This window comes from Typopeltis vanoorti, chromosome 18, assembly GCF_054136105.1.
Source record: "Typopeltis vanoorti isolate ZY-2024b chromosome 18, IOZ_Tvanoo_1.0, whole genome shotgun sequence".
Lineage (NCBI taxonomy): Eukaryota > Metazoa > Arthropoda > Arachnida > Uropygi > Thelyphonidae > Typopeltis > Typopeltis vanoorti.
Window position 1 is genome coordinate 37,009,425 of NC_143566.1, and position 288,358 is coordinate 37,297,782.

The 288,358-nt window shown below is 35.6% G+C and overlaps 3 protein-coding genes across 4 annotated transcripts; 2 read left to right on the plus strand and 1 right to left on the minus strand.

Moving 5' to 3' along the window:
• The first annotated feature begins 23,807 nt into the window (after positions 1-23,807).
• On the plus strand, positions 23,808-59,206 carry LOC150096594 (uncharacterized). The gene is made up of 4 exons (XM_090408657.1): positions 23,808-23,886; positions 45,963-46,046; positions 58,287-58,450; positions 58,565-59,206. Exons 1-4 carry the CDS (start codon positions 23,856-23,858, stop codon positions 59,204-59,206), a joined length of 921 nt encoding a protein of 306 aa, XP_090264783.1. The 5' UTR covers positions 23,808-23,855.
• A 273-nt stretch (positions 59,207-59,479) lies between these two features.
• Positions 59,480-199,564, plus strand: LOC150096595 (uncharacterized). Its single transcript, XM_090408658.1, has 6 exons — positions 59,480-59,752; positions 98,354-98,518; positions 132,256-132,384; positions 154,035-154,169; positions 164,297-164,496; positions 198,174-199,564. Exons 1-6 carry the CDS (start codon positions 59,480-59,482, stop codon positions 199,234-199,236), a joined length of 1,965 nt encoding a protein of 654 aa, XP_090264784.1. The 3' UTR covers positions 199,237-199,564.
• A 48,659-nt stretch (positions 199,565-248,223) lies between these two features.
• On the minus strand, positions 248,224-285,427 carry LOC150096596 (ras-responsive element-binding protein 1-like). 2 transcript variants are annotated; one of them, XM_090408314.1, is made up of 4 exons: positions 285,219-285,427; positions 268,628-268,831; positions 263,325-263,563; positions 248,224-254,686 (listed from the first exon to the last, which is right to left on the minus strand). In XM_090408314.1, the coding sequence occupies exons 1-4, from the start codon at positions 285,271-285,273 to the stop codon at positions 250,331-250,333; spliced, it is 4,854 nt and encodes a 1,617-aa protein (XP_090264440.1). In that variant the 5' UTR covers positions 285,274-285,427; the 3' UTR covers positions 248,224-250,330. The 2 variants fall into 2 exon arrangements, with proteins under 2 accessions (XP_090264440.1, XP_090264441.1); XM_090408315.1 differs by lacking the exon at positions 285,219-285,427 and adding an exon at positions 284,241-284,355.
• Positions 285,428-288,358: the final 2,931 nt, after the last annotated feature.

A 288,358-nucleotide genomic window follows, 5' to 3' on the forward strand; every position in this document is an offset into this window, starting at 1 on the left:
CACTTGAGCATGGCGGTATTTATAGTCAGATTGAGCTATCTTGCTGTAGGCACTGATTAGATGTTCTACAGTCTCAGCTTTCTGATCGCATAGTCTGCATTTGCTGTTATTATTGATATTCAAAATTTTTGCTTTCATTGCATTAGTTTATAATTCTTGAGCTGCTAGAATAAATCCTTTGTTTCTTTTTTAATATATCCATATTGTAGCTATTGACACGTCTTGTTCACGTCTATTTTATCCTCAGTACAACTTCAGTTGTACCGCTATTTAAAGGAGGTAACAGAAATGAAATAAAAAATTACAGACCAATATCTATACTATCCACAATCTCAAAGGTTTTTGAAATCTTAATAAAAACATGCTTAATCCTTTTATACGCAACTAATCAATATGAGTTTAGATCCGGATACAATATATTTTATGGAGTTTCATAAAATAGTCTGTAGTGGAATAAATAAAGGAATGCACACAGCAGTCGTTTTTCTTGATATATCTAAAGCGTTCGGCTGTGTTCATCATGAACGATTGCTACTGAAAATATTCAAATACGGCATTAGACGAATTACTAATCTGAATAATAGTAAACAATATACCAAATACGGCACATTTAAAAGCGCAACAAACATAATAAAATACGGAGTCCCGCAAGGGACGGTACTAGCACCCATCCTATTTTAATATATGTTAATTATCTATATAAATACAAACTTTTTGACAAAATGATATCCTTCGCTGACGATGCGCATTAGTATACACCGAAACGACCCTCGAGGATCTAGAAAATCGGATTAATCACGATATGTTAAAACTAAATAAATGGTTTAGAAATAATGCACTTAAAATTAATATGGATTAAACGAGGTGTGTGTGTGTGTGTGTGTGTGTGTGTGTGTGTGTGTGTGTGTGTGTGTGTGTGTGTGTGTGTGTGTGTGTGTGTGTGTGTGTGTGTTCACATATGCACATATTCACATTAACAGATAAGCTAGACCACAATATAACAATAAAATGGCATGAAAGGAAATGTAGTGGCATCCTAAATTGTAATTGTAGCTTAATCAAAAACAAAATCAATCAAGTATTTGGGCCTTCGTATTGACAGCAATTTGAAGTGGAACTCCCACACCACTTTCTTAACAAATAAGTTCATAATTAACAGAATATTTTGCTTATACTACTCCTGGGAAAATTCCTCACTGCAATATGGCATCACCTGTTGGGGTGGAGATTATTTATAACAATCTGCTTCCATTAATACGAATACAAAACAGAATAATTAGAGCCATAACCACTACTGGCTTCGCGCATTCAGCCAACGATCCGTATGTCGTTCATAATATTCTACCACTACAGAAACTATATCTCTATGGTTGTCTGTTATATGTAAAAATAAACACTGAAAGTTTCTTGGTATGTAATGTATATAAGACTTGGTATATAAGACTACGGATTACGCTGCGGTCGGAACATACTGCTAGTACCCAAGGCAAACAAGGAAATTTTTCATATATCCTTCGAATACCTAGCGAAGCAGCTACAATAAACTCCCAAATGAAATCACTCAGAATATGCATTCAGAAAAAGATTGAGAGACTACCTCATGGACTAAAAAATGTTGACAATTACTTTAAACGTATAGTATAAGAGATCATTGAAACTCACATATCATATCCAATTAAGTTACCAATATACTAACTAGTTCATTCAATTAGGAGACTAATATATTAACATGTACATCAAATCAAACCGTATAAGGTGAGCCCTCATAGATGCGGTCACTGGAATCTGAGTGATTGTTTCGAGCTAATTGTTTCTCTAGTAACCAGTATGGCTACGGCCTTTAGTTACACATAAATACATAAACTAACTTACTTTATTTATCACTAAAACCAGTAGCTTATTATAAACTGCAAAAATTATCCAAAATGTATTTAACTCTACTTGCCTATATGAGTAAACTTTTTATTAACTATAACAAAATAAATAGCCAAAAATAAGTGTAAGTACCAACAGAAAATGATAGTAATACTTGAATTGTATTGTATAATACTGTACATTGAATTGTATTGTAAAATATTGTACATTGAACCGTACAGCTTGAATTGTATTGTATAATATTGTACATTGAATTGTATAACTTGAATTGTATTGTATAATATTGTACATTGAATTGTACAACTTGAATTGTATAATATAAATATCTTGTATACGTGATGGGAATCATAATAAACTGTTAATATAATAATAATAATAATAATAATAATAATAATAATAATAACGCCATTCGGTCCGTTTCACGGCTCCTTTTGCTTTCCACGTGCTTTCTGAGATCCCTGAACACTGGAAGTGTTGTTTTTTGTTACATCCGGAACAATGGGCCATTATCTCTAAGAAATTTGCCATGCAAAGGTTTATTTTCACAGCGCACATATCGGTTTTTTTTTTTTTTTAATCGCACTTCTTCCCTGTTGCTTTCAGAAGACCCTTATGTGTAACTGCTTGAAGCATTTGCTCAGAGCTATTGTCGATGAATCTGTCCCACTTGCAGCAGACCCCGTCCACCTATTCTCCTTGGTAGGTACAACCGGTCAACACCATTTCGTGGATGTAATGCATGATGTATAGTCATTAGTTTTCTAGTTTTGCTCTCCAATTTGTCCATTATTATTATTATTATTATTATTATTATTTAATAATAATTAATTACGCAACTCAACAACCTACCAAGAAATTTAAAACAAATAGATAACTACAGAACGTTAAAACACGAACTCTGGAAAATATACCAACAAAGTTAATATCCCATTAACACTAACATACACATCACAAATCACCAGCATCCAATGCCTACATCCCATGCATAAACAGTAACAACAACATAAATAGTGAAGGCTAAGTCCCACTCTCTCCATAAAAGCTAACCCAAGCTTCGAAGTAGGTGGGATTAACTCGCCTCCCTCATCTACATGTAATCCTTACAATCAAAGAATGCATATTGTGTAATAAAACAGTCAGTAAAGTATATAACAATAATAAAGATACTGATATTAAAAAAAAATTAAATTATATATGTAAATAGGCTGTATAATTGTAAGCTTGATATTGTTATTGGGGGGGGGGGTAATCATGTACATTTATATTTAAAAAAAAATCACTGTAATCTACATTTGTATTGAACAGAAAATGTAATAGTATACTTTATTGTAGATGATAAATAAATGTTATCACAGCTTAAAAAAAATAAAATAAAATAAAATATTATTATTATTATTATTATTATAAAAACATCCATGGAGTCTTCTTTTTCTTCTTTTTCTTCTTATTATTCTAAAAACATCCATGGAGTCAAAGACTCATCGTGAGAGTTCCCACTGTTACACACACACACACACACACACACACACACACACACACACACACACACACACACACACACACACACACACACACACACACACACACACACACACACACACACACACACACACACACACACACACACAGTATATTATACCGCGCCTTAAATATGTTCACTGTATCTGCGCTCACTACATTCTCTGGCAATGTAATTCCAATCACTCACCACTCTCCATGCAAAAAGCTTGCTCCTCATCGCGTTGCTCACACTTTCCTTATACAGCTTCCAGCGATGACCTGTAGTTCTCTCCTATCTTCATCCATTCTATGCAAAACCTTCACGACATTAATCTGGTATTTATCTGTCTTCATACTCAACATTCCAGAGACCAGAAACCATTTTAGTCAATCGTCTCTGGAACTTTTCCAATACATCTTCATCTTTTTGAAACCAGGTGAGCAAATCTGTGCACAGTAATCCATATGTGGCCTGATCAAAGCCTTATACAAGGAAACCATAACTTCCTTACTTCTTCACGTCAGTGCTCTCCGCACCATTCCCATTATTCGCTGTGCTGTCCTCAAATTTTAGCAACATGTCACTGAAATTTTAGGTCCTTGTCCGCAATCACTTCCAGATCTCTCATCTCTTCTACCTCTTCCAACATATTTCCACCGATTGTGTACTCTACATCCCATCTCTGCTTCTCAAATTTCAAAACCTCCCACTTTGCAACGTTGAATTGCCATCACCATTCCATTCAGTCAGTGTATTTATTTTTTAATAAATAGTCATCTTGCAAAGCCACTGCATCCGCCATCCTCCTGATAGCGTTTCCCAACATTGCATCATCTGCAAACAACTGCATTCAGACCTCTCCCAATACCATTTACATACAAATTATTAACTTTCCTCTTCTGTGATAGTGCTCCTCCATAAACAACTCGCCGATACCTATCAGCCAGCCAGTTTCCAATCCAGTGAAGTAATCTACTGTTCAGCCCCATCCGTTTCCAATTTAATTACCAGCTTGTCATGTGGCAATTTATCAAAGGCCTTTGCAAAATCTAAATCTACCACTGTGTATATAACAACCGCCATACTCCTGATAGCGTTTCCGAACTTTGCATCATCTGCAAACAACTGCATATAACAACTGCATTCAGACCTATCCCAATATCATTTACATACAAATCCCTTATCCAATGCATTTGTCACTTTAATATAATAAGTAAGCAGATTGCTGAAACACGATCTTCCTTTAACAAATTCATGCTGGCCATCAAAGAGTATTTTTCTGTTGTCTTCCCAATTCTGAATCTTGGTCCTAACTAACCTCTCTAACACCTTAACCACAACCACAGACACACAAATTGGCCTATAATTCAAAGTCCTAATCTTATCACCTCCCTTATGAATCGGAACAATTTTATCCTCTTCCCACTCCTTTAAAACTCATGTTAAAAAGATATGCAAAAGCTGTTGTTAACTCTCCAGAACATTTCCCAAAACACGTGGTGAAATATTATCAAATCAAATCCAACAGCCTTATTTACATCAAGTTTATTCAATTTCTCATATACCTCCTGCTCACTTACTAGCATATCCTCTCCTCCTTTTCCACTGCACTGAAGTTCTGCATAATGTCACATTCACAAGAAAGAAATACTTTTATAAATTGCTCATTAAATAATTAAGCTATGCATAATTATTTTAATTTTTAATTATTTTAATTAAACTATGTTTCATCTAAATCGACTATGATTCTGGAATCATCATTTATGTTTAAAATATCCTAAATATTCAGTTTTTGTCTAATTAGCAATTTACTTTGAAGTTAAAATATTATTAAAGAACTTGATTGCCCTTTGGGAAAAAAATTCTCTAGCGTTGAAAATTATTAATTTAATATAATTTAAATTACCCATACTTATAGTAGACAGATGGAAAAAAGTTGTATCTTAATTAAGCACTGTTTAATTCAATTAAATTGGTGTAAATTATTTCTTCACAGTTAAATAAAATAGTGTCTCCCTCTGTTAATCCCTACCATCAATCTCAGATTACAAGCATTTTATTCTAACATGCTAAAACTGATTACTTGGAGACAGAAATTTAAGAACTTAATTTTTAATTAAAAATACGTTATGTGGGAAAAAAGCTTGCGTGAGTTTATTCCCTCCCCGCCCCAAAGAATTAAAACAAAATAAAAATAAAAATGCTTTATTTTGGCTCAATATTAAAACCCAAAGAAAGACGATGCTTTCATGTAAAAAAAAAAAACAGCTGGCCTTTGGTCAATAGATTTCGTCTTAAAACTGATGTAGTTGCCATTTATGACGCTCGCGATTTTAATTACTAATCTGCATGGGGGTGTAAGTTTTATTAAATTTATAAAGGATGCATAACACTGTTGTATAAAATGGAGATTAGCAATTCAAATGAAATATTTTCTGATATTCAGAAAACACATGCACGTATGTGAAGTATTCTGCTTCAATACATGCCTTATATATATATATATATATATATATATATATATATATTTTTTTTTTTTTTTGTCTTCTGTAGTAAAAGAACTATCAGACTTTGTAAAATATTGTATATAATTTAGGCATTTATAATGATAGTTTAATGACTGATAATATAATTATTAAATTAATGCGAATAAATTAAAGTGAGCTGTCCATTATCATTGGAGACTAAGTACATTAACAATCAAACAAAACGAATTTGTATACTTGTTTCAAGAAGAAAAAAAAAATCTGTTTCTTATACGGTGTGTCTTTCACATAGCAGTGTTCTTTTTCCCTCTCCCCCACTCGATTCCAATACATTAGCGTTTCGCATTAGATGTCTACATATTAATCAAATTCCGCTTGCGTCTAATCTTTGGAGGTCTACAATCCTTTTATCATAGTTATGTCTAGACAGAGTATAGAGGAATAAATTGGAATGTTTTGAATTAGTGCGAAGTAACCAAGTCTATAATTGTTCGATGTTTTCGCTGTCGGTTCAGTTTTCAGGCCAACATATTTATTTGATTATGGCAGATAAAAACCCAAAGTTTTCAAAAATAAAATATAAAAAATAAACTCTGTCATTCTAACTCAGATGAACGTAACAATATTTTTTTATGTCATCACCAACCACAAAAGAATTAAAACTCACTGAACATTTAGAACCATGGATGAAATAAATTCTATAATCTGAAATCCCATTCTAGAGCCCAAACATGGAAAATTTTCAAGACATTTTAAGCCTTTTAACTATCTATTCCAAATATAATATTCCTGAAATTTTTAAAGATAATTTTTCTGTAAACACATCATAAATTATTCTACACAACAAAACCGCATATAAAATTCACTCGGTCCTATTAACTGAATGGTGAAATTAAATTAAATTCTTGGCATATTAAATTAACTAGAGGAACTAGGAGCCGATAAAATGTATTTGGATAGTAATCTGGCTACTTAAACATACAAACATGTTAGGCCTAGTTTGACCGATTGGATACCATTAGACTTTCCTAACCAGCAGGCTGCAGATTCGAATCTCTCCAAGGGAATGCATTTTTGTGAATGAATTTTTCTTTGCTGTGAGACTACTTACTGGAGGCCTGGAATAGCTTGAAAACATTCCATGTTGGTCTCTAGAGCGAGGTTTTTCGGATATGGAGGGAAAAAAGAGTCATTTCAGGATAAATATCCATGGTGCTCAGTTTATAACACTGTTCTAGTTAATGTCAACTGTATGAAAAGTTGCTATTTATCTTGAAATACTTGATCATATTTAAAGCAATGCTTTCAAATGAAATGCAATTTTGCAACCCAATCGTTCAACATTCATCTACTTGCACAAATCAAGGTTTAATCAGCAGACAAATTTTCGCTATTTTGAAAACGAAAAAAAAGGAAAAATTCTTCTCACAATTCTAATATCAGAATTTTCAATTTTGTACACTCACTCCTGCAATAAGATATTTAAATAATGATGATGATAATGATGATAAGCTAACTGCTTTTATTCCGTTATGGGGAGTAGGTGATGCCATTCAACCTTATCTAGCTTTTGGAGACTGAGTGGGCAGTTCCATTTCCACCAGTAGCAATCAGAAATAGTTGTCCCATGACTATCATTAATCATAAGCGGCAACCGATGAAGAGACGGGAAAACAAGTGCTGCTATTTCTTGGTGCCTAACACTAACAGAATATGTTACTGTCTGAAATAATATGGGTTCTGTTAGCCTTCTGGGATAAAAAAAACCCTTTGCATGTGCTAGAGATCGACTAATACGGGAACCTGTTGAAGATGGACAGTTGGCAGCTAGACTTGAACTGAAGCCTGAAGACAGACGCTTTTTCCACTGGGGTAATGCTCTTCGCATTTTATAATGTCTAGCAACAAACCTTTTTTGTAAAATAACTCAATCTACTTTTTTAAAACTATGAAACTTACAAGTCTTTAATTTATCTTAATGACATCAGCTGAATAATCTGAACCAAAAGAAATGTAATGTATACAGATCTTGTTGAGTAATACTGACTCTGATTATAATTATTGTAACTGACATCCTTATGCGCACGATATTCCATCTTCATCATCTTCTTCTATGAGCCTATCTAGCTCAGTGGAGTGGTGTTTTTACTCCTCAGCACTAAACCGCCAAAGATAGTCTTATGTTCAAGGCTAGTCACCTACAAGAAGAACTTTTTCTAAGCCCTTTTTCGACCAGTTCCTGAGTTAGTCGATTTCTGGCATGAGCAAGCAGGGTTTTTTCTTCCTGAAAACTCTGGTTTTTCATCCCGTGAATTAAAGAAAATTGACTATAGAACACACTTTTTCATACAATGAAAAAATATTGTGTTATGGTAAGGGACCACGAGATGTTGGCACTTGCTTAGCCATCTCTTCACTGAAGACTGCTTAAAATAGTGAAAGCCTTGGGTCAGCTATCTCTGATTGGCTACCAGTGGAGATTGAACTGCCCACACAGTCTCCAAAAGTTAGATTGGGCTAAAATGACCTTGCCTATTCCCTAAAGGAACAAAAGGTGATAGCTGATTTTTTTTATTATTATTATAGTTAGTTAAGTGAGGATTAGGTAATATGGGAACAGTCATACTCTTACATCCCTACTATTGAAACAATACTTGATACCTCTTTCAAGTCACCTCAAGACTTCAATAACTGAGGTGGATCTCATACTAGGCAGAGAGAATTCATCTAAACCAGTTGCTGAATTAGAAACATTTATTTAATACCATGTTGAATTGCCATCCCCATTCCATTCAGTCAGTGCATTTATCTTTTAATAAATAGTCATCTTGCAAAGCCACAGCATCCGCCATCTGTTTTTCTAACATGTGTCATACATTCTGAATCGGATTCAGATCCAGGCCTTGAGTGAAGGAAAATGGTGGAAGTGGCTGTCATGCTCGCTGAATCGCTGCTGAACAATTCTTGTACAACAGACAGCGGCATTGTCGTCCATGAAACAACCGTCACTTGCTGAATAAAAAGTAAACATTGCAGGATGAACTTGATCAGAAACAAGATCAAGTTCATCCTGCAAAGAATACAATGCATTGTGTTTACAATGCAGGCTTCAGTCATTGTTCCATTGGGTTCCAGCTAAACTCGTCAGTTGTAGTAGGGTCACTTCTGACAAGATCAAGATAAGATAAGGAATAATAGAAAAATAAAGTTTTTTCTATTAGTTGTGAAGAAGCTGAGAGATTTTCACCAAAAATGTATGACATTGATAATCATTTACTATTTTTAGAAACTGAATTACCATCTATTCGTATCATGGGGAATATTATCGCTAATAATTTAAATTCATCAATGGTAAAATTAGACGTTCAAGATTTTATCGAATTCGATAAAGATTCTTTATTTTGGGACATTTACGAACATTTTACGAAAATTGTTTATGTATATTTGGTAACAAAAGAATACACAGAATGTTTAGGGAGGCATGGTGTCATTTCCAGACTGACACAATATCAAATGTATGGAGGTGTGCTTACCATAGTATCTGATTTAAAAACTCTTTTGCATGTCCAACTATTTTGATGTAATGTAACCAATAAACAGTAAGTAACAAAAATTTTATTCATTGAACTCTGGAAAATGTTAAGAGTGTAAACTAAATATTGTGAAATATTTTAGGTAATTACATGTTTAAAATTTTTCTCAGTGAATATACTTGTAAATAGTATTTCAGCAAAATAAAATATGCATTTGTAAACTTAAATGAACAAAGATGTGTGCTTTTGTTGTTGTGTTTTTCCACAGTGAATTTTTTACTCAGTTATTCTGATTAGAACTTGATATTTAAATCCACAACTTTATTCCTTAATGCAATTCTGTTTAATTATTTTAAAAAAATCACAACTGTGAAATTAATGCCAGGAACAGGGTGGGAGTGTTGAAAACTGATATCCATGAATTGATTATTTTAGAAACTGTCTAATGATATCTGTTGACATTGTTTGAGTTATCTGAAAACAATTCGTTCAAGGGGAAAAAAAAAATTTTTTTCCCCTTGAATTTTTTCCCCCTTAAATTAATAGGCAGAATTTTAGTGGAGAATATTTCACCTGAAAAGTGACTAAAAAATTAAAAGGTATCGTAGCATGCAGATAACAAGTGAATCAACATGCATATATCAAAATATACTCGCCATTGGAAGAGAAAAATCAAAAAGCATTAACAAACTTAATAGCCAGACCTGTTCTTTATTTAAATGATATCAAATGATAAAAATAATATGTGCATGAATTTCAAAACTTTGAAAAACCTGATATTTAATTGAGGGTAAACTTTTTTTTTCTTTACAATTTTTCTTTCTTTCTGAGCTAATTTTCATTTGAAATAAGAATAAATAATTATTTATTTGTATTGGAAAGAATATCTAATATAATAATTGTGTTAATATATATATATATATATATATATATCCCTACTGTGAAATAAATGTCGGGCTGGGAGGTAAACTGTCAACTGGGACTAACAGAAATGAGTTTTACATATTTGAACTATGTAAAAATCAAAACATTTCAAAACAAGTTGAACATAGTTCAACTTGTTTTGAAATGTCACATGGAGAAAAATCACATGAATTACACGTAAGCACCAGTGGCAAATCATACACTATGAACATCAGCGCAAATGTTAAAGCAGAAGAATAAGAGAAAAAAATACTGTCTTTTTCACTTTATTTAATTTCTGTATGTTAGATTCAGCAAATACAATTTGTTAATAATATTACAGGCAAATGAAAGGTAACATAGAAATTAACAAAGTATATATTACAGAGCTAATATTCATTTGAAATAATACGAAATAACTATTATTTGTTGTGTTGGCAAAAGAATTTCTAAAAGAAAACGATACAGCGAGTTCAAAACCTTGTTTATCGCATATCCGTTACTTAAAATTACTAATGCTAAAGAAAAAATAAATAAAAATAAATTTCAGTTACAGAAATAGGTTAAAAGCACAAGGAATCAAAGGTAAAATTAATAGTCATATTGATTTTAAAAAATTATAAATGTAGGCATTAATTTACTACAGCAATAGTTTCCCATGGGAATGAAGAGTTCCAACCTAAACACACAATTTCTCACCTACTAACAACAAATTGGCGACTGGATAAGAGAGATATCTTGCCGATAAAACTTAATGAGAAATCTACAGAGTTGAAAAATAAATTCACATACATTTTATTTATTTATTAATTTTGCTCAGTTAATCTGTTAGAATATGTAGTTAAACTGAATTTTAAAAGTAAAATAGAAAAATAACCAATCAATTTGAAAAAAAATCATTTCACTTGTCAGAATTCCATACTCTAACAGCACTCTGAATTCGAAACCGGAAATAACTCATACCCTAAACAAAAAGGTGCATAGACTTTCCCACCAATCTTGGGAAAACATAGCATGAGTAACTGTGGGAAAGAATTAATACAGAGAACCAATCGGATAGTAATCTAAATTAAGTAGTCAACTAGCCTTTCTGGTTATTTACAGAAATATCTTTCAACTCCTATGTTTTATGTGTTTTTGTGCTGTGAATATATTTAGCCCCAGTAACCTATAATGTAAAAGTGAACTGCATTTTCAGACTTTTGTCTGTGCTGTGAATATATGTTAAAAATCAACAATTTGGAATATTCAGAAAATCTAGATAGTACCAAGATGTTCCCATTCTGGAAAAAAATGTAAGTTATTTTTTTTAACTTAAATATAATAATTGATAATTGCAATTTCAATAATCACTGCTCGTATGTTTGAGAAGCGTAATTCTAATACTGAATTTTTTTTTCATAAGAATAATCATCGGATACATATCAGAGTATCAACATTGATACATTAGCGACTTTTTATGTCCATAGTGTGTATGTGTGTTTGAGGGACACCAGTATATAATTAAATTATTCAGAAATGCCTAAACACTGCCGCCATCACGAATCTACCCTAAGAATTCCCACCCTTTAACAGGAAATAAATACCCCAAAATGTATTGGAAAATTAGTACAGCCATCTATAGACAACCAAAGACAAAACATGACGACAATGGCGGATGTTTATCACCCTGGGAAAATTTCAAGATATCCTATCTCAAAAACATTGCCCACAATTCCATAGGCAAACCCAAACACCATGTGATATCACAGAGAGACATATGTTCCTCAGAAATTTTCAAACACATAACGTCACGATTCTTATCTCTAAACATCACACACAATGCATTAAGCAAACTAAACACACCACGTGATGTCCCTGACAGAAGGGGGGCCCCCAGCGATATTCCAAACATTTCCAAACTTTATCTTATCACTCATAATACCATACACAAACCATTTACTTATCTACAATTATAACAATACACATCCAAGACACTGACGTCGCTTCCCCCTTTCATCCTACCCCTATTTTGTTCATAGTATCCTACCAATCACGACACCAAAATAATATCTTCCTTTTCCATTCAAAACAATAACGTCACTTATTTACAAATAACAATTACGTCACTTATTTACAACTAACAAATACCATTACTTATCTTCATCTGAAAACAACACACATACACGTCATCTTATCTTGATCTTGTCAGAAGTGTCCCACCAATTACGACACGATTCCTTATCCACTAATATATCTTCCTTTCCATTCAAAATAATAACGTCATTTATTTACAACTGATAAATGATGTCACTTATCTACATCTCATAACAACACACACCATGTCACGATTCCTTATCTTATCTTGATCTTGTCAGAAGTGCACCACCAATCACGACACGAATCCTTATCTCTAATCATCACCCATAATTCCATTCGCGAATAAAACAAACAACGTGACGTCACACACACAGATGCTCCCCAGAAAAATTCCTAACATTCCAAACTCATTACGTCACACACAATGACGTATCATCTCAACAACCTATCACGCCATGATTCCTTATCTTATCTTTATCTTGTCAGAAGTGACACTACTACTACTACTCTCGTCTGTACAGAACAAGGTGCACTGTAGCTCGTCAGCCCACGTGATTTTTTTACTAGTGTCCAATCGTGGTGTTCCTGACACCACTGTACGATCTTTTCGGTTCTTCACAGAAAGTACGTTCCGTATAGGCATGTGACTACCAACACCAATCTCCTACAGTTCCCTGTGCATAATTTGGTGATATATGGGTTGGGAACAAAACAACCTTCAATTTTTTTTTGGTCAGTTGCTACACACAAGAAGTTCTGTTTGTCCATACAAGACTTCTCAGACGACGGTGATCTTATTCTTGACAGACTGTCTTAGGACCACATTTATGCCTCTTAGACAAGCAATGCAGGTTACTTTTCCATCTGATTAAACAAATTTTGAGACAAGAGTCAGCGCTGCTGTTTTTCATGGCTACAGTCAGAAAAGCACCCTTCATTGAACACCAAAAGATTCTTTGTTTTTCACATTGTGATCAACAGTGTCGACGATTAGTGTCCAGAAGCGTTCTTAAATAGTTGCTTAAACATGTAGTGATGCGCATTACCAAGTGTTTTGCATATACGTTGCGTAAGTTATTATTACACACAACTGTATAAAGGTTTCTAATTCAGTGGAAGGGTATGTACCAAAAAAAAAAACATTTACAAACTAGCATTCTGAATGAATATATTGACCCACAACTCTAGATTGAAAGAAATAACCAACCAGACTGGCTAAGCTCGATGATACTTGCGTTCATCAGTGTCAGAATCTGTACAGCCCTTGGGAAATGGCATTTGCTTCCATAGCTGTGGACGACTTGAAGACAGACTGCTATAGATTCGATTCTACCCACCGAATAGATAAACTTTTTCTAACACTTTCATCTGGTTGCTGGTTGTTAGTAATAGTCGATCTCTGACACAGGACAGTAGGGTTTTCCTGCAAAACTAGACTAGACAAATCAGACAGCTGCTATCTCGTAATCCCCAACTCTAGAACTATATGTTATTGTCTAAAATACAAGTAAGTTCTTCAGTCAGTTTTTGTGTGCAGTGTGGTTTAAGAACCTAAGTGGTAGGGAGATAAAACCTTTTTGCCTGAGTCAAAGATGGACTAACCCTGAAAATGGCTTAAATAAGCTATTATTCATCAAACTCTTGTAAACCTAAAATAGCTGTGCCTATTCCGTTTGGGAAAGAAAAGGCTGTAGAGGATGTATCGCAACAAGGTGAGGTACAAATACTCTTACGGCGGTAAAATGCCACCCAAACAGATGCAAGTCCCAGAAGATTTTCACCAGAAACTGTCCTCTTTGATCCCCCATTGTTTTCTCGTCGATGTATCGGTGATAACATTTATACTTTATCCATTGCTCATTTATACAACGAGACCGACATGTTTGAGATCCATCTTTAAATTCAGGTGTGGGGGGGGGGAAGAAGTCCAACACTACAAATTATCCGTGTAATTTATGTTGTTATTCGTGGTTTGTTATTAGTTACAGACCACATTACTTATATATTCATCAATATTTAACAAGTATTCTAATTTTGACTAGCCAACATACCATATTATGACTACCCCATTGACTTTTATGGAAATCATGCAAAATGATCAATCTATTCGTTATTTTCATCATAGTCTTGGCTATCATGCCACTTTTCTGTATTTTGCAGCAGGAATTCTGTTATAAGACAGCACACTTATTTACCATTCCAACTAAGATCCGACTGGTTTGCAAACTTGACAAGGCCTGTGAATTAATATCAGCGAAATCAAAATTGAACTCAATTTATCATAAGTTTTTTTTTTCAAAAGCACAGTCTATCAGTGGTATAAGATAAAAGAATGAATTCAATGAAATGTATATCTTCAGACATGTACAGTATATCACTATGCTGAGAATAGTTTGTATGTTAAGCAAAAGACATTCAGCTAAACAAATATCTACCGTCTGTGTGACGTCTATAACCTTCGCTTGTAGGTAATTAATATGAAGACAGCGTGTAATAATATACGAATTATTATTTTTTTTTTTTTGTATACTGCAATTCCACCAGCTACTTGACTATCTTGCTTGATTTGCACGACACAGTCGAAGTTAGGCACGTTAACGTTTATTTTAAATAAAGGAGTTTACTTTCCTTAAGGCAAATCATTGAATGTTTCAGAAAGTTTCAGACGTTTTAATCAAGGAAGAAATATGTTGCTTCAGATGTCAGTCGGATCTAGTAGAACTTGTCGATGGTTGGTCCTGACTTGTAGATTTGCTCGTTTAGTTTAGCCGAAGAAAAGTTTTTCTGCATTTTTGCACGTTCTAGATATTCCTATAGACGTTCAGCAACTGATTTTGCAATCTTCTCCTTCAGTTTGAAGGCATTTAATTGAGCCTTATAACATTTTGCCTTTTAGGGCCAGTTTTTGCCATGAAAGTCTAAAATGATGGACGTTTTCTGTTCATAATTTCAAACTTTAGTTTTTCTTGTCCAGAATGAGGGGAAAAAATCATTACACTGAATTTATCAAATATGTCCAGTCATATGAGGCGATGATGGCTGGTTATTCCATGCTGCATCAGTACCAGAAAGAAACTGGTACGCACTCTCGCAGCCGACTACGTTGTGAGGGACTATGACAAAGTTCTTATCTCACCCGATTTTGTGACAGACAGGCTGTGAATTTACACCATATCGAAAATTAGGGATATGTAAAGATGTTTCACATAAAGAATGCATTTTTTGTTTCCCAAAGAGGGACTAGACAAACTCTTGTAGCCAGTAGCGCATTTAGGATTTAATCTTGGAGGGTGAAGCGAGTTGAGTAGGCAATTTGAGAATATACAATACGCATTGCATAAAATCTATTATTATTATTATAATCTGACAACTCCAGGGAGTCCAAAGACTCATCGAGGGAGGGCACCTATTCTACAACTCTGTCTTTCATACGATTCCTAGAAATGCATACTAATTTTTTTGCAAACTCAAACACTCAAGACAGATTGACATTTGGACTGCCTGTGCAAATATCTTGGAGCCATAAGCAAAGAATAAGGATATTCCTAAGGATATTAAGACTATATGATATTTTGCATAAAAATAAAAATCTGTAACTAATTAGAAGCCAATCCCAAACATTGATTTCATCTCGAAAACCATAGTACTAGAAGCTCTTAGCATCAACTGCGACGATTTCACCATGCAGGAGTTCACAATGGCCCTTGAATAACAAAAAGCAGGAAAATCACCAGGAGCAGATGGCATCACAATTGAGGCTTTAAAGCACTGCTCTACAGATATCAAAGAACAACTTCTACACATACAAAACTTTGCAGTTTCCTCTGGGAAAGTTCCTGAACAGTGGAAAGAGGGTCTATAATACCAATTCCAAAAAAGGGTAACCTGAACAAACCCGAAAACGACAGAGGAATCTCACTCCACTAAAAATCTACAATAGAATGATATTAAATAGAATTGAAACACATATAACTCCATTACTTCGTACAGACCAGGCTGGACTCCTAAAAAAAAAAACGTGGTATTCTAGAACACATTCACTGCATTAGAAGGTTCAAAGGACAAGAATCTACCATTGCTTTTGAACTTTATTGACTTTACTAAAGCATTTGATTCTGCTGACAGGGAACGACTATGGGAAACGCTCAAACTTTATAGCATTCCACCTAAACTTCTCAGGGCAATCAAGGCACCCTACCAGGTATATCAACATACAGTACTAGTTAATGGAGACAAAGCAGACAGTTTTCCCATCACCACAGGAGTCCTACAGGGAGATACTTTGGCTCCATATCTCTTCATCATATTGATTGACTATATTTTTAAATTAATGCAAATTAAATCTGGAATCCTTATCAAAGACCCATATATACAGATGCACCATGAAGACCGGAGCTTTGCAGATGATATAGTCCTCATTGACTTCAACATTACGGATGCACAAAACCACTTCAACGGCCTTAGGAGACCTCAGAAATATTTGGACTAAAATAAACTCCCAAAAAACAAAGATATTAAAACATCAGATAGATGAACACATCAATATAAATCAAAATGATCACCATGAAGTAGAGGACTTTGTATACCTTGGATCACACATCTCCGACTCCTTAATAGACATTAAAACAAGAAACCAGAAAGCACTGCAGTTCCACAGGTCTTAATAAAGTATGGAAGTCGAGCCTCATCTCAAAGGAGATGAAGATTTCGTCTTTACAAGTGCACCAGCCAGTTTATCTTTCTGTATGGCTCCCAGACCTGGAATATCTCAACAAAAGCAGCAACCAATATTATAAATAGCTTTGGAACTACTTGTCTAAGAAATATCCTGGATTATTCCTGGGAAGACAACATTCCCAACTCTACTATATTAGATAAAACCCAGCAAGATCCTCTAGTCAGCACTATTCAAAGAAACCAAATAACATGGTTCGGCCACCAGACCTCCATCCTCTGTACCCTTTGATGCTCTGGTCTTCTACGCCACTATAGATGGGAAAAGAGGCAGACCCCAAACGCCATATTGGAAATACCTCAGCAATATTTTCCCCATTTCCACAAACTCTCTGCATCAGAGATCCGTCAATTAGCATATGACATATAAGCCTGGTTTTCCTTCACGTCATAACAGCCTCAAAGTCTTTTCTTAGTGTGCACAGTCTACTTATTTGTTTTGATTGATTTCCCTATTTATAATTGCAAAATTGTAAATAAATGATGATGATGAACTAATTACAAAATATATATTCTATTTACGGCATCGATAAATTATGGAAAAACTTTTCCAGCGATTAAATTAGCCAGTTGAAAATTCCCTGTGGAAGTGGTGTTTGCATCCACAGCAGTAGGCCACCTGAAGGAAGATGTTCTGAGTCCAATTTATTTGCAGACTAGAAGGAATTTTTCTAACCATTTTTTCAACTAGGTTTACGAATTATGCAATCCAATCTCTGCCACTAGCAAGTGGTTTATCTCTCAGAAACTCAGTTTTTCTTCCTTAAACTCCAGAAAATCGACTGTTTCTGAAAAAATATATTGTTACGGTTACGAACCACGAGATGATGGCGCTTGTTTTCTCTTCACCAGATGCTGCTTACAAAATCAGTAGTAGCCCTGGACCAGCTATCTCTGTTGGCTAATGGTTGAGTTTCACTGTTCCTCAGGCACTAAAATTTAGAGTGCGCTGATACGTCCTTGCCTGTTCCCTGTGAGAAAACAGGCATTAGCAGATTTTTTTTTAATTAGCAAGCTTATCTTATTGTCTAATCTAGTTATGCAGAAAAGTTAGTTATATAGTTATGTTTCATACAGCAAAGACCAATGTGATATAGAAAATAATCTGTCCATAGCCCTCAAATATTGCGAGCAAAGTTTATTTGGTCCCAATATATGAGGAACAACCTTTATAAGGACCTTTAAATTAAATAATTACGAGCTACTTTCAGAATCGCGTGAAGAATTTTCTGCAAGATCATTCTACAAAAATCATCCTATCCTACCAGAAAATACACTGACTTGACAGAGGTGCACTATATGATCAAAAATTTCTAGAGGCTTGCTAATCTCAACTCTCGCAAACATCAAAATCATTAATATGAAGTTGGCCTATCCCTTTGCTGTTATGTTTTCAATATTTTGGGAATGCTTTTTACTACATTTTGGTAAATTCTTGCAGTAATTTTCTTGCATTCTTCCAGAGAAGCGCGAGTTGGTCACTGATGATACATTATTTGGCCTGGCCCTCATTCTGCTTTTCAATTCACCCTACAGGTATTCAGGGTTCTGTGCAGGCCAACCAAGTTGTCATGTTGAGATAGGAAAGGAAATTTCCTGTCAACCTTTATGGCAACAACTTCACTGAGTTGTTGCCATAAAGTTGGAAGCACATAATTGTCTACAAATTTCTTCTGGAATTTGTAGACAGTTCTGTGCTTCTGACCTAGAATCTCTTACACCAAACTTCACAGTTGGCAAAACACATTCGTGCAGGTAGCTTTTCCTCTTATTTACCAAATCTACACTCATCTATTTGACTGCATGATAGTGAAATGTTTCATCACTCCACAGAACGCATTTCCATTGCTACAGAGTCCAACGGCAGCGAGCTTTACACCACTCCACTCGATGCTTGACGTTTCCCTTGCTATTAGGGTTGTGTGCGGCAGTGCGATCATGAAAAACCCTTGTTCTTCGGCTGCTAACGATCTGTTGTGATATTCGTAATGATGCAAAGACATTTCGACACGCGATTTTTTTGCAACATCAGCTTCTGACGTCTGTGGTCCCACTGTGATTTTATATGACCTACTAGGCAATTGTACTGTTGTTCCTAGGCGTCCAGTTCACAATAACGTCTATAGTTGATCAGCAAAGCTGCACCAGCACATAATGTTCTGCGCTGGTACAGTATTGCAACGGTGGTATCCTATGATAGTCCCACGTCGAACTGAGTTCTATGCTATGGCTTAATTTATTGTTAATATTTGTCTATAAAGATTGCAAGACTGTGTGCTTCCTTTTATACCTGTACGAACCATGATTGTGAGCTACTACCAAGAGATGTCTGTATATTTTTGATCAGTTAGCGTAAAAGACAGTTTTATATGAATTGAAATAACTTGGCAGTGGGAAGTAATTAGATCTTACATGTTAGGGAAGTGAGATAAGTTGTATAGCAAGAAAGAAGTCACAGCCTAGGAAATCCTCACTTGAAGAGGTCATTCATTGGCAAGCAGTGGTGCATAAATTTCGAGATTTTCAAAAAAAAAAAAACTCTGGGCATCTTAGATATGATTTTTGAACTATTCTTTTCATATACTAAAGGCATTCGCTGTTCCTCTTTGCTACAGGAATGTTCAACATGGCCTATTATTTTGGGTAGGAAATATTGAATAATACTGAAATGTTTTGCGCCATCCAATATGACAAATAGTAAACAGAAAGGAAGAATATTTCTGATTGTATTGAGTCTAGCAGGTTTGTATTCTCACTGAAAATATTAGTTATTTTAATTGAACATTAGGGGAGAACTCGAAAAATTGAGAATCAGCTAACACCTTTTATTCCCTTATAGGGTGTAGGCAAGTCCTTTTAACCCTATCTAGCTTTTGCATATTGAGTGAGTAGTTCAATATCCACCGGTAGCCAATCAGAGATAGCTGGCCCATGTCTATCAGTGATTTAGGCAGCACCAATGATGGGCAAAAAAATGCTGCAATCTCTGGGTCCTAACCACATGTTACTGTCTGAAATAATGTGGGTGCTACGGTCGATTTTCTTGAGTTTACGGACGAAAAACCGGCGTTTCCGAGATAAAACCTGCTTGCCAGTGCCAGAGATCGACTAACACATCCAAATTTAAATAATTTTGTGATTCAATTTTTAAACCATGGATTCTTGAGTTGATAGTACAATCTACAACTGCTTAAAAACTGGGAGTCGACTGAGAATGTTTGCTTTCGCACATTTAAGAGAGTTTGGGCTACTGCTGCTGGAAATTATATACACCCTCTGTCCAAAAAGAAACCGAAAGTTTGGAAAATAGAAACTAGTGGCGCTACCTGTTGTATATTTTTGTTGTCGAAAGCGGTAAACTTCATTAGTGTTGTGTCAACTGTTTATGACATTTGTTTCATTAGAAGCCGAGTTATAGTGCCAAGAGTGACAGTGTGTTTTGAGGAACGATCGGTCCTCACGCTATTCATGCCATACACGACAAATTCTCGCTATCAATCGCTTCAAAACTTCCAGATAAAACTCACCATTGACCGTTTGGCCAGGCGGAACGAATTCTTTGTGCATAATGCCCTTGGAATCGTAGAAACAAATCAGCATTATTTTTACTTTTGACTTCTCCAAGCGACTTTTTCGGACGCCCCTCTTCTGGTGGTTACCACTCAGCACTTTGTTTCGGGCTCATACTCAAAACACCATGTTTCGTCACCAGTAACGATCGTTCCAAGAAAGTTTGAGTCCTTAGGGTTTTAATGAGGTCCTTGCAGTGTTCAATTCGATACATTTTTGGTCGTCGGTCAATTTGTGGGGAACAAATCGCGAATTCAATTTACGAAGGCCCAAACTCTCGGTCAAAATGTTGTGCACAGTTCATTTTGGAATCCCCAATTAATCTTCAATCAATCTCACGGACGATTTCGCGTTTTCTTTGATGAAATCAAGCACTTTTTGAAGGTTAACTTCGCTCAGTCCAGTTTTTGGACAGCTGGGATTTTTGTCGTCCTCAAGCGTCTCACGACCGAAATCGCTTAAACCACTCGTAAACTTGAGTATGGGATAAGCATTCATCACCGTATGCTTTTTGAAGCATTTGATGCATTTCGGTAAAACTTTTACCAAGTTTAGCACAAAAGTCAATCGCAGCGCTGTTTGAAACTCATTTTCCGACCGTTCGTCAAAACAGTCACTCTTGGCACTATAACTCGGCTTCTAATGAAACAAATGTCAAACAGTTGACACAACACTGAAGGTTGCCGCTTTCGCAAAAAGATACAACAGTTGGTGCCATAATTTCTTCTTTTTTCGAAAATTCGGTTTCTTTTTGGACAGAGGGTGTATATCAATTATAAATCTTGGTGTCCCAATACTACCTAATTGCAACAACACGAGCCAAAACTTTTTTTTTTTTAATGTGGATCTCAACTACAAGATTTGTCTATAGTACACTTGTGCTAATACCAGAGGCTAATATATATATATATATATATATATCAAAGCTAGATTATATGAGCTAATCCATAAATCCTGTTCTAAAAAGCAAACCAATTTTTTCAAACCATCCTGCTTAAATTTTTTTCAAAATTTAAGCAGGATGGTGTCACATTCACACAACATCCATGGTGGGATTTGGACCTAGAGACTGTTGGTTGGAGAAGCAGTTATAGTGACTACTCGGCAGGACTGTAAAAGTCTTCTCTATAAAGGGGCCCAGGTGCAAGAAACCTTTTGGGGCCCTAAAATATTTTTCAAAGGTAAAAATTAAAGGATTCGAAATAAACGTATTGTAAAACCTCTTACCTGCAAATGATTTTGGCACAGAAAAACATTCTAAATATAATACGTTTCCGCAAATGTGTATCGACTGTGCCCCCTCGATCGTGGGGCCCGGGTGCATTGCACCCACGAGATGGTCGGCCCTGCTACTCGGTCAAGCCAGCATAGCAAGAAAAAGACAATTACAAAAGCTACATGTGAATACTTTTCTGATGCTAGTTCTTAATGAATTAGATACAATATTTTGCTTCCTTGAGATTTTTTTTCAGAGATTACATTAAAATTAGAGGTAATTTAATTATCTGCTTTTAACAGTGTTATCATATATATTCTGACAGACTATATTATCATGCAACTATATCATTAGCAGATATCTAAGCAGGCAAAATTCACTAATTGTATTAATTATTCCCTTCATATGATGTAACATATGCCACAAAGTAACATTTAGAATTATTCTTGAATTCTGAGGTTTTAATTACTGCACTCATGTTTAATCTCCACGGTGGGGGAATAATTTTTTAATATTTACAATTAAATAATTTTCACTGTGGTTAATATGTGTTTCTTTTAATTAGGGCGAATAATAGTAATAATAATGATTTGACTTCAATACCAGTAATGTAATTTCAGACCTATTGTCCTGACACGAAATAGTTGCAAATATATACACACACACAAGGGGGACTCCTTCCCCTCTGGCACTCAACCCCGAGTTCCCCGCTGGTAAGACAAAAAAAAGTGACATAAAAACGTTTCAAATTTCGGCTTATCTTATATATATATATATATATATATATATATATATATATCAGTGGCGAATTCTCCATGCTTGCTGCGCAAGCTCATTAATTGAGAAAGAAGTAATATTTATTTGTTAATAAATGTATGCATTTATAAGCATTTCATTTAGGCTTTTATTTTTGTAGACAGAAGACGTCTTAAGCTTGCGCGGCAATAACTGAGCTTTGCGTTGTGTATCGAAGGCCGATGTTTGCTAGTCTAGTCAAAGCTACCTTGGCCTGCTCGGTTGTAGGAGCTTCCAGATCCTCGCAGCAGATTTCATGCGCGCACATAGCTATTTCACGTCGTCTCACTCTGTTGCTTAAACACAGACCATACGCAGTCAACGTAGCTCTAGCCAGTGACCTTCAGCCAGCACAAGTGTGCGTGTTGCTTGGGAAAATTAAGTTACAACCAACTTTTTATGACGTTATTGACCAGTTCATAAAGAACCGTAGGGTAGAATTTGTATTCAAGTAGCTAAATTGAAAAAGATAGAATATCATTTGCAAAATAAATGTTCTATTTGTATGATTAATTGTACATAAATTTCTAAATACATAGTTTGAAATGGTCAAGTAATTCATTATTCCGCTAATTATACTTCAATCATACCTCTCACTCCCTTGAATGAAAACAAGAGCAAGCGTGAATTTCAAAACCAGCATTCGCCTCTGATATAGATATATATATATATATATATATATAAAGCCAAAGTCTGCTGTAAGCGCAGCCAATGCACTAGTTAACAATTTCAAGAACATTACTGGAACTAATAACTTCGCGGCAATTTCCTTTCCAACTCCCCACAATAAAAAAAACTGAGAAGGAATTCTAGCTTTGTGAATGCTTTAGCGTAATCGATAATCGCAACTTCGTAATCAATAATCAAACTTAAAAATAAACATAAGCTCGGATTTTTACACATACTTTGGTCACAATCATTTAAACTAGAAAGATATTTACGGATAGAGGAAAACAAGACCCATCCGCTAAAAATCGCTACTCACAAAATAAGAATTCAGATAACTATTCCCTTCCAGACATTTAAAAATGGAAGAGCAACGATGACAAAGCAACTTCCTCTATCAGCTAAGAAGTAAACGTTCACATTTCGGAAAAGTGGCTCCATCTACCAGGTATTTTAAAAAATATGGTGTTCTTCATCCGGGCAATTTCGATATCAAAATGGCGCAACTGCTATTTGATGCCCTTACAGGTATTGCTTTTATTTAATTTTTTACTGAACTTTATTTAAGTGTAATATTATCACTCTACCCTTTATTAAAGAAATAAAAATATTCTTTAGGTACTTATATGTTAATTTTCAATTGTTGTGTGAATGTCTTAAAAGACAAACATTACATACTCCTGGTTGTTCCGAATAATTTCTTTAATTTGCTAAAAATTATTAGCATATGTTTGGCTTATAATAATCCCCATACATAAAATATTCTCAATACAGTGCAATTAATGAAAGAAGGATGCCTTTTAGCAAAATTTCGGAAAGAATAAATTTATAAATGCAGTTATGTAGGAGGGAGGGAAGAGGATATTTAACCTTCGAGAGGCGGGGTGTTATTACTATAGTGGAATAGCCTACTGCCCTTAAATTGGAAGTTCGAAGACGGTCGTTGGAATGTTCGGTTATGTTATAGGAAAGTTTTAAAGCTCAAAAAAATAATAGAGAAATCACTAAATAAATTTTAAAAAAATCTTTTGTTGCAAATTATCTTAAGAGTGAATAATTAGAATCTTTGTCCCGTTAATCACACATATTTTTTAAACTGTTTGTGTAAAAATATACTTTTACGTTGGAAGGGTGGGTCTGAATACCCAGGCTACATTAGCAATTAAGGGTTTGCATTAATGCTTAAGAAATATACCTTTATTCCTGTATAAAATAACATATTATATTTTTGTTGATAGGTGACCTTTACACTAATTTGTAACTAATAACAATGCTGATTTTCGCGAAGTTAACACAAGAACAAGATTAGTTTCAACTTGAAACAGGAAGTTAACATTGAAATTTCAGTTTGTTCCAAATTTTTTTACAAATATTCTTATCGCTTAAAATATTGTTTTTGTGGTAGTAATAATAATAGCTTTAAATTAATTTACAAAACTTAATAAAAAAAAGGCCTTTTTTCCCCTAATAAGTGATATGAATAAGTTCCCGTTTTTGTTCCGATAGATAATCTGGGTGCATTCGTCAAAGTACTTGTCCATTCAAATATATATATATATATATATATATATATTATTATTATTTATTAATTAGAAATCCAAAACTCGTTGACATTGAAATTCCTTCCTCCCCAATGAATGTGTGAACTCCATGGGATCTTTTGTAATTACTATTATTATTATAATGTACTATTTTTATTATTGATAATAGTTATGTTTACTATAATAATAATGTCAGGAGGTAAATAATTTTCATGAAGAAAAGACATGAGTAACTAATTGTGTGGAAATGATTCTAATGTCACACACAGGGAGGGGAAAAAAAGGAAAGTAAAAAAGTGCCTTTATTTCTTCCAGCTGAATTATTTTAAGAGAAGAAAAAGCTTGTCATTATATATGATCAGACCAGTGTATCAAAAAGGATGTGAATCTTCTTCTAAAGGGAGGAAGGGACAAAGCCATTATGAGTGTCTCTCTCCTTTCAGGGAGCCTCCATAGCCCAGTTGGTATGAATGATGCCCTTTATTTGGAAATACCTGTCTTTGAATCCCATTTTGCAACTGATGATAAGTTAACCTTTTTTACAGGGCTTTTTTCCCTCCCAGGAATGCAGTTTTTTAACCCCACAAAACACACTGGCCAGAAGAACTCGTGCAATTAAAGCCATAGTGCAGTGTCATACAAATAGCCCAAATGAATAACCCTCTTTTTAACATTCCCTTCTCTTCCATGATGCAGTATAGTCTAAAAATTACTTCCCATTTAATTCATATGATAAACTTATTTAAATACAAGTGCATTTACTGTTATTTAATTAAAAAAGCAGGAAGTTATTTGCCTGTATTTGTGTAGATGGTCTTAACTCTGAATTAGGTTTTTCTCACTTCTTTTCTCAAATTCCAGACAACATATTAAAACCGTGCTTTTTCTATTAAAACTGTGCATTTTTTCAGTTTTCTATGCTTGCCAGATAGACAAACAATATTATTATTATTATTATTATTATTAAAACAAGACCTCATGGAGTCAAAGACTCATCTAGGAGGTCCTTTTATCTCACACACATCTCATCATACAGGGTCTTAAACACATTCAAACTCCTTGCAGACACCACACTCTCAGGCAAGGCATTCCAATCATTCACAACTCTGCACGAAAAAAACCTGCCTCTCACTCCCCTACTTTACTTTCTTTATATGGAAGATTATCTTGCATTAGATTGAACATCCCATTCATTCGTTTTGCCAAATGCTTGTAACACTAAAAATTATCCTGTGTAAATAAAAGGCTTGTACATATCCAATATGGTTTGCCTAGGTTACTTCATAAATTTTCATTCCTTTTTTTTAGACTATTCATTTCCAGAAGAGTATTAAAATATATATATAAAGGATTCATATTAAAAAGGAAGATGTTAGCAAGGAACTTGACATTGCTAACATCCAGAAATGTATGAAACGTATAGGCAGAGCCTACTCTCAGATGGTATATTCTCTTAAGGGGAGAGGAAAGGTTAGTAAAACAGGAGTTTAATGGTAGAAAAAGGTCTGGAGAAATACAAATCTGGCAATATTCGATTCCTGAATGATAACAGACTGATTTGGAGGAAAATTGTCAATTGGAGTAATGTAGTAATAATGTGAACTTTTCATTGACAGTTTTCCTCTAAATTAGTACACTACATCATAGTATCCTGCACTCCCCCCCCCCCCCTCCCTGCAGTGGTACACATCAGGAATTTGATGATGAAGGCTTAAAAATGTAATTTGCTTGTAAGCCAAAAGTTAAGGGATAACATCCAGTAAAAGTTAAGTTATCAGTTCCAACGACAGCAGGTAGTCTTCTTGTAATTATTACGTATGAGATTCAGTTAAAAGAAGGCTTCATTGATTCCCTTGAAAACATCTAGACATGCCATTATAAAAAAAAAATACTATTTAGAGGATGGTACAGGTGTCTTTGTGAGTCAGATCAAAACTTTTGCCATGTTCAAAATTTTGAGCTCCAAGCTTAAATCTTCTCCAAGTCAAATAGTGGAGCCCATTCAAAATTCAATTATTTTAGATCTAAGAGTCCAAATTATACAATAGTTGACATAATATTTAGCTTGTACTACAGATTATTCATATCTACAGCTATTAATTTGAATTAGTCAATATATTGTTAGCATAAAAAAATTGTTTTAGCACATGCCAGATATTGTTAATTATTGTACGGATAAACAAATATTTATTTTTATACAACATTTAAAAAGTATTTTTTTTATTAGCCAGCTAAAAACTGAAATATTGTATTGTATTGTATTTTATTTTTAAAGACAAATGATCTGTACTGTGGCTAATGTGAGTGTGGGGGGGATGGGGAATTACTTAAAGATTATTTTAAGATTACATTGTTTGCCTGACATGTTGACAAGATTGATATCATACTAAACACTCATACTATTCAGAATAGTCAAAATAAATTGAAACAGATCCATAATATTACAGATAACAGACAGCAAACTTTTTATTGTTTTTCTTATTCAGAGATATAAGCTTTCATTTAGTTTGAGAAAATTATATTAGTTGAGGAAGAAATGTTAGATGCTTCCTTACAGAAAATGTAAAACATAATCAATAATATATGCAACCCCTTCCTCTCCAACACACGCACACCTCATGCTGTAAAAAAAAAGTTTTACTGCTGGGCTACAAAGTACCATTATACTCGACAATAAATTATGTTCTTTTAATCCTTTACCGAAGCATAACCAAACAAAGTTTGCCCATGAAGTATCTTCACAACTAGTTCACTTGTACAGCGGCTGTTGACTTCACATTATTTATTATTATTATTATTATTACGAGCATAATTAGAAGAAACACACGTATAAACCACAGTGAAAATTATTTAATTGTAAATATTTCATCCTAAGTATCTTAGGACATCATCAGTACAGTATTTAAACAAAAATTAGGAATAACATACAGTTAGGGCGCATGATTACAATAGAATCTCATGAAAACGTGCATAACGTGCTAAAGTAGTACAAAAAAAAAAAAAAACGTTAATTATTTAACACAGTTTTGTATGATAATTTCCCATACTTTAGGAATAGTAAGAACGTCATTGCAGTTTAGGTTTGGTCTGTGTAGTAGGGCTTCAGAACTTTCTTTGTATAAACGTTCATGTTTAAATAAAGATCTATGTAAAAGTTTAGCCTTTTCCCAATGGATCCTATGGTTTGGATTTTCAATTCCATGTTGAGGGAGACCAGATTTCTGTGGTTTAAGAAGACGAATGTGGTCTTGATGTTCCGAGATGCATTTCTGAACAGAGCTACCTGTCTGTCCAAAGTAAGATAATTTGCATGAGCATGGAATCTCATAAACACCAGGTAACATCAAGGGTGAGAATTTGTCCTTAGGAGAAGGTAATAAGTTGTAAATTTGGTTGATAGGTTTGTAAGTAGTGGCAAAATTGTATTTCTTCATAATTTTAGAAAGACGTTCTGAGATGCCTTTAACGTAAGGTATGGGAATCCTATGCACTTCTTCCTGTCTGGTTTGATGTATGCAGAAGTGACTGATGATTTTTTGAGTTGTTTTGGGATTATATCCATTTAGGATGGCTGTATTTTTGATAACTTCTAATTCCTGGTTTAAAGATTCTTCAGAGGAGCAGTATTTGTGTGCTCTGGAAACTAGTGATTTAATAATGCCAGATTTCTGAGATGGATGATGAGCAGAAGAATTGTGAATGTAGCGACCTGAGAATGTAGGCTTGCGAAAGACGGAAGTGGCGATGGAACCGTCTTCTTTTCTTTTGATGTGTAAATCCAAAAAAGAGATACCCTGTGGAGATTCTTTTTCTAACGTAAAGTTGATGCGATGATGAAGAAGGTTAATTTTATCTATTAAGGGATAACTTTTATCTATTAAGGGATAATTTTATCTATTAAGGGATAATTAAGGGATAACTATCTGAGACATGCTGTCTCAGATAGTTATCCCTTAATAATTGAATAAAATCCAGTTTCTTCCTCACATGTGTCCTCTCCTCCTTCCAATCAATGTTACCATAGTTGAAATCCCTCATAATAATTACCCTCCTTCCACTCATTGCTTCTATTTGCTTATGCATACTGTCTCCACCATCTATTCCATCACCTGGTCTATAGCAGCACCTAACTGTATATTTTTTTCTGCCAGTCTCAATCTCACACCAAATAGCCTCAAATGAGCGCTTTTCACTATCCTGCAATACAACTTCAATTCTCCTTGACTGCAGTTCATCAGCTATCATCAATAACACTCCTCCCCCCCATTTTATTCTCTCTGTCCCTCCTAAACACACTATAACCTACACATTCTATCCCACTAACTGTACCATCTTCCGTCAGCCATGTTTCACTAATGCCAATAACCCGTGGCCAGGAAGAGCCAATCAAGGCCAAAAATTCTTCCTTCTTGTTCCTAATACTCCTGGCATTAGGATACATGAAATGCAGAGGTCCCTTTGTCCCACCCCATCTTGATGCGTTATTCTAACTATCCCATTCCAATTTCTTGTCCTTAGTACTGGCTCGGGCACATTATATACATTCTTACACTCAACTGTCTCACTGATGTCTGCATATCCACTTCCCTCCCTCCTTGGTAGTTCTGGTTTCCCTGGTTCTGCACATCCATTTTCACTTCGTTCAGCAACACTTTTTCCAGTCTCCGCACACCAAATCCATTCAAATGCAAGCCATCCATCTTGTATAAATCCTTTCGCCCATCAAACTCATTCCACATGTCTACGAATTCCACACCACACCATCTGCATAACCTGCGCATAAAGTCATTTGCGATTATAGCCATCCTTCTAAACTCCTCTCTGTCGTACCACGGCAACAGACTCACCATCCTAACTCTGTCACTCTTTTCTTTCGCTACCTTTGACAATACTTTCAAGTCCTCTCTCATAAAAAATTTTCCTGAGTATCTCACAATGCAAAAGCATTAAGGTAAGGGCTGCCACCTAGATTTATTTTAAGCTTTGTTGAGTATTTAATAATATGGTACACCATTTTAATTTTACTACTTGTATATAGTAAATGACTTCTGCATTGATTTAAAACCTTAGTATCTTCTTAGATTTGGTTCTCACTGATGAGACCACAACAAAGGTCAAAACCAGTCTGGGTAGTGTCTCTTTCCAAATTTTTGCATTATGGGATGCTGAGGCAATTGATGTGAAGCAACAGCATCTATACACAAGTAGACAAATTGTGAAAAACCTTACACTTGGGTAAAGAATTAAAACAAGAATATAATTTCTTGTCGTATTGCCATTTTATTATTATTATCTGAAACCTCCAGAGTGTCGAGGACTCTTCAAGAGAGGCTATAAATCACCCAAACCATCTGTCATACCTTCCTTTAAATTCATTCACACTAGATGTGCTGCTCATACATAAATGCACTCACTACCTCTAAAGGCAAACTATTCCACTAACTCACTCACTGCTCTGTGAGAGAAAAACCTAGCTCTTACCCTTTTCTTGACTGTGAACAAACTTAACTTCCATGGATGTTCCCGTGTTCTCTCCTCATCTGCCATATAATGAAAAATTTCATCAGACGATATCCTATAACACCCATTCAGAAGTTTATAGACCTATATCATATCACTCCTGTTTCTCCTGTTAAACAGAGTCTTTAATCCACTTACTCGCAATCTGTCCTCATAATCTAAATCCCATAATCCAGATATAATCTTTGTAACTCTTCTTTGCATCCTTTCCACAGCTTCTTTATTCCCCTTTGAACCTGGTAGACGAAATCTGCACACAATAGTTCAGTTGTTGTCTTATCAAGGCCTTATAAAGAGGCAAAATGACTTTCTTATCCTTACATGTCAAGGTGTTCTTCAACATTGCAAATATCCTCTGAGTTGTATTTGCAACTTTTGCTATATGACCTTTGAACTTCAAATTCCTATCCACTATTACGCCAAGATCCCTGAACTCATCAGTTTCTTGTAACATAACCCCACTAATATAATATGCTGCTGGAAATCTCATCACAGCAAAATGCATAACTTTGCACTTATTAATGTTAAACTGACACCCATATTTGTTTGCTCAAATTTCCATCCTATTCAAATAATTTTGTAAGTGCTGAATATCAGTAGCATCCCAGATTGCCCCACCTATCTTTGCATCATCAGCAAACAATTACACATCTCCTGTTAGACACTTCCTGATTTCATTAATGTATAAATTGATCAACAATAGCCCAGTAACTGAATCCTGGGCTGTAATCTTGCAGATTTGCACCCACCATATATCACTTTTTGATATCTGTCTGTCAACCTTCCACTCATCCAAGTCAAGAGTTTATATTCTAATTCCATATTCTCCAGTTTATGCAACAACCTTTCATGTGGTATCCTATCAAATGCCTTAGCAAAATCCAGAATTATAACAGTGTATCCATCGCCTTTATCCAACTCGGCAATAGCATTGTTATAAAATGAGTATAACTTGCCTACCCATTTCTGTATATGAGTTCTTATCAACTTCTCTGAATTTGCCTACAAGATCTTTGGATGAGTTGAGTTAGCTCTTTAATTTTGCAGGAGGTTTAAAGATTGCTTTAAGGTTGTATTTCTGTAGTGTTCTGTTTATTTTATCTGATGTCCCTTTAATGTATGGAATGGTTAGAGTTTTATTATAGTCTAGTTTATCTTTATTTTTAAATGAACACTCAACTCATCCTCTGCTGTCCCACCCTGGAGTATTGTATTTATTGCACCTGTAATCTATCCTATATAGGGGAAACAGGATGCACAATTCCTATCAGACAAAACATAAATGACACATTAAATATAATAACTATGGTGAAACTGGCCTTTCTGATCATGCCCTGAACACTTGACATAGAATTGACTGGAAAAGCACCTGTTGTTTACACCACACCAAAACATGGTATGAATGTAAATTTAAGGAAGCCTGTGCAATTCTTATCAATCACCCAAATCTTAACAATAATGTTGGTCTAAAAATGCCATGAATATCATCATCATCAGTTGAATCAGTCTTGGGACTGGTAGCTCAGCAGCAATTTCCTCCATTCCGCTCTGTCATTGGCTTTTTTCTTAACCTCCTGGTAATGCCTCACACCCGTGCTGTCTTTGACTTGGTCAAGAAAGCTTTTCCTTGGTCTGCCTCTTCTTCTTTTCCCTCTATTTTGTCTTCGGTTATTCTTTTCACAAGTCCATCATGACGAAGTATATGTGCAAACCACCTATCCCTTCTAATTTTGATCGATTTAATTAGAGTTCTTGTTTTGTTTATCTCTCTCAGGACTTGTTGGTTTGATTTTTTTTTCTGTCCATTTTATTTTGTTCATGCGGTGCCAGCACCACATTTCAAAAGCCTCCAATCTTCTTACATCTTCTCTGCCTAGAATCCAGGCTTCACATCCATACAGTGCAATGCTCCATATCAATGTCTTTACTTATTTTTTTTTTTCCAATTGTAGGTTGAGGTTTCCTGTTAAAATGCTTTTCATCTTAGAGAATTGGGCTTTTGTATTGTTTGTTCTTGATCTTATGTCTTCTCTTGTTCTGCCATCTTCTGTTATTAGGCTTCTTAAATATTTAAAGCTTTTCACTTGTTTTGTTTGTTCCCTGCTGATGTCTATATGCTCTGTATTGATAGGGATTTTGCCTGTAACATTGATTTTAGTCTTATCTGTGTTGATTTTCATTTTATATTTTTCAAGGTTATTATTCAGTAATTCTAGCATTGTTTTTAATGTTCTTCTGTTTTCTGCTACAAGGGCTGTGTCATCAGCAAATCTTATACACATGACTTGCTCACCATTTATCTTCATGCCACTATTTATTTTATCTTTACTTTCCTGAATGGCCTTTTCAATATATAAATTAAATAAAAGTGGTGAAAGTATACATCCTTGTCTTACTCCACTCCTTATATTTATTATTTTCTCCTTATCATTGATTTTAATCTGTCCATTTTGATTTTTGTAAATTTAATAAATTATTTTCCTATCCCTCAAATCTATGCTGATATTAGTTAGACAATTTAGGAGTATTTGCTGGTTTACTTTATCAAACGCTTTCTCTAAATCAAGGAAGCAAATGTAAATATTTTGACCTAGGTCTAATCTTCTCTCTATTATTGTTCTTAAACAGAGTATTGCCTCTCTTGTTCCTTTATTCTTTCTGAATCCAAATTGGTCTTCATCCAATAGACAATCTATTTTTGAATAAATTCTATTTTGAATAATATTTAGCAGAATTTTGCTAACGTGGGATTAAAGCTATTGTTCTAAACTGGCTGCATTTGTTTGCATTATTCTTTTTTGGTATTGGTATTATGGTTGATTTCATAAACTCGTTTTGGTATTTCTCCTCTATCATAGAGTTGGGCTATTAATTGATAGAGTAAGGTTTTTGTCTCATTACCTAGATTTTTGTAGCAGTTCTATTGGAATATTGTCTACACCTAGACTTTTTCCCTTACTCATTTCGGACAATGCTTTATCAAATTCTTCTCACATTATTGGGGATCCTAGATTATCTTCATTTTGATTTTCTATGCTGATATCAACATCAAGTTCATCGCCATTATAGAGATATTCAAGATAATTCTTCCATTCCATTAATATATCCTCAGATTCTATTAGTAATTTTCCATTTTCATCTTTGATGGCATTGTTTTTGCTGTTCTTATTAAATTTTGAAGTCAGTTTGTTAATTTCTTTATAGGCTTTCTCTATGTTTTCTTTTTTAAATAATTCATCTATGTCATTACACTGTTCTTCCAGGTATTCTTTTATCTTGTGTACATTTTCTTGCAATTTGATTTTTAAGATATTTGTATTTGGCCACATCTTCTTCTTTAACAGCATTTTTATATTTTCTTCTTTCATCCATAAGGCCAAGTATTTCATCGGTTATCCAGTGTTTTCTTTTTTCTTTTTCTGCATTTTTCAATAATTGATTTGATGAATTTGTAATTAATTCTTTAATCATATTCCATTGGTTTTCAATATTATTCTGACTATTTATGTTTTCTGGAATGTTATGATCAGTTGCCTCTTGGTATCCTCTCTTTACTTCTTTACTCTTCAATTTTTCAAGGTTCCATCTTATTGGTTTGTATCTTTGGATTTGTTTCCTGTGTTTCAATTCTGTTTTCATGAAGGTTATGGTCACTACTAATGTCGGCACCTGGATAGCTTTTGCAATTTTTTATTTGGTTTCTGTATCTTTTCTTGACCAATATATAATCTATTTGAATCCCCAGGTGCTTTCCAGGTGTATCTTCTTCTTTTTGGAACTTGAAATAGTGTATTTGCTATAACTAACTGTTTTTGTGTACAAAATTCTATTAATTGCTTTCCTCTTTCATTCCTACGTCCAAGACCAAATCTTCCTGAAATATTATCATTGCTCTCTTCTCCCACTATAGCATTCCAATCTCTCATTATTATTGTATTATCTCTGTCTTTAAAGCTGCTTCAGATTTCTTCTATTTGTTTATAAATTTCTTCTATTTGTTTATAAATTTCTTCTATTTCTTCATCGCTATGTTGTGATGTCGGCATGTAGACCATTATAATATTGAGGTTTGCTGGTTCATTTTGAATGTTATCACCATGATTCTGTCACTATGGTTAATTATTGTAGTGATTAACTTTCCAACTTTTTTATGAAGCATTATTGCAACACCTGACTCACCCTTCTTTTGTCCTGAATATATTATCCGAAAGCCTCCACTCCAGAAATCACCCTGTCCCTCTCATCTCGTCTCACTAATGCCCAGAATGTCTATTTCAAGTCTTTCCATTTCTTTTTTTCACATTTATATTTTACCTGGTTCTAGCAGTGTTCTTGCATTCCATGTTCCAATATTCAGCTTATTTCTTGTCTTCATTTTTGAATAAGTACCAGGATTTCATTGGCTGTCGACGCCATAAATATGGAAGGCACATATTCTACCCACTTAACTTTTATCCCTAAGAGTTAACTATAAATAGGACCACAGGTAATTCAGATTCTTAAATCTAATATAACAATTGTCATGTTAAATTAGGACATCATTGTTACTGTAAGAAAACTATCTATATGAAAGAATGTTTCTCTGATGTTATCTTAAATAGAATATAGCTTTGATGTAGTTTTTTTAATTAATTAATTTTTTATTTTATTCCATTTTCACTAGAGGTCATGCCACTAGAATAACCGTTGATCAAATCATTGTCTCTTTAGCATACTGTGTGAAATGTAATTCAGCTTGTCTCTGTATATATGTGTATACTCCAGATTGACCTTAATATGAAGGTCGAAACATCGGGGAATTAAAATAGTTATTTATAACACGGTTGTAGAGTCCATAATTTCTCTAAAATGAAAGTAATCTTTTGTCAAATATAATATCCATAAGTCAAAACTTAAATTTGAGATACTTCTACAGAACCTGTAAAATGAATTCATTCCTTATGTTTATAAATTTCTTGTGTTGCGATGATGCAACACAAGTTAGTAGAATCTGGGCAGCTTTAATGTGACAAATGTTACTAGTTCCACTGGTGTCTTGCATGTTATATAGTTGTAGTCTTCTTTTCATATACTGTACATTGTTCTATGAACTCCTGCTGATATAAATGGTGTATTGATAAATACTGTATCTGGTTTATTAAATTTACTTTGTAATCTCTTATATTGTTATTTTCTATAGAGTATATAATTTCAAGTACAAATGTAAAGCTACCACTCTTTTTTATGAAAAAAGAATGTAAAAGTTGTGCTCTTTTTTGGAAGAGACAGAGATCAGTTTCAAGTTGCATAATAACTGATAATAGACTAGGAGACATGATAAAGAGATTAGCAATGGACTGAAGGTTTTTGTAATATTTGAAAGAAACGTTACTACAGAGAATTAATCTAATGTACTTGACCTTAGAGGTGGTGAAAAATAGGGATAATTAGGAAGAGAGTTGTGCAAGTATATTAGAGTAGGTGGGATTGTGGACAATCAAGACAATTGTTTTCACTGCTGCCTAATGCCAAGCAGTACTGTTAGCAGTTTCTAAAAGGCAAGATACATCAAACATGGAAATGTTTCAGTCAGGAGATTATCAGAATGCATCCATATACTGATCAGCATCTCTGTATCTTCCTTATACTACTACCATTACTTTATTACATGCTCCCACCTGGCATTTATAACACGTGTGAAATACATTCCACTTGCTTGCAACTCCTCATTTAAAAATGTCTACCCCTTGCACCCATCTTCACTACATGTTTACACAAATTCCATGAATAGCCTTTCTTTCTCATCCTTCATACACACACACACATCATGAAAAAATTAAAGTGAGAGGGATGCTTAATTAGTAATATCTCCCTTACCAATTAAGTATTCCTCTCACTTTTGCTTCTTCCCATGACTACCATTTCAGAGTCTTGATGTTGTCATAGTTGCTTGTCTCTGGACCCTTTCCTCAAGTTCCCCATCAGGAAACCAGGAAGTTATGTATATTGAGGTTCTTTGCATTAGGAAGTAATATGTTTTTAATATAGTTTGAAACAGGAATTATTCAACCAGAGTAAATAAGCAGGACATACGAGGGTGTTCTGAAAAGTTCTCAGCCTAACAATAAAAAAACAAATTTAGAATTTCAAACTTATTTTTGTTTTTCAACATAATCTTCCTTGAGACTAATACATTTATTCCAGCGATGCTCCAGCGTCATTATCCCATCCCTGTAGTGGGTCTCAGTAAGATCTCTAAAATACCCCTCTACAGCTGCAATCACCTCTTGATTCGAAGAAAAACACTGACTAGCAAGGAAGAGTCTTAGTTTTGGGAAGAGATAGAAGTCAGAGGGAGCCAAATCTGGGGAATAGGATGGATGTTCCAACAATTCATAGTGCAGATCCCTTAATTTTCCCATTGCCCAAACACTTTTGTGGGCAGGTGCATTGTCCTGATGAAAGATGATTTTTTTCTTCCTCAAACCAGGTCTTTTCTCATTAATTTTTCATTAGTCTGATTAAAAGATCGTAATATAATAATATTCCCTGGTTATTGTTTTACCCTTTTCTAGATATTTAATAAACAAAATGCCTTTAGCATCCCAAAATATCGATATACCATGACCTTTCCTGCTGATGGAACTGACTTTGTCTTCTTTGGTGCTGAACCAGCTTCTGTCCACTATTTTGACTGCTGTTTGGATTCTGGTGTGTAATGGTGAATCCAAGTCTCATCCATAGTAATAAATCGAAGCACAAAATCAGTTTTATTCTTGTTAAAACGCTCCAAGTACTGTTCAGAGATTTTCATGCGAGTGCATTTTTGATCTGATGTGAGCATGTGCGGCACCCATCTTGCGCAAAGCTTTCTCATTTGCAATTTTTCATGCAAAATATATCCTACACGTTCTTTTGAAATGCCTATAGTCTCGGCAATTTCACGCACTTTGACTCGCAGGTCATCCAATATGATATCGTGCACTTGATCAGTGATTTCTGCTGTTATTACACTTTTTGAACATCCTTCATGTGGATTATCTTCAAGGCTGGTGCAGACATGTTTCAACTCGGCAGTCCATTTCTTAATTATTGAAAATGAAGGAGAAGAGTGCCCATAAACTTTTATGAAATTCGAATGAATTTCTTTTGGCGTTAAACGTTCTTTTACAAAGAATTTTATAACCGCACGATACTCAATTTTATCCATTTCAAGGGATACAGACAACAATAAATTTAGTTTAATGCTTTATCCAAATGTAAGCAAACAAAGTTTGTGGCTGAAGTATCTTCAGGATTGAGGCAACTCGTGGTAAAGGTGGACCAAGCTCTCATCACTCCTTATCTTAGTATCTCCCAAAATGCAAAGCACATCTCCTCGCAGACACATATAATATTATGCATTAAGGGAAGGGCCATTACCCAGACTGGTTTCGACCTTTATTGAGGTCTCATCAGTGATAGCCAGATCTGGCCTGGTCTGATCTCACCGGTTTGGGTAGTGGCCCTTCCCTTAATGCATAGCATTATACATGTCTGCAAGGAGATGTGCTTTGCATTATGGGAGATATGGGAGATACTAAGACAAGGAGTGATGAGAGCTTGGTCCACCTTAACCATGAGTTGCTTCAATCCTGAAGGTACTTCAGGTGCAAACTTTGTTTGCTTACACTTGGATAAAGGATTAAACTAAATTTATTATAGTCTAACCAAGTGGGATAAAACTTCCAGCATCTTTCTCTGAATCCAGAGTAATTTAATAATAAGATGAGACACCTTTTGGCAACTCGTATAATTAAGTATTACTTCTTCATTACTTCCACCTTAGTATCACCTCCTCTGGGTCTGGCTCCCACTGACGAGACCTCAATAAAGGTCAAAACTGGTTGGAAGCTTGGGTGATGAATGGCAATGCTGTAGCCCATGAAGTTTTAACTGAGGCTCAGCTGTTGCTGTCACCCAGGTCCTGGGTGTGTGTGTGGGGGGGGGGGGTAATGAATGGCAATGCTGTAGCCCATGAAGTTAACTGAGACACGGCTGTTGCTGTTACCCCTCAGATGATATGTGAGCAAATGAGCGGCTCTGCTCAGTGGTGGGATGAGTTTGCCATGGTGTAGAGCCAACCCAGTTCTGAGAGTTGTTCTCAGTGGTTTATTAAATTTACTTTAAATTTAACAGTGCTGAGTTTTTAGAGTTTGACCTGTACTTGAACATTCAATAAAGGTTGAAACTGGTCTGGGTAGTGGCCCTTCCTTTAATACATAGCATTATACATGTCTGCAAGGAGATGTTCTTTGCATTATGGGAGATACTAAGACAAGGAGTGATGAGAGCTTGGTACACCTTTACCACGAGTTGCCTCAATCCTGAAGATACTTCAGGCGCAAACTTTGTTTGCTTACACTTGGATAAAGGATTAAACTAAATTTATTATAGTCTAACCAAGTGGGAAAAAACTTCCAACATACAGACAACACTTTTGTTTCAGACAGCTATATAAAACAAACTACTTGATAACATGACTTGCAATTTCACATGGATGCTTATGACAGATGTACCAACTTGGGAAAAAATCTTGCTGATAGTGTTGCCATCTATGGTCGAGGCCGAGAACTTTTCAGACCACCCTCATATATATTATGGGAGTTCTGTTGTGGAAGAAACAAGTTTTAGAGAGATAGGATGTCATTTGATTAATTATTATTATTATTCCTGACACCTCCAAGGAGTCCGAAGACTCATCGCGGGAGGACACCTACAACTATCCCAGCCACTACGCCGAACCTCTACTACCAATAATAATGTCAGCACACAATGACATTTATTACTCATTAATGCAAACATTCATTTAGAAATAAATTCAAATTGATTTAATAGTCAATCCAGAAACTTTTTCATCATCAATCTTCATATTGTTTCATTACTTTCTATGATGAAGTTCCTGAAACAAAGAATAAATAATCACACACCATACTAAAAATTCTTTAACCTCACCCCTTCCATTTATTCTTAGTTATCATAGTTATGTGATTGTTGACTTTTATTATGTATTTTTTGCCTTTTATATATAACGGGGACCCATTCCACTACAGATTGGTCAACCTATAGTACACTAGTACCATGGGTGGACAAGAAGGAACTTGTTTACATTATCTTGAAGAGCTGTGATTGTATTCCTTGGTAAACACATAAGATGGCAGACTGTTCCAGAGGACAGCAGTGGAATGGATGAATGAAGAGGAGAAGTTTGTTCTGTGAGTTGACAGTGCACTGTGAAGGAGTGTTGATTAGTTACTGCTTTCTTTTGAACTGATTTGACAGAAAGTGGAAGTATAGAGTTACTTGTGGAAGATGCAAGCAATAGAAACTGAGTGCCTGTGTGAAAGTGAGTGAAATGTATTAGTGAGTGGGGGATCACTGATCAGTCTGACTGCCCTTTTCTGTACAGAGTCCAGTATCTTTAGGGAATTCTTGGGGACACCACCCCAGATATGGAAGCAATGTTAAATGGATAGATTTGTGATTTGTATAAAGTTAGGAATTGTTTGGAGGTTAATGTAATGCTTCAAGCAAAAAAAAAACCTAACTTTTTTAGAGGCAGAAGAGGCAATATTTGTAATATGTTTGCGTGAAGAGAGATTTGAGGTTAGTGTTATCCCAATAAATAAATCTTATCATGCATGGGGATTTTGTTGTTGTTGTAAGTAAGGCTGGAAGAGAAAGGTTCTTTTTTTGTGTGTGAAATAAGACAGAATTGTGTTTTACTTGCATTGAATTTGACCAGATTATCCAAACCCCACCAAGGAATGTTTTAGAGATCTGTATATTAAGGTGGTAGTGGTTAAGGCTCTGCAGATTGTGGTGATTTGTGCATTGTCAGGTTTGTCAAATGAAAGGGAAGAATGCAATTTGCTGTCATCAGCAAAACAATGTTTGGGTTGGTGGTCTGCTGGAGTAAGTCATATATAGCAGGAATAGGGTGGGTGGGAGAACAGTGCCTTGTGGGACTCTTGTATTGGTTATAAATACTTTGAAGATAAGTGACCATCTGCAATCATCAGTGAGCATACTTTGCATTATGGGAGATACTAAGGCAAGTGATGAGAACTTATACCACCTTTACCACGAGTTGCCACAGTCCTGAAGATATTTCAGGTGCAAACTTTGTTTGCTTACACTTGGATAAAGGATTAAACTAAATATATAATTTGTAGCACAGTGTTTGAGAACAAATGGAGAGCTGCCATCAGAACCAGGACACTTTTTAGTGCCCAAGTTATTTAGTCATTTTCTGATGTTTTTGTCAAAAAACTACAAGAGGCATATGGGGTTCAAATTTCAGTATGGCAAGAAATTATTTCCCTTGGTCATCAATGCAGGAGTTTTAGGAAAAGAGCAATACTAAGTCATCATTATCTTTTGGTGAAGTAACGGTGTCATCACCTTCTCCAACAATCTTAGCAGAAAGATTGTCCACCACTAAATTTCAGGGTTTTAGAGATTGTATGAACAGGATAAACAAAGAAGGCTTCACTTCACCATGTGTGCAAATAAGGGGAAATGCCATGTTACACAAGTTTTCAAACAAAACATATTTTCATACATTTGTACCATTTTCATGGGAAAAGTAGATGTGAAGAACAAGCAACCGTGTGAGCAGGTCTTCGTATATGAAACTGTATACTTCAACTACTTGAAGCAGAATGACTTTCTACTTCAACTGTGTGGACTTCTATGTAATAAAGATGTTTCTCTCCATCTGATCCTATGTGAAGGAGTATCCAGAGTATGGTATGCCACTCTCTTACATCTGAGATCATCTGTATGGCAAGTTGAGATTGGCAGACCATGCTCTGGATGTTCCTTCACATAGGATCAGATGGAGAAAAACATCTTTATTACATAGAAGTTGTTACAGGTCTGAGAGACTCGTCTTAGAATCAGCATCAACTATGAAACACTTTTTCACCCTCAACAAGTATGGCTGCATTAATTTATCAAAGATTTGAGAGCCCGTTATTCTGATACCTAATAGCTAGACTTATCTGAATTAACCTGGTTGGCTGAGTGGTTAATGTATCTGCTCTCCAGCCAAATGGCTGTGGGTTCGAATCCCGTCATGGGCATTGATGTTTGTGATTGTCTGTAAAATTACTAGTGGTGGTGGTGGGCAGTAGATGGCATTGTTGTAAATGATGCAGTTTGCTGTAGCTAGTGGATTGAGTGGTGGGGATGGAGAGTTGTAGAGTAGGTGTCCTCCCTCGATGAGTCTTTCTACTCCTTGGAGGTGTCATGTAATAATAATAACTTTATAGTTATCTGAACCATAGAGGGCACCATGTAAGGTCATTAGGTGTCAGTTACAATTTAAATTGTTTCTACAATTACTTAGTTTAACACTGTGTGCCTGTCATAGTATCATTGTGTTCTGATGATGCTGGGTAGAAAACTAGCAAAATAGTGAATTTAATGAATGTATTATTTCCTCTCGGTGTTAGATAACTGTTGATTGAACCAAATATACAGTTACATGGTGTTGCAGCAGAAGTCAGTTGACACATCAACCCATTTGAGAATTGGTTAAATTGAAAGTTCATTCCTTTTGAAGGTTGTGTAATTGAGAGATTACTGTAAAGATATTTTCCAAGATTCTGAGCATCCGGTTCATAATGTTTTCTCTGCAATATTTCAAATTGTGTGTGCCACCTATATATCATTTTGTTCACGAAAACAAGCTCTTTACACACAATAAAAAGGAATGAACTTTCAATTTAACCAATTCTCAAATGGGTTGATGTGTCAACTGACTTCTGCTGCAACACCATGTAACTGTATATTTGGTTCAACCACCTTTGCAATATGTCCCCTAAATTTCAGGTTTCTATCAATCATCAACCCCAGATCTCTTGTCTCCCCTACTTCCTCCAGTATAACTCCTCCCATAGAGTATGCAGTGTCCCATTGAAGACAATTTCCAAAATTCCAAAAATGTTTGGTTCATCTTTATATTTAAGCACTGAGTTTATTATACCAAATTATCAAATAAGTGATGATAATAAGTGATGCATGTAGCAATAAGGGAATTGAATTTCTAGAATTCTTGAGGGACAAACGTCTTAGGCAACATGTAGTAGAGGGAACAAGAGGTTCAAGAGTTTTGGATTTGGTTATAGCATCAGAAGAGTTGATAATAACTGAGCTGACATCTCTCCCACCAGTTGGAGAGAGTGACTGTATGGTTTTGACTTGGAAAATGAATAGACATGCAGGAGTATCAAAGAGACGGGAACGTATGTGGAATTATAAGGCAGGTGATTATAATAGTCTAAGACATCGACTTGGGGAAGTTTCATGGAGGCGGGAATTGGAAGACCGGGATATCATTAGTGCCTGGGAAATTATGAAAGAATATTTGTTAGCAGCAATGGTAAGTTGTATACTACGAGTGAACAAGAGGACACAATTTGGAGTAAAGTGGATGACAAACAATATTAAACAGGAATTGCGTGCAAAAAAGAGGCTCTGGAAGAGATATAAGGAGACTGGAGAAGAGAAGATGCATGAAGAGTATAAGACACAGGCCAGGAGAGTGACTAGTATGGTAAGGAAGACGAAACTGGAATATGAGAGGAGATTAGCCCTAAGATCCAAAGAAAATCCTATGGAATTTTTCAGATATGTGGCCAGTAGGAGAAGAAATGTGGAAGAATGATATTGTGGGATAAAAATGGGAATAGAGTGACTGATGCAGAGGACATAGTAGAATTGTTCAATGAACACTTTATTGGAGTATTTCATTCTGGAGGAGTCAGTTTTAATGCTAGAGGGATAGGGCAGGTTCGAGGTTTAGAGGTACAGAAGGAGAGTGTGTTTCAAATACTGAGTACTCTGGATGTCAGTAAAGCTGTGTGACTGGATGGTATTTCATCACGAGTTTTGAGAGAATGTGCTAGAGAACTGATAGTGCGGGAAAGGTGCCCATGGAATGAAAGGAAGGTAAGATAGTGCATTGCATAAGGGGCAGTAGCAGACTGGAAGTGTCTAATTATAGGCCAGTTTGTGTGTCATCAGTAGTTAGTAAGATCTTGGAGAAAGTAGCAAAGGACCGTATACAACATTGGGCAGAAGAGAGTAATGTTATCTGTGAGAGTCAACATGGATTTGTGAAGGGACAAACATTTTAGCAATATGCTAGCCTTTTATGATAAAGTTACAAGAGCATTAGATGAGGGAAAGGCATATACTGCCATTTTCTTAGATTTAGTGAAGGCATTTTCTTAGATTTAGTGAATGATAGTTATGAGGATCGGCTGATGGAATGTTGACTGCAGAGTTGGTGGATAGAAGAAGGAGAGGTGATACGGTTGAGACTTTTAAACTGTTGAGAGGTGGTTACAGGATTGACACTGGGAAGTTCTTTCGCTTGGTTGAACAGCGGGAAGGAGTGATGACAAGAGGGTGCCACATGATAAGCTGATATTTATGTTGCAGCACATGGGTCTGGATGTCTGGATTCAGGATTGGCTGTCCGATAGGTATTAGAGAGTTTTGTGTGGTGGGACAGTTTCAAGGAAGCAGAGGGTTACAAGGGGGTCCCACAGGGCTCAGTACTGGGACCTATATTGTTTAACCTTTATATCAATGACATTGTCAGTGGATTGCAATGGGATATTCAGTTGTTTGTGGATGATGCGAAGCTGGGAAGGATTATTAGTAATAGTAATAGTGCAGATGCGGCAGCCCTGCAAGAGGATTTGAATAAGCTAGATAGATGGGCAAATGAATGGGGGCATCAGTTTAATGCAGCAAAATGTAAGGTCTTGAGGTTTGGGAAACATCAATGGGACACTGTTGAAAGTTTTTTTCACTTGGTTAGAGTATAATAATCCAGAGTATAATAATAAGAATCCAGACATCCTATAGGTAGAGATGACCTGCGAATGCTTCTGCCTGGTATCTCAGCTTGGGCCTGGCTCCCACTGAAGAGACCTCAATAAAGGTCGAAACTAGTCTGGGTAGTGGCCCTTCCCTTGATGCATAACATTAGACATATCCGCAAGGAGATGTATTTTGCATTATAGGAGATACTGAGACAGGAGTGTTGGTAGCTTGCTCCACCTTTGCAACGAGTTGCCCTGGTGTTGTACCACCTTACCCCAGTCCTGAAGATACTTTCAGGTGCAAACTTTGTTTGCTCACACTTGGATAAAGGATTAAACTAAATTTATTATTCAATGGGACACTGCATACTCTATGGGAGGAGTTATACTGGAGGAAGTAGTGGAGACAAGAGATCTGGGGTTGATGATTGATAGAAACCTGAAATTTAGGGGACATATTGCAAAGGTGGTGAAGTAACACAGAGGATTGCTGCAATAATGAGAAGGACGCTGACCTGCAGAGATAAAACAGTTATCATTCCGTTGTATAAGACCCTGATCAGACCACACTTGGACTATTGTTCTCAGATTTGGTCCACAGGATTTGAAGGGGATAAATTAACTGTGGAAAGGGTACAAAGGCAGATAACAAAGATGGTTTCAGGACTGTACAATGATAGTTATGAGGATCAGCTGATGGAATGTGGACTGCAGAGTTGGTGGTTAGAAGAAGGAGAGGTGATATGATTGAGACTTTTAAACTGTTGAGAGGTGGTTACAGGATTGACACTGGGAAGTTCTTTCGCTTGGTTGAACAGCGGGAAGGAGTGATGACAAGAGGCCATCCCTGGAAGTTACGAAAGGAAACTGTGAGCAAGAGTGTGAGCAGTGGTTTCTTTGCATGGAGGATGGTTGAACCATGGAATGCATTGCCTGATGGAGTAGTGAGAGTGAGAACGGTCAATGAGTAGGTCCTTCCTAAGAAACTTTATGTTTCTTAGGAAGGACCTCCCATGATGAGTCTTTTGACTCCATGGAGGCCTGAATAATAATAATAATAAAATCTGCTAATGTCTTTATTTCTCTGTAGGGAGTGGGTAAGGCTATTTTAGTCCCATCTAACTTTTAGAGATAGAACAGTCATTTTCCATCATTATCCAATCCGAGATAGCTGTCCCAAGACTCTCACTGATTTTTAATCGGCGTTCCAGCGAAGGGAGTATGACAGAAACAAGTGCTTCCATGTCCTGGTTCCTAATTCAATTTATTGTTGACTGAAATTAGTATGGGTTCTGTAGTTGGTTTTCTTGTGTTTACAGGATAAACGAGTTTCTGGAGAAAAAACTCGCTTGGCCATGCCCCAGATTGACTAACTCGGGAAAACTGTTCAAAGAAAGGATTAGAAAAATGATCAAACGCTGCTTTCTGTGCTTTAAAATTATTAAGGAATTAACTATTCATTTCACTCATTTATCTTTTATTACAAGTGCCAACCATTCCTCTAGTCAGCAACTTGAATTGAACTTAGAATGCTTTTCTTTGGGCATCCTAGTGCTATGGATGCAAACAATTTCTACAGGGCTGTGCCAAATTATCATAAAACCAGAATCCGACACTGTTTTCTGTGTTTTAAAATGTTCAAGGAATTAACTATCTATTTCACTCATTTAATCTTTTATTTTAGGTGGCATACCAAGTATTGACAACCATGCTGTTCTAGCTGTCCAGTCCTTGTTGGAACCACAGCCTGCTATTACTGTAGAAGGTGGTATGTAATTATCAGTTGTAATATTTATGTATTCTGTTTGTGCCATCTAGATTCCAGATAATTAATAGCATGATATGTAATGCATCACTCTTTGATTGTTTAAAATCAGAATATAATCTATTAGCATATAGAAATAACAATTATTATTCTTTCCTGGTAACACTTTTGTAATCCAGCAAAGGTTGGTCGATTGGTAGAATCTCTGCTACTAATGGCTCACAAAAAGTTAAGCAAGTTTAAGCACGGTTAGTAGTTGGAAGGGGTTTCAATCGTTTGATGCTGTTGGCACACTCTCCCTCAATGAGTCTTTGGACTCCCTGGAAGTGTCACATAATAATAATAATAATCGCAAATTTTATCACTACATATATATATATCACTCCCATACACAAGAAGCCACAAGGCCTATAGCAAATAAATATTGTGTAGGTCAAGAGAAAAACAATCTGTAGATATTCTTCTTAAAGAGCTGAGGTTGTGGATCATGGGAAATGCTTCATGGGGAATAAAAGACAAGTCTGCAGGTTAACCCAAATAAAGATGTTGGGTAGCTGCTGTGCTTCCAGTAGGTTTAATAGATATTGGGGTGGGGGTGGGGGTTAGTTCTGCTGAATGCTGGCCATGGACATATCTGTAGAAGAGAGTCTCTAAGAGAGGTCATCAATCAACTGAACTGCTCTCTTCTGGACTTTATCAAGAATTTTTAGAGGTCTTAACCACACCTATGAGAGCAGTATTCCATTAATATGTATACATTGTAGAAAGTTTTTTAATCCCCCAGTTAGAAAACAAATTATAGTTGCCAAGGAATTATCTTTTATCCAAGTGTAAGTAAAGTGTGTGTATGAAGTGTCTTTGTGATGACTAGCTAACTTATATATAGAAGCAGATGACTTCACATCAGTTGCCTTAGTATCCCTTAATGCAAAGTATACTTCCTTTCAGAAGTGCATAATGCTGTGCATTAAGGGAAAGCTAGTTTTAACCTTTATTGAGGTCTCATCAATGGAAGCCAGCCTCAAGAAGATACCAAATCTAGCTCACTTGGAATGCATACTGCAACATTTTATGAAATTCTCCAAAAGGAAAAGTAAATGGAAAGATACTGCTGAGAAGACCAGAAAGAAATGGATACAAAACTTATCAGGAGCATAAGTACACTGATATCCTACAGATATTTAAAGAACTTGGCTGTAAATAGATTGGACTGGAAAGCTGTTGTTCTAGCTCTAACCTGTATTAGGAAGATGATCATGATGTTGCAGTTTTGAGCTCAGAATGATAGAATTGGCTAATTCTTGTTAGTCCAATAATTATTTGGATAACTGGATAATTATTTCAACAGCTATTGGACACAATGCATTTTTTTTGTCCATAGTAATGGACCTAAGATTACTTTGTGCATCATGACCATCCTTTTTAGCTTTTAAAAAATAGATATCTGTTTTATTTGTGTTTCATTTTGTTTGCTTGAGAAAGACCATATATATTACACTAAAGAATGCTATCCCTTATTCACCAATGCTTGCCAGCAGGCAGTTATTCCTTATATAATATTTTTTTTTTCAATTAATTGTGTATCTTCCTGTCACCAGTTACATCATCAGTAAAAATGTATGAAAGTTTAGCAAACTCCTAAATGGCAATTTACTTACATTTTTGTTTTCATATATAAGAACTGTATATTAAATTTAGTTTCCTGATTCTACAGAGCCAGCTTGTTTGGCTGATTGGTTAGCTTATCTACTCTCCAATCAACAGGTTGGTTGCAAGCTTCTGCCATGAATATGGATGCTTGTGATTATCTTTAGGTGGGAGATGAATTTCATTGCCCAGTTTAAGACCACTACTCCCACTTATTAGAGGCCCAAAGTAGTATGAAAAGTTCTATGTTTTGGTCTTAAGAGCAGGATTTCTTGATTATGTAAAACACAAATAAAAATAAATAATGAATAAAAGTGGAATTAAAAAGCAGGTTAGACTTTTCTAAATAATTACAAGATGCTACTTCAGGCAATCAATGATGATCAGAGAATGGAAGGAGTAGCTATATTCTTCAGTGATAATCTTCTTGAATGGCAGGCAATATTGAGTAGAGTAATGAGATAAACATCAAAATGAGGAATTGGGCAATGTTTGTGCCACTGGTCCAAAAGAAAGTTATACCAAGGAAGGAATGGAGGGATTGTTCTCTGTTATTAGAGAAGGCAGCTGATATAGAGAAAAAAGAAAAGTTGTTGAAAATCTAAACAGCAGAGTAGGAAATGGGCCACTGAATTAGAAACCTTTGCAGATGTGCATAAATGTCACTTACACAGCATATATGCAAAATACTTGATCATGTGCATCACACGTGTTCTAGGCAACTATTTAAGAATGCTGCTGGTCAGCAGTCATCAATAGTGTTGACCAGGAAAAATAAAGGATCTTTTAGAGTTTGATAAAGGGCTTATTGTGGGTGACCATCTGGCTGGAGCCATGATTTTGAAAACAGCAGAGCTGACTGCTTTCTCAAACAATAAGATATCCCAGGTGTTTAATAAGTTGAAAAATAACTGCTATTGCTTGTCTAAGAGGCATAACTGTGGTCCTAAGAGAGTCTGTCAGGAATGAGATCAGCATCATGTGAGAAGGCTTGTACGGACAAACAGAACTTCCTGTGTGGAGGGAATTTCAGAGGATGATTGGTAATGGCAATTGCATGCTTATATGTAAACCACTGATCTCTGCGAAGTTTCTAATTTAGTGGCTGGTATGAGTCTAAGCCCCACATTGGAGAGGCTCTCAGCTGTATGACATGACATGACATGTCCATGTGTGGGTAAGTGGTTAAAGGAATTTTTTTATGTATTTTTTGAAGATCTGAAGGTTATAATCATTAAGAAAAGCAATATGGGAAGAGCAGAGGTGTATGAAATTAAGGCAGAGGATGAGAGCTAATGCAGTGAATTTAGAGTTTAACTGTCTATGGGTGTTGACCAGCAGCTCTTCATCTTCACATCTGAGTGAGGAAAGTGGAGGGATGGTAACAACCAGTTCAGCAGAGTGGCACCTATCGAAATACCTATAGAAAAGACATAATGCAGAACAGAGCACACATGGGGAAAGTGACTTAAGGTATATAAATTAAGTGAATTGCTTATTCTGTATACAGTCAAGCATTTTGAGGAAAGTCTTAGATGAAGAGACATAAATACATTAGGTCCACAGCCTCTTCAGAAGATTGAAGAGGCTGTGGACCTAATGTATTTATGCCATGATAGATTAGATGTGAACAGTGGCGTAGCTAGGGTGGGGGTTCCCCCGGACAGCACTTTGCGTTAAGAAATCTTGCCATACTGTCTATAGAACAGCAACTGAGTGATGAAATGGACTTCGATGTCGTTGACGATTTTGCTAACGGAAAAGCAAGAAAAATAACATTTTAGAATGTTGGAATTAAAGTTTTACTTCAAAAATAAACATAGTGTTTTAATTTATTTCCATATACGTCGTTTTGACACTTTTTGTAGTATTTTTCGTGTGTATTGAGAGGGGCAGCAAACTCAGGGACTGCCCCGGGCGGCAAAAGCTCTAGATACACCACTGGATGTGAGAGTTCACCCAAGAAGAGAAAACTGGTCCTGGTTGGCAAGATGAATATTATCAGAAGTGAGGAAGAGAGAGGCATGGTCTTTCTTCATGGAAATGAGACAGGATTGCATTTTAGTGGCATTAAAATTGACAGGTTGTCTTTTCCCCACTTGAACATGTAGGTGACAGTACTGAGCACTGGAATACACCAGCATTAACTGGAAAATCTAATGAACGGAAGCCATCCATCACGACCTGCAGTGAACAACTGGAGAAGAAGCTGGCAATCCATTTCAGTACCATAAGATGGTAGCTTGGTAAGAACACCACAATGCCAGACTTGATCAGATGCTTTGGGAGTATCAAAAGCAACCACTTGAGTTTCTCCAAACTTTTCCATGGCCTGCATCCAAAGATAGGAAAGTTTAGCAAGGAGGTCTGCTGCGGAAAGAGAATGGCAGAATCCATACTGGTGTGGTGAAGCAGGTTGGCTGTTGATGATCTTTTCCATTATTTTTGAGAGTAATAAGGTCAGAGCAACAAGACGATAGTTAGATGGCAGATCTTTATCTCCCTTTTTTTTGGGGGGGGGGGGGAACAAGCTGGATAAAAGCTTGCCTTCCAAGCAGTTGGATAGATGCCAGATGAGTATGATAGTTTGGAAAAACAATACAAGATGGGTGTGAGTTCTTGAACCACAATTTTTTAGTACAGCTGGAGAAATACCGTTACTCATGAGTATCAAGGCTACTGAGCATTTTCCTGCTGTCCTTCTGGCAAAATTTCAGAGGAAGCACATGTGTATAGTTTTTAGAATGGCGAGAGGAGATCTGCTTTAGTCATCCATACAAGAGTTGGAGAAAAAAATTGACCCAGAGATCTGCCTTATCTTTGGAAGATTTTGCTATTGTATCAACAAGATGTGTGTGTGTGAGAGAGAGATGGAATCATGGGACAGACATTGCATCCCATGGTTTTGGTGAGGAACTTAGAAGGCTTGACTGCCATTTGGACAGAATACAAGCTTAGTCTATTTTGCCCTTACAAAGACTATTTTGGAGGTGTTGATGATTTTTTAATTGTTATAGGCTTGTAGTGTAAGCTGAATTTTGGTCTTTGACTGCTTTGGCACAGTTGCTATTAGAATTAGGGTTTGGATAAGGGGGGGGTGAGAATTTTAAGTGGAGTGGAGATAAAAATTAGGAATGCACTGAACCATTGGCTAAATAAATAAAATCAAATATTCAGTTTGAAATTTCACCCAAGTACTGAATGCTCAGTTGAGATATACTGAATTAAATATAAACAAATGTTTTGAGGAGTAAAAAAATGCTCATTAAAAATTGATAAAAATTTTTAATGTATTTATTTTTTGTGTATTTTTATTTATTCAAAACATATCTTTATGAAATTTAATTCTATATGCTTCAGCCAAATATTTGGCAAATTTTAGAATGAAGAAAGATTGAAAAATGTGTGTCATAATTCTTCACATAACCATATAATAACCACGTGAAAATGAAAAAAATAAAAAGAACCATCCTTATTTTAGAACACCCCATATATCTTCATAATAAAATACTATTACTAGAACCACTTACATTTAATTTAAATGTCTCTATTTGTAAAATGTTTGGCTAAGTTTCATAGCCATTGTCACTACAGTTATAGGAAAAAAACAAGAACAACAATTCAACTGAATGCGCATGATATTGTGTGCACTATCGACTGCAGGAGAATAGTTCCATCTGCGTTAATAGATATCCAAAATAAATTACAATAAAATAATTTAGTTAATATAATATTTTTAAACATAAATAAAAAATTAATTACAAATTAAGGAAAACATGAATGGTGAGTATTAGTTATAACTTCTCAAAATTGAGAAAGTTTTAGGCAATCGTTTTTATTCAGGTTTGGGTTGGGAGTGTGTGTGTGTGTGTGCGTTTGATTGATCCCAGACACTAGAGGTCAATAGACCTATAAGCACATTAGTGCCAATGTGTGGGGTGCAGATGAAGACTGAGATGGAAGTTTATTGATGGTTTTTTTTTTTTTTTTTGAAGAGCTGCAAATTGTATTTGTTTTGGAATACATTCATATGTAATAATAGTAATATAATAATATTTATATATAATATATATCTATATCTCTACTCTATATATATATATATATATCTACTCTATATATATCTATGGCTCATCTCACTGCTGTCGACTGGCTACAAGGTGCTGTCTAACATCATGCTAATGCTCCTCACATCATATGCAGAAGAGTGCCTTGGTGACTACCAGATGAGCTTCAGGAGGAACCGTTCTACAATAGACCAACTCTTCATGCTGCGCCAAGTTTTTGAAAAGTGCTGGGAATATAACCGGGAAGTTCATAATATTTTCATAGACTTTTCTAAAGCCTATGACTCAATAATATGCCCAAAAATATGGCAGGTGTTAGAAGAGCTGGGAATTCCTCGAAAACTCCAAAAAATGGTGCAGGTGTGTGTAACTGGTTCGAGAGCAAGAGTGAAAGCAGAAGATGACCTGTCGGATCTGTTTCAAGTACAGACCAGTGTGAAGTAGGGTGATGGGCTTTCTCTGATTCTCTTCAATCTAGTGTTAGAAAAATTAATTAGAAACACACAGCAAGTGGCAGGTGGAATCAACAAGGAGGTGCAAATTAGGATTCTTGGTTACGCTCATGACGCATCAACGGGACGACACAGTGGCATTGGTTACTGCTATTGAGGAAACTGCAGAAGTTAGCCTGAAGATAAACGACGAGAAGACAAAATACCTTTTTATGAGTCACCATGCTGCTCAAGCTCCAGAGGGAGCTGCACAGTTTGAGAGGGTGAAGGTATTTAGGTACTTGGGCTCTTTCGTGACTGAAGACAACAAAGTTGAGGCTGATGTCCAGAGTTGGGTAAATGCTGAGAATGTGGCCTATTATCAGGTGCGTCCTCTTTTCGCCTCGCGCTTGCTGTCTTGGACTACAAAGGTGGGACTATACAAGACTTTGATCAGGCCTGTTCTCCTCTACAGTGCTGAAGCGTGGATTCTCATGGCGAGACAAACCGATCACCTGAGAGTATTCGAGAACGAGATGCTACGACCTATCTATGGAGGGGTCATGGCAGACGGAGTCTGGAGGAGGCTGTCCAGTGCTGCCATACGCGCTTTATACAACTCAGCAGACGTCTTGATGGAGCTGCGAGCCCAGCATCTTCAGTGGCTGTGGCACCTGTACCGTATGGGCCCCGAAAGGACTGTGAGACAAGTGTGGGAGGCCCGACCCCGATTAGGGAGGCTGCCAGGGAAACCGAGAAGGAGATGGGTGGATCAGGAGAAGGAAGACCTGCAGGCTGTCGGGCTGGAGATCTTCTGCTGCAGCCTGAACTTCCAAATCTTGTCTAGAGTAAGGTTCAAGTAGTAATATATGTTTGTAGTTGTTTGTAGCGTGTGAGGAGGGGGGGGGTCTGTCAGGTCTATATTATTATTATTATTATTATTTAGGCCTCCAAGAAGTCAAAAGACTCATTGCAGGAGGTCCTTCCTGGGAAACCCAAGTCTATCCAGACTTATCGTGGGAGGTCCCTCCTAGGAAACACAAAGTCTATCATACCACTCCTTAAACTCATTGACCAATCTCACTCTCACCACTCTATCAGGCAATACATTCCACGGTTCAACCACCCTCCATGCAAAGAAACCACTCCTCACTCTCTTGCTCACAGTTTCCTTTCGTAACTTCCAGGGATGGCTCCCTTGTCATCACTCCTTCCCACTGTTCAACCAAGCGAAAGAACTCCCCAGTGTCAATCCTGTAATCACCTCTCAACAGTTTAAAAGTCTCAATCATAATATCACCTCTCCTTCTTCTATCCACCCAACTCTGCAGTCCACATTCCATCAGCCGATCCTCATAACTAACATTGTACTGTCCTGAAACTGTCTTTGTTATCTGCGACCAAATCTGAGAACAATAGTCTAAGTGTGGTCTGATCAGGGTCTTATACAATGAAATGATAACTCTTTTATCTCTGCAGGTCAGCGTCCTTCTCATTATTGCAACAATCCTCTATATTACCTTCACCACCTTTGCAATATGTCTTCTGAATTTCAGGTTTCTATCAATCATCAACCCCAGATCTTTTGTCTCCCCTACTTCCTCCAGTTTAGCTCCTCCATCTCCAGTATAGCCCCTCAATCCACTGACAATGTCATTGATATGAAGGTTAAACAATATAGGTCCCAGTACTGAGCCCTGTGGGACCCCACTTGTAACCCACTGCTTCCTTGAAACTGCCCCACCACACACAACTCTCTGATACCTATCGGACAGCTATATTATGCTATATTAAGCTTTGTAGACTGGATCCTTGGTTATTCTATAGTGGATAAATTCTAATATATTAGGTCATTGCTAACAGCAACCAACTTGGTATATCTACCAGCTTATCAGTGAAATTGCAGAAGGAAAACCAGTTTTCATTGTGGACATTGAGTTCCCAAGGAAAATTACCTCACTCTTTGGTCATTTTGACTACAGAAATAACCTGAGTAAAGTAATCTTTAGAGATTACTTTACTCAGGTTATAGTATGAGCATGCAGTAGAAGATGAAAGATTCATTGACATACTGCTGACCTATGGAACCCATTCTCCTGTCCATGATGATCTTCACAGCTCACTCTATATGTACCGCCATACTCAGATTCCCTCCAGGCATGATCTGCAGAGTAACAGGCAGCAAAATTATTCACTAGCTGATTAGGAAGCCTCTTGATTTATTACTCTCTAGCAGTCAGCCTGTAGAACTACATTACTGCTGTATCCTCGCATGAAGGAGTGTGGGTCCCTACAGTGTATTTGGCATATGAAGAGTTTCATATGCAAGGAATGTGAAAAGGAGAGAGAACAGTGAGTAATGCATAGCTGCCTCTGATTGGATTTGATAGTTGACTAGATCTCAACTAGCTGAGCATGTATGGATGAGGTAGAACAAGTCACTAAGCAGGTATGATTTCTCATAACTTGATGCCATGTGGCAGTTTTAGTTTAAATAAAATCAGTACGAAGGGATTCTGTGTGGGTGTGTATACATGCATCATAATCAGAGCTGATCCAAGAGTATCTGATGCCCCTAGCAAAGAAAATTTAGGCACCCCTATACATTGTCTCTCTATATATATTTTGTCATACTCACACAAGCACATGTACAACTACACAATGTGGATATTTATAAAAATAATATCATTATGAACATTAAAAAAATTTATTAATGAAAACCAATACATTATTATAATTACAGCTATTATAGCCTGTTTTTGTTTAGGAATGACCCTTATTTAAATACATTGGCTATCAATACTCAAAGGGGTATATATATTTAGGGCATTGGTGAGTATAGAAGGCAATTAAGGTAGAATAAAAGAGGTGGAAAAATTTGGTACATACCTTTATTGATTCTACGATGCCTTCCACTTCCATGATCACGCTGAAGGTTGTTACAAGCGGGGGGGGGGGGGCGGTGTTTAGACATGGGAAAAATAAGTTTTGGATAACCCAGGTTAATATTAATAATATATATATAAATGTATACATATATTATTTTGAATTAGGGGGCATTTTTGTGGGGGGGGAAGGGTAAAGACTATTGTGGCAACTGGGGTTAACGGGGTGTGGAACCGTTTCGGTCGTGTGACCATCCTCGGAACTTTGTCGGAAATGAGTGTAAGGCTATGTCAGGGCAAGTTTGCAACTGCCAAATAAGGGCATTAGTTGTCACTACATGGCCGGAAGCGTGGCTTAAATTGTAGCTTCTGGAACGTCCAACATTCTGAAATTAGGTAGGGGTAGTGGACGTTAATAGAATTTTCATCGCATTTTATGGCAATAGTTTTGGATATTCTTAGCATTGTTTCGTTGTCTTGTTTGTCTATGATTATGACCTTGTCAATTTGGGGGATATGTTTTAGTTGAAGGGCATGAGCTGCAATCTCAGTCTTCCCTGTACTCTGTGTTTTATTTTTCTTTTTGGTGTTGCGATGTTTTTTTGTGTTCAGATATTCTGGAATGGGAATATTGCAATCCCTGAAGTGCTCTTGTAATCTAGTCTATAGGGACCTAATTGTGGAGCTGGTGTAGGTGACGTCACAATCCTCTTGACAAGGAAATTTGTAGACAACGTTGTAGAGTTTGAATATTTCTTTGTGTGTGAGAGATTTTTTAGGTTTTAGGAGAGTTGCTAACTTTTATTCTACCTTAATTGCCTTCTATACTCACCAATAATGCCCTAAATATATATACCCCTTTGAGTATTGATAGCCAATGTATTTAAATAAGGGTCACTCCTAAACAAAAACAGGCTATAATAACCATAATTATAATAATAGTGTTTAAGAGGAGTATCATGGGATTTTTCCCGGAGACTATACTTAAAACCACTACATTTGTATACATATATGATTACTCCTAATATCTGTATAACAAGAAAATTATTACATCTTAAATACAAAAATTATGAAAAATTAATCTTTCAGGCTTTTGCTTTGGCAAAGTTTTGAATTAATTCATCTATATTGATTGTAGATGCAATTTCATGCTCTATAGATATTATTGCTAGACCAGTGAGTCGTTCCTGAGCTATTGTAGAGCTTAGCGCCCCTAGGCGATTGCCTAGGATCACCTAATGATAAAGCCGGCCCTGATCATAATGAATTAGTAGCGTGACCTAAGTGACCAAATATTGTATGATGGTCACTGCCAGTTTGTAACTGTTCAAGTATTATGGAAATGGCTATCCTGCTGGAATGTTTATAACAAGTCTCTATATAGTTTTCCAAGAGCAGCTTGACAACAATCTTATGACAGCTTGTTGATGTGAGAGTCCATGAATTGTGTAGTCTAACAGATAATAGGCCGCATTTGGTCAAATGTTAGCACAATATAACAGTGGTGGACAGCAAAGGAGCAGTTTCATGGATGGGATAGAATAGTAGGTAACTTCATCATATTCAGTTATAGGTACAGTGGGCACACAGGAACATCAACATTGAATAGAATGAGATGGAAAAGGGTTGTTTGGTCTGATTAATCTTGATTCCATTTGTTTCATACCAAAAAATAGGGTCAAGATGTAGCATATTATGGTATATTATGGTGAGAATGTCATAATGCATACTAGATCCCTAATACTCTGCAAAACAACATCTAAATGCCATGATCAGCTTCAACATTGTTGCTAACCAGACATATCCCATCATGCTTGTAATTTTTCAGCTGGTAAATTACTTCCAGCAGGATAATGTATTGTATCACAAGGCACAGATTGTTCAGAAGTATTCCCAGGAGTATGAGTGATTATATCACACTTTATTGGCTTGCTTATTGTCTGTATCTCAACCATCTGAGCAGCTATGGAATGAAGTAGAACAAAGCTGTTTTGCTACAGGAGCTTGTGGTTCAGTCTGAGACAGCTATGCTTTGCTCAGCATCCTTGTGGAATGCTTGCTTTTGGAGTTCATATCCTGATGAGTTTGGCTATTTTCTGAGGATTGGGACTAGATGTTCCTGATAATAATAAATATGCTGCCTAATTGGCCGAGTAGTTAGATTATCCGCTCTCTCCAACCAGCAGGATGCAAATTTCACTGTTGACATGGATGTTTGTGATTGTCTGGAGGTAGGGGATGAACTTCCTTCTCTGGTGTGAGCCCACTACCCTTATTGGATGCCTGAGGTGATTTGGCAAAGTTCCATGTTTGGGCTCTAAAGCGGGGTGTCCATATTCTGTAAAAAAAATAAAATAAAATAATACAAAAAATATATAAATTTAATTTTAAAAAATCCTTAGCCAACCCATAATACTAATGTATTATTGGTTCACAGTCTTTCTTGGATGAAAGTCACATTAAAAAAAAACCTCAAGTGAGTATGCCAATAATGGCCAAATTGCATGCTAAATGTAACCTGAGGAAAGACTTTTTGTTTTTTAGTGTCTTTTTTATGTTTCTCTTATTCAGAAATTGTTATTTGTTGATGATTGATAGTGTATTATTAAAAAAAAAATTGCAATAAATAATTGTCCTAAAAAAATTACATGAAAAATGAAAAAAAAATGCATCCCATTTAAAGTTTAATAATATACTGTTAATTCCTTTCCCAGTCATCATGTTTCTGTTTTGAAACCAAGTATTTTTATGTCTGATTCCTGGCCAAGTAAATGAAAAGTGATCCCTGAATATACATTATTGTAAATTAAGTTTATTAGTACATAAACATCTCCAGTCATATGTGTTTTGTGTATTAAATGTCTTATGCACAAACAAAAATGTATTTATTAAAATTTTGTATTAATCTGTTGAATTGTGGAAGCTCCAAAATTATTATTATTATTATTCAGGCCTCCATGGAGTCAAAAGACTCATCGTGGGAGGTCCTTCCTAAGAACATAGTCTGTCAAGACTCATCTCGCATCTAATGATTAAGTGTTCTGAAGAGATTAATTTTCAAGATCTCATTATCTAATGTCATTATTTCAATGAATATCTAATGTTTTCATAAAGACTAGATTAATACATACATAAAGATTTGATTTTGTATTATAAGTTTTTTCAAGTCATATTGAGAATGTGATTGACATTGTGTGTACATTTCTTTTACAACAGAAGATGAAGATGTATTTCTCTGTGGAAAGTGCAAAAAACAGTTCACTTCATTAGCATTATTTGTGTCTCATAAGAATGAGCATAATAATATCACTACAAATAACAACAATATTAATGGATCATTGCCGGTTTCTCAGAATGCATTAGTTGTTCGTAAAATTCAGGTATGTATATGATGTTTTTTGTTTTGTTTTTTTAGTTTATGACAGTGTTCAATTTAAACCTTTATATAAATTTCATTCTTTACTTTTATCTTACAAAATTGTTTAATGTTTCAGGTTCCCCCTCCACCTCTGACTACCCTCTCACCAAGTGTAGTTCTCAATGAAGCTGATTTGCTCTCTCTTACTGCCACCATTGATCAGCCTACTGCTACAATTACATCATGCCCAACTATTCATACAGTAACTACATCCCAGAGCCCATCTCTTTCCCAAGTTAGTGCTGAAGGACAGACTGTTACTAACCCAATCCAGCAATTGGAAGCTCCCATAATATCACAATCAAACCACCCACAAACCCAACAATCTCATGCAGTAGGATTATCACTGATCGCAAATACTTTGGTATCCACACCTATACTTGTAGCCAGTCAGCCAAATAATACTACTTCAACAGTGCCAAGTATGGTTGTGAGCATTGGTAGTCCTATACTTTCCAAAGGAAGCACATTACAAGCCAGCTCAGGACCCCCTCCGATTCTCCCAAAGACAAGCAATGTCACAGTTGAGCCAGTTGTTCTATCAGCTGATAACTCAACGCCAATAGATCCTACATCAAAACCACAGTTGCCATCCAGAGATGTTAGTACTGTGAACATTATCACTGAATTCCACAGCAGTATGGTAAGAAGTAGGAAAAGAACTGTGAACAGTGAAAATTCTGATGCTACGCAAAAAGTAAGTGCCCGAATACTCTAAAACTTTTATATTTTTGACTAGTAAAAGTTTAAACATAATTTTCTGTAGGTATATAAAGTTTTTTACTTCATTACAAATTAAATTAAACTTGCCAAGAAATTATATTCTTGTATGATCCTTTATTTAAGTATAAGAAAACAAATTGCGCATGAGGTATGTTCACAATTAGGCTGTATAAAGAAGCTGATGACTTCACATTAGTTGCCTTAGTATGATCATCACCATCATAATCAAGCCAGTCAGCCAAATAATACTACTTCAACAGTGCCAAGTATGGTTGTGAGCATTGGTAGTCCTATACTTTCCAAAGGAAGCACATTACAAGCCAGCTCAGGACCCCCTCCGATTCTCCCAAAGACAAGCAATGTCACAGTTGAGCCAGTTGTTCTATCAGCTGATAACTCAACGCCAATAGATCCTACATCAAAACCACAGTTGCCATCCAGAGATGTTAGTACTGTGAACATTATCACTGAATTCCACAGCAGTATGGTAAGAAGTAGGAAAAGAACTGTGAACAGTGAAAATTCTGATGCTACGCAAAAAGTAAGTGCCCGAATACTCTAAAACTTTTATATTTTTGACTAGTAAAAGTTTAAACATAATTTTCTGTAGGTATATAAAGTTTTTTACTTCATTACAAATTAAATTAAACTTGCCAAGAAATTATATTCTTGTATGATCCTTTATTTAAGTATAAGAAAACAAATTGCGCATGAGGTATGTTCACAATTAGGCTGTATAAAGAAGCTGATGACTTCACATTAGTTGCCTTAGTATGATCATCACCATCATAATCAAATTCCTGATATGTACCCTAAGGATATTATGGTAGTACTACATGAAAAAGTCACACCATTACTAACTTCCAATCAACAGTTTTCCTCCAAATTAATCCATTATCTGTCAGACTCCAACATTATTAGATCTAATGTCTTCTGAGGCACTTTTTACTGTATCAATCCACTTACATCTTGGTCTTTTTTCCTGCCAACCTCACAAAGAACACTTGTGAGGTTGTGAGGTTGGCAGGAAAAAAGTTCTGTTAATCTTTCCTCTCCCATTCTGTTTAAATGACTATAACATTTGAGATTAGCTCTGCTAAGACATTACTAAATGCTAACAATGGCAAGTTCTTTTCTAATATCCTCATTTTTAATATGATATTGCCATTGATGTCATCTGTTCACTCCACTAATCTTTTTCACAACTCTCATATCTGTGGTTTCCAGTCTACGAGCAAGTGTTTTATTTCTTACCACCTCTCAGATCCATAATTATTATTATTATTACGTAACACCTCCAGGGAGTCCAAAGACTCATTGAGGGAGGGCACCTACTTCTATAACTCGCTGTCTCCACCAATCCACCAACCGCAACTACCTTCATCATCTACACCAACGCCATCTACTGCCGACCAACACCACTAGTATTTTCACAGATAATCACAAACATCCATGCCCACGGCAGGATTCGAATCTACAGCCTTTTGGCTGGAGAGCAGATATACTAACCAGGCCAGCATACAGTGGTATACTTAGATTTTTCCAAGGCATTTGATAGACTGACTATCAACTTATCATGTGGTTAACTACAGCAGAGGATAGGGTTGGATATTAGACTGGTACACTGGATTGGATATTGGCTATCTAATAGGTATCAACAAGTAGTGTGTAGGGTCTAGGATATTGCTTTTTGGCAATATCCTAGACCCTACCTAGAAGATGTAAGTCAATTGATCAACTATGGAAATTCAGGTAAGTGATTTTCCATAGCTCCTATCTAGAACAGAGTTGTACTCTGTAGACAGACAAAATGAATTTTAATAAAGTGTGCTTATGAATTTTGCAGAACTCACCTTAAAAATGACCTCAATCAATATGAAAACTCAAAAGGTTGTTGATGTGGATATTTTAATATAAGTAATCCTTTAATTACCTGACCAAAGCAGGAAATTAATTTGCTGTTCAGTTAATTGAATGGTAAGTTAACCAACAGTACATTTACAAGGTGCTATATTAAAGATGGCTAACACACTAGCTCATTCAAGGATCAGTTAATTGAAGGTTCAGTTATTTCATCATCATCATCATCATCATCATCAAATTCCTGCCATGTACCCTCAGGGGGGTGTACAGGATATGACAGTACTACATGAAAAAATTACATCATTACTAACTTCCTATCTACAATTTTCCTCCAAATCAGTCTGTTACTTGTCAAGACTCCAACATTATCAGATCTTATATTTCTATCGTCTAAGGCACTTTGTACCGTATCAATCCACCTATATCTTGGTCTTCCTCTGGGTCGTTTTCCTGCCAGCCTGGCAGAGAATACTTGTTTTGCTAATCTTTCCTCTCCCATTCTATTTAACTGACCATACCATCTGAGATTAGCTCTGCTAACGCATTCCTGGATGCTGACAATGTCAAGTTCTTTCCTAATATCCTCATTTATAATATGATATTGCCATTGATGCCATCTGTTCACGCCTCTAATCTTTCTCAGGACTCTCATATCTGCGGTCTCTAGTCTTTGGTCAAGTGTTTTACTTCTGACCCAGCTCTCAGATCTATAAGTTAAAATTGGTTTGAACACAGTCTTGTATACAGCTAATTTAGTGTTCCGACTAATTTCTTTTTTATTCCATATGAATTTATTCAATTGACTTCCCACGATACCAGCTTTGCTGATTCTGTTGTCTATTTCTATATTTAGTTTACCATCTTCAGTAAAAATTGTGCCTAAGTAGCTGAAATGTTTTACTTGTTCCACAGGTTCTCCATTCACAACAGAGTTGACATTTTCAATGATTCTGCCTATTTTCATTGTCTTTGTCTTTTTATTGCTGACCTTCATACCATATCTATTACAACAGCTATTCAATTTAGTCAGAGAATCTTGCAGACTTGTAGCGGATTTATTTAGAAGTATAACATCATCCGCATAAAGCAAAGAGCTGACATTAACATCTCCAATTTTGATATCAGGTTTAATACCACATTCCTTCATAATGTGATCCATATAGATAATGAATAACAGAGGGGATAATGTACATCCTTGTCTCACACCAGATTTAACATTAAACCATCTTCCTGTACTTCCTTCAATTCTAACTGCTGACTCACAACTCAAATAAAGACTAAGTATTGCTTGATATAATGCCCCATTGACACCATATAACTGCAGCGTATTGAATAGCTTCTCTCTTGGCACCTTGTCATATGCCTTTTCCAAATCGACAAAACTTAAATACAGATCTTTGTTATATTCCCATGCTTTCTCGACTATTTGTCGTAAAGTGAAGATCTGATCCTGACAGCCTCTATTTGGCCTGAATCCAGCTTGTTCTTCACCAAGCTTTTCTTCCACAATTCTTCTCAACCGTTTCTCAAGTATACTTGCATAGATCTTGCCAGGAACACTCAGTAGGGAAATACCTCTGTAATTCTCACATTCAGTTTTATTTCCCTTTTTATATATGGGTACTATGAGAGCTCTACTCCAATCATCGGGAATTCGTCCCTCTGTCCAGGCTTTCTGAACTATGCAGTGCAGCCACTGTAAGACTCTTATACCCCCCATACTTCAGCATTTCTGGTCGAATATCATCTACTCCTGCTGCCTTTCCACATTTCAAGCCTTTGATGGCTTTTTCTACTTCAAGTATGGATATGTATTCCTGACTGCATGCCTGGTCAGTGTTTTTTATCACTGTGCTGTCATCACTGCTTGTTTCATTTAGCAGTTTTTCAAAGTAATTACTCCATACATCAAGGATATCTTTTTCTCCCGTTTTCATTTCACCTTTATCATCTCTAATTCCTTTTACAGCACTCTTTCCTCCATTCCTAAGCTTCTTCAACAACCTCCAGAATATTTTGCCACCTTCTTGATATTTATTTTCTATATTCTTGCCAAAGTCCTCCCATGACTTTTGTTTAGCTAGTTTTACACACTGTTTAGCTTTCTTACATTTGTCTCTGTATTCTGTAAGAGTAAAAGCTGACTTATTTGCCAGGAACTTTTGATATGCTTTCTTCTTTTCCTTCACTGCCTCTTTAACTTCCTGTGTCCACCAGGGAGTTCTGATTTTTTTTATCCTTGCACACAACCTCACCACATGCCTCTCTGGCAGAATCAATCAATCTTTCCTTCAGAGTTTGCCACTGAATCTCCAAGGTTTGATTCCTGTTCTCAAACTCTTTCATTTTCTTTTCAATAATATTTCTGTATTTTAGTCTACAGTTCACATCTGAGAGCTGCTCAACTTTTATTCGCTTTAAAACTTTCTTACATGTTATTCTTTTCAATATGAAATTCAATTTTATCCTGCTCAAGACTAAATAGTGATCACTTCCAATTTCAAATCCTCTGTACACTCTGGTGTCCTGCACCAGGGAGAAAACATCACTATCAACAATAACATAGTCAATGAGACTTTTCTTATTCCTAGCCTCTTCTCTCCATGTGAATTTGTGCACATTTTTATGTTGGAACATGGTGTTAGTAATAACCAGTCCATGTCCTGAGCAGAAATCCAACAGATATTTGCCATTATTATTAGCTTTGCTCTTTTCTCCAAATTTTCCCAAAATATTTTTGTATGTCTCACAATCATTTCCTACTCTACTATTTAGATCCCCAACAAGGACCAACTTTTTCTTTTTCATTGTGTCAGTTGCTTTTTCTAAAGCCTCAAAAAATTCCTCCACTTCTACCTTAGTAGAACCTTCTGTGGGACCATAGGCACAAATAAGTCTCATTGTCCAGTTCCCCATTCTCATATTTGCCCACATTACTCTACTTGAGACTGACTGCCATTCAAGAAGATTAGCCTCGTATTTTGTGTTGAATACTATGGCTACTCCTTCTTTTCCTTGATTGTCATTGCCTGAATATAACATTTTGTATTTATTGCTCAGAAAGATCTCACCATTTTTGGTCTTTTTTGTTTCAGTCACCCCTATTATGTCGATCTGGTACTTATCTAATTCCTCAGCTAGCTCCATTTCTTTGCCATTCAGGCTTCTTACGTTGATAGTACCGATCTTTAACTCTGGTGATGTTGAGTTGGGGTTTGTTTTCAGATTTGTTCCAGTAGCTGACTTTTCGCTGTTCGCCCTGGTTCCCTGGCGAAAACAACGGGGGCGTTGTTTAACCGGGCGACGCCCCAGCCGGCATGAAATTTTGTCATGTTGTACCATCATTTTTTATTTTGGTTTAACCAATAAGAATACAATTTGGTCGGCTAAATCCCAAATTGCCAGCCCATCCTCGTTCGTTCAGTATCAAAGTAGATACCCAACAGGGTGCACCACGAGAAGGTGAGGATTGGACATTAGGTCAGAAGCCCTGGTCGGTTCTCCGCATTCCTTTAAAGGCTATGTGGAGGTCTCCTCTCAGTTATACAGCTTTGACCCTTATACAGTTTGACCCTTAAGCACCCCTCAGTTATTTCAAGGTCAGATAATTGAGAAATCGCTGTAATTCCCACATTGGTAAGGCAGCTTTTGGAGGAAGTATATCCATAATTTTATATGTTTGGGCTAAACACTTTGAAGGGCTTTAAAAAAGGGAAAGAGAGGCTATTGACTGGTTTTCTTTTTGACAAGCATTTAGAATTGTTATACACTACTTTACATAATCAGCTGTCAGAGGGGGAACACATCATTTCCATCTTAGAAAGAGATATTGGACAGAGCATTGTATAGAACAGGGATGTCCAACCCGCAGCCAAAAATATGCTGCCTTTCTTTCCATTTTGATACAGGAATTTGAGAATACGTTTCAAGATTTCAGAAAAAATTATCAATTTTTTTTTGTATATTTGCAACTCCAGTTTCAGTTGACATAAATACATTACCTTTGAATTTTCAAATGATGTATAGAGTTGCAATCGGATATTCAACTCAAAGAAAAATTTGATCATGTCTCTTTGCTAGATTTTTATAAGACCTATCTTCCAAGAGAAAAATATTCTTTGCTTCGCAATCACACTTTATTCATGTCATCACTTTTTGGTAATGCATACATTTGCAAACAACTATTTTCAAGAACGAAGCATACGAAGAGTAAAGTTAGATCATAAATTTCTGACTAGAACCTTGAGAGCTCACTACTAATTGCAACCACTTCCATTGAACCAAACATTGCATTGGTTTCGTGTAAACAAGGCTAAATATCTCACTAGTTTTGTTTTATCTGTCCTTTTTTTTTAATGTTATAATAAAAAATTTAAAAAAATAAAGGAAGTTTTGTTACGTATATACATTAACTATATTATACATTTTATATGCAGTCCAAGACAATTCCTCTTCACTCTATGTGGCCCAGGAAAGCCAAAAGATTGGACATCCATGGTATAGAACATAGGATTATTTTCACAATTTTAAATGAATGTTTTTTATACTATTAAACAGAGATACTCAAAGTTGTAAAACTCAAAGATAATTTCTTCAACAAAACTTATGTGACCTTCAGCAAAAACTCATTTCTTATGTGACAAACCTAGCAGTATCGAAACCATCAAAATTTCAAGATCAGTTGCAGGCAGTAGGCCTTGAATGCTCATTTTCAGTCCTTCCTTAAATGGGTGAAGTGGAGAGAAAAAAATGTAATCTAGCTTCAGCATCTTATTTCTCACAAAATACACCACTCGACTTACTTCCTTATATACAATTATAGTCATATAGCTGCCTTAGCTTCCATTAATGTTTGGCTTTATGTCCTACTGAATAATACTGAAAAGTATTGTTCAGTATTGACAGCAATCCCAAATCTGGCCCTGTTTATAGATGGTCTATTTCTCTTTTATTTTTTCAATACCTGCCAACTTTCAAAAAAAAAATCTATTTCATTATTTTGTCAAGATTTCCTCAATCATATAAATATGTACTGAGAAAAACAACCTACGTTTATGTAAGTATGCTATAATAATAATAATATCAGATGGAAACTATGAAAATAAAAAGGAAGAACTACTTAAAAACTAATAAAATTAACTATTTTCATTTCATTTCATCTCATCTCATTTCATTTCAATAAGATTTCATCTAAGTGTATGAAGACATGATAATAATAAATAAATATCCAGTATGTGTGTTACTTACTTCATTCTGGTCTGCAATATTTGTTGCAGCTGGTTCACATTTCAACTTTTCTATCATTAAGTACAATTATAATCTGAAAAATTCATCCACATGCATTAAAATGTTCACATAATATATACTATATTAATACCTTCATTAACTATAATCATAAATATATTATCAACTACTTCATACAATTTAAGTGATCATCTTCAAAGCAGCTTTCCTGTTAATAAAAACAATCAAATCTAAAGCTTTGATGGTATAAAAAACTATTTTTACTGTAATAAAAAGAGCACTGAAAAACATATAAAAGTACTTAACTGCAATGCATAATTTCGACTTTCTTAGGTAAAGCCCATTTAATCATCTAACAAATCTTTTGCTATCTTTGAAATCCAGAATTAAAAATAGGAATATTTTTCCTGGCTTCAAATCAAATCTTCCAAATTAGTATTCCAAATTGTTGATATGCAGCCAGCTCTCATTCATGGCAAACACTATTACAGCAAATTTCTTGCCATAATAAATTACTGAAAAAAAAGTCTGCACAGCAATAATGCTATTTAATTTACTAAAAAAATTCCTATTTTCTATGATTCGAACACTGTCTTGTATTTAGATAGTTTAGCATTTTGACTAATTTCTCTCTTAATCCATATAATTTATCCAATATGTAAATAAATTACCAAAAACCTTATCATGTCCAACCACCCTAGATATATGGAGTCCCTAAAATTTACAAGCCCAATACCTCCCTTTGTCCAATAGTAAATAGCATAGACAACCCCACCTACAAACTGGCTAAACATTTATCCAAATCACTTTCCTCCCTTACAGGCAGCTCTCCCTCATCTGTTAAACATTCTTTACACTTTAAAACATTAATAAAAAAATTTAACTCTGACAGATTCTGACATCATGGTCAGTTTTGATATTACCTCACTTTTCACTAATGTAGTTTTGACAGAGACCCTTGACTTATCAAGTCACATTCTAAATGTATAGGCTAAATGTATAGAATTTTCGGTTAAGAAGGGGTAATGTGAAATTATAAGACTGGCAAGTATCACAAGCTTAGGAGATTGCTTGGATCAGTGCCGTGTCATGTGAAACTTCAAGGGCTGGATAGTGCATAAAAATTCGTAAAGGGGTATTTGAGGGAAGTAATAGCAGACTTGTATGGTCAGGAGAATAAAGTAAGTGGGAGTTAAATGGATGAATACCATCATTAAACTGGATCTACAAAAAAAGAAAAGAAAAGAAAAAAGAATTTGTGGAGGGAATTCAAGGGGTAAAAACATTGAAAAGCAAGCACACGAGTAGTGCAAAACACAGGCCAGAAGGGTAACCAATGTGATGAGAAAGGCAAAAGCAGAGTATGAAAGGAAATTAGCAGTGTAGGCCAAAGATAATCCCAAAGAGTTTTTTCAGTATGTTGCAAGCAAGTAGAATGATTTTAATGAATGCCATTGGGAAGGAGGTAACTGAATCAGGTGAAATAGCATAATTACTAAGTGAACACTTTGTTCACTTAGTAAACAAAAGATATAAAAATAATATAAAAGATATGACAACATATCCATGAGTAGACTATAATACAGATCATATATTGTTATCAACTAAGATGAAAATTAAGTTAAAAAAAGTAATTACAAAGAAACAAAATAAATCATGGAATATAGAGCAGCTGAAAATACCAAATACTGCAAATAAATTCACAAAGAAAGTAGAGGAAGAAATGAAGGAGAGAAATATACAAGTAAGTGATAATGTAAGTGAAAAATGGAAGATTCTGAAGGAAAGCATAATTACTGCTACAGAATTACATTTAGTTAAAAGAGAAGAGGAAAGACAGAAAAGAAAAAATCATGGATAATGGAAATTATTTTGAGAAAAATAACAAAAAGAAGAAAGCTAGTTAATAGTAAAACAGAGGAGAAAAAAAAAAGCAGTATGAAGACTTGAATAGGGAGTTACAAAGAGAGATAAGAAGAAAAAAAGGAAGAGTGGTTAGATGAAATGGGTAAAGACACAACAGCAAAGGCAGAAAGAAATGATATAAAAGGTGTTTATAAAAACATTAATATGATGACAGGAAGGAGAAGGATACAAAAGTTTGGAGCAGTCAAGGATGAAAGAGGTGAAAGTTTGATAGAGAAAGAGACGATATTATGAAGACAGAGAAAGAGGAGAAAATCAAACGAAAGAGTATAGTGGGCAGAAGTATTACATCATGAGGGAGGAATTGAATCTAGCAATTCAAAAGATGAAAGCAGGAAAATCCCCTGGAATAGATGGTATACAGAAGAACTTATAAGAAATATAGGTGAAAAAGGTATGGAAGAGTTATGGCAAATTATTAATGGAATTTACGAGGGACAAGAATTACCAGATGAGTTTAGAAGATCAATTTTTATCCCCATTCCAAAAAAGATGGGAGTTTTAGACTGTAATAATTTGAGAATGATAAGTCTTATAACTCGCACAGCAAAAATTCTGGCACAAATAATTTTGCGGAGAATTAAGAGTAAAATAGAAAAAGAAATGAATGAAGAACAGTTTGGTTTCTGAACCAACAGAGGAACTAGAGAGGCTATAACTTGTTGAAGAATTATTAGGGGAGAAAACACTAAACCATGGTGGAAAGGTGTTTTGGGGGTTTCTAGATTTTGAAAAGGCATTCGATACAGTGAGACATAAAAGGCTTTTTGATATTCTAGAAAATATTGATATTGACTTGTATGATTTGGAAATCTTGAAGAGAATATATTGGACACAAACAGCGTCAGTATGTGTAAAATGAGAGGAATCAGGAGAATTCCCGGTGGAGAGAAGAATTAGACAAGGATGTAAGTTATCATCATTATTATTGTTATAGTGAACAGATGCTTAGAGAGGACGTGAGGATGTAGAAGAAGGAATAAAAATAAATGAAAGAATCATCAATAATTTAAGTTATGCAGATGATATAGTGGTGATGGCAGAAAGCGAAAATGGATTACAACAAATTGTTCAAAGAATTGAAAACTCCTGTAAAGAGTACAGAGTAAGGATTAACACAAAGTCCAAGATAATGATAACGTGCAGGAAAATAGGAGATAATGCAAAGATAAGATGTGGAGGAAAGATTTTAGAAGAAGTGGAAAGATTTCAATATTTAGGTAGTTGGATCTCAGATAAAGGAACTTCAGAGTTGGACATTAGAAATAGAATAGATAAAGCTAAATTGGCATTTATGGAAATGAAGAGAAGTTAAATAAATAAGAATATTAAAACAGGTGTGAGAATTGGAATAGTTAAAGCAACAGTTTGGAGTATTACAAGTTATGGAAGTGAGTCATGGACACTCTGAAAGAGAGATATGGAAAGAATTAATGCATTGGAAATGTGGTGTTATAGAAGGATGGAAAAGATTAGCTATACAGAGAGAATATCAAATCAAGAAGAGTTGGGATAGAAAGTTTTAAGAAGAGTTGGGATAGAAAGAACACTGCTTAAAAACATTATGCAAAGAAAGACTAGATTTGCAGGACATCTTCTGAGAGGTTCCTCAGGACATCTTATGAACTATATTACAGGGGAAAGTTGAAGGTAAGAGAAGACGTGGAAGGCCAACCAAAGAGTGGTTTAATTACATTGTGGAATGGACTGGTTTAAGAATGACAGAGGCAACAGATTGAGAGAAATGGAGAAGAGCTGCTCATCTGCTGCAACCCTCTTTTTAGAGGACGATACCGGATGACGACGAACACTTTGTAAGAGTATATCATCCAGCTGAATATATTGCAGTAACAGAAGAGGCAAAGGCTTATTTGCAAACTGAGGTAAATGAACTGGAGGGACATAGCATATTACACAACCTTGATGTGAATATTACTACTACTACTATGGTGTTAGATGGTATACCAGCTCAAGTTGTATGAGATGGTGCCAGGCAACTGGCTGTGCCTTTGACCATGTTGTTTAATCTAAGTTGTTGTAATCTAAAATGTTGTTTAATCTAAGGACATAGCATATTACACAACCTTGATGTTAATATTACTACTACTACTACTACTATGGTGTTAGATGGTATACCAGTTCAAGTTGTATGAGATGGTGCCAGGCAACTGGCTGTGCCTTTGACCATGTTGTTTAATCTAAGTCTCAACTCTGGATTAGTTCCAAGGGGATGGAAAGAGGGGAAAATAGTTCCATTGCATAAAGAAGGCTCCAAGACAGATGCAAGAAATTGACTGATCAGCATGTCAGGAGTCATTGTCAAGTACTGGAGAAGTTGGACAAGAGCAAAATACAGGAATGGATAGACAGAAATGGGATACTCTATGGGGGGGGAACATAATTTTGTGAAGGGTAGGTCATGCCTCAATAACTTGTCACGTTTTATAATATGACAACTTAGCGATAAAGGTATTGGCTTTACAGTGATACTGCTGAACTTTATAAAAGCTTTTGACAGGATCACATGGAATTCTAATCAATAAATTGCAGCACATGGGGATGGATAAGAGGGTGATTGATGGAGATATATCAGAGAGTAGTAGTATTCAGGGGTAGAATCCAGTAGAAGGCCTGTGACTAGTGGCATGCCACAGGATCGTGTTTTTGGGCCGCTACTATTTAATTTGTAGATCAATGATATAGGAAAGAATCTGAGAGGAACTATTCAGTTATTTTCCACTGATGCAAAATTGCATAGAGCAATAGTTAATACAGATGATGATAAAATTTTGCCAGATGATTTGGATAGAATGGCAGTCTGGGCAAAGGAGAATGGATGTCAGTTTAATGTGGCAAAGTGCAAGGTTATGCATATTTTGGGTGAAAAGATTACCAGCTGTGTACCACATTGGTGGAACTGTACTCTTGGAAATTGATAAGCCAGGGATTTATGGCATTGTGGATAGAGAGTTAAAGTTAAAGCCAGCCTGGTTGGCCGAGTGGTTAGCATATCCACTCTCCAGCCAAAAGGCTGCGGTTTCGAATCCTGCCATGGGCATGGATATTTTTGATTGTCATTGAAAATACTAGTGGTCGTGGGCAGTAGATGGCATTGGTGTAGATGATCGGGTTCGCTGTAGTTCATGGATTGAGTGATAGAGACAGAGAGCTGTAGAGTAGGTGCCCTCTCTCAATGAGTCTTTGGACTCCTTGGACTCCATGTAATAATAATAATAATAATATTGCAAAAGTGTCTAAAGTAGCTCATCAGATTAATTGGTTACTGAAGAATACACTGATGAGCAGAGACAAGCAGGTTATTATACCTCTTTATAGAGCTTTGATAAAACCCCAGTTTGACTGTGCCCAGATCTGGTCATCTGGGTTTCTTGGGGATGAGGAAGAGGTAGAGAGGATCCAGAGTTAAGTGACCAAGATGGTAGCAAGTCTATGGAATTAACCTTATGAGGACAGATTGATGAATTGTGGGTTACAGAATTTGGTTGAGACATATAAATTACTGAAAGGTTTTTACAAGATTAATACAGAGGAAATTTTTCAGAACAGGTCTGGTAGCGGAATAACTAGTCATCACCCCTTGAAAACCGAGCAAGAGTGTAGTTAGCAGACTTGGAGAGTGTGAAATGAGCAGAATAGGTTGCCAGAATCTGTGGTGGATGCCATGATTGTGAATGAGTTCAAAGCAAAGTGTGATAGATACTGCACAAATGTTGGATAGTGCTTGGCTTGATGTTTAGGACCTAGCTGGAGGAGTTTATGGACTGCATGGAGTAGCCCCATAATAATAATACTTGCATAAATCTTACCAGGAACACTCAGTAGGGAAATACTCTACAATTCTCACATTTAGTTTTGTTTCCCTTTTTATAGATAGTTCTATGAGAGCACTACTCCAATCATCTGGAATTTGATCCTGTGACCAGACTTTCTGAATTATGCAGGGCACCAACTGTAAAACTTTTATACCTCTGTATTTGAATATTTCTGATTGAATTTCAACCAGCCCAGCTGTCTTTTCACATTTTAGGTTTTTAATGGCTTTTTCTACCACCATACTGACAGTACTTGTTTCATTTAGTAATTAATTTATTTAATTACTTCAGACATCTAGAATGGGGTGCTCAAGAGTCAAAGCTGTATAACTGAGAGGAGACCTCCACATAGCCTTTAAAGGAATGCGGAGAACCGACTAGAGCTTCTGACCTAATGTCCAATCCTCACCTTCTCGTGGTGCACCCTATTGGGTATCAACTTTGATACTGAATGAACGAGGATGGGCTGGCAATTTGGGATTTAGCCGACGAAATTGTATTCTTATTGGTTAAACCAAAATAAAAAATGATGGTACAACATGACAAAATTTCATGCCTGCTGGGGCGTCGCCCGGTTAAACAACGCCCCCGTTGTTTTCGCCAGGGAACCAGGGCGAACAGCGAAAAGTCAGCTACTGGAACAAATCTGAAAACAAACCCCAACTCAACATCACCAGAGTTAAAGATCGGTACTATCAACGTAAGAAGCCTGAATGGCAAAGAAATGGAGCTAGCTGAGGAATTAGATAAGTACCAGATCGACATAATAGTGGTGACTGAAACAAAAAAGACCAAAACTGGTGAGATCTTTCTGAGCAATAAATACAAAATGTTATATTCAGGCAATGACAATCAAGGAAAAGAAGGAGTAGCCATAGTATTCAACACAAAATACGAGGCTAATCTTCTTGAATGGCAGTCAGTCTCAATTGGAGTAATGTGGGCAAATATGAGAATGGGGAACTGGACAATTAGACTTATTTGTGCCTATGGTCCCACAGAAGGTTCTACTAAGGTAGAAGTGGAGGAATTTTTTGACGCTTTAGAAAAAGCAACTGACACAATGAAAAAGGAAAAGTTGGTCCTTGTTGGGGATCTAAATAGTAGAGTAGGAAATGATTGTGAGACATAGAAAAATATTTAAGGAAAATTTGGAGAAAAGAGCAAAGCTAATAATAATGGCAAATATCTGTTGGATTTCTGCTCAGGACATGGACTGGTTATTACTAACACCATGTTCCAACATAAAAATGTGCACAAATTCACATGGAGAGAAGGGGCTAGGAATAAGAAAAGTCTCATTGATTATGTTATTGTTGATAGTGATGTTTTCTCCCTGGTGCAGGACACCAGAGTGTACAGAGGATTTGAAATTGGAAGCGATCACTATTTAGTCTTGAGCAGGATAAAATTGAATTTCATATTGAAAAGAATAACATGTAAGAAAGTTTTAAAGCGAATAAAAGTTGAGCAGCTCTCAGATGTGAAATGTAGACTGAAATACAGAAAGGTTATTGAAAAGAAAATGAAAGAGTTTGAGAACAGGAATCAAACCTTGGAGATTCAGTGGCAAACTGTGGAGAAAACATTGATTGATTCTGCCAGAGAGGCATGTGGTGAGGTTGTGTGCAAAGATAGAAAAATCAGAACTCCCTGGTGGACACAGGAAGTTAAGGAGGCAGTGAAGGAAAAGAAGAAAGCATATCAAAAGTTCCTGGCAAATGTCAGCTTTTACTCTTACAGAATACAGAGACAAATGTAAGAAAGCTAAACAGTGTGTAAAACTAGCTAAACAAAAGTCATGGGAGGACTTTGGCAAGAATATAGAAAATAAATATCAAGAAGGTGGCAAAATATTCTGGAGGTTGTTGAAGAAGCTTAGGAATGGAGGAAAGAGTGCTGTAAAAGGAGTTAGAGATGATAAAGGTGACATGAAAACAGGAGAAAAAGATATCCTTGAAGTATGGAGTAATTACTTTGAAAAACTGCTAAATGAAACAAGCAGTGATGACAGCACAGTGATAAAAATCACTGACCAGGCATGCAGTCAGGAATACATATCCATACTTGAAGTAGAAAAAGCCATCAAAGGCTTGAAATGTGGAAAGGCAGCAGAAGTAGATGATATTCAACCAGAAATGCTGAAGTATGGTGGTATAAAAGTCTTACAGTGGCTGCACTGTATAGTTCATAATTTCTGGACAGAGGGACGAATTCCCGATGATTGGTGTAGAGCTCTCATAGTACCCATATATAAAAAGGGAAATAAAACTGAATGTGAGAATTACAGAGGTATTTCCCTACTGAGTGTTCCTTGCAAGATCTATGCAAGTATACTTGAGAAACGGTTGAGAAGAATTGTGGAAGAAAAGCTTGGTGAAGAACAAGCTGGATTCAGGCCAAATAGAGGCTGTCAGGATCAGATCTTCACTTTACAACAAACAGTCAAGAAAGCATGGGAATATAACGAAGATCTGTATTTAAGTTTTGTCGATTTGGAAAATGCATATGACAAGGTGCCAAGAGAGAAGCTATTCAGTACGCTGCAGTTATATGGTGTCAATGGGGCATTATATCAAGCAATACTTAGTCTTTATTTCAGTTGTGAGTCAGCAGTTAGAATTGAAGGAAGTACAGGAAGATGGTTTAATGTTAAATCTGGTGTGAGACAAGGATGTACATTATCCCCTCTGTTATTCATTATTTATATGGATCACATTATGAAGGAAAGTGGTATTAAACCTGATATCAAAATTGGAGATGTTAATGTCAGCTCTTTGCTTTATGCGGATGATGTTATACTTCTAAATAAATCCGCTACAAGTCTGCAAGATTCTCTGTCTAAATTGAATAGCTGTTGTAATAGATATGGTATGAAGATCAGCAATAAAAAGACAAAGATAATGAAAATAGGCAGAATCATTATAGAATTATATTATATAAATTATATAAATTATAGAATACTTAGGCACGATTTTTACTGAAGATGGTAAATTAAATATAGAAATAGACAACAGAATCAGCAAAGCTGGTACGTTGGGAAGTCAATTGAATAAGTTCATATGGAATAAGAGAGAAATTAGTCGGAACACTAAATTAGCTGTGTACAAGACGGTGTTCAAACCAGTTTTAACTTATGGATCTGAGAGCTGGGTCAGAAGTAAAACACTTGACCAAAGACTAGAGACCGCAGATATGAGAGTCCTGAGAAAGATTAGAGGCATGAATAGATGGCATCAATGGCAATATCATATTAAAAATGAGGATATTAGGAAAGAACTTGACATTGTCAGCATCCAGGAATGTGTTAGCAGAGCTAATCTCAGGTGGTATGGTCACTTAAATAGAATGGGAGAGGAAAGATTAGCAAAACAAGTGTTCTCTGCCAGGTTGGTAAGAAAACGACCCAGAGGAAGACCAAGATATAGGTGGATTGATACGGTACAAAGTGCCTTAGACGATAGAAATATAAGATCTGATAATGTTGGAGTCTTGACAAGTAACAGACTGATTTGGAGGAAAATTGTAGATAGGAAGTTAGTAATGATGTAATTTTTTCATGTAGTACTGTCATATCCTGTACACCCCTTGAGGGTACATGGCAGGAATTTGATGATGATGATGACATCTAGAATATATTTATGTTCAGTTTTCATGTCACCTTTATCATCTCTGATTCTTTTTACAGTACTGTTTTCTCCATTTCTAAGCTTTTTAATGTCCTCCAGATTATTTTCCATCTTCCTGATATTTATTTTCTGTTTACTTACCAAAGTCTTCCCATGACTTGTTTAGCTGGTCAATGTTTTGCTCTCTTACATTTTTCTCTGTATTCCCTAAGAGCAAAAGTTAACTTACTTTCCAGAAACTTGTAATATGCTTTCTTCTTTTCCTTGACTGCCTCTTTAACTTCCTGAGCCCACTATGTAGTTCTGATTTTTCTATCCTTACAGATAGAAAAATCAGAACAACCTCACCACAGACCTCTCTGGCTGAATCAATGAGTGTTTTCTTCAGGATTTCCTTTATCCTGGTCTCCAACATCAATGCTCTTTCTGGTACAAGTTTGTTGACATATTTATGAGGCGGCCAATTTTCTAAACCAAAACTCCAATTGGAATGAACTTGATCCTATCATACACTGAATTAAGCTTTTGTAAATAAGCTTGTAGTTTTTCTAGGGAACCTGACTACCTCATAAAACTTATACTCTCAAACGTGTACCAGAAAGAAGATTGATGTTTGAAAGTAGAAAAATCAGATACAAGATGTTTTCCTTAATCAACATATGTTTAATTGCCAGTTGGACATATTATAATAATAATATAGTGTGGATCTCCCACAATAATGTTTATATTCAAAAAACCTATCACGCCTCTCCTTAAATTCATTTACTGTCAGGGCTCTCATGACTAATTCTGGCAATCCATTCCACTTCTTCACCATTCTCCATGCAAAATATGTAGATTGCACATCCTTACTAACCGCACTCTTACACTTACACAACTTCCACAGATTACCCCCAGTTCTCTGATTTTCATGTATTGAAAATTTCCTGTGCATAAATTTTATAAAACTCTCAACAGCTTGTGAGATTTTATATGTCCCCTCTTCTCCACCAATCAACTGAACTTTGTAACTCACACACTCTCATCCTATCCTTATAGGGAGCATTCTACAGATCTGCCACCTGCTGATCTCCCCAAGAAACCCAGATGGCCCAATCTGTGACCAGTAGTCTGTTTCTGGTAGACTATGATGCATCTGAATATTTTTCGTCCCTCAAACTGATACCATGATCACACACGGATATACATTCATGAACATTTATGACAATATGTGGAAAATAAGATCCTCATCACATGTCATTACACCCATAGTTAACCACGAGTCACATCATGGTAGTCAACCTCCTAAATAGGAGATGGCACATGAATGGGAATGGATGTCGTGTATTAGTTCCAGTGATGTGTTCAACCAGCTAACGTGAGCCGATTGGTAAATTTTCAAGAATTTTGAAAACCCGTTGTTAAACCCGACAATGACTATAACCTGTAGAGCAACAAGCACTTCCATTCAAAATTGCCAGTGACATTTGAACAATAAGCTTGTACACTGCTTGGAAAGAAGGTAACGGACACCCCCATCAGCAAGGTGCACATTGCGGCATGTAATGAGTCACATGTTTGTAATTATTATTAAAGAATTGCCATGATGCTCCCAAGTCAGTGCAACTGTTTCTGGGTGGCATGGCTGTGAGAAGGGAACTGATGGAGTTTGAAATAGGTGTTATGATAGGATTCCATGTGCAGGCCTGTTCAGCAAATTGGACCATCCCAGGTCAATAAACATGGCAAGTGCAACCCACAGTGGTCCACTGTGGGTTGCACTTGCAACATATCCTACATAGCACCATATGACCATATGGTGCTTAGTAGGATAATATGTAAAAGCCACCATTCGTCAGCTGACACATTGAATGTGGAGTTCTGGACATCAACTAGGACATTAATCTGCACAAAAACATTCAAAACAGGCTCACAAAATGGGTTTCCATGGTAGGACCTCAATATACAAGCCTTGCATTACGCAAACCAACCTACAGCATCGTCTTCAGTTGTGCAAAGGATGTGTACAGTGGGACACGGAAGCTTGGATAGCTGTGTTATGGAGCGATGAATCACACTACAACCTCTACCGGACAGATGAGGCAGATGCCAGGGTGATCATCTCTATGATAGCTGGGGTTACACGCTCTAGTGTGTAACCCCAACTATGAAATTCAGAGATGGCAGTGTGATGGAATGGTCCTATTTTGGTCTCGGGAGCTGTGTTTATGGTGCCATGAACGTTGAACTCTGAGAAGTATCTGGACAATGCAATGCTTCCTACTTTGTATACTGAACTGACCATTCTCTTTCAGCAAGACAATGCACCATGTCATAAGGCTGCTGCTGCTGTAACTGTGTAGTGTGTGGAAATGAACATCACCACACTTGACTGGCCTCCACAGAGCTCTGATCTCAACCCTGTTGAACATTTGTGGGATGAACTAGAGCAGCGAGTGAACTCAAGGGATGTCTGCCCCACAATCCAGCATTGCATTACATGCCTGCAGGAAGAATTGTCCAGAATTGCCATTAATCGCTATCATAATTTTGTGGAAAGTGACCAGTAGGATTGCTGCAGTCATTGCAGCAAAAGGAGGTCCTAAATCTTATTAAGATGGGCATCATGGCTGTTTGCTCCTCACATTGTGGCATCCATTGACTTCTTTCCAAACAGTCAAGTGAGTTCTTTGTGTGTGTGTGTGTGTGTGTGTGTGTTTGTGTGTGTGTGTGTGTGTGTGTGTGTGTGTGTGTGTAAAGTGTGGGATTACCTAGACTTGCAATACTTGCAGGCGCAAACTTGACTTACTTGTCTGTTTGCTTACTTGGGAAATTGAGTAAAACCAGGTTTAAAATAGCTTGGTATCTTTAACATTTATTATACCCAAGGTAAAATACTTTCTACATATGTATATATGTATGTACGTATGTGTATATATGTATGTATATGCATATGTATATACGAGGGTGGTCTGAAAAGTTCTCGACCTGACAATGATAAAACGAATTTCTAATTTCAAAATTATTTTTATTTTTCAACATAATCTCCCTTAAGACTAATACATTTATTCCAGCGATGCTCCAGTGCCATTATCCCATCCCTATAGTGGTTCTCAATAAGATCTGCAAAATACCCCTCTACAGCTGCAATCATCACTTGAATCAAAGAAAAACTTTGACCAGCAAGGAAGATTTTTAGTTTTAGGAAGAGATAGAAGATACAGGGAACTAAATCCAGGGAATAGGATGGATGTTCCAACAATTCATAGTGCAGATCCCTTAATTTTCCCATTGCCAAAAACCCTTTTGTGGGTAGATGCATTGTCCTGATGAAAGATGAATTATTTCTTCTGCAAACTGGGTCTTTTCTCACGAATTTTTTCGTCTAGTCTAGTTAAAAGATCGGAATAATATTCCACAGTTATTGTTTTACCCTTTTCAAGATAATTAATAAAAAAAAAGCATTTAGCATCACTAAACACTGATGTCATGACCCTTCCTGCTAATAGAACAGACTTTGTCTTCTTTGGTGCTGAACAACTGGCCTCTGTCCACTGGTTTGACTACTGTTTGGATTCTGGTGTGTAATGGTGAATCCAAGTCTCATCCATAGTAATAAATCGACACACAAAATCAGTTTTAATCTTGTTAAAACACTCCAAGCACTGTTCAGAGATTTTCATGTGATTGCGTTTTTTGATCTTCTGTGAGCAAGCACCCATCTTGCACAAACTTTTCATTTGCAATTCTTCATACAAAATATATCCTACACGTTCTTTTGAAATGCCTATAATCTTAGCAGTTTCACACGCTTTGACTCACCGGTCATCCAATACCATATCGTGCACTTGATCAATGATTTCAGGTGTTGTTAAACTTTTTGGACATTCTTCACGTGGATCATCTTCAAGGCTGGTATGGCCACACTTAAACTCAGCAGCCCATTTCTTAATTGTCGAAAACGAAGCCCATAAACTTTTATGAACTTTGAATAAATTTTTTTTGGTGTTAAACCTTTTTTTACAAAGAATTTTATAACTGCACGATACTCAATTTTATCTATTTCAAGGGATAAAATTGAGTATTTTATCCCTTGAAATTTTATACAGCTGTCTAAAGCAAACTAGATAGAATGACTTGCAATTTCACATGGATGCTTATGATAGATGGTACCTACTTAGGAAAAAAAAAATCTTACCAATAGTTACTTAAGTATAAAGAGCTAATAAGCTTCATTTCGGCAATGAAAACATTACTTAAATTAAGGGGATATTAAATCCCGCATAGTTTTAAAACCGAATAAGAAACTCAAAGATCGGAATCAGAGAGTTTCTTGCGGAATATAGTAAACTATAAAGTATCGGCGACACTAGCGTTAGCCAATGCAAGTGATCCTAGTACGTAGTACAATACCGGGCAACTCATTGCAAAGGTGGAGGAAGTTCAGATCGCTATTCTTAGGTATTTTCCATAATGTAAAAACACATTTCCTAGGAAATGTATGCTGTTATTACATTATGGAGGGAGGTCACTACCCAGACCGGTTTCAGCCTTTTTTGAGGCTTCATCAGTGAGTAGCTAGACCTAATACCAAAGTGTATAGTGAACAGAACTTATGTACTCTGCGAACGAGTTTTCCAAACTGGTGCAACCATTAAGTTACTTAAGTATAAAGAGCTAATAAGCTTCATTTCGGCAATGAAAACATTACTTAAATTAAGGGGATATTAAAAACCGAATAAGAAACTCAAAGATCGGAATCAGAGAGTTTCTTGCCGAATATAGTAAACTATAGAGTATCGGCGACACTAGCGTTAGCCAATGCAAGTGATCCTAGTACATAGTACAATACCGGGCAACTCGTTGCAAAGGTGGAGGAAGTTCAGATCGCTATTCTTAGGTATTTTGCATAATGTAAAAACACATTTCCTAGGAAATATATGCTGTTATTACATTATGGAGGGAGGTCACTACCCAGACCGGTTTCAGCCTTTTTTGAGGCTTCATCAGTGAGTAATTTAAGTAATGTTTTCATTGCCGAAATGAAGCTTATTAGCTCTTTATACTTAAGTAACTTAATGGTTGCACCAGTTTGGAAAACTCGTTCGCAGAGTACATAAGTTCTTTTCGCTATACACTTTGGTATTAGGTCTTGCTACTCACTGATGAAGCCTCAAAAAAGGCTGAAACCGGTCTGGGTAGTGACCTCCCTCCATAATGTAATAACAGCATACATTTCCTAGGAAATGTGTTTTTACATTATGGAAAATACCTAAGAATAGCGATCTGAACTTCCTCTACCTTTGCAACGAGTTGCCTGGTATTGTACTAGGATCACTTGCATTGGCTAACGCTAGTGTCGCCGATACTTTATAGTTTACTATATTCGGCAAGAAACTCTCTGATTCCGATCTTTGAGTTTCTTATTCGGTTTTAAAACTATGCGGGATTTAATATCCCCTTAATTTAAGTAATGTTACCAATAGTGTTGCCATCTATGGTCGAGGCCGAGAACTTTTCATACCGCCCTCGTATGTGTGTGTGTGTATATAGACACACACACATACACATAATACACATACATGTGTGCAGGCCTGGTTGGCCAAGTGGTTAGCATATCCACTCTCCAGCCAAAAGTCTGCGTGTTTAAATCCCGCCTAAGCATGGATGTTTGTGACTGTCTTCTACCTTCATGCATTCATTCATTCATCCAAGTATATATACACTCTCCCAAGATGGACTAGGTTACCAAGGGAGAAATAGACCCAACTCTCCTGCAATGGGAGAAGCCTTTTCACCCTGTTCTGGGTGAAAAAACAGGCTGATCATCATCACATACATGTGTATATGTATTATATGTATATGAGTGGGGGGGAACTGAAAAGTTCTGATCAACACCTAGAATAAAAATGATATCAAAGCAACTGATATAACCATCAGAAAGAACATATCTAAAAACTAACTCCCATGTTTCATCAAATTATAATAATTTGTTCTTTTTCTTTTAGGATATAAAAGAAGACATGTCTAATCCTTCATGGTAATAATCACAACTTTTCTGCACACCCTCATATATGAAAGAACATATATTGAAACCCTTTAACCCCAATGTTCATCAAATTGTAATAATTTGTTCTTTTCTTTTAGATTATATAAGAAGACATGTCAGAGGTTTTGAAGAAACAGTGGTGCAGGCTGTCATCAAGTTTTTCATACTTCAAGAAAAGTCTGCAAATGAGATTCACCAAACTTTGTGTGAGACTTTAGGTGACTGTGTACGAGCATATCCAACAATTGCCATATGGGTGAGCCAAGTTTAAAATTGGGCATCCTGACACAACAGATGCCTCCAGATCAGGAAAACCTTCCAAATCGATCACACCTGAAAACTTTGATGTAGCGCATACTATGATCCTTGTTGATAGATGAATACCAGCCAAAAAACATTGCAGAGATTGTGGGGATATCCGGGGAACGATTTGGGGTCATTATCCACCAACATCTGGACATGCAGAACCTCTCAGTGACCAAAAGAGAGAATGTGTGCTGTCATCTGAAGGGATTTTGGGTCAATTTGAGAAATCAGGAATTTGAGAAATTTTTGGCTCGTATTGTGACTGTTGATGAAACATGACTTCATCACTGTGATCCAGAGACCAAACAACAGTCAATGGCATGGAAACACAAAGGTTCTCCATGGCCAAAGAAGTTCCAAACATAAAATTCAGCAGGAATGGTTCTTGCCATTGTCTTTTGGGATATGGATGGTGTAATCCTTACCAAGTACCTCAAAAAAAAGGTGAAACTGTTACAGTAGCAGTTTATTGAACAGTCCTGAAGGATTTGAAGGAGGTCCTGAAGAAAAAATACTGCAGAAAATTGAGCAGAGGCATGTTCTTTTGCAGGACAATGCACCTGCTAACACTACTCCTGAAACCCAACAGATAATACGCAACTTGGGCTTTCAGTGTCTGTCTCACCCTATTCGCTAGACCTGGCCCCATCTGACTATTTCCTATTCTCAAATTTAAAAAACACTTAAACAAAATTTACAACATATGAAGTCATATCTGGAGCTGAGGACTGGTTTGTGCGACAAGGGAAAAACTTTTTTCTCAGAGGATTGCAAATTATGCAGCAGCATTGCAACAAGATTATATTACTTTGTGGGGGAATATGTAGAATAATGTGTAATTTACATGGTTCTACCTCAATTCCTTCATGGTGATTATAACTTTTCAGCACATACTTGTATATGAGGTCTGACACAGAAAATACAAGACTGTGCCTGTATCTCTTTTTATTTAACAAATTGAGAAAATCAACTATGATCTGCTTCAAAATAGTGTCCTTCTGAGTTGACACACAGCTGCATATGATGCTGTTCAAAGCAATTCTGCAGATCATTTTCTGAAAGGCTGTTGAGGATCTCTGTCGTTTTTGCTTTCACATCTTCTACTGACTAAAAATGAGTTCCTTTGAGCACCGACTTGATCTTTGGGAAGAGGTTGAAATCACAGGGAGCCAGGTCTGGCAAATAGGATGGGTGCTCAAGCACAGTGATATTGTGATTAGCTGTAAACTGCTTCACAGACAAAGCTTTGTGGGCTGGCATGTTGTCTTGGTGCAAAATCCAACCGTTTCTCCACAATTCTGGTCATTTCCTTCTCACATATTCAATTCCTTCTCATGCAATTTCGTTAAGACTTCAAGGTAATACTGCTGATTTACTGTCTGGCTGCTGGGAACCCACTCTGCCATTATAATACCCTGGATATCGAAGAAAACAATCAACATGGCATTGAACTTCGAACAACTCATGCGTGCTTTTTTTGGTCTTGGAGATGTTGCTGACTTCCACTGCATTAATTGTTGCTTGGTTTCCAGATCATATGTAAATATCAAAATTTCATCACAAGTAATTACCGAATTCACCAAATCTGCTTCATTCTTAATGCCTTTTAAAAGGTCCAAATACAGTTCCTTGTGACGTTCTTTTTTGTTCATCTGACAACATTTTTGGAACCATTTTTTGCATTTTGCACAAACCTTTTTCATATTCAATTCTTCTGTTAAAATGCATCAAACACTTTCCCTGTCCAAATGAACTTTCTCAGCTACAGCTCGAACGTCCAATCTTCTGTCTTTTTGAATTGCATCTCGCACTTTTTTTAATGTTGTCATCGGTAACTGTTGTGCATGGGCGATCATCATCTTTCACACTTTTCTCTGCCTTCCAAAAATTGTTTGTGCCATTCAAAAATGCATGCACGAGACATGCACTCTTCACCGTAAGCCTCAGTCAATAAGTGAAAAGTTTCCGTCATGGATTTCTTCAGTTTCACAAGAAACTTGATGCTAACTTGCTGTTCACTCTTGCACTCCAACATTTTCCAACCGAGGGTAAGAAAATGTCTGTTCTGTATTTGAACACAATGCATCTGCTCGTACTGAGTAAAGCGATGGAGTCGAGCCTTGTCTCGTGGTGACAGGTTAGAACATGTTCTATAACCATCTCTTTGTCTCTCCCCTCCCACTCTCCATTCCCAAGCTATAGGGTTAGTCTCGTTTTTTTGTGTCGGATCTTGTATGTAACACACACACACACACACACACACACACACACACACACACACACACACACACACACACTTTAAAATGTATGAGTAGCACTGCATGCCCATTTGGGTTGGGTGCACTGTTGTGTGGCTGATGCAACCCACACTACAAAATTGACATCAGTTTGACTGTATGATTACATTTTTATTGATGTATGAAAGTTTTAAGTATAGTGCATCATCACACAATTGTAGGATAACTTTGAATACTTTAATTTATCAATTAATGTAATTTAAATATGGAAAAATTTAAATTTAAATATGGAAAGAATAAAAGTCAAATTTTATTTATTTATTTATTCTTATGGCAAAAGAAACACAAAGCAGCGACAGGTCAATGTCCAGTCCAGAACGGCAATCCGGGGCCTCATCCTTCACTTCGTGGATGTCCTGGAGGTCATCACCAAGAAATTGGGTGCCTTGGGCAGTCATTCACAATATGAGTGATCGTCTGGGCCACGGGGGGAAAAGTCATAATAAGGGTGGTCTGACAGTCTCCATTGATGTAGTTGGTAGCCACATCTGCCCTGGTTAGTTCTGATCCTGTTGATAATTGACCAATCTTCCTAGGAAGAGCAAATCCAAGCTGTGGAACACAGGGATCTTCAACCAGGAAGCCGTTTGTTGAAAAATTGTTGGACCTGTGTTCTTTCCACATCTTCAATGCCATGCTTCTTTCATGCCGTTTACGTGAGAAGCACAAAGAGTTTACACATTGTGGTGAGATTAGATTGTCATTGGCAAATACTAGAGTGAGACATGGATAATTTGAATTTTGATACGATTTTTGAAATACAGCCATATAATATGCACTGACGTTGAAAAAAAGTAATCACTTGGGAAATTATTATTTTTTCAAATTAACCAAAGAAAAGCTGAAATAACTCGTTTTACTTACTTTTTTATACAGAAGTGCCAACCTCCATCAACTATAATAATACAATTTGCAAAAGTGCTGGTGGAAAATGGGACATTCAGTAGATCGTCAGCACTGTTTCCCATTGTAAATATAGACAAAAAAGTTATAAATTATTTATAGAAAATTATATATTAAAAACTTGTCTATATCAGTGTCCTAAACAGGTCAGTTCACCCATGCAAAACAGATGAAACTCAGAAAACATAAACAGCAACTCATGACAAATGATGTTCAGTTGGATTGGTCAACACAATAACCAATCACAGCCACTGATTTCTAAGTACTATTGTCTCATTGCACGACCTGCCTCACGTTTTGGTTGGTTTAAGACCACTGGAATGCTAAGAATTTGACCCATTGCACCATCTGTATGTCTGTTCAAAGAACTCAACGGCATCTGTATTTGTGAAAACACGCCCAGACTATTAATGCAAATATGATGTAATGTTTATGCATCGAAAAGTGTCCTCTTAATGAAGCATTTGTATATTATGTTTAATTTTAGGAATCATATGAAGCCAGGAAACAATTAGGGGAGTCTTTAACAAGAATAAATGTAAAAATATAATATTGTTGATATTGCTATTTTGTGGGTGTGCACTGCACACCAACATATCCTGAATATACACCCCCCTGGTATGTATGTAATGTATGTATGTATGTATATAAAATCTTTAAGGAGTGTGCATTAATCAAAGTAAGCAGTGTACTCAATACAGCATTATAGTTTTCATTTAAATTAAATCTTCATCCGTGCACATAATACCTTCAGTAACAGTGAAAGTATCTATACCATATCAAACAAATTTATTTAGATAATTTATATATTCAGAATAAGATTCACAAATTCATATAAAATTTATTATACTATAAAACCTAATCATAATAATCAAATTATGTTTATGTGAAATAAACCAGAAAAAGGATGTTTATTGATGTTTGAGAGCAGATTTTGTTCAAAAAATGCTCCATGTAATAGTTATCCAGAGTTAAGGGAATGGGAAAATCCATTGTGGTTTCTTCCTCTTGGAAAATCCATTGTGGTTTCTTTCTTCAGGTCATTCCTTCTGACCTGAAGGAATGATATTTCTTAATAATTGTAAAGTATCAGCAAGCAGATCATACCCTTAGGGAGTCAAATTAACACAGTATGCTGGGTATTGACAGTTGTGAACTATCCGGGCAACATATGGAGAGGAAACTGAGTCCCTGCTCTGACATGTTTGCAAGCCTTTCACATGCCCCTACTGTTTTACAATCATCGGCTCTCACAACTTGCAGTTGAGAATGATAAACCTAGAATCTTCTTTTTGATCTGCTGTGGCTCAGATTTTCTTACTGCATTCTGTGGCATTCATTTCTTGGCTAAATTCTGATCACCTCTACAAACCACTCTGATTATTTATTTCTGAAGCTAGATTGCAGACCAGGTACTACCAAAAAGTGAGGTTGTCTTCTTTGGGGACTTCAGTATCCATGATTCCATACTGACTTTACTTCTTAAATTCCACTGTAAGTTTAAGCTGGAAATTATCTCCCCCCCCCCCCATCTACTCAATAGAATACCAGATAATTATCATCTTCCCAAAATTCTTGACTGTTCTTAACCAGTTCTTCTGCCAAATATACTGAAGTTGAACAAATAATTACATGAAAGCACAGTTGATTATTTATTTAACTAAGACTGGTTATGGTACAGATATTATGCATATCATGAACCATCTTCAGTATATAATATATATATATATGTATATGTATATGTAATATTTAAGCTGTATAGTTCTCGATAACAGTTTCCTGTAGTTTTGGTACAGAAAGTCCATTGGGGACTTTCTGTTAAAAGTCCCCAATGGTCTTTTGTTAAAATTGAGATTAGGGCATTGTAGAAGGACCTCACCATTTCTTTAAAGAGATTTTATATACATGAGAATATCTATGTACTAATTTGATATCCTTCCAAAGGATTCTCTGGCTAATATTTAGTAATCGCTTGTTCAGCCAGACCAGATTTTGTGTTTCTTGGAGGTAGTTTAGACTGATGTTTAGAAATGTGTTTAGATAAAGATTGGCCTGGTTGTCTGAAATATGATAACTGGCAGTTGCTTGGGACTGAATACACTCTGGGTAGCAATAGAGTTGGAATGTGATCTTTTGGAGATGGTATTACACAAATGTTCCCATAAATATGAGTGTCTCTTTAAAGAAGGTGCCAGCATCCGTCTACACTGTCTTAATGTCAACCTCAACAATGGACTTTCATGCCCAAACTCTGGGAACTTGTTATCGAGAACCATATGGCTTAAATGTTGGACATAATAATTGCTTGGCCTGCACTCATTGTGCTAATTTGACAATGTATGCCATCCTCATCTTCTTGATGTTTCCCCCTGGTCTGTAGCAGCAATCGGTAATATATTTTGTCCTGTTGGTCTCTATCTTGCCAGATAGCCTCAAATTAACCATCAGACCTAAAATCCTCCTTAACTTCTGAAGTTGAAGTTCTTCAGCTATCATAAGCAATGCCCCACTTTCTGTTCTATTCCCTCTCTCCTGATTGAAAATACAACACCCTTTATGGTCTATCCCTGTAACTATATCATTTTCTGTCAACCAGTTCTCACTGATACCTAGAATGTTTGGCCAAATTAAGCTGACCAATACCAAAAACTCCTCTTTCTTATTTCTGATGGTTCTGGAATCCATGTACATGCATTTCAACATCCCTTGGACCCACAGTTATCCTTATGTAATGTCTTTACTAACCCATTCGGATTTGAAACCCATAAAAACTGCATTCAGCATTGCGTAATCATTTCTGTAAACACACTCATTTGTCTCAGGAGTGGCTGAACCAACACTTGAGTTTCTTTTCCCAAATAACTTCTAGTTTCCCCGATTTTGCACTTCCAGCCTCTCACCAAACAACACTCTTTCCAAACATTACTCCAAAACCATTCAAATGCAGTCTGTCAGACGTGCATAAGTCCTTTCATCCATAATAAATTTAGTTTAATCCTTCATCCAAGTGTAAGCAAACAAAGTTTGTTTACACAGAGTTTGCAAACAAAGTCTGCAAGGAAATGTGCTTTGCATTATGGGAGATACTGAGACAAGGAGTGATGAGAGCTTGGTCCACCTTTGCTTGGAGTTGCCTGTTGTTACACCACCTGACCTCAGTCCTGAAGATATTTTCACGCACAAACTTTGTTTGCTTACACTTGGATAAAGGATTAAACTAAATTTATTATAGTCTAACCAAGTGCAAAATAAACTTCCAACATCCTTTCATCCATCAAATTCACTCTCTACATCTATAAACTGCACACCATTCCCCCTCCTCAATCTTCTTATTGACTCATTAGAAATCATGGCCCTTCTTCTCAATTCAGTCCTGTCATATTAAGACAGCAGACTCACAATCTTTACTTTCTCACTCTTCTTTTTTGCTTCTGTCTGCAAATCTTTCATGTCTTCTCTTATTGCGTATTTCTGACCTTTCAAATCATTTGTGCCAGCCGAAACAGTCAATTCTTTCACTTCTTCCCTAACAGCTTCACTAACATCCTCAATCTTCACACCTGGTAAACATGCTTTCATCACTTTCTCATTAAATATACCTCTAATCATCAAATGGCGATATACAATACCTTCTCCTTACTCCAGTTTTTTGTACTTGCATGCTGTTCGCATTCACTTTTTTTTTTCATTCTCCCTCATGTACTACATGACAGTCATTTCTCCAGTCACTCTGGCTTACATTTTGTTCTGTGAAAGAAACCACATTAACATGCTAGATGAATAACAGGTGAACCATACACTGAATAATCACCATTATGACCAAACTGATATGCATACCATGAATTTCACCACCCACACACAGAGGCAGCAAAATTCATTAAATTATTTTTTCGTTATTATTATATTCCTTCCTTTCTGTTTTACACTTTCGTCTAAACCCACACTGTACTATGCAAGTTTCAAATAAGATCTGACAGAGCAGGGTAGTTAATCCTTGTTCCCATAGTCTCCTATGTCTGCATATTGCTATGTTGTTCTGTTCAGTTTGCAAGTTTTTTGGAATGAAAAACCTGAGTTTCTGGGAGTGAAAAAAACCTTCTACCACATGACACCAGCTAATTCACCTTCAGTTGTGAAAAGTAAAAAGCCCGGATAAAGTTTCTTTGCATCTTAGATGGGATTTGAACCCAGGACTTTCCAACCAAAGGGCATCATCAAAATCAACTGAGCTAAGGAGGCCCTTTATAATATTGTTGTTTTATTTTTTCCAGATGTTTTAAAGAAACCTTTAGTCATCATCATCATCATCATCAAATTCCTGCCATGTACCCTCAAGGGGTGTACAGGATATGACAGTACTACATGAAAAAATTACATCATTACTAACTTCCTATCTACAATTTTCCTCCAAATCAGTCTGTTACTTGTCAAGACTCCAACATTATCAGATCTTATATTTCTATCGTCTAAGGCACTTTGTACCGTATCAATCCACCTATATCTTGGTCTTCCTCTGGGTCATTTTCCTGCCAACCTGGCAGAGAACACTTGTTTTGCTAATCTTTCCTCTCCCATTCTATTTAAGTGACCATACCATCTGAGATTAGCTCTGCTAATGCATTCCTGGATGCTGACAATGTCAAGTTCTTTCCTAATATCCTTATTTTTAATATGATATTGCCATTGATGCCATCTGTTCACGCCTCTAATCTTTCTCAGGACTCTCATATCTGCGGTCTCTAGTCTTTGGTCAAGTGTTTTACTTCTGACCCAGCTCTCAGATCCATAAGTTAAAATTGGTTTGAACACAGTCTTGTATACAGCTAATTTAGTGTTCCAACTAATTTCTTTCTTATTCCATATGAATTTATTCAATTGACTTCCCACGATACCAGCTTTGCTGATTCTGTTGTCTATTTCTATATTTAGTTTACCATCTTCAGTAAAAATTGTGCCTAAGTAGCTGAAATGTTTTACTTGTTCCACAGGTTCTCCATTCACAACACAGTTGACATTTTCAATGATTCTGCCTATTTTCATTGTCTTTGTTTTTTTATTGCTGACCTTCATACCATATCTATTACAACAGCTGTTCAATTTAGTCAGAGAATCTTGCAGACTTGCAGAGAAACCTTTAGTAGACACATTATTATATTTTTATAATGGCTGACACCTGCACAGAAAAATGGAATTTATTTAACTTCAGTATATTTCATCTATTAAATGAAGTCCATTCCACATATAGTAGAAATTTCTCTATAATAAAAAAATGAAATTAATATATTTGTTCAAACTTTCTTCTTTTTATTTTGCTCTGTAGTAGAGCCTGGTTCAGCCAAATGCAGCAATCTGCTACTATCTATTTTATGTGTGTCCTGAACTAACTTTTAAACTTCAGTTAAATTTCCTGTCGCTTTCCTGTTAGGGAAATTAATCCAGTTACAACTGCAACTAATTCTCATAACTATCACAATGTAATCCCTCTACACACTGACATACTGTAAACTGTTGCTATTTGTAAGCCTGCTTGGTTACTGCACTATTGTAAAATCCTTATTCTAAATAGCAGTGTGCTTCTGATTTTATAACCATCATCAAATTCCTGACATGTACCCTCAAGGAGTGTACAGGATATGATAGTACTACATGAAAAATTTACATCATTACTAACTTCCTATCTACAATTTTCCTCCAAATCAGTCTGTTACTTGTCAAGACTCCAATATTATTATTATCAGATCTTATATTTCTATCGTCTAAGGCACATTGTACCGTTTCAATCCACCTATATCTTGGTCTTCCTCTGGGTTGTTTTCCTGCCAACCTGGCAGAGAACACTCGTTTTGCTAATCTTTCCTTGCCCATTCTGTTTAAGTGACCATACCACCTGAGATTAGCTCTGCTAATGCACTCCTGGATGCCGACAATGTCAAGTTCTTTCCTGATATCCTCGTTTTTAATATGATATTGCCATTGATGCCATCTATTCATGCCTCTAATCTTTCTCAGGACTCTCATATCTGCGGTCTCTAATCTTTGGTCAAGTGTTTTACTTCTGACCCAGCTCTCAGATACATAAGTTAAAACTGGTTTGAACACTGTCTTGTGTACAGCTAATTTAGTCTTGCGACTAATTTCTCTCTTATTCCATATGAATTTATTCAATTGACTTCTTACCATACCAGCTTCGTTGATTCTGTTGTCTATTTCCATATTTAATTTACCATCTTCACTAAAAATTGTGCCTAAGTAGCTGAAATGTTTTTCTTGTTCCACAGGTTCTCTATTCACAACACAGTTGACATTTTCAATGATTCTGCCTATTTTCATTGTCTTTGTCTTTTTATTATATATACCTTCATATATATATATATATATATATATATATATACCTTCATACCATATCTATTACAACACTTATTCAATTTAGTCAGAGAATCTTGCAGACTTGTAGTGGATTTAGTTAGAAGTATAACATCGCCCTCATAAAGCAAAGAGCTAACATTCTTCTTCTTATTGTGCTATCTTCTATTGAAGGTCAGCGACCATCTTGGTGAACAAACTGCGCTCTTGTGCTAATCTGAGCAGTTGTGCACTGCTCTTTCCTGTCCACGTCTTGATGTTGTCAAACCATGATATTCTTTTTCTTCCTCTAGTTCCTTTGCCACCAATTCTTCCTATCAAAATAGTTTGTAGAAGTTGGTATTTGCTGTTTCTCATGATGTGGCCAAGATATGATGTTTTTCGTTTCTTGATTATTTGTACGAGATGTTTAGCTTTGCCAATGGATTTTAAGACATCTTCATTGGTAATTTTTTCTGTCCATGATATCTTTAGCATTCTTCTGTATAGCCACATCTCAAAGGCTTCGATTTTCTTGATGGTTGTCGCCTTCAATGTCCATGTTTCAACTCCATAGAACAGAATAGACCACACGTAGCATTTCAGCATTCGGCATCTGACTTCCATGTTTAGGTCTTTATTGCAGAATAGTGTTCTCATTTTCATGAAGGACTGCCATGCAACTTCAATCCTTGTCTTTATATCTATTTCTGGATCCCACCGTTCATTAAGCCAGCAACCAAGATATTTATATCTTGACACTTGATCAATATTTTTCCCATTGAGTGTCAGTTTCATTAATGAGGCTGGATGTTTGCTGATGATCATGTATTTTGTCTTGTTGATGTTTATATTTATTCCCATTCTTTGGCTTTCTATGTATACTCTGTCAATGAGTTTTTGGAGATCCATAATATTATCTGCAATTAGCACGGTGTCATCTGCATATCGAAGGTTGTTAACAATCTTTCCATTTATTGTGATTCCCTCTGAACATTCTTCCGATGCTTTTTTAAAGATTACCTCTGCATATATGTTGAACAGGAGTGGTGAGAGCACACATCCTTGTCTCACTCCTCTTTTGATGTTAATATCACTGGTGGTAATGTTGTCTAATTGAACGGTAGCTGACTGATTCCAATACAGATTTGTTATTAGTCTTATGTCTTGTTCGTCTAGCCTTATTTGTTGAAGGACTTCTATTAAGTTAGTGTGCCTGACTTTGTCGAATGCTTTTTCAAAATCTATGAAACACATAAAGACAGATTTCTGTTTTTCTATGCATTTTTGTATCAATATTTGGGTACAGAAAAGGGCCTCTCTAGTACCAAAACCATTCCGAAAGCCGAATTGTGTTTCACTTAGAGTTTCTTCACTTTTTCTATAAATACGATTCTGAATTACTTTCAAAAATATTTTTAAGATTTGGCTCATTAGACTAATAAGTCGGAAGTCACCACAGGAATTCGCTTTGGGTTTCTTTGGGACAGTGATAAATGTAGATTTGAGCCAATCTGATGGAAATTCATCACTTTCATATATTTTATTAAATAGTTTTTCAAGAAGTTTGATGTTATCTGGTTCTATTAATTTTAAAAATTCTGTTTGCACACCATCTGGTCCACTGGCTTTTCCTGTTTTACTTGTTCGTATAGCATTCTCTATTTCGCATTTCATTATTGCTGGTCCTTGAATGTTATCTTTTATATTTATAGGCTTCTGTCTAGTATCATTGAAAAGTTCTGTTACATATTTTATCCAAATCTGTGCTTTATTCTCTTCTTCTAGAACTATTTTTCCATTTTCGTCTCTTAGAGACACTATTTGCTTTTTCCTCAGTTTTCCAGAAATTTCGTTGATTTTCTTATACAGATTGAAATTATCATGTTTCTTCTGAAGCAGTTCAATTTCAGTACATAAATTTTTCATCCAATTTTCCTTGGCTTCTTTTATTTTTTTTCTTGATGATGTTATGTGTTTCTGTATACCTGGCAAGGTCTTTGTTTTTGTACATTCTTCTTGTATCAGTAAGAGAAAGAATCTCATCTGTCATCCATTCCTGTTGTTTTTTATTATTCACATAACCTACTTCTTCAATACTTGTTGTTACGATGGCATTCTTTAAGCTATTCCAAAGAGATTCCACACTTTTATTTTCTTCTATGTTAATCTGTTGTAATCGGGTTAAGCTGTGTCTTGGCACTTTTATTTATGTTCGGGTCTTTCAGTTTTTCTACATCAATTTTCTTTTTCTTCTTTTGTGATTTTTTAGCTGATTTTAATCTAAGACATACTTCTGCAACTATGGGATTGTGGTCTGATGAGATATCTGCTCCAGGATAAGTCTTTGCACTCTTTATACTACTGTGGAATCTTTTATTTATCAGTATATAATCAATTTGATTTCTGACAATGTTATGTTGGTTATCTTGAGGCGATTTCCAAGTGTACAGTCTTCTGGGTGGAAGTTTAAACCAGGTATTTGCTATTGTTAGACATTAACTGACATTAACATCTCCAATTTTGATATCATGTTTAATATCACTTTCCTTCATAATGTGATCCATCTTCACTATATAATGAATAACAGAGGGGATAATGTACATCCTTGTCTCACACCAGATTTAACATTAAACCATCTTCCTGTACTTCCTTCAATTCTAACTGCTGACTTACAACTCAAATAAAGACTAAGTATTGCTTGATATAATGCCCCATTGACACCATATAACTAGCATATTGGGAGGTCTCACCATTATGTAATAACAGCATACATTTCCTAGGAAAGATGTTTTTACATTATGGAAAATACCAAGATTAACGATCAGAACTTTCCCCACCTTTGCAACGAGTTGCCCGAGATTGTATTACGTACTAGGACTACTTGCATTAGCTCATGCTAGTGGCCACCGATACTTTTATAGTTTACTATATTCGGCATGAAACTCTCTGATTCCTATCTTTGAGTTTCATATTTGGTTTTAAAACAACGTGGGATTTAATATCCCTTAATTTGAATAATGTTTATATCGCCGAAATGAAGCCTATTGGCTCTTTATATTTAAGTAAAATGGATATGTATTCCTGACTGCATGCCTGGTCAGTGTTTTTTATCACTGTGCTGACAGCACTGCTTGTTTCATTTAGTTCAAAGTAATTACTCTACTTCAAGGATATCTTTTTCTCCCATTTTCATATCACCTTTATCATCTCTAACTTCTTTTACAGCACTCTTTCCTCCATTCCTAAGCTTCTTCAACAACCTCTAGAATATTTTGCCACCTTCTTGATATTTATTTTCTATGTTCTTGCCAAGGTCCTTCCATGACTTTTGTTTAGCTAGTTTTTCACAGTGTTTAGCATTCTTGCATTTGTCTCTGTATTCTCTATGAGCACAAGCTGACTTATTTGCCAGGAACTTTCCTTGCTTATTCTATTATGTACTATGTTTATCTACCTTTCTCATTTACTAGTCGTATGCCTATGAACACTGGAAAATTTATTTGTTAATACCTGCGCCACCAATATTTCTATATTGGAAAAAAACTCAGTAATGCGTCTGATAGATCTCTCTCTCTCACTAGCATAAATTCCTTCAATAAAGTTTACGTAAACAATCGTGGTTTCACAAGTACTTAAACTACGCTTGATATGCCTTAGTTGTTTCCCACTCACAAGTCTGATTTATTTAGGAACAGTGCATTGTAATTTAAAGAATCAGGCAGCACTCTATTGACATATAAATTTATTTACATTAATATCAAAGTACATTAATTAAACAATAGGGAGGTTACTCTCTCCACCTATCCGTTAGACTTTCAGCATAAAGAAATTTTTCAAAAAAACAAACTTTCATTTTCAATACTGATTAACCATACAATACAATTACTCAATTACTTCTGTGCTTATTAAATCAAATTATTGAAAACTCTGATTTACTCATTAAGAGGTTAGCTAACTATGCCAAGTTATTTCACAAATCTTATGCCAATCATTACCATTCCAAATGACTCTTTTATGGACACTTCTTATTACTATTAAGCTAATTCTTATCAGTCCATTTATAACATATCTCCTAGATTATAAAAGCAAATGTACAAAAAAAATAGAACAAACTTACATAGGCTCTGTATCGCACATTCAATTAAAATTCTTGCACTGAAGTCTCTATGGCTTTTCTTTCATCTCAGTTTTTAGGCTTGCTTCAGGAGTGTCTTGCATCAGCAGTATCATATCTCATCAGGAATTGGCGGGCTGTGGACTGCAACCTACGGTACTCAAATAGTTCCGGCAAGAGGTTGATCTCCCATGGCAAAAGGACTTCCGAGCGAAACTGCTTTGGGTATTACATCAGCTGTTCTCTCATCATTCCCAATTTTCTCCTGGCGTGGACTCGCCGTAACAGCTAGTCCTCTGGATCCTGCCTCTTCCGATAAATCTCTGCTGACTGCTGACGACTGGCTCCTCGATTGCTGACTCCAATAGCTCTAACTCCCGCTGACTGGCTCCCCTTGATGTTCGGCTCAGTCCCTTTTTATTACACCTTCTCTGGGACCTTGCACAAAAGGTTGTAACCGCCAAAGAATTTGGCACGACTCCTTGATCTTCTTTTAAGACCGACCCATTCTTTCTTCTCCTCCGTGCATTTCTGCTGCCTTGTTAGGCAGCAGAAACTTGTCTGAACCTTTCAGATCTCTCAGGCACTGACTTTGAAGGTCTTTATGCGCAGAGCTCATAAGCAACTTTCTCATACACTAAAATCGTAAACAACTTTCTTATGCTCTCATATAGAGCTATCATACAAAGTTCTGTGGCAAAGCATTGCCTTTGTTTTTGACATTCTAAAATATTCCTGTTAAAGGAGTACATACAGTTAATTCCCATAGTGTTATTTACAGTAATATTTAGCATAAAACGTATAGAGACAAACAAGGTTATTTTTGTAACATTCTCATGGGACTTGACCTCTGTAAAAATCAATGTAAAGCGCTTTGGTATTTCAAAGCTACATCGAGTTTTACAATACATCTGTGTAAAGATATCTTTCCTACCTCTAATCTTACCAATTGCTAAATGTGTTAGGATGTCAGAAATATCCTCCTCCTGTACATCATTAGGTAAATCTTGTCCTTCCATTAATATTCACATATACGAGGGTGGTCTGAAAAGTTCTTGGCCTCAACCATAGATGGCAACATTTGGCAAGATTTTTTTTTTCTAAATTGGTACATCTGTCATAAGCATCCATGTAAAATTGCCAGTCATTCTATCAAGTAATTTAATTTATACAGCTGTCTGAAGCAAAAAGTGTTGTCTGTATCCCTTGAAATGGATAAAATTGAGTATCGTATGGTTATAAAATTCTTTGTAAAAGAAGATTTAACAGCAAAAGAAATTCATTCAAAGTTTATGGGCACTCTTCTCCTTCGTTTTTGACAATTAAGAAATGGGCTGCCAAGATTCAACGTGGCCCTACCAGCCTTAAAAATGATCCATATGAAGGATGTCCAAAAAGTGTAACAACACCAGAAATCATTGATCAAGTGCACAATATGGTATTGGATGACTGGCAAGTCGAAGTGCATGAAATTGCTGAGACTATAGGCATTTCAAAAGAATGTGTAGGATATATTTTGCATGAAGAATTGCTAATGAAAAAGCTTTGTACAAGATTGCCATGTTTGCTCACAGCAGATCAAAAACGCACTCGCATGAAAATCTCTGAACAGTGCTTGGAGTGTTTTAATAAGAATAAAACTGATTTTGTGCATCGATTTTTTTACTCTGGATGAGACTTGGATTCACCATTACACACCAGAATCCAAACAGCAGTCAAAACAGTGGATAGAAGCCGGTTGTTCAGCATCAAAGAAGACAGAGTCTGTTCCATCAGCAGGAAAGGTCATGGCATTGGTGTTTTGGGATGCTAAATGCATTTTGTGTATTAATTATCTTGAAAAAGGTAAAACAATAACTGTGGAATATTATTCTGATCTTTTAACCAGATTAGAAAAAAAAATTCGTCAGAAAAGACCCAGTTTGTAGAAGAAAAAAATCATCTTTCATCAGGATAATGCTTCTACCCCCAAAAGTGTTTTGGCAATGGGAATCTGCACTATGAATTGTTGGAACATCCACCCTATTCCCCAGATTTGGCTCCCTGTGTCTTCTATCTCTTCCTAAAACTAAAAATCTTCCTAGCTGGTCAGTGTTTTTCTTTGAATCAAGTGATGATTGCAGCTGTAGAGGAGTATTTTGCAGATCTTACTGAGAACCACTACAGGGACAGGATAATGGTGCTGGAGCATTGCTAGAATAAATGTATTAGTCTTAAGAAAGATTCTGTTGAAAAATAAAAATAATTTAGAAATTATAAATTCGTTTTTTCATTGTTAGGCTGAGAACTTTTCAGACCACACTTGTACGCTTGTGAAAAACATAATAAATTCTTCTCCACTCACATTCATTTACAGAGGAATTAATTATGCTTAATCCATTTCTGTTATACTTATTACTCTTTTAACATTGTTTGTAAAAGCTTTTCAAATTAATCTTACCATTCCTATTTAATTCAAATTTTGTTTTGTAATCTTTAACAGTTTAGTTAATGTAAGGTATTTCTTATATCCATCATATTTAATAAGTGATTTATCATATTGATACCCTTCCCATAGGTTTTACATATAATATATTTGTATCTATATCATAGTTCTCATTTCTATGTTCAAGTATTTAATCATTACTTTATTTTATTTTTTCTGAAATGTATAGGGTTGCAAATTAAGATGTGCATATTGTGAGAAGACATTTAGCAAAAATTTTGATCTCCAACAGCACATTAGGTGCCATACTGGGGAGAAGCCTTTTCAGTGTATTGTATGTGGTAGAGCCTTTGCTCAGAAATCAAATGTCAAAAAACATATGCAAACACATAAGGTTTGTAACAAGCATTTGCTTTTTTGGTTTTAATTTTAAAATGCATATTTAGTTTAATAATTCTAAATTAATACTGATTTCAGTGTGCTAACTTTTGTTCTTGAGTTCTTGAGAACTAGTTTTGCAAGAGCTTACATTTTCCTTTTTTTTTTTTTTTTTTTTTTTTTTTTGTTGTTGTTGTTTGTATTAGGCATAAATCTTTATAGTGCAGTTAGAAGAATGATGTGAGAATGTGCCTTTTGATGTGCTTTTCAGTTGAAGGTGAGTTAGCCAACTTCACATGATGTTAGTAGAGCTTTTCTCCCAGAAACTGTGGTTTTTCACCCCACATGCAGGCACATCAATCAGGGAATACAAGCATTTGACATACAAGGGTATAGTTGCTCTGCACTAGATTGTTATGGGCTGCAGATTGTATATAGTGACACAGTATGGATGGACAATTCATTGGTGTAGATAGTTATGTTGTTTAGTGTGACCTCCTGTGATGAGTCCTTGGAATGAGGTGTTACATAATAATAATAGAATATAATAATACTACAAATATATGACAAAAAAGTCTGAGGACTGGTACATCATGTGAATGTACCAACTAAGAAAGTGTCCACAGCCATTAACTGTTTAAAGGAATCAATCAACAGAAACAAATCTGTGAAGAGATGAGAAGACAACAATCAAGGAACAGAGAAGATAATGTTAAACATGGATCAATAAAATGGTTTATGAAGTGCTTAAGCAGCAAAGATGGAATTAAACAACTACACAACAGAATGATGTACTTCACTGGGACATTATGAATTCCAACAAAGGGAGTTGAACAATGGAACATCATGAGTTACAAAAGTACTGCAATTTTATTTGATTTGTGTGATTAAATGGAAACAACAACAACAAAAAGATAAAATATCTTATTTCATAGAGTGTACTTGTTGACTTTACACATATCCCTAACAAAAGCTAAATATATTTATGAAAAAATTCTAAAATAATTGTTAATTTACAATATAACAATAATTATTATTATTTATTAATCTGAATTATGATATATTCACAGTATCATCATCATCATTATTTATTAATTTGTAGTAAAAACTAGGTTTTTGTATTTTACAGCATGATTACTTCATCATGTTCTAAAATGTTACAACATGCTGATTTGCTGTAAAAAAACTGGAAGCTTGCAAAGTACACTAATATTCAGGTTTCCAGTTTTTTACAGCAAATCAGCATGTTGTAACATTTTAACATAGCCTACATCCGTGGCACATCAGAAAAATAGCCAGGTCCTTATAAAAGTACAACCTCCACACAGCATTTAAGCCCCACTGTTACTACCCTTATCTGTTCCACCAAAGATCAGCTCCCTTCTCTCTCAGTGCCTGGAGTATATAGAGTACCCTGTTTCTGCAAGCTGGCTTACTTTGGACAGACAGGCAGATCAGCAACCATCTGTTTAGAAGAACACAAATCATATGTCTGCAATCATGACTATGGTCAATCTGGACTTGCAGATCATGTTTTGGATACAACTCACAGGATCTCCTGGAGAAAAACCCATGATGCTCCACCATAGTAAATTCAAAAAAGAAGGGCTGTTTTTAGAATCTGTGGCTGCACTCAGAAATCAACCAAATTTAAATAAATACGGTTGCATGTAACTTCCCAAAATTTGGGAAACTTTAATTATTAGAGATCCCACTTTACATCCTAAGCCAATTACAAATGCCCATAGAGGGCACACCACCTAGATAGGACTTTAGAGTCACCCACATGTTTCACTTAGTATTGTATTGTATTGTATTTCAGTGTTGTTAGAAAAGTTATTTGTAATCCCTGAAAGTGTCTCAGTGACTGAAACAAAATAACATTAAAATTAGTTTTAATCCTTTCCCAGTGCTGAAAATATTCCATTAAACCTCCAATATGATTTATTTCAACCTTAAATAACATAGCATTTTCAACTTGGCTTAATGCAGCAGAATATTTGGCATAGCTCCTAGTAACTTCAGCATTCATTAATGCAACATTAAGTATGGTAATTTAGCAGTTTAACGAGAACTGACAGTATAGCTAACATGTTTTTACTGGAGCTAACAACCAAATGCTTGCTTAATTTGCACAGTATTTTAAAGTTTAAGTATAACATAAGAATTATTACTAAAATTAGTATTCATATATGCACCTAAGAAACTTAATGAATCAAAACTTCTCTACTCTACATAAATATAATTATCTGACTTTCATATGATACTTTCATTCATGAGAGATGAATGGCAAAGAAATGGAGCTAGCTAAGGAATAGGATAAGTACCAGATCGACATAATAGGGGTGACTGAAAAAAAAAAAGACAAAAACTGGTGAGATATTTCTGAGAAATAAATACAAAATGTTATATTCAGGCAATGACAATCAAGGAAAAGAAGGAGTAGCCATAGTATTCAACACAAAATACGAGGCTCATCTTCTTGAATGGCAGGCAGTCTCAAGTAGAGTGATGTGGGCAAATATCAAAATGGGGAACTGGACAATGAGACTTATTTGTGCCTATGGTCCCACAGATGGCTCTACTAAGGTAGAAGTGGAGGAATTTTTTGAGGCTCTAGAGAAAGCTACTGACACAATGAAAAAAGACAAGTTGGTCCTTGTTTGGGATCTAAATAGCAGAGTAGGAAGTGATTGTCAGACATATAAAATTGTTTTGGGAAAATTTGGAGAAAAGAGCAAAGCTAATAATAATGGCAAATACCTGTTGGATTTCTGCTCAGGACATGGACTGGTTATTACTAACACCATGTTCCAACATAAAAATGTGCACAAATTCACATGAAGAGAAGAGGCAAGGAATAAGAAAAGTCTCATTGACTATGTTATTATTGATAGTGATATTTTCTCCCTGGTGCAGGACACCAGAGTGTACAGAGGATTTGAAATTGGAAGCAATCACTATTAGTCCTGAACAGGATAAAATTTAATTTCATATTGAAAAGAATGACATGTAACAAAGTTTTAAAACAAATAACCATTGAGCAGCTCTCAGATGTGAACTGTAGACTAAAATACACAAAGATTATGGAAGAAAAAATGAAACAGTTTGAGAACAAGAACCAAACCTTGGAGATTCAGTGGCAAGCAAACCTTGAAGAAAACCCTGATTGATTCAGCCAGAGAGGCATATGGTGAAGTTGTCTGCAAGGATAGAAAAATCAGAACTCCATGGTGGACACAGGAAGTTAAAGAGGCAGTGAAGGAAAAGAAGAAAGCATGTCAAAAGTTCCTGGCAAATAAGTTAGCTTGTGCTCTTAGAGAAGACAGAGACAAATGTAAGAAAGCTAAACACTGTATAAAATTAGCAAAACAAAAGTCATGGGAGGACTTTGGCAAGAACATAGAAAAATAAATATCAAGAAAGTCATAAGATATACTGGAGGTTGTTGAAGAAGCTTAGAAATGGAGGAAAGAGTGCTGTAAAAGGAATTAGAGATGATAAAGGCGACATGAAAACAGGAGAAAAAGATATCCTTGAAGTAATTACTTCGAAAAATTGCTAAATGAAACAAGCAGTGATAGTCAGGTAAAAAACACTGACCAGGCATGCAGTCAGGAATACATATCCATACTTGAAGTAGAAAAAGCCATCAAAGGCTTTAAATGTGGAAAGGCAGCAGGAGTAGATGATATTCGACCAGAAAAATGCCAAAGTATGCTGGTATAAAAGTCTTACAGTGGCTGCACTGCATAGTTCAGAAGGCCTGGACAGAGGGACGAATCCCTGATGATTGGAGTAGAGCTCTAATAGTACCCATATATAAAAAGAGAAATAAAATGGAATGTGAGAATTACAGAGGTATTTCCCTACTGAGTGCTCCTGGCAAGATCTATGCTGTATACTTGAGAAACGGTTGAGAAGAATTGTGGAAGAAAAGCTTGGTGAAGAACAAGCTGGATCAGGCGAAATAGAGGCTGTCAAAGTCAGCTCTTCACTTTACGACAATTAGTTGAGAAAGCATGGGAATATAACAAAGATCTGTATTTAAGTTTTGTCGATCTGGAAAAGGCATATGACAAGGTGCCAAGAGAGAAGCTATTCAATACACTACAGTTATATGGTGTCAATGGGGCATTATATCAAGCAATACTTAGTCTTTATTTGAGTTGCAAGTCAGAATTGAAGGAAGTACAGGAAGATGGTTTAATGTTAAATCTGGTGTGAGAGACAAGGATGTACATTATCCCCTCTGTTATTCATTATCTATATGGATCACATTATGAAAGAAAGTGATATTAAACATGATATCAGAATTGGAGATGTTAATGTCAGCTCTTTGCTTTATGCAGGCGATGTTATACTTCTAAATAAATGCACTACGAGTTTGCAAGATTCTCTGACTAAATTGAATAACGTTTGTACTAGATATGGTATGAAGGTCAGCAATAAAAAGACAAAGACAAGGAAAATAGGTAGAATCATTGAAAATGTCAACTGTGTTTTGAATGGGGAAATTGTGGAACAAGTAAAACATTTCAGCTACTCAGGCACGATTTTTATTGAAAATGGTAAATTAAGTCGGAACACTAAATTAGCTGTATACAAGACAGTGTTCAAACCAGTTTTAACTTATGGATCTGAGAGCTGGGTCAGAAGTAAAACACTTGACCAAAGACTAGAGACCGCAGATATGAGAGTCCTGAGAAAGATTATAGGTGTGAACAGATGGCATCAATGGCAATATCATATTAAAAATGAGGATATTAGGAAAAAAATTGACATTGTCAGCATCCAGGAATGCGTTAGCAGAGCTAATCTCAGGTGGTTTGGTCACTTGAACAGAATGGGTGAGGAAAGATTAGCAAAACAAGTATTCTTTGCCAGGTTGGCAGGAAAAATGACCCAGAGGAAGACCAAGATATTGGTGGATTGATACAGTATAAAGTGCCTTAGATGATGGAAATATAAGATCTGATAATAATAATATTGGCGTCTTGACAAGTAACAGACTGATTTGGAGGAAAATTGTGGATAGGAAGTTAGTAATGAGGTAAATTTTTCATGAAGGACTATCATATCCTGTACACCCCTTGAGGATACATGTCAGGAATTTGATGATGATGAGATTAATTCCATATTACAACTAGTATCTTCTCAACATAACCTACACTGTCATAAACAGTTCTTAATTCCGCTGTATCTGTTCTTTTACACACAAAAAGAAAGAATGTTATACATTGTAAAGAACGTAATAATAGTGCAGATGTGGTAGTCCTGCAAGAGGATTTGACTAAGCTAGACAGATTGGCAAATGAATGGGGGTATCAGTTTAATTCAGCAAAATATAAGGTCTTGAGGTTTGGGACACATCGATGGGACGCTGCATACTTTATTGGAGGAAGTAGGGGAGACAAAAGATCTGAGGTTAATGATTGATATAAACCTGAAATTCAAGGGACATATTGCAAAGGTGGTGAAGTAACACAGAGGATTGCTGCAATAATGAGAAGGATGATGACCTGCAGAGATAAGAGTTATCATTCTGTTCTATAAGACCTTGATCAGACCACACTTAGACTATTGTTCTCAGATTTGGTCCCCAGGATTTTAAGGGGATAAATTAACCGTGGAAAGGGTAAAAAGACAGATTCAGGACTGTTCAATGATGGTAGTTATGAGGATCGGCTGAGGGAATGTGGACTGCAGACTTTGGTGTATAGAAGAGGGAGAGGCGATATGATTGAGACTTTTAAACTGTTGAGAGGTGGTCACAGGTTTGACACTGGGGAGTTCTTTTGCTTGGTTGAACAACGGGAAGGAGTGATGACAAGGGGCCATCCCTGGAAGTTACGAAAGGAAACTGTGAGCAAGAGGGTGAGGAGTGGTTTCTTTTCATAGAGGGTGGTTGAACCGTGGAATGCATTGCCTGATGGAGTGGTGAGAGCAAGAACGGTCAATGAGTTTAAGGAGTGGTAGGTTAGACTTTGTGTTTCCTAGGAGGTGTTATGTCATGACAATTCTTTATTTGATACTTTGTGTTCCTCTACTTATATCACTTATCTTAAATTATTACCGTGTAGTGTTATAACTTTAAATATATACCTCTATGGTCTATACACCTGCAAATATCAGAACACTGTACTCTCTCATCTACAGTAAAATCTATCCACGCAATTGGCTGTTTCTTAGAATGATTAAGTATGTTAAATAATTAACAAAGGGTAGACTTCTGAATAGAGTCCGATCCTGAGCAATAACAGTCTGACGCGTCACCTCCTAATCAGGTTCTGGCAATATTTATTTGATCAAGCTGCGCCAGCCAGATCCCTAGGTTAGAAATTCCTCTTAACCAAGGAGTAACCTTCAGAAAATATACTAAGCTAATCAATCTATTAAATACTCTTTATCTCAATTTTATCTATCTCTCTTAAAATACTTTAGTTTGCAGTCGTGGTCTCTGTCATATAATTCTTTCCCACTCAGATTCAGATATTAGCAAGCAGTGCATTGGATTCAATTCAAGGCACAAAACAGGTTAAGACATTCAAGATACATTTATTAAATTCCTAAGATTACACATTTACAAAAAAATACTCAATTGGAATAGATGTATCCTAAGTTATTAAGTTAAACATAGCAGCTGTAATTCACACAACATACCCAATCATAGGTTAATTTCACAGCACTAAGTTTTGTTAACATCTTCTAAATATCCTTACTCATCTACGCATACTCTCAAAACAGTCACATCGGTAATTTTATAGATCATTACTCGCAACAATTCAAACTGCAATTCATTCATATAAATACTTGAAAAATAGCCTTCAGATTTAAGACACTGCTATCTAATATTCACTATAGTCCTTCTTCCTACAAATATAGAGTTCGAAAACATAACATCTCTTTTCTTTTATATCACAATATTCTTTTCTTTCTTAACAAAAGAATTATAAAAGGTTTTCATTACCATATTTCTGGAAACTCATTCAGTCTATCAATTTTTCTTACTTCTTCCCATGGAATATTTAATTTTCTCCTAGACCAGTGATGGCAAACCTATGACACGTGTGCCAGCACTGACACACTTGAGGGTTTCAGGTGACACACCTTGGATGTTGAAAGATATTGGTATTCTGATGAAAAAACTGCGATAAATCGTGTAAGATCACTCTCAGTTAAGGTGAAGGTAGGTTTCGGTTCATTGAAAGAATTATATTTTATAGTTAGCCTATTTCTATTTTATTTTGTAACTAGCCTATCAACAATAAGCGTTTTAAGTTTATGTTTTCTTTCTTAATCATTATAATTTCTGCATAGTCATATGATATTATAAAAACTTATAAAAATTATTATCAATATTATAAGATACAAACTTATAAATATGTGCTTTATATATTATAAACTTAAAGTTGTCATTTGACTTCTGTGTGAAATTCGTTCATGCATGCATTCCAAGTCTCTCGACTGAGTAATACAAGTTCTAAACATTTAAAAACACTTTAACAGAAAATATAATTCGCAGCATTAAATATTGAATTTATCTGAGTAAATAATGAAAACATTTTTATAGTGGCAATAAATTGAGTAAATTTTGTTAAATAATGCAAATAGTAACAACTTATGATGTCACAACAAAACCTACTAAATAGCTGCTATTTAGTAGCAAGATAGAGATTAAAACTTAACAAGGTTGCTACGAACGTACCGGTAATAAATCTGGCAACCATGCTTAAAGAAGTAGTGGTAGTCTTGCATGGTCTGCCACTTAAGTAATTTGAGTTGCTCGTGTATAATTCATTTCCAGTAATTGTTAGTTCTTATTAATTAATACTGCTTAATTACCGCTGTATATAATTGTGCTCTTTTTTAATTTGTGAACCCTTTTACAATGGTAGCTAGCACTAATAAAAGACTAAAATTATCAACAGAAAGGAAGTGGAAGAAATTTCCAAGATGCCTGGACTGAACAATATGGTGTTATTGATAGAGGCGATAAAGTTCTGTGGGTAGAACTTGGAATATAAGAAGACATTTTGAAACTAAGCACAAATAGCTCCTAGAAAAAACTTTTGAAGAACGCAAAGAATACTTCCCATATCGGCTAAGAAACAATATGGGATGTAATATCCCTTAACTTAAACAAGTCATATGTCGCCGAATTGAAGCCTTTGGCTCTTCATATATCTAATAAGCAAAGAATACATATTGCAGCATCTAAAACTGGCAGAATCCCAATCAGGAACTTTAATTAAATTTGTTTGAGGACCTTCAAATTTAGTAGCCGCAAGTTACAGTATTTCACATACTATTGTTGAACATGGGGAAACCACTTAGTGATGGTGATTATATTAAAGAAGCTTTTGTAAAGTGTGCACCATTTTTATTTGAGGACTTTCATAATAAGAGAGGGCACTAGTGGGCCAAGCGCTGCAGACGCGATTTGAAGAGCTCCTGATTCAGATAAGTTTTACTAGGAATAATTAAGTATATATGCGTAATTGTTTAAGTAAGAGCGGCTGTAAACGTTGTACGCTACCGATATTATTAGTGTGGGGGTTTTTTCTTGCATAAACTAAATTACGAAATCGTTATTATTAGACCTAGTAACCTGCAGAGAAAAAAAAAAAAATGGCGGCAGCATTCTCATTCCATGATTTTAATTTAGATTTCAGTCGTTTCATTAAGTATGAGGTCTGTTATATGTATTCCTTCGATTACATACATGATTTGTGGATTAAATTTAGTTTAATCCTTTATCCAAGTGTGAGCAAACAAAGTTTGCACCTGAAAGTATCTTCAGGACTGGGGTAAGGTGGTACAACACCAGGGCACTCCTTGCAAAGGTGGAGCAAGCTACCAACACTCCTATCTCAGTATCTCCCATAATGCAAAACACATCTCCTTGCGGATACGTCTAATGTTATGCATTAAGGGAAGGGCCACAACCCAGACTAGTTTCGACCTTTATTGAGGTCTCTTCAGTGGGAGCCAGGCCCGAGTGGAGATACCAGGCAGAATAGGTAGAGATGACCTGCTAATGCTTCTGCCTGGTATCTCCACTCGGGCCTGGCTCCCACTGAAGAGACCTCAATAAAGGTCGAAACTAGTCTGGGTTGTGGCCCTTCCCTTAATGCATAACATTAGACGTATCCGCAAGGAGATGTGTTTTGCATTATGGGAGATACTGAGATAGGAGTGTTGGTAGCTTGCTCCACCTTTGCAAGGAGTGCCCGGTGTTGTACCACCTTACCCCGGTCCTGAAGATACTTTCAGGCGCAAACTTTGTTTGCTCACACTTGGACAAAGGATTAAACTAAATTTATTATACTCTAACCAAGTGAAAAATAAACTTTCAACATGATTTGTGGATGTTTAGTGCAGATGGAAGAAGGGTGTGTGCGAAGTGTGACCTGAACGAGGAACTGATGAATGCGAATATGAAATTTATGACAGAAAGTGCTAGTACTGATTGTGTTGCGAGTGCACGTTTGAAAGAGAAGGATGGTGAGTAAGAGAGGCGAAAAAATGTTAAAAAATCAGGACAAAAGAAAAAGAGTAATTTGACAACCGTAACGGATGTTAAAAGGGACGAAAGTGAGGCGGAAAGAAACGAAATTGAGAGAACAAATGAAAGTAGAAATGGCGTGATGCAGAAATCGCAAGTAAAAAAAATCGAAAGAATAAATGATAGCAAAAAAAGAATGAATGATGGCGAAAGTTGGACGCATGTTGGAACGAAAGTACTGAACCAAAGAAAGATGAATGACAGTAAAAGTGAGAAGAATGATAGCGAAAGTTGGACGCATGTTAGTCCGAAAGTACGGAAACAAAGAAAGATAAATGAGAGTGAAAGTGAGAAGAATGATAGTGAAAGTTGGACGTATGTTGGACCGAAAGTACGGAAACAAAGAAGGATGAATGAGAGGGAAAGTGAGAAGAGGGGGTCGAGAGGTAGAAATTTAGAAAGATTTAATGATAGAGAGAATGTGCCGCAAGGTTCGGAAGGTGAATTGGATTGGATGAAGCAAGAAATGAAATGGATGCGGAATGAAATTAAGAGAATTCAGGTCAAAACTATTAAAATAAATCATGATGGTATGAAAGAGTTAACGAAAGATGAGCGAGTGGCGTTGTATGGCGACTCCATTATTAAAGGTGTGCTAGAGGATAAAATGCACAAGGTATGTTTTCCAGGCATTAAAATGAGTAGAGTGATTGAGGCATTGAATATGAGGCAGGAGCGAGCAAAAGAGTTAATTGTATTAATTGGTACAAATGATTTGAGAGAGAACAAAGAGCATGTCAAAATGAATGTCAGGAGACTGCTTGGAAAGATAAAAGAGAATAGTGTGACAGGAAGGGTAGTCAGTGTGTTGCCTAGGTATGATTGTGGTGAAATGAGGTGGAGAGCAAGGATTATGAATGATATTCTGGCTGAAATGTGTGAGGAGATGGGAGTACGGTTTGTTAATGTGTGGAATGAGTTTGAGGGACGAAGTGAGCTGTATGGGAGCGATGGACTGCATTTGAGTGGTTATGGTGTGAGTCGCTTGGAGAGACTGCTGCTGGAAAGTAGAGAAGTGAATAGAGAGAATGAATCAGATCGAGAGGGGAGTGATGTGGAAGAGCAGGAGAGTAAGACAGGTGAGATTGAAGAAGTGGAAATGAATGGGGAAGTGAGAGGTATGAGTATAGAAAATGAGAGAATGGGTGTGCAAGAGGAGCAGGGAAACGGTGAGGCTCAGGGTGGACAGAGGTACACAGCATGAGAAAGGTGGATGCTCCAAGAGGAGGTGAGAGCATGTGTAGGCAGGAAAGTAATGGGATGACCAGGGATCAAGAGGAAACAGATGGAATTGCAAAGGGTTCTAAAATGAAGAAGCAGAAAGGGAAATGGCCCCAGTCCAGCATGGAGAGATCACATCGAGTGAGTGGTATCAGTGGAACTAGCTGTAGATCCAGAAATGAGTTGTTGTGTTTGTATACCAATGCTAGAAGTACAAGAAACAAGGCGGATGAAATGGTTGCACTAATTGCGTCTGTGCACCCAGAGATTGTCAGAATAAGTGAGACATGATTAGATGAGGACGACATCCTGACAGGAAATAGAGATGGAAAGGTATGATGTGTTTCGTGAGGATAGAAGGGGTAAAAAGGTAGGGGGGGGTGCTATTGATGATAGAGAAAGAGTTATGTCCATACAAGGTAGAGTCATACTGCCTCAAATCTCTATCTCACACCATACTGCCTCAAAACCAGTGGTTTTGAGGCAGTATGGTGTGAGACAGAGGTGAATAGAATCAAATACTTGGTGGGATGTTGTTATAGACCTGGTAATGTGGATGGTGGTGATAGTGAAATGTATAGTCAAATAAGCCAAGCAAATAAGAAAAGGGTGATCATTATGGGTGATTTTAATTATGGCAATATAGACTGGAATGAAGAGATAGCAACTGGAAGTAAAAAAAATGAGTTTCTTGAGTTTTTAAGGGATAACTACCTCAGACAGTATGTAACAGAGGGCACACGAGGATTAAGGGTCTTGGATTTGGTCATCTCATCGGAGGATGTAATTATCAATGAGGTGTCAAATCACCCACCAATTGGTGAAAGTGACCATGAGGTGATTACCTAGGTGGTTGCCAGCAGTGCAAGGACCCCTGTGAAAAAAGGGTATATGTGGAACTACAAGGGGGGTGATTATGAAGAGCTCAGGAGACAGCTTGCAGATGTAGCATGGAATGAGGAGTTAGCTGGAAAAGAGATCAGTGCAGCTTGGGGGATTTTCAAAAACTATTTAGTAGATGCAATGTCTAAATGTATACCATGGGTGAGAAGGTTAAATAAGGTAGGTGTGAGATGGATGAATAAAGAAATTAAGCATGCAATACAAAGAAAAAGGGCATTGTGGAGGCAGCATAAGAGAAGTGGAAGTTACCAATTTCATGAGGTCTACAAAGACCAGGCAAGGAGGGTGACTTGGTTGGTGAGAGTAGCTAAAGAGAGGTATGAACAGCAGTTAGCTAATGAAGCCAAAAAGAATCCTAGGGAGTTCTTCTGATATGTAGCCAGCAAAAGAAAGAATGATTATGGAAGGATGACATTGATTGGAGGAAATGGTATAAAGCCAGCAAAAGAAAGAATGATTATGGAAGGATGACATTGATTGGAGGAAATGGTATAAAGACAGCTGTTGCAGAATATGTGATGGAGATACTTAATGTGCAGTTCACAAAGATCTTTCAATCTTGTGAATGTGACTTCATGGAGAAATTGAGAGCAGTTGATGATGGGGAGGAGAGACTGACTGTAAGTGAGCAAGTGGTGTTTGGGGAGTTGAGTAAACTAGATGTAAATAAGGCTGTGGGACTTGATAATATATCACCGCATATTCTGAAGGAATGTGCCAGAGAGTAGACACCTGCCTTGACATATTTTTTTAATACGAGTCTTGCACTTGGTCAAGTTCCTAAGGAGTGGAAGGAGGGCAAGATTGTGCCACTTCACAAAGGAGGTGATCGAACTCAAGCATCAAACTAATCAAACTATAGGCCTATCTGTGTGTCAGGTGTTGTGGTTAAGTTGTTGGAGAAGCTTGTGAGAACTAGGATCCAGAGTTGGATTGACAATAATGGTATAATCTTTGATGGACAGCATGGATTTGCTAAAGGGAGATCATGTTTTATTAATCTACTTACTTATTATAATAAAGTGACTGCTTCCTTGGACAGAGGAGAAGGATACACAGTAATATACTTGGATTTCGCAAAAGCTTTTGATAGAGTACCTCATGATAAGTTGACAGTCAAACTAGAGCAGATGGGGTTGGATATTAGATTAGTTCATTGGATTGGAGACTGGCTCAGGGGTCTGTTTTAGTGCCATTACTATTTAACTTGTATATTAATGATATTGGCGAAGATTTGGATGGAGATACTCAGTTGTTTGCAGATGATGCAAAGTTGGGATGAACCATAAAGAGTAGTGAAGATGTTGTGGCCTTGCAAGAAGACTTGAATAAATTGAGTGATTGGGCAAGCAAATGGGGATGTGAGTTCAATGTTGCAAAATGTGAGGTTTTAAAATTTGGAAAACAAAGATGGGATGCAGAATTTATGCTTGGTGAGAATCTATTGTTGCAAGTAGAGGAAATAAGAGATCTGGGGGTGGTAGTGGATAAGGATCTAAAATTTAGGGGGCACATCACCAAAATTGTGAAGACAACACAAAGGCGTCTGGGAATGATGCGTAGGACACTGATGTGAAGAAGTAGAGAGATTCTTGTTCCATTGTATAAGGCTTTGATTAGGCCACACATGGACTATTGTGCACAGATTTGGTCACCTGGTTTTCAGAAGGATGAAGAGATGTTGGAAAGGGTCCAAAGGCGACTGACTAAGGTAGTTTTTTCTGGCCTCTGGAATGTCGAGTATGAGGAAAGATTGAAAAGATGTAATTTGCAGAGTCTAGTGGAGAGAAGGAAGAGGGGAGATATGATAGAGACCTACAAGTTGGTAAGGGGTTGTTATAGGATCAGTGGTGGAGAAGTTCTACAGAGAATAGTGGGAGATCAGGGGAGAACCAGAGGTCATCCCTGGAAACTGTATAAAGAGGGTGTCAGTAGGGGAGTGAGAGGCAGGTTTTTTTCGTGCAGAGTTGTGAGTGATTGGAATGCCTTGCCTGAGAGTGTGGTGTCTGCAAGGAGTTTGAATGTGTAAGACACGGTATGATGAGATGTGTGTGAGATAAAAGGATAATAATAATAAAGAATTGTAAAGCGCATGAAAGAGTTACCATTAAGTAGGAATACTATTAAAGACAGAGTTATATTAATGAATGCTAGTATAGAAAATCAAATACAACAAGACTTGAACTCATGCCATTGTTTTTCCATTTATCTCGACGAAACTACAGATATTATCTCATCAGCTCGATTGGTTATTATTGCAAGGTATGTACACAGTGATTCTATGCACGAGGAATTGAGAAAGTTAGAAAATTTACTGTCAAAGCTGTATAACTGAGAGGAGACCTCCACATAGCCTTTAAAGGCATGGGGAGAACCGACCAGAGCTTCTGACCTAATGTCCAATCCTCACCTTCTCGTGGTGCACCCTGTTGGGAATCTACTTGGATACTGAACGAACGAGGATGGGCTGGCAATTTGGGATTTAGCCGACCAAATTGTATTCTTATTGGTTAAACCAAAATAAAAAATGATGGTACAACATGACAAAATTTCATGCCGGCTGGGGCGTCACCTGGTTAAACAAGGCCCCTGTTGTTTTTGCCAGGGAACCAGGGCGAACAGCGAAAAGTCAGCTACTGGAACAAATCTGAAAACAAACCCGAACTCAACATCACCAGAGTTAAAGATCGGTACTATCAACGTAAGAAACCTGAATGGCAAAGAAATGGAGCTAGCTGAGGAATTAGATAAGCACCAGATCGACATAATAGGGGTGACTGAAACAAAAAAGACATAAACTGGTGAGATCTTTTTGAGCAATAAATATAAAATGTTATATTTATAACATTGTTATAAAATGTTATATAAAATGAAGGAGTAGCCATAATATTCAACACAAAATACGAGGCTCATCTTCTTGAATGGCAGGCAGTGTCAAGCAGAGTGATTTGGGCAAATATCAGAATGGGGAACTGGACAATGAGACTTATTTGTGCCTATGGTCCCACAGATGGCTCTACTAAGGTAGAAGTGCAGGAATTTTTTGAGGCTCTAGAGAAAGCTACTGACACAATGAAAAAAGACAAGTTGGTCCTTGTTGGGGATCTAAATAGCAGAGTAGGAAGTGATTGTCAGACATACAAAATTGTTTTGGGAAAATTTGGAGAAAAGAGCAAAGCTTATAATAATGGCAAATGCCTGTTGGATTTCTGCTTAGGACTTGGACTGGTTATTATTAAAACCATGTTCCAACATAAAAATGTGCACAAATTCACATGGAGAGCAGAGGCTAGGAATAAGAAAAGTCTCATTGACTATGTTATTGTTGATAGTGATGTTTTCTCCCTGGTGCAGGACACCAGAGTGTACAGAGGATTTGAAATTGGAAGTGATCACTATTTAGTCTTGAGCAGGATAAAATTGAATTTCATATTGAAAAGAATAACATGTAAGAAAGTTTTAAAGCGAATAAAAGTTGAGCAGCTCTCAGATGTGAAATGCAAGATTCTCTGACTAAATTGAATAACTGTTGTACTAGATATGGTATGAAGGTCAGCAATAAAAAGACAAAGACAATGAAAATAGGCAGAATCATTGAAAATCTCAGCTGTGTTGTGAATGGAGAACCTGTGGAACAAGAAAAACATTTCAGCTACTTAGGCACAATTTTTAATGAAGATGGTAAATTAAATATGGAAATAGACAACAGAATCAACGAAGCTGTTATGGTAGGAAGTCAATTGAATAAATTCATATGGAATAAGAGAGAAATTAGTTGCAAGACTAAATTATCTGTATACAAGACAGTGTTCAAATCAGTTTTAACTTATGTATCTGAGAGCTGGGTCAGAAGTAAAACACTTGACCAAAGACTAGAGACCACAGATATGAGAGTCCTGAGAAAGATTAGAGCCGTGAATAGATGTCATCAATGGCAATATCATATTAAAAACGAGGATATTAGGAAAGAACTTGACATTGTCGGCATCTAGGAATGCATTAGCAGAGCTAATCTCAGGTCGTATGGTCACTTAAACAGACTGGGCGAGGAAAGATTTGCAAAACGAGTGTTCTCTGCCAGTTTGGTAGGAAAACAACGCAGAGGAAAGACCAATAGATAGGTGGATTGATACGGTTCAATGTGCCTTAGACGATAGAAATATAAGATCTGATAATATTGGCGTCTTGACAAGTAACAGACTGATTTGGAGTAAAATTGTAGATAGGAAGTTTGTAATGATGTAGATTTTTCATGTAGTACTATCATATCCTGTACACCCCTTGATGGTTCATCTCAGGAATTTGATGATGATGATGATGATGAGAAAATTTTCCTCAAAACATGACAGGTAAAGACATATGCGACTGTGTTTTTAAAGTGTTCCGTGAGAAACAGATAGATTTATTGAAAATATTTTCGAGTTCAACTAATGGTGCGCCTAATATGGTTGGCCGTAATGTTGGTTTTATCAAACAATTTACAGAATATGTTGGTCATCCCCTGGTTTGTTTCCATTGTATTATACATCAGAAGACACTGTGTGCGAAATCAGGCATAAAGGATTTGGATGATGTGATGAGAATATGTACACCCCTCAAGGGGGGGGGTACATATCCTGTACACCCCTTGAGGGTATATGTCAGGAATTTGATGATGGTGATGAGAAAATTTACCTCAAAACACGACAGGTAAAGAGATATACAACTGTGTTGTTAAAGTGTTCTGTGAGAAACAGATAGATTTATCGAAAATATTTTCGATTACAACTGATGGCACGGCCTAATATGGTTGGCCGTAATGTTGGTTTTATCAAACAATTTTTTCAGAATATGTTGGTCATCCCCTGGTTTGTTTCCATTGTATTATACATCAGAAGACACTGTGTGCGAAATCAGGCTTAAAGGATTTGGATGATGTGATGAGAATTGTGACAAAGGTAACTAATTTTATTGCTGCCAGGGCTTTAAACAAACGAGAATTTAATTCACTTTTAAGCGAAGTTAAATCAGTGTACAATGTTCTATTAATGTACAATAATATTTGATGGTTGAGCCGTTGACAAGTACTTGAACAGTTTGTTTAATGTTTAAATGAAATTAAATTATATTTAAATACGAAAGGCGTGGAGCACGAATTTTTTCAGTTGAATGATTCTGCTTGACTCACTGAACAGATTTTTCATTGTACCTGAATGAACTTAATATAAAATTGCAAGGTTTCAGAAAATCTGTCAATGTTATGTTTGGCATGATCAAGAGCCTTGAGAATAAACTCAAAATATTTCAACGTGATTTAGAAAGTAACAATTTTAAGTATTTCCCAAGAGTGTTTTTTTTTTAACGAAACCAGCCCCAAAAATCTTGAACAACATATCAACTAATCTGTCGAAGTTCTAAAGTCAGTAACTGAGCAGTTTTCTTCTAGATTTGAGCAGTTTCGAATGTTGGAACAAACAATCCAATTCATAAAGTATCCTGATGAAACAGAATTCATGGATCTTAAATTAGATGGCTTTGAGTGGTTGGATTTAAAAGCCCTAGAAATGCAACTAGCCGACTTCCAGTGTAATCCTATCTGGAAAAGAAAGTTTATTGCTCTTAGAAATGAATTAGAAGAACTTGAGCGGGGATGTCTGCATGATACCGCATGTAAAAATTAAGACTGTGAAATTCTAAGTGTGTGGAATAGCCTTCCCGAAAACTTTCATGCTCTTAAAATCTTTGCTAAAGCTCTTCTAACAATTTTCTCTTCTACATACTCTTGTCAAAATCTATTTTCTGCCTTAAATAATATCAAATCGAAAGGAAGAAATAGAATGGGCAATGATTTGAGCACTGCCTGTGTAGCATTAAAATGTACACACTATAGCCCTTCTATAATGCAACTTTCTACCAGTACTCAGCAACAGAAAAGTCATTAAATGTAATGTAAGTTTGTAATTTCACTTTATTAAATTAATTGTATAATATGAATTCATAGATTTTATATCAATGTCCTATTAAATAAATAGCTAATATGATATGTATAAGTCACCATCTATGATTATGTAGTTAAATTTATAATGCATGTATGCAAATGGCACATCAACAACGTCAATATTTAAACAAAAAAGATGTTTGACACAACTGGGTAAAAAGGTTTGCCATCACTGTCCTAGACGATTGACTCACAGGCTAGACTTGGACTTCATTGTTTTGCCTTTCCTTCCCATCATCGACTAGAAACAGCATGGCTTGGATCGACCCACGTGGACGTATATATCACCCAGTTCCTTCAAGCTTACTCAGGAGGCTGCCGATTCTCTCCTCGTCGATTCCTTCCATACAACATCGTGAACCGATGGCAGTGAATAGCTACGATAAGATCCCGAACTCAAACTCTCTCCGACTCCACAAGAAAATCCAAAGCAGACTAAGACCTCAATACGGCTAAAAAGTCCGTCTCAAAAAGGGGGGCAAACCCCTTTTATACCTTCTACCCTCGGCACCCTCTTTTGCATGTGTTTCGTATATTCTATTCGCGTCTTCCTGGAGAACTCCGTGCACGTGCCGCGTCTTCCTGGAAAACATCAAGTGCGTGCTGTTCCACACGTAAACAATTTGCCATAGGCTACACAATTCACCCAAAGTTTTCGTTTGTGGACTTTGAACCTCTGTTACTATGCCCTAACATATATCTTATAAAGAATACTTCTTTCGTTATAATTTCTTACAAACAAATGACATTGTTTACCTTTAAGTAATATTACAATAATTGTACTAGCATATGATTCTTTAAACAGTTAGTATCTTTACCTGTGTACAAGCAATTTCGTTATTGTTTAGCTAAACTTGTTGAATCTTGAACATTTCTTTAAGGAAATCTTTTCATTCAGGATCCAACAGAGGGGGACCTCCCATGATGAGTCTTGATAGACTTGTGTTTCCTAGGAAGGACCACCCGCGATGAGTCTTTTGACTCCTTGGAGGCCTAAATAATAATAATAATAATAGTACCATCACTTAATTCTGTCAGCTGCATACTTTGCTTGACATCGTGGGTAGGGATGCGTTTGCTTAATCACTGAATACAGAGTTTTTTGTTTTCTATCAATATCTTCTTAGTAGTTATTCAGATAAGAAGCTGTTGCAAATTAAACCAAAAGAAATTTCAGTACTGCTAGAAAAATCTTGAATCTCTTTCCTAATTTGTTGTATCTGCATTAGTCATTCAAGCTATTGTTAGGACTTTTTCCTGATAGAAATATAACACCTTATGGAGTTCAGTCTTTTCTTCTTTGTTACTCTACTTTTATTTTCCCTTCTTTCAGCCCTCTCTCTCTCTCTCACATACACACCCACCCATTTCCTACCTTTGTTCTTTCCACCCTTGATTTGAGGCTGTGTGAAGTTTATATCTCCCTCCCCTCTATAATTCACATCATCAGTAGAGATGAATAGATTGATTACAATTCCACTCATGCTCTTCTTCTCACAAACTGATTTGCATACAGGTTTGCTTGCTATGGAGAGACTGAAGATAATTCAAGAGTCTAGTTATTTCCATTTCTTTTCTTAATGAATGTCAAGCTTATACTTTTGTAGACTTAGGAATCTTCTTGTAAGCATTCAAGCATGGATAATCAAAGATCCTAAGTTTCAATTCTTAGTCCTTCCACCAGAAATATGAAAGATAAATAAACTTTAATGAGACAAACTTGATAAACTTAAAAAGCTGTATGAACAGGCTTTTACAGATATACATGCCTTATGTGAGATTTGAATTTGTAGCTGTTGTGGTAAACAAGTAGTACCTTTTATCAACTGAGTTATCAGGTCATGCATTAAAACAAAAAAGAAAAAAAATCAGCATTCCATAAGATAGTTACTTTTGTGAAGGACCTTAGTCCTCCTCCAAAGGATTTGATGTTTGGTGGAGATAGCATGTTCTGCAAGTCCTGACTGTTCAGGCTCTTGGAATTTAATGTAATGGAGGTGTTCATCACAGCATATAGCTGCCAGCCAAAATATGATTACACACACTGACAAGGAATTTGATAGACTCCAAAGTTGGCCAAAGGCAGGAATTTATTTTTTGCAAGACTAAAAAAGCAGTTATCTTGTTAATAGGACAAAAAGGACACCTATTCTTAGATCTATTGACCTACAGTGTCCTTTCATCCTTGGTATCTTCCTTGGGTCTGTCTGTTACTAATGAGACCTCAATAAGGATAGAAACTAGTCTGGGTAGTCTCTTCTCATAATACTTTTTCATTATAAGAAGGGGACTACTACCTAGACTAGTTGATGTGAAATCACGGTCTCTATTCACGTAGAATAGTCATCAGAATACTTCATGCACCAAGTTCACTTGTAAGCAAGTGAACTTGGTGCATGAAGTATTCTGTAATCAGACTTGGATAAAGTATTAAAACAAGAATATAATTTCTTGTCAATTATAATCTCTGAATTGTGATATGAAAGGTTTATGAACAAGCATATAGCTTTTACTTCCCTATTTATGTAGGTCTTGATTAGTAGAAACAGTTTTCTCTCTCCATGTTTAATAACCTTGAGTAATTACTACTGCCAAAAGACTTCCTAAGTATAGAATCTTTTAGAATTATATTTTCACACAGAACTGCTGGGAGATTACTTAGTCATCACAGTTATCAAATCTGAATTCTGTAGTGTATGTATTGATCATGCTGTAATCAGACTACAGGAATGATCATTGTTTCAGTTATCTAGTGTTTGCACAAATGTGGTTTAATTTTGTTGGTGACACCAAGTCTGCCCTTATTTGGAGAAAATATAATAAGTAGAATAATATGTAATATAATATTAATATGCTAATATTTAGAGGATAGTTGTGGCTCTTACCTCATAGTGTAAGCCAGAGCGCTACATCATACCATTAAATAAAAGAGAATAGAAAGATAAGAAAGTGTCTTTGATTGGATATATATATATTACCTCTTATTATGTGTGTATATGTCTGTGCAGTTAGCCTAGTGGCTATGTGCTTCGCAACCATATGCCTGGGGAAGGAGTGTCCTAGGTTTGATTCCCATCGGAGACGTGAGAAGCTTAAGGATCTTCCTCAGCCATAGCCAAGTTAGCCGGTCTTGGGTGTGGACAGCAGGGTTCTTTCCACCAGTTTATCTTGGGTTTTCATCCCACAAGTAGGCAAACCGAACCTGTGAACACACAGGATACAGTCAATAGGGTATAGCTCGGCAAGGAAGACGATGGGAAACCACCTTGCTCATAATCATCTCCCTAGTATGGTAGCATATAGCTACCCCCCACCAGCCTTATGGCTGAGGGAATAGGAATATGTGTATATATCTATTACCTCTTATTATATGTATATATATATACAGGTATCCCTTGCTTAATGCAGGATTTGATTAACGTGTCGAAATTAATTGGGGCAATCCCTTGATATACGCGGCAAGAGTTTTGATTAACATGCCTTTAACCCTGCAGAGCTCGCAGCTGATCTGACAGATACATGCAAAATGTTTAATATAAATATTCCTACACAATTCAGTGTATAGCTTGGAGGTCACGAGTAGCTGTGCATTCATATGTTATGAGTGATATTCCGCACTGTTTTTTGGATCTTCCTCAGCCATATCCAAGTTAGCCGGTCTTGGGTCAGTTTGGTTTAGCACATGTTATGTAGAGGTTTGTGATATTTGAAAATAAATTGTATCTGAGAGATACAATTTGTTATCAAATACGCCACCTCTGATGTGAGTATAGTGTGGTTTCGTTTTTTTTTTTTTTTATTATTATTATTATTCTTTCTTCAATAATTTCTAGATTGTAACTGAAAATAAATAAACCATCATGTATTACTGAAATAGAGAGCCAAAGGCTTATTTATCATACATGTCCTCTAGGAGATGTGCTTTACATTATGGAAAATACTAAGAAAAGTGATCTAGAGCTTACTCCACCTTTACTACGAGTTATCCATAAAGTTGCTTATGCTTGCATCTGCCAAAACTTTTAGTTTCTATATATTCGGCTATGAAATAATATTGGATTCAATATCCACTTAATTTGTACCATTATGTATTATATTTGCAGTGTTTTTTCTTTGTTTTATTGCATTTTAGCACATACTAGTAATGAATGTATCTCTCATATACTGCGACCTACGCTGCAATTTTTACCACTGCGAGCTCTGCAGGGTTATATTTACCACGCAAAAACATGCAACCCTCGTGGCGTGAGCATGATGACATCATTCCTCCTATACAGCCTCCTACGAATTATTAATACAGTAATCGATCATGGACGAATTGTCATTTTTATCATTGATTATTTGATTTGATTAACGCGATTTTTACATGGTAACATCGAGGGATTAATTAACCACGTTAATCGAGGGATACCTGTATTACCTTTTATTAATGGTATGATTTAGTGCTCTGCTTACACTATGAGGTAATATATGTGTGTGTGTGCATGCATGCATACATGGATATGTATGTATGTATGATATAATTGATTTACTCAGTGGAGAGACATTTTTAAAACAGATTAAATGATTATAAGCCAAGAGATAAAAAATCGAAACACTATTTTTATTTAAATAAACTGCACAACTAGTTCCGTCTTCTTAGAAGACTCCTTTGGGTGCATAACATGAGGGAACTGCCAAAAAATTGCGAGAGAAAATGTATATAGTAAAGGATTAATATATTAATGTTTGAAGCCGTTCTGTGCATCTCTTCATTGTTGTGCATGTGCACATGTTCAAGTCTCATGAATGCCAAAGTTGGATAGCATCGCAATGACAGTCTGACAGATTATAGCTGAGGTTAGTGTTGAGATGCACTGGATGGGGGGTGATTTCTTTAGATTCTACAATTCTTCTTTCCAGTTCATCATAGCATTGAAAGATATTTTCCTATTTTTCCCATATAAACTCTTGTAGCTCTAGTGTCTTGTTGGTGAGGCTGTTGACGTTCCAGGCAGCGATCAGGAGTGAGTTGGGTTGTATTTTAATTTTGTTCATTGTTGAGGCTGCCAGTATGCGAGGTTCCTTGCAAGAATCTCTTCGCCAAGGTTGCCGATGGGTTGGCGTGGCTAAATTCCTGTAGCATAGTGGCTAGTGAGGCAGTCAGAATTGCTGTTATGTTTGATTGAGCCTGTTTGGTTGGTTGGTATGAGCCTGTTTGGTTGGTAAAAAAAAACTATGCAGAAGCAGCTTAGTTTTTTTTTTTTTTTTGGGGGGGGGGGGTTGTGATCTTTCCTGACTTGTCTGGTTTAAGTTTCTTTGGTTTGTAGGATGATCAACCTGGGACCTTCGAGTGGCAATGAAGGCAGTTGATTGGGTAGATCTTGTCGCCCCTCAGTTTTTAAGGTGATGGATGTAGTTGGCAGGATAGGATCTGCTGCAGTTGACACATCTGGCCGGCATGTTTCTTGGCTTGGTGCAAGAAATGGTTTGGTGTTTTTCTCCACATTTCAGGCATCTCTACTCGGCTTTGCACAGCTTTTGGGCATGGCCAAACTGTTGACAGTGGTGTCATTGCCCAGCTGATTCCCTCTTTCTGAGTGGTTCTGTGGTTATCCTGAGACCGCAGATGGCAGTTATCTCATACATCTGTTTTTGTGTGTTGTGAACTTCCACTAGGACTAGTGGCATTGGTCACTTGTCAGATCTGAGCATCCTGCTGACCTTGATCGGTGTTAAGCACTGCTGGGTGAGGTCTTCCACGATCTCCTCAGAGTACCACCTTGAGATTTCTTTTGCTGCTAAGAGCGAAGGTGTGGTATTGTAGCTTGGAATTGTCCATGATTTTTGTTATCTCTCTGTAGTCTGTGAACATTGTGGGTTGAATTATTCTGGCCCAGGAGTAGTCGATGTTGTGTTCTCTGAGGTTTCGTGTGACTGTGGTCCATTTTTCTTTGTCATGGAGGGACTTCCCATGATGAGTCTTGATAGACTTGTGTTTCCTAGGATGGACTGCCCACGATGACTCTTTTGACTCCATGGAGGCCTGAATAATAATAATAATATGACTGGATGAATAATAGAGCTTTCATCGTTAGCATCAGCAGAATTCAGGACATAGTTCAACACACTACTTGCTCTAGTTATATGTGACATCTCTTTTATGTTCCTCTAGATGTAATTTCATGGATTTTTTGTTCTTGCCAAATAAGGCATGTTGAGGTGCACCAAATACGATAAGTGCTGGGATATTTCAGGTTTTTATGTTTTTGCTTGCTTGGGCGTACTGAGCAACAAATGGAGTTTAAGTAGAGGAATGAAAGAAGTCCGGATGTTTTATTTTTTAAGAACTTTGACTGATTTTGACAAAACAGATCTGATATATGATAAGGATATGTAGCCTTTTTCACTATTTGTATCTTCAATATGGTAGGAGGTCTAGGAAATTCTTTAAAGACACAGGTCCATGACTCCAAATTAGGCAGATGTCATCTATATATCTTTTTCACAATCTAGGTTTCATTGGGAATGAAAAAATAACTTTTTCTTTGGTTGAACTTTGGCTTAACCATGAGCAATCCTTTATTGTCCAAACTGGTGAATTTATATATGGAATCTTTTGAAGAAATTGGAGAAATTAAAAATTTCTATTTACAAGAAACCCACACGCTAATAGATATAGATATCTCCATGCACAGTCCCACCACTATCTGCCTCAAAAACATGACATTATTTCTACACTTCATTTTTCTTCATATCTTCAGTTTTAGGGACACATGAGTGAGTTTTACATCGAGGAATAGGGGAGTGAGACCATTTAACTTCCAATTCTAAAGTAAATTGTATTCTTGGGTGTTGATTGTTGAGATGTTTCAGAAACTTCTTTGAAGAATCTGGTCCATGACTCCAAATTAACAAAATATCATCAATATACCTTTTCCATAATCTTGGCTTTAATAGGAAGGAATTGATTGCGTTTTCCTCCAAATTTTCTAAATATAAATTTGCTAATATAGGAGATAATGAGATGCATATGGCCAAGCCAAAGTTCTATTTGTAAATAGTATTTTTAAAAACCAGAATTTTAGTAACCAGAATTTATGCAGTGGGTCAAGAGTAACATAACTTTTTTTGATAACTTATCTTTTTAATGAATTAAAACCACTTTTGTAGGCACATTAGTAAAGACGGAAATAACATCAAAATTTGCCATAAATTCATCATTTTGAAGATGCATGTCTTTAACGATCAAAACAAAGTGCTCCAAATTCTTGAGAGAGTTGCCAAGAATTCAAATTTGTTTAACAAGAATTTGTTAAACTTTTTAAAACCTTGGCCAAATGTTTTGAAAGTGTATGTGAGAGAATCAATGCCTTCTATGATGGGTCTTAGTGGAGTGTTTTCCTTATGTATTTTAGGCAAGCCATATAATTGGGGGATAAGAGGATGAAATAAACAAAGAGATAATCTTAAGCCTATAGAAAATTCCATAGTGGTTCTCAGGAGATTATTATTATTTTATTATTATTATTATTCAGGCGTCCATGGAGTCAAAAGACTCATCGTTGGAGGTCCTTCCTAAGAAACACAAAGTCTATCAAGACTCATCGAGGGGAGGTCCCTCCCTAAGAAACACAAAGTCTATCATACCACTCCTTGAACTCATTGACCGTTCTCGCTCTCACCACTCCATCAGGCAATGCATTTCATGGTTCAACCACCCTCCATGCCAAGAAACCACTCCTCACCCTCTTACTCACAGTTTCCTTTCATAATTTCCAGGGATGGCCTCTTGTCATCACTCCTTCCTGCTGTTCAAACAAGCGAAAGAACTCCCCAGTGTCAACCCTGTAACCACCTCTCAACAGTTTAAAAGCCTCAATCACATCACCTCTCCTTCTTCTATCCACCAAACTCTGCAGTCCACATTCCCTCAGCCGATCCTCATAACTATCATTGTACAGTCCTGAAACCATCTTTGTTATCCACCTTTGTACCCTTTCCACAGTTAATTTAGCCCCTTCAAATCCTAGGGACTAAATCTGAGAACAATAGTTCAAGTGTGGTCTGATCAAGGTCTTATACAACAGAATGATAACTGTTTTATCTCTGCAGGTCAGTGTCCTTCTCATTATTGCAGCAATCCTTTGTGTTACCTTCGCCACCTTTGCAATTTGTCCCCTAAATTTCAGGTTTCTATCAATCATCAACCCCAGATCTCTTGTCTCCCCTACTTCCTCCAGTATAACTCCTCCCATAGAGTATGCAGTGTTCCATCGATGTTTCCCAAACCTCAAGACCTTACATTTTGCTGCATTAAACCGACGCCCCATTCATTTGCTCATCTATCTAGCTTATTCAAATCCTCTTGCAGGGCTGCCGCATCTGCACTATTACTGTTACTAATAATCCTTCCCAGCTTCGCATCATCTGCAAACAACTGAATATCCCCTTGCAATCCACTGACAATGTAATTGATATAAAGGTTAAACAATATAGGTCCCAGTACTGAGCCCTGTGGGACCCCACTTGTACCCCTCTGCTTCCTTGAAATTGTCCCACCATAACTCTCTGATACCTATTGGACAGCCAATCCTGAATCCAGTTGACCAATCTGACATCCAGACCCATGTGCTGCAACTTAAATATCAGCTTATCATGTGGCACTCTGTCAAATGCCTTCGCTAAGTCTAAGAAAATGGCAGTATATGCTGCCTTTCCCTCATCTAATGCTCTTGTAACTTTATCATAAAAGGCTAGCATATCGCTAAAACAAGAGCGCCCCTTCACAAATCCATGTTGACTCTCACAGATAACATTACCTTCCTCTGCCCAATACTGTATACGGTCCTTCACTACTTTCTCCAAGATATTACTAACTACTGATGGCACACAAACTGGTCTATAATTAGACACTTCCAGTCTGCTACTTCCCTTATGCAGTGGCACTATCTTACCTTCCTTCCATTCCATGGGCATTTTTCCAGCAGCCAGACTTTCATTGAAAAGTCAGGTCAAAGGCACTGTCAGTTCCCTAGCTCATTCTCTCAAAACTTGTGGTGAAATACCATCCAGTCCCACAGCTTTACTGACATCCAGAGTACTCAGTATTTGAAACACACTCTCCTCCTGTACCTCTAAAACCTTGAACCTACCCTATCCCTCTAGCATTAAAACTGACTCCTCCAGGATGAAATACTCCAATAAAGTGTTCATTGAACAATTCTACTATGTCAGCTGCATCAGTCACTCTATTCCCATTTTTATCCCACAATATCATTCTTCCACAGTCATTTCTCCTCTTACTGGCCACATATCTAAAAAATTCCTTAGGATTTTCTTTGGATCTTAGGGCTAATCTCCTCTCATATTCCAGTTTCATCTTCCTTACCATACTAGTCACTCTTCTGACCTGTGTCTTATACTCTTCATGCATCTTCTCTTCTCCTGTCTCCTTATATCTCTTCCACAGCCTCTTTTTCTCATGCAATTCCTGTTTAATATTGTTTGTCATCCACTTTACTCCAAATTGTGTCCTCTTGTTCACTCGTGGTATACAACTTACCATTGCTGCTAACAAATATTCTTTCATAATTTCCCAGGCACTAATGATATCCTGGCCTTCCAATTCCTCCCTCCATGAAACTTCCCCAAGTTGACGTCTTAGACTATTTTAATCACCTGCCTTATAATTCCATATACGTTCCTGTCTCTTTGATACTCCTGCATGCCTATTCATTTTCCAAGTCAAAACCATATGGTCACTCTCTCCAACTGGTGGGAGAGATGTCAGCTCAGTTATTATCAACTCTTCTGATGCTATAACCAAATCCAAAATTTAGTACAATTATGAAGTTCGGGAATCGGATCCCAAGAATTGAATAGGTGTCTGTTTGTAGTAGTTGTAACATTTTGTTGTTGCAATCTTCACTATCTAGGATGACCGTTGTGTTACCTTTCTCTGCAATGAGTATAATATGCTTATTTTTCTGTAGATTTTTCAATGCTTGGCATTTTCTAATAGTGACATTATCAATTGCGGGTTTTTGCATTGTTAATTGTGAGGATGGCTTCCATACAAAGTAGAGTAGCTAATTCATGTTGAAGGAATGAATTTTCTTTTTTCATTTTTGTGAGTAATAGTTCTTTTGGAATAAGTCTTGGTGACGTAACAAAATTAAAACCTTTATTATGAATATTCTTGTCAACATTAGAAAGGTGATAACTGGATTTGTTAATAATAATCTTATCAGAAGATAGCTGAAACTTAAATTTGTCTGATTTTTGCTGTTCTAACAGTAAAGCTTCAAATTTTCTAATTAATATAACTGTTTTATTCTGAACATTAATTGTTTGTGAGTTGATCATCTCTCTCTCTCTCTCTCTTATATGTTGCCAAATACTGATATCTAAAGTTTGTTCAACAGCAGAAGATAAAGAAACTTTAAGGGCGTACGCAGGTGGTCTGAAAAGTTCTCGACCATAGATGGCAACACTACTGGCAAGATTTTTTTTTCCAAGTTGGTACATCTGTCATAAGCATCCATGTGAAATTGCAAGTCATTCTATCAAGTAGTTTGTTTTATACAGCTGTCTGAAGCAAAAGTGTTATCTGTATCCCTTGAAATGGATAAAATTGAGTATCGAGCAGTTATAAAATTCTTTGTAAAAGAAGGTTTAATGGCAAAGGAAATTCGTTCGAAGTTCATAAAAGTTTATGGGCACTCTTCTCCTTCGTTTTCGACAATTAAGAAATGGGCTACCTAGTGTAAACGTGGCCGTACAAGCCTTGAAGTTCATCCACGTGAAGGACGTCCAAAAAGTGTAACAATACCAGAAATCATTGATCAAGTGCATGATATGGCATGGGATGACTGGCGGGTCAAGTGTGTGAAATTGCTGAGACTATAGGCATTTCAAAAGAACATGTAGGGTATATTTTGCATGAAGAATTGCAAATGAAAAAGCTTTGTGCAAGATGGGTGCTTGCTCACAGCAGATCAAAAATGCACTCACATGAAAATCTCTGAACAGTGCTTGGAGCGTTTTAACAAAAATAAAACTGATTTTGTGCATCGATTTTTTACTCTGGATGAGACTTGGATTTACCATTACACATCAGAATTCAAACAGCAGTCAAAATAGTAGACAGCAGCCAGTTGTTCAGCACCAAAGAAGACATAGTCTGTTCCATCAGCAGGAAAGGTCATGGCATTGGTGTTTTGGGTGCTAAAGGCATTTTGTTTATTAATTATATTGAAAAGGCTAAAACAATAACTGGGGAATATTATTCCGATCTTTTATCCCGATTAGATTAAAAAATTCGTGAGAAAAGACCCCCCAGTTTGCAGAAGGAAAAAATCATCTTTCATCAGGACAATGCACCTGCCCACAAAGGTAAAACACCTTTGTGGGCAGGGAATGGGAAAATTAAGGGATCTGCACTATGAATTGTTGGAACATCCACCCTATTCCCCAGATTTGGCTCCTTGTGTCTTCTATCTCTTCCTAAGACTAAAAATCTTTCTCACTGGTCAGCGTTTTTCTTTGAATCAAGAGGTGATTGCAGCTGTTGAGGGGTATTTTGCATATCTTACTGAGAACCACTACAGGGACAAGATGATGGTGCTAGAACATCACTGGAATAAATGTGTTAGTCTTAAGGGATTTTATGTTAAAAAATAAAAATAATTTTGAAATTATAAATTTTTTCATTGTTAGACCGAGAACTTTTCAGACCATCCTCATATATTTATTCAGTTGACTTCTCATCATACCAGTTTTGCCAATTCTGCTGTCTATTTCCGAATTTAATTTTCCATATTCACTATGCCTAAATAGCTGAAATAGTTTACTTGTTCTATAGGTTCTTCATTCGCTATGCAGTTGATGTTTTCGATGTTTCTGCCTATTTTCATTGTCTTTGTGTTTTTAATGCTGATTTTCATATCAATTTATTACAGCAGTTATTCAATTTTGTGAGGGAATCCTGCAGACTTGTGCTTGATTTGTTTAGGAGTATAATATCATCTGCATAAAGTAAAGAGCTGAGATTAACATCTCCAATTTTGATATCTGGTTTAATATCATTTCCCTTCATAATGTGATTTATATAGATGATGAATAACAGTCGTTATTCATCATCAGCAATGTTGAATAACATTGCTTTTTCTTCAAAATCCCTAAGAAATATATCTGCAAGAATCTGGCTATAGGCAGGTCAAGGGAATAGCCAGTTCAGCTGAACACTCTTTTAGCACCTGTGCTGATATCCCATCAGTCCCTATTGCTGAACTGTCATTCATTTTGTGCAACAGCTCTAATACCTCCTCATCATACACCTGAGTTTCTTCAGAAGAGGTAGCAATGAACTTAATGTTGCATACACCAGGTTGATAGATTTCAGTAAAATGGGCACTCATTAGTTGAACAACCTCTTCTGCATCTGTCACCCTCACACCATCTGCATTCAGAATAGTTATTCTTTCATATTCATTCTTTTTTTTACTTGCAGCATATTGATAGAATACTTGTGGGTTGTCTTTAGCTTGCAGAGCCAGTTTCTTTTCGTACTCAGAGTTAGCTTTCCGTACAACAGTTGTGACTATTCTAGTCTACTGTTTGTAATTTTCATAATGGACATTATCCTTGTGCACACGGTATTTCTTCCACATCATCCTTTTCTTATGAATCTCCTGCTTGATAAGATTACACATCAAATATGACTTTTACCCTATTTATTCTTCGAACTCTTGGGACAATATTCTGATATTTTTATCATTTAAGTATTTTTTAAAATGCTTCCCATGCACTGTCAATACTTTCACCATCCAGGAAACAATACCATTGTGCTGAATTCAGTATACTCCTGAGTTGGTTATAATGTCCTTATTTGTATTTCAGCATGTAACCTATCCTCAATGGAATATTCATAAACTTAGCCACTTCCATTGTGCATATCACATGGTCACTGACTGGAGGCAGAATAGTTACATCTTTAACTGAAACACCCTCTGATACTATAATCAAATCTGATGCTCTTTGAGTTCCTTCTGTCACATTCTGCTTGAGGAAGTTGTCTCGCAAGAGCTCAATAAATTCAGCTTCATTCTTCTTATGAGAGTTTACTGCTACTCAATCAATATTTGGATAATTAAAGTCTCCCATTATGATTAATCTTTTCATGTATATAATGTCTGTTTGGTGATGCATTTCTTCATCACTAGCAACCAATCCACCCGGTTTGTTACAACACCCCATTATGTAATTGATCATGTTAGATTCCACCTCACACCAGATGGCTTCAAATTTACTGCCATGTGAAATACTGTTACTATTACTACAATCATAGGTATCAACACTAACAGGATTCAAGTCATCCAATATCATTAGCAGCACACCTCCCTCCTCTCCTATTCTGTCTATCCTTCCTAAAGATGTGTGATTCTGATAGCCAGGTCTCACTAATGCATACAATCTGAAGGCCCAACATATTGACCGAGGCAGCAAACTCTACACCTTTGTTTCTGATACTCCTAGTATTCGTGCATAGACATAATAATCTTCCTGCATGATTTTTTGTATACTCTTGTCTGCAGTCTACATGACATAGTTTTACAACTTGCGGATCTCTATTCTTCTTTAGTGCCTTATACATGTAGACATCTTTGCACACATTTAATAGGTTTGAACTGAGTGAACACTAAGTTGAGGAGACATCTTTGGACACATATGATAGGTTCGACTGAGTGAACACCTAGTTGAAATCATTCTCTCCTCATAGTCATTTCCATGATGGTGCACATTCCAATCATTAATACAATTATATAACATTGTCGCTCTGGCACTCATATTCTCACCATTCCTCCCATTATAATTTAGTTTCCCTGACTCTCTGTGTTAGGTCTCATACCAGTTATTAGTTTTTCAAGACTCCTGATCATATCAAACACATTCAGGTGTAGGCTGTCCCTCTTATACAAATCTAATCTTCCCTCAAACTCACTCCACACATCCAAAAACTCGCATACATTCCTTCCTCCCTATGTTCATCAAATCGTTTGCCATCATAGCCCTTCTTCTTGATTCATTTTTATCATATGAAGGTAATATACTTACTATTTTCCCTTTCTCACCACTCTTCTCTCTTGCCTTACAATTATGATCTCGTTTACTTTTCTTTTTCTGTTTTTGAATTGCTTGCATTATATTTTTAATTTTTACTCCTGGGAAATAAGTTATAGAAGTTATAAACTGCTCATCAATATCATGTTTTATGATAAATCGCCATAACAAATAATATCCTTCTTTTTTACAAATAGTGTTGCTTACCTGATTTTTGTTTTTTACTGACTTACCTGATTCCATGGTTTTTTTTTTTTTTAATTTTGCTGCTTAATTTTTTTTTCCTCCCTATGTTCATTCAAATGGCTCTCAATTTTTTATAATTCCCACATTGTTTCTCTGATAATCTACTTTAATTTTGCTATTTTGGAGATTAATTCATTTTCAATAACTTCCTCAATATTGTTAACAACCTCCTTATTATAAAATGCAATTTTCTATAGACTCTTTAGAAAAGTGTATCAGTATTATTATAGCTTATAAGCATTGATATACGACGGTTGTTCGATAAGTCCATGCAAAAATGAAGAAAACATTTTTTTTTGGAACAAACATTTTTTATTTTTCAACAATGATGTTCGATTTTTTTGATCCCGTCCATATAGTATTTGTCCAACTCTTCAAAATAGGCAGTTGTTTCGGCAATCACCTCATCATTTGATGAAAATCTCTTTCCTGCCAGCCATTTTTTCATCTTTGGAAACAGATAGTAGTCCGAAGGAGCCAAATCTGGAGAGTGTGTGTGTGTGGGGGGGGGGGGGGTGAAAGGACTTCTTAGTATAAATCGAACAATTTTGCAGTCACAATTGCAGAAGAGTGAGTGGTTGCGTGTCATGGTGAAAAAGAATCTTCTTTTTCACCAAGTGTGGTCATTTTCCTTTATTTCATTATTTAAATGATCCAGTAAAGATGCATAATACATTCCGGTAATTGTTTTGTCCTTTTCCAAGAAGTCTATGAAGACTTCTTGGAATTATGCATGAGCATCCCAGAAGATGGTGGCCATAACTGTTCCTGCTGAAGGGACTGTTTTCACTTTCTTTGGTGCAGATTCCCCGCTTGCAACCCATTGTTTTGACTGCTTCTTAGTCTCCGGCTGGTAGTGATGAATCCATGTTTCGTCCACTGATACGAAATAATGCAAAAATTCCTCTGGATTCCATTGAAACAGCTTCAAGTTGTTCTTGCAACAGTTCACACGTTGATGCTTTTGATTCAGTATAAGCAAACGCGGCACCCATCTTGCGAAATAGTTTTCTCATATGTAAATGTTCATGTAAAATATTATATACGCTGTCATTTGAGATGCCAACAGCCTTAGCAATTTCACACACCTTCACTCTTCTATCATCCATCACCATATCATGGATTTTTTCAATAATTTCTGGAATAGTGACTTCAACAGGACGTCCAGAATGTTCAGTGTCACTTGTGCTCATATGGCCACTTTGAAAGTTACTAAACCACTTATAAATTTCTAATTGAAGGTGCAGACTCACCATAATGTTTATCAAGCTTAGCTTTGGTTTCCTGAGCCATTTTGCCTTTCAAAAAGTAATGTTTAATCACTACATGAAATTCTTTCTCGTCCATTTTTCACAAATCATAGTACTTGATCGATTCAAATGAATGCCAAACACAGAGTAATAGAGCTATCTGACTGAAACTTAGTGCATGATCCTCCAACAGTTGCCAGGACTAAAAATAACCTTGATATGTACTGGTGGCGCCATCTCTTAGACTTTGCACGGACTTATTGAACAGCCCTCTTACAATAAATTAATATATGTTTTTGCATTGGATATTTTCTTTTTTGAAATAAAATTACCAGTCAGATTTTATGATTTTCATGATATGATATTACCTGAATTGTTGACCATTCAGTGAAAATTAAAATATATTTTTGTATGCATTTTTTTATTTCAGGATTTAATATATCTTTATACATATTAAATGTAGGTTAACATTAATATTTTTCTAGGTATGGCCAGATGGATTAGCTCATACACTTCCCAATAACATTAATTTAGATAAAGACAATTGTGGTAGTGGTGATGATGAACAGTTGGAAAGATCTGACTGTGAACAATCAAATGAGAATGAATACAGGGTATGCTGTTTCTATTATGCTTAATTACTGCTTGTGCTGTGTTATAACAGGGATTAATTTAAATGTATTGTATTTAAATGAATAGTTATTTGCTCATTATTTAAATTCTGTTCCTAATTTGAAGACTAATATTTGCATGGAAATGAAAATTATGCTGTTCCATCTATTCTTTGTGCTGTTGAAGGTTAATACAACAGTATTTTCTCTTTCTCTCTCTGGGTTTTCAAGTGACTGGAGTGTGAAAATACCTTTTCACAAAAGGGAGAACAATAATTGTCAACCAAATAGCCACCAGTGTCCTTTGGCATACACTCAAAATTCTCACGCCACCAGTGAAATTCATCAAACAAATAAAGTCAGCCATCTATCAATTCATATGGAACAAAACAAACTGACTTTCCTATTCCAAGCTATGTATTTCTGGAGGATGGAGGACAGAACTTGACCTCCATTGATAACAACATTCTGCACTCGATTTCACTCGATTCCTTAATGCCCTACACAAATAGCACACAAATGCACCACTGAATATATTTTCACCTCTGCCACTAGAGGTCTCTCTCTCTCTCCACAACCTTAAGAATGACAACAGCATACGTGCCAGTGCATCTAACAAACTTCTACCAAGATGCCGTTCGAAGATGGAAGAAGCTGAACCTCCAGCACACAGTGAAGGAGGATCCCTTCCTGAAATCCTCAAGGAACCCATCTTCCACAACACAATGGTAAGAAACCTGACCACTCAGAAAGAGATTTTCTTTCCTCCATGGAGCTGGCAAGGCATGAGGATCTTGGGTGACATTCTCTCTCCGAGCCTCACTTGGTGCTTTCCAGCACACCTTTTGTTCTCCTCCGTTTTCTTTTGATTGTAAGTTGCCGGCCATCGGAAAGTTATTTGAACTCTTTCTGACTGACTTCGGAGATGTTTACACTTAGAGCCTGCAAGCCTTTCTCATACATACAAGTTTCAATAACAATCTTTCTAATGCCATCATGTACAGCTTCGGCGACAAAAACATTGCCTTTGTTTTTAACACTCTAACATATTCTTATTAAAGCAGTATATACAGTTAGTGTCAAAAGAGTTATTTACAAAAACATCTAATACAAACTATACCGAGACAAACAAATTTATTTTTTTACAATATTCACTTGGGACTTAACCTAAGTAAAAAATCGATGTAATGTGCTTTGGAATATTTAATATTAAGCTACAATTGAGTTTTTACACTTTGCTTATAATCGTATTCACTCGGCTCGCTGTTTGACTTCCACTGATCCAAATTAATTCATTTACCCAGATTTATAAGAAAATTACTGATTAGACAATTTTAATGAAAAATAAATAAACAATAGCAATACACTTAAAGTGAATTAAAAATAATCCAAAATAATGATAAAATATTATGTTTTCAGTTTTAATTAAATTTGTAAGGAGGAATACACGAGATCGACCAAAAATCGCTCCGCGATCGATCGGTCAATCGCAATCGACAGGTTGAACATCCCTGCCATATATCATTTATGTATAAATTAAACAATGGTCCCAGCACTGAAGATTGCGGCACATCACTAGTCATTTGTTTTCACCTTGATTCTGCCTCTCCATATACCACTTTTTGATATCTGTCCAGCAGCCACCCTCTTATCCACTTAACCAGTGTCATATCCATCACCATTTGTTCTAATTTGTATAAGAGAGTTCCATGTGGTATTCTGTCAAATGCCTTTGCAAAATCATTGTGTGGCCAATTCCTTTATCCAACTCAGCTGTTACTCTATTATAAAAAGTAAGTAAATTACTAAGCATGACCGACCCTTCGCAGAGCTATGTTGACCCTCATACAGTTATCATATTTTTATCCACCCATTCTTGAATTCTCTTTTTGACCAATTTTTTTAGTACTTTTACTACTACACCTGAGATATTGATTGGTCTATAATTTGCTACAGCAATCTTAGAACTTCTCTTATACAAAGGAATTATTTAGCCCTCTTTCTACTCCTTTCAAACTCTACCAGAGCTAAGACTTTAATTAATGAGCCTAGTCAAAGGCATTGCTAGTTCCCTTGCACATTCTCGCAAAACCCTAGCTGATATCCCATCTAATCTTACAGCTGTATTTACATTGAGATTCTGCAATATCTTAAGAACCTCAATTCATCCACCTCTTGCAGAATGGTCACTTAGTCATCATCATCATCCATATCAAGGATTTAGGCCTAGAGTGGCCTGTTCCGGCTTTTGAAGTCAGTCATCATTGAATCTTTTAAGAGAATGTTCTGGTTTTCTTTTTCCTAATGGCTTGTACTTGAAGGCTTGCTTTGGTAATCTTTCTATTTTTATTCTTTGAACATGTTCCATCCATTTATGTTTATATTTTTTAATTTTTTCTATTACTGATTCATGGTTTAATTCTTTCATAATTTCTTCATTTCTTTTGTGATCAAATAGAGTATACTTTGCAGTTTTTCTCATAAACTTTATTTCTGCTGTTATTAATCTTTGTTTGTCTTTTTGTTTTATTGTCCATATTTCACTTCCATACAATAGGATTGTATGGAAGTGAAATATGTATACTTTTAGTCTGGTTTGTTTTTAAACTAGGTTTGGTTTAAATACAGAGTTAATTACACCTGTTACTTTTAAATATTTTGCAATTTTTAGCTTTATATCTTTTTCATTTTCATATGTGATCATACATCCTAGGTAGTTAAATGAATTCACCTGTTCTAAGATCTTGTTATCTATTACTATTTTAGTTCTTACTGGATCTTATCCTTTAAAGGTCATAGTTTTTGATTTTTCTGTTGATATTATCATACCATAATCTTTGGCTATCTCATTTAGATCTAAATAGCTTTCTGTAAGTTATCTTCAGAATCTGTAATTATTATTTGGTTGTCGGCAAAAAGGAGAGTGTTTAAGTTCACAGTAGGAGTAAGTTTAATACCTTGATGGAAATTTTTATTCCATTTTATTATTATTTCATTTAGGTAAATATTAAAAAGAGTTGCTGAGAGGGAACATTCCTGTCGAACCCCTTGGTTTATCTCTCTCGTATATGATAGCTCATGATTTAATCTTATTTGTATTTGATTATTTTCATATATACTTATGATAGCTTTTAGGATATTATTTGGTATTTGTCTTTCTTTTAATATGTTAAATAAAATGCTTCTTTTAACTTTGTAAATGCTTTTTCAAAGTCAATAAATGCAATATGTGTTTCTAAATTGTATTCTCTTCTTTTTTCTGTTGTTAATTTTAGGCAAAAAGCTGGGTCTATACATGATCATCCTTTTCTAAATCCATTCTGTACTTCTAAAATAAAGTTTTTAGAATATTTCATTAGTTTGCTATTTAAAATTCTGCTATATATTTTGTAACAGGAATTTAGTATACTTATACCTCTATAGTTTTTATGGTCATCTCTACTACCTTTTTTTAAAGATAGGAATCAGAATTGCTTTTTTTCCATTCTATCGGGAGATTACCAGTTGAATAGACTTGATTTAAAAATAATAGGAGTCTTTCTTTGAATCTTGTTCCTGCATATTTATATAGTTCTGAACCTAGCTTATCTTCTCCAGGTGATTTTCCGTTTCTTGTTTCTTTCAGGCTGATTTTTAATTCTTCTTTAGTTATTTCCTTTTCATTTTCATTAAATGTTTGCCAGTTGTCTTTTTTAAAATATTTATCTGTCCACAATTCTGTGTAGAAATTTAGAAATTCTTCTACTTTCAGTTTAGTGATTAATTTTATATTTTCTTTAGGATCCGCATTTAAGTGTTTCAAAATCTTATATACATTGGGTCTTATTATATATATATATATCATGTTCTAAATTAGATACAAATTTGTTCCATGATTCTCTGTCTTTTTCTAACTTCTCTTTTAGCTATAACTCTTATTCTTTTATATTCTATTCCATCTTCTAATCTTTTACTGCATAACCATTTATGATAGGCTTCTTTTTTTCATTTTGATTATTTCTTTGATTGTATCATCCCATATCTTCAGTTTTTTCCTTTTATTGAATTTTTGGTCTTTCCTAAGCTTTCATTTGCTGCTGCATTTACTATCGTTTTTATATTAAGCCATTCTGTTTCTATTTCTTCATTTTGTTTTATTTTATCTAGATATTGCTTAATTCTTTGTTTTTAGAATATACACATATAGCCATATACAATGGCTATATGTGTATATTCTAAATATACACATATAGCCATTGTATATTTGTGTCATTTAATAGTCTAGTTTTATAAACAAATGTTTTAAATTTTCTTTCTGTTCTTGTTACTTGTAGCCATTTAGGTGGTAATCTTAATTTTATTTTAACGAGGAAGTGGTCACTGCTTATTTCATATCCTCTGTGAACTCTAACATCTGACGAAAACTTTGATGTCTTTTCATTTAAGATAAAATAATTCATTATTTTTAGGTTATTATAAACTACAAAGTCAATCAATTTTTTCCATTCCTGTTTAGAGTATGTTCTCCATATATTCCTATATTATTATTAATTTTCGTGTTTCCAGTTCTTGCATTTAAGTCTCCTGCTAAAATTACATAATCGTTTTTATTTATTTTATTATATATATTTTGTAGCTGATTATAAAATTCAATGTTATCCTGTTCTCTTCCTTCTTCTGGGGCATATAAACCAATTATTGTTAAATAACCTCTATCTATTTTTATTCTAGCTTCTATTATTCTTTCATTTCATAATTTATAATGTTTTAACTGTTTTGAAAGGGAGTTATGAATCCAAATCCAAATCTTTGGTCTCTGTCAACTCCACTGTATATCACATTAAAATTTTCTCATGGTTCCTTTTAATTTCTTTTTTGTTTCAGTGATTACTGCTATTTTAAAATTTCTTTCATTTAATATTTGGTCTAATTCTATTTCTTTATATGCTATTCCTCTTACATTCCAGTTTGCTATATGTATTATATTTTGTCGTTTCCATTTTCGTTTTACCTTTTCCGTTCCAGGGTCATTTTCCGTAGATTCATTACGATTATCTTTTTCTGTCAGCTTAAAAGTAGAATTATGTTTTCCATGTCAGGTGACTAGCCTGACAATGGATAGTTCAGTGGTAGGGCTGCTACCTTAAGGCTTCTGAACTAGCCTTCTTCCAAATTTAAACCCATAGGAAGAATAGGATATATTGAAAGGGAAAGAGTAGATTATAGTAGAATAGAGGAGAATTATAGTAAAGGTTTATAGAGGGGGACATAGTTATAAGACCAGGAATTGAAAGACCCCATGGCCCTTAAGTACTCTAATAGCATAAGGGTCATAAAATAAGAAGAGTTGGCTGATAAGGCCTTATAGGAAAGATTAAAGTGAGTGGATCTTCCTCAAAGTAGAAGAAGAAGAGGATTGATCCAGCTAGGGGACCATGGGAGTGCCACTTCCCTTACAATCAAGATGATTGTCCCTTTTGGCCCTGTTGGTCCATGAGTCCTTATTCAGTATATTCGCACCACCATACCACACACACACACACACACACACACACACACACACACACACATACATATATGGTGGGCTCCCCTATCCGCTACCCAGGGGACGTGCTCTCTAGGGGTCCCCTGAAAGATGATCACTCAGTAACTCAACTATATTATCTGCTTCTGTCGCCTCATGACCATAATCACTCATTAAGGTTAATCTTCCAAAGTCATTATTCCTCTTACTTGGCACGTAATGAAAGAACTCTTTGGGATTTCCTTTGGCCTGCTCAGCTAGATTCTTTTCATAATCTGATTTTGTCTTCCTTGTCATGTTGGTCAACTTTCTTGTTTAAGTTTTGTATTGTTTGTGAGTTTGCTGGTCACCTTTCTCTTTATGTACCCTCCTCAGCATTTTCTTCTTCTGCAGCTGGTGCTTAATGATATTACTCATCCATCTGACTCGTGCCCAATTAACCCTCCTTACCCTAGGTATACAATTTAATACTGCTTCCTCTAGATGGCCCTTAACTATATCCCATGCACTACTGACATCCTTACCCTGCAGTGTTTTAAGCCATGGTACAGATTTAAGCTTCTTCCTAATGCCGTAATCACCTGCCTTGTAGTTCCACCCCTTTTTGATAGAATATTCCTCATGTTTTGCAGTTTCCTAAGTCAAGGCTGCATGGTCACTTTCACCAATTGGAGGCAATGTTGTCACTTTGGTTATGGATAGCTCTTCTCATCCTATGACCAGGTCCCACCCCTAGTCTTCTCCATCACATGTTGCCTTAAGTAATTATCTCTCAGTAGGTGTATAAATTCCATTTCCTTCCTATTATTGATCTTTCTTCCTTCCAGTCTATATCACCATAATTGAAGTCCCCCATAATAATCACTAGACCTGTACTCATTCTACTAATTTGCAAATGCAAGTCTTCCAGATTGTCTGTGTAACTCCCTGGCCTATAGCAACAACCAACTGTATTTTTTATATAACGAAACCTGTGGTGAATTCATCACTAAAAAAAACACATGTACTAACCACAGTAATGACTATTTAATTCGTAAATATTTCATCCTAAGTATTATCTTGGGACATCATCAGTACAGTAATTCAAACAATACTAGGAATAACATACAGTTAGGGTGCATGATTACAATGGAATCTCAACATGCACGCAGTAACATGCTATAGAAGTAAATTAAATATAACTGTAAAAAAAAAAAAAGTATATATATATATATATATATATGGGGTGCTTAAGGGTCAAAGCTGTATAACTGAGAGGAGACCTCCACATAGCCTTTAAAGGAATGCGGAGAACCGACCAGGGCTTCTGACCTAATGTCCAATCCTCACCTTCTTGTGGTGCACCCTGTTGGGTATCTACTTTGATACTGAACGAACGAGGATGGGCTGGCAAATTGGGATTTAGCCGACCAAATTGTATTCTTATTGGTTAAACCAAAATAAAAAATGATGGTACAACATGACAAAATTTCATGCCGGCTGGGGCGTCGCCCGGTTAAACAAGGCCCCCGTTGTTTTCGCCAGGGAACCAGGGCGAACAGCGAAAAGTCAGCTACTGGAACAAATCTGAAAACAAACCCCAACTCAACATCACCAGAGTTAAAGATCGGTACTATCAACGTAAGAAGCCTGAATGGCAAAGAATGGAGCTAGCTGAGGAATTAGATAAGTACCAGATCGACATAATAGGGGTGACCGAAACAAAAAAGACAAAAACAGGCGAGATCTTCCTGAGCAATAAATACAAAATGTTATATTCAGGCAATGACAATCAAGGAAAAGAAGGAGTAGCCATAGTATTCAACACAAAATACGAGGCTAATCTTCTTGAATGGCAGTCAGTCTCAAGTAGAGTAATGTGGGCAAATATGAGAATGGGGAACTGGACAATGAGACTTATTTGTGCCTATGGTCCCACAGAAGGGTCTACTAAGGTAGAAGTGGAGGAATTTTTTGAGGCTTTAGAAAAAGCAACTGACACAATGAAAAAGGAAAAGTTGGTCCTTGTTGGGGATCTAAATAGTAGAGTAGGAAATGATTGTGAGACATACAAAAATATTTTGGGAAAATTTGGAGAAAAGAGCAAAGCTAATAATAATGGCAAATATCTGTTGGATTTCTGCTCAGGACATGGATTGGTTATTACTAACACCATGTTCCAACATAAAAATGTGCACAAATTCACATGGAGAGAAGAGGCTAGGAATAAGAAAAGTCTCATTGACTATGTTATTGTTGATAGTGATGTTTTCTCCCTGGTGCAGGACACCAGAGTGTACAGAGGATTTGAAATTGGAAGTGATCACTATTTAGTCTTGAGCAGGATAAAATTGAATTTCATATTGAAAAGAATAACATGTAAGAAAGTTTTAAAGCGAATAAAAGTTGAGCAGCTCTCAGATGTGAACTGTAGACTAAAATACAGAAATATTATTGAAAAGAAAATGAAAGAGTTTGAGAACAGGAATCAAACCTTGGAGATTCAGTGGCAAACTCTGAAGGAAACATTAATTGATTCTGCCAGAGAGGCATGTGGTGAGGTTGTGTGCAAGGATAAAAAAATCAGAACTCCCTGGTGGACACAGGAAGTTAAAGAGGCAGTGAAGGAAAAGAAGAAAGCATATCAAAAGTTCCTGGCAAATAAGTCAGCTTTTACTCTTACAGAATACAGAGACAAATGTAAGAAAGCTAAACAGTGTGTAAAACTAGCTAAACAAAAGTCATGGGAGGACTTTGGCAAGAATATAGAAAATAAATATCAAGAAGGTGGCAAAATATTCTGGAGGTTGTTGAAGAAGCTTAGGGATGGAGGAAAGAGTGCTGTAAAAGGAATTAGAGATGATAAAGGTGAAATGAAAACAGGAGAAAAAGATATCCTTGAAGTATGGAGTAATTACTTTGAAAAACTGCTAAATGAAACAAGCAGTGATGACAGCACAGTGATAAAAAACACTGAGCAGGCATGCAGTCAGGAATACATATCCATACTTGAAGTAGAAAAAGCCATCAAAGGCTTGAAATGTGGAAAGGCAGCAGGAGTAGATGATATTCGACCAGAAATGCTGAAGTATGGTGGTATAAGAGTCTTACAGTGGCTGCACTGCATAGTTCAGAAAGCCTGGACAGAGGGACGAATTCCCGATGATTGGAGTAGAGCTCTCATAGTACCCATATATAAAAAGGGAAATAAAACTGAATGTGAGAATTACAGAGGTATTTCCCTACTGAGTGTTCCTGGCAAGATCTATGCAAGTATACTTGAGAAACGGTTGAGAAGAATTGTAGAAGAAAAGCTTGGTGAAGAACAAGCTGGATTCTGGCCAAATAGAGGCTGTCAGGATCAGATCTTCACTTTACGACAAATAGTCGAGAAAGCATGGGAATATAACAAAGATCTGTATTTAAGTTTTGTCGATTTCGAAAAGGCATATGACAAGGTGCCAAGAGAGAAGCTATTCAATACGCTGCAGTTATATGGTGTCAGTGGGGCATTATATCAAGCAATACTTAGTCTTTATTTGAGTTGTGAGTCAGCAGTTAGAATTGAAGGAAGTACAGGAAGATGGTTTAATGTTAAATCTGGTATGAGACAAGGATGTACGTTATCCCCTCTGTTATTCATTATCTATATGGATCACATTATGAAGGAATGTGATATTAAACCTGATATCAAAATTGGAGATGTTAATGTCAGCTCTTTGCTTTATGCGGATGATGTTATACTTCTAAATAAATCCGCTACAAGTCTGCAAGATTCTCTGACTAAATTGAATAGCTGTTGTAATAGATATGGTATGAAGGTCAGCAATAAAAAGACAAAGACAATGAAAATAGGCAGAATCATTGAAAATGTCAACTGTGTTGTGAATGGAGAACCTGTGGAACAAGTAAAACATTTCAGCTACTTAGGCATGATTTTTACTGAAGATGGTAAACTAAATATAGAAATAGACAACAGAATCAGCAAAGCTGGTATCGTGGGAAGTCAATTGAATAAATTCATATGGAATAAGAAAGAAATTAGTCGGAACACTAAATTAGCTGTATACAAGACTGTGTTCAAACCAATTTTAACTTATGGATCTGAGAGCTGGGTCAGAAGTAAAACACTTGACCAAAGACTAGAGACCGCAGATATGAGAGTCCTGAGAAAGATTAGAGGCGTGAACAGATGGCATCAATGGCAATATCATATTAAAAATGAGGATATTAGGAAAGAACTTGACATTGTCAGCATCCAGGAATGCATTAGCAGAGCTAATCTCAGATGGTATGGTCACTTAAATAGAATGGGAGAGGAAAGATTAGCAAAACAAGTGTTCTCTGCTAGGTTGGCAGGAAAACGACCCAGAGGAAGACCAAGATATAGGTGGATTGATACGGTACAAAGTGCCTTAGACGATAGAAATATAAGATCTGATAATGTTGGAGTCTTGACAAGTAACAGACTGATTTGGAGGAAAATTGTAGATAGGAAGTTAGTAATGATGTAATTTTTTCATGTAGTACTGTCATATCCTGTACACCCCTTGAGGGTACATGGCAGGAATTTGATGATGATGATGATGATATATATATATATTTTTTTTTTTTTTTCAGAATTCATTTTTACTCAGTTGGAATATTATGAAAAAGCTTTAATGACTGATACTGAGAGAAAAAAAGATGATTATGGTATATTTGAAAAGATACTACTGGTTTACTAGTTTCGTTGAATAGATCAACATCTTCAGGTATCACAATCAAAGAAATATATAAAGAATTGCAGAGACTTAAAATTGTAATAACTAAACAAGTACAAAAAAGACAGTAGCGTGTTTGAAAACAAATATATATATATATATACATATATATATATATATTTTTTTTTTAAAGAATTGAATGACATAAACCGAGAGTAAAGGAAAAAGGTTTAATGGTATCACACAACTAGTTTCGGCTTTTCACAGCCTTCTTCAGGTGGTTTCATAAAAGAAAAGAAAAAACATTAAACATTGAAGATAAAAAACTGTGAACAGCACAGGAAAGTCACTATACATATTTAACGTGAAAACGTTGTAGTTAACATATTCAAAGCTGTTCCTTCATTGGCCACATTGTTGGTTGAGTGCATGCATCTCATGAGTGCCAGTATGTAATCACAGCAGAATGATGGTCTGGGAGGTTATAGCTTAAATTATTATTTAAATGTACAGGGTTGAGGATGATTTCTCTAGATTCTTAATTTTTCTCTCCAATTCGTCATGGCAACGGAAAATGTTGTTAGATCTATCCCAACGGATTATGGTTTTGATCATCAGAATCGGCAGAAAAAAGGATATGACTGAATAAAGCACTGGCACAGCCATAGCCAACGAAGGAACAGCTTTGAATACGTTAACTACAACGTTTTCACGTTAAATATGTATAGTGACTTTCCTGTGCTGTTCACAGTTTTTTTATCTTCAATGTTTAATGTTTTTTCTTTTCTTTAATGAAACACCTGAAGAAGGCTGTAAAAAGCCGAAACTAGTTGTGTGATATCATTAAAACTTTTTCCTTTACTCTCGGTTTATGTCATTCATTTCTTTTAAAAAATATGTGTAACAACCGAGTAAATCAACCTCAGTACATATATATATATATATATATTTTAAATTAAATAAGAAGTAAAATTAAATATAACTGTAAAAAAAAAAAAATATATATATATATATATATATATATATATATATGTACTGAGGTTGATTTACTCGGTTGTTACACATATTTTTTAAAAGAAATGAATGACATAAACCGAGAGTAAAGGAAAAAGTTTTATAACAAGGTGACGGCTGAACTGGATAAGGGAAATGGGTTTACAGTGATACTGCTGGACCTGGCAAAGGCATTTGACAGGATACCACATGGAATTCTAATCCGTAAACTACAACATAAGGGAATGGATATAGGGTTGGTGAGATGGATAGCTGGGTGGTTGATGGAGAGATATCAAAGAGTAGTTTATTCAGGAGTAGAGTCCAAAAAACGGCCTGTGACTAGTGGTGTGCCACAGGGTTCTGTTCTTGGACCACTGCTGTTTAATCTGTTCATTAACGATATAGGGAAGGGTCTAAGTGGGACAGTTCATTTGTTCGCTGACGATGCAAAGTTGGGTAGGGCGATAGTGAATGCAGAAGATGTCAAAGTCTTGCAAGATGACTTAGATAGATTGGAGTTCTGGACTAAGGAGAATGGATGTCAATTTAATGTGACAAAATGTAAGGTTATGCATTTCGGAGTGAAAAGATTAGCAGCAGTATACCACATTGGTGGAACTGTACTCCAAGAGATTGATGAGGCCAGGGACTTGGGAGTGTTGGTGGATAGGGAGATGAAGTTTAGGGGGCACATTGCGAAAGTAGCTAAATCAGCTCATCAACTCACTTGGTTGTTGAAAAATACCTTGACGAGCAGAGAAAAACAAGTTATTGTACCTCTGTACCGAGCCCTGATAAGACCTCATCTCGACTACTGTGCCCAGATTTGGTCACCTCGGTTCCTTCTTGATGGGGAGGAGGTTGAGAGGATCCAGAGGCGAGTGACTAAGATGATAGCAGGTCTATGGAATGAACCATATGAGAACAGGTTGAAGATTTGTGGGTTGCAGAAACTTGGTTGATAGGCGGAAAAGGGGAGACATGATTGAGACATTCAAATTGCTAAAAGGATTCTATAGGATTAATTCAGATGATATTTTTGAGATCAGGACTGGTGGTAGGAGAACTAGGGGACACCCATGGAAGCTGGGCAAGAGCGTGGTTAGCAGGGGTGTTAGAGCTGGGTTCTTTACTTTTAGAGTGGTAAATGAGTGGAATAAGCTGCCAGAGTCTGTTGTGGGTGCTATGACAGTGAGCGAGTTCAAGGCAAGGTATGATAGATACTGTGAGAATGTTGAACATGATGTTTAGAGCCTCCCTCGATGAGTCTAAGGACTCCTGGAGTAGCCCGTGGTAGTAATAATAATAATAATGATATCACACAACTAGTTTCGGCTATATATGAATCATAACACACATAACATATATATATATATATATATATATATATATATATATATATATATATTTTTTTTTTTTACAGTTATTTAATTTACTTCTTATTTAATTTAAAAAAAAAAAAAAAATATATATATATATATATACAGGGTGTTCGGGATAAATTTGACATATTTATAATTAATTATATTTTTCCGTAAGTTACATGTATTAACACACACTTCTCTTCATTTAAAAGTTTGGACCCTTCTTCATTCATATACAAGATGTCAGAAAGGATGGATAGCTGGAACCCACCTGAATCATGGAAGAGAATAACTTGTATCATGATGATTCGTGCCCGCCATCAAAATAAGGATATTACGACTGCTGCCCAATGCTCCCTGAATACAGTAAAAACAATCAGGCATGAACTAGAGACTTGCAATGGTGACTACGAGGATGTAGCAAGAAGAAAGATCCCTAGCAGACGATCTGATTGCGTTCGTACAGCAGAATTCCTCGCAAATCTGCAGGAACAGGTGTTGAAGAACCCTGGCATTGGAATTCGGGCTTTGTTCGTGGAGTTGCTAACTGTAGTCAAGCCCTGGATAACAAGGGTAGCCAATGGTAGGCCGTATGTATGGCAGCAGGATTCGGCCCCTTGCCACACCTCTGGGAAAAGTCAAAAATGGTTGTCTGAAAATTTCTACGACTTCACCAGTCCAAATGTTTGGCCTCCAAACTCCCCAGACCTTAACCCCATGGATTATTTTGTATGGGGCGCAGTTGAAAAAGACACCAATCGCACTTCCAGTAATACAAAAGCCCAGTTAATGGATAAAATTAAAACAGTTTTTGCGGCCCTTCCCAGGGAGACTGTAGCATCAGCTTGTTCGAGGTTCCGAAGCAGAATTGAAGCTGTGATCGATGCTAATGGTGGTTATTTTGAGTAAATCTTGTTGATAGTATTGTAATTAACTCTGCCTGTAATGTTTTTTTGTCAATTCATTAAATTTAATAGATACAAAGAAGATTTTCTTTTTCCTTACGAAACTGTCAAATTTATCCCGAACACCCTGTATATATATGTTATGTGTGTTATGATTCATCGAGTCATTTCTGACTCCTGATGACTCCATGAACATACGCTCTCCATTCCGATCTGTCCCTGACCATGTCTTTCAGAACCTACAGGTGCACTCCAGTTGCATCTTTAACTCCATCCACCCATCTAATTCTTGGTCTTCCTCTTCTCCTGCTTCCATCAACTTTAGCAAGCATCATCATCTTCTACAGACTGTCATTTGCTCGGATAATATGTCCAAAGTATGACAATTTTTGCTTGATGATCATAGCTTCAAGGGAGCAATCTGGCTTTATTCTGTCTATCACTGATTTATTGGTTTGCTTTGCAGTCCATGGTATTCTTAGTAAGCGTCTCCAAACCCATAATTCAAATGCATCTATCTTTCTTCTTTCACTTTTTCTATATATATCTTTTTTTTTACAGTTATATTTAATTTACTTCTATAACACATTACTGCACGCATATTGAGATTCCATTGTAATCATGCCCTAACTGTATGTTATTCCTAGTATTATTGTTTGAACTACTGTACTGATAATGTCAAAAGATATTTGGGATGAAATATTTACAAATTAAATAGTCATTATTGTGGTTAGTACGTGTGTGTTTTTTTTAGTGATGAATAGTGATTTTTAGTGATGAATATATATATATATATATATATATATATATATAAATATAAAGATTATTTAAATAATCTTTATATATATATGTATACAGGGGGACTTCACCCCCCCCCCCCCCCCCCCGAGTTCCCGACTGGTAGGCCGGTTCTCCTTGAATTCTGATGACTCGAATTTTGAAAACTCTAAGGGGGGGGGGGGGGGGTTCTGGCGCCTACTCCCCCTGTATTCATCTGTTATCATCAGCTCTGCTGATGATAACAGATGAATTGTAGCCAAAATCTTATGAGAGAGTCTTAGTGAGTCAAGTCTCACTAATGTAACTTTCAGTGAGGTTGCACTGACCAATGCCAAAAGTTCCACCCTCTTGTCCGTGATACTTCTGGAATTAGTATATAGAAACTGCAGCATCCCTTTAGTCCCCCACCCACCTGTACTTTCTGAATTGACTATCCTATTCAGTATTTTTGCTTGTGAGACTAAATTCCACACGGTCATTCTCACACTCACTTGCTTCCACCCTAATTGCTTAAGTTTTCCTGGATTTGCACTTCAGCATGCTCGGTGAACAATTTCACTCCAGACGCCTAATCCCAAAACCATTTAGATGCAGTCCATTAGCACTGTACAAATCCTTCTTTCCCTCAAACAGAGACCACAGATCTACAAATTCTGCATCATTCCTTTTGCACAATCTACATATAGACTCGTTGGCTATCGATGCCATCCTCTTCTATTCTCCTCTATCACAGCATGGTAGAAGACTTTCAATCTTCACCTTCTCGCTCTTCAGTTTTGCGTCTTCTGACAACTCCTTTACATCCTCACTCATAGAATACTTCTCGCCTCTCAAATCATTTATACCAAGATAATCATTTCGTTTGACTTACCTTTTTGCATCCAGTTGCAAATGGCTAAGATTGTGAATTTTTGCACTCAGGAAACACGATTTTCTCCCACTTTCATTAAGTATTCTCCTGATCATTGAGTCTTTATACATAATTTTCTCCTTAACTTGTATTTCTTGTTTATTTGACCAGTCTTTATTATTCTTTCAGATCACCTGCTTCTTTCTTTTTTCAGAGGCGATCACCTGCTTAACTCTTGCCACTTCTGCAATTTTTCAATTTCACACTGTCCTATGAAGGATAACATTTAAGTGTGCAATTTCTTTATTAGTATCCATTTCATTCCTCTTTCCACGGCCACATGTTCGATATTAATAACATCATTTTCCATTTTACTGTCGGTATTTGTTGCATTCTCATCATCTAATACACTTACTTTTGAAACACTTAATACATACTCTCTCTCTCTCTCTTTCCAGTTTCAATTTCCTTCCACGCATTCTTTAATTTTCTTGATGAATACATTTCACACACACACACACACACACTGCACTGAATAACTTCCCGCAAATTCAAATCACTGGACAACATTGTTTTTTCTGGCATTATTCATCACATTGGTGCCATGCCAACGATATTATTATTATTATCTGAGAACTCATCAAGGGAGGCTATAAATCATCCAAACCAGCTGTGATAACTTCCCTTAAATTAATTTACACTTGATGCACTCATTACCCCTAAAGACAAACTATACCATCCACTTACTGCTCTCTGGGAGAAAAACCTAGCTCTTACCCCTTTCTTGACTGCGAACAAACTTAACTTCCATGGATGTTCCCGTGTTCTCTCCTCATCTGCCATATAATGAAAAATTTCATCAGGTGATATCCTATAACATCCATTCAAAAGTTTATAGACCACTATCATATCACCCATCTCTCTCCTGTTAACCAGTGTCTGCAATCCACATATTTGCAATCTGTTCTCATAGTCTAAATCCCATAATCCAGATATAATCTCTGTAACTCTTCTTTGCATCCTTTCCACAGCTTCTTTATCCCCTTCAAACCTGGGAGACCAGATTAGAAGATCTACACACAATAATCCAGGTGGTCTTATTAAACCCTTATAAAGAGGCAAAGTGACTTCCTTATCCTTACATGTCATGGTTTGCTTCAACATCACAATTATCCTCTGAGTTGTATTTGCAACTTTTGCTATGTGACCTTTGAAATTCAAATTCCTATCCACTATTATGCCAAGATCCCTTACCTCCTCAGTTTCTTGTAGCATAACCCCGCTGCTGGAACTCTAATCACACCAGAGTTCATAACTTTACACGTACTAACATTAAATGAACAGCGATTTCATTTGCCCAAATTTCCAGCCTATTCAAATCATTTTGTAACTGCTGAATATCAGTAGCATTCTTGTTGTCCTACCTATATTTGCATCATTGGCCAACAATAATGGCCAAGGACTGAACCCTAAGGTACACCACTGGTCACCTTAAATCTGGCAGATTCACACCCACTATATACCACTTTTTGATATCTATCTGTCAACCTTCCCCTGATCCAAGTCAAGAGCATATATTCCAATCCTATCAAATGCCTTAGAAAAATCCAACATTATCATAGTGTATCCATTCCCTTTATCCAACTCAGCCATAACATTATTATAAAATATAAGTATATTGCTAAAAATGACCTTCCTTTAATAAGTTAATTTCTTTTATAAATTCCTTTAATAAACCCATGCTGCTCTTTGTAGAGTATAGCATGTTTGTCTACCCATTTCTGTATGTGAGTTCTTACCAATTTCTCTAAAATCTTCACTACCATACCAGAGACACTGATTGGTCAGTAGTTAGACACATCTGTTTTTGCACCACCCTTGTATAATGGAACTATCATACATTCCTTCCATTTCTGTGGTATCATTGCTGAGCTGACACTCAAGTTATACAAACATGTGAAAGGCCTAGCCAAATTCAGCTGAGCATTCCTTTAATCATCATCATCATCATCAAATTCCTGTCATGTACCCTCAAGGGGTGTACAGGATATGACAGTACTACATGAAAAAATTACATCATTACTAACTTCCTATCTACAATTTTCCTCCAAATCAGTCTGTTACTTGTCAAGACTCCAACATTATCAGATCTTATATTTCTATCGTCTAAGGCACTTTGTATCGTATCAATCCACCTATATCTTGGTCTTCCTCTGGGTCGTTTTCCTGCCAAACTGGCAGAGAACACTTGTTTTGCTAATCTTTCCTCTCCCATTCTATTTAAGTGACCATACCACCTGAGATTAGCTCTGCTAACGCATTCCTGGATGCTGACAATGTCAAGTTCTTTCCTAATATCCTCATTTTTAATATGATATTGCCATTGATGCCATCTGTTCACGGCTCTAATCTTTCTCATGACTCTCATATCTGCGGTCTCTAGTCTTTGGTCAAGTGTTTTACTTCTGACCCAGCTCTCAGATCCATAAGTTAAAACTGGTTTGAACACTGTCTTGTATACAGCTAATTTAGTGTTCCGACTAATTTCTTTTTTATTCCATATGAATTTATTCAATTGACTTCCCAACATACCAGCTTTGCTGATTCTGTTGTCTATTTCTATATTTAATTTACCATCCTCAGTAAAAATCGTGCCTAAGTAGCTGAAATGTTTTACTTGTTCCACAGGTTCTCCATTCACAACACAGTTGAGATTTTCAATGATTCTTCCTATTTTCATTGTCTTTGTCTTTTTATTGCTGACCTTCATACCATATCTATTACAACAGCTATTCAATTTAGTCAGAGAATCTTGCAGACTAGTAGTGGATTTATTTAGAAGTATAACATCATCCACATAAAGCAAAGAGCTGATATTAACATCTCCAATTTTGATATCAGGTTTAATACCACTTTCCTTCATAATGTGATCCATATAGATAATGAATAACAGAGGGGATAATGTACATCCTTGTCTCACACCAGATTTAACATTAAACCATCTTCCTCTACTTCCTTCAATTCTAACTGCTGACTTACAACTCAAATAAAGACGAAGTATTGCTTGATATAATGCCCCATTGACACCATATAACTGCAGCGTACTGAATAGCTTCTCTCTTGGCACCTTGTCATATGCCTTTTCCAAATCGACAAAACTTAAATACAGATCTTTGTTATATTCCTATGCCTTCTCGACTATTTGTCGTAAAGTGAAGATCTGATCCTGACAGCCTCTATTTGGCCTGAATCCAGCTTTTCTTCACCAAGCTTTTCTTCCACAATTCTTCTCAACCGTTTCTCAAGTATACTTGCATAGATCTTGCCAGGAACATTCAGTAGGGAATTACTTCTATAATTCTCACATTCAGTTTTATTTCCCTTTTTATATATGGGTACTATGAGAGCTCTACTCCAGTCATCGGGAATTCGTCCCTCTGTCCAGTCTTTCTGAACTATGCAGTGCAGCCACTGTAAAACTTTTATACCACCATACTTCAGCATTTCTGGTCGAATATCATCTACTCCTGTTGCCTTTCCACATTTCAAGCCTTTGATGGCTTTTTCTACTTCAAGTATGGATATGTATTCCTGACTGCATGCCTGGTCAGTGTTTTTTATCACTGTGCTGTCATTACTGCTTGTTTCATTTAGCAGTTTTTCAAAGTAATTACTCCATACTTCAAGGATATCTTTTTCTCCTGTTTTCATGTCACCTTTATCATCTCTAACTCCTTTTACAGCACTCTTTCCTCCATTCCCAAGCTTCTTCAACAACCTCCAGAATATTTTGCCACCTTCTTGATATTTATTTTCTATATTCTTGCCAAAGTCCTCCCATGACTTTTGTTTAGCTAGTTTTACACACTTTAGCTTTCTTACATTTGTCTCTGTATTCTGTAAGAGTAAAAGCTGACTTATTGCCAGGAACTTTTGATATGCTTTCTTTTTTCCTTCACTGCCTCTTTAACTTCCTGTGTCCACCAGGGAGTTCTGATTTTTTTATCCTTGCACACAACCTCACCACATGCCTCTCTGGCAGAATCAATCAATGAATCTCCAAGGTTTGATTCCTGTTCTCAAACTCTTTCATTTTCTTTCCAATAATCTTTCTGTATTTTAGCCTACAGTTCACATCTGAGAGCTGCTCAACTTTTATTCGCTTTAAAACTTTCTTACATGTTATTCTTTTCAATATGAAATTCGATTTTATCCTGCTCAAGACTAAATAGTGATCACTTCCAATTTCAAATCCTCTGTACACTCTGGTGTCCTGCACCAGGGAGAAAACATCACTATCAACAATAACATAGTCAATGAGACTTTTCTTATTCCTTGCCTCTTCTCTCCATGTGAATTTGTGCACATTTTTATGTTGGAACATGGTGTTAGTAATAACCAGTCCATGTCCTGAGCAGAAATCCAACAGATATTTGCCATCATTATTAGCTTTACTCTTTTCTCCAAACATTCCTTTAATAACAATAAAATATCACAATAAAAATGTTATAAAGATACTAAATACTCTAATACACTATAATATACTTTAATTTACTTTAATACACTATAATACACTAATTTTCTAGATGAATGTTGCAAGTCCATGTATTATATATATATATGTATATATATATATATAGTTTTATGAAAAAAATTGAATGACTAGAACCGAGATTTAATTAAAAAGGTTTTAATATAAACACACTACTAGTTTCGGCCTGTAACAGCCTTCTTCAGGTGACATTATAAAAGAAAAAACACTAAACATTGAGGGTTAAAAGACTATGAACAACATAGACAGTCTTTATACATAATTAGCATGAAAACGTTGTAGTTGTATTTGAAGCTGTTCTTTCATTTGTTGCATTGTTGGGAGAGTGCGTGCTTGCTGCATCACGTGAACGCCAGTACATGATTACAGCTGAATGACTATCTGAGAGGTTGTAGCTTAAGTTGTTATTTAGATGAACAGCATTGAAGATGATTTCTCTCGATTCTAATGATAATAACCAAAGTCACAAAGTCTGCTGGGAAAAATCTACAAACATCTTCCGTTGCAGTGATGAAATAGAGAGAAAAATTGGGGAATCGAGAGAAATCATCTTCAATCCTGTTCATCTAAATAACAACTTAAGCTACAACCTCTCAGATAGTCATTCAGCTGTAATCATGTACTGGCGTTCACGTGATGCAGCAAGCACGCACTCTCCCAACAATGCAACAAATGAAAGAACAGCTTCAAATACAACTACAATGTTTTCATGCTAATTATGTATAAAGACTGTCTATGTTGTTCATAGTCTTTTAACCCTCAATGTTTAGTGTTTTTTCTTTTATAATGTCACCTGAAGAAGGCTGTTACAGGCTGAAACTAGTAGTGTGTTTATATTAAAACCTTTTTAATTAAATCTCGGTTCTAGTCATTCAATTTTTTTCATAAAACTATGTATGCTAACCGAGTCAATGATCATTCTGTCATATATATATATATACATTATGCAATATTTTTGTAATAGATTTCACAGTTTGATATGAACACAGATGATTAAGAAAATAACTATTTATTAACTTAAAAGCTAATATTTCGCTGGTATTATATCCAGCATCTTCAGAGCACACAACACAAAGTTTGTTAAAAATGCAGAACAACCACAATCTGGTGTAACAGTGGAGCTAGTAAAAGTAATTGCAGCGTGCAACACAAGACTAAAGTCCTAATATGGCGCCATCTAGGTTTAAAAAAAAAAAAAAAAAATTTCAGTTTTGCAATAATAGTCTAAATGATAGTCTTAGAAAGTTTGAAAAAATGAAATAAAATAAAAGCAATAAATATTAATTTGGTCTTAAGATGACTGTCTCCCAAATCTTTGGTAGATTTATACAGCCATACTTGTTGTTAAGGTTTGGAGTATGTTTTAAGGCTTCTGTTGATTCCAGGAACAACCTCTCTGACTTGTAGAAGCTATGCAATAATATACATATATATGTCCAGTAATGATGAGTTTTCTGTGTAAATAACAAAACTTAATGACCTGTCTGGAAGATAATAAACTTTATTATCTTCCAGATATCTATTACTTAATTATTCTCTCTTGAAGAAATGTAATGGAATAGGAAGTTAAAAACAAAAAAAGAAGAATCAACTTTCCATTTTAAGAACATTATCTTCCCATTAATCAAATTTCATAAAACAAATACTAATTGGTGTGTGGAATTTCAAAATTTAATGATTATATGCTTTATTCATGATTTTTGATTTTTATTTAACTGTGTTGTAGTTTTATAATTTTATAAAACTACATTATAATTATTTATAATCAAATGTAGTTAATTATAATTATAATTTTAATTATTTTTTTATAATTATATTTTTTATATTTAATTTTTTTATATAATTTTTCTCACAATTTAGAAATTTGATTTAGACTATTTACAAATAAACAAAAGCCACAAAAAAAAAAAAAAACACATTGCATGCAAAAAAAAAAAAAAAAAGCAAACTAATACAGAAAATAAATACAGGAGCAGAAATGTTTTTAAATTTAATTTGAAATTCAAATTTGTTTTTTTCAGGAAATTATATCATCGAATGTGGATGATGTAAGTCAGCCGACAGCAGGTAACAATTACTCATGTCCTTATTGCCCTTTTAGTGGAAGGACATATTTCCAGCTGAAGAGCCATATGAAACAACATAAGAAGGAAAAGGTAAATAATTTTACCTTTTGTAATGTAATTATTATTTTTGGCCTAAATAATTTCTAACATAGGGTATGTGACTTGCAGAATAAAATATTAGTGATCATCAATTTATTTTATTATATGAGGAAATTAGTTTGATGGTTATTTAAATGAGGGTTTGGTTAAATTTTGAAAGTATGTTTATATTCCAGAATTCAAGTGACATGCTAACCCATTCAAGTACCAATTACTTGAGGTTTTATTATATATATATTATTATTATTATTACGTGACACCTCCAGGGAGTCCAAGGACTCATCGAGGGAGGGCACCTACTCCACAACTCAGTCCACCCACTACAATGAACCGCAACTACCATCATCATCTACACCTACGCCATCTACCGCCCACCACCACCACTAGTATTTTCACAGACAATCAAACATCCATGCCCACGTCAGGATTCGAACTCACAGCCTTTTGGCTGGAGAACAGATACGCTAACCACCCAGCCAACCAGGCCGGTTTTGTTATTCAAGAGTTAATCATTAGATCATTATAATTTTGAACTAGTACTTCTCATTTTCCTCTTAACATCTTAGACTCAATATTGTGTCACAACCAAGTAACTTGGCTTCATTTAACTTTTGGTTGCATGTTCTCTGGCTTGTGTATGTTTTGTGGAATTAAAAAATATACTTTTTTGGGAGGAAAACTCTTCCACCTTTGTATAAAACAAATCCAGTTGACTTAGTTTTTGTTGAAAATCCTCACATCCTAAATAGTATTCAAACTTACACCTTTCCAAACTAGAGAGCATGACTGCTACTGACTGAGTTTTGGTAAGCTTGATTCTCTAAAAGGCAACTAGTCTATTAGTATTTTTTGTGAGTGTTTGTTTAGATTTGTTTTGTAATTATATATGGAGTCTGACAAATGTGGTAGTAGGTGATTTTACTTCGGAGCACGTGATTGATGGCATTGTCGTTACTAAGAGAGTATACAATATGGACATCACAGAAATGAGTAACGAACATCTGGAACACAGAATGAATTTCTTTTTGAGTTGAAGGGAGAACAGACCTATTAATTCTAAAAAATGTTTATGGTGATATACATAAACATTGATAAGCAAAATGATATACAAAAAATGTATATCATTTTGCTAAGCAAACAGTGTTTATCTAAATACTTTGCAATGTTGAAAAAGTGAGACAGTTTATACAAAATAATAGGTGTTCAAATGACAGAAGATGAAAATAAATCATCATCATCAATTCCTGATATGTATCCTCAAGAATGTTCTGAGTGCTATGATGTACTGCATGATTAAGTGTATGCATTGTTACTGGCCATTTTCCTCCAGATTAGTCTGTTATTTATTTAAACTCTAGTATTGTCACATCACATATTTTAGTCTTTTAATTTAGACTACACCACTTTAGATTAGCTCTGCTCATATACTCTTGAATGCTCTTCATTTTTAATATGATGCTACCATTCATGCTCTTTGTTTATATCCTTAATTTTTCTCAACCATCTCTGATTAATATGTTAAAACTGGTTTGAACAGTGTCTTATACTGCTTGTTTAGTATTTGGCTGAATTCTTTCTCATCCTATATAAATTTATTCAGCTGGCTCCTTGCCATAATGGATTTGTTAATTCTGTTATCTATTTTCATATTTGATGGAACTGAAGGGGTTGGAATAATACTCAAGAAGGAACTAGCAGAAAAAAGTAACATCAATTGAAAAAGTGTCTGAAAGAATTCTTCTAATAACCATAAATACCAACTCAGAACTGATTTGGGTTGGTATTTATGTGGTATTTATTTGGGTTGAAAACAATAATATCCATATATGCTCCTACAGAATGTGCTTCACTAGAAGAAAAAGACACCTATTATAAAGATCTTTCTGAAACTGTCATGAACATCCCAGTTCACAATGTCATACTCATTGGTGCCGATTTTAATGCCCAAATTGGTAAAGATTGCCAGTACTACTAAAAATGTGGGTGAATATACTTTTCATGAAACCACAAATAACAATGGACATTCTCTTATGAACTTCTGCAATAGCCACAACATGGTAATCACCCAAACAAAATTTCCCCATCCAAAAGGAAGACTATAGACTTGGGAGCATCCAAATGTTTCTCATTCCCAAATTGACCACATCCTAATCAATGGAAAGTGGATCAGATCAGTCAAGAACTGTTGAGCATGTAATACTGTTGAACTAAACTCTGACCACAGAATAATCAATGTTAAAATTTCACTAAAAGCCTCTAAAAATAACAGGCCTACAAGGAAACAATACAACTGGGCCAAACTAAATAACCCACAAATTGCAGCATCCTTCCACAGCACATTAGAAGACAATATGGAAAACATTCTTAAAGATCCAGTTAATGAAAAATATAAGAGTATCATTGAAGCAATTAACATCCAACAAAATCCTTGGAAACAGCAACAAAAAAGACTTGGGGAAAATGGATTTCCCCTGAAACTGAAAAATATATAGATGAAAGAAATAAAGCAAGGAAAGTCTATCTCTTAAACAGAAATGAAATAAATAAAAATAAACTAGACATTTTAAGTAACAAAGGCAATGAACTAATGGTCAGAGGCAAAGAAAATCAAATAAATACTGTGAGAACTTGAAAATTATAATAAAACGGGGGATACTAGAAACACCTTTCAAATGATAAACCATATCTGCCATCACAAAACAAAAAGAAGTGGAAATATTGTCACACATGACAAAAACGGTAGTCAGCTATCAGGAAATTCAAACTTGATGAAAGAATGGAGAAACTACTTTCAAGAATTACTGAATATTAATAATTCCAACATTCGAGTCAGTTTGCAGACCTTCACCAATAAATTGTGAAGACTTCACTGAAAAGAAACTAAAAATAGCAATAAATCAAATCAAAGCAGGAAAGTCTCCAGGGATTGATGAAATCAGAGCAGAAGCTTTCAAAAATGCTGGGTTTAACATATATTCCAATCTCCTTGCCATAATGAATCAAGCTTTAAACACTGGAATAATACCTCAACAATGGAAACAATTCAGGCCTTACTGTCTCTATACCCAAAAAGGACAGTCCTAATAGAATGGATAACTACAGAAGTATTACTTTGCTATCAACCATAGTTAAAATCTACAATAGGATATTGATACTCAATAGAATAGAACCTTACTTAACACCACTTTAAGAAAAAAACCAAGCTGGATTTCTAAAAAAACAATGTACTGTAGAACAGATACATTGCATCAGAAGAATCATAGAAGGTTCACATGATAAAAACTTACCGCCTCATTTTAACCATTATAGACTTCAAAAAAGCCTTTGACTCCATTAAATAGAGAAGCAATGTTTAAAATACTCAGATTTTATGGTCTACCCTCAAAAATCATACAAACAATCTCAGCACTTTATATGCTGCAGTAATCTTTAAAACAGAAACATCTGAATCATTTCCAGTGACAACAGGAGTTCTGCAAGGCGATGTACTAGCACCTTATTTGTTCTTGGTATACTTAGAACATCTCCCGGACCATCAACACAGAAGATCTTGGTTTTAACATTAGGACATTCACTATAACTGATAATAACTGATAACTGATCTTAGCTTTGCTGACGATGTTGTACTTATTGATACAGAACCAATAAATGCACAAAAACATCTCAGTATACTAGATGCACAGGCTAAACTTATTGGTCTGCAGATCAACACCCAAAAGTCCAAAGTATTCTCAATAGGTTATGAAAACTTTATACTTCATATCAACAATAAACCCTTAGAAAGAAAGAGTAAAGGACTCAATACCTTGGATCTACTTCAGCAATACAGAAAATGATATTAGAAAATGTAAACAGATGGCTCTAGTCTTCCATAACACACTCCATCAGGTGTGAGACAAGGGTGCGTGTTATTTCCACTGTTGTTCATCAACCATATGGATTACATCATGAAGGAAAGTGATATTAAACAAACCTGATATCAAAATTGGAAATGTTATACTTCTGAATAAATCCAGTATGTCTGCATGATTTCCTACTAAATTGAATAATGCTATAAGAAATTTAATGTGAAAATCAGCAATAAAAAATAAATTAAAAAAAAATTAAAATAGGCAGAAGCATCATAAACATCAACTGCATCCTGAATGGAGAACCTATAGAACAAGTAAAACATTTCAGCTATTTAGGCACAATTTTTAGTGAAGACAGGAAAATAAATATGGAAATAGACAACAGAATTAGCAAAGCTGGTAATTGTAGGAAGTCAACTGAGCAAATTTATACTGAATAAGAGCGAAATTAGTCAAAACACTAAACTGTAGCTGTATGTGAATAAGACAGTGTTCAAACCAATTTTAACTTATGGATCTGAGAGCTGGGTTAGAAATTAATCTCTGTATCAGAGACTGGAAGCCACAAATATGAGAGTTTTGAGGAAGATGAGGTGAGTGAACAGATAGCAACAACAGCCAGAGCAGTTTTGACCTTGATTGGGAGCCGGATGCATGAGAGTGTGTAAACACACACACACACTTGGAAAGAAATCAGTGGACATCCCCATCGGCAAGGTACATTGTGCCATGCAATGAGTCACGTATTTGTAGCTGTATAAATTAGAAGAATATGGTGCTCACAAATCAGTTCAACTGTGTCTGGGAGAAATAGTGAGAAGGGAACTGACATAGTTTGAAAGAGACATTGAGATGTCATGTTGTAGGCTTATCTGTTTGCCAAATTGTTGACAAATTGGGTCATCCCAGTAATACCATACTGAGCGAGTTGGAAGTGCAGGAAGTCAACTGCAAGTGCTACCTGCAGTGGACGACCACACTCACCAAATGTAAAACACAAATCTGCATGTAAACATTCAGAAGTGAGGCTCACAACATGGGTTTCCATTGTAGGACTGCAGTATGCAAGCCCTACATTACTCAAACCAGCATGCAGCATCATCTTCAGTGGTGCAAAGAGCATGTACAGTGGGACATGCAAGCTTAGAAAGCTATATTATTGAGCAAAAAATCACGTTTTGCTTTCTACTGAGTAGATGGATGGGTGTGGTGGATGCCCAGTGAACGTTACCAGAGTTCATAACCCCCACTATGAAATTTGGAGGTGGTGGGGGTGTTGTGATGGTATGGTCCTGTTTTTCCCTGGTTTGGCCACAGACAATGAACTCTGAGAGGTATCTGAACATTCTGGACAATGCAATGCTTCCTACTCTGTGTTGTTTGAGAAACACCACAAAGTAGGAAGTCTCCCATTGTTCAACAAGACAATGCACTGTGTTGTAAGGCTGCTGCTGTAAGTGGTTTGTGGACATGAAGGTCACCATGCTTGACTGGCCTCCACAGGGCCCTTGTACCTCACACTGTGGTGTCCATTGATTTCTTTCCAAGCAATGTGTGTGTGTGTGTGTGTGTACACATGCACACACACATTTTTTTTTTTGCTATGCTGACAGATGAACTAAGGATAATGCAAAAATTTGGACATGAAAACTCAGTTGAAAATTTACTTTGCCTTAATCATGCCATTCATTTAGTTGATGCTGGTGCATTTTATAAAAAAATATAATCAATACAAGGGTGGTCTGTAAAGTTCTCGGCCTCGACCATGAATAGCAACACTATCTGCACATTTTTTTTTATAAGTTGGTACATCTGTCATAAGCATCCATGTGAAATTGCAAGTCTTATTATTATTTGACACCTCCAGGGAGTCCAAAGACTCATCGAGAGAGAGTATGCCAACAGCATTGAACGATTAAATCCCTTCCAACTACTAACCACGCTCAAACTTGCTTAACTTTTTGCTTGAGCCATTAGTAAAAGAGGCTCTACCAATCGACCAACCTTTGCTGGCCATTCTATCAAGTCGGTCATTTTATACAGCTGTCTGAATCAAAAGTGTTGTCTGTATCCCTTGAAATGGATAAAACTGAGTATCGTGCGGTTATAAAATTCTTTGTAAAAGCAGGTTTAACGCCAAAAGTTGATCCACGTGAAGGACGTCCAAAAAGTGTAACAACACCAGAAATCATCTATCAAGTGCATGATATGGTATTGGATGACCGGTGAGTCAAAGTGTGTGAAATTGCTAAGACTATAGGCATTTCAAAAGAACATGTAGGATATATTTTGCTTACAGCAGATCAAAAATGCTCACATGAAAATCTATGAACAGTGCTTGGAGCGTTTTAACAAGAATAAAACTGATTTTATGCATCAATTTATTACTGTGGAAGAGACTTGGATTTACCATTACGCACCAGAATCCAAACAGCAGTTAAAACAGTGGACAGAAGCCTGTTGTTCAACACCAGAGAAGACAAAGTCTGTTCCATCAGCAGGAAAGGTCATAGCATCGGTGTTTTGGGATGCTAAAGGCATTTTGTTTATTAATTGTCTTGAAAAGGGTAAAACAATAACTGGGGAATATTATTCTGATCTTTTAAGGAAAAAAATTGTGAGAAAAGACCCGGTTTGCAGAAGAAAAAAATCGTCTTTCATCAGGACAATGCACCTGCCCACAAAGGTGTTTTGGCAATTGGAAAATTAAGGGATCTGCACTATGAATTGTTGGAACATCCACCCTATTCCCCAGATTTGGCTCCCTCTGACTTCCATCTCTTCCTAAAACTAAAACTCTTCCTCACTGGTCAGCATTTTTCTTCGAATCAAGAGGTGACTACAGCTGTAGAGGGGTATTTTGCAGATCTTACTGAGAACCATTATAGGGACGGAATAATGGGGAGCATTGCTGGAATAAATGTATTAGTCTTAAGGGAGAGTATGTTGAAAAATAAAAATAATTTTGAAATTATAAATTTGTTTTTTCATTGTTAGGCCGAGAACTTTTCAGACCATCCTCATATACGTAAAAATAATTTTCATATGTGAAATTGTACAGGCCAGGGACTTTAAAAAATGTGTCAAGCCCTGGGAATAGAAAAATAGCTTAGACTCAGAAACCCTAACACTGTCATATAATATCCACTTATTCTACTTGCTTACATATTGATTCCATGATATCGCAAATCTTCATGTCCAGAAAACTTGCTTTTGTTGCTCGCTCATAGAAATCAGTACATATCAGTATTTGTTGCTTTATCCAATTCTGCTTTCTTGGGCCTTCTTTGCCTTTTCCTGTTGTTTGCTAAGTATTTGTCAAGTCTCTCCAATTGCTATGTGGTATTGTAGAAGCACTTGCGAAAGCCTCAAAATCAAATAATGAAAATAACATGATAAACAGTAATAAACTTTAATGAAAATCAGAGGTATTTTGTACTGAAAATAACAGTACATCGTCAGTGTGTAGAAACAACAAGCAATTCAAACAATGTCAGTAGAATCAACAAGCAATTCAAAGAAAAGAAATACAAGGTAAATACAACAATTAGTTTACCAATTAAAAACAGGTGCCACATGGTAGAATAATAATATTTAGAAGGAAAAAAAAAACACTTTTGATATTTACATAAGATGATAATCTCCCAAATTTTTGGAAGAGAGAGAGATGCAATCATTCTGATTCAGGAGGAGATGAGCATCATCCCACAGGGTACTGTATTTAGTATCAGTACTATGCTGTGTCAGACCAGATCTTTGAAGTTTCATGTGTTCAGTGTAGTATTGATGTTGATTGATTCTTTTTTTCTTTCTCCAGAATGGCCTGTCTTCAGAGCATGTCAAATTACAATCACAAAGGATCTGGTAAACACCAGCTAAAGATTGAGGTGGCAGTTTGTCTTTTGTAACAGATGAGAAATTTTGTTGGTAGGAAAAATAGGTTCAGAGATGCAAGAATTATTTCTGACATCTCCGAACCTGTCGGTAGAATTAAGAGATCCCTTGCAAATGTAATTTAACAATATACACTGTCACAGCATAGTATTGATACAAAACATGGCATCCTGTGGGATGAAGCTCTTCTTCTTCATAGAAGCAATTTTAAATATGAATGCCTTTTCAAACAAGTGGTCCAAGGGAAGCTATATATATAGCTGCATCCCCAGATTTGGGAGGAATAATTGCATGAGAATTAACTGGATCAGCGATAGGAAAAACAACGTGTAAAAATAACCTTAGTGAATATAGGTTATTTAAGATAAGAAAGGGTCAAATGCTATAGAAATAGCTGAGTTGTTGATCATTCGAGAAAATGCTATTTTATTGGTTGAAAGACTCATACGCTGTTTGCCTGAATTTAAAAAAAAAATGATCATAAAAAAAAATAATAAAATAAGTGAAATTTTAAAAATTGACATTTGATGGTATTTGGTGTGTGGGGGGGTGGATATGTTTAAGTGGGTTTCATGGTTTAATTTCAGTCTTTCACTCACAGACTCATGTAGAGAAATAATACAGAGAAAGTAACATTTGTGATGTGAATTAGACAGGTTCAGTTCTGGAATATTTATTTAAATTTTTACCTCCTGCCAAAATAACTTGGCAAATCTGTTTGCCCTGATTGTGTTACATAAGTTTATATTATAATGTAGCACTAGCATATGTGTCAGTTTATAAATATGTATCAAGCAGTTGCACTTACATTTACAATGATATGTTTATCAGTGATTCTTGTTAATTTTTTTGTATATTGTTAAAAAATTAAGTTGTATTATTAAATAAATAAACAGCAATTTACAAATGGTTTCATTATATAATAGTTCCTTTTCACCTCTGCTTTGTGATAAATGTTCTGAATATATAGACAGTCTTAAATTTATATCATGTGTATTATTATATTTTAAAAATTATACGGGATGCAATAGAAATACTTAACAGTTTTGGAATTAAAATGCTTTTTATGTGTAGCAAATAATAATATTTGAAGCACACATCCTGTTTCTTCATTTTTTAAAGATTTTAAAAGCAATCACCAAGATCACTCCCTGTCATAGTGAATGCTTTGTTTACTCAAAGACAGAAAAATTCATTTGCTGAAGCTTTTTATCTGAATCTTTGATATCTACTTAAATTTGTGTTTTTAGATTCTTTATTGTTTACTGATGGATTTCAGTATTTGCTAATGGATTCTTGTAGACTGTTTTAGATTTTCCTAGAGAAAAAACAAAAGTTGGGGAATTTTCTAGAATACATCACCAAACTGTGAAATCATCTGCAGCTGAAGAAAAAAAAAGTTGCATAACAATGCCATACTGATTCTTGTTGTGTGTGGGTTACCATCCTGTGTCAGTTAACTACACACTTTTGAATCTTTGTAAAATCTGTAATCTCAACATACAAAATGTTGCAGTTGTGTAAATGAAGAAGCAGTGAATGAACATAATTGTAAGCTTTTGATCCTGGCATATGACATTGAACGATTTGTAATCTTTTTTTATCATGAAAGGTACATTGATAACATTAATGAGGATTTTCAGCAGGTGAGTATTGAAAACTGTAGTCATATGGAAGTTAGTCATTACAATATTGTTCTCCTCCTCCTGGATCGATAATCAGTATTTCTAATCTCATTCCAAAATTGCAAGCACACCTCTTTGCTACTAATGATTTACTGTGCACTGAAACATTATCATTATAAGAGATGAAAATTCAAATTCAAAAGTCAGTAAAAGCATCAAATCACTATGTACAATGCATCGTAGAATAGACACCTCTCAGGTAAGTGTAGAGCTACAGCATAGTTTAATAATAATTCTTTGGAGTACATAATTGACCAGAATTCTGCAAGAACAAGGTCATTAGGTGACCTTGTTCTTGCACTATTTATTTATTTATTTGAACTATTTTTGTCATTTTTTGATTCACAGAAGGATTATGGAATGAAAAGTAGTTTCTCATTGTTTAAAAACTACACTTTAAAATCTTTTAGATTTCTGCAATGGAGTCCATCTGAATAAACAGCTCCACAATACAAATACATTCCCTTAGCATTTGCTGCTCCATGGTGAACTAAACTGTCAACTTATCATTGTAATCCTGCACTAAGTACACAGACATATCCTAAAGAAAGTACATATAATTAAGATTATATAACTGTTGTGTGTTTCTTCTGCATCCTCTAACTCATGGGTATAGTAGCTTTGTATTTAAAAACTTCCTGAAGTTACTTACAGAAGTTAAACATGGCTTCATTAAAAACTTAATTAGGTATACAAATGCATACTGAGTACTTGTGGACAGATGTTTCAAGAATTGGACCTTTTCCTAGAACATACAAAGATTCATGAGAATGAAATGACATATCGCTGTCACCAATGTAATAAAAATTTTCAGTCTCTTTATGATCTTGGAACTCATCAGTATTCACATAGCCTATATCCAAACCAAGGTTCAAGAACAGCACCAAGGTATTGTATTTTTTATTTTCTTATCAGCCTTGGTTTTTTTTTTCCTCTTTTAATTTAATCAGTAAAAGCATCCTGTTATTAGCCAAATAACTTTTGGAAGAAATATTGTAATTTTTCTTAATGTGAATAAAAATAAAATAAAAATGTGAATAAAAATAATATAAATGTTACTTATGGTAAAAAAAAAAAAATAAAATAAAATCATGTTTGTGCTTATATGGATTTTTTCTGAAATAAGGCCATTGTATCAATGGCCTTAATGAGCAGAGTTTGCTATTCACTATGAAACTAAAACTTAATAATATCAAAGCAAAAGAAAGATATTAATACATACAAGCACAAAGCACTCTCAGAAGTATTTTGATATCCTTGAGAATAAAATTACCAAGTGAACTATGTTTATAAAATTAAAATGTGCAGGAGAAACATTAGAGAATTTATGAAGTTTCAAGAGATTTTATTATCTTTATTATTATTATTATTAACGTTGTACCTCCATGGAGTCAAACTCTTCATGGGAGGTACACACTATTGCAATGATTATCCAACCATGCTTTAAACTAATTCAGTGTGTCTACATTCACAACACACTCAGGCAATGCATTCCACTCACCAGCCACTCTCCATGCAAAGAACCTTCTCCTCACTCCTCTGTTCACACCCTCCTTATACAGTTTCCAGCGATGGCCTCTTGTTCTACCCCCTCGCCCATTCTGTGAAAAATCTCTTCCATGTCAGCTTGATTTACACTACTTGCACTCACAACAACCTCAGACAATCCATTCCACTCACTTACAACCCTCCACATAAAAATTTACTCATCACACCCTTCTTCACCACATCTTTATACATCTTCCAGGGATGGGCTCTCATTCTTCCCATCTTAACATCCACCCTTTTTTATAATTTCTTGTGTATTAATCTGATAAAATCCCTTAACTAACTTGGTCTCTGTCATATCTCCTCTTTTGCTCCTATTCACCAACCTCTGAAATCCACATTCTCTCAAATGCTCTTCATAACCAACATTGCAGAGTCCTGATATTATTTTGGGTATTAGTCTTTGGACCCTCTCTAGTGTTTCCACATCTCAATGAACACTAGGTGACCAAATCTGAGCACGATAGTCCATATGTGGTCTGACTAATGGCTTATATAGAGGCACCACCACCACCTCCTTACCCCTACATGTCAGTGTACTTTTTATCATAGCAGCAATACAACAAATCTGCACACGATAGTCCATATGTGGTCTGACTAATGGCTTATATAGAGGCACCACCACCACCTCCTTACCCCTACATGTCAGTGTACTTTTTATCATGGCAGCAATACGACCTGCAGTCTTTGCAACATGTGTGATGTGTCCATGGAGCTTCAGTCCACTGTCCACAGCTTGTACACTCCAAGATCCCAAATCTCATCTGCTTCCTGAAGTACAGGTCCACCAATACAGTACATAGCCTTATATCTGTGTATCCCAAAGTGCAACACCTTGCATTTATTAACATTAAAACTGCAACCCCACTCATTTGTCTAAGCTAAAAAGTCTATTCAAATCTTCCTGTAGAGAATTAATATCAGCACTACTCCTGATAATTCTACCTAACTTTGCATCATCAACAAACATTTGAAGATTGCCAGTCAATCCACATGAAATATCATTAACAAACAAACAGTAGGGGCCCAAGAACAGAACAGAACCCTGACGCACACCACTGGTCACCTTCCTTTTCTGAGACATGGCTCCATCATTCACAACTTGGTAGTATTGTTCAGAGAGCCAATCTCCAATTCATCTAACTAATATACTAATACTATCGATTCCTGTCCTCTACAGCAGGAGTGTGAAACTCAATTGGACCGTGGGCTATTTGCTATAAGTAGAATCGAAGGGAAGTGAAAAAATTAGTATAAATAAATTGGAAAATTAATAACAAAAATTTTATTTATTCTAAGTCATTACAAGACATAAAATAATAGTATAATGATTATGACAACTCAAAAAAAAAATAATATAAAGAATATTTTTATTATATTTACAATAGATAGCATTTAATCCAAATTAAACCGAAATTAAATTTTATTTGAATAAATCAAATACTTATACATACTAAAATAAAGTATAAACTCTCATTAATAACTATCACAAAAATTTACAGAGCCTCCTCTTAGTTTGAAATTTTTTGTGTTTGTGTTGAAATAAAATACCTCTATATATATATATATATTTTTTTTTTGCGGGGGGGGGGGGTATATTTTGGGGAATTTTTTTTGAAATTTTTCCCTGAAAATATTTTAGGGGAAAATGATAATATTTTCGGGTTAAAATATATATACTTGCATAATATCATTATAGTAATTTAATTTTAGTATTTTATTTTTTTCTCGACATTTGACAATGTTTATTATTAACCAGCTTGCCAAAATTTGGACTCAAAGATTGTGAGCATATGACCTTCATTATGGCAGAAAGGTTGACGTCGGTTAATCTTGATCCGCTTTGTTACCTTTCACATACATGGGAATAATTGTGCACATAAATAGGTGCTTCCAAAATAACATAGAATATTTGCTGCAAACTTTTTTATTCCTGGATATTTTTGACCTAAATAACTGTATATTTTTGGTACACCAACTTCTTGGTATTTCGCTTTTAGAATGGAATCATTTTGGAAATCAATAAATTCCATTTGAATACAAATAGGAGCTTTTTCGAAATTAAAGGAAAAAGGATCTGTAAAAAGCAAAAAACTTCTTCTTGCTCCTTAAAATCTTTAAATCGCATATCAAATTCCTCTTTTATCTTTTCTAGTTTGGGACAATATTGAGAAAAGGTAAAACTTTGATTCTTATTTCTTTTAAGGTTACATGGTAATCAGCACTCATATTTGTAAATTTAGGGACACAAAACACACGTGTTGAAGGTTATTTTATTAATTACTAATAAAATAAAACTTGTCGTTTCGACCCCTGTATCGGGGTCATCATCAGAAGAATACAAGTGTATAAGGCACCAAGCTACATGCTCATGCCCAGGTTTATACCGGTAAACTAAATTTATGTAGTTAATTAATCCTTTTCCTAGCCTGACCTCTATTGATAAAAAAAAAAATAATGATAAATAAATAAATAAATAATAATAATAATAATAATAAAAAAAAAATAAATAAATAAATACAACTACAATAAACTGCTAAAGTCCTCATGTATTAATATTCTTCTGGATAGTCGATTGTTATAATATGATTTCTTTCAGTTGCTGTTGAATGTTACAAACACTTCACCAGGTTGTCTTCTTGTAGTGGGATTTTTCTATGGCTAGTTTAGGTTGTTATACAGGTTGTAAATGGGTCCTCCACATTCTTGAAATGGTTAGGCCATCATTTTTGTTGAAATTTGGGTTGTGTTTGAGCATTTCACATGACTCTTTAAATTTTCTCTCAAACAAGGTGTTGGTGCAGTGTAGGGACTTGGTATTTTTCCAATCAATTCTGTGGTATGTTTGGAGTGCATGGTCAGAAAGGCCGGTTTTTCCAAAATGGAGGTATTTAATGTGTCGTTTGTGTTCGTCTTGTCTGATTGGGATAGTTCGCCCTGTTTCCCCCTATGTATGGTATGTTACATGTGCATTGTATTTTGTATACCCCTGGGTGGGCTAGGTGTGGAAGTGGATCTTTAGAAGAACTGAATAGGTGTCTTAACTTATTTGGGGGTTTAAAGGTGGTTTTAATGTTGTATTTGCATAGTGTTCTGTCTATTTTATCAGAAATGCCTCTAACATAAGGAATGGCAATAGCATTCCTGAAATCTTTTTTGTTCTTACTGGTATCTTTATGGAGGATCTTGTGAATAGTTTTTTTACTGTATCCATTTTTTATAAATGTTTGGTTGATGATCTTGTATTCCTGGTTTATTTGTTCATTAGAACAAATAGTTAGGGCTCTGTGTTTAAGGGTGCTTATGACACCTAGTTTTTGTGTTTGGTGGTGGTAAAAATTTTTGTGTATGTATTGGCCTGTGTGTGTAGGTTTGCGAACTGAGAAGGAGAGACAGCCAGAGGGAAGACGTGTGACAAATGTGTCTAGGAAAGGAAGAGAGTTGTTTTTTTTTCCATTTCAATGGTGAATTGGATACGTTTGTGTTGTTTGTTTAGGTGGCTAAGGAATGTATTTAGAGCTTCGTGGCCATGGGGCCAAATGGCAAAAATATTGTCGACATATCTGAGCCAAATTTTGGGCTTTAGACATGCTGTCTCTAGAGCACATTGCTCAAAGTCTTCCATATAAAAGTTAGCTTTTGGGGGGGGGGGAGTGGTGAGCCCAAAGCTGCACCTTCTTTTTGAAGGTAAAAATTGTTTTGCCACACGAAATATCTGGAGCGGAGTACGTCGGCAAAGAGGACCGTGATGTCATGTGGAAATATGTTCTGTAGGAGCAAGATAGTGTCATTGATTGGAACATTGGTGAAAAGGGAAGTTATGTCAAAGCTGACTAATAAATCTTGGTCATTGAGTGTAATGTTTTTAATTTTATTAATGAAATGTTGTGTATTTTTTATGTAGGAAGGGGACTGACCTACCAATTCCTTGAGTGTGGCCGCTAATTTTTTGGCTAAGTGATTATTTGGGCTGTCAATTCCTTCAACAATCAGACGTAGAGGTGTGCCTGGTTTGTGTATATTTGGGAGGCCATAAATTCTGGGCACACGGGCATAATGAGGTATTAATTTTTTGTTGTTTCTTCGGGCCATGTGTGGACAGATTTGATTAATTCAGTTGTTTTCTTTTTGTTATGTTTTGTGGAGTTGTAGTTTACTATTTGGTAGGTGTTGTGGTCCAATATTAAATGGTTCATTTTTTCAGTGTATGTTGTACGGTCTAAAAGGACAGTGGCATTGCCTTTATCTGCTTTTGTGATTATAATGTCTTGGTTATTTTTTAAGGATTTAAGGGCTAGATTTTCGGTTTTGTTTAAGTTGGTGCTTAGTTTTTTGTTTGAATTTAGTATACACGATGTTTCCATTTGTATTTTATCAGCCAAAATGGTGGGGAGGGATCTTAAACCTCTCTCGATATGATACACGATATCAAGTTTGTTCACTGACCTTGGAGCAATGCTGTAGTTTAAACCCTTCTTTAGCAGCGAGAGTTCACCTTGGGTGAGATTGTGGTTTGATTGGTTGATAACCAAGCAGTGGTCCGATGGTGGTTGGTTCCTCCTAACTTTGTTTGTGGATGATTGGCTGCTCCTTATGATGTAGGTTTGTGATTGGCTGTTGCTTTCATTTGATTCTTATTGTTCAACTGTTCACACATAGGAAAGTAATTTAGAATATTCTCTTTTAAATGATTTTGAAACAAAACTAACTTACATCTAAAGCTTGTCAGTGCATCATACTGATCTTTCCCCTGAATTTGACATTTAAATTATTCAAATATCCTGTAATATCAAGTAAGAATGCTAGATCTTGTGCTCATGTCTGATCATTAAGAAATGCAACATCATGATTTTTCATTTCTAGGATCAATTTGATCTCCTCTAAAAGTAAAAAAAAAAAACTTTTTAGAACCTTATGACAAGATAACCAATGAATCTCTGTGTAATAAGGTAGCCCTTCAAATTCACTTTCCAAGTCTTTAAGAAATTGTGCAAACTGGTGGTGGTTGAGGCCTCTGGATCAGAAAGTTCACAGTATTTGTCACAGGCTTGAGTATGCTCATTTCCAATACTTTGGAGCACAGGCTCTGCTGATGAATAATGTAGTGGAAAAATTGCAGTTTTGGAATGTGTGGATACATTTCCTTTAACATTGCTGCAAGTCTTGACATTAAACCTTTATTTTTGCCTGTCATTGCTGGAGCACCATCGGTTGTCACTGCTACGAGCCTGTTCAGAGGAAGTTGTATTTTTCCAAAACGTCCCACACAGTGTCAAAAATGTCTTCCCCCATAGTGGTTCCATGGATGGGAATCATTTCCAAGAACTCTTCAGTAATATTCATATTGTCGTCGCCAGTCTGAAGAAACAAAGCAACTTGGGCCACGTCATGAATATCGAAACTTTCGTCAAGTGCAATTGAAAAGTACTGTACACTTACAGATATTTCTTGCAACTGGTCATGCAGATTATCTTGCCATTTCGGTTATTCTTTCGATCACAGTATTTCTGGACAGAGAAATATCACGAAATACTTGCACATTTTTGGGACATATGTTTTTGACTGCTTTTATCATACACTCCTTAACCAAGGAACCGTCACTAAAAGGTTTGGAATGTTTTGCCAATAAATAGCTGATTTCATAACTGGCTCTCACTGCTGATTCATTATCTTTCATAATTTTTGAAAATACTTGTTGTTGGCTTTGAAGTGAATTCTTCATACGTTTTAATTTTTCTTCTCTCAGTTTACCCTCAAAGCGTGAATATTGTTTTTTTTGAATTTTAATCGTAGTGCCTTTTTATATTATATTCTTTGGTGACACTAATTGTTTCGTTACAAATAATGCACACAATTTTGTTCTTTATTTCAGTGCAGAAGTAATTCAATTCCCATTTTTCTCGAAATTTTCTTCCCTCATCAGCAATTTTTCTTTCTCTCTTTGGCCTGGAAAGCGACATTGCCTCGGTGAATAAATATATTATTAATATTATTAGCAATTTTTATAAAAATGTTTGAATAAAAACGCACAAAACTGTAGACCAATGCACGATACTATTGCAAATAAAAAAAATAATAAAAGGGATTCTCTCACTGCTGGGTAGTCATTGAATCATGTTCAGCACACTGACTTCAAAGAACACTGATTGACTATAGCAGGCAATTATAAACTCATAACTGGATTTACGAGTGCATATGCTTCGCGTCACGTGAGCAGCTGGTAGCCAATAGAATTCAACTTTTTCAGCATGCTACCAGCAGCGTGCTGTAAATTAACAATGAAAGCATAAATATGGTTTATGATTAGGATTGGATCTAACTTTGAAATTGGGATATAAATTTTTATTACTGCAATTATGTTATAGCAGGTTGTTGCATCCATATTGTAACTATAAATCGTATGAAAACGAATAAATCGATACTGTATTTACTCGAATATAACTTGCACTTTTTATCCCCAAAATTAAAGCTAAAAAATCATGGTACGAGATATATGCAGGGATTTTTAGAAACTAAAGTTTTCAGAAAACAAAACTGAAAATGGAGATGTCTTAACAAGAAGTATTCTCTTCATTATAGCTACTTCTGGCCTCGAGAGCGGTTTCCTTGTGTGCATTGTCAAAGTCATCTATCTAAATAGCATCATCTTCTTTCCCATTATTCCAAGTAATCTTGTAAATCAGGTAATTTACAAGATTTTAGATACGTAATGAACACCCTTCACGAATGTCTGAGAAGTGAAAGCAGAAGGTGAAACAGACAGCAATGGTAGGCCAATAGAGATAGAACAGCTATGAAGATGTGGATATGATTGGTGCGGTATTAACAAAAGATCGCGCTACCAAAACACAAAGTCAAGCCGACATTTTTGAGCTGAAATGCTAATTCTCTTCAACCAAATTCCATAATATCTGAAATTATCATAACAACATTCACTCTATATGTCTTAGTTTTAACATGTTTACGAATTTTATTGCAGCTTTGTGTTTGAGTTAGTGGGCACACTCACACATATCTAACTAAAAACAATCGATTTTAGTTAGATACTGTGTTTTCCGGTGCAACATATGGTTTTGCTTGAGTCTAAATAGCATGGTTAATGTGGGAGGGGACATGTGATTCATTAGTTAGTGCCATTTTTATACCAGTTGCTCTAATTGCACTAAAGAAATATATTACTCATGTTGAGAAATATATTACGCAGACAGAAAATGTCTCTGTACTTTATTCAGTGGTACAATAAAACTACTTGTTTTTCTTGCATCTAGTGGCAGTTGGGGAAGGTGTGTTGTTTACCGTGGGGGAGCGAGTTATCGTCCCGACGTGAAAGAGGTTAAACTTTATTTTCGTGTGCGATGTATATGCAAAACTTTTTAATTTCTTTTTTCATAAAGTAAAATCAGGGTACAGGGGTGTGAGTCATATGCGAGGGCAAGTTATATTCAAGTAAATACAGTATTTCTGTCTTATTATAAAAAGCAACCATCCTTTTTTTTTAATCTTTATTTGAGGCATCGGGGGCAGCCAGAAATTGCTTTGGGGCCGCACGCGGGCTGCCAGTTTGACACCCCTGCTCTACAGCTTGTACACCAACTTATCATGTGGTAATCTATCAAATATATAAATAGTATCAGAGGTGGATCAAGCAGTTGTCGGACCTGCCGGCTACTAGGGACCCTGAGCTATGTGGAAAAATTAAAAGAGATCTGTAAGAACAGTATAGATATTATGCATTCTGATGATGAATTGGAACAGTTTTTACCATTTTTAAAAGAAGATAGAGACAAATTCAGTACTGCCATACAAGTATACCAGGCTGCAAGAGAAATGTCAACTTTTCCAAATGTAAATTTTTTTAGGGGGCCCCATAAATTTTACTGCCAGGAGCCTCCAGCTGATTTAATCTGCCCCTGAGTAGTATACAAAAATTATATTATGCCATTATATCTTATATTATTTTTATGAATCCACTGTTTCCTTTTCCTTCAAAGGTTATCTTTCTTACAGTCCCAAGTAATGAAAACTACACTAAATGAAGACATCAATTCAATATGGGTAATTTAAATTGAAGAGTAATACTGTGAGTGAACATTGGTCATAAATCACATTTGGAGATTTAGTCTATTTAAGTTGTTTAACTTAAATTTAAAAAAATCATTCTTAGATGATAAAATGATATTTCAAAAAGTGCATTTATTTACCTGGATCTTGAGTAGGATGTGGATGAAGTGGGCTGAGAAATTTTCACCCTTTTTGTCATGTTCATTTAAGCAAGCTGAAATCTGATTTCTTAACATGCAGTTTTATGATTTAATTAGTAAATAATTAAATCTGTCGTTGACATTGTAACCTTCCTTACAGAAAAATAAAAAATAAATTGTATTTGAATTTATTTTTTAATATCTCAGTATATATTTTTAATATATTTCAGGTTTTTTTTTGTTGTTGTTGTTGTTGTTGTTTGCTTCTTCTATACATATATATAATGAGAAATATGCAGTCACTATTTTTACCCAGCTCATAAATTTTGTACTCTCTACAATGTCTATGCCTCATTGGAGGACTCCTCGGAGCCACTTTTGGCTTTCATATGAAAATAATAATAATAATAATAATTATTATTATTATTAACTTCTCCACTCCTGATGATTCCCAATCATGAAATAAAAATATACTTATTATAATCAGTCAAATAAAACCATATACTCTCAAAGCCATTAGTGTTATTTCCATTGTGATTCTCCACCCTGAGGGATTAACAGTTAATCTCTTATCATGAGTACCATTCTGTCACCACATTTATCTTCCCTATCCTGCTGAAATAAGATATACCCTTCAATTTCTATCACTGTTAGAACATCCTCCTCAGTTAACCAAGTTTCATTGATACCAACTACCTTTGGGAGAGGCTGAATCAATCAGTGCCACAAACTTATTCCCTTTATTTCTAAGATGTGGTAGCCCAGAAAAATAGAAAAACCAGTGCCATTCTTATATAAAACCATTCTTATAGTCATTATTACTCCACTCATACTTCACCTGACTCTCTAATATAATGTACACCCTCTCATTTCTCAAGCCACTATTCCCACATGAGGCTGTCCCTGCTACATTCCACTTGTGCAATTCTATTATCCTTGCACCAATACACTCACTTGCCTAGAAAACAAGTCTCTCCAAATGCCTGCGCCCCTCTGCATTCAGATGTAATCCATCTCTTGCATATAACTCTTCTATCCTCAGACATACTCCATGCATCCACATATTCCAGACCTCTTTTCCTATGCATTCTCACTATCATCTCATTCGTTATTACTGCTCTTCTCCTCCACTCTGCATTATCTTACCAGGGCAACACACTCGCTACCTTTCCTCGGACACATTTCTGCCACACTATCTCTAACATCAACCTCAATTCTCATGCTGCACGATTCACACTACTTCTCAGGTCATTTGTCCCAACCATTACTATCACCTCCTCCACATTTTTACCCCTCTTCACTGCCAGTGCAATGCTATCATTCACCAGGCAAGCACTCCTCTAGCACTGTAGTCTGCACACCCCAAATCATCAAATCTCTGTATGTGATACTCCAAAAAGATTCATTTATCCTTCTCTCACTGGCCTTCCTTATATCTTCCAATCTCTCTTTCTTTCCCATTCGCCCTCCTCCCTTTAATTTCTCTAACTCTTGCTTCCACATTCTCTTGACTTTCTGTAATTTCCACTCTTCCCCCCCCTCTCTCTCTGATGCCATTCTCTTATACCTACTCTTGTTCTTCTCGCACTTGCCGACCTCTCCATCCTCCTAATATCTTCATTCACCCTCCTCAACTCAGTCTTCATTCCTTCACTCTCTGTTCTCAGCAGTTCTATTTCAGATTCCATTTCTGAAGCACTATCTCCACTGCTGCTAAACCCCGAGATTGAGATACTTATGTCTCCCAGCACCTCCCACTGCCTACATTTCATGATCACACATTCCCCGTCCTGCATCTGCCACATTTTTAAATAACAGGATGCATACATACATACATACCGCATGCATAGCAAGCACCAAAAATCATCAACTGTGTGGGTGGAAGACTGGGTGTATTGCTAAAACTAGCGGCTGCCATGTTGAATACAACTGATACAGTTGGATACAATACTAAGGCAAAAAAAAAATCATCAATTTGAATAGTGCAAACTTAAAAATCAGTCTTGGCAATAAAATAAACATATCTTTTTTTTTTAACAGCTTGTGACACACATGACCTGCCTCTTTATGCTACCAAACTCTCCTTTCTAGTTTATCTTTAATCAGAAGAATGAATGCTTTTTCACAATACAGAATTGAAAATACTGATTTTTGTGCATGGGGTATATAGACAATATCACATACATAATTTGACCTGCTATTGACTTTTGCAAAGCCATTCCTTCAAGGAACCATTGATTATAGTAGTAAAAAGTGATAATAATGAACAATCGTTATATTATGTTTAGATCGAAAGTAACATTTAATAACATTTAATCTCAAATATTTGTGCAATAGTTTCCAGGAATTGTTTGACTTTTTTTGCTGTGCTGCATTAAATTTCAAGTAAATTTTGTGAACTTCAATATCAAGTAAAGTCCCATAGGTTAAAGAAATTCAGCATAACAAACTATCTACTATATACAACAAACTATTCTTGTAGTCTCTACACATTAGCATTAGTGAGAGCTGACTGTATTAATCGTTGATGAATTTCATGATCTGTTAATGTAATCCACATAAAGGTAAGCCATATGTGTATGTGTTTAATTAAATATATTATTTGTTAATATATGTTTCTGTCTATTTCTTTGTTTTATGTGCTCTGTTTCATTTATAAATAAGTAACAATAAGCTGGGGAGGAGGAGTGGAGTCTAAAAATCTGAAAAAATATCATGTTGTTTATAAAGTCTCAGTGGGGCTTTTTAGATTAGATTTCTGAGTCTGGCTCCCAAACCCAGAAGTCTAATCCAGAGTATTTTAGTAATAAGGTGTGACACCTTTTGGCTACTTGTATATGTAAATATGACTTCTGCATAGTTTGTTATGCTGAATTTCTTTAACCTATGGGACTTTACTTGATACTGAAGTTCACAAAATTTACTTGAAATTTAATGCAGCACAGCAAAAAAAGTCAAACAATTCCTGGAAACTATTGCACAAATGTTTCAAACAAAATGTAACAAACAAAGTTTGCATGTGAAGTAACTTCACGACTGGGCAACTCGTATATAGAAGTTAATGACTTCACATCACTTGCCTTAGTGGACTCGGGATTTATCACTTCTGGGTTTGGCTCTCACTGATGAGACCTCAATAAAGGCCAAAACCGGTCTGGGTAGTGACCCTTCCCATAATGCATATTGTTATACATGTCCGTAAGGATATGTGCTTTGTTATATTGCTAAATCCTGAGTCCACTAAGGCAAGTGATGTGAAGTCATTAACTTCTATATACGAGTTGCCCAGTCATGAAGTTACTTCACATGCAAACTTTGTTTGTTCACTTGAATAAACGATTAAACCAAGAATGCACTTTCTTGGAATCTTTAATTTAAAATGAGAAATTTTATGGAAATATACATAAATTAAAATCATTATGGCTGTTTGCTCATTTCAGCCATGATCTTGTTATTTCCATGCTCATTACAACAAAGTTCAACCATAAATGCTTTGTCCTGGTTTCCTGCTAAAAATAACCAGTTCTTTGTATAACCAGTGATGCATCAATCAGCATGATATTTCATTATTTTATATATATATATATATATATTAGGGGGGCATAGCCCCCCCTGGAGCCTACAACACCCAACCCCCATGTTCCAGACTGGTAGGCCGGTTTTCCTTGAATTCTGATGATTCGAATTTTGAAGACTCGAAAGGGGGGTTCCACCCCCACCCTGGCACCTACAGCGCCCAACTCCCCGAGTTCTGCACTGATAGGCCAGTTTTCCTTGAATTCTGATGACTCGAATTTTGAAGACTCGACACTCAGGATAGCCCCTGAGTTTCAAAACGCGACATAAAAAGGCTTATCATTTTATATATATAGAGTAGATATATATATATATATATATATATATATATATACACATACATACACACACATTGCTTTGAAAGAAATCATAGTGTGAGAAACAAACAGCTATGGAACCCACCGTAATAACATGTAAGACCTCCTTTCAATGTGATGACTGCAATCCCACTGGGCATACTTTCCACAAGTGTATGATAACAATCAATGGAAATTTTGGACCATTCTTCCTGTAAGCATGTAATGAAGTCCTGGACTGTTGTGGGGCCTTACCCAATGCTTCAGTTCTTCCTATAGATGTTCAATAGGGTTGAGATTAGGACTCTGTGTAGTCAAGTCAAGTGTAATGGTGTTCATGTTCACCAACCATGCAGTTACAGCAGCAGCCTTATGACATGGTGCGTTGTCTTGCTGTAGTTCCGTAGAAATGCCACAAAGTAGGAAGCATTGCATTGTCCAGAATGTTCAGCACCTCTTGGAGTTTGATGTTCATGGCATCACAAACAGAGGCCTGAGGCCACACCAGGAAAAACAGGACCATACCATCATACCACCACTTTCAAATTTCATAGTTGGGGTTACACACTCTGGTAAGAATAGTTCACTTGGGCATCTGCCACACCCATCCATCTACTCGGTAGATGTATGGGTGTTTCTCGATGTGGTTGGATGCCCAGTGAAAGCTTTCCATACTTCTGCTTCCCATTGTACATGCTCTTTGCATGTACAATGATGACACCGCATGTTGATTTGGGTAATGTGGGCTTGCATGTTGTGGTCCTACCTGTAAACTCGTGTTATGAGCCTACAAACACGTGACTCATTACATTGGCATGATACACCTTGCTCATGAGAGTGTCTGTTGACTTTATTATTATTATTATTATTATTATTATTCGTGACACCTCCAAGGAGTCCGAAGACTCATCACGGGAGGACACCTACAACTGTCTCAACTACTACATCGAACCTCTACTACGAATCATCTCCATCAATGCCATCTACTGCCCACCTCCACCACTACCACAACTAGTATTTTTTGTCTGTAAATTGCATGTGTTCTGAAGAGCCGATTTGTCTGTATGCAGGATGAAAAACCCGAGTTTCTGGGAGAAAAAACCCTGCTACCTCCGTATGAGATCGGCTAACTCACCTTCGATTGAAAATCATCCAGATCAAGATTCCTCCCATCGCGACGAGAATCGAACTTAGGCCTATTCCAATCGAAGGGCGCAATGTACCGTTATTTTTCAATTGCGCTACGGAGGCACTTAACTTCTTTCCAACAAAAGAAGTTTCTTTGACTTCTTTCCAAGCAGTATATACATATCAGTCTAGTAAATGAGAAGTGGCAGAAGTTATGGCACATTGGTGCTGTGTGAATGTGAAATTTAAGCAAGGGTTTGGAAAGAAAAGAACCTTATTGACATTTTCCTTGAAAAGCTGGAAAATATAGCTTGGGAATGCTTTATGAGAAAAGCTGTTTCAGGAAACTGAGACTGATGGAATAAAAGAGGAAGAGAAGAACCAGGTTCAGTGAGTGTACAATTTGGCTGTAAAAGGGTGTTGGGCAGCTGTAGTTGTTGTCTTAACAAGTCTGTGGAAAGCAGAAGAATGATGAATTTGAAATGCTTGAATAAAGACATAGAACTGAAACACACCAGATGTCGGATAGTAGTTGAAGTAAGTCGTTGAGAGAGAGAGAGAGAGAGAGAGAGACATCTATTAAGTGAGTTGTCTTTCTCTGGATAACATTAGGAAATTTTAGGTAAGTGTGGAACACTGCCCCAAACATACAAACATATTCTGAAGGTTGGAGAGATTTGGAATTTGCACAGATTTTGTGGCTGGATGGGTTAGAAGTAGTATCTCAGTAGCTAGTAGATGAAAAGAGCAAAGATAATTTTTAGAGACTAAGGAAGTCATTGATATGATGTGTTTATGCCAGGAAAGGAGGTAAATGTCAGTCTAAGAAAGGAGATCTGATTCTTTCTCGTGCGAGAAAAAAAGGTCTACATTTTGGTGGCATCGAAGATAACTAGGTTCACCTTGCCTTATTGTATGAGGATAGTATGGAGATCAGTGTTTAAGGCACTGGTTGTACTGATCTTGAGATATAAATTTGGGCTATTTCATTTGGCAAGAAAATTCTACAAATAAATAGAAGGTACAGCCAAAGGGTCCTCTTCTTTATGCAGACATTTGAAAAGAATGTTCCCCCCCCCCAAAAAAAAAAAGAAATCTGTTATCTAGCCACTATGTAGATGATGTGCTCACTATTTGGCCATATGGCCCAGATACCTAAACACTATTCTTTCCTGTTTGAACAGTCAACATCCAAGTTTCCAGTTCACTATGAAAACAGAAAGTAACAACAGCCTGCGCTTTCTAGTTACAAGAGAACTTGATGGCTCCTTGCTGTTTTACATCTATAGAAAACCTATGCATTCAGGTAAATACAGCCACCAAACAGAACAGTCACATCCCACTCTCCTGCCCAACAATATGACATTATAAAAATCCAAATCCACATTGACAAAATTGATTGACTCTGATAGCCCTCCACTCACTACTGAACTCTTCCACATACAAAACATCTTTTTGGCTAACACCCTACCAGATAAAAAGAATACTAGCACCCCTACCTCTCCTCCAAACATACATTACAACAAATCCATCACCATTCCATATATCTGGGCACCTTTGAAAAGGTGCCCAAGATCCTAAAAAAATACAATCTTCACCACTTACAAACCACACAGAAAATACCACACTCCTAAAGACCAGCTGCAACCTATGGATTTACTTGGGTCTACCAGGAAGCCTATACCTGCAACCTTGTGTGTTAGCTGAGAACAAAGGTGGAGTTTTTGTCACAGGCCACCTGCAGTATGCTAATTTTATTTATTTATTTATTTTATTTTTATTATTATTATCTTTTTTTTTTCACCCATTGTTAAATATGGACTGGAAAGTGAGTGGGAATTTTAGTTGAAGTGGGGAATGAAGGCATTCTTACCAGTGAAAATAATTTCTGAGACTTGCTCAGAGCAGGTGTTTGGATCTAGAGAGCAGAAATAGGAGTCCTTACCATAGAAAGGAAAATTAGGAGTGCTGAGGTCATCCCATTTGGCATTCTTGTAGTGCCAAAAAATATGAGTTTGAAAGTGGTTGAGGAGAAAGCATTTTGTATGAGAGAGGAAACTTGCTCAAGAGGTGTGAGTTACTGAGTGGGGTAACCTCTACAGTATACCTAGAAAGAGAACTGATTAAAAAAAAAAAAAAAATCAATGTAATTGAGAGAGTCAGGAGGATTATATGATATTCTGGTTGGTAGATCACTGCTTATAGCAAATACTTCCACTTCTCTTCCAGCTTGGCAGTAGTGAAACTGAAAAAGGGGAGCCATTGGAGTTTTCAATATTGAGGTCACCTACAAAGATAATTTCACAGTTTTGGTAATTGGATACAAATACATTATACTATAATAATGTGTACTTTCTTTCAGTACATAACAGTTTATTCAGCAAGTCTCAACTTGTTCATTCATTTGTTTATTCAGCAACTAAGTACAGTGGATAACACTACCTGGAAATGGGCACACCATAGGAAGGTGATGACTGAACATTGTCAAAAGTCCACGTAAATTATCTAAATACTATGCAGAATTTGCCATACTCTCCTCAGGGTTTGTTTTTACATTGATAGGTTGTTTCTCCTATGTAAAATATCTGTGAAAAATAAAAGCAACCTTGGAAACTCAGTGGAAGACTGAAGAAAACATTGATTGATTCAGCATTTGGCAAATCATTTCCAAGGATAGAAAAATCTGCACTTCATAGTAGGCTCAAGAAGTTACTTGCATGGAAAAAGAAGCAGTCCTAAAAAAGAAAAAATATCAAAAGCAAATAAGTGAACATGTGCCCTGAGAGACCACAGAGAAAAAATGCAAGAAATCTGAGCTATGTAAAAAAGTAGCTAAACAAAAGTCATGGGAAGACTTTGGTAAAATATAGGTAAACATCAAAAAGGTAGAAAAATATTCTAAAAGCTAATGAAAAAGCACAGAAAGGGTGGGAAAAATACTGTAAAAGGAATAAAAAAAAGGTAATGGTGATGTAAAAACTGAAAATAAAGATATTCTATATGCCTGGAGTAATTACTTTGAAAGGTTGTTCAGTTAGAGTTACTGAACAGTGGTAGATATATTCAAGAGGAATGCAGTCAGGAGTATATAACAATACTTGAAGTATCAATTCCATCAGACATCTGAAATGTGAACAGGTAACTAGAATAGATGATATTCATCCAGAAATACTCAAGTAAGGTCTACAAAAGCTTCACAGTGGCTGCACTGCATAATTTAGAAGCATCTTTGAAGGTTGAATTCTGGATGATTACAGTAAAGTTATCATAATACCCATTTATAAAAAGAGTGAAATAAAACTGATGTTAAGACTCACAGAGGAATTTTTCTGCTCCAGGTAAGATATGCAAGCATACTTGAAGGTAAGAAAAAAATTTGAAGAGAAATTTAGGCCAAATTTTGGAGCAAAATAGGATTGGTCAGGACCAGGTACCTGCTTTAAGCCAAATAGTTTACAAATCATTGGATTATAGCAAGGATCTGTGTTTAAGTTTGGTAGATCATTCCAGATAAAATCATCAAATTAACAATTAAATTGAAGCTGCATAATTTTGTATTTTTAATGAAAATGAGTCATTTGGTTACCATTTCCTTCATATTTTTCTTGCTATCCTATTAAATGTGACAGCCAGTTTTATTTGCCAGATCCACATAATTTTGACAATTTTGGAGAGTTTTAAAATTAATAAAATTATTAAGCATATCTCCAGATTTTTTTTTTTTTTTTTTTTGTAAAGTTGCCATTTTAAATGCTCAAGAGGAGCAATTTTTGATTTCTTATTTGCATTTTCAGACAAACTAATTTTTCTCAAGATGATGTTTGGAGTACTTTTTCCCCTCGTTTCATACTTTATCTAGCAGGCCATGGATTGAATCCAAAAGTCTAAGTTTCTATGTCTTTTAAGTATATATGTGAAATATGTATGCCCTATCCCCAAATCATCTTGATTGAAGTGTTTCTTCTAAGAAAAAATTTACTTCATTATCATCGACCAATTTGTGCAACAAGGGAAAGACTTCTTTCTCAGAGGATTGCAAATGGTGTAGCAGCATTGTAACAAGTGTATTATACTTCATGGGGAATATGTAGAATAATGTGTAAGTTACATGGTTCTACCTCCATTCCTTCATGGTGATTATCACAACTTTTCAGAACACCCTTGTATACTCTCAAGGGATGCACAAGATGCCAACGGTTCGCTACATGATTAAGTTTACATTACTACTAATCTCCTATCAACAATTTTCCTCCTGCACTAATACCAAATTAGTCTACCTATTACTTTTCCGCATCCATCCCAATATTGTTGTATCTAATATTTCAGTCTTCTAATACAGGTGGACTGACTGATCAGTCCACCTGTATTTTACTCTTCTACTGAATCTTTTTCCTGCCATCTTAGCATCAAACACTTGTATAGTTAACCTTTTCTCTCCCATTTTGTTTAAGTTACTATACAATGAAAACCATATCTTCATTTTGAATAGGATCTGCCATTGATGTCATCTGTTGACTCCCCGAAGCCTTCTCACAACTCTCATATCTGTGGTCTCTAATCTTTACTCACGTGCTTTATTTCTAACCTCAAATCTGAAATCCATAACTTAAAACTGTTTTGAACACTGTTCAAACTTGTATGCTGCTAGCTTATTGTTTTGCTAATTTCTCTCTTATTCTATAAATTTATTCAACTGGTTCTCCACCATACCAACTTTGCTTATTCAGTTGTCTATTCCCAAATTTAATTTGCTATCTTCACCAAAAATTTCACCCTAAATAGTTGAAGTATTTTATGTGTTGTATTGGTTCTCCATGAGCATGCAGCTGAAAATATATATGTTCTTGTCTGTTTTCATAGTTTTGGTCTTTTTATGCTGATTTTCATGCTAAATTGTTATTCTCTAACTAAATTGAATATATCTCCTGCTTGCTCACAATTAAGCCATCCTCTCCTATTTTCTCTACACTTGAGCTTCTCATGATTTCACCTGAATGAAGATGAAACACTCTTATAAATTGTTCACTGAATACCTCAACTATTCTTCTGCAGTAGTTATTATTTCATCATTTTCATCCATTAGCATAGGGATCTTCAATGCATGGCCCACAGAGCTCTTTGCCAGCCTGCTGGCCATTTTGAAAAAATAACTACTTAACATTAAAACGTGATTAAATAAAATATAATTTCAATGAAGCGCGCTGGCCACTAAGCTATACTATGGTATTTAGAATTGTAAGATGCTTTCCAGCTTCACAAGGAACGCTGTGCATTTGATACTTTACATTAAATCCTATAAAAATAAATATTAAATAAACATGCTTCTTCAGCCATCTACCAGCGCCAAGCGATACTTAAGTACTAGTACTAACGTCGCAGTTAGATGGCTGAAGCAGTAGCTCGTTCCAGTGCACTATCTAGTGCCTTCCAGATACATCTTGAAGGTTCTTGTTACTTCGTTATTTTCATATAAATACAAGAGGATCTCATCCACAGTCAGTCGTGAACAGTGTGATATTCGTGTATAAGCGCACACAGATTTGTCATGTCAGCCATAGCCTATTGTGGTTTTATATTGCCAGAAGTTTTTCATTAGTGTGAGACATATTCAGTGGATAATAACCATTTTGGATAATTTTTTTGAGTTCACCTTCCATCACTATGGCATCTATGAGTAAAAAGTGTAAATCAAGTGATTCTTGTTGGGTTTTTAATGAAAAGTGGGCCAATTTGTACTTTTTTGTGCCGATCGACAATAAGCCAGTGTGTTTAATTTGTCGTGAGTCAGTGTCAGTATCAAAAGAATACAATATAAAATGACACTATGAGACAAAGCATGTGTCCAATTTCGATCACCTTCAAGGGCGGCTTCATGTGGACAAAGTGAACCGTCTCCAAAATGATTTAAAATGCCAGTACGGTACGTTTAAAAGGCAGAGAGAAGAGAGCGAAGCGTGTGTCAAAGTAAGCTATGTAATAGCTGAAAAAATCGCTAAAAAATCAAAAGCCTTCTTGGACAGCGGGTTTGTAAAAGAGTGTCTCATCGCTGCTGAGGATATTCTGTGCCCAAACAATAAGGAAGTGTTTAAAAAAACGAGTTTGTCTGGGGTAACTGTAGCACGATGTGCCGAAGAACTTGCCAATGACATTGATGGAACTTTAAAAAAACGATTGTCCGAATTTACGTCATATTCACTTGCTTTAGATGAAAGCACAGATGTAAAGGATACAGCACAACTGGCTATCTTAATCCCTCCTTTTCAATATTTTCCAAGTCAACTCTGAGGTCAACAAATTTCTGTCTCCAAACTGAGCTACTTTGAACATCAATCAACTGCATTTCAAAATCATCCATATTTATCCATGAAAACATCTGCAAGTTTTCATCCAGTTTTATAGTGTCTGGAAACTTAATGAAGTTTGCAATCTCTTCTAATTTTCTGAACTTATGTTAGCAAATCTTAGAGAGAACTGCTCAACAATTGACATAATGATGTTTAAAAAATAGGTTTTTGAAGACATTGGCAGTCTGTTTTGTCATCCTTTTGGAAATCATTGATGCATTTCTTTAGGTTTGGAAAATATCTTAATCTCTCACTGCCTACATCCCTCTTAAAAACTCCTATTTTTATTTCAGATGCCTTTATGTTATCAAACAGAAAACCAAGAATCTTACCAGAGCCCTGTAGTTTAAAGTTCAAGTCATTCAAATGTTTCCAAAAATCTGCAAAAAAACATCAGTTTACAAACCCACACGATGTCATACATTTCTTTGTAAGACATTTGTTGATTAGTCAAAAAGAGATTTATCTCATCCAGGCATTCAACAAATCATTTCAGAACAAGACCTTGGCTAAGCCAGCGAACATTGTTGTATATTATTACTCCTTTGTATACTGAATCCAGCTCATTCAATAGATTCAGAAATTGCCTTTTATTCAAAGCATGTACAGAAATGTAATTAGCAACCTTGGTCACTGTTTGCATCACTTCTTGAAGTTCCTTTAGGCTATCTTTTGTGCATAAAGTCTTCTCATGTATGATGCAATGAAAACCTATCAGAAGATGTTGGATATGTATATATTTATTTAATTTTTTTTAAGGTGAGCCCTGGGTTGCATGCCATGTTTTGCACATGTGCCAAGGGTTCCCCCACCCTATTCTAAGGAGTCAGTAGTCTTTGCTTGCCTGTTTAACAACAGCACAGGTCCCAAGAGAATGGAAAGAAGAGTAAATTGTTCCATTGCATAAAGGAAATAAGACTGTGGCCACAAATTATAGGCCAATCTATAATTTGTAGTTGTAGTTGTAGTTAAGGTATTGGAAAGATAAGTTAGAACTGGTATACAGAACTGGGTTGATAACAGCAGTGTTCTCTGTGCTTGTCAGCATGGATTTGTTGAAGGCAGATCATGTTTTACTAACTTACTTATGTACTGTAACAAGTTGATGAACATATTGAACAAGGAAGATGTGTATACAGTAGTATACTTAGATTTTGCAAAAGCTTTTTATAGACTACCATAAGACAAGCTGTTAAATGGATGGGATTGGATAACAGACTAGTGTCAGATAGGTATCAGAAAGTTTATGGGAGTCCAGTGTCCCTAAGGAGGAGAGATTTGTATTAGGACCATTGTTGTTCAGTTTGCATGTTAATGATATTATAATGGGTTTAACTGGTGATATGAAGCTGTTTGCAGATGATGCAAGATTGAGGAGAGCGATGCAGAGTCAACAGATGTCATGGCCTTACAGGAGGACTTGAATAGATTGTATGAATGGGCAGGGAAGTGGAACAGACAGTTCAATATTGCAAAGTGTAAAGTTTTAAATTTATACAGCATTGCCATCTATTACCCTCCAATGGTATTAATCACTGCATCTCACAGTCGATTAACTCATCCGCAGCTTAAGGTTCTTAAAAGAACTGGGAGATGGACTGAGTCCTTGACTCTTTATCCCGTCATCTGAATGAAGAAAATCTGTGTGAATGGGGTGTTATTGAGCTAAAAGCTCTAGTTATGGCTGGGTAACGGCAATAGCCGAGCCTCAGTTAAAACTTCATTGGCTAAAAAGCATTGCCATTTGTTACCCTGGAAGTCCTAAAAAGGACTCGCCAAGTTTTGAAATTTGGTAAGCAGTGATAGGATGCAAAGTATACACGTGGTGGGGAAACTTTAAATGAGGTAGAGGAGATGAGAGATATAGGAGTGTTAGTGGACAAGGACCTGAAATTCAGGGGTTACATTGCACAAATTGTGAAGATGTCACATCAGATAATGGAAATGATGCAGAGGACCTTGGCATGCAGAAATAAGGTTATGATTCCATTGTATAAATGGAATCATACAATGGAATACAATTTCATTGTATGATCAGGCCTCATGGATTATTGCACATATGCACAGATTTAGTCACTTGGTTTTCATGGTGACAAAAATATGTTAGAAAGGGTCCAGAGAAGATTTGTAAAGGTGATAACTGATCTTTGGAATGTGGGGTATGAAGACATATTGAGAGAATATAATTTACATGAATAAGAGGAGGAGAGGAAGTATGATCGAGACATATAAGTTGGTCAGATGTTGTTACCAGGTTAACATGGAAGACATTTTTCATAAAAGTGGGGGAGGGAGTTAGTAGAACAACAGACCATTTCTAGAAACTGTTTAAGGAGTGAGTAGCAGGTTCTTTTTCATGGAGAGTGGTTGGTGAGTGAAATGCATTGCCTGAGTGTGTTGTGAATGCAGACACACTGAATCAATTTAAGGAAATAAGTAATATTATTTATTTAAAGTCAAAGCTGTATAACTGAGAGGAGACCTCCACATAGCCTTTAAAGGAATGCAGAAAACCGACCAGGGCTTCTGACATAATGTCCAATCCTCACCTTCTCGTGGTGCACCCAATTAGGTACCGGAATACTAAATGAACGAGGATGGGCTGGCAATTTGAGATTTAGCCAACAAATTGTATTCTTATTGGCTTAAACCACAATATTAAATGATGGTGCAACATGACAGAATTTCATGCCAGCTGGGGCATTGCCTAGTTAAACAAGGCTTTGTTTTCACCACGGAACCAGGGCGAACAGCGAAAAGTCAGCCACTGGAACAAACCCTAAAACATACCCCAACTCAATATCACCAGAGTTCAAGATCGGTACTATCAACATAAGAAGCCTGAATGGCAAAGAAATGGAGCTATATGAGCAATTGGATAAGTGCCAGATTGATATAATACAGGTGACTGAAACAAAAAAAAGGCAAACTTGTGAGATCTTTCTGAGCCATAAATGCAAAATGTTATATTCAGGCAGTGACAATCAAGGAAAAGAAGGGGTAGCCCTAGTATTCAACATTAAATACAAGAGTAATCTTCTTAAATGGCAGGCAATTTCAAATAGAGTGATGTGGGCAAATATCAGAATGGGGAAACTGGACAATGAGACTTATTTGTGCCTATGATCCCACAGAAGGTTCTTCTAACACAGAATTGGAGGAATTTTTTGAGGCTTTAGAGAAAGCAACTGACACAATGAAAAATGAAAAGTTGGTCCTTGTTGGGGTCTAAATAGCAGAGTAGGAAATGATTGTCAGACATACAAAAATATTTTGGGAAAATTTGGAGAAAAGAGCAAAGCCAATAATAATGGCAAATACCTGTTGGATTTCTGCTCAGGTCATGGACTCGTTATTATTAACACCATGTTCCAACATAAATATGTGCACAAATTCACATGTAGAGAAGACGCAAGGAATAAGAAACGTCTCATTGACTATATTATTGTTGATAGTGATGTTTTCTCCCTGGTGCAGGACACTAGAGTGTACAGAGGATTTGAAATTGGAAGTGATCACCATTTGGTCTTGAGCAGGATAAAATTGAATTTCATATTGAAAAGAATGACATGTAAGAAAGTTTGAAAGTGAATAAAAGTTGAGCAGCTCTCAGATGTGAAGTGTAGAGTGATATATATACAAACATTATTCAAGAAAAAATGAAAGAGTTTGAGAACAAGAATCAAACCTTGGAGATTCAGTGGCAAGCTCTGAAGAAAACATTGATTGATTCAGCCAGAGAGGCACATGGTAAGGTTCTCTGCAAGAATAGAAAAATCAGAACTCCTTGGTGGACACAGGAAGTTAAGCAGGCAGTTAAGGAAAAGAAGAAAGCATATCAAAAGTTCCTGGCAAATAAGTCAGCTTGTGCTCTTAGAGAATACAGAGAGAAATGTAAGAAAGCCAAACACGTGTATAAAACTAGCTAAACAAAAGTCACCGGAAGACTTTGGTAAGAACATAGAAAATAAATATCAAGAAGGTAGCAAGATATTCTGGAGGTTGTTGAAAAAGCTCAGAAATGGAGGAAAGAGCTGTAAAAGGAATTAGAAATGATAAAAGAGCTATGAAAACTGGAGAAAAAGATATCCTTGAAGTATGGAGTGATTACTTTGAAAAATTGCTAAATTAAACTAGCAGCGATGACAGCACGGTGATAAAAGAAACACTAACCAGGCATGCAATCAGGAATACATATTCATGCTTGAAGTAGAAAAAGCCATCAAAAGTCTGAAATGTGGAAAGGCAGCTGGAATAGATGATATTTGACCAGAAATGCTGAAGTATGGTGGTATAAAAGTCTTACAGTGGCTGTACTGCATAGTTCAGAGGGACAAATTCCAGATGATTGGAGTAGAGCTCTCATAGTATCCATATATAAAAAGGGAAATAAAACTGAATGCGATAATTACAGAGGTATTTCTCTACTGAGTGTTCCTGGTAAGATTTATGCCAGTATACTTGAGAAATGGTTGAGAAGGATTGTGGAAGAGAAGCTTGGTGAAGAACAAGCTGGATTCAGGCCAAATAGAGGCTGTCAGGATCAGATTTTCACTTTACGACAAATGTAGTTGAGAAATCATGGGAATATAATAAAGAACTGTATTTAAGTTTTGTAGATCTACAAAAAGCATATGACAAGGTGCCAAGAGAGAAGCTATTCAAAACACTACAGTTGTATGTGTCAGTGGGGTATTATATCAAACAATACTTAGTCTTTATTTGATTTGTAAACTCAGCAGTTAGAACTTAAGGAAGTACAGGAAGATGGTTTAATGTTAAATCTGGTGTGAGACAAGGATGTCCATTATCCCTTCTGTTATTCATTATCTATATGGATCACATTATGAACGAAAGTGGTATTAAACCTGATATCAAAATTGGAGAGTTAATCTCAGCTCTTTGCTTTATGCACACAGATGGTATGCATATACAGGTAACCCTCGTATAATTCATATGGTATGTTCCATAGAAATGCCGCTTTATATAAATCGCGTTATGCGAGACTCAGATCACATACAAAAAGTAGGGTTATGTTCCGAAATAGTTTTTTTTTTTTTTTTAAATTATATAAACAACAATGACATATCGAACAAAAATATATTTTTATTTAATTCAGATAATTCATGTAAGTTAAGAAAACATAAACTATGACACAAATACATAGTATAAAATTATGAAAAAAAAAAATTATAATTAAGCTTCATTGCACGTAATGCATAAATGTTTTAGGCAAAATAAAAAAAGTGCATATTTTAATCTTTCATAGCATGAGGATTTGAGGATCGGTTAATAAACATTAGTTTTGTCATGTAATCACCTGATGCATTACCACAAAACAGTAGAGTAATTCTGTCTTTGGAAACTTTGAATCCAGGAGCTGATCTTTCATTTTTCGAAATATAGGTGCATTTTGGCATTTTTTTCCAATATAACCCGGATTCATCAGTATTGAACACCTGGCCTGCATTATAAATGTTTATAAATGTTGAGAGTTTTTTGTTTAATAAGATTTCCATCCAAAGGAATTTTCTTTTGAGTTCATCTTCTTTCCAAATCATTAGAGAATTTTTCATTTTTCTCTTAGAAAATTGCGTACACGATCAACGAGCTTTGCACTTACCATTGACTCAGCAATACACACCTTCTCATATTTTATGTTTATTGTGTTTGATTGTTTGAATTGTTGATTCATTTAAATTCAAAGTTCTTACAACATCTGGTTTTTCTCCATTTTTCAACCGATCCATGATTTTAATTTTTTTTCTTTGAGAAATTTTCTTTTCAATATTCATTTTTTTCCCTTTCAATGCAATTTGTGGCCATTACTATAAAAATAATTTTTTTACATAAAAAAGCAATACATATTAATTACGTATGTAACTCACCAGAAAATAAAGTCCTCAGCTTGAGATAACACACTTATGATTTTTAATGCGCTTTCCTGGCAGAAAACGAAGACAATTTTCAATAATAAACACTTTATATGGTATGCAATTGATGTACATGTGTGCTAAAGGATGTTTCCCCTAATATAAATTAGCTACTTATGACTACCTGCATGATACGGGCAGACACAAATTTAACGAAAATAAAATTTGATTTTTAAGTCGCGTGGTGAAAAATATATGAAAAAATAAAGGGTTACTACAAATTCTAGACTGTGTTGTATAAGTACTGCATTGAACAAGGGTTGCTACAATTTGTAGACCATGTTATACGAGGGTTACCTGTACTTCTAAATAAATCCACTAGAAGTCTGCAAGATTCCTTGAATAATTGAATAACTGTTGTAATAGATATGGTATGAAGGTCAGAAATAACAAGACAAAGACAATGAAAATAGGCAGAAGCATTGAAAATATCAACTGTATTGTGAATGAAGACCTATAGAACAAGTAAAACATTTCAGCTACTTAGGCACAAAGCTGGTATGGTAGGAAGCCAACTGAATAAATTTATATGGAATAAGAGAGAAATTAGTCAAAACACTAAATTAGCTGTATACAAGACAGTGTTCAAACCAGTTTTATCTTAATGGATCTGAGAGCTGGGTTAGAATAAAACACTTGACTAGAGACTGCAGATTTGAGAGTCCTGAGAAAGATTAGGGGTGTGAACAGATGACATCAATGGCAATATCATATTAAAAATGAGGATATTAGGAAAGAACTTGACATTGTTAGCTTCCAGGAATGTGTTAGCAGAGCTAATTTCAGGTTGTTGTCACTTAAATAGAATGAGCGAGGAAAGATTAACAAAACAGCCAGTTCTCTGCCAGGTTGGCAGGAAAAACACCCAGAGGAAGACCAAGATATAGGTGGATTGATATGATAAAAAGTGCCTTAAAGGATAGAAATATAAGATTTGACAATGTTGAAGTCGTGACAGGTAATAGATTGATTTGGAGAAAATTGTAGATTGGAAGTTGGTAATGATGTAAATTTTTCATGTAGTGCTATCATATCCTGTGCTTGATGATGATTTATTTAAAGCCATATATTTTAGCCTGAATATTACGGGCACCATCATCATTGGCAATGATAGTTAATTATAAGGTAGAATACAAACAGTGCATTGAACTGCGTGATGTTATGCTTAAAGCAACACAATGTTTAAAGAAAGTGCTGAGGCCTTATTCACTGTCCAAACTTAAAATTGGAGGGACTGCCTCTCATTATCTAAGATATGAGAAAGTCTTATTTTAATCACACATCACTAAAGTTTTTTTTTATTATTATTTTTTTATTACAGTTCCTCAGTTATACTGTACCACTGCATTGTTTTATGTATAACATCATGTAGCTCTTACTATTTCAAATCAATCCATTGTTCGCATTCTACCTTGTAATTAACTGTCGTTGCCACTGATGATGACCAGTAATATTCAGGCTGAAATACATGGCTTTAAAAAAATATTATTACTTATTTTCTTATGTTTTTCATCTGAATTAAAGAAACCTCTCATGGCACAAGTATTTCTTAAAGAACAGTTTAAGGAACAGTTGGATGAGCTTTGTGTGTGATAGCATGTTCCTCCCACAATGAGTCTCTGACTCCATGGAAGTCTGATGTTAATAATAGTAATATAGACTATGTATTGTTCTGTATAATACATAGTCTATATATTAGACTATGTATTAGACAAATATAAAATGCTACAATTATCCCATATAATTGTAGCATTTTGTAAAGCTTTTCTCAAGGCAACTTGTCATGTGCTTTGTCCAGATCCATTAAACTTAAGTACAGATCCTTATTATAATTCTATGATTTCTCAACTATTTATTGTTAAGTGAAAATCTAACCTTGACAACCTCTTTTGACCTTAATCCAGCTTGTTCTTCTTCAAATTTCTTCCACAATTTTTCTTATCCTCTTCTCAAGTATGCTTGCATGAATCTTACTTGGAACACTTAGTAGAGAAATTCCTCCATAATTCTCACATTGTTTTATTCCCCTTTTTATAGATGGGAATTGTGAGAACTACTGCAGTCATCTGTAATTTGACCTGCTGACCAGGCCATCTGAATTATACAATGTAGCCACTGCAAAACTTGTATACCTCCATGTTTCAGCATTTCTGGTCAAATATTATCTACTCCAGCTGTCTTTCCACTTTTCAGGTTTTTGATGCATTTTCTACTTCAAGTATTGATATGTATTCATGATTGCATTTTCCTGTTGAGTGTTTTTTTACCACTGTTCTGTCACTGTGTGCTTCATTTAGCAACCTTTCAAAGTAATTACTTCATGCCTCTAGAATATTTTTATCTTCAGTTTGCAAGTTATCTTTATCATCTTTGATTCCTTTCATAGTATCTCTCCTCCATTTCTAAGCTTTTTCAATAGTCTCTAAAACATTTTGTTACCTTCCTGATATTTATCTTCTATATTATTACTGAAGTCTTTTGCTTAGTTATCTTACATTTTCTGTATTGTTTTAGGGCATCTGCTGTTTTATTTGCTAGGAGCTTTTTTCTTTTCCATGACTGCTTCTTTAACTTCTCATGTCCACCATGGTGTTCTTATTTTCCTATCCTGGCAGACAACTTCACCACATACATCCTTAGCTGAATCAATCCATCTTTTCTTCAGACACTAAGACTTTGACTCTTTTTTTTTCAAACTTTTATCTTTTCTTGAATAATGTGGCTAACTGGGGGGGGGGGGCTAGTATCATTATAAATTCAGATCTAAATTTGTAATCCAGGTCACAGCTTCAGGATCCACTTGTAAAAAGTCATTCCAGTCATTCTGCTAAGCACGAAAGGTGTTAGATATTCTTTGCAATATCTAACAATATTGGAGTTTTGACAAATAACAGGCTTATTCAGAGAAAAATTTTGTCAGTAGGAAAGCAGTAATAATGTAAATTTATCATGTAGTGCTATCATAATATCCTGTGTGCTTGGAAGGGTCGAGGTTCCATAATCAAGTATCATGATGATAATTACATGTGATGTGTAGGTTTATTGTGTATATGAAGGGTGATCAAAATTAAAGTATTCATATTTAAGGCCTTGTGGAGTGCCATCCAGTGATCCAAATGCTGTTAAACTTTGCAGGAATACATTGTGTTATGCAAATCTGAAAAAAAAAAAAAAAAAAAAAATTAGTTCCAAAATTTATCACCAGAGGCATTGTAAACACCAAATGCATGGAATTTGCATATCACACAACTCAGCAGGTGCCAAGAGAGTTTAAAAAGATGGACACAGGATTTTTCCCTTCATACTGGTTGTTAATGCTGTCCACAGTGATGGCACTAACCTTGCCCCAATTTGCTTTGCTCGTGCAGCTGTACTACTTAAAACATTATAATGCAAAGCACATATCCTTACAGACATAAGGATATGTGCTTTGCATTATGGGAAAAGTGATGTGAAGTCATTAGCCTCTATATACAAGTTGCCCAGTCATGAAGTTACTTCATGCACAAACTTTGTTTGCTTATGCTTGGACTCATCATCAACAGTGATCCCACTTAAGTGAAGTCACTGTTGATGATGAGTCTCCTCCACATCCTCCTGTCTTGGGCTGTCACCACATCCAAGTTCTTTATCCTCAAGTCCTCTTCTACCAGCTCCCTCCATCTCTTCTTTGTCCGCCCATGCTTCCTCCTTCCTTGCACATCCATCTGTATGACCCGTCTTCCCACATATTCGTCTTCCCTCCTCATCACATGACCAAACCATCTCAACCTTGCCTCCTGTATCTTCACTCCTAAGTTCGTAACTTTCACTGTTCCCCTCACATAGTCATTTCTCAGATGATCCTTTCTGGTCACACCACACATCCACCTAAGCATTCTCATCTCTGCTACTTCCATCCTGCTGATGTTATTTTTCCTCAGGGCCACAGTTTCTATAGCATATGTCATAGCTGGCCTCACTACTGTCCTATAGATTTTGCCTTTCAGATTGATCGGCACCCTCTTATCGCATAACACTCCAGCCATCTCCCTCCAGTTCCTCCAACCTGCTTGTATCCTGCATCCCACTTCCTTCTCAGCTCCTCCATCTTCTTCCACTGTTGAACCTAAGTATCTAAAGTCCCTCACCTTCCTAATGACATTTTTTCCTTCCAGCTCCAGATCTGTCTCTTGGCAGCCGCCTACTGTGCAACACATATACTCTGTCTTACTTCTGCTCAGTCTCATACCTCTCTCTCTTCCAGTACTTTTCTCCATCTTTCCAGTTTATTTCCCACTTCTTCTCTTGAATCTGCACACAGCAAGATGTCATCTGCATACAACATTGTCCAAGGCACATCTTCTCTCACCTCCTCCGTCACTACCTCCATCACAATATTAAACAGAAACGGACTTAATGCTGACCCTTGATGCAAGCCAACTGTTACTTGAAAACTTTTTGTCTGTCCCAGACAGGTCCGAACACTTGTCTTCACATTTCTGTACATCTCCCACACCAACCTGACATATTTCTCTGGAATCTTCTTCTCCCTCAGACACCTCCAGACTTCTTGCCTTGGCACTCTATCGTATGCTTTCTCCGGATCAATAAATGCCAAATATAGCTCCTGTTGTTTCTCTCGAAACTTTTTCATCATCTGCCATAAACCAAAGATAGCATCTGTTGTTGATCTACCAGGCATGAAGCCAAATTGTTCCTTTGCAATCTCCACCTCCTTCCTCAATCTTTCATCAAGAACCCTTTCTAGGATTTTCATTGTGTGGGACATCAACTTTATTCCTCTGTAATTTTTACAGTCTCGTGCATCCCCTTTACCCTTGTAGATGGGGACAAGAGTACTCTCCCTCCATTCCTCGGGTATATTTTCCTGTTGGCAAACTTTCATGAACAGGTCCCACAGCAGGTCAATTCCCTCTTCCCCCAGTGCCTTCCATGCCTCCACTGGAATCCTGTCGGGGCCCACCGAATTTTCGGACTTTGTCCGAAAAAGTCCGAAAATTACTGAAAAAAGTGACATCATGGCCCAAAGAAATCATCAGGAAAATAAAACCAATTCATGTTAAAACACCCCGTATTTATGGATTACCAAAAATCCACAAAACTAATGTTCCCCTACGCCCCATAGTTGATAGCATAGATAGTCCCACATATAAACTGGCCCGGCATTTAGCTAAGTCGCTTGCCCCTCTTACTGGCAACTCCTCTACCTTTGTAAAAAAATTCAATCCATTTCAAAACACTGGTTAAAAATCTAATCCTAAAAAATTCAGACATAATGGTTAGTTTCGATGTCACCTCCCTATTTACCAATGTACCACTTATAGACACTCTTGATTTAATCAAGTCTAAATTTCCCCCAGATATTTTTGAATTATTTCAATTTACCATGAATGCAGGTTACTTTACATGGGGGGGGAAATTCTACAAACAGATTAATGGTACTGCTATGGGTTCCCCCCCCCCATTAGCAAATTTTTACATGGAACACTTTGAAAACAAAGTACTTACCACAGCTACATACAAGCCACAACTTTGGTTGCGCTGTGTAGATGATGTGTTTGCCATCTGGCCCCATGGACAAGACACTTTGGACGCTTTTATCACCTACCTAAACAGCCAACACCCCAAAATTCACTTCACAGTAGAAAAAGAATCAAATAACTGTCTACCATTTCTTGACACATTAGTCACCCGCCTTTCAGATGGATCACTATCTTTTTCTATTTACAGGAAGCCTACACACACAGGAAGATACCTACATAAACAATCACATCATCATCCAGTCCAACAGTACGGCATTTTAAAATCACTTACACACAGAGCCAGAGCCATTTGTTCTAACGATACAGCTCTGACCACTGAACTCCAGTACCTGCGCCATACGTTCTTAGCCAACGGCTACAATCCCTACAAAATAGAAAAAATACTACATAGGCCCATTACTCTACATCCCCCCCCCAATACACAAGAATACAACATGACCATTTCCATTCCCTATATCAGAGGTACATCGGAAAAGATAGCCAAAGTATTGTTGAAACATGGCCTTCGCACCACCTTCAAGCCTCATGTCAAGCTGGCAACTCTGATCCGCTCGCCAAAGGATAAACTTCACCCTCTAGCACACCCAGGAGTGTATGAAGTTCCATGTGACTGTGACTTGGCCAATTATGGGCAAACAGGAAGATCAGTGAACATCCGCCTGGAAGAACATGAAAGATACATTCGCTACTATTACTATGGCAAGTCGGAACTGGCAGACCACGCTTTGGACACTCCTTCACACAGGATTAGATGGAGGAAAACGAATGTGCTATTTAGGAGTCGTTATAGATCTGAAAGATTATTTTTTGAGTCAGCAATGGCTTTGTAGAATTCTCCCAACCTTAACAAATATGGTTGCATTAATTTGCCAAAAATTTGGGAGACGGTTATCCTAAGAAAAACTCCTGGATAACTGCCACCTTTTTTTTTTTTTTTTTCGTTAGAGGGCGCCAAAAATAGGACTTTAGATCTTTTGTCTTTTGCAATTATATTGTTTCACTCACTCACTGTCGCGTTTACATGCGTGTTGTGCTCTGATGATGCTGAGTTGAAAATCAGCGAAATATTAGCGTTAATAAAACATCCTTGTGGATAAAAGTGTTTGTGGTGTTGTTAATACCGTGAAAAATAAGTCATGAATACTACATCTTCATTCAGTACATCATACAGTGCTCCTGATGATGAATTTTGGAACTACTCTTTTTTTCTCAGATATCGCTTCTGCATGACACAATATATTCTTGCAAAGTTTTGCTTCATTTGGATCACTGGGTGGCACTCCTCAAGGCCCTTTAATTAAGGGATACTTTAATTTTGATCACCCTGTATATTCCATAATAAATGTGGTTGAAAAATCTCCAAATTATTCTTGATATGGTATTATTGATTCCCTGTTGTCTTGACAATGCACTTTTATGTATGTAGTATCTGTTCTTTATGCATCACCTTATCAATTGTTGAGACCTATCTCATAGTAAGTTAGTGTAAGTTCCTTTTATTTATTTATTTATTCGTATGGCATGAATATCAAAACATGCAGTACAATACACTGTCACTTTAATAACATATAAAATCAAAAGTCAAAAGTCATTTTAAAAACCAATAAAATTAAAAGGTTACATCCATATTGGTCAGATAGTTCATAGCTTTTGGGTGTAGCACTTAAAAAGTCCAATTTGTCTCCTGAATATGCTCCGAGATAACACTGAGTCACAATATGGTTCACAGTTTGTCTCTGAGCTCCACAATCACAGTGCGGGGATGGTCGTTTACCCCATTTAAAAAGCATGTCCGCACATACACCATGACCAGTTCGTATTCCATGTGTAAGTTCCTATTCCATATCCTCTAAACCTGAAAAGTGCTGTTTCATTTTCAAATAAATTATTTAGATATAGAGTCTTTAAATAAAGTCTTTAAGATCTGATTAATATTATCTGATGGCTCATATAGTATATGTCATTGATTTATTTTTTATTTATTTTTTTTTAGGTATTTCCAATGTTCACGATGTCTCAATAAGTATTCCACACCAGCAGCTCTCGATCATCATATGGCTACATCTCCACACAACTATAATTGTCCTCACTGTGATAAGATTTTTCCCTGTGAACGCTATCTTCGTCGCCATCTTCATACACATAGATCTGAAAATCGTTATATCTGTGATGTATGTCAAAAAGGATTTAAAACTGATCATTATTTGAAAGTACATATGTTAATACATAGTGGTGATAAGCCATTTACTTGTACTCAGTGCAAAGCATCATTCAACAGGCGAGACAAGCTTAAACGGCATTATCTTGTTCATGAACCTATTAAAAGGTTTAAATGTCCTTTCCGTTCTCACTCAGGATGTCCTAAAGAATTTAATAGACCTGATAAATTGAAAGCACATATACTTACACATAGTAATGTCAAGCCATTTACATGTAAAGTGTGTGGTAGGACATTCACAAGAAAAACCCATTTACGGGATCATGAACAACTTCATAATGAAGATCAAAACTTGTATCGTTGTGACCAATGTACACAAGACTTTCAATCAGAAAAGCAATTTCAGGAACACCAGTGTTGTGACTCATTACCTAAAAGGTTTTCAGTAGACCACAGATTTAGAAGTAGCCGAACAAGAAAAAATAGACTTGCATCATGTGGCTTGAACAATGGCTCCATGGGTGTCAGGAAACGGGGTAGGCCTCGAAAGTATCCACGACCAGAAGATGAAGAAGTGAGATTTGCAGAAAATGAAGAAGTAAGAGACCTTCCAGAAACTGTCGGCAGTGATGACATTCGCACTGCTCATATTGAAATAATCTCCACTACTGGAGATATTGGTGATGCTTCTGATGTAGCACATATTTCTCTACCTGAGAGTGTTAGCTTTTCAAACATGCAGTTTCACACACTTGTTACGCAGACTACAGTGTCCCAAACACCACAGCCATTGCCGCGTATAGTATCAGTTTCTTCTACTGCTGAAACTTTTGAAGAAACGGGTCCAACATCTATAGATGAAAATATTTCCCATCCATCTTTAATTAATACTTCTTGAACTTATTCACTTAATTAGCATTACTAATTTTAATACAATGAATTTGTTTACACTTTGGATGCTACATTTCAAATCTAGGATCTCAAATCAGTATCTTTTATGAGCATAAAGCATTACTTTTACGTCACATTAAAAACTAATATTAGTAGCAAACTTTACATTGCAGCAAATGCTATTGTCTGAAGTATAACACAGATTATAATACTAATAATCTAGTATTTGAATAGGTAATTCTATTTAATAGTATTAAAATATCAAGTTAAAACACATATAATAGGCATTGAGTTTTATATTTGGTACTCTTTGTTGTGCTGCTCTTTTCATTAGTTCAAATGAATGTTAATTTGAGTAGAATTCTATAGAGTTCTGCTCAAATGATTCAACTTTTTTGATTGCTTTTGGTTTAATGTGCTTAATCTCAGATGCTATTATGTGCTTCAAAAAATCTGAGATTTTATTGCACTTACATAAAAATAAATTATGAACCTCTGTAGTTTTCCATTATATCAGTCTGATAGAAAATGCTAAATCAGTTTTGCATCATGTTGAAACTTCACTTTTCTTTGCATCTGCTTGTTACTTCGTATATCATATCTGTTGTTTTAATATGTTTGGTCAATAAGTTTCTGTAAAATTGATTATAGAATTATGTATATTCTTTGTCCCAAAAAAGTTTAGTGTCATATAACAGTGTATTTTCACTCAATCCTTGACAGGGATAACCTCAATCATCGTTCTCTAAGGTAAATGATTAAAATGATCTAATATAAATTCAGATATATATGTGCAGTTGGTTTGCATACTAGATTTCGATGACACTGACATGAACTGTAATAGAAATTAGTAAAATTAGGTGGAAATTCATTTTTTCATTGTTCATTGCTTTTGAGGTTTATCATAGTAATTCATTAATCAATGATATTTTAAAATTGTCTTGCTTCCATAATGATAGACTTCTGTAAGAAATAGCATTATGAGTTTAATTCTGGTCACTGATGGGAGGAGTTTTTTCTAGATCTTTTTTTTTTTTAAAAAGGATTAGGGATAATCTTTCTGACTTCCATAGTTATGCTGTGAGAATTGTTTACTGATTAACAACCTTGCAATAAATTTTTTATGCAGATTACACCAATGATTACACTTTATCAAGCTACTCCTGGACACACTGAACAGTGAAATTCATCTATTTTAAGACATTCACAAAACGTAACGCTCATGTCCATATGGTGGGATTCAAACTTACAGCCTCTTAGTTGGAGAGCAGGCATGCTAACCACTTGGCCAGTCAGGCCAAACTTACTGTGCCTTGCCATATTTAGACCTCTGGGTACACATTCTGAGTATTACTAATTAACAACACTTTGTGGAAAGTTTATTTTTCACTTGGTTAGAGTATAATAAATTTAGTGTAATCCTTTATCCAAGTGTGTGTGCAAACAAAGTTTGCACCTGAAAGTATCTTCAGGACTGGGGTAAGGTGGTACCACACCAGGGCACTCCTTGCAAAGGTGGAGCAAGCTACCAACACTCCTATCTCAGTATCTCCCATAATGCAAAACACATCTCCTTGCGGATATGTCTAATGTTATGCATCAAGGAGTGTTGGTAGCTTGCTCCACCTTTGCAAGGAGTGCCCTGGTGTTGTACCACCTTACCCCAGTCCTGAAGATACTTTCAGGTGCAAACTTTGTTTGCTCACACTTGGATAAAGGATTAAACTAAATTTATTATTAACAACACTTTGGCAATTATATTAATTATTTTAATTACAGTAAAATAATACTATGTATAGTTTAATGCCATATTATACTAACAATGCATTCAAGGATAAATGCATATTACTAGTAACTAATCTAGAAATTATGAATGCTAATGCTAATCTAGCAGGTAAGAGAAATGACCTTTAGTAAAAAAAGAAAATCAGTTAATTGAATAAACAATTAAAATATAATATAATAGTAATTGTAATAGTAATTTAAGCATAGTCCACTGTGCTTAAATTGCTACTCAAATTAGCATTCAAAAAAAGGTTTGGGAGAGGAAAATTTAATTGTTTTTTTTTTTTTTATAGGAAAAACTTGAATATTAAGAAATAAAGATTGGGGTTAGACAAGCTACTTAATATGCTATTTACCTAAATCTCTAATAATGCCAGTAACACATCTGAATACATGTCTATGAAGACACATATCATAGTTATGTGTTGCATATTAAATATTTTAGTTCCTGACGTTTTTCACTGCTATGGATGACCTTGAGGTGACCCATATATCTAAGACTAAATAACCTAAAATGATATGCTTTAATAGATTATTTGAAATATGCATAACAAGGTAATGAAGTTATAAAGTTGCATAAATAGTCTTTTCAATTAAATACTTTCTGTATTATGATTCTGTAAATATGGGGATATTATAATGTCTCTCATTTGAGCAACTGAAATGATTGAGACTAGAGTAAACAAGGTTTTTACTCTCTAAAGACTTTGTTTATATAACTACATGACTACAGCTGACATATAATAACCACAATTCAAATAAAATCTAATATGTATTGTATTTTTGATCTACATTGGTCTCAATTCTTAAAATGTCTCTGGCTTCCTCAGAACAGCATTGAAAAGGCCTACATGTAGAATAATGACTTATGTTTCTGTGTGTGTAATAATCTTTTTAAAATTGGCAATTTCTTTTTCTCTTTCTTGTAGCACATATGATCCTTATGTTTCTTATTTGTAGAAATTAGCCTGTTTGGTCTGTGTGCACTTTCACGGGTGCACTATATCTTATAGTGCACCTAGATATATACTGTAAAACTGATGTGTTTCAAAGATATTATATGAAATTAATATCCACACTTAAACAGAAAAATTCATGTTACTAGAAATTTCTTCCTGATATTTCACAAAGGATTGTAACAAAGGACATCTTCAGAATGGCTATACATAGTAAAAGAAACAGATAGAAAACAAGATGTTAAAATTAAACACATTTACACCAAAATAATTGAGTATTTTCACTCAGTCCTTGATCTTACTGTTTGTTACCATTCATTCAAGTTCCTTATATTTAACATATTAGGATGGTCCCTGACATGACAGCCATTCTCACATGTCCACAATTCCAACCTGTTCAAATCACTCTGCAAGTGCTGCATATCAGCTACGCTCGTGATTACCCAGCATATCTTTTCATCATCAGTAAATAGCTATATATCACATGTTAAATCCTTCCCAATGTCATTAATTAACAATGGAACGAGAAATGATTCTTGAGGTACATAACTGGTTACCTTAAATCTTGCAGACTCGAATCCCCCATATACCACTTCTTGCTATCTGTCAGTCAGCAATCCTTATCCAGGTCAATCCATATTCTCCAATTAATGCAATAGTCTTCCATGCTGGATTCTGTCAAAAGCCTTAGCAAAATCCAAAAATATCATGGTGTATCAATCTCCTTATCTAACTGAATGGTAACATTATTATAGAATGTAAGCAAGTTGCTCAAACATGATCTTAACTTAGTAAACCCATGCTGTTCATTTCAACATATAGTGTTTCTGTTAACCCATTTCTGTATGCAAGCCCTAACCAACTTTTCCAAAAATCTTCACCACCACTCCAGAGATACTGATAGGTTGTGCAATGTTGCATACACCAGATTGATAGCATTTAGCAAAATAGCCATTCATTAGTTGAACAATCTCTTCTGCATATCATATGCATTCAGTAGAGTTATTCTTTCATATTCATTCATTCTTTTGCTTTCAGCATAACAGTAGAATTCTTTTGGGTTGTCTATAGCTTGCAGAGCCAGTTTTTTTTTTTTTTTTTTACTCAGATTTAGCTTTCCGTACAACAGTTGTTATTCCTCTGTTTTCTGCTTATAATTTTCATTACTCATATCATCCTTTCCACATGGTATTTCTTGCACATCATCTTTTTCTTACAAATCTCTTGCCTAATAAGATTACACATTCACTTCATTCCTACTTTATTTATTCTTCAAACTCTAGGGAGGACACATTTTGATATTCTATCGTTTAAATATTTTTAAATGCTTCTCATGTGCTGTTGATATCCTTGTCATCCAACAACTGATACCAGCACAGAACCCTGCATACTCCTCAGCTGATCATAATTTCCTGGTTTGTAGTTCAAACCAGGAACTCAGACAAAAAGCACAGAAAGTTTTTGGCAAGAATATTGAATGTAAATATCATGAAGGAGGAAAAATGTTTATTTAGTATTATTATTTTTGCACCCTGCATGGAGTCAGCAGACTCATCGTGGGAGGTTCATTCAGCTGACAACATATTTACCATACTGAATCTTAAAATACTTAACACTCCTTGCATTAACATCACATTCTGCTGGTAATGTGTTCCATTCACTCACAATTCTCCATGTAAAAATTTACTCCTCACACTCCTCTTCACCACACTCTTACATAACTTCCAGGGATGGCCTTCAGTCCCCCCCCCCTCTCGCCTTCTCTTTTCATAATCAAATCTGGATTAATCCTAATAAAATCCTCTCACTAACTTAAATGTCTCTATCATATCACCTATTTTCCTCCTATCCACCAAACTCTGCAATCCACATTTCTTCAACCTTTCTCCATAGCCAACATTCCAAAGTCCTAGTGACAAAGAAGATAATACTTTGTCATTTGTCTCTGGACATCCTCAATGTTTTCTCATCACACTGAAAACCAGGTGACCAAATTTGAGCACAGTAGTCCTAGTGTGATCTGATTAGTGCTTTACACAGTAGCACAACCACTTCCTTATCCCTACATGTTATATTACTTCTTATCATAACAGCACTACAATATGCAGCCTCTACAACACTTGCAATATGCATTCTAAACTTCAGTCTGCTATCAACCATCACTTCCACATCTCGAATATCATCCACTTGCTACAGTATGGCACCATCAATAAGTCAACACCTTGCACTTATTAATATTAAAACTACAACTCCACTACTTTGTCGAAGTCAAAAGTCTATTCAAATCTTCCTGAAAGGAATTAATATCAGCACTGGTACTACTTATAATTCTCCCCAGCTTTGCATCATCAGCAAACAGCTGAAGATCCCCAGTCAGTCCATGTGATATATCATTCACAAACAAGTTAAAGAGCAGGATCCCAAGAACAGAATTCTGGGACATGCTACTGGTTACCATCCTTTTTTTGAGACACTGCTCCATCATACTTACAACTTGCTGGTATCATTCAAAGAGTCAATCTCCGATCCATCTAACCAATATGCTATCAATTCCTGTCATCTGCTGCTTGTAGCAGTGGTAAGCTATCAAACGTTTTTGTAAAGTCCAAGAATGTATATAATTGTATATAATTCTCCCTTATCTAACACACTCATTACCTTATCATAAAATGCAAGTAAATTGCTTAAACAAGACCTACCCTTTACAAATCCATGTTGACCATCAGTGGCATCGCATGCCCATATAGGTTAGGTATGCTGTTGTGTGACTTATGCAACCTGCGCTACAAAACTCGTCAATTTGACCGCATAACTGCATTTTTATTGATGAATGAAAGTTTTAAGAGTGCATAGCGCATCAGTGCTCATCTTAATTGGTCTAATGCAATTAATTGTGGGATAACTTGGAATACTTTAATTTATCAATAATATAATTTTAAATATGGAAAGCACAAAGGTCAAATGAACAATAGCTATGCTTCATGCATGCTGTTTATGTGAGAAACACATAATTTGAATTTTGATACAATTTTTAAATACAGCCCATATAATAAGCATAGAAATCAGAAAAAGTAATCAGTTGGGAAATTATCATTTTTCTGGACTGAACCAAAGAAAAGCTGAAATAACTCATTTTACTTACTTATTCTACGTAAGTCCAACCTCATTTGACTATAATCATACAATCCGCGAAAGCTCTGGCAGAAAACGGGACATTCAGTACATCGGCAACACTGTTTCCCATTGTAAGTATGGCCAAAAAAGTTATAAATTATTTATAGAAATTATAAATATATATTAAAAACGTGTCTATATTGGTGTCAAAACAGATGAAACTCAGAAAACAAAATCAGACACTCGTGACAAAGGACAACGTTCAATTGGATTACTTCACACAATAACCAATCACATCAACTAACAACTTCTGGGTGCTATTTTCTCAGCAACACCCTACATTGCCTTCTGTGCTGTTTAAAACCACTGGAACGCTAAGAATTTGACATGCTGTGCCATCTGCATGTCTGTTTAAAGGGTTGAAAGATGCCAGTATTTGTGACTGCACATCCAGGCTATTAACATGAATGTGATGCAATGTTATGCATAGAAAAGAATAATTAATATATTGTGTTCAATTTTAGGAATCACGTGAAGCTAGGAAACAATCAGGGGAGTCTTTAATAGGAATAAATGCAAAAATATAATATCGGTGATATTGCTATTCCTGGTGTGCACTGCACACCTAGCACACCCAGAATATTTGCCCTTACTGACCATAAAGAATGCTATGTGCATCAGCCCAATCCTTTATTCTATTTCTAACCCATCTCTCTGACACCTTGACTATAAATCCAATTATAGACAGGTCCAGGTCTATAATTGGAAACTTCTGTCCTAGAACTATGCTTGTGGAGTGGTACTATTTTGTCTTCTTTCCACTCCTTAGGAACCCTACCCACTGCAAGACTTTAATTAAATAATCAGGTCAAGGGCACAGCTAACTGTTGTGCATATTTCTTAAGAATATTCCACAGCCTTATTAACATCTAACCCAATCAACACCTGATATGCCTCTGATTCTTTAACTTGCCTCCCTTATATATATATATATATATATATATGGCACTGCATCGTTTTCACCAGTACGATATACGCTGATAAAGTGCTCATTCATTAATTCCACTATATTCTTTGCAACTGTTATTCTGCCATAGACCTTACATGCACAATCCCAACTGACTTGTCGCAGAGCCTGATGTTGGGCGAAAGGTATTTTTGTCTGTAGAAGTGTGTGTTCATGGGGCCGGTATGCCTGTTCTGAGGGACGAAAGACCCCAGTTTCTGGAAGAAAAAACTCTCCGCCTTCATATGAGACTGGCTAACACTCACCTTTAGTCAAAAGAAATCAGAAAAAGGTTTCTCATGTCATGAATGAGAATTGAACCCAAGTCTTTCTGACCAGTGACTATTGCACCAAAATGAAAATTATTATTATTGTACGTGCACCTCCATGGAGTCTGAAGACTCATCATGGGAGATCCAAGCTATACACAATATCTATCATACCTCTCCTTGAACCCATTAAAGCATTCACAACTGTCTCTGGCAACCCATTCCATTCATTCACCACTCTCCAAGTGAAAAATCTAGTCCTCACACCCCAACTTCCAGGGATAACCTCTTGTTATGCTCCCCCCACACATAACCAGATGTTGAAACCTTTTCCTTGCATCAGTCCTCAAAAATCCTTTTAAGTAGCTTAAATATTTCTATCGTATGCTCCCATTTTTTGCCTACCAACCAACTTTTTCAACTCATAAACCCTTAATCTAACCTCATAGGGAGCATTCCACAGACCACCTTGTTCACTTGCCTCTGGATCCTCTCTACTGCTTCTTCATCCCAAGAAACCCATGTGACCAGATCTGAGCATAGTAATCCAGATGTCGATGTATCTAGGCCTTATAAAGAGGAATAACAATAACAACTTGTCTGGTTAGCATGTTCTTCAATAGCCAAATAATCCTATGAGCCACCTTGGCAACCTTAGCAACAACACTCTAAACTTCAACTCTCTATCTACTATTGTCCCCAAATCCCTAATTTCATTTATTTCGTAGAGCAAAGTTCTCTCAATGTGGTACACAGCTTGTAATCTGTTTATCCCAATATGCATAACTGTACATTTCTCCACCTTAAACTGACACCCATTATCTTTTATCGATACTAGCAGCCTATTTAAATCGATGCAAAATTGGGTAGAGTAATAGCTATTACTTTACCCAATTTTGCATCATCAGGAAACAACTGAATATTTCTATTCAGATTACTTTCTCTATCATTTATGTTTTCTCCTCTTAAAGTATTAAGGGGGGAAAACATTCTTATCCATCCATTCCTGAATTCTCTTTTTGACCAGCTTTGTCAATACTTTTACCACAACTCCTGATATACTGATTGGTTTATAATTTGCTACTGCAGTCTTAGAGCCTCCCTTATGCAAAGGAATTATTTTACCCTCTTTCCATTCCCTTGGAACTCTGCCAGAGCTAAGACTTAAATTAAAGAGCCTAGTCAGAGGTATTGCCAGTTCTCTTTCACCTTCTCTTAAAATGCAAGCTGATATCCCATCTAATCCCATGGCTGTATTTATATTGAGATTCTGCAATATCCTAAGAAAAGCTTGTGTGATATCAGCTATCACATAGCAGTGCCATAGTCAATGTTGAATTAACTGTTGTGCAGTTAGTGTACAAAATGTCAGACCTCAGTGACCTCCAAAAAGGTATGATCATTGGAGTGTGGCTTGCAGGAGCTGTTATAACCAAAATGGCAGAAATTGTAGGTGTATCATGAGCCACAGTATTGAAGATTATGACAAGGTATGGAAACAGACCAGGAATTGTCTCCAATCGGTTCTCCAAGGTTCAATCATGTTTTCTACCTGCAACATCACTGGCACAGTTGGGACATACTTTGCAGGAAGAATGGTCCCAAATTCTATTATCTTATGTACGGTAATCCCTCGATTAATGCACCCCCGATTAGTGCATTTTCGATTAGTGCATAATTTTTTTTCGATACCCAAATTTGATTAGTGCACCTATATACATCTTAAAAATAAATGTTACAAATTTTAAAAATTTTCTATCTATACATTTTTATGGCTAACTATTTTAAAAAATCACTCACCAGAATGAAATAATTTAGTTACTGATTTAAAACATTTTACAAAGTTATTTTTAACGGCATACTACACTACTTCCATGTATACTATGTTCCAAAGTTTTACCGCTAAAATTTATATCATCTGCTATAGTACGCCCACAGATTCGAGACCCTTCGACATTTCTGTGCATGTCACAAAAAGGAGAATCCATTCCGATTATAGGGTAATCAATCCGTCTTCTGGGAGGAGTTGTTTATTATTATTACACATCAGAAAATTAACTTCTCTTTTATGATCATTGTAGTTTTTAAAGTCGTAACTATTTTGCTTGTATAACAGTTGGGAAATTTTATCTATAAAGCACCTTATTTTGCATGTTGGCGACCAATTCGTACGTCCTTCATTTCTTTCTCCCCTTCAATGATAACATCCAAGAGTTAATTAAATCTCATTCTGAAGAATTGAGTGATTCTGACCTGCTAAATTTAGATGCACAGCGGGAAGATCCCGATGAATATGAAGAAAATTTAAACACTGATAGTCAGCCAAAAGAGATTTCACAGAAACAATTTGAAAATATTTTTCATACAATCAAAGTAGCAGCAATGCTTAGAGGCTGACCCTGATGAAGAGAGAAGCAGTAAAATTTGCAGAAGAGTAGAAGAGGCAATAGGGCCATACCATCGGTTGTATGAAAAAAAGAAAGAAAATGCCCATCAAACTACGTTGGTTCAATTCTTTGTTAAGAAGTAGAATAGCAAATTTATATTCTGAATATGCTTTATTGTCTTTCAGCTTCATGGTTTTCCTTTAACTAGACCCTGAGACCCTAATTCGTTTATAAAAAAAAATCTCAGGAACGAATTATACATTTTCCCATAGGTTATTATATTCAATTAGTGTGTTTTCGATTAATGCACCTGTTTTAAAGAACGCATTAGGCGCACTAATCGAGGGATTGCTGTACATCACATGTAGCAATCTATTCCGCATCAAATTCGTGGTGTTCTAACAGCCCAAGGTGGGCCTACAGCTTATTAATAAATTCTCCAAAAATTTGTAGCTGTTTTCATTATTTTGATAATCCCCTATATATATATGCTGAAACAAATATGATATGAAGTCATTAAAAAAAATAATAATAATAGTTAGCTGCATTCTGAATAGTGAAGCTATTCAGGTAACATGGTTAAACTACTTAAAGGACAATTTTTCATGAAAAATAGCAAGTTAATCGTGAAAATAGTAATAAAATAAATAAAACATATATGGTATAAAGCTACTTGGTTAAATTTTAATGGAACAAGAGAGAAAATTATCCTAAATGTCAAACTTTCTGTGTACAAAATAGTGTTCAAGTTTTAACACATAGATATGAGAGTTGGATTTCAAATCACATAAATAAAAAATTATGGACTTCTCCTTGGAGTCCAAAAACTACTTGTGGTAAACCCACCCTGGTATTCACACAATACATCTCCTTAAGCTTATTCAGACACAGTACACATTGCTGCCTCTGGTAACCTCTTCTACTGATTCATCATTCTTGAAGTCTTTTCCTTTTTATTTACATTCTAATACACATCGTCCATGGTAATTTCTTTCTCTCTTTCCCTTTCTTGTTATATATTGAAACATTTCTTCTGCATTGATTCTGTAAAACCCCTTTAGTAACTTATATATTTTTATTGCATCTCCCATGTTTCTGCCTGTCAGTTAAACTTTATACACACACACACATGCTAAATCTATCCTCATAGAGAACATTCCACAAACCTGTTACCATCTTAGTCACTTGCCTCTGGATCCTTCCACCTTTCCTCATTTCTGTAAGACCCAGGTGACCAAATTTATGCATAGTCCAGATGTGGCCATATTGAATCCCTGCCTCAGTTTGTCAATATGTTCTTCAACTTCCAAGATCTTGCAAGCTAATCTGCCCACTTTGTGATGTCTTTTGAATTTCAACTCTGATCACCATAATCCCACAAATCCATAGCTTAATCAACTACACAGTTTGTGATCTTTTCATTGCAAAATGCATAATTCCATTAAATTGATGCTTATATTAAACTGATAACCTTTGGTCATACCAATCAGTCTATTTAAATCATCCTTCAGAATCTCTGTATATCACCTGTTGATAACCCCTAGTTTTTCATCATAATCATCATCAAACAACTAGAATTGCCCACTTAAAATTAAATCACCGCAGTCCTAGTACTGAAATATTGCTATCATCTGCATTCTCCTGGATTCTGCTGTACCATATACTATTCTTTGATGTCTGTCTGTAGACCAGCCTCTTATCCATGTTGCCTGCTTAATATCCATTCCCAATTTGCTTTAATTTACATAATAGATTTCTGGGTAGTATCTTATCAAATATACCTTAGCAGTTTTCTTTACCCAACTTAAATGTCACTTTATTCTAAAGGTAAATAAAATTACATCACAAAAATGTGATGCTCCCATAGAGTATCGTATTTCTGTCCACTCATTCCTGAATTCTGCCTTTAACTTTTCCAATACCTTAATCATTATTCCTGAGATTGGTCTATAATTTTCTACCTCTGTCTTGGAATTTCCAACTACTTTGGCCTCTTTCTGCTTCCTTGAAATTTGTTCTGAAAACAAATTTCAAATGTTATTTTAAGGAAACTATAGAGAGCTAAACAAAACTCAGACTTGGTAAGAGACATTGCCAATTTTCTTGCACATTCTCGTAACATGGTCAATATACCATCCAGTCCCATGGTGCAACAGTGACCGTTGGTTATTTAGTTGAAATATCCATAGGTTTTTAAGTTTTTTAACAACTTAACATACTTGTAATTTTAATGTTACCTTATTATCTGTTTCTTTTCCTATGCATAATTACTGAAAATTTTGTTACAGTGCTGAAATATCAGAAAAAATAAGTCTAATAAAATAATTTTTGCATATTGGTAATTCATTCCATATATTCCAGGATGTTTATAGAACAGTGATGCAATCATTGTGAGTTTAAATTGGTAGAATTCTGCCTTATAGTATTACTGTAATCTAGTGATTATGTAGAAAAGAAATAACTCCTTTCTGAAAACAGCACTTGAAAAACAAATTTCAAATGCTATTTTAAGAAACTACAGAGAGCTAAACAAAACCCAGACTAATGTGAATCTAAAAGAGTGCATGATACATTTCATTTGAGCGGTGGTGGTGATGTGAGCTGAAACTGCATAACTTTTGGTTATTCTAGTTTGTGTCCTTTATAGCTATTCAGCATTAAACAGTACACTTTGAGATCATAGTACATATATGTGGAAGCAAGTAGTTGATTCAGTAAAAACTATTTGTTGTTCCACATGGATGTGTGCCTATAGTTGTAGCTGATTTTAATAAATATATCAGTTTGAATTATTCAGCATTAGTTATATGTGCACCGACTCATAACAGTGAAGAAAGTCATGACAGTTATGCAATCAGTTCTGTTATATTTATTTTTTTAGGAGTGAACTGCAGAAGTGTTACTGTCTTGACTAAAACTTCTGGGGCAAATAAGCTCCAGGTAGTTTTCTAGGAAATGCGAAAATTTTTCTGCTGTAACTTACAAAATATGCAAATTTATCTTTCTTATAATGTAAAGTAATGATCTGATTCCTAAGTCTTATGTATAAAATATAATAGCAAATGATTCAGAACAATTAGTACACATACATTGAGTAATCAATACATTAGGTATACTCTTACCTAACAGCAAATAGATCCTCTTCAGTCCTCTCTGCAGCCTCAATTCATTGAGACATGCAGTCTACAAGGAAGTAGTTTTCTGCAGAGATACCTGTTCTTCTGTCACTTAACATCTTGTTTCTCCACATCCCATAGATGCCGAATTAGAATGAGATCCAGTGACTGAGCAGACTAGTGAATTTTGACAAAGTAACTTTAAGCATTTGGAACCAATTTCTGAATATATTTGTTCTGTAGTATATTATTCTTCTGGAAGTAACTGGTACTAATTGGATAAACTGTGATGAAGGGATGCACCTAGTCAGAAACAATGTTTGAATAGGCTGTGACATTCAAACATTACTCCATATCAAGGCACTTAATGTATGTCAAAAGACCAATTTCCATGCATCACACCACAGCCATCACCTCAGCTCTGTAGCACAATCTTTGAGTACTCTTGGAGAGAGAGAGAGGGGGGGGGGGGGAGACATTGAGACCAGGAGGCCTTTTAGTGTCTAAGTTGTTTAGCATTTCTCTGCTGTTATTTTTATCAAAAAATCATTGGGGGTGATGCTCACTTTCTGGCACTGTAAGGGATTTGCCTTGGTCATCTCTGTGAGAGTTGAAGAAAGGAGTGATGCTGGGAGGTCATTTCTGTCTTTTGGTTCTGTAACAGTGATACCATCTGGATGAGAGATAGAAGTGCAGGAGAACAGAAGTTTCATCCAGTGGCCTTTGCAAGGAACTAGAAAGTACAACTTCCATTGGGAACAGGAGGCAAGTTTTATGCTAGGTCTTTATCATTTTGCATTTATTGCATGCTTCATACACAGTTTAGTTCTGTAGTACTAAGCTTCATACACAGCTTCATACTCGGCATAGGCTGAGTATGAAGCTGTGTGTTCTTGTTGGCCACTTGTAGTAAGCTGTTTTTTAGCCTTTAAAAGTGTTTTCTATACTTGGACTTGGAAAGTGGACAAGGATTTGGTGCAGAATAGGAGTGAAGGCCACTGTGAAATACTGGTGAGTATAATTTTTGTCACTCACTCAGCAAGTGTTTGGATTAAAGAGTGGAAGCAATAATCAAGACTGTGGAAAGGAAGAGTAGAAGTTCTGGAAGTAATCCCACTAAGTAGTGCCAAAGAATACAAGTTAAATTAAGATGCTAAGAATATTATATTCTTGGTTTATCCTTTACCAAGTGTAAGCAAACAAAGTTTGAACCTGAAGTATCTTCATAACTAAGCTTCTTGTATATAGAGGTTAATGACTTCCCATTAACTGTATTAATATCCCATGATGTAAAGCACACATCCTTTTGGGTGTGTGGATAAAGGATAAACCAACAATATTATTTCTTGGCATCTTTAATTTAATTTATAACCAAGTGAAAAAACTTTCAACAACTAGCTTTGATCCAGAGTATTTTAATAATAAGGTGTAACATCTAGTGGCCTCTGCAAGGAACCAGAAGGTACAACTTCCATTGGGAACAGGAGGCAAGTTTTAAGCTAGGTCTTTATCATTTTACATTTATTGCTTTTCACCACTTGTATATGGGAAATGTGACGTCTGCATCTTTAACCTTGGTATCACTTCTGGGTCTGGCTCCCACTGATGAGCCACCACTAAGTATCCTGTCCTGGAGTGATTCAGTTTAGAATGTGATGAGTCACTCAGTGAAATTTAGGGTGATCTTGTAGATTACTCAGAGTTTTTGGAGGGGTATTTCCTCACTTTAACATATCTCAGTAAAGGTTGAAACCAGTCTGGGTAGTGGCTCTTATCATGATGCCTAGCATTTTATACATCCAAAAGGATGTGCTTTGCATTATGAGATACCAAGGCATTTAATGTGAAGTCATTAGTATCCATATACAAGTAGCTTAGTCGTGAAGATACTTCATATGCAAACTTTGTTTGTTTACACTTGGATAAAGGATAAACCAAGGATATAATTTCTTGGCATCATTAATTTAATTTATAACCAAGTGAAAAAACTTTCAAAAGGATACAATTTTGGAAGTTGTTGGAAAGAGAACATTTTATGTAAAAAGAAACTTGTAAAAGCTTGTAAACAAGGATTGTTGTTTTCATATTACTTGTACTGACACTCTGGTGTCACTTATCTTACCATGCCCAATGCTAGCTCATTCTCTTGTTAAATTACAGTCTCTCTCTCTCCATATCTGCCTACCTGCATTATATAGCCTATTGCATGAAGCAGTTGATTCTCTGAATGGTGGAATTTTAACCTCATGTATATCTCAAAATTGAGAAAATTTTACTTAAGGAGAGAAGAATAGTATTTTAAAATACAAAAGTTGAATTAATATTTGAAACCCAGCAGTGTTCAGTTTTGTAACTAGTCAGTAGGAGACTTTTGACAGAAGAATATTTACTTTAAAAAAAAAAAGACAGCTTAGTTTGAAATTTTAACATTGAGTGTCTAGAAGTGGGGAGGCCATATTCACCTACTGTTATAAACAAATTGAATTATATATTCAGTACTACAAAAACCATGGTTCGTTATAAAGTAAAAAAAAATTGCTATACCTCTAATCTGTACTCAGAAACAGACCTTGTGGCTGAGGTATAAAAGATAACATATCTGACATACATCAGCTACTGCAGTTTAAATTAAAAAACATTTGTATAGCACTAAACAGGAGCCTATGAATTTTATTGTACAGTGTGAGACCACCACCACTTATCCCAAAGTGGCTTTTAAAAAAGTTTCATGTTTGGTGTCTAAAAAAGGATTCCAGATTGTCTAACCTAAATTTAACTTGCCAACACTACTAATGCACAATAGGTTTACAACCTTTCTTCGATGGAATTCATGTTAAAAATAAATCATATACCATAATTTTACCACAGTGGGAAGGCAGTTTGCAGTTCTGATGATTTGAAGGGTCAAATAATTGAAGCACAGTTACATGGTACTATACAAGAAGTCAATTAATTGAAGGACCGTTGTTTTGCAGGTCAAATCATTGAGATTAGAAGTGGAAGGCCCAGTATCTTCCCAGTCTAATTTCAACAAATGTGTTTATATTAAATAATAATTTGTTTGTATTAAATTTTGCTTTGAAATTGTCAAAATGACTAGTGAAACATGACTTATTGCTACATACACAGGTCTTGGAGTAGTTCCATCAACTTAAAAAGAATCTCAATTGAAAATAATCTGCATACTGGACAACTATCATATGTTGAGAACTAAAAAGTGTGTGATTTAGTTTGAAACGATTCATTGTGTGCAGTAAAATACCTCCATATTGTCCAGATTAAGCTTTGTGTAATGAGAACTCAAAACATTTTGGAAAATCATTTCATGATGACTTTAAATGGACAAACAATCACTTTTCAGTATCTCAGAAACAGATTTCAATGATTATTTTGAATAACGAGTTATCAACAAAATGTGCTGTAGAAGGGGGCAAAAATGCAGTTCGTATAAGTTGGTTATTCTTTGTGCAGTCACATAAATCCAGATAATTTTAGAATAGTACTTGTTTGTTCAAAATAACACTAACACAGGTTCATATTACTTTTCCAGTGTTATATTTCCCATTGAACCAACTATGTATTGTAAAAATGTTTATATATTTACACATAAATAATTTTATGATATAAATGAAATAATACTAATTAAAACAGTTGTGAACTATGTATTTTGATATTTTATTAAATTAATTTTTGAAAATTGAATTAAGCTACATAGTGATGGGCTTTTTCACTCTCAGACTTGGACATGCTCAAAAAATGATGCTTTCCTTCCCTTGACTATAGCATTAAAGTTGTTTATTTATGTAGATGTGTACTTACTTACTTGATTTTCACACTCCCTTTTCTTCAATCCCTGAGAAGATTGATGGCCATACATTGATACATATTTCAGACATTATCTCATTTTAGAATTTTGAAATCGTTGACCAATAAACACAATAATTAGTCACTGTTTGGTTTACTCCTTGAAGATGAATAAGGTACCTTTGAAATATTTGACTAGATTATTTCACATGTAGTGAGATCATCCTAAATCACCTTGCTGCCTTTTTATATAGTTATCAATTAATTGTCATCCAAAATTACCATGCAGATATTTGGTACTCACAGGTGTTTATTCTGACAGTTTGAATGTCATTTATATTGTTCCTCTTGAAAATTCTATTTTTGTGTACTTTCATCTTTATAGACAAAATGTATAATGTACAGAATTTCACAGCCATTAATCTTTTTCTGGTATTCCTTTTAGCTTCAAAGATATGTAACTAAAAAAAAAAAATAAATAAAAGGTAACTAACCGGCAAGTATTCTTCTGCAAGCATACTTTAATTCTCAGATCATTATGATCTGAGCATGATATTTTCTATAGAATATAGATTAAGAAACTTTAATAATGTAGGGTTTCCTATTTATATCAGTATTAAAGGTTTTAAGGACCTGAGAGTAACTGTAATGTAATAACTTAATTTAGAAACTTATTTATCTGTTCTTTACTTTTTGTGATAATTCTAAGAATTATCAGACTGAATTGTAGAATTTATTTGTTTATTTTTATCCCAAGAAACATTAACAGATTTCAGTCAAAAATTTCTGAAAATCCTAACTTTATTCAAATATATGAATTTGATATTTAAGAAATCTTTGCTATTAATTAATTCAGATCTGAAAAACTGAAGATTTTCTTTGTTTGTATATTGTGTTTGAAGCAAAAGAATTGTATTAATATTACAGGAAACTCCAGGGTTTTCAAGGGAATCAGAAAACATATTTCAAGTTGCAGTGCAAAGTTTAGTGACATTGAAATACATTTTCACTAAATATAACAGATGCATGTCATTTGAAGTGACGTCATAACATTACTAGCAGAAATAACTATTACATGTTCTTTAATGTGTTTTATGAACATTGATGTATTCTAAGCTCTGTATACAGAAATTTCTATAAAGCACATATATTCAAATTAGGATATTTGCTTATGTTTCTTATTACAAGTGAAACTTGAATATTATATTCATGAAAATAATCTTAAGCAAGATTTTTTTGTGATTTCTTAAGCAAAGATTAGTCGGTTTCCAGCAGGGGTGAAGGATTTTCCCTCCTAGAAACTGTTTTTCAACCTAAAAAACAGGCAAAGACAGAGAACACAAATGTACTATTAACAGGCATATTATTATTATGTGCCACTTATTCCATTATTATTCAGGCCTCCATGAAGTCAAAAGACTCATCGTGGGAGGTCCTTCCTAAGAAACACAAAGTCTATCAAGACTCATCGAGGGGAGGTCCCCCCCCCCCCGAGAAACACAAAGTCTATCATAACACTCCTTAAACTCATTTACCGTTCTCGCTCTCACCACTCCATCAGGCAATGCATTCCATGGTTCAACCACCCTCCATGCAAAGAAACCACTCCTCACCCTCTTGCAAACAGTTTCCTTTCGTAACTTCCAGGGATGGCCTCTTGTCAAAACGCTCCTTCCTGTTGTTCAACCAAGCGAAAGAACTCCCAGTGTCAACCCTGTAACCATCTCTCAACAGTTTAAAAGTCTCAATCATATCACCTCTCCTTCTATCCACCAAACTCTGCAGTCCACATTCCCTCAGCCGATCCTCATAACTAACATGGTACAGTCCTGAAACCATCTTTGCTATCTGCCTTTGTATCCTTTCCACAGTTAATTTATCCCCTTCAAATCCTGGGGACCAAATCTGAGAACAATAGTCTAAGTGTGGTCTAATTAGGGAATCCTTAGACTCACTGGAGGTCTCAAACATCATGCCAAGCACAGCCCAGCCCAGCATTTGCACAGTATCTGTCATACTTTGTTTTTAACTCATTTGCAGTCATGGCATCCACAACATACTTGGCAACTTATTCCACTCATTTACCACTCTCCAAGCAAAAAATCTAGTCTTGATCCCTGTTAATTACACTCTTACTCATTTTTCCAGGATGGTCCCTAGTTCTCCAACCATCAGACATACCTGTTCTGAAAAATTTCCTCTGTGCTGACTTTTAAAAACTTTTAGTAATTTGTATGTCTCAGTCGTATCACCCCTTTTCCACCTGGCAACCAATTTCTGTAACCCTCTTCAACCTGTCCTCATAAGGTTCATTCCATAGGCCTGCTACCATCTTGGTCACTCGTCTCTGAATCTTCTCCACCTCTTCCTCATCCCCAGGTGACCAGATCTGTGCACAATAGTCAAGATGGGAGTCTTACCAAGGTCCTATAAAGAGGCATAATGACTTGTCTCTACTCATCAAGATTTCTTCAGTAACCAAGTAATCCAATAGCCACTTTTGCATTATGCCCCCTAAACTTTAACTCCCTATCCACTAACACTCCCAAATCCCTGGCTTCATCAATTTCCTGGAGTACAGTTCCATTAATGTGATACACAGCTGGTAATCTTTTCACCCCAAAATGCATAGCCTTGCACTTTGCCACATTAAACTGATATCCATTCTCCTTTGCCCAGACTGTCAGTCTATCCAAATCATCCTGCAAAATTTTAATATCTTTATTAACTATTGCTCTATCCAATTTTGCATCATCAGCAAACAGTTGAATAGTTCTTCTCAGATCCCTTCCTATATCATTAATGTACAAATGAAATAGTAGCAGCCCAAGAACAGAGCCCTGTGACACACTACTAGTCACAGAGCCTTCTACTCAGGGGCGAATGCTGGTCTTGAAATTCATGCTTGGTCTTGTTATCATTCAGGGAGTGAGAGATGTGATTGAAGTCTGATTAGCGGAATAATGAATTACTGACCATTTAAAACTATATATTTAGAAATTTATGTACATTTAATCATACAAATACAACATTTATTTTACAAATGATATTCAGTCTTTTTCAATTTAGCTACTTAAATACAAATTCTACCCTACGGTTCTTCTTTATGAACTGGTCAATAACATCGTCATAAAAAGTTGGTTGTAACTTAATTTTCCCAAGCAACACACACACACACTTGTGCTGGCTGAAGGTCACTGGCTAGAGCTACGTTGACTGCATATGGCCTGTGTTTAAGCAACAGAGTGAGACGACATGAAATGGCTATGCGCGCGCATGAAATCAGTGCTGCTGCTGCGAGGACCTGGAAACTTCTACAACCGAGCAAGCCAAGGTTGTAGGAGCTTTAACTAGACGAGCAAACATTGGCCTTCGATACACAACGCAAAGCTCAGTTATTGTCGCGCAAGCTTAAGACGTCTTCTGTCTACAAAAATAAAAGCCTAAATGGAATGCTTATAAATGCATGCATTTATTAACAAATAAATATTACTTCTTTCTCAATTAATGAGCTTGCACAGCAAGCATGGAGAATTCACCACTGATATATATATATATATATATATATATGTTAAAGATACCAAGCAATTTTAAACCTGGTTTTTCTCCATTTCCCAAGTAAGCAAACAGACTAAAAGTCAAGTTTGCGCCTGCAATTGATGCAAGTCTAACTGATCCCACAGGTAGTGCAGGACCAGGGCAACTCGTGGCAAAGGTGGAACAAGCTCCGATCACTAATCTTAATATTTACCCTTAATGCCAAAACACATCTCCAAGAAGGGGATGTATGATGTTTTGTATTAAAGGCAAGGGGCCACTACCCAGACCGGTTTCGACCTTTATTGAGGTCTCGTCAGTGGGAGCTAGGCTTAGAAATACCAAGATTTAGTAATACCGAGCTTGTAAGTATTTCGCCAAAACAAGTTACCATAAGGTGTTTTAACCTTATTAAATAAAAATCTCTGGAGGAGATATAAATGTAGAAAGTATTTTTACCTTGGGTATAAATATGTTAAAAAAACCAAGTTTAAAATTGCTTGGTATCTTTAACATATTTATACCCAAGGTAAAAATACTTTCTACATTTATATCTCCTCCAGAGATTTTTATTTAATAAGGTTAAAACACCTTATGGTAACTTGTTTTGGCGAAATACTTACAAGCTCGGTATTACTAAATCTTGGTATTTCTAAGCCTAGCTCCCACTGACGAGACCTCAATAAAGGTCGAAACCGGTCTGGGTAGTGGCCCCTTGCCTTTAATACAAAACATCATACATCCCCTTCTTGGAGATGTGTTTTGGCATTAAGGGTAAATATTAAGATTAGTGATCGGAGCTTGTTCCACCTTTGCCACGAGTTGCCCTGGTCCTGCACTACCTGTGGGATCAGTTAGACTTGCATCAATTGCAGGCGCAAACTTGACTTTTAGTCTGTTTGCTTACTTGGGAAATGGAGTAAAACCAGGTTTAAAATTGCTTGGTATCTTTAACATATTTATACCCAAGGTAAAAATACTTTCTACATATATATATATATATATATATATACTCTGTATATATAAAAAAATAAGCCAAAATTTGAAACGTTTTTATGTCACGTTTTTTGTCTTACCAGCCCAGAACTCAGGGGGTTGAGCGCTGTAGTGTGTGTGTGTGTGTGTGTGTGTGTGTGTATTGCAACTATTTCATGTCAGGACAGTAGGTCTGAAATTACATTACTGGTATTGAAGTCAAATCATTATTATTACTATTATTCGCCCTAATTAAAAGAAACACTTATTAACCACAGTGAAAATTATTTAATTGTAAATATTAAATGGTATTCATTCATTTAACTCCCATTTGATTTACTCTTCTGACTTGGGTATGCAGTCTGCTATTACTTTCCTCAAACACTCCTTTACCAGTTCTCCATGCACTATCAACATCCAGCCCTTGCACTTTCACATGCCATGGCACTGATCCAAGCAATCTTCTTAGCTTATCATACTTACCAGCCTTATAATTTCACATATATCCCACCTTAACTGAAAATTCCATACATTTAGCCACACACTGGGTCAAAACCACACGATCACTCTCACCAATTGGTGCCAATGTGATCATATTAGTTATGGACAAATTCTTGATGCAGTTACTAGATCTAGCACTCTCGAACCCCTTGTGCATTCCATCACATGTAGCCTCAGGTAATTATTCCTTAGTAACTGCATAAATTCCATTTCCTTCCTCCCATATGTCTTTTTCTCCTTCCAATTTGTGTTCCTGTGTTGAAGTTCCTCATTAGAATTACCTGCCCCCTCCACTCATTGAACTTATTTGCTGATGTATACTATCCCCCATCATCCTTTACATCCCCTGATCTATAGAAGCATTCAACTGTATATGTTGTTCTGTTGGCTACTGTCTCACACCAGATGGCCTCAGATCTCCTTTTTTCACTGGCCTGCAGTTGGACGCCTACTTTCTCTTTGGTTGTAATTCATCAGCTATCATCAGTAATACTCCCTTTTTTTTTTCTCTCTGTCCTCCCTGCTATGCTAGCTTCATAGTCCTAAATTGCTTCTGCTGTAATTCCAACAGGTATCCTAACTAAACAAAGACAAAATTTCAAATAAGTTGCAAGTTTTACAGCTCTTGTGCAGAAAAAGCAGTTTGTTCAGTTCTGTTTTTTTTCCCCTTTCCTCAGTGGCTGTGCATGTGCATGCACATGCACACACACACACACACACACACACACACAGCCTATATAAGAATATATAGATATATTGAAAGAGAAAAAAAAACATTTTCATTGATATATTAACAAAAATACAGTATATTTCTCAGATAGGTTCTTGACACATTGGTTTTTGATTATCAGCTGTCTAAAAATTACATCAGAATACAAAAGTGATCTTATTTTAATATATTTCAAAACAATTTAAAACTTGATTTATAATAGTTTTAAATTGTTAATAATAATTTAAATAATAATAATGATAATTTATTCTCATTGCTAATTATAATTGTATTTAAAATTTTCAGTTTATTTTCACATAATACTATCATAACTAATGTTGTATAAATATAGCCTATCAGATTCAGTTATTATGCTGAGAATAGTAACATAGTGGTAGGACCCTACCCACATGATATACACCATATGATTCTGTATTCTGTTTAAATATTAGTGTTTCTAAAATAATTAATTGGTTGAATTAGCTAATGAATCATACTTTTAAAAAACTTATTACATGACACCTCAAATAGCAAAAAAAAATTATAGCTAACAAACTTCTGAAAAAAAAGAAAAAATAAATAAAAGAAACTTTGAACATCAGAGTTGACCAGCTAATAGATTTTGCTCCTAAGGTATTTCAAGCAATCAGACAAGAATAAACATCATTTTCTGTATTAAGCAAGTGAATTAAATAAGCATATGTTACTGCAGATGGTATAAGCATATATGACTACTTGAATTGTGTCTGTGTGTGCATGTATATGTATATATGTACATATGTTGTTATAGCCCAGAATGTTGACAACGTGCAAAATATAATATTTCAGATTGTTTTAGTTTATATGTATATATTTAAAAATAATGTTACATAAGGAATGATTATATAAAGAAATATACATGATTTAAATGCTAAAAATATTTTGTTTTCATGACTAGACTGAAAAATAAAATGCTGTCCAAATAAATCGTTTATATTGTACATTTTGTTGCTGTTATATAAAAAAAAATTATCCTAATTTGTAACAGTTTACTATTTTTAATTGTTTAATGATGGTACCTCCCAAGGTATTTATAGAAAAAGAGATCAACTGTCTTCATCCTACTACTTATGATATGTGAAAGTACTTGATCATTCTGTCTAAGATATGTTATTTATTTACAAAAGGGAAAGTGATGGATTAGATAATATCAGCATGTTTTTCTTGCACTTACTGAATTGCTGCTTTTTGTGTGTGTGGGTGGGTGGGTGAGTGTCTTAGAAATACAGAAATTAGGAATTAGCTACATAACTTTCAGTTTCCAAATTCAAAAATATTATTCAGTTTTCAAAGTAAATTATTATTATTATTATTATTTTGGGCAACTCCAAGGAGTTGACAGACTCATTGAGGGAGGCCCTAACATCATATCAAGAACAACTATTCGACATTCACACAGTATCTATCATACCTCGCCTTGAACTCATTCACAGTCATGGCACCCACAACAGACTGGCAGCTTATTCCACTCATTCACCACTCTCCAAGTAAAAAACCTAACTCTAACACCCTTGCTAACCACACTCTTGCCCAGCTTCCATGTATGGCCCCTAGTCCTCCCACCACCAGTCCTATTCTCAAAAATATCTTCTTAATTAATCTTATAGAAACGCTTCAGTAATTTGAATGTCTCAATCATATCACCCCTTTTCTGCCTATCAACTAATTTTTGCAACCCACAAATCTTCAACCTGTTCTCATAAGGTTCATTCCATAGACCTGCTATCATCTTGGTCACTCATCTCTGGATCCTCTCCACCTCCTCCCCATATCTGGGCACAGTAATCTAGATGGGGTCTTATCAAGGCTCAATACAGAGGAACAATAACTTGTTTGTCTCTGCTTGTTAAAGTATTTTTCAGCAACCAAGTGATTTGATGAGCTGATTTAGCCACTTTTGTGATGTGCACCCTAAACTTCAACTCCCTATCCACCAACACTCCCAAATCCCTGTCTTCATCAATCTACTGGAGTACGGTTCCACCAATGTGATATACTGCTGCTAATCTTTTCACCCCAAAATGCATAACCTTACACTTTGCCACATTAAATCGACATCCATTTTCCTTAGCCCAGTCCTTCAAACTATCCAAATCAACTTGCAAAATTTTGACATCCTGTTCACTCACTATTGCTCTACCCAACTTTGCATCATCAGCAAACAACACTTCCTCTCAGATCCTTTCCTATATCGTTAATGAACAAATCGAAAAGTAGTGGTCCAATAACAGAACCCTGTGGCACACCATTAGTCACAAGCCGTCTTTTGGACTCTACTCCTGAATAAACCACTCTCTGATATTTCTCCATCAACCACCCTCCTATCCATCTCACCAACCCTATATCTATCCCCATATGCTGCAGTTTACTGATTAGAATTCCATGTGGTATCCTGTCAAAGTCCAGTAGGAATCACTGTAAACCCATTACCCTTACTCAGTTCAGCCGTCACTGTGTTATAAAACGTGAGCAAGTTACTGAGGCATGATCTACCTTTCACAAAACCATGCTGTCCCCCATACAGTATCCCATTTTCATCTATCCAATCCTGTATTTTCCTCGACTATTTTCTCCAAGACCTTGACAACGATTCCTGATATGCTGATCAGTTGGTAATTTACAACAGCAGTCTTGGAACCTCCTTTATGCAGTGGAACTATTTTCCCCTCTTTCCCTCCCCTCGGGACTAACCCAGACCCGAGACTCAAATTAAACAAAATGGTCAAGGGCACTGATAATTCTTTAGCCGCTTCACGTACGACACGAGCTGGTATACCATCCAAACCCACAGATGTATTGACATTGAGGTTTTGTAATAGACTACTCACCTCCACTTCATTCACCACAATTCCCGTATAATCTATTGGTTTATTCATTCCTGCAATGTCACCACTTGGATGATATATTTTTGCAAAGTGCTCACTCAGTAATTCAACTATATCAACTGATTTGGTTACCTCCCTACCATCGGGATTCTTTAAAATCATTCTGCTATATACATTTTTTCTTTAACTTGCAACATATCGAAAAAACTGTTTGGGATTATCTTTAGCTGCATGGCTAATGTTCTTTCATAATCCGTTTTTGCTTTTCTTACCACACGCGTTACCCTTCTGGCATGTGCTTTATACTGTTCATGTGCCTGCCGGTCACCTTTCTCCTTAAATTTCCTCCATAGTCGTTTCTTTTTTTGCAGCTCAAGCTTAATGGTGTTATTCATCCATTTAACTCTTACTTGATTTATTATTCGGACTCTAGGTATATAGTCAGCCATTGCCTCATGCAAACACTTCCTAACCGTCTCCCATGCACTATCAACATCTAGCCCTTGCAGTTTTACATGCCATGGCACTGAACCAGTCAAACTCCTAAGCTTGTCATACTTACCAGCCTGATAATTCCACATGTACCCTGTCTTAATTGTAAATTCCACACCTTTAGCCACCTCCCAAGTCAAGACCCTATGATCATTCTCACCAATTGGTGGCAACGTGGTCATATTCGTTACAGCCAAATTCTCAGATACAATTACTAGGTCAAGCACTCTCTAACCCCTAGTATTTTTCATTACATGCTGTCGCAGATAGTTATCCCTTAATAATCGCATAGAATCCAATTCCTTCCTCCCATGTGGCCTCTCCTCCTTCCAATCAATGTTACCATAGTTGAAATCGCCCATAATAATTACCCTCCTTCCACTCCTTTTTTCTATTTGCTTATGCATACTATCTCCACCATTTATTCCATCACCTGGTCTATAGCAGCACCTAACTGTATATTTTGTTCTGCTAGTTTCAATCTCACACCAAATAGCCTCAAATGTGCACTTTTCTCTATCCTGCAGTTCCTCTTCTATTCTCATTGGCTGTAGCTCATCAGCTATCATCAATACCACTCTTCCCCCCATTTTATTCTCCCTGAACTGTTACTCCCTGTCACTCCTGAACTGTTATATTATACTGTTACAAACTGGAAAGGTTAAAAACTGATTTATATTTTTAATAATGGATAGCCTAGTTTATATTTTGTAATTTAGATGCAAAAAATATAAACATTGTTTATATACACAGACATAATATTGAATTACAATCGCTCCCATCCAGTGTGGAACAGAGTGTAATGCAGTATAAAGGGAATGCATAGCACCATACACTATACACTGAAGTTAATGGGAAAAGTTAACCATATGACATAATTCAATGGGATTTGATTGTAAGTACTTTCAGCTCAAATGGCATGCCTTGCTGGCTGCTCACAATGAGTAAAATGTACAGAATGGTACTAAACAGGTTAAACCATTTACTTCCCACCAATGAAACTGAGGAGCACAAAAAAGTGATGGTGAGGAAGCAATGCTTTGTATGGACTAATTAATAGGTGATGTCGCCACAAATGATACACTACACTCGTACATATATGGATTCCAGAGATGGTTCACAAAACATTCTTCTCTCATCAAAGATCATCATCAAAACAGTTGTTACAGCATTAGCAGCACACACACCAGTTGAATACCCTTTTCCACTCCTCTGTTGAAATAAGGCATCCAGCGAGTTGCAACTCATTTTGCACCATTCAGATGAAATGCCATGCATATTGCACAAATAACAGAAGTCAGTGACCCCTTGTGTATAGTTTCCAGATTAGTGGAGATGGTATCATGCTGAAGGGTATTTTGCCAGGTCAGAATTGGGTTGTATATTGGCCAGTGTACCTATGCAGTACCTTAAACCCTTATGCATTCTACATATTGCATCTGGTCCCGGATACTGTCTTTTAGGATGTCGCCAGCCCCATGCTGTAAGGAATTAGTTTAAGGAACACATACAGGACATTATCCATCTCAAATGGCTAGTAAATTTGCTGGATCTCAGCTAAATTATGAACACCTTTGAGATATTTTGATACTTGCTGTGAGACATATAGACACTACTTTTCTTCATTTAAGGACTATGGTGTGCCTTGCAGTAAGAATCTGTAGCAGTTATGCAAGTATCTTGCATAACTGCTACAGATTCATGGAATCAGCGACACAGTTTGTTGGAGGCTGTTTTTCAACATCCAGCCCAACAGGATAGCAGTTCGGTGGTCATAATTCAGTGCTCTGGCAGCATGGAATAATGAGCAAGTAATTTAAAATGTCTTCTTCAGATTCTGTAAATGCATTTAACTAAAGAATTGAATATGGTATTATCAGAGTAAATAAATCAGAGATAATTTTATGTAGAGTTTGGTGATTTAATGTCAGTTTTGTATTGGTTGTTGTTGAGAAACAAGAATGAAATTTTGTTTGGTTCTTCTTTCTTTATTTGAACTAGTAACATTTGATTAAAATAGTTATTTCAGCAACAGTGGTGCACTCAGGATTTAATCTTGAAGGGGGCTGAGCACGCAAGATTTAATCTTGGGGGGGGGACGAGTTGAGTAGACAATTTGAGAATACACAATACGCATTGCATACATGATACCTGTGATCTCCTCTGGCTTGGCTCGGGCAAACAAAGTAGCACCCGAGCACTACTTTGCTCGCCTTGCATTCACAGCGGCCACGGTGGGCAAACTGTGGCTCACGAGCCGCATGTGGCTCTTCTTAAGTTTTATTGCAGCTCAACTAACAAATAAAAAATTTATAATTTTTCTTAATTTTCTGTTGTTTTTAATTTAATTTTTCAATTAACCACATCGCTGTTCAGTTATATTTATATTACCTTGTCAGAAAATTTAAAAAGATACAAAAGAATCAACTGACGTTACAGACCAACCACAATTAGCAATTTTTATTCGTTTCTTTCTTGAGGATGGAGTGACACGAGAAGAATTATTAGATTTAATAGCATTAAAAGATAGTCCTCCTAGCATTGATATTAAGGAAGCTTTTTATGTTGCCCTTAAAAATGTTCCAAAAAGTAAATTTGTGGCTCTTAATAATTTCTGGTATGTAACTAGGGCTCTTGCTGCAAAAAATCTGGCCACCCCTACTATAGGATATTCTCGCCTTATGTGACTGCTAATTCATAAGTAGCATAGAAATAGAAGACATGACACAACATATTTTTTTTAAAAAAAAAAAAAGAATTTTAATTAGGAAAAGATTTTTGGAAATTTTTCTAGTGTTTTTTTCCTTTCTCTTTTGGAGGGGACCAGGGCTCCTTGGCCCACTCCCTGGGTGAGCCAATGTTCAGCAATGATGGTAGCACTAATCATTTTGTTTACTTTGGGAAATGAAAACACACTAAATATGTTTCTGCACTAGTGTTGTTATATTGATAATTTATACAATCAATAATTTGGAAAAATTTTTACTAATGTTGTGCATTAGTATGGTATGATCTTATCTCTTTCTCTCTTCTGTTAATCATATAGGTTGAGGTCGCACTCCCCCATATGCTGTGGTGGATTACTGGCTAGGGTAGCAAATCTGTTGTGGCAGTTAATTGTACTAATCATTTACTTTTGCACTGAAATGTATATGCATCAGACTTTGTGTCAGTATTTCTAGTGAAAAACACATACTATACACACCCACACGTTTGGGTGTATAGCATGTGTTTAATATGTGTTACATATTGCCACTGCACATTTCATCTGGCTCGAACATTATAGACATTCATACTTTGTAACAATGTGCTGTGTATAATAAATACATAATGTATGGATATTTTGATTTATAATAAAACTTATAAATATTCAATTATAACAAATCTTAGTTTCATATTTAGTTCATACTAATTAATCATCATCATCATCAAATTCCTGACATGTACCCTCAAGGGTACAGGATATGATAATATTACATGAAAAATTTGCATCATTACTAACTTCCTATTTACAATTTTCCTCCAAATCAGTCTGTTACTTGTCAAGACTCCAACATTATCAGATCTTATATTTCTATTGTCTAAGACACTTTGTACCGTATCAATCCACCTATATCTTGGTCTTTCTCTGGGCCATTTTCCTGCCAACCTGGCAGAGAACACTTGTTTTGCTAATCTTTCCTTGCCCTTTCTGTTTAAGTGACCATACCACCCGAGATTAGCTGTGCTAACGATCCTGGATGCTGACAATGTCAAGTTCTTTCCTAATATTTTTACTATGGTGTTGCCATTGATGCCATCTGTTCACGCCTATAATCTTTCTCAGGACTCTCATATCTGCGGTCTCTAGTCTATGGTCAAGTGTTTTAACTTCTGACTCAGCTCTCAGATTCATAAGTTAAAACTAGTTTGAACATTGTCTTGTATACATCTAATTTAGTGTTCCGACTAATTTCTCTCTTATTCCATATGAATTCATTCAATTGACTTCCCACCATACCAGCTTTGTTGATTCTGTTGTCTATTTTCATATTTAATTTACCATCTTCACTAAAAATCGTGCCTAAGTAGCTGAAATGTTTTACTTGTTCCACAGGTTCTACAATCAAAACATAGTTGACATTTTTAACGATTCTACCTATTTTCATTGTCTTTGTATTTTTATTGCTGACCTTCATACCATATCTATTACAACAGTTATTCAATTTAGTCAGAGAATCTTGCAAACTTGTAGCAGATTTATTTAGAAGTATAACATTGTCTGCATAAAGCAAAGAGCTGACATTAACATCTCCAATTTTGATATCATGTTTACTACCACTTTCCTTCATAATGTGATCCATATAGATAATGAATAACAGAGGGGGGTAATGTACATCCTTGTCTCACACTAGATTTAACATTAAACCATCTTCCTGTACTTCCTTCAATTCTAACTGCTGACTTGCTACTCAAATAAAGACTTGGTATTGCCTGATATAATGCCCCATTGACACCATATAACTGTAGCGTATTGAATAGCTTCTCTCTTGGCACCTTGTCATATGCCTTTTCCAGATCGACAAAACTTAAAGACAGATCTTTGTTATATTCCCATGCTTTCTCAACTATTTGTTGTGAAGTGAAGATCTGATCCTGACAGCCTCTATTTGGCCTGAATCCAGCTTGTTCTTCACCAAGCTTTTCTTCCACAGTTCTTCTCAACCGTTTCTCAAGTATACTGGCATAAATTTTGCCTGGAACACTCAGTAGGGATATACCTCTGTAATTCTCACATTCAATTTTATTTCCCTTCTTATATATGGGTACTATTAGAGCTCTACTCCAATCATCAGGAATTCTTCCCTCTGTCCAGTCCTTCTGAACTGTGCAGTGCAGCCACTGTAAGACTTTAGGTCGAATATCATCTACTCCTGCTGCCTTTCCACATTTCAAGCCTTTAATGGCTTTTTCTAATTCAAGTATGGATATGTATTCCTGACTGTATGCCAGTTGAGTGTTTTTACCACTGTGCTATCACTTTGTTTCATTTAGCAGTTTTTCGAAGTAATTACTCCATACTTCAAGGATATCTTTTTCTCCTATTTTCATGTCACCTTTATCATCTCTAACTCGTTTTACAGCACTCTTTCTTTCATTTCTAAGCTTCTTCAACAACCTCTAGAATATCTTACCACCTTCTTGATATTTATTTTCCATGTTCTTGCCAAAGTCCTCCCATGACTTTTGCTTAGCTAGTTTTACACACTGTTTTGCTTTCTTACATTTGTCTCTCTATTCTCCAAGAGCACAAGCTGACTTATTTGCCAGGAACTTTTGATATGCTTTCTTCTTTTCCTTCACTGCCTCTTTAACTTCCTGTGTCCACCATAGAATTCTGATTTTTCTATCCTTGCAGACAACCTCACTACATGCCTCTCTGGCTGAATCGATCAGGGTTTTCTTCAAGGTTTGCCAATGAATCTGCAAGGTTTGATTCTTATTCTCAAATTCTTTCATTTTTCTTCAATAATCTTTGTGTATTTTAGTCTACAGTTCACATCTGAGAACTGCTCAACTTTTGTTCGCTTTAAAACTTTCTTACATGTCATACTAATTCATACTACTAAAAGAGCCAGCCTGGTTGGCCAAGTGGTTAGTGTATCCACTCTCCAGCCAAAAGGCTGCACCATGGTGGTTCGAATCCCACCATGGGCATGGATGTTTGTGATTGTCTGAAAATACTGTTGGTGGTGGGCAGTAGATGGCATTGGTGTAGATGATGTATTTCGCTATAGTTGGCAGACTGAGTAATGGAGATGGAGAGTTATAGAGTGCTCTCCCTCAATGCATCTTTGGACCTCTTGGAGGTGTCGCATAATAATAATAATAAGAAGAAGAAGGTCACGTGGAATGGCAGGTTCCTTAATCTCTCACCACTGCTATGGATCTGTCTTTTCTGTTGCTGTCTGATTAATGCCATATTATAAAGATCAGTGTAGAGGTCATATATTATGTAGTTAATAGTATGTTTTTTACATTCGCTTCTTGGTATATCTACATCTCTCCAGTCTTTCTCCTAGCATCTAGACTTGGTGGCTTTTGAGATTGATCCTTTGGATATCCAGACCACTGCAGTTGTCTTATTCTTACTGTTTTCTATTATCATGTCTTAGTAATTTAGTTCTGATGTTATGTTGTCATTTAGGGCTCTTCTTGCTCATCTCTTTGAGCCTCCTCTACCCCATACCATTCAGCATGGGGTAGAAATGAAGGCTACTATTATAGCAGAATTCGTGAATAGCATATGCTGCTTTTCTCATGAACAACATTTGTACTGTTTACCCAAGCCACCAGTTTATAATGGGATTGTGCCATCATTGATATTTTATTGACATTTTCTTCCATAGGCAATGTTTCAAAGGTTAGTACTGCATCTATAACTATATCAGAGAAAGGAAGTGAAAAATGAGGAAATGAAAAAGAAAATGAGTCTCGTTCTGAATGAGATTTACTGGAATGATACTTGTATTGTTTGTATAAGTCTCTGCAGGACAACTTAAACAGCTGTAACTGTTAGCATAGTATAATAATAAGGCAGGAGAAACTAAAAGATTGCTTTATTTAAAAAAAAAAAAAAATTGAAAAATTGAAAAAATCACCTAGACAGCAAAACCTTAATACTAATATGAGAAACATTTGTCTAATATAGATAGTATATTTAAACTGAAAGGGAATTAGGCTCAAACAAAGGTGACATTTTTTTTTCATGAACTCAGAAATTTTGTAAAGCATACAGATAACATTGTTCATAGGTAAAGTAACGCCTGGAAGTGCACTAAAGAATTAGTGTTTTCTTGTTTCATATATCACTTCCTTAGCATTTGATATGTTTATACCAAACAAGATTGGAAGTTAAAATGCATTTCATGAATCTCAACTGATTCTAGAGAAAAATGAGTATTATCCAAGTTAAGAAAAGAAAGATTTTTGTTATGTAAGAAATGAGACAGGAGTAAGTTTTTATTAGAGTGAAGTTAATAAGGTCATCAGATTTCCACTCTTCACAATATGCATGTGCATACATATACAAACACACACATGCACCTAAATGTATGCCAAACTTGATCATTATGCCTTAGAGATATCAAGAGTAGCCATTAACCATTAGTTTCTCCATGACATTTCAGAAGAGATGGGCAAATAAGAAAGAATAGTCACATTCTTTGCTGCCTTTCATTATTTTAGAAAAGAGTGAAGTGAGAGAACAGTAGGATGTTAAATATCTATCCATGCATGTTAGGAATAGGTTTAGTATAGGTCAATTTCCAAGTTGCAGGATATATACTATTATTATTATTACATGACACCTCCAGTGAGTCCAAGGACTCATTGTAGGAAGTACTCAACTCTACTTCACTAAATACATCTCATCCTCTATGACACTACTACTTCCACCATCAATGCAATCTACTGCCCATCATCACCAACAACAGTATTCCTTGTCTGTAAATTGCTTGTGTTCTGAAGACTGATTTTCTGCATGTGAGATGAAAAACCCAAATTTCTGGGTGAGGAACCCTGCTACCTCCATATATATGCAGATGTGTGTATATACAGTATGTGAAATGAATCTACTGTATATGCAGTATGTGAAATGACAGCATAGAACAGAAATCAACTTGCTGAACAATCAGATAATACCAGGGAATAGGAGAGTTTTTTATTTATTATTTTATTTTTTTGTTTCTCATTTTCCAGACGGGAGCAGGTTCTGACCTTTAAACAGGCATTGGATGTTTTTGTAATGGTAGGCAGACAGTTACTTAGTCATTGATGCAGGAGATGTAAGAAAAGTAAAATGTCAAAAGATGGTCTTTCACATAATGTAATACAGTGGAACCATTAAGATGTAAAAGAAGGGTGGGAGCATAGGGGTAAGATTGCACAGAGGTTACAATAACTAGTTTTGGCAGAAGACCAGAAAGTACTACTGCCATTGATGCAAGTTACTTGCTTTTGCACTTGTCATTTCAGTTTTGTATAATAATAATTTGTTTTAACCCAAAAGGAAACACAGATTTCACAAGAAAGCTATTTCTACAATGCCTAACATTCGGTAGAGAACTAAGTCTTAAATAGGACTTGGTTCTCAAGATGAAAAGTTAAAATAGAAGAGTTCCATTAGAATAGTGAATAATTGTTTTCATATCTGTAAAAGTTTAGATCAGAAGACTGAAAAATGATAATCCTATCAAGAAAACAAAGCATAGAAATCATGAAGTCTCAGTACTGGGAAGGTGCCAGTGGAGTGGAAAGAGAACAAAATAGTCCCAATGCATAAAGTGGGGGGAAGGGCTCCAAGACAAAAGAGTAAATTATGGGCCAATCAGCGTTTCAGGAGGTTGGTTAAGATATTGAAGAAATTGGTGAAAGACAAAATTCAAAACTAGGTGAATAGGAATATGATATTCTGTAAGAGACAACATGGTTTTGTGAAGGTAGGTCTTGCATTAGTAACTTGCTTATTTTTTATAATCAATTATCATTAGAATTAGATAAGGAAAAATGGCTACTCAGTGATATTGCTAGAGTTTGCAAAAGCATTTGATAGATTTCACATAGAGGATTCCATATACAACCCTGCATAAATTGAAGCAGATGGGGGATGGATATGAATCTGGTGATTTGGATTAGAAAGTGGCTCATGGACAGATAACAAAGAGTGGCTTATGGAGGAACAGAGTCCAGAAGGTCAGTGATTAGTGGATCACTGGCTTTTTGTATCAACCACGGGGCTCCAGACTGGGTCTTCGGTTGTTTAATTTGTACATCAGTGATATAGGAAATGATTTGATGGGAAATATACAGCTGTTTGATTAGTAATGGTAAATGATGGTAATTCAGAGATCCTTCAGGCCATATTGCTAATCTATTTATCTTCAGGAAGATAAATAGATTAGCAATATGGACAAAGGTAAATGGCTGCAGTTTAATGTGGCCAGATGTGATGTACTTTGAGAAAGAGATCACAAGTTTGAGTACTAATTGATGGAACTGAACTGTGGGAAACTGTGATGCCAGGGATGTAAATAGGGTGGAAAAATATGATAGGTATTGTGTGAATAATGGATCTCTATAATGAGTCTTCTGACTCCATGGAGATACCTTTATAATAATAATATTTGCATTTTCAGGCAAAGATGTGTTTTGGATACTACATGTCCAAAATCACCTTGAGTAAAGCATTTCTTTTATAAATAAAAATTGCCTCAAAGTTTGTAATAAATTAAAAACACCTGAATTTTGAAGCTTAGTGATAAAATGAAAAGTGATTTAAAAAAAATAATAAAAAAAACTACTGGGTCATTCTATATGAAATCATCAAATTAAAAATTGAATTGAAGTTGCATATTTTTTTTTATTTTAATGAAAGTGAGATATTTGTTTACCCTCCTTTTTAGTTAGAATAAAAAAAAAAAAAAAGTTTGAAAATTTTATGATAGATAACCTTGATAGCTAGGTATAATGCAAAATTGGTCCCATTCTGTTATTTTCATCTCTTCAACCTAGAAACTGTTGAGAATAAAGAAAAGTGCCATTTCCACATATAAATATAATTTTTTTAGGATCATCGAGTGGTGTGACATTAGCAAATAGATGAGTAAAAATTAAATGAATGCTTGAAAAGAAAAAAAAAAAATAACCTTTATGTGTAAGTATGTAAAGTGTTGAAAATCTAATCAGAAAAATCTAATCTGTAATTTAATTTTTTTTTTCTTTTACAGATCACTTTATTTTTTCAAGAGAAAATAGCATTTTGATAAACATGAAGTGATAAAATACTAACTAGCAGGGATAGAGAGATTATTGTTCCATTATATAAGGCTTTAATAAAGCCACATCTGAATATACTCATTGAGGGTTATTATTGTCCATATCTGGTTTTAAAATTAGATATGTTACTAATTAATCAAGGAAAGAGTAGGATATGAACAGGAATTATATAAAACACTAAAATTTTAATGCTCAAACCTATAAGAATTGTTGAAGGCTGCAGAACAGGCAGATTTGAACATGAGTATCTGCGACTCATCAAACATCATGTTGATGCAGATTGAAACAGGATTCAACATGAGAATGTTTTTCCTCTGGGTTATAAAGTATATTATACTTGACAAAAAATTGTGTTCTTTTTGTAATCCTTTACCTAAAGAAACCAAACATTGTACATGTTTGGTTTCTGTAAGGCCCTTGATTTCACATCACTTGCCTCAGTATTCCATAATGCAATAATAATTATTTTTATTATTTGACACCTCCAGGGAGTCCAAAGACTCATCAAGGGAGGGCACCTGCTTTACAACTCTGTCTCCAGCACTCAATCCACCAACTGACCACAACTACACCAACAGCATCTACTGACGATCACCACCACTGATATTTCCACAGACAATCGCAAACATCCGTGCCCATGCCGGGATTCGAACCTGCAACCTTTTGGCTGGAGAGCGGATATACTAACTCGGCCAGCCAGGCTGGCCAAGTGGTTAGCGAGATGAGATAAGAAGCAATTAACGAGATGAGAAGGATTGCTGCCTGCTAGACCCAGGAAGATACTGAGATTAAAGCAATGCAGAAGGCTATATTTTCTGCATGAGTAGTAAAATGGTGCGTTACCATATTATTAAATACTCTGGATCAGAAATAATTGTAAAAAAGTTTTTCTGCTAGGTTACGTGGAAAATGTTTTCATTTGTATAGCACTAAATGATGTGACTTATCTGTTGTACATAAAAAACTGTTTTAAAATCATTAAAATAAATCATTTTGGGACTGCACAAGAAAAATGTATTGCTAGAACTTGTACCAGGTAAGGCTGAACTTGATGTTACAAAAAATTAAATAAACTTGTAGAATTAGAAGATGAAGAAGAAACCAGGAGCGAATTCTCCATGCTTGCTGCCCAAGCTCATTACTTGAGAAAGAAGTAATGTTTATTTATTAATAAATGCATGCATTTATAAGCATTCCATTTAGGCTTTTATTTTTGTAGACAGAAGACATCTTAAGCTTGCGTGGCAATAATTGAGCTTTGCGTTGTGTATCGAAGGCCGATGTTTGCTTATCTAGTCAAAGCTACCTTGGTTTGCTCGGTTGTCGGAGCTTCCAGATCCTTGCTGCAGCACTGTGATTTCATGCATGCGCATTAGCCATTTCCGCTCCCTTCACATCATCTTAAACACAGACCATACGCAGTCAAAGTAGCTCTAGCCAGTGAGCTTCAGCCAGCCTTTACAAGTGTGCGTGGTGCTTGGAAAAATTAAGTTACAATCAATTTTTTATGTTTTTATGAAGAACCATAGGCTAGAATTTGTATTCAAGTAGCTAAATTGAAAAAGATAGAATATTATTTGTAAAATAAATGTTGCATTTGTAAGATTAAATGTATATAAATTTCTAAATATATAGTTTTAAATGGTCAGTAATTCATTATTCTACTAATAAGACTTCGGTCACACCTCTCACTCCCTGAGAGCAAGCATGAATTTCAAGACCAGCATTCACCCCTGGAAGAAACACATTATTTGAGCCAGAGCGTATTTCTTCTAGCATCAGTAAACAAAGTATATACTAACCTGAGTGAATCTCCACTTTATTTATGGAAACTATCTTTTTCTAAAAGATGAAGAAATGTAGAGCAAAAAGTTGAAAAATATCAGATTAGAACTTTAAGGGGGGACAAATTACATTCAGTTGGTGAGTACTAATTATTTTATTAGTTAGTTCAGTAAAATTGGGTAAAACAGAATAGAGTTTTATAAGTACTTCAAACTGCAGTGCATTTGTTCTATGCAAATCAGCAATATGAAATTCCACCTGCTTAGCTAACTTACTGATATAAAAATAAAAATTTGTATTTTGTTAATATTTTATTCTACTTTTGCATTAATGGTGGTAAAAACACTCAGCACATAATTTGGTTACTTCAGACCAATCAAGAGGTCCTAAAAGTTGTCTTTTGGATGTACCAAGATTCAGCCAAAAAAAAAAAAAAAAAATTGTTTTCTTGATTTTTAAAAGACTGTCTAGGTCGAAGGGATGAAATAACAGAATGGGACCAATTTTGCTTTATTGCCACCTGTCAAGAGCATGTCTCCTAAAAAATTTCAAAATTTTATTTCCCCCCCCCCCCCACACACACAGTGTTTTTGAACTTTCACCCATTTTTTAATTTTTTGGAAAATTTGAGGCAATATTTTTTTTTCATATCTTCTATGAAAAAATATTGAAACACTTCAATCAAGGTGATTTTGGACATACATCTTTCTCTACATGTATTATGTAAATCACACAAAAAATCAGACTAGTGGATTCAGTCTGCCCTACATGGTTGAGTATAAAATGAGAAAAGGGTGCTTAGAATACCTAAAGAAAGTGGCTGCCATCTTGGGAAATAATTAGCTTGTTGATAATGCAAATAACAAAAAAGTGCCTGCCTTGAGCGTTAAAATGGCAATGAAAAATAATAAATTGGACACGACTATTCAATTATTTCAGGAAATTACAACGTATACCAAATATTAATTAAAAGAAAAATGTAATCAATACTTCCTTTATTTTGGGAATATTACATTGCCATCTTCATGGGAACATAAAACTATGATAAGTGCATGCAAGCACTAACAACGAGCAAATGAGGCTGAAGAGAGTAACTATTGTTGTTCCTAGAGTTCTAAAGGTGTCCCCCTAGCAGGCCAAATTGGGTTGTCTCAGCCCCATATAAAGAAGTTGCCAGGGAGGAAGCCAAGCCCCCCCCCCCCAGTCAACTTCTTTATGGAGACTTTTGAAGAAAAAGCCTTAAACTCAGCCCCACAAAACTAACTGTTTGGCTACACTCCACATCTTCTTACACACTTAAACAACCAACACCCCAGAATCCAGTTCACCTTGGAAAAAGAAAAGAAAAACAGTCTTCCTTTCCTAGACACTCTGATTACATGCCAACCTGATGGATTCTTGGCTTTCTCTGTTTACAGAAAACCAACCCATACAGGCAGATACATTCACCAGCAATTCCCCCCCCCCTCACAACAATATGAGATAAAAACCCTACAGAACAGGGCAAAATTAATCTGTTCAGGTCAGATAACAATGCCCTAACCTCTGAGCTTAATCACATCCTTAAACTGTTGAGAGGTGGTTACCGGGTTGACATTGGAGAGTTCTTTTGCTTTGTTGAACAGCGAGAAGGAGTGATGACACGGGGCCATTCCTGGAAGTTACGAAAGAAAACTGTGAGCAATAGGGCGAGGAGTGGTTTCTTTGCATGGAGGGTGGTTGAACCATGGAATGGACTGCCTGATAGAGTGGTGAGAACGGTCAACGAGTTTAAGGAGTGGTATGATAGACTGTGTGTTTCCTAGGAAGGACCTCCTGCGATGAGTCTTTTGACTCCATGGAGGCCTAAATAATAATAATTAATACGTTCTTAGCCAATGGCTACAATCCCCCAAAAAATCCAGAAAATATTAAAAGCAGTTAACCACAACCCCTCCCCCCTTCCTTTCATAACAAAGATTACACTAAATCTATCACCATTCCTTACATCCTGGGCACCTCTGAAAAGTTAACCAAAATCCTCAAGAAATATGACCTGACCTGTTACAAACCATATAAGAAATTGGCATCCCTTATCCACTCCACCAAAGACCAGCCACTTTCCCTAGACTTACCTGGAGTATACCAGGTCCCTTGCAGCTGTAAACTGCCCTACTATGGCCAAACAGGCAGGACAGCTAATATCAGGATATCTGAACACAAAGACTACATCCGGTTTCAATATAGCCATTCTGGGCTTGCAGATCATGCTCTGGATATGTGCCACAGAATACAATGGAAGAAAGCCACTTTACTACACCGAAGCAAATATAAACACGAAAGATTGTTCATTGAATCAGCCTCAGCTCTAAAAAACTTCCCAAACCTCAACAAATTTGGGTGCATGAGACTTCCCCAAATTTGGGAAGCTTGCATCATGAAAACATCAGCCCAACAGCCAAGACAACCCAATTTAGCCCGCTAGGGGGCTAAATTGGGTTGCTTGGCTCTTGGGTTTCCTTTAGGAGACTAGGAAACGATAGTTACTCTCTTCGGCCTCATTTGCTCATTATTAGTGCCTGTGTGCACTTATCATAGTTTTATGTTCCCATGAAGATGGCAATGTAACATTGCCGAAATATAGGAGTATTGATTGAAGTTTCTTTTAATTAATATTTAGTATGCATTGTAATTTCCTGAAATAATTTAATAGTCATGTGTTCCAACATATAAGCTTATCAACGAGAAAGGAATAAATTGGACAATCTGGAAATAAAGTTTCTCTAAATCCAGAGTAATTTAATAATAAGGTGATGTCCGCAAAGAGATGTGCTTTGCATTATGGGAGATACTAAGACAAGTAGTGATAAGAGCTTGGTTCACCTTTACCACGAGTTGCCTCAATCCTGATGATACTTCAGGCGCAAACTTTGCTTACACTTGGATAAAGGATTAAACTAAATTTATTAAAGTTTGATTAATTTTGAAATTGTGAAAATTCTCTGGATTTGCTGAATAAAAATGGCTGCCATAATTAAGAAATTTCTTCCATCTAAAGGATAGGGTGACAAAATAATTTATTTTCATCAAACTCAAAAATTATGCAGCTTCAATTCCCCCCCCCCCGATGATGTCACTCATGGTTAACTACAGACATTACGAAATGTGGTGAGAACCCTATCTCTTCCACATGTTGTAAGTATTCATGGCTATAAATCTGTGTGTGTTCATGGGGCCAGTTTGCCTGTTCTGAGGGACAAAAAACCCAAGTTTCCACAAGTAAAATCCCTCTACCTCTGTATGAGCCTGGCTAACTCACCTTTAGTCGAAAGAGACCAGATAAAAGTCCCTCACATCGTAGACAGGAATTGCTCCCAGATCTTTCTTACCAAAGGGCTTCATCTATACCTGCTGAGCTATGGAGTCTCCTACTCCAGGTTACAGTTATTAGAACATGTTTACTCTGAGGATAAAATGCAATGTTATGCAAGCAACCAGCAAAATGTGCATAACATTTAAAATAGATAGTGCACGAACATAACCCAAAAACGTTTTTAAAAAATAATAATAATTGTATTAGGTGATGAATCATTTGATGACATATCCTGCAAGTAATGATGACACTGACTGCCAGTGATGATGGTAATAAGCTGGAGGCCATTGTTGATTCAGATTCAAGATAAAAGATGGCAGGTGATTGCAGAAAGATTCAGTGTAAATGATGAAATCATTTGTTAACACTGTTTGGTAAAGATGCACAACTTACTATCTGGATTAGATATAAACTTTTGCTCTCCTAGTTGGCTATGTAGTTCAGTATGTCGTGGATTTGAATCCCACAATGGATATGGCGTGATTTGTAAAAGTCTTTAGGAGATGAATTTTATTGCGTAATATGAGACCACCATCCTACTCATTGGAGGCTTGAAAAAAAGTTCACGTTTGGTCTCTAGAGTAATATTTCTGGTCTATCTAACACTACACTTCTCAAACCATAGACTAACAATCTTTCAAGGGCATGATTTAAAAAAAAAAAAAAAACTTCAGAGATCATCAATTTGATTGTCAGTGCATTATAATAATGAGCCACTTTTGGACAATCTATTGACTTAAAATTGCTGTTCATAAAGCAGTTCATAATGTGTTTCTTGTTTTATGAACTGCAAAAGATTCATAAAGCAGCACATTATGAACATTTTGCAGTTCTAAGAAACCTGCACTGATTAACTGCAAAGGAGTGTGAATTCTCACATCACAAGTGAACAAGGTGCAATTTTCATAGTACATGTGAACCAGGACTAGTTCCACAGTCTTCTTGATTGGGAAATACTATTCCACCTCACCCTCCATATTCCCAAACACCTTGCCATCTGATTGTTAGATGTTTGTATCACTAATCAAACATGCAAATTACTATTTCAAAAGTAAGTGGCATTGATAACAGTCAAATGATGTTTTTTTTTTTTTTTCACTTCTAAAAATTGGAAGCAGTACTTATCAACTTGTGCCTCATTGGAAAAAATTATAGTTGTGAATATGCTGATTTTGCCAAATAAAGTCGTCTTGTTCATATTTTTATGAATATTTTAATTTTATCCTAGAAATATCATGCTACTTTTGTTTTGGATCACCTGATGATAATTCAGAAAACAACGAATCTCAAAGCATGAACTCACTATTGAAGATACTTCTATAAACAGATATCTCACAGTCATAATGTGATATTCACTCTGCATCCACAAACCTAAAAAAAATAAATTTCCTCAAGTTTTCTTCCTCTATTACTCTGCATATACTTGTCTCTAAAATACATCAATTTTAAAGACAATCTAATGCCCTAAGAATTCTTGAGTAAAAAGCCAATGACATTAAAAAAAGGGGCACTCCTAAATGAAAGCAGGCAAAATAGCCGTAAAAATAATAAATTTCATCTCTTACATCAGTGGAATATCAGAAGATTCAGTTTTTATTATACCTTTAGACCAGTGGTTCTCAGCCTTTTGAAAGTGGAGGACCGTATTTTAATTTAAAAAATACAGTTGACTCCTGTGGTGTTGATTGAACTTGAGTAATTTTATCTTAAATTATGCAAATGATGCAGTTTTATATCTCTACAATTGGATGAAAGTGTATTTGTCCAATTGTAGAGAATAATATTGACTAATATGTACTTTGATGATTAGTTGTTTTTTCGTATTTTGTGCCATTTCTTCAATTCTTCTACTGACTGTATTGTTTGACAATGGAATCATATTTAAATTATTTTGCTTTTTCTCTCAACATCACTGATGTTGGGAGAAAAAGCATTGATTTTTGAGGTCTCTTCAGTGGTCTCTTTATTGAGGTCTCTTCAGTGGGAGCCAGAGGTGGAGATACCAGGCAGAAGTAATAGCGAGGTCATCTTTACCTATAGGAGTTGCCAAAAGGTGTGCCACCTTTTTTTATTAAATTACTCTGGATTTAGAGAAAGATATTGAAAGTTTATTTTTCACTTGGTTAGACTATATATAGACCTCAATAAAGGTTGAAACTAGTCTGGATAGTGGCCAATCCCTTAATGCATAACATTATACATATCCGCAAGGAGATGTGTTTTGCATTATGGGAGATACTGGGATAGGAGTGTTGTTAGCTTGGTCCACCTTTGCTATGAGTTGCCTGGTGTTGTACTACCTTACCCCAGTAAGGTAGTACAACACCATATTCAGTCCTGAAGATATTTTCAGGTGCAAACTTTGTTTGCTCACACTTGGATAAAAGATTAAACTAAATTTATTATAGTCTAACCAAGTGAAAAATAAACTTTCAACATTAATTTTAATAAGAACTATTCATCACTAATATTGGTAAAGAACAGTATTGTTAATAACAGAAACTGAAACCTACGGTCATTTGTGAACCTCAGTGAGACCTTAATCATATTAATATTAATCTAAATATGTGTGTGTGTGTCTTTCACTCATGAAAGGTATATATTTATGTATAGAACATTAGTACTTTGGACACATTAAGGATTTTTTATCAGTTATTTATTTTTGGCTAACTGAGGTTTTAGTTATTTGAAGGTTGAAAGTGATATCAATTGATCAAATGATGCGATAAAATATCAAGGTGAAATATTGAATTAAAAGTGTAATAGTTAAAATTTTGTGAAAGAAAATAAGCATTATTAAACCCATCAAAATTTGTGAATGAAAATTTATTTCAGAATATATCAGTGAAAATTTTTTATTATAATTAGTTACTGAAAAAGTTCGCACAAATGAAAGTGATATGAAATAAGTACAGCAATTCCTCAATTAGTGCACCTAATGCATTCTTTAAAACAGGTGCTTAATCGAAAATGCACTAATCGAGTATAATAACCTATGGGAAAAAAGTATAATTCGTTCCTCAAATTTATTTTTTTATAAAAGAATTAGGGTATGTCTCAGGGCCTAGTTAAAGGAAAACTATGAAGCTGAAAGACAATAAAACATATTCAAAATATAAATCTATTATTCTGACAGGCATTCTGTTTCTTTTTTTCATACAACTGCCTATTCTGCAAATTTTCCTGCTTCTCTCTTCACAAGGGCCAGTCTCCAAGCATTGCTACTTAAAAGTTTCGGTTGCATAAAAAATATTTTAAATTTGTTTCTGTGAAATCTCTTTGGGCTTGTCAGTGATTAAATTTTCTTCATATTCTTCAGGATCTTCCCGTCGTGCTTCTAAATTTAGCACGTCGGAATCACTCAGTTTCTCAGAATGAGATTTAATTAACTTAGATCCATTTGAAACACCTCTAAAATCATTTGCACAATGTGGAAGAATGTGCTTCCAAATGGATTGCATATTGCTAGCAGTAATTTCATTGGACTTTGCGACTTTATAACCAGGCTGAGATTTCTCTGATTTAGCCAGAAAAGTCTTAGAAGGCATTGGCTTCCAAAAAAAGGCCAGTTTCTTTGACATTAAATATTTGTTGGTCACAATAGCCTCCTTATAGAATTTTCTTCAAATCTCTGGATAATTTGCGGCCACCTCCTTATCGGCACTTGCAGCTTTGCCTATGATTAGAACATTATGTAGGCTATTTCTCAAACCACCCAGCACTAACGTGGAATTCTTGTTTTCCATCATTAATAGCCCTTTCTTTCAAGGTTGCAAGAGACTTAATGCTTTTGATTTAATAAGGTCAGTTCTTAGCAGGATCCGTTTTTGGTTACAATCTTCAATCCATGTACAAAGAAGTCTCTCTAATTCAGTGATTATAATACTTTGTATTCAGCAGCTTTGCTTAAAATTGTTCTTATAGTTGATTCATCCATTTTTGTGTTCTTGTCTTTATCTTTGCTCTGGACTCACCTTGTTCACTTTCTTTATTATTTCAAGTTTTTCTTCCAATGAGATTACTTTTCAAATCGTTTTCACACTTTCACTTTTTTGCTCACTAATTCTTTTACTCATGATGAAAGGTTGGGAAAATACTTTAAAATAAAATAAAATGTAAGGAAAATAATTGCAAAGGAGGCGCGAGATATGATCAGGAAAATGCTATGTAATTAGCAGACGACATAAATTTTGGCTGTAAAAATTTGGAACATACTATACATGGAAGTAGTGTAGTATGCCATTAAAAATAACTTTGTAAAATGTTTTAAATCAGTAACTAAATTATTTCATTCTGGTGAGTGATTTATTAAAATAGTTAGCCATAAAAAATTTTTTAAATCTGTAACATTTATTTCTAAGATGTATATAGGCGCACTAATTGAATTTGGGTATTCAAAAAATGACGCAATAATCGAGGGATTACTGTAATTTTTAAGCTCCAGGTACTTCAGGAGTAGGAAAGGGGCTGAAAGCAGATGGTAAAAGATGTTAACTTATTGTGATCTGCATCTTGGAGCATATGGAGATTGTATTTTCTTTGAATTGTTCAGTTTTTTCCTGGCATACCAAATATGGATTTGAACTAAATGTAGTCAGAGTTGAGTGCTGTAACCATCCTGTATCAGAGGAGAATGTTTCTGGCCCTATTACTTAGTTTTTTGATACTTTATTGTTGAAGGTTTGTGGTTGTTACGTAATATATTTGCCTGTGTGGGTGGGTTTCCTATAAAAAGAAAAGAATGAGATCTACTGAACTGATGCATAATAAAAGCATCAGTATGTTACTATACAAATAAGCATTTTACAGTCATCAATGGTTACACAATACCTCCAGAGTGTTGTTCAAAACAGATGCCTTTTGATTGAAAAAACTTGGATTCAAATCCTATCCTGAAAATCTAAATTTCAATCAGCTATTTACTTTTTTTTTTAATGACATATGCTGGCTATAATTAAGTTAGATTTTATAGGAATTATTTTTCAGCATGTGGGTGGAGGCACAACAAGGAGTTGTGTCTGGGAGTTAGGTAACAGTTTGATTAATTTAGTGTGGGATAGTTTTTTTTATAATGTGAATCTTACCAATGAAATGTTGTCAGCCAGTAGTATTAGTACTGCCAAATGTGGAACTTTTTTTCAAACCACTTAAGGTGTTGAGTAAGCCGAGTGGTGATCTCACACTAGGCAATGAAATTCATCAACCACCTAAAGACATTCACAAAACATCAATGAAATTTGATAGTGATATGTTGGCAGAGAGCAGATATACTAATCACTTGACCAACCGGGCTGCCTGTTACAGCTTATAACTTCGTCTCCTTCTATCTGTCAAGTTTGCAGAGCACATTCCCTTAATCTCTCTTCATACTCAACATTCCCAAGGCTATCCTTAGCCACTTCTATATTCTAAATGTTTATCAGCCATATATATATATATATATATATATATATATATATATATATATATATATATATATCCAGGTTGACTATATCTGTACATAGAATCCAGATATGGCCTGATTATTTCCTTATACAGTGGAACTATCACATCCTTACTTATCATTGTTATTATTACAGTAGCAATTTTCTGAGTAACTATTACAACTCTTGGAATATGTCCTCTGAGTTACAGTTCCCTATCCACCAAAATACCTAGATTTCTTGCCTCCTCCATTACCTGAAGCAAAATTCATGTTGCATCTTCTCTGGCCAGAGTGCATGACTTGACGCTTGGCAACATTGAACTGATTTGGCCAACCAGGCAATAACCTGGTTGGCCAAATCAGTTCAATGTTGGTTAGTGTATCCATTTTTCAACCAGCAAGGTGATATCCTATCCTACCATGTAACCAACTGTTTAATGCTTTCAGTATTTTGTCTCATCATCAGGGAGTGTAATATAAATTATGTTATATACACAAGCAATACAAAGTAATGTGAAACTAAGTAGACTAAAGTCTAGAGTGCTAACTAAGAAGGGTACCCTCTAGGTGCTCGTTGGAAGCCTAGGTTGTAATACAGGATGCCTAATTATGAATGTTTCTCCTTATATTTTGAGAAGTTTAACACATCCATATTTAAGGAGGATTACACATGATTTTTTAGTAGTTGTAGCAATTTAAAAACTTGCACTAACTACTTTTGCTCACAACAACTGGTGGCGTCTTCACAGTTTTTAAAAGGTACATACAAAGCACATAAAAATAGATAACTACAAACACTCAGGAGTCTATAGGAATGTGACTTAGCCTACATAAGACAGACAAGATGTGGTTTTGAGATGAGAAAGAAGGAATGTGTTAGATTTTTTTCCTTTTGTATTCTTTTCTTATTTTTTCCATTCTATTCTAAGGATTTGTTTGTTTTCTTGATATAAATTCTTTTTCTTCTGTTTGTAGTAACAGATTCTATATTCACACTCATTTCATTATCGTTTATTAATTTTACTAACTTATTAATCATAGTCATTCATTGATGTTGGATTTCTCTAGCTGTCCAGGTAAATTTATGGGCATCTTTATGTCTAAAGCTCTGCATTATTTTCTTTAGTTGTTATAATATGCAAAATATGATTTTTTTTTCCATTAAGACAGTTTTCTCAGTTTCCCATCATGGAACCATTTTCCTATTTTAATGTAAGGAGGCAATGAAAATGCAAGCTGTTGCTCATTTCTTTATTTTTGATGTGTATGGTTTGTTTTAAAGGTGCAATTGTGCTTCTTAACCCTATTTTCATTGCCTCCTTACATTCAAGTCTCTGACTAATCAATTGGGTGTATTTTATTATGAGGCACAGCATCTTATAAAATCCTTCACTTTCTCCTTTCAACTTTATTAAATCATATTCTTTGCAGCCTTTTACAAGGAATTACGGTACCTTTCATAATGTTATTTATATGAGTTATATGTAATCCCTCTTTACTGGGGCAGTTGCTCCAGTAAAGAGGGATTACATCAACTGAAGGAATTTTTTTTTTAAAGAAGTATAGCAAGCTGTTGCCCATTTCTCTATTTTTAATCTGTATGGTTTGTTTTAAAGGTGCCATTATGCTTCTTAACCCTTTAATTGTCATTATTAAAATAAGTTGTGAACCTGTGGATGTGATTAGAAGAGAGTCTTTAAAAATATGTATACCAATGCCACGGACAAAGAGTGCCTCTGGTAGCTACACATCCACTTCAGTTACACACTGAAACTGTCTTCTTCACCTACTCTCTAATTTTCTGTTTTGGTGTTAAAAAATGGATCCGACTATTAGGTGCCAAAAGACCCACAGTGCAATGCTTGTATTTGGATAAAAAGATGTTTTCTCTTTTCACTTGAATCAAATAGATGGTGATATTGTATTAATTGGGAAGGAGGACGTTGCCTGGAAAATTCCATCTCCAAATAATAATTCAGCTTTACTGTAATAGATACATCACTCAATGACAATCTAGCAATATTCTTTAATATCCTGTGACTGTATTGAGGCAGGGAAGCTGATCACAAGATTTTGTTTGGCATGCTTGAAGAAAACAGAATTTTACTGGCCATATGTCTCTCTTGAAATGAGTATTGATGGAACAGGAAGTGTGGGTATTACCTACTCTTATGGGATCTTCTAACATAGATGTCCACAATCAAATCACTAGTTCTCTGTAGGATAGTAATTTATAATGTGATCTGATTGCAGCTGTTGTCTACCTAAGAGGCTCACATCAATGAGGTTTTGGCAGAACCTCTGCCAAAACCTCATTGATGTGTGCTATTTTCTGTAGCTAATGAGGCTTCACAGAAGGCAAGATGTTTCTCTTCAACAGAGAAGAAAAAAAAACAAGCATAGTAGGCATCTTAGCAATTTGAAGATACCCAGTTCCTGCCAGAAGGAGGCAGTCTGGTACATTAAGATTAGTACTGTGGGGACACTAAGGGTTAGATGCCAGCATAGTTAGTCAGGTTGATAGGTTATCCACTCTGCAGTAAGCAAGGTAGTGGTCTGAAGTGTCTTGAAATAAAGTTCCATGTTTTCATATTAGCCAATCCATGGTGGGTCCCAGAAAATGTGAATCCCAACCACCTTTTGTGGTTGGGATTCACATTTTTTATTTATTTTTTTATCTCAATTATTAAAAATAATAATCGGAAACTGTTCTAAATCAAACACAGAACTTTTTCAAGCTGCTAACAAGTAGAGTGGTAGTTTCACATTGGACAATGAAATTCATTGCCCTCTACCACCTAAAGATATTCAAAAACATCTATATCCACAGTGAAAATTAAATTTCCAATAAGTCTGTTAGAGAACAGTATGCTATCTCGTGAATAACAAGATGATCTGTCAGTGGTCATATTGTAGGAATGCATGCTGTAAAGTACACAAAATGAATTTAAGATTGCATCCTCTGGCATAAATTGTTTACTTTGTTTCTTGGTTGCTAACATACTAATATAGTTCTGTACAAGAAAGTGCTCAAAGAACTTAACAATGGGTTAAATTTCAAAATGTGAGGTACATAAGAAATCAAAGCAAATTTTCTGAAATATGGTCTTTAATACATGAGTCACAAATATACAAATAAAAATTTAAGATTAACAAATGGAATGAAATCACACAGATGTGTACATTTCAAGTACACTTCATCAAAAATTATAATACATAAATGATCTCCGTAGATTTAATCACAGTGAGGAGAGCATAGACTATTGTCCACTTAAGGAATCTTTCCAGGTAACTAACTTGCACCACATATAGCTGCAGCATGTGTGTATATAAATATATTTCCAATAGTCACATATGTACAGTTTGAAGTTGGAATAGACTAGTTTCATAAAAATTTACATGTTTTAACAATGGTGGAAAGATTGCCAAAAACATACTACTGCTACTAGCAACATACTATCTTTTCCAACCAAATATTTTTCTAATAGATACAAGTTATCTACAGGTGCAAACTTGGACGGCTTAGCAGTGCATATAAATCATCTTAACATTTTATTATGTGTATTTCTTCTAAAAGAAGACACCTTTCCCCCAGAGACTACAACTATTAATAAAAAATAACCATTTAAGTAACATATAAGAACCTAACTTCATTTTACACTAAGGCACCAAATGGTTTACAGTTTGTAAAAGTCACAAAATACTCATTAAATAACATTGTGATATGTTGAGATGATACAAGCAATAACTGTTAGATAATTTATAATTCAAGTAATGTAAGTTTATTCAGATAACTGATTCATAAGCTAACAAGGATGTTCGATTATGCTTTATGAAATATTTACATTACTGCTTTACAAATCAGCATCATGCATTAAATCATAATTTTTAAAAATATAATCGATCAACAACTCTACCAGACGTAACTCCATTAGCAGTGTCGATGCTTGAACACACTAATCTCTTGCTTCAATAAGGAAGGGTCCTTACAAGTGTTTATTAACTAAGTGATTATGATAGCGCATCAAAACATGTTCAACTCTCATAATTTGTATAACTGCTAATTATTAAATACCTAAAATAACATTTGCACCAAATAGAATTCACAGAAGGTGACAATCTCTGGCATACTATTAAGCCACTCATAGTCAGTTCTCAATATAGCAAACACCATTAGAACAAACTCACTGACTGTTACAAAAAAAAAAAAACCCTAGCTAGGAATAATGTTGTCCTAAAGGAAATTTGCTACAGCTGACTATTCACTATAACAAATTATTCCCTACAAGTTCACTATAGCGAGAGTACAATGTCTAACCTTATAATGTACAGGCTGAGGATTCATAAAACAATTCTAATTACAAATATTTTAATTTTTTATATGTAACTGATTAATAAAAACAGTTCCAAGCAAAAATACAGTAAGTTTGTTAATAACGGTATAGTCAACTCTCACTATATCACACAGTTAACAAACTTACTCTTTACTGCAAACTACAGAAAAATCATTAAATCCTCAATGCTGTTCCAAAAGAAATTCACTATAGCAAACTATCTGTGTAGTTCCAATGAGTTCACTATAATGAGAGTTGACTATACTAAGAAAAAACTGAATTCATAAAAGTACCAGTCTCAAGCACGAACAACTCAATAGTTTAAAACATGCTCACTAAACTTAAATTTCAAATTTATCAAAAGTAAGTCAAATCAAATATTTTGGTTTGTCAATTTGCCAAAAATTCAACACACTTTAACCTGTTTTACAATATCAAAATTTAGTACACATTTCTTTCCTTGTATTTTTTCCCTCCTGGAGGTTTGCCAAAGTTAAAAAAAAAGTTAAGTATTTGGACAGATAATGCTTTGCAATACATGTACTGCAAATAACTGTTCGCTTAAATAGGTACAAATAATAGCCATACTTAAAACATCCACACGTTTCTCCCTAACTTGAACAGAATATGTGGAGGATGGAATGAATATATGCAGTGCATAGTCTGGAATACAATAATTATGTATATAGTGCATAAAGAAGTGTTCACAGTACATAAAACTGGTGCATAGATACAGTACATTTTCATGGGTTCCCTGAGAAATAATTTATCAAAACATGTTAGCTAAGAAATATATGTTCATCTAAAAATTAATATTACATTTCTAATAAGCATACATATATATATATATATATATAATATATATATATATATATTACACTTCTTTTACCCCTAAAAGGCGGGCTGCAGAATCAGGTGAATCAAGCATTTCATTAATCAACTTGGAATCATGAATACCCAATAAATTTTCAATCAAGTCACTATTATCATCTTGGTCCCTTTGAAGCTGTTCACTACATTTGCTGACATTTAACGAATATTTTGATTGCATCTTTTTTTTGTTGTTCCAAGAAGAATTAATTTGCAAACCATCTTCTTTCATTAAATATAGTAATGAATTATGGCATTTATTTTTTTTTGACTGAAGCAGTTCATTTGTATTGCACTCTTCGTCTGTGCTATCTTGTTGAGGCCCTTCGGTATGTTTGCGCTGGTGTCTAATCATACTATGCTTAAGAGTAAACTTTTTGTGACAAATATCACAAGAAAAAGGCCGTTCTCCTGAGTGAGTTCTCATATGACGCCTCAAATCTTCAGCTGACCAAAATCGTCTACAACAAAAAGCGCATATAACTTTTCGCTGGGAGTATTCCATATATTTACTTTTAGAGGAATCTGTGTCGTCATCATTATTTGCAGTATTTAGAATTACAGGAGAGGATATGCCCTCTTGGTCAGATGCAATGTGTTCTAATGCACCCTTACTTATCAGCATTTGATACTCTGATGAATGATATTTTTCAAGATGCTCCAAGCAATCCTGACGTTTGGCATATGATTCTTCGCAAAGATGACATCTGTATGGAAGTTCTGTTTGCTGTCCACTATGAGTCCCTAAAAGTGTATCTTGAGAATGTCCTGATACATTTTCCACATCTTTACTGGAAATGTGATTTGACATATCTGATTCTTCTGCTGATTCAGAAATTATATCTTTTATTGCATTTTCACCTAGATTGCTTTCCAATTTATCTTTGGTGGAAAGATATTCAGAAATGTAAGAAACTTTTCCTGAACCAGTTTTGGTCCAATGTCTAAGATAAAAATGCTTTTTTAGATTGCCTTGTGTAGAGAATGAACTGCTTGAACAAAGATTACATTTATATGGACGTTCTGGTACACTTCGTGTAATTGCAGTATCAGCACTTGCAACATGCTTACGTGATCGGTGTCTCTCACAGTTTGATTTTGTAGTAAAATAAATTGGGCACTGTGGGCATTTATATGGCTTTTGTCCAGTATGAGTTAAAATATGTCTTCTTAAAGAACTGGACCATGGAAATTTTCTGCGACAGAAAGGACAAACAACGCTTTTAGATGACTTAGCATAAGAACTTTTTCGTAACATATTATTGCTTGCTAAAGGCACAGTTGATGTAGAACTTTCATCGGTTGACTTATCATCATTTTGCTCAACTTCTCTATCAGAACTTTTATCAGTATTTCGAGCTTCATATAGATACTGCTTAAACCCTTGTGAATTCACAGTGTCAATAACAGAAGACACACTTGCAAGATCTGTTGGTGGTTCAGGGTCTGATGTTTTATTTTTGCTACTAGATTCATCACTAATTTCACAGTTGTCAGTTTGATTACCACTTGTAGAGGACTGGTGACCTTCCAGATTTTGTGTAGAGACTGCTTTTTCTTTATCTGAAGGGAAAAGTAATACATTCAAATCTTTATCACTAACTTCACCTTCAGAAGTAGTATCCTTTCTTTGCGGTGTAGAATTTAAGTTAGCTTTACTGTTTAGTACAACTAGTAAGGCATCTCTTGTTTTGGTAGACAGAGTCTGTATATTCTGTTTCTGGATTTTATTCAAAGACAGAGTTGGAATGAAATTACGACTACGAGTTGGTCTTGCAAATTCTGGATGTTTTCTTTTGATGTGCCTTTCCATGTTTGACTTCAAGGTAAATCCAGCTGCACAGTATTTACAATTAAAACACCTATTATTGCGTTGTGGCAATTGACTGCTATTTGTACAATATGGCAAAAGTTGTGTGGTACCTGTTGAAGTTTCAGCAATTATATTTGGAGATGATAGTGAAAAGTTAAGTGCTGTATCCATTGGAGACAGGTGGCTAGAAGAATCTCCTGATGCAAAATCTAAAACATTAGGACTAATACTTTGTGGTGGTGTACTTCTATATACACTAAATATACTTACAGGCCTAGATTCTAGTACAGGAGTACTTTGTGGAATATCTGCTCTTACAGTGAGATCCAGTGCATGAACTGCTAAATCTAAAGGAATTTCTTGAGGAGGAGGAAGCTGTGAGAGGCTCACAAGACTTCTAGCAGCATTTACAATATCATCTATATTACTCAGCTGACTATCTTCTGATTCATTTATGGAATTTACCCCATCTTCCTTAATAGTAAGATTGAGGGGTTGTTCATTCTGTTCTCCAACATCTTGTTCGTCTTTACCATCTTTTATTGAATTTTCATCAGAGAAATGCAAATACTCTTGATCTGAAAGGTCACTTATGGCATTTGCTACAACTAGTTCTTTAACTTTTTCTTTTAAATGTGGATGTTGTCTCATAACATGTCTAATGCAGTTATTTTTGGTAGAAAATCCCAATTTACAAACTGAACAGAAAAATGGCTTCCGGTGACAGCTGTTGTGAAGAGAACGTAAATGGTGACGTAGAACACGATTGAATTTGAAGTCCACATTGCAGTATTTGCACACAGTTTCAAAACTTCCAATTTCAGGAGAAACAGACTCTGATGTTTTTGTCTCGGACATGTTAGGATTATACCTCATAGCACTACGTATATCGGATTTTATTACTTTATTATGACGCTTACGTACATGTCTTTCACAATTTGCTTTTGTTGTGAAAGCATAATTACAAATTGTGCATTGAAATGGCCTTTCCCCATTGTGGGTACGAAGATGACGAATGAGAGTACTTCTATCTAAACTAGTATAGGAACAGAGACTACAGGAATAAGCCATGCCACCTTGAGTGTGTGATCGAGTATGCCTTTTCATAGCTGTCTCATTTTTAAATGACATGTTGCAAATGCTACATGTAAGTTCACTATTTAATTCACTCTGAACATCTGTATTAATTTCTGGCTCTTCAGCACCTTTTGTTAATAAAGCTGCTTCATCATAATCTTCTCTGGATGGAGTTTCTGGACTAGCATTAGCAGATTCTGCAACACAAGGTGAATCTGGCATAATGCTAGTTGATACTTTTGGTGGAGAAGCAGGTGATGCAGCTACTGGAGATGACTGACCACTTGGAAGCAGTGGGGCTTTTGAAGTTAATGATATAATTGACTGAATATCTGCAAAATCAGTACTATTTTCTGTAATGGTTTCTTGCATTTTGTCAGTCTGAGGTTTTCCATGAACAAAATAAGAGAAACTTTCAAAATTTTCTTCCACATTTTGTCTCTTGAGAGGTAATAGCTGCAATTCCTTTTTATGTAATCCAAGTAAGGCAAAATAATCTTCTTTTTGTGAACACTTGTACTGAGACTCTTTTTCAATACTTTTTATTTCTAAAGGATCTAAACAATGTTCAGGAGATCTGTGTTTGAATTGATGTATCTGCAGTGAAGTGGATGTATAAAATTCACATTTGCAAGTTAAGCAACAAGTACCTATTTTATCAGTGTGATTAATTGTGTGCAAATTAAGAGCACTAGAACAAGGAAAAGCTTTCTTGCATTTATCACATTCAAAATTGTGAAAGGCACTACTTGGACGTCTAGCGTTATTCTCACAAATAAATTTTGCTATTAAAGGAAACTTCACCGAAGTAAATTCAAGAAATGTCAAATCTTGAAACCCGATGGCATCAGAATGTTCATTTTCCTCTTTCGAAGCACAGGTGTGAACTTTATATGCATCATGATTATCAAAAATGGTTTCACATTCAAAACATCTTATTGGATTGTTTGGATGACTTTCCATGTGATATTTAAGGTCTGTATTATAAAGAACTTTGCCACAAACAGGACAGGAAACTTCTTCATCATCATCACCTTGTTTCAAAGATTCTGATAAACTTATATCTTGGGAAGAATGCCCCTCGCTATCCTTTCTCTCCAATTTTTCGGGAGAAGAAACTGGGCTAGATTCTATATCTACAGCTTTTCTCTTCTTTGATTTAGATTCTTTACTATATTTTGAAGGAAATGTGTCTTCAGTATCACCATGAGTACGCATATGTCTGTGCATGTTACCATTAGTAGTAAATGCCATTTTACACACTTTACATTTGAAAGGACGTTCTCCAGAATGAACCAACATATGACGATCTAATGAACTGGCAGAACTAAGGGTCTTTCCACAGATGCGACACGTATGAGAATGATTATTTGGATGGTGATGTCTGATATGAACAGTGAAGGAATGTGTGGTATCAAGTTGTTTTGCACAGATAGGACACTTCAAATCATCAGCAACTTGACTGTCATTCTAGAGAAGAGAGAAAAAAAAAAATTATCACATACAAATCTTATATTTTAAATACTAAACATGTTTTTCCAGCATCAAAAAAAATTATTTAAATATTACACACAAAACTGCCTATTTTTTGCAATAGCAAAACTAAACAAAATGCATTTTAAACAACATTAAGTTAGAAGACAATTACATGTCATGCCCACAACTGAAAATCACATAAAAGGTATGATAATCTTCACTGGTGAGAAATAAATATTTCATGGTAAAACATCTTCATGGTTCATAACATTGTTCTGATACTTTGATCAAATAATTTTTTAACAATGCAGAAAGAGGCACTTTTTTTTTTTTTTTGAACTGAATGACATGTAAAAAACTCATAAAGGACCTAAGCAATAGTTGGCTATATTGGATAGTTTGGTATGGTGAATTTTCTTTAGCAATGCCTATGAGGCTTTGGTTAGAACATTTTATTACATTGTTATAGTGAATGAGTTTGTTATAACAGTGTTTCATATAGTAAGAGTCAACTGTATTGTCATGTTTCTTAAATAAGCAATATTTTTTTGCAAACCTAATTAAAATTGTAAACAATAATATGCCAATTTATCAAATGGAAGATCAGCACTGGTTTGTAAAAGGAAAGATCTTCCTTAAGCAATTTACTTTATTTTTTTTATGTGGCTTCCACCCATGAAAAATTTATTTATAAACCTATAGTACATTCATACCATAATTAGGTTAAGGATTTTTTATTTTAATGATTATGATAAAACAACAAAGCTGCTCTATAAGAACGACCTTTCTGGTAGTAAGGCTTATATGTTGGCTATTCGTAACTGTATTTTTTAAAGAAATTACAATGTAGACTAATATTAACTAAAATAAATTTAATTAATACTTCCAGTATTTCTGCAAAGTCAAATTGCCATTGTCAGGAAACGCAATATAATAAGATGCGTGCATGCAAGCACGAAACAAAGTGACGAAGATGAAGCATGTCAACTGAGAGTAGGCCTAAAGTCCTAAATAGTGCATCCTAGTAAGCTAAATTGGGCATCCTTGGCTGTTTGGCTGAAATATAGAGGATAAGACCTCAAATTTGGGGCAGTTTCATAAGGCAGAAATAGAGTCAAGGAAGTCTTTCATATTTATATTTGCTGCAATGGAATAAAATGGCTTTCTTCCAGCATATTCTTTGGCAGGTGTCTAAAGCATGGTCAACAAATCCTGAGTGGCTGTAGTGATGGAAATAGATATAGCCCTTATATTCAGCAATTCTGAACATAAGGACTATATGGCTGTCCTACCTGTTTGGCCATAGTAGAATAATTTATAAGGGCCCTTGTAGTTGTAAACTATCCTACTATGCCAAACAGTTAGGACAGCCAACATTAGAATTGCATCCATTTCCATCACTACAACCACTCAGGACTTGCTGACCATGCTTTAGACACCTACCAAAGAATATACTGGAAGAAAGCCATTTTACTCCATCACAGAAAATATAAATATGAAAGACTTTTCTTCGAATCTACTTCTGCATTAAGAAACTGTCCCAAATTTGGGAAACTATCATCCTCCTTACTTTAGCCCAACAATCAAGGACACCCAATTTAGTCCACTGGGGAAGGGTGCAATATTTGGGACTTTATGCCTACTCTCAGTTGACATGCTTCCTGTGTACATATATCTTATCATTGGTTCCCTAGAAATGAAGGAAAGTATTGTAAAAAGAATTGAGATAAAGGTGACATGAAAACTGAAAATAAAGATATTTTGTCAAGATGTGACAGAACAGCAGTAGTAAAACCATCAAAAACCTGAAATGTGAAAGGCAACCAGAGTAAATGTAGTTCAACCAGGAATGCTCAAAGATGAAGGTTGAAATGTTTTACAGTGGCTGCATTACATAATTCAGAAGACCACATTCCAGATAACTGAAGTAGATCTTGTAGAATGCCCATCTATAAAAAAAAAAAAAAAAAAAAGAGTATTAAAATAATGTGAAAGTTATAAAGGAATTTCCCTGATGAGTGCTCCAAGTAAGGTTTATGCAAGCATACTTGAGAAAAGACCAAAAAAATTATGCAAAGAAATCTTAGAAGAATAAACTGAGTTCAGGCCAAATAGATTAGATTGGTAGAATCAGATTTTTACTTTAAAACAAACAATTCAGAAATCATACATTTGTATTTTAAGCTTTATAGATCAGGTGCTAAGAGAAAAGCTGTTCAAATGGGTACAATTATATGGTGTAAAGGAGACATTATATCGAAGGACACAGTTGACCTCTGAGCTGTAGGCCAGCAATTAGAACTGAAGGAATTACAGGTATATGGTTTGATGTAAAATCAGGTGACACAAAGGTGCACATTACTTCTACTGCTATTCATCTATATCAGTGTTTCTCAACGTTGAGCATACGCCCCACAGGGGGGGGGACAATTAGAAAATGTACGTGTACATATTTATATTATACTTTTTCAGAACTTCGCTGACTATTATGCTAGAGGGGGGGCATGAAAATCTTTGAGACGTTGGAGTGGAGCATGATCCAAAAAACGTTGAGAAACACTGATCTATATGGATCACATTATGAATAGGAAAATGGCATTATAAGATGTTAATCTGAACTATTTAAACTTTATGCTGATAATATTAATCTCTTAAATAAATCCAGTACAAGTCTCTAAATAACTGCTGTAACAAATTTGGTATGAAAATAGGCAGGAACATTGACAACATCTGCTGCATTCTGAATACAGAATCTACAGAACAGGTAATCATTTCAGCTATTTTAACAATTTTTAGCAAACATGGCAAATTAAATATGGAAATAGATTTACAGAATTAGCAAAGTGGATATGACAGAATGTCAACTGAATAAATATATAGTAAGTTCCCATTTTATGACAATTTGCTCATACAATGATTTTAAATTATAACCAATACTCATTTATAGATGCTTCCTATGCTCATACAATGGTTCTGCTGATTTGAAGTTACACAGTTTTGTAGATATTCTGTTTATATCATCAGTTACTGCATATCTTATGTTTTGGTGTGGACTATAAATTTTATAACTATTTATTGCTGTTGATAATGGCAGATAAAATTCAAAGTAAGGATACTATTCCTTCCATTGAAAAGCAAAAGACCTGTAAATCTATTACATTAGATACTAAGATTAAATTTGCTAAATTTAGTGATGATGGTAAATCTGTAACTGTGACTATCTTAATGACAAAATGGAAAAACTGAATGGTGTGGAGAGGTGACCAAACTAACCAGCATGTTCCCTTCATTCAATAATTTTTCATTTCTAGCTTTTTTGTTACAAGAATTATTCTAAATTTGCTTTATTTAAGTTGGTTATTCAGATAACTATATATGCCTGATGAAAAATGTTGTTGACCTATTACATATGTCTAAAAGTGTGAAAAGAACAACAACAATGATTTGGAGCCTAATGTTTCATATGACCAGGGTATGCCTGTATATGGAATAAGAGAAATTTGTCATTTCTCTAAATTTGACTAATACACTGTCATGTATACATCTAAACTAAAGTAGCTATGCACAAGATGATGTTCAAACTGATTTTAACTTATGCATCTTAGATATTGGATTAGAAACAAAACAATTGATCAAAGACTGAAACCACACATAAGAGTTCAGAGAAAAATTAGGAAAGTGAACAGATGACATCAATGGCAGAATCATATTAAAAATGAGGGTATTAGAAAGGAACTTAATATTGTTAGCACTTAGGAATATGTGAGCACAGCTAATCTCAGGTGGTATGGTCACTTAAACAGAATGAGAGGGGGAAAGTTAGAAAAGCAGGTGTTTTGTGCAAGGATGACAAAAAGAACACCCAGAAGGAGACCAAGATGAACTGATACAGCAAGTAGTGCCTTAGAAGACAAATATAAGATGTGACAATATTTTGGAGTCCTGACCAATAGCAGATTAATTTGGATGAAAACTGTTGATAGGAATTTAGTAACAATGTCAATTTTTCATTAGTACTCACATAATATTCTGCATACCTGTTGAAGACACATAATAGGAATCTGATTATGTTAAAAAAAAAGAAAGAAAGTGTTCCTTGTCCCATAACCCTTATCTACACATGGCACCAGTGTTCTATAGGTGTTGTAATCTCTCATGTATGATATTCATAAAACAAAGCAGTTAAGTGAAATATTTTTTAACTTATTCCTTGAGAAATTTTCCCCTCTCTTCCCAATTTAATGTTTATGACAATCCCACACATGAAAAGTTAAAAATCTATAGCATGAATTGGATGCCTTAACATGATCTTTTTGGGCCATTTCAGTGAACATGGTGGCATGAAAGAGAAACTTCGACTGCCTAAAGAGTATGTAAAATTTCTAATTATAACTTCTCTAATACTTTAAATTTAAAGAGTAAAGAATACTATGGATGAGTTCAGAGGAAAGGTACATATCAATATTAATATCTCCATCTTTCTATTAATGTGTTGGGCTCAGTGACTTGAAGAAAACTTCATTATCTTAGGAGACATGAATAGCAAATACCTGTTACGGGGTTTTGAGGAAATAAACCCAAGAGGAGAAAACCTGAGTAATTTCTTAGACGAAACAGGACTAATAACTCCCAACAGTGGAGAATCCACTTATTTGTCTCATTCTTATGGTACAAAAGATGCCCTAGATATTACTGCGGTGTCTCCAGATCTTCACGACAAAGTTATTTGGTCTGTTTTGGAACCAGTAGGAAGCGACCATACCCCAATATTAATTAATCTGAACCCAAAAATGACTAGACCTACTCAAAAAAGAAAATATCATTGGAACTTCCAGAAGGCAAATTGGGAGAAATACAAGGAGGAAGTAAGTAAAATACTGAAAGATCACACATACTATGATGACTTAGACAAAGACTCATAACTTGGAAGAATGCAGCAAAGCATTTGCTGTATTCTAAATGCAGCAAAGAAAAGTATCCCAAAGGGCTACAGGAGAAAAGTTATTTCAGCTACACGAAGGTTCACCAGGAACTTGCCAGTAAAATAACTAAATGAAATGAATTATTTAACATCTTAAAAATTGGAAGCTCTCCAGAAACCAGGATCGAGTATAACAAGATAAATGCTGAAATTAAACAAAAATATAATATCTTACAAAGAACTAAGCGGCAAGAATTTTGCCACAACTTAAATCCAAACACTTCAGATACCAAACTTTGGAAAATGACTGCTAATTTACAAAGAGAACTACCAAAGGCAAGTGAGACTAACACGCTAAAAGATCCAGGTGGAAATATTAAAATTGGAGACAGGGAGATCGCAAATACCTCAGCCTTTCATTTTCAAAATATAAGCAAACTATAGATGAATACTAGGAAAGCTCATCAAATATCAAAACAGGCTCGACAGCAGAAAAACGCTGCAAATTCCCCAGAAAATAAAAACAAATTATTCTGGGATCCATTTACAATCTCTGATTGAGAGATGCCTTGGAGAGACTAGATATAAAGAAATCATGTGGAACAGATAACATACAAGGAATTATGATTAAACATCTTCCTTCCCTAGATTGGCTACTTTGCCTATACAATAATAGCCTAAAACAAGGAAAAGCCCCAAAAGACTGGAAGACAGCCACAATCACACCAATCTTATAAAGAAATCATGTGGAACAGATAACATACAAGGAATTATGATTAAACATCTTCCTTCCCTAGATTGGCTACTTTGCCTATACAATAATAGCCTAAAACAAGGAAAAGCTCCAAAAGACTGTAAGACAGCCACAATCACACCAATCTTAAAGCCTAATAAACCTCAAGACCAACCAGGAAGTTAGACCAATTTCACTGACTTCAATTCCAGGCAAATTGATGGAAAAAAACGATACTCCAACATTTGAATTACTATCTAAACAAAAATAGTATACTACCACATTTTCAGGTTGCCTTTAGAAGAAATCACTCAACTTTTCTACTTAACCCAGAACTTCCAGACCAAACTTACCAAATCCACCATTGCAGCTTTTATAGATTTTAGCAATGCCTTTGAAACAGGGAGATCGCAAATACCTCGAGGCAGAAACTTTTTCCAAACTTTGTCATATTGGAATAGAAGCGAAAGTTCTAAACTGGATCTATGACTTTCTAAGAAATAGAACAATTCGAGTTAGATAAATAATACCTTTTCCAAGAAAGTGAAAATAAGACAGGGACTCCCTCAAGGCAGCATTTTGAGTCCACTCCTTTTTTCCATCTGCTTAAAGAACTTAGATAAAAATATAAATAAAGCTAGCTATGTTTGCTGATGACTTGGTCCTATTCTCAGCTCACAACAACCTAGAAACAGCAGAAGGTCACTTAAACAAAGCAACTGAAAGTTTATCTACATACTGTGAAAACCAAAAATCAAAATTAACCCTACTAAATCAGAAATTTGTGTATTTACCATTAATAATCACCTCAGAAAGTGGAGACCAAAGATTTAGCTAAACAGTCAACTAATTACATTTAATGAAAACCCCAAATACCTTGGAATTATTCTGAATCCATCACTAAGCTTCAATAAACATATCAACAATGTTGCAGTCAGAGCAAAAAGAAAACTAAATATCATGAAAAGTATCTCAGGTAAAGAGTGGAGAGCTGATGCTAAAACCTTAAAAGTCACATACACCTTTATTATCTGACCCATAATGGAATATGCTTCACCTATCTGGATGCAAATATCACAAACCAGTTTAGACAAGCTTATAAAAATTCAGAAAAATGCAGCTAGAATCATATGTGGACTAGGGAATACAACTCCTGGAAAAATAGCAGAATTCGAATCCAACCTTGTTCCTTTAAAAATTAGGTGGCAAGAAAATCTTACTAAATTTGTAGAAAAAAGAGCCAACCTTGCACCTCATAGAACAAGTGAACTTTTTAAAAATTGGCAACCAACAAACAGAATAAAGAAAAAATCAACAATGCATGAAATCATGGAAAATAAAATTCCCTTGGATTGTCCAAACAAAATAGCCAACTATCCAACATTTCCTCCAAATCAAGACAGGAAAAATATAGTTAGCAATTTTGAAAATATAAGAAAAAAACATGAGAAAAAAAGTCTAGAAAAATCTTGAGATCATTAGCTCTTTCAAAAATAATGGAATATGGACCTGAGTCAATACAGATGGCTCCAAAAATCCAAATGGCAATTCTGGGAGTGGAGTACTCATCTATGGTTCTCAAAATATAGAACTAAAAACAACTAGCAGTATTGGATGCAACTCATACCATGCAGAATTAATAGCTATTAACAGCACTGCAACATTTGGATAAACAAAGCCCAAAGGAATTTATATTTTTCACAGATTCATTAGCAGCCCTTCAAGCTATTAAGAACTGCTACACCAGCCATCAAGAAATACTTAGAGACATAGCAAAAAACATAAACAAACTACATAAGGATTCCAAAATAATTTTCCAATGGATTCCATCCCGTATGGGATTAAAGGGAAATGAAACTGCAGATGAAGCAACATTAAGTGATACTACAGATTTATCTTTTTAAAACCATTCAAAAAGAAAACATAAAAAGAACGATTCTCTAAGCATGACTCACCACTGGTATTCAGCAGAAAAACCAGAAGCTACCATCAACTCCAAGTTTAATCACTGTGCCACTACCATGATCTCTCGCCTCAAGACTGGCTACACAAGACCAATCAAGTTTAGCAATGGCATAAAAGTCTTCCCCATCTGCAAAATCTGTAACATTCAGGAAGCATCGCCAATGCATTTACTAAATTGTATGAATATTTCCAAATGTGAACTTTATAACAACCCAGAAAAGGTGCTATATAAAATACATGAATGATCTGGTGTAATAATACCATGGGATAATAAATAAATAAATTTTTGAATTACCAATTTTTCCTGTAATTTTAGAACATATACAACATATACGTAAAAGAAAAATTGTTCATCCTTTCTGTTTTTAATCCAGATGCACTGGGACATATTACTGTCAGACAGAAAAAAAAAAAAGCTGCTAACTATGCTGACTACTTCAAAGAAAGAAATTTGATCCCTATTAAAATCTACAGTTGGTAGTCAGAAGAAGCATCAGTGTTGTCATTTTATTAGAAGTTTAAGCCATAAAATCAACCTAACAAAACTGATAGTTTGATTTTCAGTTATCTCAATGTTAAATTTTAACTAAAATACACAGATCACAAATATATACACTAATATTAAATGTTTCATTTTCAAGTCATTTAAACCATTCAATCTGTTCCTGCCTATTTGTCCATATTTATGTCATTGCTGTCACCAAGCACAGTTTGCTTGTACACATTGCAGAGAGAGAGAGAGAGCACAGCACTGCCTTCTAATTGTCTCTACAGTTGCTGTTATCTCTAGTACAATTTTATCTGGTTTGCTCTAACCTCGCCCATTTCTGATTCTTAGTTATCCTAATTTACATATTTTTTTTTTATACATTTTTTATTGAACTTAGTCAGAAAACAGAATTCCCTTTCATTCACCTATATCCTAATGGAAAATACTTATAGAAATGTGTTGGCAAGTTTACTGTGTTATATTTATCTCAAAACTAGAAATAATCAGAATAACATAATTTTACCTTTAATTCTGCTTTCTTCTTGCTTGGAGATGACTGGTCACTGCAATTTTCATTTTCACTCTCACTAAGAGATAAACTTTTTTGATCGCTATCTAGAATATCACTTTGTTTAGAAGATACAGGTTTTTTCCCCTTTGGATCCTTCTTTCTTTTTCTCTTTCCAATTTCTTGTTCATCTTCTACAATTAGTAAATTTCCATTACTTGTAGAAGTAGCTTTGTTATCCACCTGTTCCCAGTCTATTGGAAAGACACAATTTAAATGAACAGAAATATAAAAATATTTAATATTATTCTAATCATATAGGCATGTTAATAAACATCAAGAGAAAAACTGATTTTTTTGAATGAAATTACTACTGTGGTATGATAATTATTCAGTACTTTAGTATATTTAATAGACATGCTGGAACATTATAGGTAAATAATTATTCACGTTGGATTACTCCAATCCTCTTAGAATAGTTGTTGTAGTTTTTGCAAAATGTAAACTTTGATAGTCAATTTAAAAATTTACTTGATGATATGTTATGAAGAGAACAACTGGCCACTAAACATATACTAGTAATTTTATTTCAAGTAGCATGAATACATTACATACATGCAGCTATAAGAATAACTAGACAGAATGGATTTCTAATGGGTGGATCTTGTCTTAGCAATTTACTTACATTTTTTGATTAGGTAATGAGGGTGTTAGATAAGAGCGAATCACATATAGTAATATTCTTGGACCTTACAAAAGCATTTGATAGATTACCACATAAGTTGGTGTGCAAACTGGGGGAGAATGAGAATAGATAGTATATTCTCATTTATTAATATCAGTTTTAATATTAATTTGGAGTGCAGAAATATAAGACTGTGTACTGTACTGATAGTGCTGTACTGCAGGAAGTGGATGACGTTCAAGATCTAGGACCAACGGTTGACAGTAGACTGAAGGCACAGAGTGTGTTGCAAAGACTGCATATCGTAGTGTTACTATGATAAGAAGTATGCTAAAATGTAGGGATATGGAGGTGGTTGTGCTATTGTATAAAACACTGGTCAGTCCACACTTGGACTATTGTGCTCAGATTTGGTCATATGGTTTTCATTGTGATGTGGAGACATTGGAGGGTCCAAAGAGAAGTAACTAAGGCAATATCAGGATTAGGGAATTTTGACTATGGATAGCAGACAAAGGAATGTGGATTGCAGAGTTTGGTGGATAGGAGGAAAAAAGGTGATATGATAGCGATGTATAAGTTAGTGAGGAGATTATAAAAAGAGTAGAAGGCAAGAAAACAAAGCCATTCTTGGAAGCTATGTAAGAGCGTGGTGAAGAGAGGTGTGAGGGATAAATTTTTTACATGGATAAATGTGAGTAAATGTTGTCAGTTGAATGACCCGACCCAACCACAATCAGTATACTGACTCCATGGGTGGTGTAATAAGAATAATAATTAGCCTATATCTTCCTTAGTGTTGATTTCTTCCTAAGTTTAGTTGTGACCTCCATAAAATCCACTATCAACACTTCAAAGGAGCTTAATAGGCTGGAATTAAAAGAAGGCTGCATATATATATATATATATATATATATATATGTGTGTGTGTGTGTGTGTGTGTGTGTGCTTAAGGGTCAAAGCTGTATAACTGAGAGAAGACCTCCACATAGCCTTTAAAGGAATGCGGAGAACCGACCAGGGCTTCTGACCTAATGTCCAATCCTCACCTTCTCGTGGTGCACCCTGTTGGGTATCTACTTGGATACTGAACGAACGAGGATGGTCTGGCAATTTGGGATTTAGCCGACCAAATTGTATTCTTATTGGTTAAACCAAAATAAAAAATGATGGTACAACATGACAAAATTTCATGCCGGCTGGGGCGTCACCCGGTTAAACAAGGCCCCCATTGTTTTTGCCAGGAAACCAGGGCAAACAGCGAAAAGTCAGCTACTGGAACAAATCTGAAAACAAACCCCAACTCAACATCACCAGGGTTAAAGATCGGTACTATCAACGTAAGAAACCTGAATGGCAAAGAAATGGAGCTAGCTGAGGAATTAGATAAGCACCAGATTGACATAATAGGGGTGACTGAAACAAAAAAGACAAAAACTGGTGAGATCTTTCTGAGAAATAAATACAAAATATTATATTCAGGCAATGACAATCAAGGAAAAGAAGGAGTAGCCATAGTATTCAATACAAAATACGAGGCTAATCTTCTTGAATGGAAGTCAGTCTCAAGTAGAGTAATGTGGGCAAATATGAGAATGGGGAACTGGACAATGAGACTTATTTGTGCCTATGGTCCCACAGAAGGTTCTACTAAGGTAGAAGTGGAGGAATTTTTTGAGGCTTTAGAAAAAGCAACTGACACAATGTAAAAGGAAAAGTTGGTCCTTGTTGGGGATCTAAATAGCAGAGTAGGAAATGATTGTGAAACATACAAAAATATTTTGGGAAAATTTGGAGAAAAGACCAAAGCTAATAATAATGGCAAATACTGTTGGATTTCTGCTCAGGACACGGACTGGTTATTACTAAAACCATGTTCCAACATAAAAATGTGCACAAATTCACATGGAGAGAAGAGGCTAGGAATAAGAAAAGTCTCATTGACTATGTTATTGTTGATAGTGATATTTTCTCCCTGGTGCAGGACACCAGAGTGTACAGAGGATTTGAAATTGGAAGTGATCACTATTTAGTCTTGAGCAGGATAAAATTGAATTTCATATTCAAAAGAATAACATGTAAGAAAGTTTTAAAGCGAATAAAAGTTGAGCAGCTTTCAGATGTGAACTGTAGACTAAAATACACAAAGATTATTGAATTAAAAATGAAAGAGTTTGAGAACAGGAATCAAATCTTGGAGATTCAGTGGCAAACTCTGAAGAAAACATTGATTGATTCTGCCAGAGAGGCATGTGGTGAGGTTGTCTGCAAGGATAAAAAAATCAGAACTCCCTGGTGGACACAGGAAGTGAAGGAGAAGAAGAAAGCATATCAAACGTTCCTGTCAAATAAGTCAGCTTGTGCTCTTAGAGAATATAGAGACAAATGCAAGAATGCTAAACACTGTGTAAAACTAGCTAAACAAAAGTCATGGGAGGACTTTGGCAAGAAGGTGGCAAAATATTCTGGAGGTTGTTGAAGAAGCTTAGGAATGGAGGAAAGAGTGCTGCAAAAGGAGTTAGAGATGATAAAGGTGACATGAAAATGGGAGAAAAAGATATCCTTGAAGTATGGAGCAATTACTTTGAAAAACTGCTAAATGAAACAAGCAGTGATGACAGCACAGTGGTAAAAAACACTGACCAGGCATACAGTCAGGAATACATATCCATACTTGAAGTAGAAAAAGCCATCAAAGGCTTGAAATGTGGAAAGGCAGCAGGAGTAGATGATATTCGACCAGAAATGCTGAAGTATGGTGGTATAAGATCTTACAGTGGCTGTACTGCATAATTCAGAAAGCCTGGACAGAGGGAAGAATTCCCGATGATTGGAGTAGAGCTCTCATAGTACCCATATATAAAAAGGGAAATAAAACTGAATGTGAGAATTACAGAGGTATTTCCCTACTGAGTGTTCCTAGCAAGATCTATGCAAGTATACTTGAGAAACGGTTGAGAAGAATTGTGGAAGAAAAGCTTGGTGAAGAACAAGGTGGATTCAGGCCAAATAGAGGCTGTCAGGATCAGATCTTCACTTTATGACAAATAGTCAAGAAAGCATGGGAATATAACAGAGATCTGTATTTAAGTTTTGTCGATTTGGAAAAGGCATATGACAAGGTGCCAAGACAGAAGCTATTCAATATGCTGCAGTTATATGGTGTCAATGGGGCATTATATCAAGCAATACTTCGTCTTTATTTGAGTTGTAAGTCAGCAGTTAGAATTGAAGGAAGTACAGGAAGATGGTTTAATGTTAAATTTGGTGTGAGACAAGGATGTACATTATCCCCTCTGTTATTCATTATCTATATGGATCACATTATGAAGGAATGTGGTATTAAACCTGATATCAAAATTGGAGATGTTAATGTCAGCTCTTTGCTTTATGTGGATGATGTTATACTTCTAAATAAATCCGCTACAAGTCTGCAAGATTCATTGACTAAATTGAATAGCTGTTGTAATAGATATGGTATGAAGGTCAGCAATAAAAAGAAAAAGACAATGAAAATAGGCAGAATCATTGAAAATGTCAACTGTGTTGTGAATGGAGAACCTGTGGAACAAGTAAAACATTTCAGCTACTTAGGCATGATTTTTACTGAAGATGGTAAATTAAATATACAAATAGACAACAGAATCAGCAAAGCTGGTATGGTAGGAAGTCAATTGAATAAATTCATATGGAATAAGAGAGAAACTAGTCGGAACACTAAATTAGCTGTATAAAAGACAGTGTTAAAACCAGTTTTAACTTATGGATCTGAGAGCTTGGTCAGAAGTAAAACACTTGACCAAAGACTAGAGACCGCAGATATGAGAGTCCTGAGAAAGATTATAGCCGTGAACAGATGGCATCAATGGCAACACCATAGTAAAAATATTAGGAAAGAACTTGACATTGTCAGCATCCAGGAATATGTTAACAGAGCTAATCTCAGGTGGTATGGTCACTTAAACAGAATGGGCGAGGAAAGATTAGCAAAGCAAGTGTTCTCTGCCAGGTTGGCAGCAAAATGACCACCCAGAGGAAGACCAAGATATAGGTGGATTGATACGATACAAAGTGCCTTAGACGACAGAAATAGAAGAGCTGATAATGTTGGAGTCTTGACAAGTAACAGACTGATTTGGAGGAAAATTGTAGATAGGAAGTTAGTAATGATGTAATTTTTTCATGTAGTACTATCATATCCTGTACACCCCTTGAGGGTACATGGCAGGAATTTGATGATGATGAAGTTAGCGAGGAGATTATAAAAAGAGTAGAAGGCAAGAAAACAAAGCCATTCTTGGAAGCTATGTAAGAGCATGGTGAAGAGGGGTGTGAAGGGTAAATTTTTTACATGGATAAATGTGAGTGAATGTTGTCAGTTGAATGACCCGACCCAACCACAATCAGTATACTGACTCCATGGGTAGTGTAATAAGAATAATAATTAGCCTATGTCTTCCTTAGTGTTGATTTCTTCCTAAGTTTAGTTGTGACCTCCATAAAATCCACTGTCAACACTTCAAAGGAACTTAATAGGCTAGAATTAAAAGAAGGCTGCATATATATATATATCAGAATCAATTTAACAAATTTTTCACCATAATTTGAAATTCCTTGAAAACTCTCACTTTACCTGAATCTATATTTTCTAATTCTTTTCCTGAGCTTTCTTCTTGATCTTTTTGTATAAGATTATTAGTTGATCTGAGAATCATGTGAGTTCTCAAATCGCAGTTTTCTTCCATTATTTGGTCCCTGCTGGTTTGGTCCCCCGTTTCCTTTGTATCACAGAGTTTTGTCTTCTTTGCTATTAGACAGTGGTCATCTTTGCGAGGATCTAAAACAGATTGAATTAAAATAAACCATTTGTTTATGACATGGAATTTTGTGTTTCAGTAAACAAAATCATGTTGATATTTATTTCATAAATAACTTATAAAAGTTCTGAATGCATATAAACTCTTAATATTCTATTAGTTGTAACTCAGAATAATAATATCAATAAGGATAACAGAGATGAAAATACTTAATTTTTAATGAAAACTTTGACAAGTATAATTCATTGATTTTTCAATATTTGTATAAAAATTGCTACAGTATAAATCTGAACAGTATTTTTGACTTAGCTACTGTTTTGGACTGTATTATAAACAGATCAAGTTAAGCAGTTGTTTTACTTAATTTCAAAACAAGTACCATAATTTGAACTTCTGTAGCCCAGTTGGTTTCACTGATACCATCTTCTTGGAAAGAGTGAGCTAATCTCATATGGAAGTGGCTAAGTTTTCCCCCCCCCCTTCCTCCTAGAAACTCTGGTTTTTCAATGCATAATATACAGACATTGGATACTACAGGAATAAGAATTAACTATCCTGATCCCTGGTGGTTTCGAAATCCTACATGATACAGTGTGAGTCTATGTATTTGCATAAAACAGAACAAAACTGCCATTTAAATAAATGCTATTTTACAAATTAAAGCAGGCTAATGCCTACTATTTGGATATAATTATGCTTGGCTTGACTTGACTTCTACTTATGTTAATACAGTTTGCAAGTAGCCAAAAATAAAACTTGCCCAAAATTCAAAAAATTTATTTTTTTGAATTTTGGGCAAGTTTTTTATTTATTTATTATTTTGGGCAAGTTATTTATTTATTTTTTATTATTTTTTTATAAATTCATAAAAAGAATGGATACAGGTTAACACAACAAAATCTAAGTCCAATGAAAACATTTTCAATAATCAGACCATATCCAATGTAAAATTTTAAGATTATAATTTTTAACAAGAAAATAGGCCTTGGCCTGCATTTAATTGAAGTCATGTCAGTATGGTCCATACTCTGAAGAAATGGTTACATTCTTCTGCATTAAAATATTTCAGTTCCCTCCCCCACACACACATGAAGACCTACACAGAATGAAGTCTCTGGTGAATTAAACATCTCAACGAAAACTCTCTCCAGTAGTAGATACTGAATCCCTACAACTTCTCAGGATGAGATGAGATGAGATGAGAGATTCCCTGAAACCCAAGTAGTGTTTCTAATACAAAGATAAGTAAGAATGCAGGGTGGGAGAATTGTTTTATGTCATGTCTTTCTTTGAAAACAATTCAAAGCCAATATAAAGAGAAAATAAAGGCAGCTTTTACAAATAAAAGGGATTCAGTTTGCTTAAATGTGTGTTTCTCAAACAAACAGACCATGTACATGAAAATTTATATTTAAAGATTTTTATATACATTAAAACTAAAAAATTATTAAGTATAAAAATTACTTCATGCAAACACATTTCATAATAAGATATAATGAAAGTAAATTAGCTATTGCATTTTAGAACAAATTAACTTTTCTGATAAATATTATTATAATTATTGCTGATTTGTGACAGATGAGAAAACAACACAGATAAGGAAATAACAATGAATAACTTATTTTATTTATTTTTTTATGTTGCTCCCATCCACAAAAGATTATTTGTAAACCTATAGTACATTTTGGACTGTGGGTCGACTACAGGTGTATAATTTTTTTTCTATTTTTATCAAATTTATATTTTTTGTACTTTACATTTATTTCTCTCATAGTCTGGAAATCCTGCTTTAGAGAGAAAACATGGAACTTTTTCAAGCCACTTCAGGCCTCCAATAAGCAGGGTGGTGGTCTCATACCTGGCAATGACATTTATCTCCCACCAAAACCCCCCTTTTTATTTATATAAACCACCTATTTATTCACATTTAAAGTTTTTTTTCCCTAGGTATCAAAAAGCAACCTCAGCATCTAAAACTGGAAAAAAAATGGCACAAGCAAATATAAACAAAACATAGGGGTAAAAACAGGAGAATCTAATTTGTGTTCAAATCCTGAGTTTAAAACATTTATTTACTAATCTAGAAAAGCAGTTAAGGCAGTGTTTCCCAACGTTTTTTGGATCATGCCCCACCTCAACGCCTCAAAGATTTTGATGCCCCACCTCAATGCTGATAGTTCAGTATATCAGTATATGAAGTGACGAATGCAACATATTTTCTAATTGCCCCCGTGTGACGTACGCCCCACGTTAAGAAATACTGAGTTAAGGAAATCAATTTACCACAGAGAGGATGAAGATAACCTTCGATCAACTGAGAGTAGATAACCTATTATTATTATGAACTATTTTGAAATGTTGACATTAGCAACAACCTAACATATCTAAATGGATAGATAGTGCATTCACCTACCACAACACCAGATTATCCTTACCATTATAAACACCCTTACCTTTTCTTAACCTTCCAAATACAATGTAAATATTAATTCTCCAACTAGTAACATAGACCACAACATCATCCATGTTTCCTTTACTGGAAGAATCCAACCATTCTCACCTCTCATGTTTCCATGAAACTGAGAATGGCTGTGTTAAGAGAATGGTTTGTTCCATAGCAGATTAATGTTTCTATTCTCCTGATCCAAGCATCTGCTCAGACTGAATAACAGAAATAATTCTTGCAGAATGAGGGGCCTTCATCGCCCACTCCAAATTCCCAACTGCTACCCAAGCCAAGGTTCTCCCAGTGGCTTGAGCACAAAACTACAGCTTCACAGTGGAGCTCACAGCAGCCATAAAAAATTCATAACAAATCCAATCTGATTTTGAAAATGCCAAATGCAGAAAATTTATTTCCAGTACAAATAGGTTGAATTTTCTCATCTCTTACCAAAGCCACAAACAGCAACTTTTACCCATCCATACCTCTCACATTCAGATTGTACTACTATAACTGCTAACTCCTACACTGACAACCATAATCCCCTCTCAGTTTACCAAGAGCTGCTCAGTGCATGTCTCCCTTAGTATTTTGCCAGAAAGAAATTGAAGAATCCTGAATGGCTTACACAACAACAAATCACCTTATAGCATCCCCTCTGTTGGCTAAAAACCTGTGCTCCAGAATTTTATTCTGGAGTACAGGTTTTTATGTCTATTCTATTCTATACGACTTTTTCAATCCTTCCTACTCAACTGCCATGTACTCTACACTATGGAAACAAGCTTACATTCATCCCATTCAAATAAAATTTTAAAAAAAAAAAAAAGCGATAAAAGTCATTTGCTCTAAAAATAAAATAACTAGCTCTTACTTAAGTGTTCTCTCAAAAAAAGTTATAAACAACCCACTTCTTTACTACCTGGAGCCCACTCAGTCGCCAGCAATACAGAATTTGAAACACTCAAATCTCTTAGCCATCGCATATCACTCTCCGATCCTTTCTCATCTCTTACCAAAGCCACAAACAGCAACTTTTACCCATCCATACCCCTCACATTCAGATTGTACTACTAACTCCTACATTGACAACCATAAACCCCTCTCAGTTTACCAAGAATGTCTTTTTTGTGCTCTCTTTCATTGGGATAAGGATAACCATGCGAATATCAATGCTAACAAGAAACACTCGTATGTTATCTCTTACAAAAAAGACATCACCTCCCTTCCTCTTGATCATACCCAACTTTCCAATCAGATTTCTTCTTGGACTGACTTATACTTCTAGTCTCTCCTAACACAAACACATCTCAGCCACAGCTTTTTCAGCTACAAAAAACTTTTTTTGTAGCTGAAATGCTTCCATTAATTGAAGAATGCTTCAATTAATGGAAGCATTCTTCCAAAACTGTAAGAACACAGGAAGCTGCTGGTCAGCATTCATTTACTGTCTAGCTTGAAACTTGGTGTACCTTTCCCTCACCTGTGCAACTTCACCTGTTAAGAGGAGTGGTGCATCTAAAACTTTTCAAAAAATGCTCGATGCTATTAAGAATGGACAATATGATAAATTGACAACCACTCCTCTTACAGATTCACTCTAATCACTCTCAGAGATGTTTTACCTTATGTCTTTTCTATACATATTTCCCTAGATAACATTCTGCTGAGGTGGCCAACATCATTTCTCTGCTTTCTTCCAAAACTGTAAGAACACAGGAAGCTGCTGGTCAGCATTCATTTACTGTCTAGCTTGAAACTTATCAAACTAACACCTCTTCCTCCCATCTATATCTGTTCTTTGGAGAAGTCCCCTTCCCATCTTTCTCAAAGACTACAACCTTCAATCATTCAAAAAATATTTCAACAGATTCCTTCTTCTTGCTCATACATGGCACCGATATGTTATAGTCTTATAGGTTTTAAAAAATGTGCATGTTTACTATCAGCTGTGTGGTATAGGAGAAGATCTGTCAAGTAAGTCAAAGTTTGCCTTATGAATTCAAATATCATATTGCATAAATTACAACAAACCAACAGGCTTGATTTTTTTTTTTCTGTGCTGTTCTCATTTGTTGCATCTTTCTTCACTTCCAAGCTATTATATATTTCATCCACAAAATAAATCTTCAGACATCTCTGAATAAGAGGAAGTTTAATTATGACCACTTTGCACACAAAGATTATAAATGTAAGCTATTTTTTATATGTGATTATCCACTGCTAGGATTCATTTCAAGACAATTAATGGAAGCATCCAGTTCTTAAGAACATATTCTGCCAGATGTGTCAGCAATCTTTGGAATATAAAATGACACTATTTTGTCACAAAAATGGATATATAATGTAAATTTTAAATAGCTGAAGTGTAATTTTAACAACATGAAAAGGTTTGTCTACAGCACAGACAAAATTTTGAACATGGTCAATAATAAGTTGGACTACCTATGGCCTTTTATCTACAGCATGGCCTAAATTACAGAAGTAGTTGAAATTCATCCAGACAGAAAAATGGTCCAACAAGACATCTTACAAACAGTTAAGCAATTATTTCTGCTGTCTTAAACACCACACTGAAATATTCCACAGGTTTTTAATAGGATTCAAGTCAAGATTTTGTGATGAGCATTTGCTGGAACTCACTTATGTGCTCTCTTGCTACCTTTCTGACTCTGAATACTGGGGTCATGATAAAAGACACCATTACCAGAGGATAATCAACTATGTACAGCCTATGCAAGCTGTATAGTCACTTTTTTCCAGAGGTCATTAAGAGGCCAAAATGTAATTCAAATTTTTTTCAGTAATAAGAGATCTGACATTCCTATATGCCTATACTTGTTATTAAGGGACATATAATTAAACATTATTCTGTTAAGTATAGAACTACCCAGTCACAGCAATGCATTTGGTTGTATAATTTGCAACCAATGAATAGTGATCCAAGGAGTTTTATGTTAATTATCATGGAATCATCACATTCTGTTTCCTTCAATGTGATATACAACTGGATAACTGCTAGTCTGGCATGATGAGTGAACTAAGGTGTACTGAAAACGTTCCATGTTTGGTCTCAGAAGATTATGTAACCTTTAACATACTAATGGAAAATAAGTTTGCAACTTCGTTGGTTGAGATTTGCATCAGATTCGGAAAGATAAGCTTTCATGATAACATCAGGACAATCATTGGTTGGAGGGAGGAAGGGAAATTCTTAGACCAGATGAACTTTGTATCGATCCTCGGATGGAATTAGAATTTCTTTTATGTGAATCTTTACTGTGCAAGGGTATAAACCCATTGTATATTACTACCTAAGGGATTCAATAAAATTATGCTCCAGAGAACAAACTGACCTGGTTAGCCAAGTGGTTAACACTTTTAACTGTGTTATGCAACACGTGTGCCTCATGCATACACTTTCTGCTAGCGCCAAGTGATACATATCTGTTTCTCACAGTAGCTATTTTTTAATGCATGGGCTGTATATAAGCATGGCCTGGTGCACTAGAAACCGAGCTCAACCCATCAAAATACTTGCAATTTTTCATGTATCAAAATAAGAAAATATATGTATATATTTTTACTATTTTTTTGCAAGTGTTTCAATAAAACAAAGGAGATAAATTGAAGTATTTATTTCAAAAAGGCAAGAAACAAAAGTTATTTTGATTTCAGCTTGAAGACAATAAATGAAATGTTATTTTTATTACTTTTAGTCAATAAATGAAAAAAAAAGTAGCTAATTGCTAAAGGGTGCAATCATGGGCTTCGCAAAAGCATGCCACACAGTAATATTTTTTGGACTAGTCACATTTCCACCAAGAAGTTGATGCTTTCTTAGCTGCAACATTTCTGCCACTTTCTGTTGATATTTTGTTATAGTAAACAATATAAATTGTTTTGACAGTACAGTTAAGTGAAATAATCACTAAAATAACATAATATGATGATTCAGTGCAGTGGCCTGTGAAGATGGGGGGAAAAATTAGTATTGTGGCAGTTAAAGTGTTAATGTACCCTCCACCCAACAGGTTACGGGTTCAAATCCAACCACAGGCAAGGATGTTTGTGATCATCTTTAGGTAGGAGATGAATTTCACTGCTGGATGCGAGACCACCGTCCCACTTATTGGAAACCTGAAGTGGGTTGAAAAAGATCCGTGTTTAGTCTTTAGACAGAGTTTCCAGACTAAGTAAAATAAATATAAATAATAAATTTTAAAAAGGATAAAAATCCATAGTTCATACACAGTACTTATGTACTAGAGGTGGAGGAGAGATGTAACCTAAAGGATAAACACATGCATGCCTGCAAAGGAATTTAAATCCATAGCCCTATAGTTGGGAAGTGGAAGATCTACTCAGCAAGCCAGACCAGCAAATGTATTAAAATTATAGAGATTAAAAAAAAAAACTGTTACAAGTTTCTACATAATTTGAATTTTTCTACTAATTTTAGTCATTCTATATAACAATGCTTTTTCTAAATGAATTTCCAATGTAGTAATTCCCTGGACTATTTTTGTAGTTCCCATTTTCTTCACTTTTTGATATTTAAGATTGCAGTTTGGTCCAATGTTTCTCTCAATGATAATATTTACAGTGATATGAATTAGCATCGAACATTTTTTTTTTTTTTTGAATAACCACGATGTCAGGAGCGACTGTCATTCTGAATGAGGTACAAAAGGCATTTTTAAATGATATTACAACACAGGAAAATCAAAAGAAATCTAGCATTTTATTAGAAAAAGTTTTTTTTTTTATAATTAGAAACTAATACTAAAAAATATATTTTAAAAATCATTTTTTTAAATTCTTATACTGATCACACAACAGTTGAATAAAAACTAAATCTAGTTACGATTTTAACATGTAGTGAGTATGATTAACTGTTTATAACTTTTAGGGAAGAAGTCTAAAAATCTAGACAAAAGCTTCATATTATTTTAAGAATGGACCAAACATATCACAGAAAAATGATATATTAAAAGAAAGTATACATTTTAGACAAAAGATTCTTCCCTGGATTACATAGTATAGCTTTCTGCATTTAAAACCTGCCGTCTCTTTATCAAGCAACCATACATAAACAATCCCCCCTCAAATTATGCAAATTAACTCCCCTATTAAAAAATTAAAAAAAAAAACCATCTTTCATGGAAAACGAAGAATTATTTAAATATGTTTAGTTTATTATATAATATACTATCAGACTCGTCACATATTGGTTATTACGGCCTGCTAATAACATTCAACATCTCCATTTTCCTCGTGAGCAATAATTTTTTTTTTTTTCCCAAAAAAATAAAATATATAGACTTACATTTTGGTTTTAAGAAAATTCCGGTACCTTTTAAGCAGCACAAGAAAGCAAAATATCTTTTTCTTTTGTCTCAATTATAGAATTTTCATTCAATAACTCCTTAAAAAAAAAAAAAAAAAAGCAAACTTCTTCCGTGTTCATCGTCCCTCAAAATTTTCATTGGATCCCCCTTTAAGTTTGTGGTACCTTCGCGAGATTTCAATAGATGTCGGATATTAATATTTACTCTTAATACAACCTGATTGAAAACGGAAGTTATCGTTTGCTTTGGTTAACAGACATAATTTATTTTCTGAAATATGCATGTTAGCATTTTGAGCGAGGGTAAATAATTACATAAACACTAATACGACATACAAACAGCCACAGATCTTAACCGAACACTTTTATAATAAATCGCGAAAATACAGACTTCAGTTTGAAATTGGTGCGTACAGCTGGATGAATTTCAACCTTGGGCAGGAGATGTAGCCGAAGTGTTTCCTTAACAACATATCACATAGTTACTTTGTGAAGATCCGGGCTGCAAAGAAATTTATTTTCTGTAATGATCTAACCAAGGTGGTTTCGTTGAAAAATCAATCGATTGATTTTCTTTGGTATTCAGAATGCTATTTTGAATACCAACGAAATTATTTTGGTATTCAGAATTATTTCTGAATACCAAAATATTCAACGACTTATTCAGAATGCTACAAATAATGGAGTCGAACCGAGATTTTGGCACTTGCGACGAGATAAAACTAGAACCTTTTTGCCAGGAAATATTTCATAAATTACAGATGTAAAGGCCCGTCCAGTAATCAAGTTATTGATTTTTAGCGGGGAGAAGAGAACTTAGAGAAGTAATAATAATGCAACAGAAATTTTAACAATATTTCATTCCATTTTAGTGCTTCTTCAAAACCTTAAAGAAGATTTTTTTGCTATCTCACCTACCTGAATAGCCCCTGAATAGTATGATATATCTCAAACAGGAATTTTGCAGTTTGCGATGGGTAGAACAGGACGAATCGCAAGGGAAGTTCTCTCCCGCTCCCTCAGACGCAGTAAAACCTCGCCCACAGAAACTTCTGAAAATTTATCCTCGTGGAAATGAAGTTTATAAAACTGAAATCGTTGGAGAAATTGAAGATGAAAACGTATCCAAAATTTTGGTTTCAGATGATGTGGCCAATGGTTGACGAAAATCAAAAGATATTATACCGATGAATGCACCATTTGAGGAAAGTACAATAACTTATATAAATTTAACGAGAATTCTAGCTAATAAGTTTAAAACTTTAAAGCAAGAGATGCATGATGGCCATTTTGGTGAAAGGTTGAAATTTTTCTGAAGTTCCAGAATCGCAAAATCAGGACTTTTATTTATTTTTTTATTTTTCAGTCTACACAATGTCCAGAAGTTCATTCTATAAGAACATAGTAAAACCTGATTATATAATGCAAATTATTTGAAAAAAAAAATTACAATACCTATTAAGAATTTGGAATAAATGTTATACTATATAGAGCAAAATAGAAATAAATTATATTCAAAATCCTTAAAATGATACTTCACAATCGCCCCCTCCTTCAAAAAAAAAAAAAAAAGGCTCCATCTGGATGTCGTATATAGCAACGGAAAACGTCAATAAGAATTGAATTTTTTCATACAAAAGCAATGTGCATTAAACATGTATTGCTTTTTTTAGATGTCACTTCATTTTAAGGAAGATACATGTCTTAAAAATTATATAACTCAGTTACAACCTAAATACAAATAATGTCAGTAACATTCCCGCTTAAAAAAATAAAAAAAAAACTACTTACGCAAAATGAATCAAGTTAAAGGGCGACATCGTACTAGAGATTAAAACGCAACGTACTAGAAGCAAAAACTGGATTTTTCTGAAAAATTTAGCTTACTGAATACTCTCGTTTTCAAGCACACATGAAGCGAATGAATTTAAAATGTATGCTTGAAAACGAGAGTATAATTCATCTGAATGGACATTGCATAGTTTATCAGGAAACTCTCAGTCACATAACCACACATCTATTGCGATTTGTTCTCTAAGAAAACCTGTTTGGTGTGCACAGATTGGCTCTTCTGAAGTGAAAGATCTTTTTTTCTTTTCTGCCTCGAGTAATTAACCCACTATATTCTTCTACTAGAAGGAATTCCGTTATTCAACGAATAAAACACGTTAGCATGGCGTTGCGAGCAAATCCCTGGAGACTCCAGATAAGCAATGAAACGGATTATCCCCATTACGTTTATAAAAATAGATCCTACTTGAAAGGAATTATAGATGTTACCATTTTAAGTAGAATGCATTAAGTAATTAATACATATGATACTGTGCTTCTTTTGACACCGCAAATGTTTTAAACTCTGTACACTTTTTTTTTAAACAAATACCTTTATAACAATGCAAGTGACAGTGTAAGTTATTCATAAATATCAAATGATAAGCGAAGGCAATTAAAACTATACGTGTAAACGATGAATAGTATTATTTCATCTTTTTCATATTCGTGTCCTTGAAATATCTAAATAGAAACAAGATCACTTAAAATACACTTTAATAGAATATGCGTAAAGTAAGCCTCGAAAAACAATGCATCTCATTTATGACAATTTCTTATTGCCCTTCAGTTCACCAAAATCACTTATTCATAAAACACTTCAAAAATAAAAAAATAAATAAATCAACTAGACGCTACAGAGAGCAAAATATTCCTAAAAGGGAAAAATTGACAACTTATGAAACCTACACTGCCTTTTAAATCAACTTTATCTGTACTTTTCGCATCCAAAGAAATGCTTGGCCAGTGCTTTATACCTTATTTGTCCCACTCACCTCCAATCAGCTAGAAGAAAAAGGTTATAATACATACCAGAGTAAGGACGAGTCGTCATCTTCGTCATCCACCAACCCCCCACAAGAATTTAACTAGATGGTATCGTATAAGTTCAAGTTAAAAGTATACAATAAACGACTAGGGATAGGATAATCATAAAGAAAACTTGATGTCGTTAGGAACTAGCAGTCCAGTTATCACAGAAAACCAATGTGACACACAACGAAGTCTATGTGTTCCCATAGCAACCATCCTGTACACAGACCTGCCACTGCAGTCAAGTCGCCAGATGCAGCGGATCAACGCGATCAATGAGATGACTTCACCTGAGTATATTAGAACCCGCGTGAAAGGAGAGGCCACACCTGTGCTGTGCGGGCGGCAAGTTAAGAGGTTGGTAGACAGGCACGGACTGGTACCAATACCTATCTCCTCCTGCAATTGTAATGTGCAAGAATTTGGTTCTTGCACCTTCAATTTCATTATTCCTCTCTTGATCAGTAAAGAAAGATACCAACAATGCTAATTAGACTATTCACAGGTTCTCTGCGAAACAAGAAAATGTTCTCAAGGTTTCATTTGGTTGCAGGTTTCATTCACAAAACATGTACATCTTATTCGATCAGTCATCTCATGGGACGTCTCGGAAAACCTCGCAGGACATTTCAGGGGAATTCAGAAAGAAAAAAAAAATTTTTTTTTTTTTTAATTATCACAGTGCGAAGGTTTACGACGATGCACTTTTTCTTTCTTCTATAAGAAATAAAGAGTTAGTAATACTGTATTTAACAAATTTTTACTCGCTGTATAATCCACGTTTCTCAAAACAATCCCTGTTACAACTAGAGACAGGCTAAGGGAAAATCACTTTATCTTTACGTACACAAGACTATTGTCAGCAAGTGTCAAGCACGCAAAGAAACAAGCGAAGGCTTATAAACTTTAATCTCTGGGAGCTGTCCCTTGGAACACAGGAAATGGTCTAGACTTCCGCAGGTAAGCCAAGCATCTTTAGCTAGTTGGAAAAGTCACGATAATACCTGATCATTTGCATCTAATCACTTTGGTGGGGTAGGAAAGGGAGAAATCATAAAAATTTAATAAATATTTACTTTTAAGAAAAGGTGTGTGCGCGCTTTAATTTTGCTTAGTATTCAAAGTTCATGACTTATGGTTTCAAAAAGATGTTATTTCTTTTAAGATGCGTATTTGATTGATGAAAGGGAAATATTCTTCTTCTGGGTCTTATTTGTGAAAAAAGAAAAACTAAACGGGAAAAAAAACTAATACAAGAAAATTCGACATTCTGTGTCATCAATGTTTTTTGTTTGTTTTATAAGTCTTTTTTTTATTCTAAGAAAATTCAATTGCACAAACACTGAATCTCAGATGAGTATGAAGAATTAATCAACTCCGACGAGGAGTTCAAACGAATTTTAATCTTTAGCATCATCCGGTGTTAAAGTTTGCGAGCAAGTGATTCGTTTCCTGGCCATCTAAAAATACATTCAAAAAATGAACGGCGTTACTGAAGAGGGGAAAAAAAAAACTGATTTCAGCCCATTATAGTCATCCACAAAGTGGTCCTTTCAGCAACCGAGTGCTGAATGACTACAAATTATCCTCACATTTAGCTGAAGGCAGAGAGTCGCTGTTTCGACACAAGCAGCAAGGGCATTTAAAAACATGGTACTGTATTGTGTTACGCGCTCTTCCTCTCTGCTGCGTGTACTGACTTAATCTGGACACTTGGTGGCTGCACTGGCGCCTTGCAGCGTTTCCTTGTTGTCTACTGCCACCGCGTGCCAGGCGGTGCATTCTGGGACGATTACTCTTGTAGTTTCCAAGTGAATCAGCTCAATGTGATTCTTTTCCTCCAACAGTTCGCTCATTGAAAAATTCTGATGAGACACTTTTAAGAGCGCTTCCTTCTCACAGTTCGTCAAACACGACTGTATTTGTCACGAGTCGACGTGCATATGCAGTCGTGCTCATGATGACCCGCTCAGGATGTTCTGCGAAATTATTTAGGATGCTGTTAGCTTCGTTATGATTACAGCACCTGTTGACGTGGATCCAGAAGTGATGTCATCCTGGCCACGTAATGCCATCACGAAGGAACAACTCAGGATGGTTGGCAACCTGACTGTGCATTTATATTTCAAAGAAATTGTCTAACAATGCTGCTTATCAACTGGGACACGTCACAGCAACTTGACTATTAGACTGCGCATGTCCAAAAGCGTCACACAAGCCTGCATTTATCGATGCTGTTGCAAGAGTAGGAGTGTTCTCTCCCTTTTTTATTTTTAGTTTTTTTTTTTCTGATCAACAGGCTTTTCACGGAAATTTATGCTATCTTTCTGCAATGTCCCAGAAAAATGTTACCACACTTTGATAAGCTTTCGTAAAATGAAATTTTCAGTTTTAGAACTTGTTGCGTTTGAAAACTCACAGGAAATCCTCATTTCGGTGTTAGAAATGGTCCCCATCGGCATACCTGCAAATACCAACGGAAGCTACGGGCGCAATCAGTGATTTTATGTTCGACTGCTGCCAGTTTCATGGCGTACCCATCATTCCTTCCCTATATTTCTAGACAGTCGATCTAGTTTTCGCTTAAGATAAACAGCAGTCGATGTCATTTAATGACATCCAGTTCGCATGCATCTTTATTAGGTGACGGAGACTAGATACATCCCAATACATGTTGTCTAAGTGCATAACCATTTAATTTTTTCCCCTGTTGAACTTCTTATAAGGAATAAGAAATATTTTATAGGAGGCATCCATCCGGATAACGTCACTTTAACAGTCCATAAGTAATTGCCATATAAATGAACCTTTGGTACCATTTTAACACTTCTGTGAACTGTTAAAAGAGTCCTTTCTGTTACTAGTTTATGTACAAACTGATCAGACAAATATTACGTTATTAATCAAGTAATCTTTTTCATAAGATCATCCAGGCAGTGAAAATTATATGCATCATGTAAACTAGCGATTACAATTTCCTCAGTAATATATACATGGAGTCAACAAAAACAAAAGACATTTCTTAACAATTAATGCAGTAAAAAAATAACAATATTAAAGACAGGATTTTAAAATCTGAAATAAAATTAACCGATTTTTAATAAAAATATTAAATCTTTTCAATGCGATATTTAATAATAATAAAAAAATTAATAATCTTGCTTATATTTTTTAATTTAAGTCATAAAATATCACAACTTAAACCAATTTTTGTATTTGTTTAGAGAAATATGAAAAAGTGCACTGACGATCCCCGCCCCAAGTACTAGGTATTTAGTGATTTCGAAACTACATAGTGGCATCCACCATGTTAGAAACTTTTCGTGTTCCGTTCTTAATTAAAATTAGTTACTTGTAAATAACTTCGCTCACTGCTTTGATACAGGATAGCTCCCCAGGGAGACGCTTGACTATCTTAGCTGGGCATTAAGGAAGTAATTTTTGAAAGGGCAGTATTTACTGAATAACATTTATAACATAAGAGTTTTCACTAAACAAAACTATTCAACTGTAGAAAAGAAGGAAAATTACAGCGGGTTTTTGAAGTACAAATCTTATTTTTATATATATTATGAAAACAAAAACAAATGAAAGATTCCACAAAATCGTCAACTAAAATTAATTAATATCAGTTTAGGGTTCGTAAATAAATGTCACCAGAATTTTTAAGTGCAATCCGGGCACTGGATCGTTAGATGACAAATAAATTTACCATTTCCTCGGGAAAAATATAAACATTCAAATATGGCATGTTAAGTGCGAATAGAGAAAAGTCGAGCTATAAAAAATAAAATTAAGCGACAGAAATGTGAATAATTATGAATGATATAGAAATGTAAAAATATTAGATATTTTTACTAATATTACAAATCTACTTATTTAATTCAGGAAACTACATACATATCCATATATGTATACGTAATGGACTCCACACTTTTATAATACTGACAAAAAAAAAAAAAAAAAAGTTTGAGCTAAGTAGAGTTTGGGAAATGCTAGTATAAAGTAAAAATTATGTTTCATTAGCCAGTTCACATACACTCCAACTGTTTCAGAAATGTTAACATTTTAAACAATATGAGTGCTCGAAAGAAAAAGATCCTAAAATACATGGGGCCGGTGATCTTTATGAGTATTAAAAAAAAATATATTTTTTACACTTATATTAATCCCTTTACATTCAAAGAAAATAGTGTAAACCACTAATTTCGATTACTACATGCGGATGCTAAGATCATCATGAGTAGTGCATTTACACTCGATACTAAATCAACTGTATCACAATAAAGGCTTAGTCATCGAATTCTTGATGCTGGTGCTGTCAGTCGTTATGGATTGCCCTTGAGTTTGAAACACCTAGGTTCCAATCCCATGTAGAACGTGAAGAATCTTTATACGGGCTTTTTAATAGGAGGTGAGTTAGCCTGGCTCTTGTTGAAGGTGACAAGAATTTTTCGTCCTGGAAACAGTTTTGCTGAATGAAAAACCAGTCAGCTCCTTATATGTAATTACTTAGGCCTTTTCTTCTATATACAGAGAACAGTTTCATAACAATGCATTCGAGCTATATTTATTAATAAATGCATTTATTAAAGAATACATGATGCTATTACGTTTGTGTACGCATAACTATAGAAAGTCATCAAGTACATCTTTGTTTCAGATGCACAGCAGCGCTTAAATAAAAAAATCATTTCTTATTTGGTAGTAAGCTGTGCGCTTCTATCTGCAATAATTTATAAATACCAGGTAAATGAACTTAAAATAGCCATACGTTATTATATTCTCTTAGCGACACCTTATTCACGTTGTAGTTCCGAATGAGAAGTACATTCTTCTCATTTCGAGCAGATAAACTGATAGTAGAGGTACAGTCGCTAATAGGTCAAAGTCGAGTCCTATCGATCCGATGGTGTTACTGCCATCAGCGAAAAGGCATACAGAAAGTGAAGCTTGTGTTGGATGCGTGGCAAACTACACGTCGTCACTGTTATTAGTGCATCCTTCCCTGACATAACAAGCTGATCAACGGGGGGGGGGGGGGAACCGCCTTGCACTTCCCTAAGAAGTATCCGGACATCCAGGGGAAGCAGATAAAATTCCATCTTTGCTCCGTTTGTTCAGGTGCTGGATGCTGATGTTGACTCACGTCCTGTTATCTGAGTCACGAGGCTGTGTGACAAAGGATGTGCTTTATCTCCAAGCGGTACTGCATGTACAAGGGTAGGAGGTAAAACAGGCAATCTCCTGATTAAGAACAAATACGTAGTAACATCATCCACCGCTCTTAGAAATAATATCCTCTTGTGAGACAGCAGTGAAGATACTGTTGCGAAAGCAGCAACAAACTGAAAGCTCAGAAATGTTTCCTAACCCCGTCCACATACCAATTTAGAGGTCTTTAATCAGATGACTTGGCGGAATAAGCTTTCGTTTATGTTTTATAAAAAAAAAATTCACTTACAATTTTAACCTGGAATAAATCGTTATTTCCTCGTGATTTTTTAAAAACTTCGCTAAACGTTTTAAAATAACAGCTACAAATATCATGCTTTTTTAACTGGAAAAAACTACACGCTCTAGAAATAATGAAAAATCTAAAAGCAAAAAAAACTTTTCTACTTTGTGATTGAATACAACACTAAAAGGCATGAACATTTTATAACAGTAATTCGAAACCTTAGTCGAAATAGAATTAAAAATCAGAACACGCACACAAAACTAACTACCATCACATGAGCTTAAAACTTACCGTCACCCGAGAAACACGAATTGTGCATAGAGGGCGTCTGCATCCTGATTGTCATGTTGCTGATTGTTCGTCTGACATTCAAGTCCTCTAACGACTGCAGTACGTACTTGTCTGAATCAGAAAATGCAATTCCGCAACGGACGTGTAAAGTTTGCCCAACTAACAGTCACCGAGCGCAGATAAGATGTCCAGTCGGAATGGCCTTGGGGCAAAAGTGCTCGAGTTGCCTACGAACTGAAAACTCTCCAACTCACCCACACGCAAGACGACCTGAGACTCGGCTTACCTTCCTTCAGCACGCTGCGAACAGGAACTTAAAACCTTTTGTCGTTTATTCACGCGTAGGAAAGTCCAAAATCACCGATGCGTCACACTCCGTCCGTCCCCTTTCCTCTTCCAATCATGTACCAGGAGCAAAGTACGAGGAAATGGCCAGCGGGTGAGTCTGCTCCTGATACCTGCCACATGAGATCACGTGCAGGTGTCAATTGCATCATATCGGGCGCTCGCGTCGCAATAATACGGAGGAGGAGGACAAGACCCCACCCATATGACTCCGAGGATGGCAAACAACCATCTTAGCTCCACGTCACCGAAACATGTCTACATCTGCCGAAACTAATGACACCTGCTAGGCCACCTGTGTTTCTACACATCAAACGTTACCTGGGTTCGCGGCTGCCCTACAAAATTACTTCAGATTACCAACTTTCCCTCAAGTTAAGATGGCGCAAAGCTTTGTATATTACTGCCAATTCATTTTTGATTCAATCATCAGCTTTAATCCAGGTGACGGTGCGAGATATCCCTGAAAACTAGAATGTTGTTAAAAACAACCACGCAAAAAATAATTAAAAAAAACTTTCGGAATTAAAATCGAACAGAAACTCAAGTATTTCAATGAAGAGGCGAGCATAATAGCTCTTTAAATGCCACATAGATATGCGTGTGTGTATGTGCGCGCGCACGCGCATATATTTTACAGGTCTTCTGTTATCTGTGGTGCGGAACGTTCGACATGGATGCGAGTTCAACAGCCTCGCAAGCAGTAAACCATTACTTGAGCGTGTGGGCACAGCGTTCCCCATCTTCCTACATAGAAAGCCACGCCAATCACACAGACTAACTTAAAATATGCTCGAACTTTGGGATAAACTTTTAACGTCGCCAAACGCAAACGCTCTATCAATAACAAAAAGAAAAATAAAAAAATAGAAAGAAAATGACAACAATGTTTAAAAATGGAGCTATGAACACACCACTTATTCTTGTATGAAAGTCAGGGCGTATATGGGCAGGACTAGGCGGGTTTAGCAGATCTTGTCTAAAATGATCTAAAGCTATGCCAGCTCTGACCTCCACAAATGGAAAATCTCAATGTCGTCTGGCTGCGTAACGACACAATCGTGTTAGGTGGATAGGATAAAAATAGGAACATTTCACCTGTTAAAACTGCAACTGGGGACGTCGTTCGAATAATTCAGTTACCTTACTGATATATCCTAAAGTTGAAACAGTTCAGGACCGGAAAAATATCAGAAGCACTAAAAAAAAAAAAAAATTCCGGATAAGAAAATCAATCAAAAGTTTTAATTTACTTAAATGTTATCAAACACAGTCATTTGGGTCATTTTATTTTTAACAATAACTTACTATTAATTTATCAACTGAATGCACTGTTCTCCTTCCAGTAAGTGAAAAACTTTCGTAACTTGGCTTATCAACTACAGAGATGACTTATTTCCATTGTCCTCCATTAGCACGCATGCGCAATGCAAACTGAACATCTCACTGTTATTACATCTAGTTTTCACACAATAACGGTATCATCCGCATGGAAAAAGAAGGGAACACGCAATACACATGCAAGAAGTTATCACGTTCACTAAAATGACACGTATTAAAAAAAAAAATGCATACAAATCCCCGATACAACTTTCTTTCCAGACGTGGCTTGTTCCTTAATGAAGAATTTCCGTTTAGCAAGAGGACAAGTTTTCCCCTGAATACAGGTTGCGACACTTCAAGGAGGGAAAACCATCGATAAGCCAAGAAATAACATGTTTACACTGTTCATTTTTAATTCTTGGTAGTGTTCTTAAAATTTATTATTTATATATATGTATGTGACTCGTACCCACGAAAGATATAGTACATTAGTGCCTTATAGCGACAAAAGATTTTTTTTCTCATTATCCTATATATTTTTTGCATTTTAATACGTTTATTACACAAACCGGGAACCTTGTTCTAGAGCCCAAACATGGAGCTTTTTCAAGCTGCTTCAGGCCTCTAAATATGCTGGTGTGTGTATGTCTCGCACCTGGGCGAATAAAAATCATTTATCTCCACCAAAAGACAATCATGAACATCCATGGCGGGATTCCAACTTGCAGCCTGTTGACTGAAGAGCGGATACGCTAACTACTCGGCCAAACAATTTTCTAATAATTTATTTATTTTTTTTTTGGCTTTCAAATATTTGAAAATGAAATTCAGTTGAAAGTTAATACAGCTCCACTATTTTAAAAAATGTATTGAAGAAAGTTCAATGACGTCAAGCCAGTTTCTGTTAATTAATAAAATAAACGTGAAACGAGGGGGGAAATCATTCATGGATTGCCAAGTAAACACTCCTCTTATAGACGTACGGGTTCACAACGTATCGAGTTGAAGCAACAATGATAGAAGATAGGCTGTATAGCCGAGTTTCAAGGAAACAACGGAGATGCACCCTTTCACAAATTGTATCCATTTAACGCGTCCTACCCATCTCTTTCTGGGTAGTCGGACGGCGTCAGGTCCCGAGAGGAGCTTTATTACGTCTGATAGGTGGCACAAGCAGAGCACGAAGGGAGGTGCCGGAGGGAAAGACCGACCATGCGGAGAGAGAGAGAAAGAGGGGGGGAGCGGAAATACCAAGCCCTACGGTGCTGGTAAAGGAAAAAGGTTAGGCTGGGTGGAAGATGGAGGAATCTGAGTAGCGTGCCGTGAGAGGTCCGGGAACCGCTGCAGGCCATCGCTACCTGCCCGGACCTTTGTTTCCCCACGGTGGCGTTTCACAAAGGGCCACGTCGTGCTTGGCTAGTTGATGAACCATCAGCCTAGCAAAGGCGAGTGGTAACAAGTTGCATCCGTTA

Coding starts and splice junctions, on each gene's coding strand:
- LOC150096594 (XM_090408657.1), top strand. CDS start 23,856: ATGGCGCAACTGCTATTTGATGCCCTTACAG. Junction 46,047..58,286: donor TGCTATTACTGTAGAAGGTG/GTATGTAATTAT, acceptor CTTTTACAACAG/AAGATGAAGATGTATTTCTC. Junction 58,451..58,564: donor TAGTTGTTCGTAAAATTCAG/GTATGTATATGA, acceptor TTAATGTTTCAG/GTTCCCCCTCCACCTCTGAC.
- LOC150096595 (XM_090408658.1), top strand. CDS start 59,480: ATGGTTGTGAGCATTGGTAGTCCTATACTTTCCAAAGGAAGCACATTA. Junction 154,170..164,296: donor AACAACATAAGAAGGAAAAG/GTAAATAATTTT, acceptor AAACTTAATTAG/GTATACAAATGCATACTGAG. Junction 164,497..198,173: donor GGTTCAAGAACAGCACCAAG/GTATTGTATTTT, acceptor ATTTTTTTTTAG/GTATTTCCAATGTTCACGAT.
- LOC150096596 (XM_090408314.1), bottom strand. CDS start 285,273: ATGACAATCAGGATGCAGACGCCCTCTATGCACAATTCGTGTTTCTCG. Junction 268,832..285,218: donor TTCGTGTTTCTCGGGTGACG/GTAAGTTTTAAG, acceptor AATCTGTTTTAG/ATCCTCGCAAAGATGACCAC. Junction 263,564..268,627: donor ATTAGAAAATATAGATTCAG/GTAAAGTGAGAG, acceptor TCTTTCCAATAG/ACTGGGAACAGGTGGATAAC.